The sequence below is a fragment of the Giraffa tippelskirchi genome, chromosome 6 (assembly GCF_054371585.1).
Source record: "Giraffa tippelskirchi isolate mGirTip1 chromosome 6, T2T-mGirTip1v1.2.pri, whole genome shotgun sequence".
Lineage (NCBI taxonomy): Eukaryota > Metazoa > Chordata > Mammalia > Artiodactyla > Giraffidae > Giraffa > Giraffa tippelskirchi.
This window is the reverse complement of record NC_137280.1, coordinates 119,425,184-119,668,976: the sequence shown is the minus strand read 5'-3', so window position 1 is coordinate 119,668,976 and position 243,793 is coordinate 119,425,184. Positions and strand designations below refer to the sequence as shown.

The window sequence follows — 243,793 nt, the reverse complement described above, 5'->3', positions numbered from 1 at the left end:
GGATGACACGGAAAAGGCTGCCTTTTGAGTAAAGAGTTCTAACTAAGGGGAGGGAGCAGCCCAAATGCCTGATGCTGCCACTCTTCTGCCTCTCCATAAGGTGCCTGCCTGAGCTGCACGCCACACAACAGAGTCCTGCCAGTGACAGCTGCCGCCCTGGGGCACCACTATCACCGTGAGCCTTGGGAAAAGCAGAGTAGAATTCCAGAGAGAGACCTCCATGTCACTGCGTGCACAGAGAGAGCTATAACACTGCCAGCATGGGGGTGCCCACACAGGTGAGCCAGCAGAGCTTCCTGGGCCAGTGGGGCCACACCAGCTCACAGGAGCCATGCCCTCTCATGGGGCTGTGGGAGGCCCTTCTCGGTCCGGGGTCCAGGTGGCTTTTCCAGGAGCCCAGTGGGACCCGGCTGTGGGGGTCAAGTGAAGGGAAAGCCAGCGTGGCCCCCAGGTGTGGCCTCTGGCCAGGGTGAGCCTTGAGCTCCTCTCTCCCCACTCTCCATTCCCAATGTCTGGCTGTGTCATGTGAGGAGGAATCAGCCTTCACAGGCACCGACTCGGGTCTAGCTCCCAAAGGTGGACAGATGTCATGATCACAGCAGCAGCTGCACAGAGGTCAACTCAGAGAACATGTGTTTAATGGGAGGTGGTGGCGGGGGGTTGCGGGTCACAGCCCACGAGGCCCACGGTGGCTGGGTGCCCACATCCAGCTACTTCTCATTGAACTTCTCCGAGGACTGGGACTGCTTCTTCTGGGGCAAGTCTTCAAGCATGAGGCTCAGCACGTGCACGATCTCGTAGTACAGCTCCTGAAGCCTGGGAATGGAGGAGGAGGGCCTTAGCTCACAGTGAGCTCTGCTCCACCTGGCCCTGCCCGCTGCATGCTTGCACCTGCACGTCCACCGGACCTGGCAAGTGTGGGTCAGGAAAGAGCACGGACCTGAGAACCAGACTGGACTGGGTGGGAAGGCCAGGTCGGCCAGGCTCCCTGGGCTCTAGGAGGAAGTTATCTCACTGCCTATGTTAGGTTGGAGACAGCGGACTCCTGGGCTTGGAGTGAGGTGACTGCCAGGACACTGCCAGATCCACTCTTGGGCCAACACCAGGCATTCCTAGACCCCCTCCAGTCTACAAAGCCCTTCAGGGGGCTTTTGCTGAGACATCAGGCTAATTGTGCCCCTCTTCTTTCTGCAGTAATGGCCAGTGTGACCCCAGCTAACTCACACTGAGCACACCCCCGGGCTTCACACACACTGCTTTCCTAGTGTCAGTCCTTCCTGTGACAGGTGGGAAAGGGACAAAGACTTGGCCAGAGTCACACAGGAAGCAGTAACAGAACCAGGTCAGGAGCTTCAGCTTCTAACTTGCAGCCAGAGGTCTTTCCTATGCCCCTCTGAGAAGGGCTTGGTGAGCTGCTCTTGGAGAGTCAAAGGAAGCAATGTTTAAAAACAGGTCTGGTTTTAAACTGAGGAGGGCCAGTGGGCAGTGCTCCCCCGCTAGCCACAGGCCTGTCCATACAGCAGCCCAGCCCCTGCACACCCCTCAAGAAGGGCCTGGCTCTGCCTTCCCTGCACATCAGCCAGCACCCCACCAGGGCCTGTGGGCCAGGGTCAGCAGGGCTGGGACTGACTTGTAGATGGTAGCATCCTGGTTGTCCAGGGTGGACAAGTAGATGTCAATGAAGGGCAGGCTAGTGCCAAAATCATCCAAAACCATGGGGTCAGTGTGCCGCAAGGTCTTCTTAAACTTCTCCACCAGTTCAGCGAAACTCTTGTGGTCAAGATCTTTCTAGAGAGAGGAGCATAAACAGAGCAAGACGACAAGAGTCTTGCTACACAAAGACCCGGGGACCCTCCACGAGGAGCGCAGGTGGAGGCCTGACCCTGGCCCCCAGATGAGTCCTGAGTACAAGCGCAGGTCACCCCAACCCCTTCTGGGCCGGACCCCCCTGACTGGGGTCACCGACATGAGGACAACTGGCCTGGCACGAGGACAGGTGACATGGAAGGAACCGGGATAGCCTGGGCATGGCTCAGCACTTCACCCTGTCGCGGACAAGTCTCAGGCACACAAAACAGGGGGACATCGCCACCTCGGAGAGGCGGCTGAGGAGAGAGGCACCGGCCTCATGGGGGAGAAAGGGGGAGTGGTTCAGGACCTGGCTGGGCACTCCAGGCAGCTCAGAGCACTTCGGCCCTCACAGTTGTGTCATGCTTGACAGAAAATCTCCAGCCCATTGTGCTCATTCTTGTTCCAGTTGAGAAAAACTGAGGTGAGTAACACCTGTCAGGGCCTCCGTGACCTCCCCTGCTCAGCGAACGGGAATGGAGCCTGCCTGGCACCCAGTGAATCCTCGGGAACAAGACTGCTCCAGGCCAAGGGCCCAGCAATGGAGTTTTGCCCATGAAGGAGGGAAATGTTAGAGCTTCCCTGGTGGCTCAGATGGTAAAGAATCTGCACGCAGTGCAGGAGACCTGGGTTCAATCCCTGGGTCCGGAAGATTCCCTGGAGAAGGAAATGGCAACCCACTCCACTATGCTTGCCTGGGAAATCCCATGGACAGAGGAGCCTGGTGGGCTCTAGTGTGTGGCCCAGCAATGGAGTGTTGCCCATGAAGGAGGGAAATAGTATAATCACAACACTCAACACTTGAAGAGGTCCAGAGAAAATACAAAAAGGTAGAGAACACAGTCTGACTCTGAACACTAGAGAGGGGTGGGCAGCCGACTTTCCAAATGCACAGATGCCCAAGGCCACCCAGCCTCCACCCCGGCCCCTGGGCCCGTCTTCCTGACCATTCCTTCAGCCCTGCCTGTCCCTCTGCTTGTCTGCCGGCCCACGGAGACAGCCTACCTGGGTCTGCATCAGCTTGCCGACCTCTTCCTGCTGCCGCTTCAGAATCACCTGCTTCTCTTCCATGAGGTTCATATGTCTCTCCAGCATCAGCTCCTGCTCAAACTTTTTGATGGAGTCCTAGAGGGCAGGAGGCCAGAGGTAAGATGCAGGGCTCTCCCTGGGCACTCTCCCCACCTCCCCTCTTCCCCAGTCTCCCACTGCCACTCAGGCCCCTCAGCAGGAGCACCCCTCACAGGGCCATCCCCCAACTCAAGCGGCCAACCGTAGCTGCAAAGACCTCCCAAGTACCTGTCCTGCTGGCCACCATCTCGAGGCAGGGCTCTGGGAGAAGGGTTGCGCTGGGATAGAGACAGGCCCACCTGGCCCCCTCCCTTCCACTTCCAGAGCGAGACGGCTCCGAGATGATCCACTTGCCACACTTAACCAACACCCCCCCGAGTCCTTACGAGCACCACCTCACCTCAGTGTGGATGATCATCACACCCACGAACATGCTGAGGAAGACAAAGGAGGCAAGCAAGATAAAGATGATGGTGAACGAACGGCTCAGAATCAAATTCCGGGCATCCAGCTGCTCCTGCAGGTCTGTCCAGCCATCGACCTGCTCAGGCAGGGCGAGTGCCAAGGCTCAGAGGGGCAGGCCTCCTGCTCACCTGCCCTAGGGAAGCCCTGGCCCTACTGAGGAGCAGGCTGGCTCTTCTTCCACATCAGCCCCTCCACATCATACCCCCTAATCCACCGACTCCAGTGCGTACAGGCTGGCCTGGAGGTGCAGGGCACCACTGGGTGTGGGCACTTCTGGCCAACATACCCTAAGGGCTCTTCTGCAAAAGGCCTTCCATCCTTCCCCAAAAGACACTGCCTCTCTGCCAGGCCCTCCTTTGGAAAGACCTCAATATTGCCAAAACCCAACAGAATCTAGACTTTGAGACTCAGGTGTTGCAGACTTATTCTGCGTGGATTTCTGACAGCCTATTCCCCAAAAGGCTTTGTGATGTGGGTTTCCCTTCTAAATTACACTTCAATTAGGATGAATTATCTTTGAGAACTGTTGAAAAGTTTTACCACCCCGTGGGGCAAATAGGAATGCTGTAGGGAGTCACAAGATTAGAGTCAGTGATGGACTCTTGCCCAGGGTGCTGGCCTGTGCCTAGTCCTGGGAGGCCAGTCCTCAGCTTTCCCCCACCCCAGCTAAGTGTCTGAGCGTGGGAAAGACCCCAAGTGGGGCCCAGCATGTCAACACACTCGCATCAGCTGCCAGTCCCCTTTCAAGGCCCCTGCCCACCCCTGCCCGCCACTATTCCCAAACATGGTACCGTGGCCAAGCTGAAGAGGGTGAAGAAGGCCAAAGCCAGGTTCCCCCAGTTATTCATGTCACCCCCCTCTGGAAGTCCAAACAGGCAGAAGCCCAGGATGGCAAAGATGTACATCAGGACGAAGAATAGGATGAGCACGGAGGCCACGGTGTAGGCTGTCTGCCCCAAGGCAGTGATGAGAGTCTAAAAGGCAGAGGCACTAGGGCTAGGCCAGGCTGTCGGCTGGGCTGGGCTCAGAGGACAGCAGTTCAGCCTGTCCCAACCATAGCTGCCCCAGTATCTGGTGCCTTGCCTAGCACATGGTAGATGCTCCATAAATGGTTGAATGAACAAATGGGAACAGTGTCCAGATTGAGGGCTGGAGCAATCTAACAGTGTTTCACCAGTGCATGGCCTCCATGCTGTCAAGCATGGGGGGATTGCCCGTGCTGCCCCAGGGCTGGAGTAGTCTCCCCATCAGCATCCCTGAGCACTCTACTTGAGTAGAGTGCTGTGTTCATCCCAGGGTGTCCTGCCTCTGTGTTCATCCCAGGGTGTCCTGCTCCTGCTCCTCAGGTGAGGGCCAGCCCTGAACGCTCTTCCAGGTCCAGGAGGAGCAGTGGAGCCACCTTGGAAACAGCAATGAAGGGGGATGGGGCTTCCCAGGTTTTCTGGGCCCCATCTCACAGGCAGGTCTTCATCTTGTGATCTCAGTCTTCGTCCATGACATGGGTATTGGTCTTATCTACCACGCCTCATCGTTCATTCTCCCTGCCCTGGAGTCTTGCATATACATGTTCAGCTACCTAGTTCTGTCCCTGATACCTTATCAAGGTAAGGAGATGTTCCTATTGCAAGATGCAGGATCAGAGGCTCAGAGAAGCAAAATGCCTCGTCCACAGTCACATTGTGATACGCCGGCAGGGCTGGAACCCACTCTCCAGCCCCTTGCATTGTGCCACCATTGTCAACAGCAAAAACTCTTTTTTCTAAGCTGAGAAACTATTAACATAGAAAAGGAGGTACTGGTAGAGCTGGGAGCCAGGACAGTGAAGTTCTGACAGTTCAGGGTAAAATGTGAAGCAGAGAGACAGCCAAGGAGCACTGGGGCTGCCCTGCATGTGGACCAGTCTGGCAGCTGCCTGCAGGAATAAAATGCCCACCCCGCACCTCCCTCCTCTCCTTGGAGAAAGAAAACCAGTGTTTGGGGATTAGTTCCAAAAGAACTCAGATGTTAAAAAAAAAAAAAAAAAAAAAAGCTGCCTCCACTCCTGCAAGAGAAATAGAACTTCCTTCCCAAGATTGCTAAGACTAAAGAGGTAAGGACTCATGAAGAAAGCTGCAGTGGGACACAGTGCGCAGGTGAGGTCTGCACGGTCAAATAGGTCCAAACAAGCCCCTTCCTGGAGAAGCATGGGCACAGGGCAGAGCCATGGCAAACACACTGAGTCCAGGATGAACGCCTGTGGGTGTGCTTGGGGCACGTTTGAAGTATGCTCTGACACCACTGAGCCAAGTAAAGACCAGCCACCATGTGACCCCTCAGCAAGAGCAGGACTTCCAGAGCTTCCTGAACAAGTCATGAGACCCTCCCCTCAAGAGAAGCTGCAGACTTTTAGCTTTCTGGGGGGAGACATGAGTGGCCAGGGCCATCAAAGAGCTGGAGACTCCTGGGCACATAGTCCAAAGGGACTGGACCATAAAAAAATCAGTCACTTTGCAGCATGGGAGAGAGGGAAAGATGAGATGGGCTCGAGTCAGAACAACTTTCAAAGCTCAGCTCCAGTATCTAACTGCTGAGTGACCGTGGGTCTCAGTTTCTTCATTGTAAAACGGAGCTAACACCTTTCCTAGAATCATTTGAGGGTGAAATGAGATAAAACAGGTAAAGATCAACCTCAATCCCCATAGGAGAGAGCAGAAGTACCATTTCATCGGGGGCCCCATTGCCTGCACTCGCAGAGCCACAGCACTCCAGGCCACTCACCCGGATGCCGCGGCTGTACGTGATAAGCTTGAGGATGCGCAGGGACTGCACGCCATCGGCTATGTTGAGGTAGGGGTAGTGCTTGCCCTTGATCTTGCGGAGACTGTAGGGGATGAAGATGATGATGATAATGACCACATCGAGCAGGTTGTAGCCATCCTTCCAGTAGTTGATGGGGTCCACGTAGAGCTTCATGCAGAACTCAGAGCTATAGATGGACACAAAGATGAGCTCTGAGACCTGCAGGGGTGGCAAGGGTGGCAGGGTCAGACCAAGCTGCACATCTTCTCCCACCAGGGCCACCCAATGAGGGGTGTGTGTTGGCAGGGGGAGGATGCTCCTAAGTCAGCCACAGGACAGAGAAACCCAGGCAGAGTCCCAGGCACGCAGTGGATACAGCGTGCCTGATTCCCTTTTCCTTCTGGGTCTTCCCTACCCTGTGGCCCTGACCCAGAAAGCTTGGGAATGATTGATCGTCAGAATGACTATCGAGGCCTAGTGGGAGGTATACATCAGGCAACATGGAAGGAAGGTTCCCAAAGCGAAGATTCCAAGAGCCTTCTGGCCAACTTTAATACCCAGATGAACAGAGATGAACTACTCACACATCTACTTATATTTACTCTATTATCACACTTACTTAAAATCAGTTAAGTAATCTGCTTCTAAAGAATATTCTGCTTATTTTCCACTGCTACACCTTATGAAACAACCTTATTCAAATTCTTCTTATGCATGAACAATTCCAGGGGATTTGATTTTACCAAAAGGCACTTTTTGAGGCATCTAAGTTTTTTCTTATCATCAATGCATTCATTCATTGAGAAAGCATTGATTAAACATCTATCACATGCCAAGCCCTGTTTCAGGTATAAGGAAACACAACAATGAATGAGACAGAAAATGTCCAGCCCCTAGGAAGCTGACAGCCTAGTAGGAGAGACAGAAATGAAGGTTTAGACAAATACACATATAACATCACACAGGAAGGAAAGTGAAACAGCCACAAGGGAGAAAGGGACTGGTCAGGTGGAGAGGGGGGGTCATGACAGCTACTTAGAAAAGGTGCAGAGCAGAGGCCTTGCTAAAGCCAGGAGTGCAGCCATAGTAAAATCCAGGGGAATACTTCCCAGGGGTGTGTACAAGCATCCTAAAGCGAGAAAGGAACAGCAAAGCCAGAGTGGCTATAACAGAAAGGGGCGAGCAGAGCAGGAGATGAAGTTGGAGAGGCCAGCTGTGTAGGGAGGGCCTGGTAGGCCTGGGGAAGGCAGTGAACTTTAACCTCAGCCTTGGAGCTTGAGCAAGGAAGTGATGTGAACTGATTTACATTTTTAAGAGATCTCCATGGAAACGAGAGTGTGGGGAAACTGGCGGGAAGAGCGACTGGGAGGCAAGTTAGGAAGGAGGTGATAGATAGTAGAAGAATTAATTTTAGCATCATTCAGGCAAGAGATTGGGTTAGATCGCATTGGACTGGGGGACAGTGTGGGGCTGAAGAGAAGAGGACAGATTCCAGATGTATTCTGTAAGCAGCGATGACAGGACTTTCTGATGGACTCAGGGATGCACAGGGGAGACAGAAGGCAAGGAAGATTCCTCACACAGAGCAACTGGGTAAATGCTGGTGCCTTTAACTGAGATGAGTTTGAAGTGAGTTGAATGGGGCGGGGCTAGAAAGAGCTTCTAGAGGGAAATAGAAAAGGTTTTGAGATATACCACCTTTTAAATATGTCAGATGCTATCACTGGAAATTATAGCTCAAGCCACAGCTATCCATTTGGATTACATTAGGACCGCTGGTGGTGTTATTTGTCCTGTACACTTATATTTGTGGTCTCCACATGGCAACCATTTATATACACTTTTATGTTTGTTAACTACAATGAAACATTTAGATACACAAAAAGATATAAAAGAATAATATAATGAACAACCATATACTACCATTTAGCTTAAGAAATAAAATATTACCATTATAGGCAGAACCTCACATTGATCAAATCCCCTTCCCTTTCCACAAAAGTAAGCCTATTTTAAATCTGGAGTATGCCTTGCTCATATATTTTATACTTTTACCACATATGTATCCCTAAAAGTACACGGTATGGTTCTGCATCTTTCACACACTACATAAATTGCATATACACTAAAGTATTCTTTGGGAAATTTTTTTTTCATTTAAAATTATAAGATTCATCCATGTTGATATATGTAAACCTAGTTTAGAGTTTCCCTACTATTTAGCAATTCCACTTATGAAAATACTATAATTTTTTTATCCAGTTACCTATTGGGTGATATTCAGCTTCTTTGTAATTTTTTACTACTGCCAAGAGTATAAAAGCACAAAAAGTTTGAGGAAAAATACAGGGTCATTTAAAAAGCAGACTTGAAGTCCTATGCCCCTGGGCCCTCCTCTCAGCCAGTTCATAGGCTAGATGGTAGGGAGTACAGTGTCCTCGAACCTATGAATAGATTCTCCGTGCCCCTAGGGACTCCTGCCCACATCACAGCCAGTTCTGAGCACCCCTCAGGCTCCCAGCTGCTGGAGCACCCATAAGGAAATTCTCCTGTTTGCTAAGATTTTTCTGTGCCTGGTGATTCTGATCTGCCTCAATCAGTGATTGAATGATATTTACTACTATCTTATTTATCATCTATGTGTATTACCTGTACATCGAGATATAGATTACCAACTGGCCTTGGAGTGATTTCTTCCAGACCCTCATAGTAGTCACCCTCTACCTGATCACCCATCTTGTTATCCTTGTTGAGAGAGGAAATCACTCCAAAATCATCACGGGGTAACTGGGTCTAATCATGGGTGACTATGTGGCTATAATGCCCATGTGACCTTCCCCTTGTGACAGCAAAGACATAGCAGCCCCACTAACCCTGTAGAATGCTGGTGTAGAATGTAGGTGTAGGTGAATTTCTTTCATTTCTCTCTGAAACCTGCAAATAACACCTCTATCGAAATAACTGCCTGCCCCTACAACACCCCCAGTCAACTTGCAGCCCCATGTTTTATTGTATGCACATTTTCCTCTGTTACAACCTAGGAGGAGAATTACCTGACTGTAGATTATGAGCATCTTCAGCTTCACTGGATATTGCCAAATTGTATTCTGAAGCAGTTGCACCAACTTACTTTAATATCAACAATAGTCCTTTTTTTTACATCCTCACCAATACTTCCTACTGTTGGACTTATTAATTTTTGTTAATCTGATGAAGTGATATCTTATTTTTCATTTTGTTGTTCCTCTAATTATTCATAAAGTTGGGCATCTGCTTATGTGTTTACTGAACTGCCTGTTCCTAATTTGTCCCCATATTTTTTGCTGGATTGTTTTGCCTTTTGCTTCTTGATTTGAAAGAAAATATATCCACACAAATTGAATCCTAATCCTTTACCTGCTACATGTGTTTCAAATAGCTTCTCCTACACTGACTTATCTTTTCACCTCTTTAATGATCTGATGAACACAAGTTTAAAGTTTTAATGGAATCAAATTAACCAAACTTTTTCTTCATTGCTTATATATTTCATACCTTAAGATTCCTTTCCCTCCTGAGATCATATAAATCTTCTATATTTTCTTCTAAACATTTTGAAGTTTCACTTTTCAAGTTAGGTCTTTAGCTGTGTATGCTGGAAGGCAGAGATCCAACTGGAGTGTTTTCCTCCATAGGTACTGTTTAATGAAGAAACTGTCTTCCACCACTCATCTGCAGCGCCATCTGACAGGGGCCAGGTTTTCATCTAAGCCAGGTCTGATTCTGAGTACTCTGTCCTAGTCCACTGGCCTGTTTGTCTATCTGTGCTGTCTGTTCATGCATTGTCATCCTGCTCAGTTACTAACAGGCCGTACAGAAAGACTCATAGAAAGCCTTATAGAAAGACTTCTCCCCTTTTCACTTTCTTTTTTTTTTTTTTTTTATTTTATTTTTTTTATAAATTTATTTATTTTAGTTGGGGGCTAATTACTTTACAATATTGTAATAGTTTTTGCCATACATTGACAAGAATCAGCCATGGGGTTACATGTGTTCCCCTTCCTGGACCCCCCACCCACCTCCCTCCCCATCCCATCCTTCTGGATCATCCCATTGCCCCGGCCCTGAGCCCTTGTCACATGCATCGAACATGGAATGGTGCTCTGTTTCACATATGACAATACACATGTCTCAATGCCATTCTCCCAGAACGTCCCACCCTCACCTTCTCCCTCAGAGTCCATAGAATTGTTCCATGCATCTGTGTCTCTTATTCTGTCTCGCATATAGGGTTATCGTTACCATCTTTCAGATTCCATATATATGCATTAGTATACTGTATTGTTGTTTTTCTTTCTGGCTTACTTCACTCTGTATAATGGGCTCCAGTTTCATCCATCTCAGTAGAACCGGTTCAAATGTATTTTTTTTAATGGCTGAGTAATATTCCATTGTGTATATGTACCACAGCTTCCTTATCCATTTGTCTGCTGATGGACATCTAGGTTGCTTCCATGTCCTGGCTATTGTAAACAGTGCTGCGATGAACATTGGGGTACACGCGTCTCTTTCAATTCTGGTTTCCTCGGTGTATATGCCCAGCAGTGGGATTGCTGGGTCATATGGCAGTTCTATTCCCAGTTTTTTAAGGAATCTCCACACTGTTCTCCATAGTGGCTGTACTAGTTTGCATTCCCACCAACAGTGTAAGAGGGTTCCCTTTTCTCCACACCCTCTCCAGCATTTATTGCTTGTAGACTTTTGGATAGCAGCCATTCTGACTGGTGTGAAATGATACCTCATTGTGGTTTTGATTTGCATTTCTCTAATAAGGAGTGATGTTGAGCATCTTTTCATGTGTTTGTTAGCCATCTGTATGTCTTCTTTGGAGAAATGTCTGTTTAGTTCTTTGGCCCATTTTTTGATTGGGTCGTTTATTTTTCGGGAATTCAGCTGCAGAAGTTGCTTGTATATTTTTGAGATTAATTGTTTGTCTGTTGCTTCATTTGCTATTATTTTCTCCCATTCTGAAGGCTGTCTTTTCACCTTGTTTATAGTTTCCTTTGTTGTGCAAAAGCTTTTAATTTTAATTAGGTCCCATTTGTTTATTTTTGCTTTTATTTCCAATATTCTGGGAGGTGGGTCATGGAGGATCCTGCTGTGATTTATGTCGGAGAGTGTTTTGCCTATGTTTTCCTCTAGGAGTTTTATTGTTTCTGGTCTTACGTTTAGATCTTTAATCCATTTTGAGTTTATTTTTGTGTACGGTGTTAGGAAGTGTTCTAGTTTCATTCTTTTACAAGTGGTTGACCAGTTTTCCCAGCACCACTTGTTAAAGAGATTGTCTTTTCTCCATTGTATATTCTTGCCTCCTTTGTCGAAGATAAGGTGTCCATATGTGCGTGGGTTTATCTCTGGGCTTTCTATTTTGTTCCATTGATCTATATTTCTATCTTTGTGCCAGTACCATACTGTCTTGATGACTGTGGCTTTGTAGTAGAGCCTGAAGTCAGGCAGGTTGATTCCTCCAGTTCCATTCTTCTTCCTCAAGATTGCTTTGGCTATTCGAGGTTTCTTATATTTCCATACAAATTGTGAGATGATTTGTTCTAGTTCTGTGAAAAATACCATTGGTAGCTTGATAGGGATTGCATTGAATCTGTAGATTGCTTTGGGTAGAATACTCATTTTCACTATATTAATTCTTCCAATCCATGAACACGGTATATTTCTCCATCTGTTTGTGTCCTCTTTGATTTCTTTCATCAGTGTTTTATAGTTTTCTATATATAAGTCTTTTGTTTCTTTAGGTAGATATATTCCTAAGTATTTTATTCTTTTTGATGCAATGGTGAATGGTATTGTTTCCCCTTTTCACTTTCAAAACCATCTTGGTTTTCCTTTCTTTCATTCTTTCATCTAAATTTTAGCATTGGCTTTTGGCAACCCATAAAAAATCCTGCCAGATTTCTTATTGGAATTGCACTGATATTACGTAGTTTAACCGGGGGAGACTGCATCTTGAAGAAACTGAGTCTTTCTATGCATGATCTAATATATCCTTACACTTCTCTATATCTTCTTTAATACCCTTTATGTATTTCTTTCTCCTTAAAAATCTCACAATACTTTTATAAGATTTGCCTCTAACACTTTTTGTATCTTATCAGAAGTGCTGTGGCTTTTGTTGCTGACATATTAAATATATTTTATTTATTAATCATATATCTACCAAATTTTCTGGGCTTTATTTTTTATTAACTTATTAATTGTATTAACTTTATAGTTATTCCAGATTCTTTGGGGATTTCTATGCAGAAATCATAACACCTGTGAATAATTACAGTCTTTTAAAACTTTCTTTCTAATTCTTAATTTTTTTATTCCTTTTCCTTATATTATACATTGGCTAAGACACTAATACAAATCTTGTCAAGAATAATTGGACTACAGCTTTAAAAAAATATTGTTACAATTTCACCATTGAGTGTGAACTTTGATATAGGTTTTTCATAGGTACTCTTAATTACTTTAAAACAAATCCGTTCTATCCCTAGTTTGGTACATTTTTATCATGAGAGATACTCAAGATAAACTGTTTTCTGCATCTCTTAAAGTGATTTTATTGGACTTTTTTCTCCTTTAGTATTTTAAGCTAGTTAATAAAATACCTAGATTTTTCTAATACTTGCATACCTGGAAAAGCCCAACTTGGCAATGCTGTATATTACCTTCTTCATATATTTTTAAAACTTCAGTTTCCTAATATTCTGTTTGGGATTATAATGTCCACGTTCATGATATTTGGCATAATTTTCCCTTTTCATTTTGTCATTGTGTAGTTTTGGCATGAAGGTTATACTAAGTTGTCCCTTAGTATTCCCAGGGGATTGGTTCCAGAACTATCCCACAGATACCAAAATGCAAGGATGCTCAAGTCCCTTTTAAAATATGGCACAGTATTTGATTATAAGCTATGCATATCCTCCCCACATACTTTAAACCATTTTTAGATTACTTACGTTGTTGTTGTTCAGTCGCTAAGTTGTGTCTGACTCTGCTACCCTATGGACTGCCGCACTCCAGGCTTCCTTGTCCTTCACTTTTTGGAGTTTGCTCAAACTCATGTCCATTGAGTCATTGATCCTATCCAGCCATCTCATCCTCTGTTGCCCCTTCTCCTTTTGCCTGCAATCTTTCCCAGTATCAGAGTCTTTTCAAATGAGTCAGCTCTTCCTATCAGGTGGCAAAAGTATTAGAGCTTCAGCTTCAGCATCAGTCCTTACACTGAATATTCAGGGTTGACTAGGATTAACTGGTTTGATCTTCCTGCATTCAAAGGATCTCTCAAGAGTCTTCTCCAGCACCACAGTTCAAAAGTATCAATTCTTTGGCATTCAGTCTTCATTATGTTCCAACTCTCACACTGTACATGACTACTGGAAAAACTATACCTGGAACTTTGTCAGCAAAATGATATCTCTGCTTTTGAATACACTGTCTAGGTTTGTCATAGCTTTCCTTTCAAGGAGCAGTTCAGTTCAGTTGCTCAGTCATGTCTGACTCTTTGCAACACCATGGACTGCGGCACACCAGGCTTCCCTGTCTATCACCAACTCCCGGAGCTTGCTCAAACTCATGTCCATTGAGTCAGTGATGCCATCCAACCATCTCATCCTCTGTTGTCCCCTTCTCCTCCTGCCTTCGATCTTTCCCAGCATCAGCGTCTTTTCCAATGAGTCAGTTCTTCACACCAAGTGGCCAAAATATTGGAGCTTGAGCTTCAACATCAGTCCTTCCAATGAATATTCAGGACTGATTTCCTTTAGGATGGACTGGTTGGATCTCCTGGCAGTCCAAGGGACTCTCAAGAGTCTTCTCCAACAACATAGTTCAAAAGCATCAGTTCTTCATGGCTCAGCTTTCTTTATAGTCCAACTCTCACATCCATACATGACTACTGGAAAAACCATAGCTTTGACCAGACGGACCTTTGTTGGCAAAGTAACGTCTCTGCTTTTTAATATGCTGTCTATGTTGGTCATAGCTTTTATTCCAAGGAACAAGTGTCTTTTAATTTCTTGGCTGCAGCCACCATCTGCAGTGATTTTGGAGCCCCCCAAAATAAAGTCTCTCACCGCTTCCATTGTCTCCCCATTTATCTGCCATGAAGTGATGGGACCAGATGTCATGATCTGAGTTTTTGAATGTTGAGTTTTAAGCCAACTTCTTCACTCTCCTCTTTCAATTTCAAGAGGCTCTTTAGTTCCTCTTCGCTTTCTGCCATAAGGGTGGTGTCATCTGCGTATCTGAGGTTATTGATATTTTTCCAGGCAATCTCGATTCCAGCTTGTGCTTCATCTAGCCTGACACTTCGCATGATGTATTCTGCATATAAGTTAAATAAGCAGGGTGACAATATACAGCCTCGATGTACTCTTTTCCCAATTTGGAACCAGTCTGTTATTCCATGTCCAGTTCTAACTGTTACTTCTTGACCCGCATAAAGATTTCTCAGGAGGCAGCTCAGGTGGTCTGGTATTTCCTTTTCTTGAAGAATTTTCCACAGTTTGTTGTGATCCACACAGTCAAAGGCTCTGAGGTAGTCAATAAAGCAGAAATAGATGTTTTTCTGGAATTCTCTTGCTTTTTCGATGATCCAGCAGATGTTGGCAATTTGATCTCTGGTTCCTCTGCCTTTTCTAAATCCAGCTTGAACAGCTGGAATTTCATAGTTCATATACCGCTGAAGCCTGGCTTGGAGAATTTTGAGCATTACTTTGCTAGCGTGTGAGATGAGTGCAATTGTGTGGTAGTTTGAACATTCTTTGGCATTGCCTTTCTTTGGGATTGGAATGAAAACTGACCTTTTCCAGTCCTGTGGCCACTGCTGTTTTTTCCAAATTTGCTTTCATATTGAGTGAAGCACTTTCACAGCATCATCTTTTAGGATCTGAAATAGCTCAACTGGAATTCCTTCACCTCTACTAGCTTTGTTTGTAGTGATGCTTCCTAAGGCCCACTTGACTTTGCATTCCTGGATGTCTGGCTCTAGGTGAGTGGTCACACCATCGTGGTTATCTAGGTCATTAAAATCTTTTTTGTATAGTTCTTCTGTGTATTCTTGCCACCTCTTCTTAATGTCTTCTGCTTCTGTTAGGTCCATACCATTTCTGTCCTTTTTTTGTGCCCATCTTTGCATGAAATATTCCCTTGGTATCACTAATTTTCTTGAAGACATCTCTAGTCTTTCCCATTCTATTGTTTTCCTCTGTTTCTTTGCATTGATCACTAAGGAATGCTTTCTTATCTCTCTGTGCTATTCTTTGGAACTCTGCATTCAGATGGGTATATCTTTCCTTTTCTCCCTTGCCTTTCGCTTCTCTTCTTTTCTTACCTGTTTGTAAGGCCTCCTCAGACAACCATTTTTCCATTTTGCATTTCTTTTTCTTGGGGATGGTCTTGATCACTGCCTCCTGTACAATGTCATGAACCTCCATCCATAGTTCTTCAGGCACTCTGTCTATCAGATCTAATCCCTTGAATCTATTTGTCACTTCCACTGTATAATCGTAAGGGATTTGATTTAGGTCATACCTGAATGGTCTAATGGTTTTCCCTTCTTTCTTCAATTTAAGTCTGAATTTGGCAACAAGGAGTTCATGATCTGAGCTACAGTCAGCTCCTGGTCTTATTTTTGCTGACTGTATAGAGCTTCTCCATCTTTGGCTGCAAAAAATATAATCAATCTGATTTCGTTATTCTTAGCAAAATTGTTAGCCTTTGCCCTGCTTCATTTTGTACTCCAAGGCCAAATTTGCCTGTTATTCCAGGTCTCTCTTGACTTCCTCCCCTATAATGAAAAGGACATCTTTTTTTGGGTGTTAGTTCTAGAAGGTCTTATAGGTCTTCATAGAACTGTTCAACTTCAGCTTCTTCAGCATTACCAGTTGGGGCATAGACTTGGATTACTGTAATATTGAATGGTTTGCCTTAGAAATGAACAGAGATCATTCTGTCATTTTTGAGATTGCACCCAAGTACTGCATTTTGGACTCTTTTGTTGACTATGATGGGTACTCCATTTCTTCTAAGGGATTCTTGCCCACAATAGTAGATACAATGGTCATCTGAGTTAAATTCGCCCATTCCGGTCCATTTTAGTTCACTGATTCCTAAAATGTCAATGTTCACTCTTGCCACCTCCTGTTTCACTACCTCCAATTTACCTTGATTCATGGACCTAACATTCCAGGCTCCTATGCACTATTGTTCTTTACAGTATTGGACTTTACTTCCATCACCAGCCACATCCACAACTGGGTGTTGTTTTTGCTTTGGCTCCGTCTCTTCATTCTTTCTGGAGTTATTTCTCCACTCTTCTCCAGTAGCATATTGGGCACCTACCGACCTGGGGAGTTCATCTTTCAGTGTCCCATCCTTTTGCCTTTTCATACTGTTCATGGAGTTCTCAAGGCAAGAATACTGAAGTGGTTTGCCATTCCCTTCTTCAGCAGACCACGTTTCGTCAGAACTCTCCACCACGACCTGTCCATCTTGGGTGGCCCCACACAGCATGGCTCATAGCTTCTTCTTAAATAGATGCTTTTTATTTCCATATCATTTTATTTCATAAATTTGATGCTAATCATGATAAAAATGTTTCATTGCTTTCAAAATGACAGAAAATATGGGAATGGCATTTCTGTTTCAGCAATAGAACCAGCAGCTTATCTTTCCAGAAAATGTATTCAGAAAGATTCTTTATCTGGTAAATGACCCCCAGAGCAGTCTGGGGACAGTTACATAACCTACATCATTGTGATGCTTCTTCCCAACCCAACGACCAGCACTGTGGATGACAGCTCACAGCTTTTGCATAGATAGTAAGTTGTCCCTCCATCATTTGATGAAGAGATTATTTTTCTCCCCCTGAAAGGTTGTGGCACCCTTGTCAAGAGTCTATTGGCCATAGGTATTTGGATTTATTTGTAGAATGTCAACTCTGTTCTATAGGTCTAGGTCTGTCCTGTGAGTACCACACTCTTTTCATTATTGTATCCCTGTAGAAAGTTTTTTGGGGGCTTTCCTCGTAGCTCATTCAGTAAAGAATCTGCCTGCAATGCAGGAGACTCAGTTCTATTACTGGGTCCAGATGATCTCCTGGAGAGGGAAATGGCAACCTACTCCAGTATTCCTGCCTGGAAAATAACATGGATAGAGGAGCGTGGTGGGCTACAGTCCATGGGGTTGCAAGAGTCAGACACAGCTTAGTGAATAAGCCAACACAGAAAGTTTCTGAAGTCAGAAAATACAAGTTCTCCAACTTTTGTTCTTCATTTTCAATGTTTTCTTGGCTATTCACAGTCATATGGATTTAAGAATCTGGTTTTCAATTTCTTTTTTTTAAAGGCCATTGAAATTTTGACAGGAATTGAACTAAATTTGTAGTTCACTTTGGATAGTCCTCTTAACAAGTTTTTTAATCCATGAATATAGGATGCCTTTATATTTTTTATTTAGGTTTTCATTTCTTTTAGCAATGTTTTATAATTTTCAGTTTATACATCTCTCATCCCCTTGGCTAAATTTATTCCTAGGTATTTTATTATTTTGAATGCTATTGTAAATGGAATTTTCTTAATTTCCTTTTCAGAATGTTCATATTAGTGTACAGAAATAAAACAAATTTTGGTTGTTAATCTTATATCCTGCAACTTTACTGAATTCATTTAATAGCTCTAATAGTTGAGTTTGTATATGGATGTATTCTTTAGAATTTTCTATATATAAGATCAAGTCAAATATGGGTAATTTTGGTTCTTCCTTTCCAATTTGGATAACTTTCAGTTCTTTTTCTTGCCTAATTGCTCTGGCTAGAACTTTCAGTACAATGTTGAATAATGGTGAAAGCAGGCATTTGTCTTGTTCTTAATCTCAAGGGAAAGATTTTCAGTCTTTTACCCTTGAGTATTATGTTAGCTGTGGATTTCTTCATAATTATCCATTATCAAATTAAGAAATTTCCTTTCCATTTCTAGTTTAAGTTGTTTGTTTTTTTAACCATGAAAGGGTGTTGAATTTTGTCAAATGCTTTTTCAGTTATCTAGTGAGGTAATTTTGTCAATTGTTTCCTTCATTCTGTTGATGTATTACATTCATTGCTTTTCCTAAGCTGAACCAGCCTTGCATTCCTGGGATAAATTCCACTTAGTCATGGTATATAACCTTTTTAAGTACACTTCTGGGCTCAGATGTATCTTGAGGATTAATGCATCTATATTTGTAGGGATGTTGGTCTCTTTATTTGCTGTGATGTCTTTGCTTTAGTCTCAGGGTAATGCTGGCCTCATGGAATGAATTCAGAAATATTCCCTCTTCTATTTTTGGAAAAGTCTGAGAAGGATTGGTGCTCATTGTTTTTTAAATGCAGGTTAAAATTAACCACCAAAGCCATCCAGTTCTGGGCATTTCTTTGTTGCAAGGCTTTTGATTAGTGATTCAACCTCTTTATTTAGAGGTCTGTTTCAGGATGTCTGTTTTCTATTTCTTAAATCAGTTTGGTAGGTGGTATATTTCTAGGATTTTGTCCATTTCATCTAGATTATCTAATTCATTGGTGTACAAAGTGTTCACAGTATTCTCATATAAAACTTTTTATTTCTATAAGGTCAGTAGTAATGTCCCAACTTTTCATTTCTCCCATTATTGAGTCTTCTTATTTTTAGTCAGTCTAGCTAAAAGCTTATGAGTTTTGTTGATCTCTTCAAAGAATTGAATTTTAATCTTTTATTTTATTGACTTTTCTCTGCTGCTGCTGCTGTTGCTAAGTCGCTTCAGTCGTGTCCGACTGTGTGTGACCCCATAGACGGCAGCCCACCAGGCTCCTCCGTACCTGGGATTCTCCAGGCAAGAATACTGGAGTGGGTTGCCATTTCCTTCTCCAATGCACGAAAGTGAAAAGTGAAAGTGAAGTCACTCAGTCATGTCCGACTCTTTGTGACCCCATGGACTGCAGCCTACCAGGCTCCTCCGTCCATGGGATTTTCCAGGCAAGAGTACTGGAGTGGGGTGCCATTGCCTTCTCTGGACTTTTCTCTATTATTTCTCTATTCTCTATTTTGTTTCACACTCTAATCTTTTTTATTATTATTATTAAAGAATTCATGCAGCCTCCCCAGACTTGAGTCTTGCTAATTTGTGTGTGTGTGTGTGTGCGCGCGCGCGTGTGTGTGTGTGGCTGTGCTGGGTCTTTGTTGCTGTGCAGGCTTTTCTCTAGTTGTGGGGGCTACTCTCTAGTTGCAGTGTGTGGGTCGCTCATTGCATTGGCTTCTCTTGTTGCAGAGCACAGGCTCTAAGCCATGAAGGCTTCAGAAGTTGCAGAGCATGGGCTCAGTAGCTGTGGCTCCCAAGCACAGGCCCAGTGGGCTTAGTTGCCCTGTGGCTTGTGGGATCTTCCCAGATCACGGATCAAACCCATGTCTCCTGCATTGGAGGTGAATTGTTTACCACTGAGCCACCAGTGAAGTCCATTCTAATCTTTTTCACTTCTCTTCTTCAGCTAGCTTTGAGTTTCGTTTGCTCTTTTTCCAGTTCCTTAAGGTGTAAAGTTAGGTTACTAATTTGAGATCTTTCTTTTGTTCTAATGAAGACACTGACAGGTATAAATATTGCTCTGAGTACTGCTTCTGTTGCAACCTATAAGTTTCATTATGCTGTATTTTCATGTTCATTTGTCTTAAAGTATTTTCTAAACTCCTTTGTGATTTCTTCTTTGACCTATTATTTAATAGTTGGTGGTTTAATTTTCATATATTTGGAAATTTTTTAGTTTTCCTGATGTTGATTTTTAGTTTCATTCCATAACTGTCAGGAAAGATAATGTGTATGATTTCAATACTTTTTAATTTATTTAGACTTGTTTTGTTGCCCAATATGTGGTCTATCCTGAAAAATGCTTCATATGTACTTGAGAAGACTATTATATCTTCTTGATAAACTGACTCTATTGTCAACATATAATGTCCCCCTTTGTCTCTTGTAACAGCTTTCTTTAATGTCTTTTTTTGTCTGATATGAGTATATCCAACATAGCTCTCTTTTGGTTTCTATTTGCATGGAGTAACTTCTTTCACTTTTCATTTTCAACCTATTTGTATCTTTGAATCTCAAGTGATAGCATATATTTGGATTTTTTTTTTAGAATCAACTCTATCTTAATTGGAGAGCTTCACTTATTTATATTTAAAGTAATTACTGGTAAGAAAGAAAATATTTCTCCATTTTGCTATTTGTTTTACATATGTCACATCTTTTTTGTTCTTCAATTCTTCCACTACTGCTCTCTTTGGTGTTTGATTTTTTGTATTGTATCATTTTGGTTCTTTTCTCACTTCTTTCTCTGCATTTTTAAAGTTAGTTTTTTGGTGGTTACCCTCGAGATTACAATTGACCTCTTAAATTTAAAACAATCCATTTATTTATTTATTCATTTATTTGGCTGCACCAGGTCTTAATTTTCTATCTTTGCTGCAACATGCAGAATCTTTTAGTTTTGGCATGCCAACTCTAAGTTGCAGCATGTAGGATCTAGTTTCCTAAGCAGGAATAGAAGCCAGGTCCTCTGTATTGGGAGTGTGGAGTCTTAGCCAGTGGACCACCAGCGAAGTCCCAACAATCCATCTTTAACTAATACAATCTTAGCTTCAATAGTACGTTAACACTTTTGTTCCTATACAACTCCATCCCTCCCCCACTTCATGTTTCTGGTGTCACAAAATACACCTAAATACAGTGCATGCCCACTAACTATCTATACTTATTTTGGACCATACAGAAAAAGAAAGGAGTTCTTTTCCAAACCCAAAATACAATACTGGCTTTTATATTTGCCTATGCAGTTACATTTATCAGTATTCTTTATTTTATCATATGGCTTAACACATTATTGACCAGAGACATACTAACACCATAGGCATTAGTTTCTGCAAAAATCCCCTGGTCAATAATGTGCTAAGTTACCATCTAATTTCATTTTCACCTAAAGGACTATCTTTAGCAATTCTTGTAGAGCAGGTCTACCAGAAGCAAATTCTCTCAGGTTTTGTTTACCTGGAAATATCTTAATTTCTTCTTCATTTTTTTTTTTGGAGGATAGTTTTGCTGGATATAGAATTACTGGTTGACAATATTCTTCTTTTAGTACTTTAAATATGTCATTTCACTGCCTTTTCTCCTCACAGTTTCTGAGGAGAAATCAGCCGCTAATCTTATTGAGGACTCCTTGTATGCAACAAGGTGCTTGTCTTGTTACTTTCAGAATTCTCTTTGTCTTTGACTTTTGATAGTTGATTACAATGTGTCTCAGTGTGGATCTCTTTGTTTCTCCTCAGAGTTCACTAAGATTCTTGATATATTCTTTATCAAATTTGTAAACTTTTTGGCCATTAATTCATAAAATATTCCTTCTTCCTCTTTCTTTCCTCTCCTTCTGGAACTGCTACTGTGTGAATGTTGATATGCTTTATGGTGTCCCACAGGTCTCTTAAGACTGTTCACTTTTCATCATTCTTTTCTCTTTCTGTTCCTTAGGCTGACTAAGTCCAGCTGATTTGACTTCAAGTTCACTGATTATTTCTTTTGGCTGCTCAAATCTGCTCTTGATCTTTCTAATGAATTTTTTAATTATTATACTTTACAGTTCCAAAATTTGTGTTTCATTCCTTTTTATAATTTCTCTTTATTGACATATTCTATTTGCTGAAACATTGTTCTCCTAGTTACATTCAGCTCTTTGCCTGTGAACTCCTTTAGCTCTCTGAGCATATTTTACAAAATTGACTTAAAATCTTTGTCTGGTGTGTCCTCAGGGACAGCTTCTGTTTATTTCTCCTGTGTAGGAGAATATCTTTTTGAAAACTGGACGTTTAAAAATTTACAATGTGGTAACTCTGGAAATCAAATTCTTTCCTCTTATTGTTGGGTTTGTTGCTTTCCATGGGTAGTAGCTGTTTGTTAAGTAACTTTTCTAAACAACTTTTGCAAAGACCATATTCTTTGTAATGCATGACTTCTGAAGTCTGTTTTTTCTTTAGTTTCTGGTCATTTAGTATTTAAATGGAGGTTTTCTTAAATGGCTCAGGCAAAAAAAAAAAGGGAAAGAAGGGAAGGAGAAAGAAGAAAAAAAGAGAGAAGGAAAGAAAGAGAAAGGAAGGAACGAAAGAAGGAAGAGAAAAGGAGTGAGGGAAAGAGGGAGAAGAAAAACTCTCCTCATCTTTGCAAATGGCCTCTTTGTTGAGGAACTCCTTCCATGTTGAGCCGGCCCACTTACAACTGAAACTGAGTGTTAATTTTGAGCCTGTGCCAAGCCTCAAGATTAGTTACAGTGAAAGCTTGGTATATTCTCAGGTCTTTCCTAAGCATGTGTCCTGCCCCGGACATGTATGGAGACATGGGAGTTTTTCAATGCCCTCTTTTTCCAAAGAATCTCTCTCCGTGGATTTTCCTCTCAGGCTTTCAGCATACCTATTGTTTGCTTCAAGTGCTATAGTTTTGCTCCAGGGAGCAGTGGATGAGTCACTTGCTTTTCAATGGTTTTGAGAAATGCCCAATGCATAGCTACTTTCTGCCCTGAGAAAATTCCAGGTTAAGCAAAACAAAGAAAATAGCTTAGGACCAGTCCTTCAGACAGCCCTCTGATAGGCCAAAATAGAAAAACACAATTCTTTATGAACAAAAATCTTCTCTGTTGTTTCTAGACCCAGGGGCCAAGGTCTCACCCTGGGAACACAGGGTGCCATCTTCAGGACCATCACCTTGATGAAGAGGGATAGGGCCAAAGGCAAGTAAAAATGCTGCAAAATTTTCCTACCTTTTTAAAGTTCCCCTTTCTTGACTCAGTGTTCACTCAGTTTCTGTAAACCTTTGGCTATTTTCCAGAGTTCTGACAGTTTTGTCTCCTTTTTAGCTGTTTCTGTGAACAGATGGATTTTTGAAGCTACCTACTCTGCCTTTTTGCGGCATCACGCCTCTAGATTTTTGAAGAACGGTTTTTGCTAGATTTTGAGTTCTAGTTTGATAGTCTTTCTTTAAGCACTTTGACTATGACATCCTTTGCCTTTGACTGTAGTTTTGGATGAAAATCAACTACTCATTTTATTGAGGATATTTTGTATGCAATGAATCACTCCTCCATGATGGTCTCAAATTCTCCCTTTGTCCTTGTCTTTCAACAATTTGTTTACAATGTGTCTAGGTGGACCTCTGAGTTTATCCTACTTGGAGTTTGTTGATTGTTTTGGATGTTCAGATTGTTTTTCATGAAATTTGGGGAGTTTTTGGCCATTATTTCTTCACATATTCTTTCTATCCTTTCTCTCCTCTCCTTCTGTGACACCAATTGCATGCATGTTTGTATGTCTGATGGTGTTTCATGGGTTTTTGCTCATTTTTATTTATTTATTTTGCTTTCTGTTCCTCATACTGGAAATCTCAATTGACCTGTCTTTCTGTTCTTTAGTTCTTTCTTTCACTACCTCAAACTTGCTGTTGAATTACTCCAGTGAATTTTCATTTCAATTATTGTACTTTTCAACTATAGGATTTCTATTTGGCTCTTTTTAATAATTTCTCTTTACTCATATTCTCTATTTGGTGAGACATTGCTCTCATACTTTCCTTTAGTTCTTTAGATGTGGGTTTTTTCCCTAGCTCTTTGAACATAGCAGCCAATTAAAATCTTTGTCTAGTAAGTCCAACAGATGAGCTTACTTGGGGTGAGTTTCTATTGTTTACTTTTTTTTTCTTGTGTAGAGACCATACTTTCTTGCTCTCTGCATGTATCACAATTTTATTTCTTTCTTTTTTTTTTTGCTTGGAAATTGAACATTTTAAATCATATAATATTGGAAACTGTGGAAACCAGGTATTCCCCCTCTTCCTAGGGCTTTGTTGTTGTTGCTGTTCTTTTTGTTAAAAGAGAATTTCCTGAACTAATTCTACATGACTTTGTCACGTGTGGCCACCAAATTCTCTGTTCAGTTAGCTTAATGGTCTGCTAATAACTGAACAGAGTATTCCTTAAATCCGCAAGTCTCTCAGCCTTGCCAAGGGGCTCTGTGTGTTGGGGCATGTATTGTGTGTTGAGGCATTAGCCTCAGAAGTTTACAACATTGCCTTAACATTTATTTGCTGCTTGCACAGAATCTCAAGATTAGCTCGAGGTGACAGATCAGGGCCTTCTCTGTACTTTCCTCATATCTTCACTGGGATCCCTAAGACTGTTAATAATTTCTCGGTTTTATAGATAACCAGGGGCTTTCATACATATTATTTCCAATGATCTCAACAGCCACCCTGGAAGGTGTGTGTTAATACTATTTTACAAATGTAGCTGAACCACATAGAGGTTAAGCAACTCGCCCAAATTCTCACAGCTAGTGAGACAGTAGGGCTTGAACCCAAAAAGCTAGGGCTTGAACCCAAATCTGTGTAAGTCTGCATCCTTTCCACAGCACAGAACATCCTTAGGCTTACAAACAAAGATCACTACTGAAGCATGTTTAATAATCCTTATGGCTTCTGGAGAACAATCAAAGGATTCAGATCCCTCAACTCATCTCTTCCCCGGACCTTATCCAAGCCCTATACTTAACATAATGCTCTACAATCTGCGACCAAACTCTGTGTGAAGCTGGTGTGGAATGTACTGCCATACCAACACATTCACAGAAGTGGTGCCAAGTGGACCCTGCACATTTAAGACACTGATTAGGATATTCCAACACCTCCACCACCTCTGACACCACATTAAGTTGATGTTAACCTTTTTCATCACCAAGAAGGAAATTTGCTATTTACCATAAATGAAGATAAAGTGCCTCTTTAATCTTTTTTTATTGTAGAATAAAATACACATATAAAACCACACAAATACATAGCCTAATGGATTGTTCCAAGGCCAACACCCCTGTAACTACCACCTAAGTCAAGAGTTAGAACCTTGCCAACTATCCCAGAAGCCTCTCCATATGCTCCATTCCAACCACAACTCCCTCCCTTTTCCCCAAATTAACCATTGTCCCTATATTTATAGTGATCACTTTCTTGCATTTCTCCATAGATAGAAACTCATATGTGCATTCCTAGAATACTTTTTTTATTAAAAACTTTTTCAAAATTTGATGTCTTTTAAGTCTCCTGTTCATTTTTTTTCTCCCTTTCCTTAAAGTTTATTTGTTGAAGAAACCAGGCAACTTGACTTGTAGAATTTCATCATCTGGATTGTGCTGACTGCACACTTCTGTTCTTCTGTCCTCTATTTCCTAGAAATAGGATGCTAGATGAAAAGACTTGATCAGATTCATATCTGATCTTTTAATATTTATTTTTATTATTTATTTATTTGGCTGTGCCAGGTCTTAGTTAGTTGCAGCATGTGGGGTCTTTGATTCTTGTTGTGGCATGCAGGATCTTTAGTTGCAGCAGGTGGAATTTAGTTCCCTGACCAGGGATCAAACCCACGTCACCTGCACTGGGAGTGCAGAGTCTTAGCCACTGGACCACCAAAGAAGTTCCAGGTTTGATCTTTTTGGTAAGATGATAGGTTCGTTCTTTTATAGGAGGCAAAAAAATGTCTGGTTGTCTCTTTTTATGAGGGAAGCAATCACTAATGCTCAAAATGCCTAAATCCTGTAATTCACTGGCAGTTGAAAAACTGTAATATTTTAATTCTATCATTTATTTTTCATTTATTAACTAGGACATTTCTATAAAGAGACGTTTCCCTTATCTACTATGTTGTTACTCAATACTAAAATTCATATAAGAAAGGTCAGTAAAGCTTGATTCCTTCCCTTAATTAAACAGTTTTTGAGACAAAGTATTAGTTCCTTGTGCTGCTGTTCTCCATCACTTCAGTTATGTCCAACTCTTTGCGACCCCATGGACAAGGCTCCTCTGTCCATGAGATTTCCCAGGCAATAATGCTGGAGTGGATCAAGACCATCCCCATGGAAAAGAAATGCAAAAAAGCAAAATGGCTGCCTGAGGAGGCCTTACAGATAGCTGGGAAGAGAAGAGAAGTGAAAAGCAAAGGAGAAAAGGAAAGATATTCCCATCTGAATGTAGAGTTCCAAAGGATAGCAAGGAGAGATAAGAAAGCCTTCCTCAGCAATCAGTGCAAACAAATAGAGGAAAACAACAGAATGGGAAAGACTAGAAATCTCTTCAAGAAAATTAGAGATACCAAGGGAACATTTCATGCAAAGATGGGCTCGATAAAGGACAGAAATGGTATGGACCTAACAGAAGCAGAAGATATTAAGAAGAGGTGGCAAGAATACACAGAAGACCTGTACAAAAAAGATCTTCACAACCCAGATAATCACGATGGTGTGATCACTCACCTAGAGCCAGACATCCTAGAATGTGAAGTCAAGTGGGCCTAGAAGGCATCACTACAAACAAAGCTAGTGGAGGTGATGGAATTCCAGTTGAGCTATTTCAAATCCTGAAAGATGATGCTGTGAAAGTGCTGCACTCAATATGCCAGCAAATCTGGAAAACTCAGCAGTGGCCACAGGACTGGAAAACATCAGTTTTCATTCCAACCCCAAAGAAAGGCAATGCCAAACAATGCTCAAACTACCGCACAGTTGCACTCATCTCACATGCTAGTAAAGTAATGCTCAAAATTCTCCAAGCCAGGCTTCAACAATATGTGAACCGTGAACATATTCCAGATGGTCAAGCTGGTTTTAGAAAAGGCAGAGGAACCAGAGATCAAATTGCCAACATCCAATGGATCATCGAAAAAGCAAGAGAGTTCCAGAAGAACATCTATTTCTGCTTTATTGACTATGCCAAAGCCTTTGACTGTGTGGATCACAATAAACTGTGGAAAATTCTGAAAGAGATGGGAATACCAGACCATCTGATCTGTCTCTTGAGAAACCTGTATGCAGGTCAGGAAGCAACAGTTAGAACTGGACATGGAACAGACTGGTTCCAAATAGGAAAAGGAGTACGACAAGGCTGTATATTGTCAACCTGCTTATTTAACTTATATGCAGAGTACATCATGAGAAATGCTGGGCTGGAAGAAACACAAGCTGGAATCAAGATTGCTGGGAGAAATATCGATAACCTCAGATATGCAGATGACACGACCCTTATGGCAGAAAGCGAAGAAGAACTAAAGAGCCTCTTGATGAAAGTGAAAGAGGAGAGGGGAAAAGTTGGCTTAAAGCTCAACATTCAGAAAACTAAGATCATGGCATCTGGTCCCATCACCTCATGGGAAATAGATGGGGAAACAGTGGAAACAGCGTCAGACATTATTTTGGGGGGCTCCAAAATCACTGCTTATGGTGATTGCAGCCATAAAATTAAAAGACGTTTACCCCTTGGAAGGAAGGTTATGACCAACCTAGATAGCTTATTGAAAAGCAGAGACATTACTCTGCCAACAAAGGTCCGTCTAGTCAAGGCTATGGTTTTTCCAGTAGTTATGTATGGATGTGAGAGTTGGACGGTGAAGAAAGCTGAGCGCCAAAGAATTGATGCTTTTGAACTGTGGTGTTGGAGAAGACTCTTGAGAGTCCCTTGGACTGCAAGAAAATCCAACCAGTCCATCCTAAAGGAGATCAGTCCTGGGTGTTCATTGGAAGGACTGATGTTGAAGCTGAAACTCCAACACTTTGGCCACCTCATGCAAAGAGTTGACTCATTGGAAAAGACCCTAATGCCGGGAAGGATTGGGGGCAGGAGGAGAAGGGGACGACGGAGGATGAGATGGCTGGATGGTATCACCGACTTGATGAACATGGGTTTGGGTAGACTCCGGGAGTTGGTAATGGACAGGGAGGCCTGGAAGGCTGTGATTCATGGGGTTGCAGAGTTGGACACGACTGAGCGACTGAACTGAAGTGAGGTTGCCATGCCCTCGGGGATCTTCCTGACCCAGGGATCGAACCTGCATCTCTTATGTCTCCTGTACTGCAGGCGAATTCTTTACTGCTAAGCCACCAGGTATCACTATCCAAAAGTGACCCATCAGCTTTTTTTGTATCATTATAAACTTACAGATTATTTGGTGAGTTTCAAAATCCACTGTAATTATTATCCTTATTGAAGCTCAAAGTGTCCCATCTTTAGCCAGTAGGAGTCTCATCAAGTTGTCTCCTGAGTCCTTTTGACATGACCCCAGTAATCTTTGGGCTTCCCTGATAGCTCAGTTGGTAAAGAATCCACCTGTGATGCAAGAGACCCCAGGTTGGTGCCTGGGTCAGAAAGATGCCCTGGAGAAGGGATAGGCTACCACTCCAGCATTCTTGGGCTTACCTTGTGGCTCAGCTGGTAAAGAATCTGCCTGCAATGCAGGAGACTTGGGTCGATCCCTGGGTTGGGAAGATTCCCTGTAGAAGGGAAAGGCTACTTACTCCAGTATTCTGGCCTGGAGAATTCCATGAACTGTACAGCCCATGGGGTTGCAGAGTCAGACACAACTGAGTGACTTTCACTCACAGTCATCTTTGATAGCTTCCTTGCTATGTGTACAAGATATTCTGAGCTCACTTGGTATAGTTTCAGGCCTAAACCTGCAATCAACCATGTCTCAAAGAATCCCTAGTTCCTTCTAGTGATAAACAGTGCTGCAACACCACATTATGAGCACTAAGGATACGTAATCGTTAAGTTGGTCAGTGTTCTAGGTTTTTCAATGGATAATGATAAAATATCTTAGGAATTTATATTGATACTTCCAATTTAAATGCAAAACTACAGGGTTTTACTTTGTCTATATTATATTCATATTTCCTTTCTTCCATGAGTAACCTGGTTCTCAAAAATCCTGAGGATAACAGAATTAAACTGTCCCATCATTACTCATCTGCTTTATCCTGTGTTACACACACAACAGTCTCAGAGTAATATTAAGAGCATCACCACAAAGTTGATTTCTGACAAATGGTTTAAAATTTTGCATTGACTCTCCCTTTCTTCCCCATTTTAATCAATGCTATATCTTCATTGTCAGAGTATATATTCATTTGTGCTATATTCTCTCCTTGTTAACCCATAATTAAGATTAGTTCTATAAATAAAAACATATTTTACTGTTCATTGCCTTTCCAATGTTGATACTTCTTTAGTAATTTTAGTTGGCTGAAACTTATTCCTTATTAAATAGGTTCCTAAGAAAGGGCTCATGGGAGCAGTATTAGTCAAGATTTTTTTATGTTGATGACAGTTTGTCTATGCTCTTTATACTTGAAAGTCAGTTCTGCTGGATCTAGAATTCTTGGTTCACGTTTTCTTTCCTAAAGTGTCTTAAATGTTTTACTCCATTTTCTTTTATTTATTTTTGGCTGTGCTGGGTCTTCATTGCTGTGCAGGCTTTTCTCTAGTTGTGGTGAGCAGGCACTACTCTTCATTACAGTGCATATTTTCTCATTGCGGTGACCTCTCTTCTTGTGGAGCTACAGGAGGGCTTCAGTAGTTGAGGAGCGTGGGTTCAGTAATTGTGGTTTCTGGGCTCTAGAACACAGGCTCAAGAGGTGTTGCACACGGGCTTAATTACCCCACAGCATGTAGGATCTTCCCAGACCAGGGATTGGATCCATGTCTCCTGCATTGCCAGGCAGATTTTTTACCACTGAGCCACTGGGGAAGCCCCATTTTCATTCAGCATAAAGCATTACCATAGCAGAGTTTAATAATAATTTTCTTTTCCTTATAAGCCTCTTAGCTTAGATGCTAACAATTTCCTCCACACCTCTTTCCTTCAAAGTGAAAGTGAAAGTTGCTCAGTCGTGTCTGACTCTGTGATCCCATGGACTATACAGTCCATGGAATTCTCCAGGCCAGAATACTGGAGTGGGTAGCTGTTCCTTTCTCTAGGGGATCTTCCCAATCCAGGGGTCGAATCCAGGCCTCTTGCATTGCAGGCAGATTCTTTAACCAGCTGAGCCACCAGGGAAGCCCAAGAATACTGGAGTGGATAGCCTATCCCCTCTCCAGGGGATCTTCCCGACCCAGGATTCGAACTGGCGTCTCCGGCATTGCAGGCAGATTCTTCCCTGGTAGCTGAGCTACCAGGGAAGCCAAAGGGATTCCTTCATATTCTTTTACTAGAATATATTCTGGTGTTTGTTAAGCCCATATTCTCAATATACAATGAGTGCTCTTTCAATATATAGTTTCAATTCTTTTATTTCAGACAACTTTTCTTAGATTTTACATTTGAGTGTTTATTCTGTTTCATTAGTTTGCTTCTGTTTCTATTCCACATTCAGAAATTCCTATTATCCTTAAGTGGGATCATAGTTCCCCAATCTTCAATGTTCATGATTTTCTCTTGAATTCTTTTTCATCTCATTTATTACTGATTTTTAATTTAAAATACTGATTTTATTTTATAAAATAAAGTTTTTATTTCTCCCATTTAATCCTATATTTGTAAGTCCTTATCTGCTGTATTTAATTGCTCTTAGTCTAATTTGGTCTTTATTTTTGAAATGATTTTATTTCTAGTTTTTTTCTGAGTTCTATCACTTCACTCTTTTCTTTCCTAACATCACTTTTGTAAAAATTTACCTTGTTCTGAAATAGTACAGGTTTTATCTGTTTTGGGAACATGTCTTTGTTGTGGGCTTTCATTATCTGTAGTGATATTATTCTCCACTTTGTTCTTTTGTTCTTGTAATTTTGTATGGGATTTTACCACAATCTTTTTCTATTATACTTTTTTATATGAAATTAATTTCCCTGAACTTTTAGGAGAAAGTGTGATTCTAACTTTAAATATCCATTCTTGATTTAACATGTGGTAGCTTGATTTTTGAGGTTTCCTGGTTCTGTTTCCCTTTTCCAATTTTATCTGAACTTCTCTTCCTTTCTTTGGGTCTCTTATCTGCTCAATTTTCATTCCACTCCCAACATTTCCCGTAAGTGTGGAACTCTATCCTTGAAAGTAGCCTTGGACGGTCAGTTTGAAAAGTTACAGGGTCTGAACCATTCGAGCCCCTTCATAAATTGCAGGAAACTCTTGTGTTACCCCACAAGTAACACATTAGGCAACACACTCTCTGATGTCAACTGTTATTCAATACTTACTGACTTCCCTCTGCTTCCTCTGCTACAGATGCTAATACTATGCAGTGTGGTTCTTGGTAAGGATCTCTTGTAACTAGTTTTTGTTGTTGCTATTGTTTTTGTTTTGGTTTTTTGGTCACATTGCATACCATGTGGGATCTTAGTTCTTTGACCAGGGATCAAACCCACATTCCTTGCACAGGAAGTGTGCAGTCTTAAACACTGGAACAGTGAGGAAGTCCCTCTTGTTAACTAGTTTTGATGTAAATGCTGCTACTACTGCTGCCACCATCTTCTTAGATTTTAGGGTATATTTTAATAGTCCTTAGAATTTTTCAGTAGAAAACTTTTTGAACAAAATGCCTTAAGAATCTTAGAACAGTTTCAGAAAGAAAACAGAAGGAATGGACCCATTTTGTCTGCTTACCTCAAAAAGTCTGAACAAGTTGTATCTTGTTTTATAATCAGTCCACAAAACCATAAAAAAGGCATTCATTGAGACGGTGCTAATCATAATTATCTTAAAGAGATGACTCATTATGACTTTCTTCACAAATGCCTGAAATTGAGTATCTTTCCTCCTGTCAAAAAGTTGAATAAGAGGTATGATTATCTTGCGACAGAGCTAGATCCCCAAACGATGCACACTTTTTTTAGGAACTAAGGTCTGCTTTCCCCCTTCTGTGACTATAAATCTAATATATATATATATATATATATATACTTTAAATCTGTAATGAAATACTGACTAAATGACCACTGAAATATATATGACAATCAATGGGTAGGTCTGTCCCCACGCAGTTAACTCAGTTCATTCTCTCTAGACTTACGGAAAAAAAAATGATTACCACTCCTTCTCAAACAAAGTATCTATCATCTTCCTTTACTCATTCAACAAATTTTCAGTGAAAGCGAAAGTTGCTCAGTCGTGTCCGACTCTTTGCAACCCCATGGACTGTCCATGGAATTCTCCAGGCCAGAATACTGGAGTGGGTAGCCTTTCCCTTCTCCAGGGGATCTTCCCAATCCAGGGATCAAACCCAGGTCTCCCGCATTGCAGGCAGATTCTTTACTAGCTGAGCCACCAGGGAAGCCCAAGAATACTGGAGTGGATAGCCTATCCCTTCTCCAGGGGATCTTCCTGAGCCAGTAATCGAACCAGGGTCTTCTGCATTGCAGGCGGATTCTTTATCAACTGAGCTATGGTGGCTCAAAATTTTCAGTATGTAACTACTATTCAACTCATTCATTTATTCACTCAACAAGTTTTTACTGAATGATTACTATATGCCAGGCAATACAGTAGGCCCTTGAGATATAAGGTGAAGTAAAACTATATACAGTCAGTCTAGTAGGGAAAACTGCTAATCAAATAATCAACCATACAAGCACTTACAAATTAATGATTTAAAAAACTGACCACTCTAAGAAAAAATGGGCAAACACATAATCAATTCATGAAAGAATTACAATGGCAATGAAGTCCCCCTCCCTAGAATGTTCAGTGGCACTACTAATCGAGGAGGTACAAATTAAGTATAACCATTAACTTTGCTTATGAAATTAGCAAAGACTTAAACTTGATAATATTTAATGCTGGCAAGAGTGCAGTGTGATGGAGCTTTTTCATAAACTGCCAGGGGAATGTAAACTGACCAATTTTTCTGAAAAACATTAGTTGTGTTCACATCCTCAGACCCAAGGAATCTACCCCAAGAGAATACAATTGGAAATGCAAACAGTGACTTTAGCCTAACGTGTTTATCTCATCATTATTTGCTGTAATAAGAACTTGGATACAATTTAAAAGTCTAACCAAAAAAAGACAGGTTAAGTAAACTATGGCACATCCAGCTAATGGAATATTGCACAGATACCACAACATGTTTACATATTTTTCATGATTGAGAAAAATGCTTATGACCCACTGGATAGCAAAACATAGAAACAACGTAATATAAAAATTCTCTACTTAAAATTATCTCAACTGTGCAAAGCAGGTAGAAAAAAATTCAGCATGAAATATGCCAAAACGTTGCCAGTGTCTACCTATTGATGATAAAGTTATAGGTAATTCTTTTTCCTGTTTATATTTATCTGTGTTTTTCAATTTTTCTCATGTAACAAATGAACAGTCTCACACAGTTAAAAAAAATGTATATACTTCTATAATCTATAAAAATAAAATATATAATTTCTATCATCTGATTTGAGATCATGTCTATTACCAAAAAAAAAAAAAAGCCTTCAAATTATCTAACACAGTATTGAACAAAAAAGGAAAAGATGGAACAAACCAGTCATTTGGTCTACAGGTCAAATAAGAGTGTGACTGAATACCTGATTAACCAGCCAACTGTGACAGTAAAGCTGAGAAAATTGTTTGGCTGAGACTTCAACAACCTCACCAGTCGGAGAAATCAGATTATCCAGGATGAGTCCCTCAGTTTGGGAAGTGGAAGAGTGCCTATAGAAAGAGGCTAAGAGCCCCCAACACTGCCATCTGCATACTTCTTAAGCAAGAGAAATAAAGAATATTTACTGAAATTTCCATGATTTCTCATAGACTATCTGTGACGGATTCTCGAACACTGAGTTAGAAAGGATTCTTGCATGGTCCTGGTGATGAAAGTGCTGAGACATTTTCCAAATTTTCAATTTTTATTCTTTGCTTTAACCATCCGATATAAAATCTCTGCTTAGGAATCTCCTCGCATCTAGATTCCACAAGGCCACGGAGAAGGGTCCACAGAGGGAATCCTTGCTTTATGAGGTCACTCTTCACAGCCCTGTATGTTACTAGCCAGCAGGCCCCTGTAGGGGAGAACACCCCACTGTTTTACCCACAGAGCCTCTCTTCCCAAGGAGACCAAGCACCTCTGTTCAGCAGAAGAGTCATGAGTGAGTGAGTGAGTGAGTGCAAGTTGCTCAGTTGTGTCTGATTCTTTGTGACCCTATCGACTGCAGCCCACCAGGCTCTTCTCTGTCCATGGGATTCCAGGCAAGAATACTGGAGCAGGTTGCCATTCCCTTCTCCAGGGAGAAGAGTCAAGAGCACCCTGCAATTGTGAAACTCTGGGATAAAACTAGAAGACAGCAGAAACAGGCCAGACAAGAGCCTTCCTTCTTCAGGAAGTGCCCTCATCTGACAGAGGCCCTTAATAATGTGTTAGAATAGGCCAAGGGTCATACAAGAGGGAAAAGCAAAATTCTCTGGGCTTCTAAGAGTAAGAGTGCACAGCCAGGGCACAGCACTGGAGACACCTGGAAGGACAAGGAGGGATTCTGATGGGTTTGGGGCTAGAACACAAGAAACAGGAGGTGCAGAGGCTATCCATGCCCAACACTGGCTAACTGGGGACCCAGAATGTACACATATGAACCACCTAAAGAGTGTAATTCTCCAAGCCAGGCTTCAGCAATACGTGAACCATGAACTTCCAGATGGTCAAGCTGGTTTTAGAAAAGGCAGAGGAACCAGAGATCAAATTGCCAACATCCGATGGATCATCGAAAAAGCAAGAGAGTTCCAGAAAAACAACTATTTCTGCTTTATTGACTATGCCAAAGCCTTTGACTGTGTGGATCACAATAAACTGTGGAAAATTCTGAAAGAGATGGGAATACCAGACCATCTGACCTGTCTCTTGAGAAACCTGTATGCAGGTCAGGAAGCAACAGTTAGAACTGGACATGGAACAACAGACTGGTTCCAAATAGGAAAAGGAGTACGTCAAGGCTGTATATTGTCACCCTGCTTATTTAACTTATATGCAGAGTACATCATGAGAAACGTTGGGCTGGAAGAAACACAAGCTGGAATCAAGACTGCCGGGAGAAATATCAATAACCTCAGATATGCAGATGACACGACCCTTATGGCAGAAAGCGAAGAAAAACTAAAGGGCCTCTTGATGAAAGTGAAAGAGGAGAGGGGAAAAGTTGGCTTAAAGCTCAACATTCAGAAAACTAAGATCATGGCATTTGGTCCCATCACTTCATGGGAAATAGATTGGGAAACAGTGGAAACAGTGTCAGACTTTATTTTTTGGTGCTCCAAAATCACTGCTGATGGTGATTGCAGCCATGAAATTAAAAGACGCTTACTCCTTGGAAGGAAGATTATGACCAACCTAGATAGCATATTGAAAAGCAGAGACATTACTTTGCCAACAAAGGTTCGTCTAGTCAAGGCTATGGTTTTTCCAGTAGTCATGTATGGATGTGAGCTGAGCGCCAAAGAATTGATGCTTTTGAACTGTGGTGTTGGAGAAGACTCTTGAGAGTCTCTTGGACTGCAAGAAGATCCAACCAGTCCATCCTAAAGGAAATCAGTCCTGGGTGTCCATTGGAAGGACTGATGTTGAAGCTGAAACCCCAATACTCTAGCCACCTCATGTGAAGAGTTGACTCATTGGAAAAGACCCTGATGCTGGGAAGGATTGGGGGCAGGAGGAGAAGGGGATGACAGAGGATGAGATGGTTGGATGGCATCACCGACTCGATGGACATGGGTTTAGGTAGACTCCGGGAGTTGGTAATGGACAGGGAGGCCTGGCGTGCTGCGATTCATGGAGTCGCAAAGAGTCAGACACGACTGAGCGACTGAACTGAAAGAGTGTAAGCGACGAGTCTTGGGGTAGAAATGTTTTAGGTTCAAGAGCAACAGGCACTACTCCTCTGTTCAATTCTTGGGATGAATATATTCTTCTCATTCTCCTACTCCTAGCTCCTTTGACTTCCAAGGCAAATCAATACATAGACTTCTGGGTAGTCCTGTGTTGAATTAAATGGTTAGTTAGCCAAATTGGTCAAATTCCTGGAAACTTTATTTCTTGGACCATAATAACAGGAGGTAAACACTTCACCACCTCCAACATCCCAAGTATTCTGGAAGAAGTGTTTTCAACTATTTCTCATAGAAAAATACTCTTGCAGGCAAGCAGAATACTTAACTGAGAAATAACATCTTATCTACTCAGTCTCTCCACTTAAAGTCATCAACAGCAAAGCTTTAAGAAACACTGGTTTATGTTCTCAGGATTCACACTTTGGCCTCACCTTCTTATTCTACATTCTCTTCCTCAGGAGTCAAGTTTTTCTGATGCCTCCTACTGCCTCCTTTGGTCATATCCCCCCATCACCTTCTGGGCTTCTGCCTATACCCACAGTGGTCTCCTGGAAGAGCTGCTGAATCAGTTCTCTGTCTCTGTTTCCACGTGCCTCAATACATCAGTGTGTCTAATTCTGTCCAGGCATACAGGAGGCCCTCAGTAATGTATGCTATGTGAATACACAAATGAATGTCCTCAGGGATCCTTATGTTCTCTCAAGTAGCTGAGCATAGAGGAATTTTATTTCCAGGAACCCCAAGAATATACTCCTATGCTTCCCCTCTTTAAGTACCAAAGCACACTTTAGGGAGAAATGAAGAAGAGACTAAGGTGTAAAAGATTCTTGGGACCTCCCTGGTGGTCCAGTGGTTAAGAATCCTCCTTGCAATACAGGGAATGTGAGTTCAATCCTTGGTCAGGGAACTAAGATCCCACATGTCATGGGGGAACTAAGCCTGCTGGCTGCAACTACTGAGTGGATACCACCACTAGAGATTCCATGTGCCACAAACGAAAGAGCCTGTGTGATGCAACGACATGACACTGCCCCCCAAAATAAATATTTTTTTAAAAAGAATATAAAAAATTCTTCCATGATGCTTGGAGGGGTAAGGAAAGACGGCAGGCTGGAAGCATTCAAGAAGAGACCAGCTGATCTTTGTATATGACATCAGCACAGCCAACCAAAGCTGAATGTGGTTTCTAGAGTCACTGATGAAGATATCTGGTCTGGGACCAAAGGTGACCAGCTTCTCCAGGCCTACTGAAATCACCTTCATGGATAGGTGGGCAGGATAAACATCTTGGGATGAGAAGCTAAAGGGCCACCTCTTCTACCCTGTTAGCAGCAACTTACCCTCTGCCTGACTTGCGCAGCACCACCTCAGCTGCACACAGCCAGGGACAGTCAGAAGGCACAGCAGCGTGTTGACTCAAAGTCTTCTAGCCAAAAGTCATCCCTAATTCCATGTAACTGGAATTGAAGCACAAAGCTCACATATTATATCCAAACCCTATTACAGTTCCTGCTGTTTTGCAGGAAACTTTACAAAACTTAAAGTTATTGAGCTCAACTAGTATATTTTTGAACACTGGATTAGAAATTATACAGACTGCTCCACATTAGTAGTCCAATACTTCAGTATACTGATGGAAGTTAGCAATGTGTCCATATACAACATACATGCTACTGCTTTTTTGGCTCAAGCAAAAACATAAAGAATCATGCTTATCCTATTTATCTAAAGATTTCCTAAATCCTATCAATGTCGGTAATCACAATTTTCAAAACTTTCACTAACTGCATTTTAGAAAAGAACACTGTCAAATGTCCTAGCCCTGATTTACTATCTATGGAGGTTACACAAAGGGTCATAGGTCATGTCTATTTAACCCTCCCCCCTTTACTCCAGTGATCATTTAAAAAAAAAACAGAGGGAAACCAAAGCTTGACATATCAGCGAAACCACTGTTTTCACAAAGATTTGGAATAGAAGAAAACTTGGGGGCCTCCAACTTTGACAATGTCTCCTTGAAGTCAAAATGTCAGTTACTTTGAGCAAATCTGGGGATTTGTTCTGTTGGAATTTACCCCAGGGAGTATTTTCATAGACTTGTGATATGAGATCTTTGATTCTCTAAAGTTCATGAGTTCCAACAGATGTGACATCCCTTAACATGGACCTTATGTCAAATCCTCACGTAGACGCCAATTACTAGCTACATTCTCAGGTCCTGACCATAGCAGTTATTAGCTATACCTGCTCTCTCCACTGTGCCATACACACTATATAGGTTAATAGTTTAGCCTCTCAGACTTACATTCAAAATACAGTGAAAGGTTTCCATTCAAGGAACAGTGAAACAAATTAAATGACACTACAAAGGAGCAAATAAGCAAATCCAGAAGGTTGAATATTCTACAGGACCCAGGTTTTACAGTAGGTCAATGACACAGAAAGAGGGAACTGAGGGCAGGGGGCTTCCTAGCTTTAGACTGAAAGCTTAAAGAGACACAACAACCAGATGTGATGGGTAGACGTCATGTGGATCCTGATTAGGACAAAATTACTGTCCAAAGACTTTCTTGACCTTCAAGACAATTTGATTTTGCCCAGGTATTAGGTGATACCAAGAAATTATGGTTTATTTTTTTAGGTGTGATAAATGCATTTTGGTTTCTATACATAAATGACCATATTTTCTATGGACGTTTACTAGAGGATGTAGGGATAAAATGACATGCTATCTGGGATTTGCTTTTAAATACTTAAGCAAAGAAAAAGGAAATGGGAGACTATATGAAGTAACTGGCAAGATCTTGGTAACTGTTAAATCAGGGTGATCGGTACATAAGGTTTGAATGGACTATTTATTTTAAAATACATTTAAATTTTTTCATGTATAAAAATTAATGTAAAGAAATTTGAAGCACTGACCTAGAAATCTTTGGTAATAAAATGCAAAAAGCTCCCAAATCTACAGTGCAGGGAATAGTTTATAAAAATATACAACTTTGCCTTTTACTCTTAAAAATTTCAAGTAAGTACAAGATCCAGGCTCTGGATCTCCCAGCAGCCACAGAGCCTGAGTGGCTCTTCCACTTCCACGCCCCTCGCCCATGTACACTCCACACCTACAGAGCAAACTGAACATACCTGCCTCTCCTAGGCCAACAGAACCAGCCAAAAATTGACTTCAAGAGCTCAGCCTCCTTGTCATGTTCCCATATGGCTTCTCAGACTAGGGGTGAGGGCTGACAGGGGTCAGGGGTGAAGCTTTGCTTGTAACATAAAGTGATTTTTCTGGCCTGTGATGTGAGGCAGAGTATAAAGATGATCCTTGTTAAATCCTACTACTATAAGGCATGTTCCTTGGATGGATATGTACACATTCTTTTAATCTACATTTTAATCTCATTAATAACTACATTCCTGAGTTCCTTCAAAGAATAGTTACCGCAATTTTTAAGCAATAGCTTATTTTATATTCCATTTTACTCCCATCAGTGACACATGGAATAAATAGAGCTTGTAACTGGATAATACCCCAGTAGCTTCAACCTCAGTGGCTACAGACTCTCAGGTCAGGGGTCACAACACGCAAATGATGGGAAAAAAATGACCCTTGGTTCCTCTTCCCTCAGTATGTCAGCTAATGACGTGCAAGCTGGTCATTATGACAGCGAATCCTTTTATTGCCTCACCTTGCTGGAAGCCATGAACAAGACACTTGTCTTCTCCTTTCTCCCTATCTGAAAAGGAAGGATAAAACACAGGCAGCTCAACCAATTTATGTAATTTCTATAACTTAATTAACTACTTAAGTAGCAACAACAGGTAAACTCTAAATCAACTTTAGTGTCATGAGAATCCTTACATACAGTTAAACCCTTTACCTATAGAGTTCATCGTTCTTTTTCTACCTTACAACTGCTTTCCAATACAGTGCATTTGTAAAGTCACCATAATCACTTGAATTTCTGGGATATAAAATGCTTGCCCATATGAGAATCCTCCAGATATGAGAATGCTCCTGCATATCCATTTCTAATCTCTAAGAATGCTACTTGTCTTTTTTAATATTAATAGAATTACCTGGGTTGATTTATCTTATATATGTGATTAGATATAATGAAAAATACCTCAGCCTCAAGTTTAAATCATTTTTATTTAAGCACTGATTTTACAAAATATGATAGTTCAAAAGGTGAACTAAATTTATAACTTAATTTGTTCGTGTAAATTTCAAAGTCCACTGCAGCTAGATGTGTATGTAAGATTCTACATGCATTTTAGAAGAAGTCACACAGAAGCAGCTGCTTTTTCAATAAACTTGGCCAGTTTCACATCTCTTTTGCTCAGTCCTCCACAGTCATGCGATGTGAGCGTTATCTGGACCTAAGAAAAAGAGAAACAGTTTTTAAAACCCTGAGCTGCAATTCATGGTACTCTCCTTTGGTGGTTCAGAAATCGATCTATTACTCAATATTTATCTTTGAGAATTGGGGAGATTAAATGATTTAGAAAATACTACATTATGAATAAGCAATGCATTTCCAAAACCCAGTAAACTCCAGGCCGAGCTCAGCAGCCACCCAGGGATAAAAAGGTTCTCTCATAAGACAGGCAAATGAGCTGCCAGAATCTCAAATCTTGACTCTTGGGGGAAAAAAGAGAGAGAGCGAGAGAGACTGAGGTTCCATTTTAATTCCCATTACTTTAATTACACTCTTTTCAGGCCACTGAGAAAAACTAAGCTATCAAATGTAATACCTTAGCAACCATGTTTTAAAAAAGCCCATTTCCAAATTAGAGAAGTTGGGGAGGGCAGTGGTGGAACAGACTGTTGCCTCTTGACAAACCAACTGATAAGCAAAAGCAAAATTATGGGTAAAGAGAGGCAACTAGGAAATAAAAGCTTATGCTGATACTTGCATCCTCTGAATTATTGCAATAAATCACAAAAATATGAAATTTTATTTTTTCAAAGAGAACTTTCAAGAGACAATAGAACCTGACAGAAATGTAGATGATAAGAAATTCCACATGGCATGACCATGAAGGTAAGGACACTTTTGGGACAAGCATGATTCTTCTCACTGTGCCCCCTGCTGTTAAGAAGGTCAGTTCCCACTGAGAATAGAGAATTGTACTTGAACAAATTGATTTCAATGAGATAAAAAACCCATATCTTTCTGATTTGCTACCATTTCTTTCAATAATTTACCTTAAGAGGGTTTAAAAAATGTTATCTACATGACTGATATTCAAGCTTAATTCAGGAGTCTAATTTGGCCTGTTTTTAATAGTTTCAGTAGAAGACAAGCATGAAAATAAGGAACTTAGTCATTGTTCTTTTGAGTAGATCTGAAATCAGTTACTAATTTGCAATAACACACTGGGATTCTGAGAGAAAAAATAAGAGAGTATTTTCCTAAGCACGATGACACTTTAGCTGCACAGGATGACAAGGAAGAAAGAAGTTTCTCAACTCCAAAATTAAGGTGATCCCAAAATAAGGCAATTCAGTTACCTTGTTGTACACATTGAACCATTCCGGGTGATGATTCATCTTCTCTGCTTGTAAGGCAACTCGGGACATAAAGCCAAAGGCCTGCATAAGATGAAGCAAAAGTGATGACTGCCATTGCCCATGCCCTGGGCCTGAGAGGGACCCCAGAGCAACCCGATAAAGACATGGTTAGGAAAGCCTAGAGAATCAATCATCAGTGCTCTCCACAGAGGTGGGGTAGCAGTGTAGCAGGACTGTGATCTGCTGCTGTATGGTGAAAAACACTCAGGCTCAAATAAACAAACCGGGAAATTGGTCTCACCCAGTGACCTGTCAGGACTGTTTAATTGTCCTCAGGACGAGACTCTATAAAACAGGGAATAATTTCCCTTTAACTCAGTGTCCTGGCTCTCACTACCTGGCCCCAAATCTTAGCAGTCACTTTTCCTGCAGCACTGCTCCTTTTGTTTTTAGTGACCGGGTTGCTAAGGTATTGACCACAAAGACTGTGGGGAAATGTGAGTATGTCTTAAGCAAAAGCTGTGGTAGAGGTGAACCACCATCCCATCCCCCAGGCAGGACAGAAGGGGATAAGAGACTATTTTCACTGACACCCAGAGTGGAACAGAAAAGAAGGGCTTGCTCACTTGGGATCTTCTCGCTATTGCCCAGCACTGCCATTTCAAGAGAAAACACTCTGCTTGGGGCAGACGGCTGCAGAGCCAGCCACAGGCCTGAGTGGGGACCTGCAGGGCACTGACTTCATACCACTGGGAAAGTGCAAACCTAATTTTGTTAAGCAGAAGGCAAAGTTGTCCTGAGAGGAAAGAAAAACAATTTTTTTTTTCTGCTTGTTTTCAAATTTTTATGAGGGTAATTGCAAACAATAGAAGAGTTTGTCTCTTTTGTGTCCAGAAGGCAGAAATACTTGGTAAGACTCTAAGGTAATGGCACATTAATTATAAAGTTACAGTGGCATTCACAGGGCAGTACCCATTACAGCCATACAAATATTTAACTTCTTTACCCCTATCCAGAAAAACCAATCCAATGTTTGTTGGGCTATGTTTTTGAATCACCAAATGACATAAGAGCACATTTCCAAGTTAACAGAAATATGGAAGATGTCATTTTCAAACAGTTCCGTCATTCATAATGGTTCTTATCTCACAATCAATTTCATTTAGGATAAAGATTTCCATTTTGACACTTAATGCCTGAAGGTTTTCCCTACTAGGAAAAGGAAGGAAGTTCAAGAAAAATCCACTTAACCATGCATGGAATTATCAGTGGGAAAACAATATTCACTTTCCCACCCCTTCTCATTTCAATCTGATTCTCCAGATTATGTGAGGGGAAGGTACAAGTTGAATGAGAAAGTTTGTTTTAACTATTCAAACAGAGTAAACTTGTACTAAACTATTATGAGAATGTTTACTCTGCTTGCTTCTAATGCCTTATTCTCATTTAGCTTTAGAAGATTTACAATCACATCACCACCCCTGAGAGACAGTAATACAGACATTGAAGACATGGATTTTTGAGCCAGGGAGCCAGGGATTCAAATCCCAATTCTATTACTCAACTGTCATGTGATTTAACTCTGAGCCTCAATTTTCTTATCAGTAAAATGGGGATAATAATAAAAAGCTCATGCAATTATTTTAATTTTTTAAAAAAGAGATGGGGATATAAAAGCACTCAGCACAGCACCTGGCACAGAGTAAGAGATTACTAACGGGCACACTGCTACCACTACAGCTTCTGGCCAAACTGCATACCACAAACCTTACAAAACAAAACAATAAGTAAAATGCCCTCCCACGGTCTTGAGAATCTAAGATTCTAGTTGCTGTCTCTAGGAAGAATGGCCCTCCTCTTTTCCCATGGGCCTTAAACAGAAACTGATACACTTATATCAGACAAATAATTCACTGTGGGATAACATTCTGAGGCACACTGATTGGGGAAAACAAGTGAATAACAAGAAATGAGGTGGCACAGTGGGTCACTGTCCAAGTTTTTAAGCCCTGTGGCCACAATTTCTTTGAACAAAGCCATCCAAAAGGGCCCAAAGTGATGCTTAGAATACTTCAACATTGCCCAAGAGCCAAATAGACTGAATGAGTGGATGATCTGAACATGGTCAGAAGTGATCCTCAAATCTTTGACCACCCAGCATGCTATCAGCATACTAGCAAAATCTATTCCATCAAAAATATGACTTATAAGAGAACAACCATATCATTAGAGGTACACTGATCAAAGAAAAAGCATCTACCCTATCTACATACAAATGCTTAAAAGAAAAAAAAGCATATCCAAAGATCCTCCAAATTTATATTTTCCTTGCTTTTACATATTTCTCTTCAACTGTGACCTAATATTTACATTCAATAAAACATCACAAAGCCTAATAAACTATTTACACAGGATTTATTCCTAATTCTTCCTCAGGAAAAGAATATTCAATCTGCTCTGGGAGCATAAAGATAATTCCATAATCTTTCTTTCTTATAACAGAACCAAATAATCCTCCAAATATTTATTTTTAAATCTACAAATTAAAAACATCTATAACAGTACACATTCAAATTAAAGTAAAAGAATTTCTGCAAGGAAGTTAGATGAGTATGCAAGGAGAGGGAAAAAGCAAAACCTCAAAGGGGAATTCTGATTTTCTGGAATATAATAAAGAAGGAATATGACTAAACAGCAAACTTGGCAAATCGTGAAAAGCATCTGTCCCTTCTTTCAAAGATTTATTTTTATAGCCCTAGCTACTTGTTACCAGGATGCCAGTTGGAATCTAAAGGCCTCGAGCTAGCTAAATGCACAGGCTTTCTAAAACCATTCCATCAAAGAAAGTTGCTAACAGCCCAAGGCAGAATAGACATCAGCAACTAATAAGAAGTTTAAAGAACAGGACTGAGAAAATGGACAAATGAAGTAGAAACCAACATGAGTTTATAAGAACCAGAAAACAGTAAGTACAGAAAATGAAGTACATTTAACTTATAGATAATTGTTGTTAATAAAAGAACAACTTTAAAAAAAAAAGAAAGGAAAAAAACCCTGGAGATTTAATTCAAGAAAAACGTCCAGAAAGAAAAGATTTAAATCTATAGACTAAGAATTCATCCATTTCCATACATTCTAGTAAAGATGAACTATGAAGATTTAAAAAATCCTTTTGGCATCTAGTCAAAAAGATCAATTCATCTATAATGATGAAAAGAATCGTACTGACTTTAAACTTCCACATATCAACATTCAACATACAAGCCAGAGGAGCAATGCCTGTAACGACTTTAAGAAATCAAAGTGTGAAGAATTTTATACCCAGCTAAACCATTGTTTGAAATTAATGCAGAGGACATATGTTTTTTAAATGCAGTAACTCAGGAAATAATTTCCATTCACGCTTCTTGAGGAAATTTTTTTTTTTTTTATAAATTTATTTATTTTAGTTGGGGGCTAATTACTTTACAATATTGTAATAGTTTTTGCCATACATTGACATGAATCAGCCATGGGGTTACATGTGTTCCCCTTCCTGGACCCCCCACCCACCTCCCTCCCCATCCCATCCTTCTGGATCATCCCATTGCCCCGGCCCTGAGCCCTTGTCTCATGCATCGAACATGGAATGGTGTTCTGTTTCACATATGATAATATACATGTTTCAATGCTATTCTCCCAGAACGTCCCACCCTCACCTTCTCCCTCAGAGTCCATAAAATTGTTCCATGCATCTGTGTCTCTTATTCTGTCTCGCATATAGGGTTATCGTTACCATCTTTCAAATTCCATATATATGCATTAGTATACTGTATTGTTGTTTTTCTTTCTGGCTTACTTCACTCTGTATAATGGGCTCCAGTTTCATCCATCTCAGTAGAACCGATTCAAATGTATTTTTTTTTAATGGCTGAGTAATATTCCATTGTGTATATGTACCACAGCTTCCTTATCCATTCGTCTGCTGATGGACATCTAGGTTGCTTCCATGTCCTGGCTATTGTAAACAGTGCTGTGATGAACATTGGGGTACACGCGTCTCTTTCAATTCTGGTTTCCTCAGTGTATATGCCCAGCAGTGGGATTGCTGGGTCATATGGCAGTTCTATTCCCAGTTTTTTAAGGAATCTCCACACTGTTCTCCATAGTGGCTGTACTAGTTTGCATTCCCACCAACAGTGTAAGAGGGTTCCCTTTTCTCCACACCCTCTCCAGCATTTATTGCTTGTAGACTTTTGGATAGCAGCCATTCTGACTGGTGTGAAATGATACCTCATTGTGGTTTTGATTTGCATTTCTCTAATAAGGAGTGATGTTGAGCATCTTTTCATGTGTTTGTTAGCCATCTGTATGTCTTCTTTGGAGAAATGTCTGTTTAGTTCTTTGGCCCATTTTTTGATTGGGTCGTTTATTTTTCGGAAATTCAGCTGCAGAAGTTGCTTGTATATTTTTGAGATTAATTGTTTGTCTGTTGCTTCATTTGCTATTATTTTCTCCCATTCTGAAGGCTGTCTTTTCACCTTGTTTATAGTTTCCTTTGTTGTGCAAAAGCTTTTAATTTTAATTAGGTCCCATTTGTTTATTTTTGCTTTTATTTCCAATATTCTGGGAGGTGGGTCATGGAGGATCCTGCTGTGATTTATGTCGGAGAGTGTTTTGCCTATGTTTTCCTCTAGGAGTTTTATTGTTTCTGGTCTTACGTTTAGATCTTTAATCCATTTTGAGTTTATTTTTGTGTACGGTGTTAGGAAGTGTTCTAGTTTCATTCTTTTACAAGTGGTTGACCAGTTTTCCCAGCACCACTTGTTAAAGAGATTGTCTTTTCTCCATTGTATATTCCTGCCTCCTTTGTCGAAGATAAGGTGCCCATATGTGCGTGGGTTTATCTCTGGGCTTTCTATTTTGTTCCATTGATCTATATTTCTATCTTTGTGCCAGTACCATACTGTCTTGATGACTGTGGCTTTGTAGTAGAGCCTGAAGTCAGGCAGGTTGATTCCTCCAGTTCCATTCTTCTTCCTCAAGATTGCTTTGGCTATTCGAGGTTTCTTATATTTCCATACAAATTGTGAGATGATTTGTTCTAGTTCTGTGAAAAATACCATTGGTAGCTTGATAGGGATTGCATTGAATCTATAGATTGCTTTGGGTAGTATACTCATTTTCACTATATTAATTCTTCCAATCCATGAACACGGTATATTTCTCCATCTGTTTGTGTCCTCTTTGATTTCTTTCATCAGTGTTTTATAGTTTTCTATATATAAGTCTTTTGTTTCTTTAGGTAGATATATTCCTAAGTATTTTATTCTTTTTGATGCAATGGTGAATGGTATTGTTTCCTTAATTTCTCTTTCTGTTTTCTCAATATTGGAGTATAGGAATGCAAGGGACTTCTGTGTGTTAATTTTATATCCTGCAACTTTACTATATTCATTGATCAACTCTAGTAATTTTCTAGTAGAGTCTTTAGGGTTTTCTATGTAGAGGATCATGTCATCTGCAAACAGTGAGAGTTTTACTTCTTCTTTTCCTATCTGTATTCCTTTTATTTCTTTTTCAGCTCTGATTGCTGTGGCCAAAACTTCCAAAACTATGTTGAATAGTAGTGGTGAAAGTGGGCATCCTTGCCTTGTTCCTGACTTTAGGGGAAATGCTTTCAATTTTTCACCATTGAGGATAATGTTTGCTGTGGGTTTGTCATATATAGCTTTTATTATGTTGAGATATGTTCCTTCTATTCCTGCTTTCTGGAGGGTTTTAATCATAAATGGATGCTGAATTTTGTCAAAGGCTTTTTCTGCATCTATTGAGATAACCATATGGTTTTTTTCTTTCAATTTGTTAATGTGGTGTATTACATTGATTGATTTGCGGATGTTAAAAAAACCTTGCATTCCTGGGATAAAGCCCCAAGTACTTGGTCATGATGTATGATCTTTTTAATATGATGTTGGATTCTGTTTGCTAGAATTTTATTAAGGATTTTTGCATCTATGTTCATCAGTGATATTGGCCTGTAGTTTTCCTTTTTTGTGACATCTTTGTCTGGTTTTGGAATTAGGGTGATGGTGGCCTCATAGAATGAGTTTGGAAGTTTACCATCTTCTGCAATTTTCTGGAAGAGTTTGAGTAGGATAGGTGTTAGCTCTTCTCTAAATTTTTGGTAGAATTCCGCTGTGAAGCCGTCTGGTCCTGGGCTTTTGTTTGCTGGAAGATTTCTGATTACAGTTTCGATTTCCGTGCTTGTGATGGGTCTGTTAAGATCTTCTATTTCTTCCTGGTTCAGTTTTGGAAAGTTATACTTTTCTAAGAATTTTTCCATTTCTTCCAAGTTGTCCATTTTATTGGCATATAGCTGTTGGTAGTAGTCTCTTATGATCCTTTGTATTTCTGTGGAGTCTGTTGTGATCTCTCCATTTTCATTTCTAATTTTGTTGATCTGATTCTTCTCCCTTTGTTTCTTGATGAGTCTGGCTAATGGCTTGTCAATTTTGTTTATCTTCTCGAAAAACCAGCTTTTAGTTTTGTTGATTTTTGCTATGGTCTCTTTTGTTTCTTTTGCATTTATTTCTGCCCTAATTTTTAAGATTTCTTTCCTTCTACTGACCCTGGGGTTTTTCATTTCTTCCTTCTCTAGTTGCTTTAGGTGTAGAGTTAGTTGATTTATTTGATTTTTTTCTTGTTTCTTGAGGTACGCCTGTATTGCTATGAACCTTCCCCTTAGTATTGCTTTTACAGTGTCCCATAGGTTTTGGGTTGTTGTGTTTTCATTTTCATTCGTTTCTATGCATAATTTGATTTCTTTTTTGATTTCTTCTGTGATTTGTTGGTTATTCAGAAGCGTGTTGTTTAGCCTCCATATGTTGGAACTTTTAATAGTTTTTTTCCTGTAATTGAGGTCTAATCTTACTGCATTGTGGTCAGAGAAGATGGCTGGGATGATTTCAATTTTTTTGAATTTACCAAGGCTAGATTTATGGCCCAGGATGTGATCTATCCTGGAGAAAGTTCCATGTGCACTTGAGAAAAAGGTAAAATTGATTGTTTTGGGGTGGAAACTCCTGTAAATATCAATTAAATCTAATTTGTCTATTGTATCATTTAAAGTTTGTGTTTCCTTGTTAATTTTCTGTTTAGTTGATCTATCCATATGCGTGAGTGGAGTATTAAAGTCTCCCACTATTATTGTGTTATTGTTAATTTCCCCTTTCATACTTGTTAGTATTTGCCTTATATATTGTGGTGCTCCTATGTTGGGTGCATACATATTTATGATTGTTACGTCTTCTTCTTGAATTGATCCTTTGATCTTTATGTAGTGTCCTTCTTTGTCCCTTTTCACATCCTTTATTTTAAAGTCTATTTTATCTGAAATGAGTATTGCGACTCCTGCTTTCTTTTGGTCTCCGTTTGCATGGAATATGTTTTTCCATCCTTTCACTTTCAGGCTGTGTGTGTCCCTAGTTTTGAGGTGGGTCTCTTGTAGACAGCATATGTAGGGGTCTTGTTTTTGTATCCATTCAGCAAGCCTTTGTCTTTTGGTTGGGGCATTCAACCCATTTACATTTAAGGTAATTATTGATAAGTATGATCCCGTTGCCATTTACTTTGTTGTTTTGAGTTCGTGTTGAAACATCCTTTCTGTGTTTCCTGTTTAGAGAAGATCCTTTAGCATTTGCTGGAGAGCTGGTTTGGTGGTGCTGAATTCCCTCAGCTCTTGCTTGTCTGTAAAGCTTTTGAATTCTCCTTCATATCTGAATGAGATCCTTGCTGGGTACAGTAATCTGGGTTGTAGATTATTCTCTTTCATTACTTTAAGTATGTCCTGCCATTCCCTTCTAGCCTGAAGGGTTTCTATTGAAAGATCAGCTGTTATCCTTATGGGGATCCCCTTGTGTGTTATTTGTTGTTTTTCCCTTGCTGCTTTTAATATTTGTTCTTTGTGTTTGATCTTTGTTAACTTGATTAATATGTGTCTTGGGGTGTTTCGCCTTGGGTTTATCCTGTTTGGAACTCTCTGGGTTTCTTGGACTTCTGTGACTATTTCTTTCCTCAATTTAGGGAAATTCTCAACTATTATCTCCTCGAGTATTTTTTCATGGCCTTTCCTTTTATCTTCTTCTTCTGGGACTCCTATGATTCGAATGTTGGGGCGTTTCATATTGTCCCAGAGGTCCCGGAGGTTTTCCTCATTTCTTTTGATTCTTTTTTCTTTTTTCCTCTCTGCTTCGTTTATTTCCATCATTCTATCTTCTACCTCACTTATCCTATCTTCTGCCTCCGTTATTCTACTGTTGGTTCCCTCCAGAGTGTCTTTTATCTCCTTTATTTCATTATTCATTCTATATTGACTCCTTTTTATTTCTTCTAAGTCCTTGATAAACATTTCTTGCATCTTCTCAATCTTTGTCTCCAGGCTATTTATCTGTAACTCCATTTTGCTTTCAAGATTTTGGATCATTTTTATTATCATTATTCTAAATTCTTTTTCAGATAGATTCCCTATCTCCTCCTCTTTTGTTTGGCTTTGTGGGCATTTCTCATTTTTCTTTACTTGCTGAGTATTTCTCTGCCTTTTCATCTTGTTTAGATTGCTGTGTTAGGCGTGGCCCTTCTGTATTCTGGTAGTATGAAGTTCCTCTTTGTTGTGGAGGTTCCTCACTGCGGTTGGGGTTGGACAGGTGGCTTGTCAAGGCTTCCTGGTTGGGGGAGCTTGTGTCGGTGTTCTGGTGGGTGGAGCTGGATTTCTGCTCTCTAGAGTGCAATGGAGTGACCAGTATTAATTTTTGAGATGTCTATGGATTTGGTGTGCCTCTGGGCAGCCTGTATATTGATGCTCAGGTCTATGTTCCTGCGTTGCTGGAGAATTTGCGTGGTATGTCTTGCTCTGGAACTTATTGTCTCTTGGGTGGAGCTTGGTTTCAGTGTATTTATGAAGGTTATTGGATGGTCTCTTATTAATTAATGTTTCCCCTGGCTTTCAGTCTTATTCTTGCAGTAGCCTCAAGACTTCTCCTTCCATACAGCCTCAATAATAAAACTTTTGGGTTAATGATGAAAAGATTCTCCACAGTGAGGGATACCCAGAAAGGTTCACTGAGTTACATGGAGAGATGAGGTGGGGGGGGTGGGTTGAGGTGACCAGGAGGGGAAGAGGGGAATTCAAATGTGGAGAGAGCAATCTAGCCAGTAAGCACTTCCCTCTGTGCTTTCCACAGTTTGGAACCCTCAGAGTGATTCACAGAGATACATAGAGAGGGGGGAGGAAGATAACAGAGGTGAGCATGAGTAGAAAGGGAGGAATCAAGAGGGGAGAGAGAGATCTGGGCAGTATCCTGTTCCTGAAGTGTTCTCCGGTACCCAGAACACCCTCAGAGATTCACAGAATTGGGTTGAGAAGAGAAGGAGGAGGGTGGGAGATAGAGGTTCCCTGAGGGAGAAGAAAGAGCATCAATAGGGGGAGAGAGTGATCAGGCCAGTGATCACACTCTTGAGTAAAAATGGGTCCTAAAGATTGGGTTCTTAAATGTACAAAGTTGATATCAAATATGTAAAACAAAGATTAAAAATCTAGAGTAGAGGTTAGACTCTTATAAAACTTACAATCTAAAAAAGAAAAAGAAAAAAAGGAAACAGTGTAAAAAGAAAAAAAAAACAGTAAAACAGTAAAAAAAGAAACAGTAAAAAAATGTAGAACAGGAAAAAAAAACATTAAAAAAAAGAAAACACAAAAGGTATAAGATATATGTATGTAGTTTGCTTCAAAAATAGGGTTTTTTTTTTTTTGCAAGTTAATAGTGGGTTATGAAAATGAAAGTTAAAGGTGTAATAGAGGACTTGAAGAAAAAGGAAAGAAGAGAAAAAAAAAATTTTTTTTAATTAAAAAAAAATTAAAAAAAAAATAATAATAGTAAAAAATATATATATCCCGGACTTTCTCTGGAGCTGTTGTGAGCAGTGTGGGATCTGCTCAGTTTTAGGTAGATCCTTATTCCTGCTTATACTTTTCAAGATCTATAGGTCCTTTTCAATGCAGTCGGTATTAACTACAGGGATCTTAATCTGTTGGCCTGTCCCTTCCAAAGCGCTTCCCTCTGTTTATTTGGCTTCTGTTTGGAGATCTCTTCAGTATCTAATTTCCGCCCTGCAACAAAGCGGTGGAGGTGATCTCTTTAGGTTCGCTTGTTCAATCGTGCTCTTTTGAAGATAATGCGCTGTTTTTGTGGAAGCCTGACGTCCTCAGCCAGCCTTCAGAAGTAGTTTTGTGAAGTTTGGTCAGCGTTCAGATGTTCTTTCGATAAATTTGTGGAGGAGAGAGTGGTCTCCCCGTCCTATTCCTCCGCCATCTTAGCCCATACTATCGAGGAAATTTTTATTAAAGGATGAAATATATGTCACTAAGAGATTAATGGAGAAACTATACCAAAAGTATTGGCAATGAGTAATAAATTCACTCATCTCTAGAAATACATTTAAAACAACTGTGGGGGTTATACTTACAAAATAAAATATAAATGTTATAAACTATTAAAAGAGTAAAAGGATTTCCCTGGTGGTCCAGTGGTTAAGAATCTGCCTTGCAATGCAGGGGACACTGATTCAATCCCTGGTCTGGGAACTAAGATCCCACATGCCATGCAGCAACTAAGCCCATATACCCTGGAGCCCATGCACCACAACCAGAGTACATGCACCACAACAAAAGACCCCGCATGCCACAACTAAGACCCAACATAGCCAAATAAATGAATATGTAAGAGAGTTGAAGGAAACAGAAATAGGGAAGGTAAATGAAAGTTTAAAACAATCCTTAAAAGCTGAAATATCAAATGTTAAAGATATATGTATATTTAAAGGTGTAAAACATAAGCACTAGAACTAAAAAATAATATGTACTAAAACTGTATGGTAAAGGGATGAGAATGGGGAAGTAACTATAATTACAAGAAAAATTTTAAAACATACAAAATTGATTTTTAAACAAAGTTGATACAAATAAACTTTAAAACATAAATAAGATAGTTCTTTGAGAGATAAAAATGATCAAAACTGACTCTAGAAGAGAAAAAAATTAAATAACTAAATAACTGTAAAAGAGAAATGTGTCTAAGAGTGACATGCAGAAGTAACACTTCCCAATCATTTCACAGAGGAATTCTACCAAACCTGTATGGAAGTTAACTCTAATACTGATTAAACTATTCCAGAACAAAGAAAAAGAAGGATATTTCCAAATTACTTCCCTAAACTATAATAACATTGTCTCCAAATTCTCACATAGATAGTATATAATAATGAAACTATAGATTTCATATTAAATTGAAATCCTAATAAATAAAACTTTGAGTACACTGGAACAAAACACCATGAGCAAACAGGATTTATTCTAAGAATGCAAGGACAGTTCAATACTGGGGACTTGTTAACATAATTTACCATATTAATAAATCAAAAGAGAAAAATTATATATGACTTGTATAAATTCTAAAAAGATATTTGATAAATTCAATATTTATTAGGCATGAAAGCTCTTAATGAAATAAAAATATATGGGCTCCTCCTTAAATGAGAGAATTAAATTCTCAGTTCAAAAGGCAACATCTTTCTTAACAAGGAAACACTGAAGAATTCCCATTGAAGTAAACAAGCCCCCACCCCCACAAAAGTCAACAGTCTTCTTATAAAAACAATGAATTAGAAAATACACTATAAGAAAAGTTCCCACCTAAAATGGCACCAAAAATTATCTAAGAGTAAAGCTTAATAAGAAATGTATAAATTCTACATGCAGAAGACTTTAAACCACTACTAAAAAACAGATAAAACTTACTACATTAAACGTTTTTCTGTATGACAATAAAAATCAACAAACAAATTAAAAGACAAACAACAAACTTTATTTGCAGTACACATTTCCTCAGCATGTAAAGAGATCTGACGAATAAGAAAAAGACCAAACATGCAAATTTTTTTTAATGGGTAAGGACATAATAGATAATAGAAAAGAAATCAAATAGTTTTTAAACATAAAAATTGCTTAATCTCATATATGGAAGTACAAATTAAAATTAAGTTATTTGTCAATTTTATCTCAACAAGTCAGGGTGTGGGGAACTAAGTTAAATCTATTGTTCGGTAAAGATCAAAACGTTTGATAATATTCTGTTAGTGAAGGTACAGGAGAAAAAGGCACTTTCATATATTTTTGGTGAAAATAAATTAATATAATAATCACTATGGAAGAGAACATGACAAGATCAAAATTAAAAATGCCTATGCCCTTAGGAAAATATGACTATGCCTTTCAACCAAGCAATTCCGCTTCTAGGAATTTTTCCTGCAGACATACCCATACATAAATGACAAGAATGGTCACTGCAGCACAGTCTTTAACAGCGACAGCCTTGAAAAAGCCAAATGTCCATCAATAAAGAACTGATTAAACTATATTTTATGGTACATTTATTCACTGGAATACTATGTAGCCATTAAGAAGAAGGAGAAAACTATCTTCTGACTAGAAATACCTCCAAGATATATTACTAAATAAGAAAAAAATGGATAATAATAGTCTATAAGTTGTATAAAAAGGAAAGAAAAGAAACCACATGAATTAATATCTCTGGAATGATATAAGGATCTGGTAACAGTGATGGGGGTTGGGGAGAGGGAGAACTGGATGGTTGAGAATCAGAAATAGGAAGAGGAAGAGGCTTACTATACTCTTTGGTACCTTTTAACTTTTGAACCAATATATACATGACCTATTTTTAAAGCTGGCTAGGGAAAAAATGAGAAAACCATGCAAATGAAGGTCTCACTGTAAAGGGAACTGGGATCCTGCAATGTATGTAACCTGGTTCATATTAAAATATTTTGGCTCACATTAACTTCTTAACATATGCCTACCTGTTTAGGTGGGTTTTTAGTGCCAATTTACAGCATAGTTTGTCTATGAGCCATATTCTGTTGAGCCACGGCCATTTCAAACAAACATATGTCCAACAAATAGCATATAATGGCTGATAATGGTTTCAGTCTTTCCTCTATTCCAAATTACAAACGTTTTATGAACAAGTCCATGAATGCATGATGAAGTATGACTTTTTAAGTCACTCTGCCATTTTAAGGAATGTAAGCCTTACAATCACAGTAAATCGGGCCAATGAGGTTTGTCATTTGGAAATCTCCAAACCATCAGCAATTAAAAGATTTTTCCATGAACCCCCAAATCAAGTATTCTTTGGGAACCTTAATTTTTCTTAAAGTTCCTTTTGTTTCAGTTTAATCCATGAAAATATGAAAGACTATCAGATGCACAAAACTGAAACAAAAACCCTGTACTGATCTGTGAAATGTTTAACAGCACCCTGAATTTAAAACACAGCTTCAGTCCAAATAACATGTATGACTTATTAAAGTTCTAAGACTTAACTTCTAGCACATATTTACAATATGAATCTGTCATTACTCAGAGCAATTCTCTTTGATATGTTCTTTAAGTCAGCTGCCTTTTATATTTTGATTATAGACTATTTTAATTACACCCTAAAAAAGAACACATCTCCCACTAAGAAAATGAGCACCAGCAACTCCAAAGTAATTTCCCCAGTACAATCTCCATTAAGCCTCTAAATACTTCCTTTACTAATTCAATGAATTAGAACTCTATTGTTTATGAATCACCTTCATGTTTGTAGGCCTATAACCCTTTTTTTTATAAAATACAATTGCTATGGAAGGAAACGATATTTATGTCTGATTAGAAATGAAAACACTATTACATAAATCAGTTTGGGCATTTCTTCACGTCTTGAAACATGATCGGCAATTTAGTCTAATTGGTGATCAAGGAAACTATCTTGTGATCAATTAAAGTAATTACCAGATTCCGGCAACACAACCTACCTTAATTTCAGCTAGAGTCTGCACTTCTTCAACTTTAATTAAAAATAATGAAAATTATTAAGCAAAATGCAGAGCAAGATCATTGCCAAGCACGCACATGTCACAGGACAGGACCTTCTCTCGGTGTTGATGACTGATCAATCACGTAAACATTGCTTGGTACACCAAGGAAAGGCATTCTTTGCCCTAGAATATGACTTCGTGTCTCACAATGACTTTCTCTGAAAAACATGGTGAACTATTCTAGTTGCTGCAAAGAGAACATCAGATCTTAATCTGCAGGCAACAGAAGAATATTCTCAATTAACAACACAAGAAATGTGCGGAACAGGTCTAACCAAAGATGTATTTGATCATGTTTTTTTTCTCCAAACTGTCACTGGTATATTGACACAGTGGTCAACTGCAGAGACTTCAGGGTCAGAGACCTAGGTTCAAGTCTACCTCTTTTGTTCACTAGCTATTTGACCTCAGAGAAATTACTTAACATGTGAAATGAGCCTCAGTTTCCCCATATGTAAAAAGGCGATAACTCATGTAGCAGACTTTACAGTATGACAGGAATTCTATTAGGCACCCAGTTAACACTACTATTAATTATCATCACCACCAACACGTCAACATTATTGTGTCTACACTCTGGAAGGGAAGAATTTCTTTTCAAACTCAGTACAAGAACAATAGAAAGGCCAAAGAAAGTCATCTTTGCAAGGCTGAGAAAACCAGCAACGTATTTAAAACTGTTTCTCTATGTGGGTACCCTCGAAAGAAGATTTCCAGTGGAACTGGCAATCTGTCAGTAAGCATCTTAGCCAAGCAGGTGACTCACACCTCCCTGAGAAGCCAAATGAAAGGCCTTACCTGAGGACCATCCCCTAGGCAGTCCAGCGTGTGTGTGTCTGGGGCAGACAACCCCCACCAATACAGGGCCTCCAGTCTACCTGTCTTTTACATGAGCCACTGCAGAGCCCAACATTTCCAATAACCCAGGCCAAGAATATCCAACTCCGAAATTAGACTGGCTTCCCCAGGCTCTTAAGACAATGTTCACAAACTACTGAATGAGCAGACACTCTGCTGTGCCCTAGGCTGAATTAGCGCCCTTTCAGCTGTTGGTAAGAAGTACACCGCCTGTGAGACAGCACATACTTCTAAATATTACCTTCGAAAGCTGTACTCACAGAATCATAATATTTTTAGAGCCTTAAAAATAAGTTCCTCAGTCACCTTTTTTTTTTTTTTTGGCAATAATCATAATATCCTAAACAGCCATTTGGAAAAAATAAGGCAGCTCTTTTAGCTAATTACACAGTACCACCTTCAATACATACCGTTAAATGAAAACACAAGGTGCAAAACTGTTTTCTTTGCAGAATTAGGATTTATAATTACATTAGAAAACTCCTGATTTCCCAGGCTAGGGAGATGACTGTTTGACAAAAGTGTACTAGCGTGAATCCACTCTTCTCAAGGCAGCAGAGATAAGCAACACAAACACCTGTACACACAATTTTACCTTAGAGCCCTTCATTTCTGTTTTATTTTCAGTGAACATTCTCTGACTACAATAGTTAGGCTTCACACAGCTCTCTGTGCCCAAAAGACATTCTGACCAAGACGATCACTCACTGAGAACACCTTTTCCCTGAAAAGACACCATTCATTTCCAAATTCCTCTGCACGTATATTTAAAGTATATGTTCCCATGTCATCAGTAGCTACTACTGGGCAGACCAACAGCTCAGTCTGATTAGTTCCCTCTAGAATTTCTCACAGTCCTTTAGTTTTGCTCTCCTGGAATCAGCACTTTTCACGTTTTCTATCCACCCTTTCCCCCTAAAGCAGACAGAAACAATGGTTTCAAAATCACCCGAGAAGCCATTTACACCAAGCTCACCAATGTCAAAACAGCTTCTGATGCCTTGCTGTTCACTGCTGCTATTCATTATTGCCAATCAGTTGCCTCACAAAAGTTCTTTTGGAGGTTTTCTTCCCTAATCTGCTGATAATCCATATTTGTTAGCTTTCAGGAGTCTTACAAAGGGCGAGTATGGCAAGGACTACCCAAGTTTTTTATTTTGTTTTAGCAACCCTTTAAGAATTACAATTTACACTCCTTTATACTATGATCATCATAAAATTTATAAAAATTCAAATTTATATAGAAAAAAATATCCCTAGGCTTCAATGTCATGCATCCAAACCATATACAGAGTATCTGGCCAAATACATTTTTTAAATGGAATAATATGCAAAATAGCAATCTATTCCCTATCTTTTCTCCTTTATAATCAACTGTTTCCTTTTAATAGATGCAACTAGTACTTACACGATATAATTCCAGTTTATATCTGATGGGAAACTGCCTTGCCTTATTTCATATATATATATATATATATATATATATATGTGTGTGTATATATATATATATATGTATGTATGTATACATATATATATGCACCTAATTTTAAAAAGAGAAAGAGAGAAAAGGCAAAAAGGTTTCTTTCTGCCCAAACTGGATGTGTTAAATTAATCTGAAAGTCAAGATCCAGTAACAATAACCAAAAGGGTGGAGTAAGAAAATAAGAGCTCAGGGCAAAAAGAACACCAGATCCCCCACCATCTGGGCGTGGGGGCACTCAAAAAGTATTTAAAAGAAACAAAGTAGTATCTAATTTGGCTTAATGGTACAGTAAATACATTTTCTACAAGCAGTATACATTTTGTAAAACAGTCTCATTCCACTTTACATCACAAAATATCCGATGGTATAAAAAGGTCTGTACAACATCAGTGAATTCATACTTATCCTTTCTTTCACTATTTTTAAACAGAATCAAGTCTCCTTGTAAGAGTTTTTAAGTACCGTTTCAGCAACACTTGCCAATATTTTCTGTAGGAAAAATATATCACCCAACTATTCAAGCCCTATCAGACATCCTGATCATTCCACAGAGGACATCCAGTGATAGACGGCTACAATGAATCACTCGTAGAAAACAGCCTGCTAGACCCACGTCTCAGAAAACGATGCCAATCCTGAAGAAGCCCGGTGCAGAAAGAGACCATCCCATAAGTCGTCTGTATTTATTTGTTTCAAAGTGCATGCACAGGTTATGAACTTGGAAAGGTCCATGAACTTGTCAGTCTTCAAACACTGAGCTGAAGCAAACCACAAGTATATTCTGAGTTTATCCTCAATCTGTTATGATGAGGTTTAAGGAGAGCTCTATTCCTACCCTTATTGATGAATCTAGGGACTTTCTTGGTTTTATGTTCTAAACAGTATTACTAAAGAATTAAAAGAAAAATATCAAGGTCTGAGGCACAAAGAGTAGAAAAAACTTAGCACTTACCCTATTTTTGGTATCAAAAGATCACAAGGTCTGTTGGGGAGCGGGGTGGGGGGGGCAGGTGTCATCATATTCCAGAAAGTTCTACCCCAGCTACGTCTCACCCCATGGCCTTGAGCAGACCCTGACTCTGTCTCGCCTCTCCCAGGCTCTGTAAACCAGAGGCCCTACTACTTCTTAAGCTCACTCTAAGCGTAAGGAGGTCTGATAAGAACATGTAGAAAATGTGCTACTGTGGGACACTGAAAAAGCTCCAATTTGCTTAAATCCCGCACCAAGTAATTTCATGCCATTTTTTTTAATCTAGAAAATCTGTTCTGTGTAGCCAAATAAATTTAGATGCATCCCGAATACAAATGAAAAACCGTCTCTGTGTTTAAAATTCACAAATAAGGCGAATAACTCAGAAAACAGTAATGAAGAGAATTATTTAAAAGAATAAATGCTTACTTAAGTCAATTCTTTTTGTAATATTCTTAAATAAATTACCTTAACTTTAGCTGTTGATCAAGTAGGGTTTTGGTGTTTGGGTTTTTTTTTTTTTAATTTTATTTTTTTTTACTAATTCACAAAGTCCTGAAAGGAAAATTTTTAAAAAGGTTTGTTTTCCTGGATGTATGTAAATGGGAAAGTTTTTCTCCACCTTAGAGCAGGGTCCCATACAGTTCCACCCCAGAGCAGCTGCCTTCTCTGTGCAGGTGAGGGCTGGCAGGCAGGCAGCACACGGCAAAGCTTCATCTCTGTACCAAGACCTGTGCTCACGATCCCACTCACAATCGTATCAGAGGAAAGGACCACAGACTGGCTTTAAGACATGAGGACAAAGAAAGCATACGGATTCTGATGGAGTGAGAGCGCTTTGCCATTCGATGCAACTGCTGAAAAGAAATTCTTCCCTTTTGTTTTTAAAAGTTTATTATTTCATACCTTATGCAAATCATACTTTATATATTAGGCAATAATATTTAAGAAATACTCAAGTCAAATTAAAGGCTTCAATAGCCTTGCCAAAAAGCACTGTGATTTTCCTATAAAAAAATTATTCCAATTTGTTGATCTTACATAGGATGAAACATACTGTAACAATCTTCATAATTTATGTCCTGTTGGGACACAATGATTTAAAGTAACATAATACAGAGCCGCATCATGGCTAATCTAAACCACCTGACCAGATAAACACCAGCTTCCCTTCTCTCTTCAGCAAGGGCATTTCTGTTTATTGTCATATCATTTCCTCATTCTAAGAACATGCAGAATAAATGCAGCCAACCTGCGTTTCAGTGGAAGGCTGAGCTGGCCTTTCCCATGTCAGGAGGTTTGTGCGCACACAGGTACCAGTACAATGTCAAGGGCTTACAAGACACAAAACAATCCAAGAATTCCACCCTCAAAATCATTTACAGCGAAGCAAATATGGATTCATCCAGTACAATGTGGACCAGGTGTGGTGTTATAAACCACAATCTTTGGGGTTTTTTTTTTCCAGTATATAATGTCACTGAAGAGGTAATTCTTTAAAACAAATTATGCGGCTTACTATGAGCCAACTTTTTATAATGCTTCAATCATGCCTCTTGCCATGCTCACAGGCACTCATGATCTGATTAACCAAAGTGAAATGCCCGCATTAACCAACGTCTTTTGGGGGTGAGGAATCTTGGTAGAGGAGAAAGACAAAGAGCTCATACGGCACTAACCACAGCCATTTCTGGTACACAACTACACAGGCAGATTTCAAATAGCAAGGTTTCTCCAGGGTCCCAATCCCTTCACCCTCCTCCCATATGCAAACCTTACTGGGCAGAGGGAGGTTTTCAGGGGGACTTCAAGGAAGGATTTAAATTTCAGTCATGAAAGAAAAAGTGCAGGAACACATGTGCATTCGGCAGATAACAATTCACTGAAAATATTTTAAATCAAAACAAAACGCCTGTCTGACCAAATTTTTATAAACTTGGTTAGGAAAGAGGAAAACAAACAATTGTTTAAGGGTGGTTTCAAATATTGCTTTCTGCTATTACTGAGAATTTTCAAAGCTTTCCATGCTCCATTGGAAACAGCTCTGCTTCACAAACTGTTCTGCTCGGTCCTGCCAAAGAAATGGTCTGATACACTTTATTACAAGCTGATCAATTTGCTTACCCAGGCAAATATATATAATTATCTTTGCCCATGAAGACCAGAGTAAAATAGGATTCTTCCACTGAAAGCAATGAGATTACTTAAACATAGCTGGATGAGACAGCACTAGCAGATACTCAGCATCTGTATCCCAACCCCAGCTCCACTGAAGTCCACACTACATCCTAGTTTAAGTCCATCCATCCCCGAATGTGCAGAAGCTAACCGACCTGACTAGCACCATTTTTCAGTCTCACCCACACATATCTGTAGAGGAAAGGAGACAGCAAGTAGTTACACTTCTACCACACTCTGGAGCTTTTGATTTGAGAAATTAAAGGGAAAATATCCTTTTGGAATATCCTTTTTCAGGCAATAGACATTTATAAAATAACGAGTTTAAACTTAACCTTTGCACATTTATAAACATGAAAGGTAGCAAGTTACAAATCTGCAGTATCATGGATGACATTCCAAGTTAGTGCTCTCAACAGTGAATTTCGGTTAAAAGTGGATCTTTTCTGCCCTGAAGTACTCAGTACGTGGACTGAGGCCCCACTTGTGCTCTATCTTGGCACCTTACGCACACCTTCCCAGATTTTCCAGAGCCACTTCAAAATCAGCTCCTGCTGCTCCGAAGTCTTAAGGGCTTAGGTCACCACGGATTTCACTGGCTTCATGTATGGGTGGGGTTCTTTAATGACAAACAGCCTTGTCATTGGGCTTCTATGTGAATGTCTCCAAGTCCTGTCCTTCACACAATCCTGAATCTTAATTTTTTATTAATCTGTATACCAGAAGGTTGTCCAGCAATTTCACTTTTAGATCTATACTTTAAGGACACTCTCACACCTGTCCACAAGGAAATAAAAGGATGCCTGTTAACAAAACTCACTGTAGTAATGAACATCAGAAAAAACAAATGTCCATCAACAGGGAAACAGATAAGGTATGGTTAACTTATTTACATTTTATAATTGTTTTGCAGAGGAAAAGAACATTTTAAAAACACATCTACTGTAACAGAAGCATACAATGAGATGGAAAGAATATCAATCCAAGAATTCAAAACCTGTGTTCTAGACCCAGACCTTGAGCAAGCTACATGTCCTGCCTAGGCTGAGATTCCCCCCATCTGGATACAGGGAGATGATGTGTACCAATCACACAGCACAGTGCCCTCACACACAGTGAAGTTCAATAAAAAAGAATATTAGCTAATTATAATATCAGCAGCATGTGATGGAATACTACTCAGCCATAAAAAAAGAATTAAATAACGCCATTTGCAGCAGTATGGATAGACCTAGAGATGCTGCCATATTTAAAATAAAGTTTTTCCATGAAAAAAATTAAACATGAACTTATCTACAGAACAGAAGAAGAGTCACAGTCATAGAGAACAGACCTGTGCTTGCCAAGGAGGAAGAGGGTGGGGGAGGGATGGATTGGGAGTTTGGGATTATGCAAACTATTATGTGGAGAATGGATAAACAACAAGGTCCTACTGTATAGCCTAAGGAACTACATTCAATATCCTGTGACAAGCTATAACGGAATATTTATGAAAAAGAAAGCATATATATGTATAACTGAGTCACTGTGCTGTACAGGAAAAATAGACACAACACTATAAACAATTATACTTCCAAAAAATAAAATTTAAAATAACAATAATAGCCACAGCACTTAATAGACACAAGGAACAGTTTATCTCTGATTACTTTCTGATTATTTCAGCATTAAATATAAATTGCTTTATCATTTACTTGGATACACCTGAATAGACTCCTTTCTGATTAAGCAGCACCCTCTGAACATAATTACTTCTCACTGACTAGGAGTCCCAGTGTATCTCAGGGGCTGAGATACCACTGATTCTCACTGTTCCATTCTGGATAAAGAAGGAAAGGGGAAAACCCAAAGGGCACTTGAAAACACCACCACTCCAGGCCAGACATTTACACAACTCCACAAACAGACTGACCCTTCCTATTTCACAGAGGAGAGAACTGAGGCCCCAAGAGGAGGCAGCCACCTAACAAATAGCAAGGCTGGGCCTCGAACACTAGGATGCCCAACTCCGAAGGCTCCGTGTGTGTTTAGGACCAATCTCTAGCGTCAGATTATATTCTTTCCATTTCTTGCTTTTACCTAAAAGCTAATGAGAGCAAAACCAAGTTTCCTGTCATTTTTATTCTAAAAACTTAATTATAAGAGGAAAAATAAAGTATTATAGAAGGTTTAGAAAAAGAAGAAATTACTATATATTTTGTTTCCATTTTTCCCTTGTGCCCTTTTTGCCACAACTGTCATGACAGTATTCTTTTATTGTGGATCCTGAACCATCTTATAACATTCAAACATCCTACTCGTTTTCCATGTGGCTCCATGGCCTTCTTATTTTTAGAAGCTGTATAGAATGGATAATTCCACATAGAATGGATAATTTTCTCTTATAAAAACTATTTCATGTAAATGGTTCAATCATGTTGAACAGAGACACGTATACAAATATATCTTTCTAAGCAAAGTCTTCTGAACATGTTGTTTTTTTTTTATTGAAGTAGAGTAGATTTGTTTCGGTTGTACAGCAGAGTGATTCAGTTGTGCATATATATATATGTGTGCGTGTGTGCGTGTCCACACATATTCTTTTCCAGATTCTTTTCCATTATAGGTTATTACAAGATATTGAAAAGATTCTTTGAATGCTCTACCAATACACATTGTGGAGTTTCAGAGGAGGCAAAATTGAGGAACTATATAATTGGAGGTTTATGCAACAAATGAGAAGTCTTTTTTTAAACCCCTATTTTCCCCAAAGTCCAGTGAAAACATTAGCTTGTATAACCAATTTTTCTTTAGCTGAGCATTTGTTAAAGCTACTGATCAGTTCAGATACTCACCATCTGCACTGTTAAAACCATGACAACTGCACGTGTTAGAACAGACACTCCACCCACCGAACTGGAAACGTCAGGGGCACTGTCATCAAATCCTCCCACACGCAGGCAGTGTGCCTTGTGGAAGGATCCCCAGAGCAGACTTCTCTGGGACCTGAGGTCTTACCCTCAAATATTTCTCCCAGCCACACATGTGACTGTGGGCACACCACCCAACCTTCCTTTTTTTCTTTTTTTTTGGCCACACCGTTTGACTTGTGAGATCTTAAGTTTCCCAAAGCCCCTCGGCAGTGAGAGCACAAACCACTGGACCACCAGGAAAATTCCCACTACCCAACTTTCACACTAAGCTCCCAATCTGCCCAGGAGAGGACTAGTCATTGAGGGGCAGAGAGAAGGCCCAGGAGTCAGGATACAAAAGAGCTCTCTATGTTTTTGTTTTTAGTGCTTAGAAAACAGAGTACTGCTCTGAAATGATCTGCATCTTATGTTTTCAAAATTATAATATTGGTAGAGTTTCATAATGAAGTTAAAGTCTCCATTACCCTCTTGGGTTGCCTAATCTTCCTCAAGCACCCAGTGAAAACCTGGGGCCACGCCTACCCTGGTGATCTGAGTTGTATTCTTCATGGAAATCTTGAGAATTATGGCCAGTTGCAAATCCAGAGTTACAGTAAAACCAAAAAATACACTGATCTGTAAATATGCGGAGTGGGCATGAGACCAGAAATAAACTGGGGGTGGTTCTGAGACAAATGAGCAGCGCCAAGAGCCATCCTCCATGAGACCAACAGGGTCAGAGTTGCCAGAGCCTGAATCCCCAAGGCTCAGAAAAGCACGCCTACAATGTTTAGCCTGAATTCATTTTCTTTACAAAAAGAGGTGTGCTGCTTTAACTTTAAATCTTATCTAGACTCACAGAGTACGTTATGGGAAAGTGCCTGAAAAGTCCTGTCATACAGAAAGACCCAGAAAGGAAAATGTACACTCCCACCTTGGATAGTTATTCCTCCCTCTCAGCCTTGGATTCCTCATGCAGGGGGAAGAGGGTGGACAGGGAAGAGGGTAGACCGGTGCCGGCAGGGCTCCTCCCACTTTGTGATTTGACAACCAGCATAAGGAGGTAAGTGCTGTGTTCCCTAATGATTAACAAAACACAGAAAAGATTCTTCTCATTGCACAGACTGGGGTTTTCCTAGGCCAGCAACCATGTTGTTTAGGAAGTGAGAGTTTGTTTCTTCATGGTAGTCAGGAAAGAACCTAGAGTTCTCTGTCTGGCATAAATGACCTATTTGGGACCGCAGAAGTGTTTTTATAAGCTCCAGTAAAACTTTAAGGTAGTTAAGTGTTTAATTTATCTTTCAGTTTCATACATTGTGAGAGCAGACACCAAGTCACAAATATCTGTCTCAGCCTTTCACAGAGAATTTTGAACCTTCTTGTGTGTTTGTTTTTCTTATGAGTTTCTGTTTCCTTCCTTAGATGCATCGAAAGTTTTAGGCCTACAGGTTGTGCTGACACGTGGTAAATGCTGCACAGGATTTAAGTAGTCTCTGAGTTTTGGCAGACTGGGGCACTCTGTATCACTCTTTCTCCTGACTACCTCAGATGTGGGCACAACTCCTTTCAAAAATGATAAATGTTCCTATGACTCAGGAGATGACTCTCATATATTTAGGCATTAACAGGTTATGGATATAAGGTTCTAAAAATTTCAGAATCTCAAAAAAAAAAAAGAAGAAGAAACAAAAAACAAAACCTGAATATAAGAAAATCATCTGGCCACCTTCTTATTGTGTACCAGTGTCTAAGAAGGCAGGGCCATACTGATTAATGACAATGAGAAGACACACACATGCCTTTTTTAGAAGGTTCAAGGTTGGTGTTTTCTCTCAAAATTCAATACTATGAGTATTTTCTTCCAATATATTTCCTTTAAGCAGAAAATATGATCAGGTATATTCCAAATAAGACTTTTTTGAAAGACTAAAAACATAATAATGAATTTAAGAAAAATCTGCTCACAAATCTGACAAAAGAGAAAATAAAGGTCAAATGATTATAAGAAGTATAGGTAGGCTCTATCTTTAAAATTTCAAAAATTAAAGCTAAATAAAGAGATTTTTTTTTCCTTTTGTTGAAACACCTTTCTTTTGCCACTTGTAACTTTATGAGTTAGTAAGAAATGACTTTGTTTACATCAAAACAAATGGGAAATAGTTTGGGTTTTGCAATTTTTAAAAGTTGGTAATAAGTTCCTTTAAAAGCACTCTAAATATATGTATGTGTGTGTGTGTGTGTATATATCTATAAAAGTAATTAAACCTTTCAAACAAAATGTTCGAATTTCAGACAGCATTTAAACATCCTTCAGTTCACAGCCTCCTAACCCTATTCCTTCCCCCTCCGCCCCTCAGTACCTCCACTCAGCACCACTTTCCTGCCTCTACCCTCACACAGAAGTGAGTCAAAGGTTAATTTCCATTCTAACTCAAATTCTAATCCAATGTGCTCCCAAAGTACCCCACCCAACACACAAAACTACCATGCAAACAGTCTTCTCCAAAGTGGGAGGTTCACGAGAGGGTGGCAAACACTCGACAAAGAGTGAAAATTAGCTATAAAACTCAAAAATCCCACTGATACCCACACCCTACTATAGACATAAAATGGTCAGCTCAGGGAAAAACCTACTTCTGTATCTCTCTACTGCCATTTCTTAGTGAGAAAATGACTTTTAAAAGCTAGTCAAAGAACCATGAGAGGCAAGGCTGACAGCCATTGCTGATTTCACTCTGGCACCCAGCATCTACAGCAGTAGACACTCAAAATATTGGACCTCAAAACATTCATGGCGATCAGCACTAAAAGGCAGCGACATCATAGGTACAAACACTCCAGGAACTGCAGACCAGAATCAAAACCTCGAACCCTACACTCACAGACCTAAAACGTTTCCTCATGTGAGGAAGAGAACCACCACTAACAATCTTTGGAAATAATATTTGAGTCTTGGCTCAACTGGCTAATTTTGTTCTGCACCAAAACCGTTCAAATTCCTAAAGTCTACAAGCAGATTCATACTAATTTCAAGACACAGTTTCCTTCCAAACCCAATGAAATGAAAGGCAGAAACCAGCAAAGAAAAAGAAAAAAAAACATACATAAGATGGCTTGCCATTTTATGAAAAACAAATGAAGAATTACACTCACATCACACTGATAAACTGAGAGGCTGCCAGTGGTTTTCAGAGCAGATGTAACATTTTAACAAATGTGATTGTTTGTGAACGAAATAATTCTGATCAAAAACTTAATTGCAGCCAAAGTGAGCCCTGGGCTGTGTCACCATAATCCATTCTGACAGGAAGCAGTGAGTGGAGATTCCTACTGTGAACGGAGCACATGTGAAAGGTCAGCTTTGGCCTGGAACTTCAAAACCGTTAACGTGTAAAACAGTGTGCATTAGAGCCCGGAACGGCTAACCACTGGATTAGCGGATGTCCGCTATGTGGGTCTGATGTGCTTTTGGCAGGTAATGGTTAATTTGTAAATAGGCAATGTATTATAACTTTCTTCTTTGCCTTTTCCCAACATTTACCAGCAGAACTCACTCTTAATTACAGCTCAGAATATTACAAAATTAGATTTATAGCATGGTCTCATTATAACAAAGTCCTTGTTTGTGAAATGAAACTTATTTTTAATAATTTAGTGAAGGAAAAGTCACATGTATTTTTTAAAGGTTTGATGAATGAAAACTTTTCATGTAAAATGAATATATCTGTTCACCAATAGCAACTGTATTGTAAAAGCCAAAATTTGCCAAATGAGGATTTCATTATAAGAAATGGATAATTTACTCACATATTATAATCTGAAAAACCAATTACATGATACTATTTTGCATGGCTTAAAAAAATTCTGAATAAAAAACGCAGTTAATAACAGCTTTCATTTTCCAATGAGCTGTTACTTATGAAAGAACCAAGCTAAATACTGCCTTATAAACCAATGCATATGAAAACACTTTATATATATTGAATGCTATAAAATTGGTTCATTTGACTTTAAATTAGCCATTTCTCTCATATATAAGTCACTTAACGGTAATATGGCATTAATGAGTGATAAAAGTTGACACTGTGCACTTCCATGATTATTTTAGGATTTAATTCATTTCTGAGTTGAGGAGAAACAACACTTCTCAATGAAAACAAGTAGGTCTTCTACAGTAAGTTTTATTTATATTCTCAAAATCAGCCTTCTAAAGCTACATCTCTGGCCATTGGACAGATGCAGCTCCTGGGCCCTCTGCAGATTAAATACAGAAATCTTGAAGGTGGCTACATGGCCAGGGTAGCCTCATCACCAGCAATCTCATGATTCCTACCTTGAGAATGTCCACAGACACCTTTACAAACAAAATCATACATGTGTTACTAACTGCAATGGAAGGCTGAGAACATGGTCAGCAAAACAAGTTACCAATTTCTTATATTTCTGCTTTCCATACAGGATCTGAAAACAAAACCTTCAACATATTTAGAAGATTCAGAATCTCCCTAATACTCTGCTTCTGAAAGTATGGACTCTGTACATTTACCAACCACCTTCCTAGACTCTGGCCCTTCAAGGACCTTACAGTGTGGTGAAGAGGGCAGATAGTCAACCATAAAGACCTGGCAGGAAGTAAAGGAGGTAGGGAGGAAGCAATCAAGAGAGGCTGAGTGAGTGAACGGTGCTGGACATATTCATGTTACACTTTTACCCCTCCTCTCCACAGACACAACAGCAATCCAGATTCATAAGGAGAGCACCTAAGTTACCAGAGGAGCTAAATTTAACCCAAGTACAAACATTAAAAAAGAGATGTGTAATTCACACACACACATACAAGATTTCCGAAATGGTCATTAAGGTATTTTCTTATACTGTTACGTGATTGACTACACCTGGTAACACACTAAATATATATAATTTTATCTTCACTCCTAATCATTTCTTCCATCACTACAACCTTTTCAGCATAATAATTCTTGGCCACCGTTCCACTTCCTTGGTGAGGCTCAGGCTCAAAGAAGCTCATGGACTTCCCTCCAGAAAGGTTACCAACAGAGCAGAAAGTGCCCCCACACTGAGTTTCAAGTTAAACCGGGCACGCCCACTCAGGGACACGCCCACTCAGGGACAGGGACCCTGTGCCCAGGCGCATGCACTGCACCTGCAGTCCATGCTTAGGATTCTCCCACTCAGGAGCAAGATTAGCACTATGGCAGTTACAACTATTGATTCCGAAAGAGATGTTGCTTATTTCTTAGTTGGCTTATGTTTGTTTACATGTCTTAAAAACAAATGTCCAGGAGAAATGAACTTACACTTTAATTCAGTTCTGCTCTGTGAGCTCAGTTTTCACAAATACAAAGAAAGATGTTGTTACCGGTTTCTTTTTAAGGACCCATGTTCAAATGGGAGGACGCTAAAGAAATTCATCATTCAATTCTTATTCGTAGGAGCAGATTCTCTGTAACCTGTAAATTATTTTGATTTACAGTGAATCATTATTGTATTCATAAATGCTGGAAAGTTGGTGAACAACATGATATAATGACACCCCAAAATAATTTTATAACTGCAGGTGTGCAAATCATAACATGTGGGAGATGACTCAAAGGATAATGGGGAATAAAACAGTTTAGGAAGGGTCACATAAATGAGGGAAAGAAGCGAGGGCATGTACCACAATTTTCCAAGATGTCTTTAAGACCAAACTACTCGTTTAGAGGCAGATGCAGTGGAGCAGAGTCTGCACGGGCAGCAGAGTCAACAGCTACATTTAAACAAGCAAAGGCAAAATGCTCCATAATTTACAACAACCCAATCACATTGCTCATTCTTTTGAGGTTAAATGCTACTGACATAAGCTACACCTGAATCCAATCAGTGCAGAGACGCTGAGAAGATTCACACGAAAGGACTAAATTTGTCACAAATGGGTTGGTTTCCGATCTTAATGTAGCCAAGTTGCTTTACTCTGACCTCCATTGAACAAATCAACTTAATGGGCACTAGGAGTGCTATAAAACTTAACAATGGAGTGATTTTTAACTTTTAAAATATAGTTATGAAGCAAAATGTTGGATAGCTTCTACAATACTGGAAATCAAATTAAATCTAGATGTTTTTTAACAGTCTTGACAGATATAATCCTAGTTACCATGTAAATTTATGGTAAGCTGCTGTGATATTAGCCACAGGTGCTACTTTTAATATATGAGCCGCATCTGGCTGGGAATAGAATTTCTCAGAGGACTGAAAATGACCTCACTATCAGACAATGGAAGGGAAAAAAACAAGACCACTGTGGCATATAAAAAGCTGAAGATGTGGTCCACAACTAAATATTTCACATAAAATTCATTTTAACTCTGCAGTTGTAGGTTAAAAGATATTATGCTTTCAATATTTAAGAGGCATAGATATATTTCAACCAAATAGCCAAAAGATTAAGAATGTAAGACAGTTATGAATACCCTGGCTACGTATACAATAGTAGTGTTCCATCCTTTGATCAATGTCGGGAAAAATGATGCACTAAGACTTGAAAAGAAAATTCTTTCATGGTTCCCAAGCACACAACATGATTAGACACCACTAAGGCATACCAAACCAAGATGTAACAACTACTGATTTCTAAGCGTGGCCAACATCACTGGTTGGGTTTTTAAAGTTCTTTGGAACCATTCATAACGTCCAAGAAAACATTCTCATCAGGTGAAATTTTTAAAAAATCATTACAAGTAATCACTATTTCAAGTCTGAGAACCAGCAATATCACTACAGACAAATACAAAGAGAAAACATAAGTTTCTCTTACCTACCCAATTCAAAAATAAAAAGAATATGTATAAAATATACAATTGTTCCCTTTTAAGAAACCCTTTCTGAACCACTCAAAAGCCATCATTTGCCAGAGAAGTGGCAAGTGTGGAAATGTGATAGAGGATTTACAAAGATTTAATTTCCTATGAAATAACTCTTCCCGAATTAAACAAGCCTTCTTTATCTGAAAAAAAAAAAAAATCTCTAAAAGAGAAACATTCTATGAAAATATTCCCTACCCCATTGCCCTAAGCTGTGAGAATGTTAGCTATAAAGCCCCATAACAAAACATTTTGCTTCTGACCTTCTCAAGTAACTTGAAGGGCTTGATTTTTTAGCTTCAACAGATCAATGCAATCTAGACGATGACTTCTATTTACTTTAACAAATAAATGGATCTATGCCTGATTTCAGTGGGCATGAAGATCCTGGGTATCTTCAGCAAGAAGAACCTGGTATGACACCCTGATACTCTTGTGATAAATGGACAGCATTTATTAATATATGGAGCATTTAGAAAAGGTAGGCTCACCAAGCCTCATCTGTGCTATGAGATTAGTTATGATAGGCACTGGTTAAATTAAACAGGGCCTTTCCGCTCAATGGAATACTCTATATATCCCACCATTAAAAATCATGAAGCAAAATATTTAACTGACAGGAAAAAATGTTCACCATGTATGAAGTGAAAAAAAGCGACTGAGAAAAGAGTCCACAATATGACTCAAAATATATATAAAAACATATGTACATACATATATGGTTACATATACATAAACACGTTTTATATACATAAATGTATGTACATATATGTATATATAAACATATGTACATACATAGGAAATTCCCTCATAGCTCAGTTGGTAAACAATCTGTTTGCAATACAGGAGACCCAGGTTCAATTCCTGGGTGGGAAAGATCCCCTAGAGAAGGAAATGGCAACCCACTCCAGCATTCCTGCCTGGAGAATCCCATGGACAGAGGAGCCTGGTGGGCTACAGTCCATGGGGTCACAAGAGTTGGTCACAACTTAGTGACTAAACCATCACCATGTATGTACACACATACTCACAAAATATGCATTCATGCATATTGCTTCGTAAGTGGGCAAAAGACACATTTTTCTTCTTGATACTTTACTGTGTTTTCAAAGTTATAAAACATACTATGCAATCAGGAAAAAAAATGTATTTATTAACAAGCTAAACAGACCACACAAACCTAACAGGGTGCTATCATTCCCGTAAGAGAGAGTGGCCTGGTTAATCTCTGTGGAGTATGAGTAATCCATAAACGTTAAACCCTTCTATTTAAAGCTTACAGTTTTAAACAAATAAGAAGATGGAAGAGATTCATTTTCAAGCTTACATAACAGAATCATAGATGAAGACATTTAGAATTACAATGGCCCTCTCTTCTACACATCTGTATCCACAGCTGAATGGTCGGAAAGCTGGCATCTCAATGAAGAAGTGTATCTTCTCCATGCAGAGTTCTAATTTGCAAAGTTAAGTTTTTAGAGGCTCTCTGCAGACCTTCTATCTGAACGTGACTTTCTTCTCCAGGTAGAAGTTGACCCCCAATCTACAACTGACTTAGGACAAATAACTGGTCAATCAACTAATGCTTTCAGGACAGGGCATACAGAATCATGTAGCAATTTACAGGTCAAATTCCTATCAGTAGCTGCCTACCTTTTCCTTTAAAATATGCAAAGAACATATTGCCTCTTTGAAGCCCTCCAAAATAAACACCATTTATTAAATATAACAAAGAGACAGACTCAATTTTGAACAGCTGAGTTGTTCATTCAAAGGTCTAGGATGTTCCCAAATAGAACAGCATCCATATCTTGAATTATTCCACAATCCTTCAAAATACAGACTTGGGTTAGAAAAGAGCTGTGGCCTTAAGAGTAAGTAGGAAGCCGGGCCTTGGAAGGACAGCTCATTGCTGCTTCCTCTGTGAGTCTGAGCAGCTTCCTTCCTACCATTCCTAAACTGGGCTTCCTAATACCCAAACTCACAAGGCTGCTGGGAAGCTTCAATGAAACCACCTACGTTATTTCCCAGATCACCCAACAAAGAGCTACTAATGCCTAGAAAACACTCACTGGTTCATAAAATACTTTGTGACTCTCCAAACTGTCAGAAAGAAAACTGACTTGGCTGCATTTCAGGTAAATAATGCAATATTAGAATTACCTGTCAATATTAAGAATGACCTTAAAGCAACATTTTTATATCAAAAAATGTTTACATTAAAAAATGTATCAAATTTTTAAAGCTTTTCTATCTGGAAGACCACCAAGTTATGATTTAAAAAAAAGAAAGAAAAGAAAATCAGCCAAGAGGGCTGAACCAGTGGCTATAGAAAAGGAAAGGGATCTAAGATTAAAAGAACAGTCTGGAAACAGAAATGAGTGCCTAATTGATAACAGGAAAAAGGCCTGCGGCAGTGACATCTGTAGAGTCTTCGAAGAACCTGCCATGGTCCCTCAGGACACCAAGATTTATAAAAGACTGGGTGTGTGTGGCTGAACTGTGGAGCCAAAATATCAAGTAGTGCCAACCCCAGCCTTTCCTTACTGGAGGTGATTTACTAGAGATGCCACAAGTGGCCTATTTCTTTCTCCAACACTTTAAAACTGCCTGCAGAACAAAGGCACAAATCAGTGCTGTTCTGTTGGAAAGGGTGCCATGGCCCTAAAGAGCATCCCATCATACACAGCAACTTAGGGGCCAATAAGTTGGTCACCATTCAGAAACATCTGTGTCTAGGAGTAAGGAATGAGAAGAAGTCCCTGGTGAGAGTTTTAGGTAATAACCTGTAGGAGACAAAAAGATGAAAAACACTATGTTCCCCTGAGGCTAAGGGCACTGACCAGGGTCACACATATGAGCCCAATCAAGGGGCTTCGTGGATTCAACATACCTAGATAATACGGGGAGGGCACTGTGGGAGAGGTTCACAAGCACAATCCAAGCTTTGGCCCTCAAGGTACTTACACGTTAGATGCACAGAGACAAAGCTAAGTAGTCACATTCCTCTGTTACATGATCTAAGCTGCACTTACATCCTAATTCTGCCACTGGTTCTCTGTCAGCTTCACCCCTAGGCCTCATTTGCTTCATTCCTTCCAGTGCTAATGTTCACAGGTTGAATATCAAACAAGGCTGAAAGAAAACCACAAACAAATAAGATCATGCAAGGGCTGAATTACAAACAGAAAGAACAGACAGGAGACTAACATCTGTGGTTACAAAGACTTATATAGGGCATGTGAGCTCCACTTCCTCTCCAGGCTGGCCTGCACCCCCCACCCTATCTGAATCATCCTTCTGATGGCCACGGATGACTCCAGGCTGCTTCATCTGTGATCATCTTTTACAACTCACCTCACTTGGAGTGTTGGCAGAGCTGATTCCACTCTCCCTTTTAAAACACCATCTTCCTTTGGATTCTGTGTACAACACTGGCCTGATTTTCTTCCTATTTCACTATAAAGTCTTTCTCAGTGATCTGCCAGCACCTCCTCTTCTATCCAAGCCCTAAACGGATTGAGTTCTGAGCCCTCACCTCTTCTCACACTATAGTTTCTGCCTGGGTGACCTCATCTATTACATTGGCTTGGTTCCATACACATCTATGTCTCTCCAGTTATCTACAAACAAGACATAAAGCTGCCTTCTTGGAGGTGACTTAGGGATGTCTCATAGCAACTCACACTTAACAATATCCAAACCAGAAACCTTGATCCCTGCACCTGAATCCTGTTGCACCCGAATCCTGTTCCTTTGCCACACTTACCCAACTCAGTAAATGTCACTTCTGACCACTCAGTTCCTCAGGTCCTTAACCTGAAAGTCGTTCTTAACATCCCCTGCTCTTCTTCCTCACCACCCATCACCATTCCTCCCTACTCAGGGAAACTTGGGTTCTCTCTTGATATTTTTATGCCCTGCAAGAGTTATGTGTGGCATCATTGGTTCCTGCTGATGTAAAGAACTGAAAGCAGCTCCAGCCTCCAAACCTCTCTGCTTCCCTCCGTCACTCCCCAGTCCACAATCTCCTGCTATGTCCACCTAGCAATGATGTCTCACCTGGACAAACGCAACAGCCTCCTTACCATTCCTCTTGTGTGACTTTTGTCCCCTTCTGCTTCTACTTCATCCTCTAAGTCCCCACACAGTCTGCCCACTTTCCATGACACTGTACCCTCACCCTTCCTGTCTTCTTCCTGTCACCTGTGCTGCCATATTGTCCTATGTACGTGAAGGTCTTGGCTGACGCTCTAAGAACATCGATGATGCCAAAGAGATGCAAACACCAGGTTTTTACTAGACTGTGCTCCCAAGTCATCGTCCAGTTTCTAACAGTAGTAAGGAAGAATGGTTACACTGGCAAATTTGAAATCACTGATGATCACAGAGCTGGGGAAATCGTTGTTAACCTCACAGACAGGTTAAACAAGTGTGCAGTCATCAGTCTCAGATTTGATGTGAAGCTCAAAGATCTAAAAATATGGCAGACTGCCCATTTCGTTTCCTTACACTGACAATCCCAGCTGGCATCATAAGAAGCAAAACAAAAACAAAGGGAAGAAAATTCTCATATTATTTTCCTAGGGCTGCAATACACATGTGAAAATAAAATACCAAATGCACAAAGGAATAAAAAGAAAAAGAAAATGCATCAACTTATTGGTTCCTTAAAGAGGTCTTCCCTGACAGCTCTCCTCCAGCTGAATTCGGTTTTCCCATTTTTATCTCCCACATTTTTCTCTCTCTTTTCTGCAGGAGAGGTGGTATCCACACCAGCAAACTGACGGAAGGATTGCCTGGCTCAAACCCCAACTCCACTGTGGGGCCTTGGGCAAGTTCCTTAATCTAAACTTTCATATCCTTATCTGTAAAATGAGTCAAATATTCTCTGTGAAGATAGGGATTTGTGAGGATTAAATGAATAAATACATGTGAAGTCCTCACCACATAGTGCCTGGCCCAAAGTTTGAGTGTTCATTAACTATTAGGATATTCCTTCATGGCACTTATCACAATGGGCAATTATATATGCACTATTTTCTTTGATTATGCTCTCTCTCCTCTATTATACTGTAAGCACCATGGAAATGGGAAAACACCTGCTTTGCTCACCAAAGCACCTCTGTGTCTAGCACAGTGCCTGGCCTACAGTCAGTGCACAGTAACTGTTTATTAGTGTTGAGTGCATAAGATTAAAAAAAAAAAAAAACCTTTCTCAAAATGTACACAGATGGGGACAGGATAGGTGTAAGTGAGATGCAGTGTAGGAGGGGGAAGAACAGCTTGGGAATTGCAGGAAAGAAATGAACCGAAACATTCAGGGAGGGAGCTCTAGCTCCACTATGGGCACTACTGTTTCTCCTCCCCCGTCCCTGGTTTCCCCACTTCTTCAGTGAAGGGGGTGACTAGGATGACTCAGGTACCTTACCGTGCTAATCTCTAACAGACTCAAAGGTAAGGTTAGAGACAGCAGGCGGCTTGGAAATCCTCTGAGAAGATGATGTCCTAGAAAACATAACAGGAAGGAACTGAGATTTTCTGAGCAGAGACCAACTTGGTTACAATGAAGCAGGTCGAAAGCCAATGAAGGCAGAGGGCCTAGAGATAAAAAGCCACCAGGAAAAAGCCATGGCCTGCAGGAGAGTGAGGGGGAGGGGGAGGGGAGGTGCACCCAGACGGGAAGCACAGTCAGATGGTTCCTGGTGACTGATCACCAAGGTAACTCTTCAGTTTCAGGCCTGGGGGCTTGAGAGAATGGTGGTCCAGCTGAGACAAACGAACAGGTTTCTTTTAGGAAATTTTCTTGTAGGGAAGACAGAAAGATAAGAGTTTGCTTACAGAGACCTTAAACCTGAGGCAGTGCTCAAAGAGGGGGAGAGTGCCACAAGGACCCTCCTTGCTAGCCTTCAGCCCAGCTCACTGAACCAATCTTAGGGCCCTCACCGCCCCCACATGTCACAGTAAGATGTGCCCTCTTGCTCCTCGTCCCTGACCAATGCCATCTGCTGACCCCTCCCCCGTAACTCTATAAAACCTCTCAGATTTATCAAACCCTGCCCCTGCTCCAGGCGGGCTTCCTGGATTACACCTTTTTCAGCATCTTAGTATTTCATATTTTAGTACCTGGTTAGCATGGCAGTTTAAAAGATCAACTACCATATCTTATAAAAGTCAGATGTTCCACCTCCCCAACAAAACTGGCAACTCTTCTGGGCAGGGACGAAATCAGGTATCTCTTCTGCATCTTCCTCCTTCCAGGTCTTGGGCCCAGACAGCGCCAGTCCTTCAGTGGGTGCCAGCCCAGAGATCTCGCTACACTCACTGATCCCGCCAGAGACAGGCCCTCTGGCTCTTAGTGGGAAGACTACGTGGCGTCCAGCCCCGACTGGGCCTGCTCCGGGCACATGGTGCACGTCCATGGCCAGGGTTGCGGTAACAAGGACAAGGCATTTCAAGCCAGTTTGATGAATGATATAGCAGAAGGCCACAATCCTGCCTTACTAGCTGAGAGCACAGGAGCAAACTGATTCATCAGTAGCATTTGCTATTTTGATAAAACTGATTTTAACAATACAATTAAACCATGCAAATAAATGTAAAGGCCTCCTTTAAATCATTTCCCATAACCTCCGATTGCTCAACAGTGATATCTGGGTTGCTCCCACACAAGCACAGCTTTGTTTGTTCTAGCTGGTGAACAGTCCCTTTCTCAGGGAAGTATTGTCAAACCCATTTAGGGCAGAAAAGTAATCCAACAGGCAATCCTTGGAAAACAAGGAAAACACAGAAGAAATAAAAACATAAAAACAAAACACCTTTCGAAACCAGAGTAGGATCTAGAAACATTGCTAAAGGAACCAGAGATGAGACTGGCACCTAGAAACTGCGACGCGACCCGAAGTTACCACGGCCAGGCCATGATCTCAGTCCGGTTCAGTGTCCTTCTGTAAAATTCAGGAGACTAATTCTAGTGAATTAGTTAGAATAGCTCAATCCAGCCTGGATCAGAAGGGCAATATGATAACAATAAATTACCTGCAAGACAGGGGAGAGGCTGTATTGCTTTGTTTTGTAAAGGTTACATAGAAAAGAGCACAATACTGCAAGCTCAGAGCCAGGGTGAGCTCAGGCAGGCAGCGTGCCTCCTGAGGTCGGAGAAGCACTGGACACCACCTGGCCACAGAAACATGAGTGCGGAACTGTATTTGCTGCTCAGAAGAGCTGACTAGTTGATAAAGCCACTTCATCAGGCACCCAAGGTCTGTATTTCAAAACAGCTGGATGCGAGTTTCTGTGTCATGGCTCTAATGCACCAAAACTCTACTGACCAAACTCTTGCTGTGCAAAACGAAACACTATTGATAATGGCTGCACTGAAGCAATGGACTGGCATACCAAAGAAAAACAGAAACAGAAAAGAACAAGACCAAAATATTTTTAAGTGATTACTTAAGGTCTCCTTTAAATTATTTTCCGTAATTATCGAGCCAGCAGTCCATTGTTATTAATTCATATTCAGCCTATTTAAGCGGTACCAGCAATGCAGGCTGAAATCAAATGCCTCGGTAATTTCCTAACTTTTGAGTGTTATTTTCTTGTCAGTTAAATTTAAAGCAGCCCATTTGTGACCACATTATACCAAGTTAATCTCATCTAAAGTGCTTCTCAAACCCTAACAGCTACACTAAGGTTTTATACTAATGAAAGCAATTTACATAAATGAAATTTATGTCAATGCATTTCATGACAAATTTTTTATTTTATAATAATTATAGTACTTATATGATAACATCTGTTGATATTCACAGTCTAAACCTGGCAAAGATTTAAACCCACAACATTTTCCATGCATCATGTACATTATCTGTGAAAAGCAATAAAAAAAGCAATGAATGCATTAATCATACCAATATCATCTGCAAAGCATAAATCTGAAATACCTTTCACGTCAGCTCAAACTGCTTTTTATTTTTTACACACCTGATTTTACGCCATCTGTAAAAGGGCAAGACAAAGACTTTTGAGGAAATTATATTTCTTGGCTGTTTGACTTTTACAAAATACTCAGGCAAAGTTGTGTAAACAGAAGATTTACTATACGACTAAGAAAAAACGATGCAGTTAAAAGTCCATTTTTATTAAAGGACGGTGTAATGACCACAGCGTTTTCACACTGCAGTGTGGTGTCATATTTGCATTTTTTACACCTGTTTTACATTTCCCCTCGTCTACCTATCACATGTGTTTTTACAAATACACATCAGGCCTAAACCTATTCCATGACATAAACAGCAGAAGCAAGACTCCGAATGACAACATTTTAGCTCTAATTTCCCTACTTCGATGGACATCAAACCAACGTCCCAGCCACCACCTGACAACATCAGCGTGTCGTTCCCAGGACTCCCCAGGGCTCCAGGATCAACTTCAAAGTGAAAACCAACATGAATACACCACACAGATATTCTTACTAGCTTCTTAAATTTTAGGTAAGTTTACAAAAATGCTTACAAAAAAAGTTTACATAAATGTGAGCATCTCTACTCTCTACTCCAATGATAACTATGGACACTTTCTCAGGGTTCTAGCTGGCTAACAAAGCCCATCAGTGGGCACATGTTATGAGTAAGCTATTGGTGTGATACTCAGACAAGTTTTCACTTTACCTGGCTCCTGGACACACAGATACTAGTCTAAACTTTAAAAGCAAAATGATACTTTCTAACCTCCATGGTGCTGAAGCCTCAGGAACATTCCCACTGAAGTGTTTCTCTACCTTTACCAGGCAGTGAACAGCCACTTTCAAGAGTGCTCAGATGTGACATTTATATTACTGCATTACTGACTCATAGCTTTGATGTGCACCAAGATGTGGTGCACAACAATGAACAATAAAACCTGAACTAATTCTTTCACAAGGACAGCGCCTGAGACCTCCACCCACGTCCTTTGAGGACCGTTAAGATTTTCATTAACAGTTGTCTGTCTTCTGGTATCAACAAGCCTTTGACTTCACTAAGTGTTTCAAAATGTTAACCATAAGCCTATTATCAAATTCCTCAATAAAACATCTTTACAAAGTAAGTCAGCGACAGTAACTTTCAACTGCTTTACAGCAGGAGCTCCAGGCACAGGAATAGAAACCATTTTACAAACCCCAAACTCACATATGGTGCTACTGCTGCTAGACACACAGAAACCTCCCCCCACCGCCGCCGCTGCCATGGCCTAGGCCATTCTGAAGGCCTCTCACCACCCTAGTGCCTGAAATCTTTTAATGGCAGCAGTTACATTAACCAAAATGTGATGAGCAAGATATAGCACAAATAGAGCTTGGACCCTGCCCTGTGAGAGATCCTCTACTTGGACCAGCTGTTAGACTGAATCATGTACCAACAAAAGAGCCATTTTTGTAGGTTAAACCTGGCTGAACATCAGCCAGTTCCTGAGTCCCTCTAACAAAATTGAATGCCCTGCAGGCAGGCCTACCTAATAAAGCATAGACAAGGTATAGGAGCTCCTCCAGGAATGCAGAGAACTCCAGTTCTTTCTCACAAAGCTCGTGAATCAAAAGTGCTCTCCATCACCAAGTGGAAACTCCCTATCTCCTCCACCTAGAACTCTTCATTCACTCAAAAGGTACCAAACTAGGTCAGCTGCCCCACCCCCACTCTTTATCTATTCCTGATACAAGTTTGCTTCTGTGCTAAACAAGAGTGGTCCAGTATCCAAGAGTGAGAAATCGGTTAGCCTTCCCCCGTGGCGGAGGGAGGCCTCTGATGCTGCCGGGACCACCTGGCTCCTACCCTGGAGGGCTCCACCTGCTGGCATCTTGGGTAGCTGTTGCCTGGGTTCCAAAGCTTCACCTTCTGCACCTGCTTCCAAAGCATAAAATTTCCTCTGATTTTGTAAGCTTCCCACTTGTCTCCACATAGCAGTGCCTATTAAAATGTATCTTTATGGAAGGCTCACACCCACATTTCTAACTGACATTTTGTTCTTTCAATGCAGTCACCCTGCCGTTGCCAAACACCTCAGAATACGTTTACATGTCACTTAGAGACCTCTCCCTCCTTATGTCTACAAGAAGAGAAAGAAAAGCAAAACTCCTTTACAAATGTCGACCCCACCCTGAGTCTAAGCCCTCCAAATGTCGAAACTTCCTGCCTCAGCCTTGGCACTGCTGTGCTCAGAAAACCCGTGGAGTCTCACCATTGCCTTTGCATCGCCACCAAGGAAAGACAGTGGGCTGACGGCAACCGAAACCCATGGCCACTTCCTCCACCTATGCCATAAGGATCCCTTGGGAATTTTCACACCTATAATCACTAAGTATCTGCACTGATCTGAGCTACCAATGCATGTGAACTATTTGGAACTAACCATATCTTGGAATAAAATGTCTGAAAGGAAAAAAAAAAAATCTTCTTTATAGTAAGACCTAGTATAACCCAAAGTGCTGAGAAGCAGGTTTTTCATCCAGAATAAATGAAAATCTTTCTAAAGTGTGTGGTTCAATTTCTACAGCAATAAAATAAATGAATTCTAAAGCAAACTTATGACACCGTTTCACATATACCCACCACATAAGCAAAGCATTTAAAAACTGTAACACCCAACAAAGGTAATCTCACTTCTGAAAGATTTATTATAAGTAAAATGACAAGACTATGTAAAGAACTGAAAAATGCTCACACCCTACTTAGCGAACAAAACAGAACATTTTTTACCTATATATTCAGCAAAGACCAAATATATATATATGCTAACACCCAGTGTGGAGTGAAGTCTCTTAAGGGAGATGCGGGTCATCAGCTCTGCCCACGATTCCCTCCAGGGTATAAAGTCAAGGCCTGGAGAGGTGCTGTCACATGGAGCATAGTGGGCCTCCCATAACTCCTGCTAAGGGCAGGGCTGCAGTGAGGGAGACACGGTCTTAGCAAGGTGTACACATGCATGTGGAAATGCCTGCTCACAATAAAAAAATTACAAGCCCACAGGGACATCTTGTCATATCCATTTGGCATACATGGGGAACTGCACCTAGAAAATAAATGTGTAGATTCAGACAATGGGTAAGTGTATTTTAAAAGTTGATAGACATCACTTAACTGCCCTGCAAAGATGATGCATTAGTTGACACTCCAACCTCTTCACTCTCCATCTCTCACATCAACAGCTGCACTTCCCTCCTCACCAGCTTAGACTCCAAGGTCCAATATTTTGACCCCTTATCTGCACATATCCTTAGTCTCCTTGCCCCCTATTCTGCCACTGCACTCTTCTGGCAAAAGTTCAGCACTTGTTAAAAGTTCATGCAACTCAACGACAAAAAACAAACAACCTATTCAAAAAATGGGCAGAAGATCCAAATAGACATTTCTCCAAAAAAAGACATACAGATGGCCAAGAGGCACATGAAAAGATGCACAACATCACTAATTATTAGAGAAATACAAATGAAAACTACAATGAGGTACCACCTCACACCAGTCAGAATGGCCACCATGAAAAAGTCTACAAATAACATGCAGAAGAGGGTGTGGAGAAAAGGGTTCCCCTCCCTGTTCCTACTGTTGGTGGGAATGTAAATTGGTAAAGCCACTATGAAAAACAGTTTGGAGGTTCCCTAAAAAAACTAAAAACGGAGTTGCCATATGATCCTACAATCCCACTCCTAAGCATATATCTGGACAAAAAGATAGTTCAAAAAGATACGTGCACCCCTATGGTGACTGCAGCACTATTCACAGCAGCCAAGACGCAGAAATGACCTAAATGTCCATCAACAGATGCAGGAACAAAGAAGATGCAGTGCATATAAAAAATGGACTACTACTCAGCCATGAAAGAATGAAGTAACGCCATTTGCAGCAACATGGATGGACCTAGAGATTATACTAAGTGAAATACATCAGAAAGAGAGATAAATATCATATGCTATCACCTTTATGTGGAATCTAAAATACGACACAAATCTATCCACAGACAGAAACAGACTTACAGACATAAAGAACAGATTTGCTGAGGGGTAGGGATGGACTAAGGAGAAGGCAATGGCACCCCACTCCAGTACTCTTGCCTGGAAAATCCCATGGACGGAGGAACCTGGTAGGCTACAGTCCACGGGGTCGCTAAGAGTCGGACGACTGAGCGACTTCACTTTCACTTTTCCCTTTCATGCACTGGAGAAGGAAACAGCGACCCACTCCAGTATTCTTGCGTGGAGAATCCCAGGGACGGCGGACCCTGGTGGACTGCCGTCTGTGGGGTTGCACAGAGTCGGGCACGACTGAAGCAACTTAGCAGCAGCAGCAGCAGAGATGGACTAGGAGTTGAAATTAGTAGACGCAAACTATTATATAGAGGGTGGATAAACAACAAGGTCCTACTATACAGCACAAGAAATTATACCATGATAAACCATAATAGAAAAGAATATGAAAAATAATGTGCATATAGATAAATAAAACTGAATCACTGAACAGTAAGAATACAACATTGTAAATCAACTGTACTTCAATAAAAGAAATTAAAAAAAAAAAAAAACTTCAGCCTTCATTAAGCCCAACCCAGCACCTTCTCCAAGCATGTGTAAAAAAACACACAGGATCTTCACCTTAAATGTTTGCCCATAAATCTCCAGTGACACTGAGAACTGCTCAGCAACCAACCACACTTCACTAGTTGCTTCACTGTCTTAGTCTCTAAGAGGACTGTTTCTTGCCTGTTTTCCTATTTCCCCAGATCTCCAACACTCCTCCCTCCCACCCTGACTCATTCTCAGTTGATGACTTCACTTAGAAAAAATAAAAGCCATCAAAAGAGAAAACCACCTCTTCTTCCCAGGACAAACGTAGCAACCTACCTGCACCTGTACACGTACACGCAGCATTCCTGCCTCTCACAGTGGACACGGCGCACCTCCAGCCCATCCCATCCACGATGCTGCTCCCACAGTTACCCTTTCTGGAGGCTCCCTGCTATCTCCAGCCTGAACTCTGATCTCGTATCTCCAGCTGCTGATTGACATCGCCACGTAGGTGACTAGTATCTCAAACCTGACATGTCCAACACAGGGATTCTTAATTCCCTACCCTGATCTCTGCCCCCGTTTCCTCAGCCAAGAAAATGACACCGCCCTTTACCCTACAGCTTGAGCCAGAGCCTTGGGATCATCCTTGACCCTCTCCTTCTCCCCACATCCAATCTGATAGTCTGGATTGTCCTACCTTCAAAATAAAGGAGAAATCCTTCATTTCTCTCCACATTCCACTGCTATTATGGCGGTCTCCCACCATCTCTTGCCTAGCCTATTACATGGCAACTTCCACACTCTGCCTGCTGCCACTCTCGCCCTTCCACCATATCTGTTCATGGCGGAACAGCCAGGGTGAGCTCTTTAGAACATAACCCAAACCACAGCACTTCTCTGCCTGCAATTCTCCAAGAGCTTTCTTTCACAGGATAAAACTCAAACTCCCTGTCAAGGTCACAAAGTTCCTGTGCTTGGCCCCTCCCTCTCTTCAACCCCTTCTCTCTTCTGTCCCCTTCAGAACGCTTGCCTTCTGGCTCTTCCACGGTCACGCCAAGATCCCTTCTGCTCCAGGAATCTGGACCCTGCTGTCTCTTCACCAGCAACGCTCGTTCCCCAGCTCCTCATGTGCTGAACTCCCTTGTATTACTCAGGCCTCAGAGTCCCCTCCCCAGGTCCCTCCATCATAAACAGCGTGCTCACCTCTTCACCCCTCTCCATCCCAATACCCGATTTATTCTCCCTCATGACTTATCACTACCTAAAATTACACTATCTGTTCATTTGTTTATTGTCTAGCTTCTCCACTAGAATGGGAGCTACATGTACTTAGAAGAGTGTCTGGCACAGGGGAGGTGCTTAATAAATACTCGTTAATGAGTATTACCTTTACAATAAAAATTAAACTACTTTTTAGAAATTTAAACGCGTGTACAATTGTCACATTATGAATAACCAAACGTGGAGAGAGACTACAAGAGGATAGAAAAAAAGATGGAAGTATTTGCAACAGGAAAATTTTTTTTTATTTAGACCACAATATTTTAATGTTTTATAGCATTGCTTTATAATTTAAAATGTACCTTTTCTGTACTGAAAAATAAGTGAAAGATAAGTGAGGATCTAACAGGGCCAGAAGGTCACCACTCTAAACATTAGTTGTGAAAAAGACAAAATCAGCCCAACACCTGGAAGCGGTCTGGACTATGATCGCCTAAGCCTCTAAGGTGCTAGAAGCCAGCCTGGCACTCACATCTAGGCCATGGTGTTGAAAATCAACATCAGACAGGGTTGCCCTGTGACCATGAAAGATGAGAACAAAAATAAAACCATTCCTGTAATAATGACTGTAATCGTGACAATAACAGAATGTAATACAGAGAATCACAGATACCACTCCGCAATATCTCAACACAGACAAAACATGAACACTGTCCAAATCACAAATACCAAACACCCACCACCACCCCCAGGCTAATGAGTGACTGTTGCTTCTTTACCAATTTCAGCTTTAGTCCCACTGTAGTCCGTTCTCCCTACAGGTAAGATTTATTAAAATAGTGAATCGTAGAAGAACCCATTTTCTGACAGCATCCAACCCAGATCTAAGCCCTGATCCTTAAAGACTCCAAAATCACTAGCACCAGCCCAAACCTTGTAATAAGTCTTTCCCTACACCATTCTCCTGAGATGCCCCACAGGCTCCTGTATAGGGTGGGCGCTCTCCCTCACTGCAACAAGCAACAGCCCAACTCGTTCAGCTACGGCCATGTTCCTGGTGGTCTCTGGGTGGTGGGCGCTGACACTTGTCATGACATCAGTTGCCATTACAGGCCATTACATGCTGAAGTCACAGGAGCCTGGCTGGAAAATTGACCCCAGGACGTAATCTCAGGGCTGATTTGCTGAGTATGTGTCCTGATATCAGCTGATTTTCTTGTCATCTGCCTCTTTCTCCTAAAAGGTGAGTGAAGGTAGAGTAAAAAAAAAAAAAGTCAAGTTAATTAAATGTCCTGGTGAATAATATTACTATTAATCAAGGTACCCTGAGCACAAGGTTAAGAGTGGGGCTGGATGACTGACTCATGGGCAGAGCCTTAGGCAACACTACTCAAGTACTTTAAGCCACATGTTCAAGCCCAATAAATTAGCCCAGGCTTAAAGAAGTCAGGCTGTATACATGTAAGAATTTTAATAAGCTTGGAAAATGCTACCTAGAGCTTATGCACAAGCTTACTGTACCAATGGGATTCCCTGCCTCCAGCCACAGAGTGCTAAGCCCCTGACAAGAGCCGTCGAGCACGTGGGGCAGCCGGGACAAGGAGCCAGCTTGGTCCAGGCTTCCTCAGGAGTGGGACACACAGCAGAAGGCTGGCAGCCAGATGGATGGAGAGCAGAATGGGGCATGCAGCACAGTGGAGCCAACGGCATTTACTAGGAAAACATGTCGAAGGTTTCTTTGGTGGAAATCTGGTCCTCACACACCCTTCCAGAAACCAGCAAACACTGTAATCAATGTCTGCATTTATCCAATGCTTGTTTGTACCCAGAACTGTGTTAGGTACAATAGACAGTTATTTGAGCAAACATGGTCTCTGCCTTCTAGATGCTGACACCTAATATAAATAAAAACAATAAATCTGTCCAGAGGATTACCAAACTAACTGAACAAACATGGAACAGTCTAAAGCATGGACCTTATATAAATGCAGTGGAGTAAGAACTGAAGGGTAAGTCATGGGAGATGACTCTCTAAACAGGGTGGGGCCCTAATGGAACAGTTCCCCTGTTAAGGCTCAATCTTCAAGGTGGGGGCTAGCTTTCAAGAAAAGCTACAAGGGCTGGCTATTGGACTTGGAGAAAATGAACCAATCAGAGAAGAGGGTGCAGCCTGGGGAATGATTTGGAGACAGAAATGCAACTATCAGGAGAAAGAAAATTTGACAACCATCCAAGAAAACCAGGGGAAATCAGCCAAGCAGGTGCATGTTTCTCAACCGTTTTTACTCATGCCCCCTTGTGATAAATATAAAAAGCTGACACCCCACTAATGTTATTTAAAATTTGAAAGGGAATTAAATATCCTAACCAACACCAAATCAGAGCAACAGTGGTTTCAGAATTTGATTTTTTCAAATCACACAAATCATCCCCTCCCCCCAGAGTTGAGAATCACCCAGTTGGGTGGCAGTAACTGTCAACAAGGAAAGAGTAACTATCACTGAATTATTTACGAAGGAAAGATTTAGATCCTGGATCCACAGGGCACCAGACAACCAGTACTAATAGAAAGAGTTACAGCGTAAGGTGACAAAAAAAAAACAAAAAACACAAAAAACATGGCACAAGCAAGAATGTGTACTAATTACCTGATTAAAATTTTTGAAAGAGAACTCTTTGTAGATGGCATCTCTCTCACTTAATTCCAACCATCCTGCTGCTTTAAGGTCAAGTATCATCTGGCTCCTCTCCTCTGCAGTCAACTGGTGGGTACCTGCTGACTATGAAAGAACACATTTAATACCTGAAATGTAGAGGTTTGGTTACATTCAAATACATGTACGGCTCTTTACTTTATGTAAAGATACAGAAAAAAGTCTTAAGGACAACGATTTCTAACCATCTTTGATTCCTTTGTTCTCAAAATACAAAGTTCTCAAAAGAGATAAAAACAAGACTAGCTCTGTACAAAATAAGTTGCCTCCATGGTATGTGGACTTATCACCCCTTACAAATGCCTCTAATTTTACAATTCAGCTTTCCTGGTTTCTTACAGATAAAGTTGAGATTAACCATTTGGACATCTTCCCAAAGATCATAACCAATGGCCAACATTCCAGGACTTGGGAAACTGAGGTAAACATGATCACTCAAGGAACCCTGCAAGTCCACCAGCAGAACCAGGATTAGAACTCGTGACTCTCAACTCCTGGTCCACTCTCTTTGGATGGCCCCATAGCACCTCAGCAGCCTTCAGTCCTACTCACATGGGTCTCAATTATCTGAGTTCACCATCCCCTTTCGATTCTAGTTAAGACCGATCAATCCTCAGAGAGGAAAAAACAAATGCACATTTACAGGGGATTTTGTAAAATAACTTCTGGGCGTTCACATACCCTCTGGGCTACAGGTTAAAAAGCCCTTGCTTTAGTGGAGTGAGTTTTCTCAGAAGCATCAGTAAGAAAACTCCCTCAACCATCTGGCCACAGCACTGCCCACTTGGAATCATTTATGCACAACTGTCCACCTTGTTACTACTCATCCTAGTGAGGACATTTCCAAACCCAGAGTTCCGTTAGTTAACAGGCCCACACTTGCCATGTTACTTGTTTTTTAACTGAAAGAACTCTAAGCAGCATGACAGACAGAAGAAAAGAACACCTTAGGAGAAGTCAGAAGAGGTATGTTCTCATTCTGGCATAACTGCCCACCAGTACCTTCTATCTTACCAGTATGCTGGGCTACTACTTGCTCAGGTGAGGGAGGGACTGGCCTCAGAAAGAACAAACTAACTTAAGGGTTCCTTATCAAAGGGCAACCAGAGGCTGAGCTGGATACTCTGCCATGAAACTTCAACTCATTCCCACTTCAGAAATCCTAAAACCCTTTATCAGTGTCATTAAGAAGGCAAAGTAAGTAAACTTATAGACACTCTGCAAAAAGGAAAAAAGGATGCTAATGAGCCAACCTTCTAGTTTCTCTTCCTTGCTTAGTCAGCTACCCTTCCCTACAACTAAAAAGAGATAACGAGAATGCCTCTTAATTAAATAAAAACATTTAAAGGCTTGTTATCAAAAACCACATACTATTAAAAAGAGAAGAATCTATTCATTAGCTTTTCAATGACACCTGTGAAAACTTTCACAGAAGACCTACTACAGGAAATTACCTACAAATTTTAAACATTTAAATATTTTAATTCAACTAAGACTATTTTGCTAAGGAAACAGAATTATCATTGAATAGCTGCAAAGAAAACTATTAACTATGCTGTAGGTTATGCAGCAGTCACTGGGAGTCTGTGGAGCACACTCTGAGCTGTTTTCCTCCTCCCTAAACCTCCACATCTCCAGTGAGGTCCATGAACTGTGCTCACTACTGATGTCTACCTAGGAATAGGAACCATGTACAGAACTGTAAAATGGAGTCACTTCACCCACATAACATAAACAGTCCCCTTAAGGACACACACTCCACAGAACCCTTTGTGGTGGACTTAATTTTCTTTCTGTGGGAGCTATGCACAGAGACAGGGAAAGCATAGGATTTGGAGAGCAATCTTCAATCCAAGCCTAGCTTTGTTACTTTCAGCTGTGGATGCTGAGTAAATCTCTTAGCCTCTTTGAATTGCAATGTTTTAGAGTGCGGATGTTACAACAACACACACCTGCCAAATTTTTAAAAGGCTTAAAGAGATCTTAAGTGTGGAGGCACCCAGCATAGAGCCTGGCACGTGGCAGCCACTCCAAACGCACCTGTTTATTCACTCCTCCCCAACGCCACAACTGTACTCGATCACCAGCGCCCTAGATAGAAGTATGCCTTAGGACACGCCTAGGTGACAGTAAGCACTCAACTTGTGTTCTCACCTTAATGGCCATGAAGCAGAATGCTTACCTTCGCCATCATCGAGTCACATTTTTTTTCTATTAAAAAAAATTCAAACTGCCAAATGGGCTCTAACAAGTAATTTAAGAAATTGAAACGATGAGCTTAATACAACATATTCCCACTAGGTGGTGCTGCATGTTAAAACTTTCCCTCAAGTCAATTTACCCCCAATATGTTAATTCATAAAACGGGGAACCGGACAGGGAGCCTCTAGGAATAGAAAAAAAAAAAAATCAGTGTGCAACTCAAAAGATAATTTATTAGTAATTCCTCCAAAAAATTAACACCAAGACAAATGAGTTAATTCAACATTCAGGGCCCCGTTTACAGGAAGCGAGAGACGGTGCCTGCTCTCACCGAGCGCACAATCTAGACGACCCGACAAGCAGCTTTAGTCACATCACGAGTGAAGAATTTTCACAACTGCCTTTCATACTTTTTTTTTTTACACTGAAGTCGTGGTGGTTTGTTTTCCGGTTGGCAATTTCGGAGACTATGACAAAATTCTAAGCCAAGAGAAAACTGGAAGATGCTACGGCCACCCCTGTCTCAGACCAGCGCGTCGGCAGGTGCCGGGTGCCCAAACGTGGCTACCTGAAGTCCGGGCCCACTTCGGGGCCTGCCCCGGTCCCTTCATCCCCCCGGCCGGCATGGCTGGGCCTCGCCCTCCTCCCGCACCGCGGGCCCTCGGCACTCACCATGGCCGCGAGGCTCTGGCTCCTGCCTCTCAGCGCCGCGAACCAGCGCCGCGTCGCCCCCCGCGTCCCCAGCGCCGCCGCCATAGCCTCGCGCCGAGGGCTGCCCGGCGCGCTGCCTGCCCGCCGCCCCGGAGCCAGGGGCCGTGCGGGAAGCTCCCAGCTGCAGCCTAGACCGTCCCGCAAAGCCCTGCCCCGCCGCGCAGGCCCAGACGCGGACTGGCCCCGGAAGGTCCCTAGGAGCTTCGATGGCGGGCAACTCTGCAGGCCCCCGCAGGCCCCCGCAGGCCCCCGCAGGCCCCCGCAGGCCCCCGCAGGCCCCCGCAGGCCCCCGCAGGCCCCCGCAGGCCCCCGCAGAGCCGGGGCTGACAGCGCCTAGGCTTTACAGGCCTTCGGCGTCTTCGTCGCTCAGGGGCCAGGTTTCCCGCCTGGTGCGAGGCGGGTAGGGGGGCTGGCGCGGCTCTGAGGATGGACCTGCGGTTCGTTTTTCGGTGTCCGGCCCTCGGGTTGTCGCTGCCTCGCCCACTGCCTGACCTAGTTGGGGCAAACAGCACCTGCCGGCTGGAGGATGTCGCGGATGGCGACAGGAAGAGATGGGCTGCAGGGGGGTCGGGTGGTGTTTGGGGACCACTGCACTCTGCTAGCGGTTGTGGGACAGTGAACCACAGCGATGCAAACAGGGCCTTCTAAGTCGGGGAGCCACCGGTTGAATGTAAGCTCTACTCTGTTATTACTTAGCTGCCAGTGTCCTGGGCAGACTAACTCATCTCTCTTTGTCTAGATAAAATAATTTGGAAAACCTAGCTCCCAGTGCTTTCTAAAAGGTAGCACAGTCGGTACATAGTAGGCATCCCGGAGATAACATGTGGACAGATTTAGATAAATTTTACATATATATATATTTGGACAAAAGGGGTAGTCTTTCTTTTATATATTTGTATTAGTATTTTATTCTTATCGTTCCTTTTTGAGATACCATAAAATTCATCCCTTTAAAGGGTACAATTTAGTCGGTTTTAGTATATTCTTGTTTTTTTCCTAAATAGTTCAAGCAAATTAATAATGTAAGTTGTTTTGCAGAGAACATAGCAATACACTCAGGAATAGTATACTTTTAAAACTGTGAGAGTCTATTTAAGTTCAGCTTAGCAGCTGCTAGCATTTGGTTTTATTTCCCATGTGGACTTGGAAAAAAATAAAGCCTTTTTTTCTAAAATAGTCTAAAATTCAGACTTACGGCCCAACCCATCTTCTTCACTCTTGCCCACCTGATGAAAACTCAGCAGAGGAATCTTGCTGTAGACCTTCATCAAATGTCACTGGTCTCAAGGCATTTATCTGAGACATCCTGGTTTCCTTTGCCTGATGCCATACATCAGATACAAGAGCTGAAACTGTAGATTGTATTTCCAATATTTACTTTGGGCATTTGGGATCATGAAAAATGTTCTACTATCTTGCTCATTCACGTGAGAACTGAGAAATGAACTGGTAGTTGTGAAGTAACAAGTTGGAGATCCCTCACCATTTTCAGTGGTTTGCTTTCATCATTTTTCTTCCCTAATACTGCTGGACGAGACTGTGACATGTCAGCCCTTGTCATGAAAGCATTAGCAGCAGGATGCTGGTTAGGGTCCAGGGAGAGTGACTTCCACTGACAGGGGTTGTGAATGCCCTGCCCTAACATAGAGTTCTCTTACTAGGATCTAAGTCCCTTAGCAAAGATTTACTGGGCACGTCCTCTGTCATGGACACTGTTGAGAAAAACAGCCTCCTGCTCACAGTCTTTCATGTCGTGCTTGGCCACATGAGCTAGGTCTTGGGCCTGGAACACTTCCTTACCAAAAAAGAGCCCACACGGCCTGTGTCAGGCTGATTGGCCTGTGAGAGTACCCTTCCTTGTTGCAGACGGCATCTGTGCTCCTTTGTTCTGCTTAAGTATGGATGTCAATGACCCTGGGGCACACACCCCTATTTCAGAATGTCACATTCGGTGGGGGAGATGGTTCTTACGCTATGGCACTAGATGGGTGCTCTTTGGCCATAGGATGGGGTGAGGGACATCCTTGAGCCATGAGGGACCTATGCACACTACTGGGGCTGACCTTGCTGTCTCTTTTCGTGAGAATAAAAACGCTGTTCTATCCAGTGCTTGACCATGTTGTTTTCCTAGGTAACTCTAATACCAAGAAGTCAGGGACAGAAGTGTTGGGCTTACATCCCTGGTGGCTGGCATTGTGATGATTCTTGCTATCCTCCATGGAGTTGCAGTCCCCTCCTGGCACGGGTTCCTGGTTATACAGTGTTCTCAACAGACATGTTTGGCTGGTCTTGGACCACTTCTTTCCCCTCTAGTTCTCTTTCCCTCAACACCAGTACTTCCCAGCTGACCCTCTACACTTGGACCTCCCTTCCAGGAACCAGCCCTGTTCCATATTTCCCTCCAGGGGAACCTCTGTAGCCTGCCTCAGCTAAGTGTCAGAGGCAACGCCATGGATCTGCTGGTCATCCTGGGAGCCTTTCCTCACCCTCCAGACTAGTATTGGGCCCCACTACATACGAAACCATAGGAAAATTCCTGTTTCTCTTTGACAGGATAACTCCCAGTCTGGGAATCGGCCACCAAGGGAATAAGATTATATACACAACCATAAATCCAGCAAGAGGACAGGTGAGGTAAGTAATGCTGAATCTATTCAAAGGCCTATACTATAGCCATGGTTAGGAACACTGTTACTAACAATGAAATATTTATCACGTGTTAAGCAAAAGAAGGGAGAAACAGATGCTATATCATGGCTACAAGTATAGGAAACATAAGAAAAGACGGGAATGATATGCATATGATGATTGCCTGGGCCATCACATCGAGGCAGGACAGGGTTCCAGCCCACATAGAGGCTCTGGAGAATGCTCATGTTTGAAGCTAGGTTCCACCACTGGAAGTATATAACGAGCAAGTTATTTAGGGCCTCACTCATTTTCTAGTGGAGTCAACCTCAGAGGGCCACTGTACAGGATAAAGGAAATGGTATATGTTAAGTACTTAAAGCAATACGTGGCACACATAGTAATACTCAAACATTAATATAAGAGATGGAATAATGAGGGCTTTTTTTTCCTTAAATATTGTAAGTACAGATACACATGTGAAGGTTCATATCGTACATTCATCAGCGTACTATGTATGTAACCTAGGTAAGTTATTTAACCTCAATATGCCAGTTTAGGCTCACGTGTAAAATGGAAATAATAACGGTACTTTTCTGAGCTATGGTCCCCTCCTGCCAGGGACTACCCCAGGCACAGCTGTCCACAGCATGACACATACATTGTAAACCCCTATCGAATGTTACACTATGGGAAGGAATGAGTCTCCTAAGGTTCTATTTTCAGAGAACTTAGAATACCTTATGATCTAAACTATCTAAACTCTGGAAATGATCAGTATAATAGTAGTTTATTATTATGTAGTCAGCTGTCATGTCTGAATTTAAGGGTATTTTAGAAACAGCCTTTCAAAAAGTTCATGTAAATTACACATTGTCTCTTTTCTACATATGTCCTAAACTAGACCATAGTCAACTGTGGGCAACAACAGTACTTTATATTTCTTTCGGCTTTCACTAAACCTAGCAGGAGGCCAAGAACATTTTAAGGTTCAGTTAATGCATGCTGATTAACATCTGCCTTACCCAGAAACAACTTCTTAAACCACTTCAGATCCTTGCAGTGAAATCAGAGGTCACAAACACCATAGTATCCGACTCTTTATTTTCCCATCAGCTGCTACTTGTAAGGTCACACCTATTGATCCTAATTATTCTTCCCATAAAAGAACACTTTCCTGCTTACTGATGCTGGGAGAGAAAAGACAAATGAACAGAAAATCAACTTTCGTAGATGTACACAAGAAATCAACAGTTTTCTAAATCTACAATCTGAAAGTCTTTTTTTCTGCCTAAGTAAGCATATTGTCACTCTGTTCATTACTCCACCAGAATACATCTTCACATGCCAAACTGGATTACTCCCTTAAAATGTTTAAGTAGTAAAAACAACAATGGTGAATTCTACTGAATATGTTTGCATTTGCTTATTATAGGACTAGTTAAAACATCAGTTTATAATTTTCTTTACACATTCAGCAGTTCAGCAAACACATGATTCTTTCAATCTGACTAAAGTTGTAAGTCAACACTTCACTGGAGAAAATACATGAAATTGCAGCATTAGTCGCTGAAATGAAGGATTGAAATTCTTCCCAACTCTCCTTTGAGTCTGTCACTACTCCGCATGTTCCTGCTCTTGTCCTGGAATCAGCCACCGAATACTCTCAGTTCGAATGGTAGCGTACATAATAAAACTGATTAAAAAGAATAAGGAAAATACAAGCAACCAGTCCACACTTTTTATCAAAGTGCTGGGAAGAGGGCCTATTTGGTCAGCTTGAGTTACCACCACATTTTTCTTGGCTTCTATACCTGAAAGAGAAATCAGTTTTGTTTCAAGTGAGATAGAAAACACTCCCACTACAGATTTTTCTAAAGTATTCTGCATGGCATGCAAAATGATATGTAGTCTTAAACAGCACAACTAGTATACCTGGGATGGGCTTCACTTGCCTGTCAGTGTAATTTGTAACTTGCCCTTCTCTCCACCACATCAAAGGAGCAGGAATCCATTCAGCTGTTCAAAGCTAGAACACTAGAATTTCAGTGAACTCACCAGAAAGATCTTAGTCGGTGCATTGTATGAGGTATCTTTTGTTCTCTTTCAAGACCAAAGTTCAACAACTTAGTAAAGCTATTCTCAGGAGTCTAAGGAATGTTGTCACAGGGTGAGTAATGGTAAATTCAAAATGTTTTAAAATAATTTACTGAAAGAATTGTTAGAACAACTAACCAACACTGGGATCAGTGATTATCAAAGTGATTACACAGATTTCACTTGTGTTCTAAGTTTTGTGAGAGCACTGAACAAATTGGCTCCCCTTCTCCATATCAATCTAAACGACAAGCAGGGATCCAGTACTAGACTTGGAATAACTAAATACCTGGTAGTTAGTTACTCCCATAAGGTAATTCAGCTCTTTGTTCTTCTGTGTCAGATCTAAGTAATTACATGCAGCTAAGAATATATGGAAGGTATGTTATAATTTTTATTTACTTCCAATGAATATATTTCAGGAAAAAGTGAGTGCTCATAACTGAGAGATTAAAGCTTTTGAGGAATGAACTTTTCCAATGAAGGAAATTTCATCAGTATTCAGTGCTCAGACTTCTACAGGATAAAAATAAGGGCCTGTGTTTCAGCAAATATTAAGGAATTAAAATAGCATCTACACATGAATTAATAAATAGAATTCCATACAACAACAAAAATGAAAAAAGCACAACCATACACAACAATGCAGATGAATCCCACAGACATAATGGTGAGTAAAACCAGTCAGACACAGAAGAATCCATATTGTACGTCTGCATTGATACAAAGATCAAAAACAAGGAATGCTATACTGTGATAGTAGGAGTGAAGATGGTGCTTATCCTTGGGGAGAACAGTGATAGTGTGCAAAGGGGGCTGCTAAGGTTCTCTTTCTGAATCTGAGTACTGGTTACTCAAGGTGTTCACTTTGTGAAAATTCATCACTAGTCACAGGCACTAGTGACTGATGCATATTTCTGTGTAAATATTACACTTAAATGAATAATGTATGTAAAAACGTATCTATAGGTGTATGGCATGCAAATGTTATCTCAATAAAGCTGTTACATTTTTCAAAGCTATCTATAATCGTATTAATATTACCTAATCATGTTAAGCTTGCCACTGATTGACAGACGTTTAACAGGACCACAACATTTCATCAGAAAAGAAGTTTTACACCCCAAAGCCAATCTTGAATCCTTCACTTAAGGGTAATAGCTGATCAAAAGCCACAGAAGGCATATTCCTTCAGCAATAAAATGTCATCTTCTACAGCATATTATTTCTACATACCTGTCTGGTTAAAAATGAAGATTTTCAGCGTTTCCAACGTTCGGTCTGTATGATTAAACCTAGCCATCGGTTTAGCCCCTTGAAATAACAAGATGTTAGGAACAGCCACGGTGCCAAACCTTGTAGAAAGGCTACAAGAGAGAAAACCTGAATTAACAGTGGGCTTCCTCACACAATTATGATATCAGAATGAATGGAAATACATGAGAGAGGATCAGTTTTCTGTGACCTGTGGAGGCTTCTGACATTGAAATAATACGCTGTGGTTGTTTCTAACTGCCTTCCTCATGGGTCATGGTTGGGGGCATTCCCGTTCTGCTCTCTGGCTTGCTTTCTATTACAACGTGGAGCTGCTCATGACACAATTATTCCACTACTTTTGTTCCTAACAGCCAAAACAGATCAGACCAGAAAATTCTAATGCATGGACAAAGCACACTGTGTCAATTTATTTGCCAGAAGAAACTTCAAACTCTCCAGAATGCCCATTTCCACCCCTCATAAAAGATTCAATTTATGGATAAGCAATTAGGTTGGTGAATTGGTGCAAAGGAATCTACAATCTAACAAACCCACCAGGAAGCTCACAATTAAGGCGGGACAATTCGGAAGTAACATGACCTTAGCAGTACTGTCAACTTTCACAGAATACTGAGCAGTGGTATAAGTCAAAATGCTTTGGGTTCAAGCCTCAATTCTGCCAGTGAACCAGCTGTGTGACTTTTGGGCAGGTTATTTAACCTTTCTAAGCCTCAGTTACTCCCACTAATAAAATGGCAATATTAGATAATCAGGATTTTTTTCTTTTGCAAACATGCTGTAACATAAATATTAACATATGAGGCAAATACATGTCCCATGCCATACAGTAAGACAGAGTATCCTCTATTCTCCACAACTGAGGCACCTTACCAGGCACTGAGAAGGATGCACAGAGATGAAGAAGCAACAAAAGGGATGATAAAAGCCTGCAGGGAATAGAGGATATCGTGGAGGCTGGTGTCAGATCCCTAAGCAAAGACTGCTGAGTAGGTGCTGGGAGCTAGCCGTGCTGACTAGGGGGTCAGTGGAGGGCCTGGTCAAAGATGGACAGTGACTTCAAATGTCCTTCCAATCAGTCTGTAACCTTGGGCCAGGCCACTGAGATCTTTCCCTGAAGGCTCTGTGGGAAATACTAATTTGTGGGGCAGTTTCTTTTTTCATAAACAATTTCAGGTAAACATTATCCACACTGAAAATCAGGGCCTCATTTTCATCACCAACTTGACCATCTTCCAAACTTCCCAAATTTATTCACACACAACCGCCGCGTGACCTAAGAAGTAGCATCTGACTTATAGCAGGAGAGGAGGACATGGTTTATTACCTCAGACACAGTCACAGGGAAAAAATTTAACATCTGCACTAAGTTCTTTGTAACTTATCTTACTGAACATGCAGAAAAGACAAAACCCCACTGAACAACATGAAAGACTACAAAACAAGGGTAAATGTATATCAAAGTCCTAAAATAATTCATCAAATTTATTGAATGCCTACTAAGAACATGCACTCAAGAATAAATGTAAGCAAGAAGAAAGAAAGAAGGAAGGAGGGCAAGAAGAAAAGAAAAGAATAATAAAAAAAAAAAGGACTTCTCTGGTGGTACAGCGGATTAGAATCTGTCTGCCAATGCAGGGGACACAGGTTCAATCCCTGGTCTGGGAGGATACCACAGCCGGTGGAGCAATAAAGCCCATGTACCACAACTACTGAGCCCGAGTGCCGCAACTACTGAAGTCTGGGTGCCTAGAGCCAATGCTCCGAAGTAAGAGAAACCACTGCAATGAGAAGCCCACACATCACAGCAAAAAGTAGTCCAGCCTCACCACAACTAGAGAAAGCCCACGCACAGCAGCAAAGACCCAACGCAACCAAAATAAATAAATAAAAAGAATAAAAAAGAAAGAAAGAAATCCTTAGCAGACATAAAACAGGGGTGCCAAGAGTTAGGCTGCTAGGTTGGGGACCTAAGCTGCAGGTGAAAGTCACACAGGAAGAACTACTTAGGATGCTAATTTTGCTAATTCAATCTGGCTAGGACCCTAACACATCCTCTGCCCCCTCCCCTGCCATCAGGCAGAGCCATCTTTAAATTCCACCAGGGGAAGAACCGTCTTTCTTCTTAAGGAGCCTCCAGAAAGTCTCCCTCAGGAATGTGCCAATCCTCACTGCTCACATTGTCTCTCCTTCCCTCAATTCCATCTCAAAGCTCAGGCTTAAGCCGGCATCCTCTGCTCCTAACTTAACTGGTTATGACCCCCAAGTAACTGTAACCATCGTCCAGTGGGATGAGACATAAACCCCACTGAGGGAAGACACTAGGGGAAGATACCTGCTGTGCTGAGATGCATCCAGTGCCAAAAAGTGAAGAGCTGGAAACGCCCGGGGCAGAGAATTAAAATGAGGGGCCAAACTGGCAGAAAATCGGCACCAAGGGGTGTAAAACAGGACCAGAGTGCAGTCACTACCGTTTGGGTTGAGAAAATCCATAAGGTCCTGTGGCAAAAGAAACAAAAAGTGTTAAAGTCAGCAGTAAAGGATGGGTACTTCTTCTGGAAGGATACTCAAGGGCAGGAAGCACCACTGACGCCAAGGAAAGGAGGTGGGGGCGGGGGTAGGAGGGAGACAGCAGTGTAGCACCCGGAGAACCTTCTGGGGTGGACCCATATGGATCCACGGATCAGCAGAAGAGTAGCATCAAATGACACATCACCAACTTTCCGCCAAGGTTTTCTTTTTTTTTATATTAATAAAGGATAGTTCATTCATTTACAGTGTTGTGTTAATTTCTGCTGTACAGCAAAGTGATTCAGTTATACATACATATATTCTTTTTCATATTCTTTTCCATTATGGTGTATCACAGGATATTGAATATAACTCCCTATGCTATGCAGTGGACCTTGTTGTTTATCCATCCTATATATAACAGTCTGTCCATCCTATATCTGTTAATCCCACGTTCCCAATCCATTCCTCCCCCACTGCCTCCCCTTGGCAACCACATGTATGTTCTCTGTGAGTCTGTTTCTGTTTTGTAGATAGGTTCATTTGTGCTGTATTTTAGATTCCATTTTTAAGTGATACCATATGGCATTTGTCTTTGTCCTTCACTTAGTATGAAAATCTCTAGTTCCATCCACGTTGCTGCAAATGACATTATTTTTTTCTTTTTTATGGCTGATTAATATTCCAGTGTGTGTGTGTATGTGCGAGTACCCCACATTTTCTTATCCACTCATCTGTCAATGGACATTTAGGTTGTTTCCACATCTTGGCTATTGTAAATAGTGCTGCTATAAACACAAAGGTGCACGTATCTTTTGTTTGTTTTTGGTCATGCGATGCGGTACATGGGATCTTAGTTCCCCAACCAGGGATCAAATACACACCCGCTGCTGTGGCAGCACAAAGTCTTAACCACTGGACTGCCAGGGAAGTCCCAGCATATATCTTTTTGAATTGTAGTTCTGTCTGAATATATGCCCAGGAATGGGATTGCTGGATCATATGGCAACTCTAATTTTAATCTGATGAGGAACCTCCATACTGTTTTCTATAGTGGCAGCACCAACTTACATTCCCACTAACAGTGGAGGAGGGTTCCTCCTCTAAGCTTTCTTAATATTACTATAGAGCAATTTTAATATTTTTCATAATTCTTCAATTCATACGCTAAGTATTCACAGGGTACAAGCTAATGTCCCAACCTTAGAGCTGTGCATTTCACACAATCTAACAGAATCATTAAAGCACTGTGGTCTCAGGCCCAAGCTATAATCTCAGCAGATCCAAGTCTATCCTAAGCAGTCAGCTCCATGTATTTGGCCAAAGGTTAGTTCAGTTTGAGGGTGCATCATCCCTGCCACCACACTAACTCTGACCACTCAAAGTGCTTTCTCCTGGTTATGTATGGAACAGTCACGCAACAGTCCACACAGCTGAGGCACAGCATTCACCAGGCACCGAGGGCAGGGTGTGACACCTGCCTTGGAGGGGTGCTCAACGTACTGTATGCAGCCTAATTTAAAATAAGCAATCACATGGAACCTCCCTGGTGGCCAGTGGCTAAGATTCTGTGGTCCCAATGCAGGGGGCACAGGTTTGATCTACGCCGCAACTAAGAGTTCACGTGCTGCAACTAAAGATCCTGCAATGAAGACTGAAGACCCCTCGTGCCACAACCAATGCCCAGCGCAGCCAAATAAATAACTATTTTTTAAATAATAATAAAATAAGCAACCACAGTTCTCACAGCTAGGATTCTTTTTTTATATAAGCAGCCTGAATTCATTCTGCTCTCTGGCCTTAACAATCTGACAGAAAACATCAGTCAGAATCCTGGTATTCTCTTTATAATCACCATTTATCCAACAAGCTGGAAAGCATGGCTGGCCTGGACAAATGTGTCAGCTCTCGGTCCAGAGTAAACACAAGGTTCATACTCTCTGGAGGAAAAAAAAAAACTTTCCATCAATATAACAAACTTCTCAGGGACATGACTGGTCCAAAGAATGCTAAATTACAATTTTAGTAATTCAGATATCTCATTTTCATGTCTCCATAATAAACACCTCATTGAGAAGAAAAGTGCTATGATTCTGATACCAAGCACCTCCCTGTCCACTGGGATTTTTATCATGAGGCTTGGTGATGAGATTACCCTAATGATGACTAAGTTTAGGCCACCTAAAAAGCATAGTCAACCCTAGTTATATCTCCTCCTTTCTCTACATATATCACAAAAAGTCAAGTGAATTTTCACCAAGGCAGCCACTAAATGCTATCCCACTTACAATATGATGAAGATTATGACTCTGCATGTGAAAGATGACAAGAGTATTAAATCATTAAATCAATGTGCAAAAAAGGAGAAAACTACTAAATCATTTTTTCTTACCTGTGACATATTTAAAATTTTCAGAGTGAAATTTTCTAACCCCGTCACATTTCTCTCCTCACAGTTGACCTTCGGGGATTTTAGACTTTCGGTGGTGTTGGCATCCTCAGCTGGGGTGGGGTCGGATTCCGCCACGTCGGGCTCAGTGTAGTACTCCTCTTCTCTCTCCGAGAAGCTTGCTCCAGCTCTGTCCAGCGAGAAGAGGCTCTCGCGGAGGCTGCACCTCGAGTCCTCCTCCCCTCCGGCCCCGCAGGTGCCGCTGTTGGACTCTGGGCTCAGCTTGTCCTTGGCTTCCCCGGGAATCACCGACAACATCACCATGTGGTTGCCGTCAGCATCCAGCCCCAGGACTGCCTCCGTCTCTTCTACAGACAGGTCCTGGCCCACTGGGTCAGGGGAAGGCACCTCCTCACTCATGTACACAGCCCCCACCTGGAATGGGTAAGCAGGCTGCTCCTCTGACCATAAGTGACTTCTTTTCTCTGCAACTAAAACATGCCAGCATGTTCACAGTCATATGTGACTTCAAAATAAATGAATACCAAAGAATCACAGTTCTCAAATATGAAAAATTTCCCCTCCAGAGTAAAAAGTTACCTTTCCGTTAAACTACAATTTAATTTGTTTGATGAGACTATCCAAGAAAATAATGATGACTTTATGGAAGATTCTCCGGTGGTCAAGTACAGGTGTGAGAGAACCGTAAGAAGGCAGAATGCCAAGAATTGATGCCTTTGAACTGTGGTACTGGAGAAGACTCCTGAAAGTCCCTTGGACAGCAAGGAGATCAAACCAGTCAGTCTTAAGGGAGATCAACCCTGAATATTCACTGGAAGGATTGATGCTGAAGCTGAAGGTTCAGTATTCTGGTCATCTGATGCACACAGACAACTCATTGGAAAAGTCCCTGATGCTGGGAAAGACTGAGGTCATAAGGAGAAGAGGTTATCAGAGGATGAGATGGCTAGACGGCATCACAGATGCAATGGACGTGAACTTCAGCAAACTCCAGGAAGTAGTGAGGGACAGGGAGGCCTTGCGTGCTGCAGTCCATGGGGTTGCAAAGAGTCAGACACAACTGGGCAATTGAACAATATGGAAGATTCTACTGTGGCGAAGCATCTTTGCACCCATTATATCAGCTCTGAGAGATGGACGGGATGAAGGCTACCAAGTCAACTTAATAGATGACTGAGCTGAAGTACAAGAGGTTCAGCGTGATGCGCAATGGCACAAAGCAGTAAGCAACAGGAGCAAGTCTTGCGACTACTGCTCCAGAGCGGGCCTTACCTCCCTGCAAGATACCTCAGGGGGCTGCCAGGCCACACTGCCTGAGAAACACCACTAGAGCTAGCAGCAGCTCTTCCTGGGGTGGCCTCCACCACTGGCCTCTGCTTTCCTGCCTGCTGCCCCTGGGCTACAGCCCACAGGAGTGCTTAAAGACATGCCCAGCAGAGCTGGGACAGCAGCCAGAAGAAGAGGAGGCTTTCTTCTCACTCTGGAGCCACTAGATGGGGCTTGAGCCAAAGGTTTGGGTAAGGGAGGAGTCTGAGGCAGTCTCACACATCCATACAGCAAGCTCCACTCACCCCTGTAATAATGACTCCTGCCCTCCACCTCTCATGACCTCAATAACAGCCACCAGACTCTGGGTAATGAATGTGCAGCTGCACCTGGACGAGCCCACCATATGGCTGGGGAGCCAGCAGCTGTGGAAGGAGTCCTGCATGCAAAAGAGTGTGTCTACCAGAGTATGAATGACCAACTGGCTTCAAAGCTGGGGAGGGGTCTGGGAGCTTCCTAAGGTATGCACGCTTGTATAATGTCTCAAAGAACATCTCCACAGATGTCTGCAGACTCATTCAGCAATTCAAAAACACTCTCCAGGAATTCATTTCAGGCTAAGTGGAAAAACAGAAACCAGATTTACTCTCCCTCCTGAAACAACCCCCAAAACAGCCAAATATGTGCAACAACAGCTTCAGGAGACTGAGACAGGGAAGGACAGTGATCACTGAAAACACAAGAAACAGATGAGAAAAGCCCTACAACAGCTCCAGCTTACTGCCTGAGGGAGTTCCTGCCTTGACTCAGTTGAGATGGAGGGTCCAGAAAGACTAAGAAAGCCAGAGTCTGCACAACAGAACCCTGGGGATGGGACAGCTGCAGAAAGAGCACTCCGGTCATCAGTGGAGGGGCCTCCTTGAGTATACTGGTCAGCATAAGCATGTAAGTGAACTACTCAAAACCAGGGAAAGAACCACTCAAAAGGATTAGAGATAACACTTACCCAATACCCACAGAGAGCTGGGAATAGGACCTGTCCCCACCCACTACACTGGAAAACCTCATAAGTCACAGAGCCCTGGGGAGAGTCCACAAAAGGGACTTGCTTTGGTGAGTGCATGTTCAGTTGTCAAGTTGTGGCCAACTCTTTTCGACCTCATGGACTGCAGTCCACCAGGTTCCTCTATCCATGGAATTTTCCAGGCAAGCATACTGGAGTGGTTGCCATTTCCTCCTTCAGGGGATCTTCCTGACCCAGGGATCGAACCCACATCTCCTGCATTGGCAGGCGGATTAGTAGGGCCCAATTAACCCTAAAGTAAATACAGCTCTGCTCTCATCTAGCAGACCTGAAAAGTGAGAATCAAACTGTGTTCAAATAACTGGATATTTGAACAAAGCTCAAGAATATTTATAAGAATACTAAAATACCTAGCACTCAACAAACTAAAAATTTACATCTGGCATCCAGTTGAAGATTACCAGGCGTGCAAAGAAGTAGGGAAATTCTCCTCATTATCCATAATGAGAATAATCAAACCTGGCCCAGAACTTGCACAGTTGTCAGAATTATTAGACAAGGCTATTAAAACAGCAACAACTGCATTACACATTTAAAAAGTAGATGCAGAGAACACAAGATATAAAAAAAAAAGATCAAAATGTAAGTCAAAACCACAATGAAATATCACCTCATACATGTTAGATTGGCTATTATCAAAAAGACAAGAAATGACAAATGTTGGCAAGGTGGACAAAGGGGAGCCCTTAATCACTATCAATAGGAATGTAAATTGGTGCAGCCTCTATGGAAAACAGTATGGAGGTTCCTCAAAAAATAAAAAATAGAACTACCAAAAAAAAAAAAAAATAGAACTACCATGTGATTCAGCAATTCCACTTCCGGGTATTTATCCAAAGAAAATAGAAACACTCACTCAAAAAGGTATATGCACCCCCATGTTCCCTGAAGCATTATTTACAAAAGCCCAGACAGGAAAGCAATCAATGAATGAATGGATAAAGAAAATGTGATATATACATCACACATAACATTAATGTTAATATCACATTAATAGTATATTAATGTGATATTATATATGTGTATATATATATCACATTATTCAGCCATTTAAAAAAAGTAAATCTTGCCATTTGCAATACCATGGATGGACCTCCTTGAGGGCATTATGCTAAGTAAAATAAATCAAAGAAAAATAAATACTGTATGATCTTTTTTATATGTAGAATCTATCAATATATAAATAAATACAATTCTTTCTGAAAATCTAGCTCTGAAAAGGAAAAGAAAGCAGGTAGTTGTTATGGGCAGGTAGGGGGCTAAGGGACAGGATTTGGTTTTTAGGACATAAGATAAATTTAAGGACATAAAACTGATGGGAAAACAGGTAAGCAGGGAGAGATGACAGGTTAGATACAGCAGAGTACAGGGTTTGGGAAGCAAGGCAGGTCCTCACAGAAGTGGGTCAAGCACTTTTTTGACTATGACCTAGGGAAAGGGTTGGGTGCCTGGGCAGGGAGTTCTGCCAAGATGGTGGGGATGGCAGTCTTTCTGTAGCCTTGGGTTGATAAATATGTACTGCATGTATAATCAGAAGCCAAAATCAACATGATTACTGGATTGTTCTTAAGATGAGAGAAGGAGACTAAGCCAGAGAGGCTAAAAGTCTGGAGAAAAACAAAAGGTGGCAGACTGGGGAACCAACCCCACTCTCAAATGCACCAGCTCTGTAGAGATCTGCTCTCTCTGAACCTAACCAACATTCCAGGTCCCCTAAAGCAAATGGAGAATGCCAACATCCTGAAAGAATCTCCAGAGAAAAAAATCAGGGCACAAAATAGAATCTGGTGCTCCTGATCGCCTTCATGTACAACTAGATAGATGTCCCTTACAGAAAATCAAAAAGAAGTCTGAGTGATGAGGAGAGTTAGAATTTTGAGTCAGAATAAGAGAAGACAGAAACTGTCATGCAACGTCTCTCCCCAGAGTCATCATGGGTTTTGGATTTGTTTTGAGTACTTTTTCTTTTCCTTCTTTTTCTCCTTTATGACCTTCAGGACATTGGAAATACCCAGTGAACTCTCCACCATCGATGTAACCCTACGGACTCTGCTGTTGTTGGCGGTATGGTTATATAATTTTTGTGATAGGGAAACAAGTTCTTTTGAATAAAAATAACAATAACAAATGATGCTCAAAAACCACTAAGGATACTGCCTGGCATATAATGAGTGTTTTCATTACTTTTCATAACTCAGCAAGCCAGCTGGCTGCCTTGCCTCTTTCCAGGACACTGTTGCAAAAGGAAGGACCTGCATATTTCTGATGCATGCACGCTAAGTTGCTTCAGTTGTGTCCTACTCTTTGCGACCCCATGGACTGTAGCCCCCCAGGTTCCTCTGCCCATGGGATTCTCCAAGCAAGAATATTGGAGCAGATTGCCATGCCCTCCTCCAGGGGATCTTCCCCACCCAGGGATCAAACCTGCATCTCTTCTGTCTCCTGCATTGGCAGGCATGTTCTTTAACACTAGCGCTACCTGGGAAGCCCGCGTATTCCTGGTAAGTTCTGAATAACAAGCAAGATCAAAGGGTCTGGACTTGAACAGGGCTGTGAGGAGTGGGGAGAAAGAGCAATGAGAGGAAGTCCCAGCCATGCCTCCAGGTGGCTGCCTTCCCCCACGGAAGAGGTCCAAGAGAATGATCTGGCAAGCAGCGGGTTACCCGGGGTGTCTGCTGTGTTGTTCCCATCTATTCCTTCACACAGGCACCTGAGCAAGAATGACCTCCTTAGGAAAGTGGTCCAGCAGGGTGCAAAGTAAATCGTGGGCTTTGCAGTGAGAGATACAGGCTCTGCCAATTACCAGAAGCACAAATGTAGGCAGATTACTTAGCCTCTCTGAACTCAGCATCTTCATCGGTAAAACAGGGATACTCAGAACATATCTCGGTGGGAGGGCAAAAGGAGAAAATGACAGAAAGTACTATACACAGTTCCTGGCTCCTACTAAGGGCACGGTTGTTGTTGATCAGTCGCTAAGTCGTGTCCGACTCTTTGCGACACGGTACAGGTCGGCTACTCGTTATGATTATCATTAATAATAAAGTGCTCAGCACATGCGGGTACGCCTCAGTAAGCGCTAATACACTGTTGGGGCATCCCGCCCGCCGCCTCCCACCCCGGACCGCGAGCCGGGACTACCGGAGGAAAGAGTCGGTACAACGTGGAGAGAGGCGCTCTAGAGGGCGCCAGGAAGAGGCGAAGCGCGCCAAGCGCGCAGATCAGGGCCTTCGCGCAGATAAACAGCGTCGCCCAGGTAGACCACCACCTTGCCGGTCATTTCACGCACAGCCTCCCGCGCCGCCGCCCACGGCCCCAGCCTGTACTCACTCTCCTCGGCGCGGGCAGGAGACACCAGCACCCACAGCAGAACCTGCCACCAGCCTAAGAGCCGCATGGTGCGGGGCGGGCACCGGCCCGTACACCCAGGCCGAAGGGCAACAGGCGCAGAGCGACGTGAGTCGCGCTCCCCGGCGGAGGAAGGCTGGGGTAGGAGAGGCCAGGAGCGCGGGCGCGGTCCCGCGCCGCCATCTTGGCAAGTGGCAGCAGCCGAGGGCGCCATCTTGGAGTCGGGCGGCTGGCTGTGCTTCCTGGGCTCTGGCTTGCGCCGTACGGCTGCGGGATGTTTTCCAAGTTGCCTGACCCTGGTGCGGCCTGGCGGCTGGTAGCACACCCTGCGCCCCTGCCCAGCACTTCCTTCTCGGGCCAGAAAGGCCCAGAAGCCTCCTTTTGGAGCGCTCATGGAGGTTCAGATCTCCAGTTACCCTTCCCAGGTTGCCAGATAAAACACAGGATATCTATTTAAAAATTTCACGTAAACAACGAATGATTTTTTTCACTGTAAGAGACCAACCAATGCTAGGCTGCCTTAGTTTTGCTATAGTAAATTTTCTAGTGGGTCCAGAAGGATCTGGGACAATGGACAACATGGGTGGAAGAGCCCACATTTGTAAACTAGATCACTACAGTCATTATTTAGAATAACAACCTTACACCCAACAGTGCAGTAGCAAAGATTTTCTTTAATTTCTTGTCTCCCATAACCTTGGGCTTCCCTGGTGGCTCAGGGGTAAAGAATCCACCTGCCAATGCAGGAGACTCCAGTTCAGGGAGATCCCCTGGAGAAGGGAATGGCAACCCACTCCAGTATTCTTGACTGGGAATGCCTATGGACAGAGGAGCCAGGAGGGCTATAGTCATGGGGTGGCAAAGAGTAGGATAGACTTAGCAACTAACAACAACATACCCTCCTTACTGGATTTGAAGGTACGTGAAAAGCCAATGGGACAGAGGATTAAAAGAATTTAGGATTAATGAAAAGGAGGCTGATTTGGCTCATCCACACACTCTTTCCTTTTTATTATGTCCTATTCCCCTCTCTGTGTTTGTGTTTTGGCTGTTTGTTTGGACACATGCACTTCCAGATGTTAGACTTGTTTTACAATAAATGCTATCTCTGATGACAACTCAATATATACAGGCAACAGGACAGAATGTATATTTGACTGTCTCACCACCAGGTGGCACATGCACTTATTTTCAGTGAGAGTTTAAAACATTCAGGTTTAAAACAGGTTTTACTTTCGTTTCCTATGAGGTAAAAAAGTTGACATCATCTTTGGCTGAGAAGAACTCTATGCACCAACACCATACATTCTAGGGATTGTTTACACAAGAGGCTGATAATATTGGGAATTGTTGGGATTTCCGTTGTGGTCCAGTGGCTAAAACTCCAGGCTCCCAATGCAGGGAGCCCAGGTTCAATCCCTGGTCAGGGAACTACATCCCATATGCCACAACTAAGACCCGATGCAGCCAAATAAATATTTTTAAAAGAAAGGAGAAATCGTTACTCACAGCTACACACCTGCACTCACAGTGTTTTGTGTAGGGTAAGGGAAATTAGAGAAGGCGAGATTCGGAAAAAGAACGTGACCAGCACTTTACAGGAACAGATCAGATCACCTTTAATGAGGGAAGAAGGGGCAGCAGTCAGATTAGTGAGCTGCTGCACTAACCCAATAAAAAAGTATATATAGGCATATATGTGGAAATCTACTGTCTTAAGGGGGCCTGTTCTTCTCCAAAGTTGTTCAGAGTAGTTATCTCTTAAACAGCTGGGGCAAGGAATTATGGAGATGGCCAGAGGCTGGACCGGCTGGGAGCTAGGCATAATCAACCTTAATGTCCATTTTTTCTCTTTGGGTGAGAGAGTTCTTTGTTTTGCATAGGATGGTGGGGAGGGCCCGGAGGGGAGTTTTAACTCCAGGCTATTTTAAGCCATGTAACTTTCCTTCACTTTGTACCCCTTGATGTGTGCTTAGTCACTCAGTTGTGTCCAACTCATTGCGACCCCATGGATGATAGCCCACCAGGCTCCTCTGTCCATGGGGATACTCCAGGCAAGAATACTGGAGTGGGTTGCCATGCCCACCTCCAGGGGATCTTCACAACTCGGGGATTGAACCCAGGTCTCCCACATTGCAGGCAGATTCTTTACCATCTGAGTCACCAGAGAAGCCCGTCCCCCTTGATGGGTTTGTCTAAATTATTTTAGTCTGGTGAGTCATGAGGACCTCTTTCTCTCTCTCCCTCCCTCTCTTTCATCAACAGACAAGTATTTGCTTTCATTTAGATTACCACGAAGGCTGAGCCCCAAAGAATTGATGCTTTCGAACTGTGGTGCTGGAGAAGACTCTTGAGAATCCCTTGTACTGCAAGATCAAACCAGTCAATCCTAAAGGAAAGGACTGATGCTGAAGTTGAAGCTCCAGTACTTTGGCCATCTGATGTGAAGAGCCAACTCACTGGAAAAGACCCTAATGCTGGTAATGATTGAGGGAAGAAGGAGAAGGGGCAACAGACGAAGAGACAGTTGGATGCCATCATCGATTCAATGGACGTTGAGTTTGAGCAAACTCCAGGAGATAGTGAAGGACAGGGAAGGCTGGTGTGCTGCAGTCCATGGGGTCACAAAGAGTTGGACACGAGTTAGCAACTGGACAACAAGATCACTGTGGCAAAGTGTATTTTCTAAAGATTCCCACAAAAATATTCCCCATCCCACATGCTGTTGTGCAAAGCAGTTTTGTCACTGCCCCATCAATTTCTGCAGTTGTTTAGTCGCCAAGTCATGTCTGACTCTTTTGCAACCTCAAGGACTGAAGCCCGCCAGGATCCTCTGTCCATGGGATTTCCCAGACAAGAATACTGGAGTGGGTTGCCATTTCCTTCTGCAGGGGAGCTTCCTGATCCAGGGATTGAACCCGCATCTCCTACATTGGCAGGTGGGTTCTTTACCACTAAGCCACCAGGGAAACCCATCCCATCAACAGGTAGAACCTAATTTCCCTCCCCTTGAATCTGAGTGGGCTTGTGATTCATATATAACCAAGAGAATGTGGCAGTTTATGAAATGATCCTGTATGACTTCTGAGGCTACACAACTTTATCCTTTTTTGCTGGAAGCTTTCACAGGCGAACCTGAGCCACTGAGCAAGTAGACGGACTGTCCTGAGGCTGCTGTGCTCTGAGGAAGTTCATGGTAGCTTGCATACAAAAGCCGTGACACTTCATGAAGAGAGATGCCCACCACCACCAGCTGATCCCAGCCCCACTCTGTTCCAGCTTTGGCCACCAGTGGACTACTATTGCCTGAGAGACTATAGCCAGAGATGTACAGCTTGAGCTGTTTCCAAATTCCTGACCCACTGAAACAGAGATTTAAAAATTGTTTTAAATCACTAAGTTTTGGTGATTTTTTTTTTTTTTTTTTGGCCACACTGTGCAGCAACAGGATCTTAGTTCCCTAACCAGGCATGGAACCTGTGCCCCCTGCAATGGAAGCTGGTAACCTTAACCATGGAACCACCAGGGAATTTCCTGGGTGATTTTTTTAAATAGAATAGATAATTGGATCATGTTATTTTATAATGTAATACGTTTCATCTGAAGAGAATATTTAATTAATAAATCAGTACTTTAGGCATGTATTCACATAGTTATTCTTCCAAGCTCCTTTCCTGCTTTATCATTTTGATGTTGTATTTTGATGGACTTAAGATGACCCAATGTACTCATTATTATTTCATCGATACTGGATATTCTTTGCAGTTACAACAAAAGGAGATTAAACTGAGCTCCTTCAATAATTAAGTAGCCTCCCAAGATATACAAGAGAGTTATGTCCTGAAGCACAGGTTAGATCAGGCAGTGTATATTAGTTAAGGAAACTCTTTTAAAAAAGAGGAAAAAAGAAAGGACTTGCCTGGTGCTCCAGTGGCTAACACTCCCCAGTCCCAAGGCAGAAGACCCAGGTTCCATCCCTGGTCAGGAAAATAGATCCTATATGCTGCAACTAAGAGTTCAAAACTAAAGATCCCTCATACAATAACTAAAAGATCCCTCTTGCAGCAACAAAGACCCAGCACAGCCAAATATATATACATATATATACATATATATATATGTGTATATATATATATATATTTGTTTTAATCACAGACTCTTTTTCCCCATTTATCTACTCAGGGTACATACCCTAAGTTTCATTCCTAATCAGAATCATGCTTCACTTTGTTGTACATGAAATGCTGCCTGGCATGATCACAAGCATAAACTCAACTGTAAAACCAGAAGACCTCTGCATTTCTGACCTGGGTACTAAGCCCTTGGCATTTATGATTTTACTCAGAAGGCTTTCTCCCAGAGATATCATTCTTATTTGACTCATTAGGAAACTAAAGCACAGAGAAAACCGCTCAGTGTCATATAGGGAGTTTCTGACAGAGCTGAGGTCAGAATATTAATCTGAATTCAAAACTTTTTACATTGCTATACAATCAGGAACCCATTTCAAATATTATTACACTGTTAACCAATACTTCATAAGAGCTCATATACATAAATATTAGATTTAACTAAATTGACTGTTTCAAAGCTAACAAGAAGGATCCTATGAGAGAAGTTTAAGGTATAGGAGGGTAATTTTTGAGAAGTAGGGTGGGATCCAAAGGATAAACTAGAGACAGTAAGAGGAATACCTCCTTTATTGTAATTGGAGGAGAGGATGAATGCAGATAAGCTATTTTCTCTGTAAGAAGAAAGGTGATCTGCTGAGAGAGAGAGAGCCTGTGGTAATACCTAAGTATCTAAGGAGAATGGAGAGTGGACATCTGAAATAACCTAAATAAAATGCCATGAGAGCTGACTAAGGATACTACTAGGATAGTGTTGGGGATCCAGCTGTGGTTGCAAAGCAGGAATTTATAGTGGCAACTGGCATAGTTAAGCATTTTTTTCCAATAGCATTTAGCAGCCCTGAAGTAAAAGGGAGCCAAAGTTAGGTCGGAGTTAGTGTTTTGCCAGGCTTGTGTGATGGAAAGACTGGGGGGGTGGGGGAGAGTTAGTTGAAGATGATGATAGTTGCTAATGTCCTTATCAGTATAGTTGAGTCCTAATATTAATTTGAAAGGGAAATCTTATGAGTTGGCTATTCCTTATGTACACAATCATGTAGTATAACCTAACAATCATTTATAATCAGTGTATTGATTATCTAATGTTGCATAGCAAATTCCCTAAAACTTTGTCTTAAAATAGTAATAACCATTTATCATATCATACTATTTATGTGGGTCTGGAATTCAGAAGGGGCTTAGCTGGGCTGTTCTGGTTCAGGATCTGTCATATCAGTTGCAATCAGGATACTGGCTTGGGCTATGGTTATTTGTGGGCTTGACTGGGTCTGGAAGATCTGCTTCCAAGATGTCAACTTGACAATGACTGTTGGCAGGAAGGCTCAGTTCTTAATCATATGGATCTCTCCATAGGACAGTTTCTATGTTCTAATGACATGACAGATGGCTTCCCCCAGACCAAGTGATCCAAAAGAACAGTGATAAAGCTGCAGTCCTTTATGTCCTAGACTCTGAAATCACACATCATTTCTGTAATATCCTGTTGGCTATACATCTTACCATGTATGTGTAGGATGGGACTACACAAGGACATAAATGCCAGAAGGTGAGGATCACTAGGAGCCATTTTGTGATAAGCTGGCTTATCACAACTAATAAGGTGTGAATTCCTATAATATTAATACTTGATGATGTTATAAATAATAAGAAAATAACATACAAAATACCTATCCAAGCCATTACCTAATGGTCAATTACCTACTTACCTAATATGTTCTTCATTTCCCTTTCAACTCATTGAATCTGATTTTTTTCAGATGTACTTGAGCTTACAACACATTTGAGAAGTTCTGTTTAGGAAATGCCAATCTTCAAGCAATAAGTTCAGTTCAGTTCAGTCGCTCAGTCGTGTCCGACTCTCTGCGACCCCATGAATTGCAGCACGCCAGGCCTCTCTGTCCATCACCAACTCCCGGAGTCTACCCAAACCCATGTTCATCGAGTCGGTGATGCCATCCAACCATCTCATCCTCTGTCGTCCCCTTCTCCTCCCGCCCCCAATCCTACCCAGCATTAGGGTCTTTTCCAATGAGTCAACCCTTCGCATGAGGTGGCCAAAGTATTGGAGCTTCAGCTTCAACATCAGACCTTCCAATGAACACCCAGGATTGATCTCTTTTAGGATGGATTGATTGTCAAGCAATAAAGAAATCCATAAATTATGATTCAACTTACTGCGTTTGATACTATACCCAATGTAGCATTTGGAGATGCTGATTCACTAATACTATCTTCAAAATATTAAACTGACATCAAAATGGTGAGTATAAAAAAGGACAGGGAGTTTCCTGGCAGTCCAAGGGTTAAGACTCAGGGTTTTTAGTACCATGGCCTTGGGTTCAATCCCTGCTCAAGGAACTAAGATCCGACAAGCCACATGGCATAACTAAAAAAAAAAAAAAAAGCAAGAGGCCATATATCTTTTAAAAATAGCACATGCTAAAAAACTCTGTGACATAAATCATAGCAATTTTTTTTTTTGGATCTGTCTCTTAAAGGAAAAAAAATAAACAAATGGGACCTAATTAGACTTAAAAGCTTTTGCATAGTAAAGGAAACCATCAGCAATCTACTGAATGGGAGAAAATATTTGCTTATAATATGCCTGGTAAGGGATTAATATCTCAAATATAAAAACAGTTCATAGAACTCAACATCAAGAAACAAACAACCCAATTAAAAAATGGACAGAAAACATGAACAGACATTTCTCCAAAGATATACTGATGACCAACAGGCACATGAAAAGATACTCAACATCATTAATCATCAGAGAAATGCAAATTGAAATCACAATGAGATATCACCTCACACATGACAGGATGGCTGTCATCAAAAAACTCACAAATGTTGGCAAGGATGTGGAGAAGAGAGAATGCTCATACACCATTGATGGGAATGTAAACTGGAGCAGCCACTGTGGAAAACAGTATGGAAGTTTCTCAAAAAACCAGAAATAGAACTACCATATGACACTGCAATTCCACTCCTGGATATATATCTGAAAAAAACAAAACCACTAATTTGAAAAGATACATGCCCCTCAAAGTTCCTAGCAGTATGATTTATAGTTGCCAAGATAAAGAAGCAACCTAAGTGTCCATCAATAGACAAATGGATAAAGAAGATGCAGTGTATATGTATACAATGGAATACTAAAAAAAAAAGCCATAAAAAAGAATGAAATTCTGCCATTTGCAACAAGATAGATGGATTTGAAGGGTATTATGCTAAGTGAAATATGTCAAAGAAAAACAAATATCATATGCTGTCACTTATATGTGGAATCTAAAACATAAACTAATGAATATGACAAAATGGAGAGTCACAAATAGTACAAACTAGTGGGTATCAGTGGGGAGGGGAGAGGAGAAGGGCACAATAGGGGTAGGGGCTTAAGGGGTACAAACTAGTATAAAATAAACAATCTATGGGACATACTGTACAAAACAGGGAAGATAGCCATTATTTTATAATAACTATAAATGAGGTATAACCTTTAAAAATTGTGAATTACTATGTTGTACACTTGAACCTTATATAGTATTGTACATCAGTTACTATATTCCAATCTTTTAAAAAGCAAACAAACAAACAAAACAGCACATGCAATTCTCAAGAAGGAAGGTAAAATCATTCAAGTTTTGAAAGTATCCTTACAGCCAAGTCTTCCAAGCAAGAATAACTGTGCAGGGAATTCCCTGGTTGTCCAGTGGTTAGGACTCCATGCTTTCATGGCTGAGGTTGCAGGTTTGATCCCTGGTAGGGAAAATAAGATCCCTAAAGCTATGTGGCAAAACAAACAAACAACTGTGCATCAATTGATGTTCTTTTTCTTTCTCTGATCCATTCACCACTCCAGATAACCTTCAGATAATGTGAAAATTAAAGGACTATCTTATGATATTGCCTGATGTTCTGCTGATTCAAATAATAAAATACCTAAATCAGTGGTCATGTTTTACAAATTAAAATATCCAGCATCTTCTTTCATTTTATTAAGATACTTTCATGTTAAAAGGCCTTTCAGAATGTATAACAAAAGTTAAAATTCTCATACTAAAATGTGTCAGGTGGTGGGTTAAATATTTTAGTTTGGTCATATATCCCATATTATTCTTGCAATATCCCTGACATAGACATGATATACATTTTTTAAATGAAAATAAAAGAGTAAGTAAGTAGCCTAAGTTCCCACATTAAATGACAGAGCTTGAATTTGAACCCCAAATTAAACTGTCGGTATGCCAATTACCCAAATGCATTATTCTCATTTAATTCTCATTACAAACCCATTTCTGAGGCTTAGAAAGAATAAGCAACAACTTGGGAAAGGTCATAAACTAATGAGTGGCTGTTCAGAGACTCAAACCCAGGTCTATCTCGAAATCCAATGTGTTTTGCTATAAACATAGAAAGGAAGAGAAAAGTAACATATTACAAATATCAAACTAGGAAGATGAAATAAATAAGTTACTGAAATAGGCATTGAGTGCTTTGGAACAACACTTTACCAGTAGTCAATGTATCTATTCCAAATCAAGGTTCAAACTTTTCACAAAGGCTAGATCAACAATATCTAGCTTCATATAAGCAAATTGCAACAAAAAATATTACTTTGTCAAATGCCATGAAGAGAATAAATCTGTATCCAAATACTTCTCACTGAGAAGCTGATGTGGGGCGCTGTGGCAGAGGTGAAGGGGAGAGAGAAAAATATTTAGAGGATGCTTTAGGAGAGCAGGAAACAGGCAATTGTACGGTAAGACATCTGTGTGCGGAGGACTATAATTTGAAAACAAAAGTAATATGCTTAGCCATATTTCATTCACACTTCTGAAGTCTGCTCAAAGGGATACCCGAGAATCTAAAATTTACTGGGAACAGATCTCAAGCCAGATATTGTACTTCAAGCTAGTGTCCTGTTTTCTTTGTTTTCCTTGCTCATTCCACCTATCTTTCTTTAAATATCCTTTGTTTATAAAAAAAAAAAGTTTTTTTTAAAGTAATAGTATCATTGTAAGGATTCTTTCAGTTTAAATATTTTGTAAAATAGAAATTCTGGAAAATGAAGAAAATTCTTTCAAAACCCATACGTCCTAAAATTCAAGCTACAACACACTGCTTCCCTAAATTGCCTTGCTAAGTCAAAAGATCTCTTTTTGTGAGTCTGGGACATCTTGTCACACCAAAATGCAAGAAAATAGATGAAGGATACTAGGGTTATGCCAAAATGATCCAGGAGTCAAACTAGCTCCTACCAGTCAAAGATGGAACAATTTGAGCATAAAAATGAGTAATTTCAATAGGAGATGCATCATACACGTTAGAATCCATGAGTTCATACTAATAAAAAAAAAAAAAGCTTTTTAAACTTAATGGATCAAAATTATGTCAATGATTTTGTTTCTGTTTGGAAGTAGAGAAATCATGACTGACTAGTTTCCCTAACATTTCATGAACTAGGTGGTCTTACTATGCTATCAACGAGGTTAGGTCCTGCTGTCTCTACAGTGAGGTTCATTTAGGTCAAAGCAGCCAATACTGAGAATGCATGGCTCAGAAGTCTCCAGTATCCTCTACAAGTGACCAGCAAAGAGCGCATGCTCACCCTCTGTTGCTAAAATGGAATAAAGGAACTTTTAGGAACTTTTAATTGACTCCTTTAAAGAGTTCACACTTCAAACTGATCTGCAAATAAGTACGGTTTCTTTGTTTGCTTTATTTTTATTATTAGTCTACAGTATCTGGTATTCCCATGCGGTCTCCCATCCAAGTACTAACCAGGCCCGACACTATTTAGCTTCCGAGATCAGATGCGATCAGGCGCATTCAGGGGTGGTATGGCCATAGACTGCTTTTGCTTTTAATTTAAGTGTGGTTGATTTACAACATTATCTTAGTTTCAGGTGCACAACATAGTGATTCAATATTTCACAGATTTTACTCCATTTAAAGTTATTCCAGGACTTGTCTGGAGGTCCAGTGGTTAGGACTTGGTGCTTCCACTGCAGAGGGCACATGGTTCATTGCTGGTGAGGGAACTAAGATCCCACACGCTGTATGGCACAGCCAAAAAATTTTAATTACATTAAGTTAAATTAAAAACAAAGTTATTACAAACAAAAGCAGAACACTCTTCAACCCAATTAAAAACTGGGCAGGAGAGCTAAAGAGACATTTCTCCAAAGAAGACAGATAGCCAAGAAGCACATGAAAAGATGCTCAACATTACTCACTATATTAGAGAAATGCAGATCAAAACTATGAGGTACTGTGTCACACAGGTTAGAATAGCCCTCATCAAAAAAATCTACAAATGATAAATGCTGGAGAGGGTGTGGAGTAAAGGGAACCCTCCTACACTATTGATGGGAATGTACATTGGTGTAGCCACTATGGGAACAGTATGGAAGTTCCTTTAAAAACTAAAAATAGAGCTACTATATAACCCTGCAATCCCACTCCTGGGCATATATCCAGAGAAAAACATGGTCTAAAAGGATACATGCATCCCAATGTACAATGAATCACTGTTTACAACACCCAAGACATGGAAGCAACCTAAATGTCCATGGACAGAGAAATGGATAAAGAAGATATGGTACTTATATACAATGGAATATTACTCAGCCATTAAAAAGAACGAAATAATGCCCTTTGCAGCAACATGGATGGACCTAGAGATTGTCATACTGAGTAAAGTCAGTCAGAGAGAGAAGGAAAAATATCATGTAATATCCCTTATATGCAGAATCTAAAAAGAAATTGTACAAATTAATTTCTTTACAGAATAGAAACAGATTCACAGACTTAGGTAATGAACTTATGGTTGCCAGTGGGGGAAGGATCAGGGGAAGGGATAGTTAGGGAGTTTGGGATCGTGTACACACTGCTATATTTAAAATGGATAACCAACAAGGTCTTCTGTATAGCACAGGGAACTCTGCTCAATGTCATGTGGCACCCTGGATGGGAGAGGAGTTTGGGGGAGAATGGATACATGTATATGTACAGCTGAGTCTCTTTGCTTTCCACCTGAAACTATAACAGTATTGTTAATTGGCTATACTCCAATATAAGATAAAAAGTTAAAAAATCCAGTGCAAAACTTCAAAGATAGCATCAAAATCATTCTTTACTTCTAAGTGTACTTAAGATGGGTGAACTGTATACCTAAAATGGGTGAAATGTTTTGATATGTAAATTATACTTCAATAAAGAGACAGCAATTAAATAATTTTTAAAATAATTATTGGAAAATTAGGATAAAATTTTTTTTTGGCTGTGCTATGCAGCTTGCAGGATCTTAGTTCCTCAACCAGGAACTGAACCTGGGCCCTAGGCAGTGGAAGCAGAGTCCTACCCACTGAACCAACAGAAAATTCCCAAATTAGTACAATTTTAACACTGTCTGGATATTTGGTGATATCCAGGAATTACTAAAGTGTAATAATGCCATCATGCGTATGTGTTTTATATCAGTTTTAGATGTATGTATTGAAATATTTTAGGAAGACATGATTTGGAGAACTTGCTTCAATATAATTGAGGGGGAGAGTGGGTAGGGATACAGATTTTTTAAAAAAATAGGTCTCGAATTTTTAATTACTAAAGCTTGTTGACAGCCATTTGGACAGTGATTATACTCTTATTTTTACTAAGTTTTGTCTAAGTTTGTAATTTCAAAAAAGTTTTTAAAAGTTATGTATTTATGTCTGCGTCAGGTCTTAGTTGTGGCACACAGGATGTTTCACTGCAGCGAGGGCTTCTCTCTACAGCTTCTCTTCCCGTGGGGCACAGGCTTGCCAGGTGTGGTTCTCGGGCTCAGTAGTTGCGGGAGGTGCGCTTAGCTGCCCTATGGCATATGGAATCTTAGTTCTCCAACCAAGAATCAAGCCTGCACCCCCTTCATTGGAAGGTGGATTCTTAACCACTGAACCACCAGGGAAGTCCCAACAAAATTTAAAAAATAAATAAATAAACAGAATTTTTACAAACTCTTCTTGTGTGTGTGCTGTTTTTGTTATAGGTCCACAGCTACTCCAAAAAAAAAAATCATCAGTTTCAGTTATCAGCCATTCTGCACCTGGCATACTGGAGATGCATAACACTTTGTTGTTATTATTTGTTTCTTTATGTGACACAGGGAGCACAACAGCCATGTAAGTAGCCCTGAACATGATTTAAAAGCCAGAGTCATCATAACTTATGAATGACCTCGTATCTGATACTTCTTTTTATTAATTTACTTTCTATTGAAGTATAGTTGATTTACAATGTTGTGCTGATTGCCGGTGTACAACAAAGTGATTTAGTTATACATACATACTTTTTCATATTTTTTTCCACTATGCCTTATTACAGGATTATCTGATACTTCTGAGCATATAGAGAATAAGCATAATAACCAGTTTTTCTGTCAAAATTCCTCTAAAAACAAGCCTTAAGAGCTTAGGACTATGCAGATGGGTTGGAGTTTCACTGGCTCTGTGCTAAAATTAAGTAGCTCATTTGAGAGATAAAGCATGTTAAAATATCAATTCAGAACAAAAAAAAATTGCATTACATGGTTTATGTTCTACATATTAAGGCATTTGTTTTCTAGTATGGGTTCCTAGAGGAAAGGGACTTGTGTCTTGCTCAGCATGTGAGCTGCTCTTAATACATTGTAGAGGAGATGCTCAAAAGTTACTAAGGTTGTTGAATTTATTAGGCCAGTTGAAAGTTGGGGAAAGGACTAATTAAAATGGCTTATTTTAACCTAAAATATAATAAATTCTTTATGTTCAAAAGTGGTCCTCACATCTGTTAGAATGGCTACTGTCAAAAGGACAAGAAATAACAAGCATTGGAGAGGATGTAGAGAAAATGGAACCCTTGGGTACTGTCAGCGGGAACGTAAATTGGTGCAGCCACTATGGAAAATAGTGCAGAGTTTCCTCAAAAACTTAAAAATAGAAACTACCATGTGATCTCGCAAATCCACACTGGGTATTTATCCAAAGAAAATGAAAACACTAGCACTCCCATGTTCTTTGCTGCATTATTTACAATGGCCAAGATACAGAAACAACCTAAGAGTTCACCAATAGATAAAGAAAACATGATATACTGAAATAGATATCTATGTTTATCTACATACAGAAATATTATTCAATCATAAAAAAGACTATCTTACCATCTGCAACAACATGGATGGATCCTTAGGGTATTATGCTAAGTGAAATAAGTCAGAGAGACAAAGTCAAATACTGTATGATCTCAGCTTTAAATGCAATCTATAACACCAAAACCAAGCTTACAGGGAACAGATCGGTATCCAACAGATTGGTGGGGGGTAGGGTGTCCGCTAAATGGATAAGTGGAGTCAAAAGGTACAAACTTCAGGTTATAAAATAAGTAATTCATTGAGATGCAATGTGCAACATGGCGACTATAGCTATTACTACTGTACTGGCGGCTCAGTGGTAAAGAATCTGCCTGCCAACACAGGAGACACAGGTTCAATCCCTGGGTCAGGAAGATCCCCTGCAGAAGGAAATGGCAACCCACTCCAGTATTCTTGCCTGGAAAATCCCACAGACAGAGGAGTAAGGTGGGCAGAGTGGGACACAACATAGTGACTAAACAACAATTGCGTATTTGAAAGCTGCTAGATCTTAAAAGTTCTCATCACAAGAAAAAAAATAATTCTGCAGCTATGTATGGTGATAGATGTTAGCTAGACTTAGTATAATGACCATTTCACAATATATACAAATATCAAATCATTATGTTGTATACCTGAAACTAATATATCAACTATCCTTTAATTAAAAAAAAAAAAGAGCAGTTCCTTTGGGCCCCACACCTTCCACCAACAATAAAAGCAGTATTTTCTATCATCTATAGAGGGATAGATCTTGAGCTATATAACAGCTCAATATAGGCAGAGGCCATCTTAATTTGTCATACATACTTGGCTTGGATATAGTCTAACTACTGTACTGGTGGCTCAGTGGTAGAGAATCCACCTGCCAATGAAAGAGATGCGGGTTCGATCCCTGGGTCAGGAAGATCCCCCAGAGAAGGAAATGGCAACCCACTCCAGTATTCTTGCCTGGGAAATCCCATGGACAGAGAAGCCTGGCGGGCTATAGTCCATGAGATCACAAAAGACTCGGATACAACTTAGTGACTCTACAACAATACTCTACCTAACCACATCTCCTGTGTGTGCACGTGCATGCACACACTCTCACGCTCCGGAGCCTACTTAATCCTACTTAATCCTCACCACTTACCTTCAACTCCTCTCTTTCGCTCATTACTGATACCAAGTTTTATTAACTGCCTGTTTCAGGTCATAATCTGTCCACTTCTCTTTCCCATTGTCCAATCTTAATCAGAGTATCTCACCCAAATGAGATTTTACCACCGTGCTTGCCTCTGATTTCTCCTCCTCCAAGCGAACCTACACTACGAGTGTCATTTCCTTATTTAAAACTTTCTAATGGCTCACCATTGTCTTAAAAAAAAAAAAAAAAGAAACTCTTTAAATTGATTGTCTGGGCTCTTCTATGATCTGGTCCGTTTCATCTCCTCTCAGCCCTTGTTCACCCCTCCCACTTAACCATACACGATAAATTGTTTAAAGAATATCATGCTTTCCAGGCTAAAATATATGTTTATGTGCATATGTTGTTTTTCCTGTCTCTAATACTCTCCTCCTCTATACACCAATCTGTACTCATCTTTCAGCTCTCAGCTTAAACATCATTTTAAGTATTCTCATAGACCCCTTCATTTGTCTCAGAAATACTATTCATCATATTTTATAATTTTCTACTTATCCAAATCTTTCATTAGACACAAAGCAATAGTCTCAGAAGAGCGTTTGGCTCAATGACGGCATGCTGATCTTCAGTATAAGTTTTTTTAAAATGACAGCTAATAATGATTTAAACTAGTTTCAAAACCCTCAATTTGGTTTCCTGTAATCTGTAGGATTTTTGCTTCTTAATTCTACTCCAACCTCAGCCCACAATCTTTACTCACCTATAGGGATGTTGCAGTAAAATCCATTCTCTCCTTGCATAACTAGACCTGTCTTCTCAAGTAGAGACAACATTTCCCAATGCCTGTTAAGGATATATGTATTCCTGTGATCAACCTACAGTCAAAAGAACATGAGAAGTTATACAACTTATGGCTTAGATTTCCAAAGGCCATTCCTTCAGGGGCTAAAATGAAAGCAACTGAGTTATCTCAGAAGCCATGTTTTGAAAATGGCAAAATGAGAGCCCAGGTCTTTGAAAGACTAGATGGAGGACATCACAGGACACTTAAGTGGTGAGAAATATCCTTTATCAGAGCCATCACATTTGGGGCTCTTTTTGTTACTACTTTCACTACCATAAGGGCTAATACACAGAATACAGAGAGGCAGATGAAATGGGAGACTTCAGATTTTCAGAAAAATGACATAGACGTAATAAAGATTAAAAATTCCAATATAAAATATTTATGATGAACCCAGGGTCATATAAATACATAAAATAGAAATTTTTGAAACTAGTTAAAAATATCTTCCCTAATGAGAAAGAACTGACATTTATTTGAGACAAATTAATAAAATCAACAAGTAAAAACAAAACAAAAAAGACAAGGAAAAGGAACTTCTGTGTCTGTGGTGCCCATAGGTAATGTGCAGCTAGGGTAGCAACTAGGGTGACTGCCATTCTACATGCAACTTATCCCCAAAAACCTAGGCCAAGGATAATGGGGCAAATGACAGACAACAGACCACAATCCAGCTTCAGAGGTCACAAACCAACACCAGGCAGGTCAAAGACAAAATGGGCAGATTCTTACAAAAACACACCACGCTCATATGAAAATAAATGCCTAAAAGAATGAAGATCTTAAAAAGATTTTTTAAGATTTAAAAACTTTATAAAGATTTTCAAAGTCATGAGAAAAATGACAGAGAAAACTTAAAAAACAACAAAAAGGCCCTGTCACTCTCCTTGTAAAGAAGCTGCTTTAAGAGCCCTTAGGTTCTCAGAAAAGAATTTTAGCTACTGGAAAGGCAATAAAACGAATGTATTAGAATTCCACAGTCACATTTATCTATTTCAGGGCCAGCACAAAAACACCTACTACTAAAACCATAACACCAGCTTTAAACTTATCCAGTGGTGAGTAGAATTTTAAGAGTTCCAGTTCTACACAGGTTCAGATGCTGACTCTTATCACTTACTGGGTGTCATGACTCTGGGTAAATTACTTAACCCCTCTGGGATTCAACTTTTCTTACCAGTAAAGGGATATTCCAACTCATTTAGCACCTTCAGTAGAACTGCAATGGTTTAATGAAATAAATCATGTAAAGTATTTTTTTATGGCAAGCATGTACTAAGAAGCCATTATTACTGTACCCACTATACTTTCACTCCAGTAGGCTTTTGTATTTTGTTTTTTAGCAAAGATTTTTACTTGGCACTGACTTTGAAACAGCTTCAAGTTGCCTTTAGGTGTGTAACCTCTTCCCATAGTATCACCAAAAAGGCCACACTACAGTGTACCTACATTTACTAACAGCTTACCAGAGAATGTCACTTCACCTCTGCCACTCTGATTATCTTAGAGAAATCAGGTGTTAAAAGTACCTTTTACTTCACAACATATCTGTGATGCATGTCTTAAAACACAAATGATATTCTGATGATGAAATTCTTATCAACCCAGAACAATGAAATCTGGGTGCCTAAAAAAGGAAAATGTATGGTGCCAACAGCCCTATTTTCATTCTCATGTGCCCAGCAACAACATTGTAAATATTTGTACCAATATCTAAGATTCTTTTGTTATAAAACTATCACATGTCAATTGCTTTATATTTTCTAAGGGTTGTTCATGATTCTCACTCTGGCAACTGTTGGAATAAAAACCACAAGTATATTACTAATATTCATGGCATAAACTTTAGGTCTAGGTAGTGAATGCAGACTGTCTTCTCTTCAACCTACAAATTTCCAATTAGATGACTTTTTCAACTGAATAGCATACTGATTTGCTGACAACTTGCCAGGGAATGAGAATTTTGGCAAATACAAACACAATGGACAAATGAATTTTTTATTATAAAACTATACCAAGAGCTATACAAAAAGTAGTAAAACTATAATTGTTGGTGAACGGTAAATAAGTGATCCTTTGGCCACAGTAAATGATCCACACTATGATGGTGTGGGAATCTTTTCCTAGATGAGGTATAGTATACCTAATAAACAACACAAGTAAAAGGACTTCAACGACTTGAGCAAAAGTATACATAAAATCACTTCTAAATGTAACCTGAAGAATTTTTTTAAAAAGCCGTCACTGGACTTCCCTGGCGGTCCTGGGGTTGATTCTGTGCTTTTACTGCAGGGGGTGCAGGTTTGACTGGTCAGCTAAGTTCCACAGGCCACTCAGTGTGGCCAGAAAAAAAAAAAAAGCCATCACTTGCTTGGGTTTTGAAATTCAGTTTCAAACTCTATCTGTTTTTTCCTACTCCAATTTATCCTTCTTAGATAAGGGGGTGAGAAAACTTTTTCTGTAACAGAGGAAAATAATCAGTAAATAATTTAGACTTTGCAGGACTTATGTCACAACAATTCAACTCTGCTACTGTAGTCAAAAGCAGCCAGAGACAACTTGTAAACAAATGGGCATGGCTAGTCCAAAAACAGGCAGTGGGTCTTAGTTTGCCAACCTCTGTTCCAGATGATCTGCACAATTTGGAGAAAGTACAAAAGGTAATTATATATTCCAATAATGAGGATAAAGTATTTTTCTTTTTATATCTCCAATATTTGACAGTTACAAAATATGCACATGCTGCTATCCCTAAGGTTAACACTAAAAAATTAGCCATGTTTAATATCTAAACTTTTTAAATTAAAAGGATCAATCACATTTAAATTTAAGCCTTTAGGGACTTCTTGGCAGCCCAGTGGTTAAGACTCTGAGTTCCCAGAGTGGGGGGCATAGGTTCGATCCCTGGTTGGGGAACTAAAATCCTACACACTATACGGTGCAGACAAAAAAGAAAAAAATTAAGCCTTTATTAGAACCATTAGTCTGAAGTATCTTGATAATTGGAAGAAAAGGAGATTCATTTATAGGTTAGAAGTTTAAATTACAAGTATATAAATAATTACTATTTTCAAAAAAAAAATACAGAAAGGCAGATTTTAGGAATCACAACCCAACAAAAATACAAAATTACCAATCATAAAAGAGGTTTTAGCATTTATTTATTTTTTTATTTTTACTTTTTCAGCTGCGCTGCACAGCATGTGAGATCTTAGTTCCCTAACCAGGGATCAAACCCACACTCACTTGAACTAACCCACGCCCGCTCACAGTGGAAGCACAGAGTCTTAATCACTGGACTGCCTGGGAAGTCCCCAGTTTTACCATTTATAATTACCCTACTTGGAAAATACTCTGCTAAGAAATAGAGTAGTAAACACAGTTGGTTTTAAAGTAATGACTTTATTAATAAATATACATCCATATGATGATGTAGATACAAATCATGAACACTACTCCATTCCCATACACATAATTGCACACGAGTAGCTCAAGTTCATGGACATAAAAACATACACAGTATCTATTCAGACTTTTTACAGCAGAGGACAGCGTGCTTGTATCAGTTAATTGGTAATTATTTTCTCCATAATTATTTGTGGAAAAATGAAACCGTGAAACTAAAAGAATCAAAGTGGTCTGATTACTATAAATCACATACTTGATTTACTGGAGCATTAAATTTTCCAAAATTAAATACATTATGTGAGAAAACAGATTTATCTACTTGGGGGGAGTAAGGGGAGAAAGCAAAGGAAAGATTTAGATACATCCTAGAGTTTAACAGCACATAGTTAAGATATAATAAAGAGAAAAACATAACAGCATCAAAATATCTTATGTCAAAGGGAAAAAATGTTTCAAACAGCTGTTATGAATTCTTATGTTTTACTATAAAGGGATCATAAAATTTTACTGCATATATAGACAATGACCGACAGAGTAGTAGTTATTGTCAACATCCCCTGAATTGTTCCTAAAGCTTCTTAGAATATAAAAGGTGGTTGTTGTTTTTTTTTTTTCATTTAGCTCATACACTGGCTTTTCCTACATTGTATGAGTCACCTTTAACCTAATAAATGGATCCAGATCATTCCTTTTGCTCCTTAATTTAAAAAAAAGTTACTTATTTCATGAAAAAATACATGTAAATTCACACAAACATCAGTTTGGAATTAATATTACCTTTACTACCTTAACAGATGTTTCTTTTAAAAAGTAAATAAAAAATATAAAGAAGTTTTTAGTATAACTGAAACACTGATTTTTAAAACATCTCCAAATATTTAAAATTAATCAGATACTTATTTTTTTCCAATACACTGTGCTGTGCTAATGTTTTTTAATATCCAGTGCAAAACTCCAAAGATAGTATCAAAATCATCCCACACTAAAGATTAGTTATGCAAAGTTATATCTGTCAGCAAATGAAAATTTCATCTGTATTAGCTCCTAATATGTTGATGTAAGAATAAATAAGGCATGTTAAAATATTTTTTAAAGAAAAAAGTAAAGCAAACTTACTTGAATAGCAGATCATTTTCTGACCAACAGTTTAAATATAGAATAGTGAAACTTATTTTGTAAAGAACAGAATTACACAATAGAGAATTAGCAATTTACCTTTCAAGGAACAAGTATACAGTAGGGGGGAAAAGCCAGTTTTCCCCAACTGATTGTATTAAAATATAAGGAATTGTTTAACATGCTATTTCAGTGTTTATCATGACAAGAGACAGTGTTACAAAAGATGCACAACATAGTCTTTGTAGAGAAGTAAAAATATTTTCTATGTTAAGACTTCATTCATATTATCACTTAGATGTCTTTCTCTTCAACATGGTACCAATAAACTGTTCATAAGGAGAAAAGGAAGTAGAATAAGCAGATGCTCCTCAGCATACAGATCTAATACTCCAGGTAACTTCTCATAAAACAGAAAATTCAGCTTTCTAAATGGGGTTATCCAATCACTTTTTTTCCTGGAACATAGCTCCTGATATTAATAAAACACTGTTATGGACATCACTTCCTTTAGTTGATCTCACCATTTCATTAACTTGTATGTAAGATTCATCATACAATAATACACCTGCTCTAGCTTCTGACACACAGCACAGCACCACTGAGTAGATGTGCTGGAGGATGGAGAAACGGGAGGGGAACAAATATGTAGGAAAACGCAGGGAGAAAGGGCATGTGTAACACAATCAGGAAAGAAAATAAAACTGAAAGGGAAACATCAAATGGGCACCCTATAAAACAGAATACACAACCAAACCCTTGACTATGATATATATAATTCTATGGAAGAACATTAAATTAAACAACTGCTTTCAGGAATTCAAACGAGGACTTCTAAGCAGCCAACTGCTGAACATCATCTTCAGAAACAACTGAATGACAAATACATAATAAAAGTGGATGGATGAACATATGAATAGAGAGGTAAGCATCTGTGTATGTCAGAAGTTATACTGTTCTAAGTAGATTTATATTAAAAGTTTTGTATTTTAAGCTTCTGCAAGAAGAAACTGTTATAGCAATTTAGCTGCCAGAATGTTACAACTAATTATGTAGTCATCCAACATTGCTCTCTATGGTTTGTGCAAAGCTAGAATTGTTGAGGTCACTGTCTTAGAAGCCAGTGCGCACACAGTCACCACATAAAATGCAACACCTCTTACTGTAAAGAGCAGCATAAAGTCCAGCTCTTTGTGTCAGGCATCACTGGAACACCTGAAGGCTTGCTGCTTTTTTCCTGATAAAAAGGTATGAAACGTGACATCCATTTGCAACCAGAGTTTGCATTAACTGAAAGCAAACCCAAACAACATAATATGCGCCCTTTGAAAATTTTAATTATTTTAAAAGTCTGGGGGTCCTGCAAACCTACATTATAATTTCAAAGGCATTTAAGCTCACAAATACATACACAGTAACTTTAAAATTCAGTGAAATTTTTTTTTCCAAATCCAAAGTTTATAATAATCTATTTTATTTAGATCAAACTCAGAATAAAATGTATATTAACGAAGACTGCTTTCAAAAAGAGGGACGAGAGATATCCCTGTCCCTTCTATATATGTCTGCCCAATGTTTTTTTTCTTTCCTATCTATCTTGCTTCTAAAGCAAAATCTGTTGGAAAAAAATTTATTTTGGATGAAGTGGTCTCACTACAGCCACAATGAGATTTTTAATTAAACTAATCAACATATTTCTTACATGTTTCATGCATAGATGGATTCCTATTTCTTAATATTTGGGCTCTGACAGTCAGAAAACTGCATCTTGTTTGTACCAGTTTGACAGTCTACCATTCAATTTTTGTCCTTTGGTAGATATAGACCTGAAACCACAGTAAGTGCTAATGCAATGGGACAATTTATCAGAAAAAATTAAAAAATATTTTTTAATAAATGAACATTATTAAACAGTGTTTTAAGCATAATGCTTTATAACCAAGTATATAAAAGGCAAAATGTATTAACTATAGCAACATGCAGACCTTAAGAATATTTTTTTCTATTATATTAAATATGCTATTCTCAGAATGCATTGTATTTCACCAAAAATGTAATGTGCAGCTTTTATTAAAAAGTTTAATTTTTTTGTAAATATGAATTGTTTGTAGTGTTTGGTATACATGCTCTTAGGCAATTAAAAAATACACAACCTAAACATGGCTGAAAGGCAAATGCTAAAGAACTTTTAAAGAAATAATGGTTAAATTAATTAATGCCATGTAGATCAATAAATAGAAACTGTTTAAACCTAGAACATTAAAAATAAGATTTTTAACATATGAAGTCTATGTAAATGCCAAAACATATATCTGTGTCCTGTCTCATGAACATAAATGTTACCAAAAAAACCCCTCCAGCCACTACCTCAAGTAATCCTGAATCATTAGTTTGCTTTGTTCCATCAGTTAAAAATACCTTAGATATTATCTTTATTATATTGTAAGCTAACTTCACAAACTAATAGGTATAATGGTTTCAACTGTGTAGTACATAAAGCATTTAGAATGACAAAAAAATAGTAATGAAATGAGATACAACCATAACTCTAAAAGAAAAGCAAAAACGATTTAGATAGGTGTTACACTTGAACCTATGTACAAATACAAAGCCACTGCTTACGCCTTGAGTGCATCTGTCAGCATATGACAGTTTCTGAGCAAAAGCAGAAAAAAAAAATCAAATGGGAAAACAAATTTGGAAAGCCCAGGCCATATCATGTATGTCAAAATAAAACCAAGAAGCTTTGGGATTATCCACAATCTTCCTTCTAAACCTGGCCCTCCTTTCCTGCCTCATTCACTCATTGGGTGGCTTGATTTCGCTGCTGGTTTCCTCCACCCCATGAACAGCTCTACCATGTATCATAGGGTAAGGAAAAGCAGCAGTCCCACAGCCATAGCCAAGATCAGCAAGACGGGATAGAGCTTTAATGCTACCTGGAGGTCTCCCTGGGCTGACTTTGTATCCTGCAGCTTTAGTTGTACCCAAAGGTCTGCCTGGACTTGTTTTAAATCCAGCCGCTTTGGTGGTTCCCAGGGGTCTGCCTGTGCTGGTCCGGTATCCTGCTGATTTGGTGGTTCCTGAAGGGCGGCCACGCTTACCAGATCGGTTGAGATTTTTCTTTTTCTTTAGTTCATCTTTTATCTCTATGCTTCTGCCACCTGCAGTCTGCAAGTGTGTTTCATTTAATGGGTCTTGCCTCTGACAAACCATTGGTTTGTGGCTGACTGTGTGGCTGTATTTGTTTTGCTGGGAGGAATATATGTCAAACTGATCAGCAGCTCTCATGGCATCTTCATTGAGGCAGGAAGGTTTGCCAGGCCCACAAAAAGCTGGATTACTGCTGGCAACAGGATGCATCATTTTCTACCAAAAATAAAGGACAAATATGCATAAATACACATATACAAATATATATCTGAATGACAGCATTTAGTGGGAAAACGGTCAGTCTCCCAACAACTATGCAGGCTCTCTAAAATTAGCTGACAGGCAGGACTCCAGACCACTTATAAACAAACACACATCAGCAGATTCAAAGATACTTCTTTTTTCTCAGTTTAATCACTGGTAGGCACAAATGCCATGCAAGATAACTAACACCAGTACTGATTTAGCAGTCATAATGTTTTTTGCATAGGGATCAGAAAAGTGTGTATGCAAAATCTGTTATATTCTGTAGGTTTTTCTTTTCTAGATTAAGTCCAAAAAAAGGTAATAAAGATAAGAACTGTTATTAACATGGTACTTTTTTTTTCTTTAGTTTCCTTAACATTCTTAGAATGTCTCCCTTTGGCCTTTCATTATATTTCCCACATGTATACTTCTGATCCAGCCAGTTTTCAAAGGTGGGTGCTTCTTCAGCATTATTATAATTTATTACTTATACAAATCCTGAGTGTATGTTACACTGTAAAAAGACAGAATGTGCCAAGCAAAGAACACAATCTATAGGCCGTAGGTACTGACTCCCTTCAAACTGTTGTATCCAAATAGGAGGCAGCACCAACATAAAGGGTAAACAAAGGTTTCCATTAGCTAAAATAAGTGAACATTTATAAAACAACTGAGGCTTATACTAAAAAATATGTGTAACAATCATAATAAAATACTTTTTAAAGTGTGGTTATCAAGACAAAATGCTGAATATGCAACACTGCTTCGTGCCTTGGCCATAAATATGACATGAATCTTTTCCCCTTATAAGAGCTCTGTAACAGTTCAATGACTATTTTGTCTGTGAAACATCCCTGTGAATTGTTTCTTATTTCAAGGCTGTAATATGACTGCCACAATGACAAGTCAGCTCTAAATAGCCACATCATTTAGAAATACAGAAAAAGGGAATCTATACAGACTACAATATTATATTTCAACGAGGTTAAAAAAAAAAAAGACATGAGTTCTAATGCATATTTAGAAACAGTCACAAATGTCTATGAAGGTTCAGCCACAAGTTGTTAGATATTTGCCTGTACCTTTCATAAATGTAAAACTGCACCAAAACCCCAGTTATGAAAATAGTTACTCCAAGAGGCTAAGAACATATAATTAATGTGAGCCAAAACCACTGCAAATTTATTTCAATCATAAACCTAAAAGGAAATGGGAATCAAGTCAAAGAACTGAATTCAGTTACATTACTAAATATTTGCTAAAAATCAACAGATATAGGGCCATTTTCCAGCTAGCTTAAAAATCTTAACTATGAAGGAAAAACATTTATCATTTCATTTGCTCAAATTATAATTTCAGATGAGAAATAAGAGATCAAAATATGTTCCAGTTGTAATACTATTAACTGAAAGTTACCAGTTTTTGAGATTTTCTATGTGCCAGGTAATAAGTTTGGCACTACATCTCAACTCTATCATCACTACAACTCAGCTTTATGAGGAACATACTATTAGCTCTATTTTAACTTCAAGCAACTTGCCAGGGTCACACATTAGGAAACAATAAAGCCAAATACAAATTCAGATAATGTAACTTTTGAATCAACAGGGTTTCTTCATAGGGACAATTATTATTTGAGTCAGATAATTCTTTAGCTAGGGTGAAGGTGGGGGGTTGTCCTGTGCATTTTAAGATGCTTAGCAGCATCCCTGCCCTCTACCCACTGCACTCCCTAGATGTCAGTTTCTATACCCTCCTCTTTTCCGTTTCAATTTGTGACAACCAAAATATTCTCCAGATGTTCCCAAATATTCGGGGGGGGGGGTTATAGAAACTGACCTCTGAGCAGATTGTAAGAGAAAAAGTGATCCCTTTTTCTTTCTTTTTTCTGGTCATGCCTTGTGGCTTGGGCCACACAGTGAAAGCACGCAGTCTTAACCACTGGACCGCCAGGGAATTCCCAAAGTGACTTCTTTTTCAATTTTATTATTCAGAAATCACCCTGCTGGAAAGCTCTAGTATAAACAGCCAGAAAGGTACCAGTTCTCTTCCACAGAAAGTACTGCCACTAGAAGGAGAAAACGGTTTTTTTCCTACAATCTGTTGCAATGTTTTATAGTTCATGCCTTTTAAGTTCCTATCACTAACCAAAACCTTCCCTCTGGACCTACTTCCCTTAGCTTCATTTCTCTTACTATGTCAGAACATTCATCATCTATTATCACTATCAGGATATATAGTCTAAGCTTAATTATGTTTAGGTTTTCAGAAGCAAGATTCTGCCATATATCCTTTACTCAGACACCAACACCATTCAACCAACATTGAAGAAAAACACAACATCTAAACAGTAGACAAGACAAAAAAAAAATTCACCCATCTTCAACTCCTTTTAATCTTCTCAGGGATGTATGCATTTGGTTTGTATTATGCTTTTTTAATATTTTATTTATTTATTCATCTGGCTGCTCCTGGTCTTAGTTGTGGCATGTGAAGTCTTAGTTGCTGCAGCATGTGGGATCTAGTTCTCCAACTAGAGATGGAAGTTAGGCCCTGCTTTGGGAGCACAGAGTTCCAGCCACTGGACCACCAGGGAAGTCCCGGTGTATATTAGGTTAATTTACTTCTGACATAGCTCATTTTTTAATAGAGGGCCAACTCCATGCACAACACTATTCTAAGAACCAGGACACAAAATAGACAGGAGTAAAGCTGTTTATCCCAAGAAAGACAACAAGATACTTACTTAAAGGAAGATTTCTAAAGGCTAGTTTAGAAGGGCTCTATATTTTCCTTCCCTGCTAACGCCAAAAAATCAGTACAATTCTCACCTTACTCAATAACTAATTAACAAGCTGGAAAAGAAATTTACTATGACTGTTACCCATGTAAGCAGTTAACTAAAAAAAGCAAACAGTTAAAACCAATCCTCTACTTTCAGAAGTCAACTTTTTAAGATGGGAATCAGCATCATTAGATCCTTGTGTGCACAATCATCATACATATAAACATACACAGTGGTAGGTGCATGTTGAATTGATATGTTTGTACATAGTATGTACACATTCAAGCTTTAATTATACACTTAACAATGCCTCCCTGGTCCCAGCTCAGAGCTCACCAGATAACTGTTCTTTCTTGACTCTTAGGATACTATAGTAGAGAGTTCACTGAAAGCAATGCAGGCCTCATTACTTAAGAGAGTTAGAATAACTACTACTGTAACTACTACATTTCTAGAAAGTTTGAACTGAATGAAATCCAAGAGTACAGAACCAGACTGTGAAGACTAGCAAAGGTTAATAATCTTTTAAAATAGTTCACTGAATATAAAGGAATCAACTAAGAGCTTCTATGTATTTTAACAATGACTAAATTAGAATTCTCTTTTTTCAAATATTTGTTTGGCTCTTCCAGGTCTTAGCTGTGGCATATGCCAACTAATTCCCTGCCCAGGGATTGAACTGGGCTCGGTGAGTTGAGGGCATGGAGTCTTAGCCACTGGACCACCTAAATTTGAATTCTTAAAGCATATGCTAAAACTTGCCATCCCTTAAGTTGTTTTACTGTGCATTTAACCCCAGTAGTCTTTCCGTGAGCTGTTCTTTATAAAACAATTCATTTTCCTTCTCCTGAATGTAGCAGTCATTACTGCCAACATAAAGAACTACAGCTATTTTTAGTAACATCAGAACGTATTCATTTTCAAACATGAAGAAAATCGTCCTTTCAAGAAATCCAAGTTCCGCTCTCTTCTAAAGAGCAAACACATAATTCTCAGAGGTTTATTTCATGCCATTTGGCTTGTAACAACCATACAGAATCATATGCGATTTTATAATTCTAAATAAAAGTCCATTTGTGATCGACTTCACTCAGAAAATCTGTTCAGCAAAGGCTAAAACAAATGCCAGTAGCCATGCACTCTGCCCCACCACGGAAAGTTTTGATACTAGAACAGAACATAAATAACGGCCTTCTTTGTCTTCTTTCTCCTCCTTAATTGTGCCCCACTGCGCAGTTTCCCCGGTGCCGGAATCCTTATTTGACAAGAGGCGTTTAGAAATATATTACCTGTTGTGCCCGAAAGCGATTTATTAGCGTATCAGCAATTACAACTTTGCAGGAGATACACGCCCACACTAGAGAAAGGGCTGTGTAGCCTCCGATAATCAAAATTGATAGCCCGCCGTCGTGCACCCGGAGTTCTGCAAGCTGCACAAGTCACAGGCTACTCCATCTAGATGTCCATCTCAAAGTCGGCAGGCATTAATTTAAAGTGGCGGGGGGAAAAGTGATTCTGACCTCTCGAAGAAAAGAAAAGGTGACCCCTCCCCCCGCCGCAAGAGGAATTTCCCCCCAATAATGGCTTCAAGCCCAGGGAAGAGCAGGCTACAAACCGGGGCCCCTCCTCTCGCTCCGGGCTAGGCCAGAGCCCCTTCTCAGGCGCGGGTCGGAGACCTCTTCTCACCAGCTGGCTAGGCCCTCATTCTGGCCCCCTCCTTGCCTTCCCCACGAGCACCCGCCGCCCAGACTCTGCCCCCGGCCCGTCTGACAACCCCCCGGGCGTCTACTTACCTCAGCCGCTACTAGCCCGGCCCCTCAGCGTGCTCAGGGGCTGCCCATCGGCTGGAAACCTCACGCTGGCGCCGCTCCTTTCCCAGCCCGACGCCTCTATACTGCGCTGAGAGCCCGAGACGGAAGGAAAAGCAGCGAGGGCGTTGGCGGTGAAGCGAACCCTGGTTCTCAGCTCCCACCGCAGCCACCGCTCACAGATCGGCCCCGGACGCAGGAGGAAGAGGCCGCCACAGCCCCGTAGAGCGAGGTGCGGCGTGCGCGAGCTCGCGAGTACCGCGCACGCACACGCACACGCACGACGCGAGACCCAATCTCCCGCCGAGGACCAGCACGCAAGCCTGGGGAAGAGTAGCGCAGGGAGCCTGGCTGCGCTTGCGCGGCAAGACGGCAGGAGGCGGCGCTTAGACCGGAGCTACTTAGGCTCTGGTGCGGATCGCGCTCTCCAAAGGGTAATAACTTCGTGAAGTGGATTTTCATCGCACTTCAGTGATACTGGATCTATTACTGACCCCATTTTTCAAATTAGAGGACTAATAAATGGTAGAGCTAGGATTTGCACCCAGCATCCTTGTTCTAGAAACTGTGTTTTTAATTGCTGTTGGCAAAAAGATTGCCTTATTGTTCTAGGCGCTGCCCAAAGCACATTGAAAGGACAAGCCTGACTTTTGGTTACTTACAAATGTGCGGGGTGAGGTCTCCACCTGCAAATATTAATAAAATGAGGAATAGTCAAATAATGAGGTGTTCGAGCCCTCAGTCCTAGGATCATGTAATAATGAAGTCTCACTTTGTGAGGCTAAGCTTAAAGGTTAATAATAGTTTTTATATCCATGCTCTCCTCTGAATTACCATATTCTTCACTCTACCATCACAGGAAGGGATAGGACAGGTAGTTTGCTTACAAGATCTCCCCATTTATGTAGCTACTGCATAGATTTCTGACTTATGGGTCACCCCATAAGTTAAATTGGCTTGTAAGCCAATTTAACAAACGGTATTAGTTTTCCCAGTTCTTCCCCATCGGTTAATTCAAAGATGTCAGAAAGGGGAGGATTCTGAATTAGGAAGGCTGCTGAGCGAAGATATATATTTTTAAAAGCATGGTTGTCTTATGTTTTAAAATACTTTTCCCTGCCACGCCAGGCTGCTTCCAGGTTCCTAATTCCCCAACCAGGTATCGAACCCAGACCCATCAGTGAAAGCGTGGACTCCTAATCACTGGACCACCAAAGGATTCCCAGGAAGGCAATTTTTCTGACAGTGTGGCAAAAGCCAGAGGCAGGAACTTGACCCTTTTTGCTCATGCAATGAACACTGTTTTAAGGATATAATTCCTAGCAATGGATTGTACCATGAGCACAGCATTTGGCCCAGTGCTGCTGCCAGTAGGAAACAAAGGAAGAGTAAAATAAGATCATGGCATCTGGTCCCATCACTTCATGGCAAATAGATGGGGAGACAGTGGAAACAGTGTCAGACTTTATTTTGGGGGCTCCCAAATCACTGCAGATGGTGCTTGCAGCCATGAAATTAAAAGACGCTTACTCCTTGGAAGGAAAGTTATGACCAACCTAGATAGCCTATTAAAAGTGGAGACATTCCTTTGCCAGCCAAGGTCCATCTAGTCAAGGCTATGGTTTTTCCAGTAGTCATGTATAGATGTGAGAATTGGACTGTGAAGAAAGCTGAGCACCCAAGAATTGATGCTTTTGAACTGTGGAGCTGGAGAAGACTCCTGAGAGTCCCTTGGATTGCAAGATCTAACCAGTCCATCCTAAAGGAGATCAGTCCTGGGTGTTCATTGGAAGGACTGATGTTGAATCTGAAACCAAAACTCTGGCCACCTCATGCACCTCATGCAAAGAGCTGACTCATTTGAAAAGACCCTGATGCCGGGAAGGATTGGGGGCAGGAGGAGAAAGGGATGACGGAGGATGAGATGGCTGGATGGCATCACTGACTCAATGGACATGAGTTTGGGTAAACTCCGGGGAGTTGGTGATGGACAGGGAGGCCTGGCGTGCTGCAATTCATGGGGTCGCAAAGAGTCGGACATGACTGAGCGACTGAACTGAATTGAACAACTTTTCTAGGTGAACACACAAGGAGGAACATGGCAGGTTACAGTCCACGGAGTCACAAGAGCCGGACATGACTTAGCGACTAAACAACAGCAACACAAACCAGGAGAAAAACCAAATAGAGTACACAGAACAGGCAAGCTCAATCATTTTCTGGCAAGCAGGGTTCTGTAACAAGATTCTCTCCATCTTATTAATCCTATAAAATACTAGAAAACAGGACTGATCATATCAGTATTGTTCACATATAAAAGAAAAATACCAACATAGAAAACAACTAAAACATATACACGGATTTTAGGGTACATGAAGTAGCCTTCCAAAGACTTTTTAAAAACAAGTTTTCTCTAAGCAAGAGTTCTTTTTTATTCTTGAAAGGGAAATATAAGAATGCACTGTAGTGCTACCATACCATGACTCTTTCAGATCCTTAATTTTCGTAACTTTAAACTTTTAACCAAAATGGCATTAGCACATAAAACCACTTAAGAAGAAAACTTGTTAATGCTCTGATGGTCCCGTGGTAAGGACTCCTGCATTGCTGAGGGCCTGGGTTCAATCCCTGGTAGGGGAAATAAGCTCCCTACAAGGTGTAAGGTATGGCCAAAAGGAAATTTTCATACCAGTAAGGTCAAATGATTTGCAGGCCCAATGGAGAAGCAGACAGAGGAACAGAGGAAGTCAGACATTCCCAGGTTTGGGACCTTGGACAGTGTGTGTGCGTGCATGCCTGTGTGTGTATTGCACACATGCATATACACGCTCAGTCACAGCCCACCAGGTTCCTCGGTCCATGGGATTTTTCACGCAAGAATACTGGAGCAGGATGCCATTTTTTCTTCAGGAGATCTTTCCCACCTAGACAGAATGTGTCTCATGCACTGGCAGGCAGATTCTTTACCATTGAGCTGCCTGGGAAGCCACCGTACCTTGGACAAGTCACTGCTTTTTTTCAAATGCTTCTATATGTGTGAAATGAAGATAATGTCAAACTACTAAGAATACAGGACAGATATAGTCCCTAACCTCAAGAAGCTTACCTTCTGTTGTAGCAGACAAAAATGCAAATAATCAAAATACAGTGTTAAAAGCAATGATCTGGTATTTTCAGATAATTATCTCAAGTTGGTCTTAATGAGGTACTGTAGTACACATAACATGGTAGAATGTACAACCAGTGCTGAATATAGAGGCTTTTTCAAGAGCATTTATCCTCACTTCATTCGTAAAAAGAGCACACTTGTAATTGTCACACTATTTGACTTATATCCAAACATTTCTTCTTCAAAAGTGTACACCTATGAAATACAATTTGGACTCAATTCAACATTTTGCATTCCTTCTCCAACAGCCTCAACCTGGCCCAGAATAGGCCAGATCATACAGGCAAACCATCATGATAAATGGTGACTGTATATATGCGAAAAGGCAAAAAAAGGGATATTCAAATAGAGTGGGAACTGGCTGCCACTTAAAGAACTTTCAATTAAAGCAACGAGTGCTCTAAAATGCTATTCATTTGAACTGAAAGATATCTATAGGAAAAATGAATTTCATTTTTTAGATTTTAGTTTATCAGTAGTCACTGACTGTCCTTGCTAGTATACAGCATATAGCAACATTGAAAGATACAGCAATACAGAAAGAAAACTTAAGAAAATGCACTCCCATACATCCATTGTAGTAAGAATACTAATTATTTAGGCACTGTTTTTATACGCTTTAATGATTTACATGTATTATTTCATTTCATCCTTACAAAAATCCTGAAATAGGTATTACTGTAATCTTTTATGTGAAAAAAGACATTTAAAGCATTTAAGCAACTTGCCAAAGGTTGTCCAAGTGTCCCCCATATGTGAATTTACTTATAATTATGTATATGAACCGTTACACTAAACTGTAACATTATACTTGATATATCATGTAATAACAAAATCTCAAAAAATTCAAAGGATGAGATTTTAAAAATGAAATACAAATAGAGGCTCCAGTATTTTCTCCTTGCTTTCCAATAGCTTACTGTGACCCACTTTGGAGACCACTGCTTTAGATAATAGCTAGTCAAAACCCAAGAAACAAAGCGAAGTAAAGATTATCAGTGGCTTTCAAATCTGAGCATGTATCACAGAATCATTACCATCCCAGACACATTTACAAATAGCAACCCTAGACTTTTTTACAGTTACAGAGGAACTTATGTTCTCTTTAAGGGCATCTCTCCCATTTCTCCATGGAGGTTTCCAAATCTGAGATTTAGCCTGAGGGTTGGCCTGGAGATAGCAAGGATTCTTCCAAAAGTCTACAGTACAACTCTGGGAATCTCAGCTCCCAGAAGACTCCCTCGGGCAAAGGCATGGAAAGAAAATATTACCTTCGATATTATCTTGACGTGGCTGGACATGGGCACCTGAGAGCCTCCTAGAAATTCAGGAATAAAGGCCAAGGACACTTTTAACACTCAAGGCTGTTGGAACTGCCAGGAGTTGATAGGCTGCAAAAAATTCACCTACTACCAAATGCCAAGTTCAAATGACATGCTTTTGTTGTGGACAAAGAACATTTTTCATACTAAATCCTCATATTTTCTTTATTCCATAATAAGCGAAATTGTGAAAACAGACTAATATCCAAAACGCACTATTTCCATATATTAAAGACAATCAGGATTTTCTTAAATTCTGGAACTCTAGGTTTTACAGCAATCCTGGTGATATCTGAGAGAGTAACTCTGAGTTCTAGTTTTCCAAAGGGGTTAGAACTTTTTTATTTCACATTTTTTTCCCTCCAAAAGAACAAGGTTAATGCAAATTTAGAATTTCTTTTTAAAGGTTTGAGCTTCACCATCATGAACTTCTATAAGCTTATGCCATATCTGGAAGAGGACAAGGTCAAGAAAAATAATCATAACTAAATGTTTCACCTATCATGTGACTTGACAGTATGCACTTATATACCAGTTTGGCCATAAAGAACCAAAAAGGTGAGACCACTGATACTGCGGTGGGGACATTGAGAGAATTCGTTTATTTACACTTTTCTTTCCATATTTCTACTCGGACTCCTGCTCAAATAAATTATAAGTTGATACAGAAAAAAAAGGATCTTCAAATATCTGCAATTGGTAATATTGCAGATACAGCAGGGAATCTTTACCTAGTAACAGAAATGCAGAGCTGGCCTAAGAGTACAGCACATGTTTCAATAAGTAATGTGTGAGATGCTGTTATAGTCCAAGCCAAACGCCTCACTCCAGAGAGATTTTATTAAGGTTTTCTGGTAGTTACAACACCTAAACTGAGTACAACGTTAAGACATTCCCTCGACCTCTCAACACACATTCATCTGTTCTCTTTCTCCTTGTATTTACACATGTATCTTTTTAAAAGATTAACTTCAGTTTTTCATGCCAGAGCAGAAAGCATAAAAAAAAATGTCAATAGATTCTGATTCTTATATAAAACTATGTACCAAAATGTGAAGAAATGGAAGCTCCAGACTCAATTCTAAGAGGAAGAGTATTCTCATGGATCACAGTGGGTTAGCCACTCAGAATTTATGCCTGCTGTAAGAACTCAGCATGTCATCTATAAATGACCAAAATGGGACTAAATAAATAAAACACAGTTGTTTACCCTGAACTTCATTTCAATTATCATTTTCCCCTCAACTTCTATCTCAAACAAGTGCTAAGTTATCTGTCACTAAAGCATGTTAGCTGGTGGTTTTATAAACCAAAGCAAGGCATCATAGGAAAAAGAGGTCACACAAAACCAAGTTATAACTTTAGAGGATTTGCTCTCTAGGCTGTGATTTTTAAGGTGCTGGTGAATTACTTAGAAGTGGACTCTACAGCTGGCTTCATGGGATTTATAAACCCCAGGCATTCAAGAGCTGGTTCTGCTCAAACAAATAAAAACTTCTTTGCATACAGGATCTGCCTCCTTCGAAAGAAGAACTGCAGTCACAGGTGCACTGTGACTACCAGCTGAACACCTTGGCATACCGACAAGGCTGGTAAGATACAAAATATATCAGATAATAAAGTGTCTAAAAGGAGTTGGAGAGAATCTAGCCATTATCATTTCATTCTATATTTCCATTTTTAAAGAATAAGCGTCACTGTGATAAAACACCAACTGGCACATGAACCCATTATTTCACCTACAGCCTATCTTATGCCAAATATAAACACCATCAAAGATTAAGAGGTTTCTTTAGGAAGATATTTTTGGATAGAACTATGTATTTTGGGTTGTGAGAATTTTTTTAATAGAGTATATTTCTCTCTCATGCCTAGCAAAGTAAACAAAATTAGATATGCAGAAGATATTTCAGCAAAGATAATTTTAGGAAAATGCAGGCTAACTTTATTTTATAAGGAATTTAAAAAACATGAGCAAATACTAATACTGCATTTTTTAAAAAACAAATTAATCTGTAAGTCATTCAAATTTTAAAAACCAAAGAGTCAGTGTGACACTAAAAAATGTAGTAACTAAAGAAATGTGCTTCATTTTAACAAAATTCTATCAGTGGCTTATGACAACTAGATGTACAAACATAAAGGTAACAATACTAAAATGATATACAACTCTGAATCTCAAAGTGATCGAGCAGGCTGAAGGGAGCACCAATTGCCATCAATGTGGGACAAGACTGTGACATAGTCTATCAAAGGAAACAAACTATCACTAAGTAATAAAAATAAGGATATAAATAAAATGGTGGGGGTGGAGCAGCCCAAGATGCCTAAAATTTTAGAGAAAATGGTTTATTTGATTCTATTGTTACATGTGTTTTATCTGTTTTCTTCCTCAAGTAAAAAAGTAGATATGTGAGAGATTCAAGAATATACCTGAGATTTTCAGTAAGGGTAACTTCAGATTGAGGAAATAAAGACTGATACCTCCTGTCACTTTAACCATTTAATATACTATTGAAATGATTTAACAGCTATAATACCCTTTGGGTTTTTTCGTTTTTAAAAGCTCCAAGTCAAGAATACTCAAAGGAACTTCTGTATCTTTTAAGAAATACAACTATTTAATTCCTGAAAATTTTATTTTTTCAAAGAGTGACAACCATATGAAGTTCTAACACACCAGGAGTCTTGAACATTAGCTGATCCAATTATCACAATTTAAATTAGGATACTCAGGAAATATATATCAAGGTTCAAAAATATAATTTATGATTCTCTGTAAACTAAATTTCACTGAGAAATGCTTAAAGTCTAAGTCTAAAATGTGGGTGTCATGCTTTTTTTAAAAAAAAGAAAGTTCACAACCTACTCAATAATCCTGAAGAAAAATCAGATTGGTAGGGTGTTTATATGTACAGATGTATAAACGAACACTTTAAAGGGAAAAAAACAACCATATTCATATTTACAGGTGACAAATCACTTTCACTTCAGAAAGATTAGAAAAGAGCTAGGAGCTAGGCACAGAGCCAGAGGTTGTGAAGGGAACCTAAGAGCAGTCAATACTAAAATTCTTAGCAGTGTAAAGAAATGCAAAAATTTCTTATACTACAAAACTTTAATTTTACAAAACCAAAAAGCAGTCCAACTATGACCCTTATAAGATGATAAAAATTGAAACAAAAACTCTGAACCCATTTTGTAAAAATTCTATTGTAACACTCTTATATCCAGTTCATATTGTTCTACTGAGTCAAGTAAGATTTAAGCTCAAGGTAGAGACACAAAATTAGAGAATTTACCTTTTCTGAGGAGATGATCACAGTTTCATTGCAAGAAGATAAGGTGAACAACCCCTTAGCAACTTTTATACTTTATTATCTTCAATGGAAAGTTCAAATATTTTAATTTTCTTAAACTTCTGGAATACTACCCAGATAGTTAAAATATTGATATTTAAATTTTGCATTAAAGGACACTTTAATGAAAACAGGCCTGCTTTAAATAGAGTTTGATAATTCTGAGGATACTTACAGAAAGAAGATTTGTTAACAAATACTGGTTTCTTATACTTAAAAAAAAAAAAGCAAGACAGAATTTTAAAAATCTTAATTTAAAATACACTGTAAACTGAAGACAACCGCCACATTTATGACAGACCAGCACAGGTAAAAGTTTTTCCCAGATGTTTTATAAGACTTTGTATCTTCCTTTATTTGTTGGTTGGTATGAATTTTGCTACAGGAGAAAATAAAAGGTATATGATTAGTAAAAGGAAAAAGAAAAGAAAAAAAAAGCATATATTAAGTAATTTCCTTTACAAACTTATACAACTATCAGGTGTTTAAAATAAAAATATTATTTAGTGAGAAAGAAAGAACTATTTAACAATCATTTCTCTGTGTTCACTTGACTACTCCTTAACAATAGTTCTGAATCAACCTAATGGTGGTAACATTCTTTTTCTATCACTCCTTGGTAAAAGTCACTTGATTTAAAGTTTGTTTTTATTCTTTCCTCTTGCTTTGTTTACATTCCATTTTTTAAATTATTTTTATCCATCCAAAGAATGTTCTGTAAGGGAAATTTTAGAAAAGCCCTAAAAAGCACATTCTTTGTAGTTTCCTTTCAAAGGATCCTCATCCCAACGTACACACTGTAGGGAGAATTTACAAGAAGGTGTCTGCTTCCTTTGGAAAGGTGGTCTATAAAAGGTCTATATCCAAAATCATATTAAGTCCATACCTAAGTTTAAAACACTGACAAACACCTAAGTTTAAAAACAGTGGCTAAAATGTAGAGAAACTGCAATTTTCATACACTGCCAAAGCAATGTAAACTGGTATAATTACTCTGAAAAATTATTTAGCAATACCAACTTAAAGCTAAACTATACATACCCTGTAACTAGCAATTCTACTTTAAGGCATTTACTCAAAAGAAAAATATACTGAAGTGTACTACAGAGACGTGAAAGAATGTTCAGAGAAGCGTTATTCATAAAAACTCAAAACTAAAATTATCTCAAAATCTAAAACATAAATTAACTGTGGTAAATCCACCGGCTTAACTACTGCTGCTGCTGCTAAGTCGCTTCAGTCATGTCCGACTCTGTGCGACCCCACAGACGGCAGCCCACCAGGCTCCGCTGTCCCTGGGATTCTCCAGGCAAGAATACTGGAGTGGGTTGCCATTTCCTTCTCCAGCGCATGAAAGGGAAAAGTGAAAGTGAAGTCACTCAGTCGTGTCCGACTCTTAGTGACCCCGTGGACTGTAGCCTACCAGGTTCCTCCGTCCATGGGATTTTCCAGGCAAGAGTACTGGAGTAGGGTGCCATTGCCTTCTCCGGCTTAACTACTATATAGCCACAAAAATAATAACTGCTATATGTAAAAACATAGATTGACTTCCTCAAAGTAATGTTGAGAGAAAGAACTTAAGATACAAAAGAGTCCACAGCATTTGATTCCACTTATATGGGAGTTCAAAACTAGGCAAAACTAATCTATGATGTTGAAAGTCAGAAAGTCACTTTTGGGGGCAATGAATAGTAATAAGGAGGAACATGAGCAGGGTTTCTGGGATCCTGGTAACGTGCTCTATTTCCTCATCTGGGCAGTGATCACACCAATGTGCTCAGTTTGTGAAAATTCATCAAACTATATCATCTGTCTACTTTGCTGTATTTATATTAAACGGTTAACTAAAACATTTATTAGAACAAACAAGTCCTTGAGGTTTTCACTCACCAATCGGATCAGTTCTTCTTTTATAAGCCTGGTGATTTCTGCCTTCGCTTTCTGCACAGCCAGTTCATTGGCACCTGGTGAGTGAGTGGAGAACATTATTCATATTACTGGAATTACACTGGATGTTTATCCACATCATTGAGATCCAGTATAAACACTGTAGGTGGCTTTCAGGAACACTGTACTACTTGCCAGAGAAAAGTCCTTCAATACCTGGTGGAACATCATCTACATTGTAGCATGGCTGCTTATTATTATAATTACTTTTAGAGTTTCAAATGTAACCACTGAGCTTAGTGCTTAGAGGGTTAAGGTTAGTAAGGTACTAGTGTTACAAGTTCTTGGTATATTGGTATGCAAAGAAAAAATGATTTGCAATTTGTCCAAAATAGAAGAAGAAAAAGGAAAAGGAAAATACACCTTCCTAGGTTCAGCTATTTAACAAATACTTATTGGATGTTTATTATGTTCTTTAAACTAAGCAAATGTTTCAGAAATGTGTCATCTGAACAAAGTCTTAAAGCTGAAGGAGGAGAGATGACAGGGAAAGCATTTTACAAAGGGAATCAATCATGCGTGCAATGGTACAGATTAAGAAACGCATGTTTAAAGACAGAAGAGTAAGAGAAGTATAATATGGTTGAAAGAAAAAAGTGTGTGAAAGAACACAGCAAAACAGCCAAACAGATGAGGTAGGCTAGAGACATTTGTATAGTTTTAAATTCAGGAAGCACCCACCATGTGTGGTATACTGTATGAGATTCATTATACAAAGTACTCATCTATGCTCTGTGTGATCCTATAGGCTACTAGGAAAACAAACTTGGAACGATATTACAGCAAGATGAGTACATTAGGAAGTAGTCTTATCAGAGGAACTTTTAAACATCATTTCTTCCAAGAATCCATCCCTAACTTCTCCAGGTGGCTTTAAGTGTTTCTTCCCTCAGTGCTCTCACAGGATTGTGTTCATACCATCGTGAAAGCACATTTTTGAGGTAGAAGGAACAAAATGTTTTTTCTGATTAGATGTGAACAGTGAAGAAGAACAAAGTAAGATGCTAAGAGTTGAGTCACAAGTAAAGAAACTAAAATGTAATAAGGGAGATACTGAATCCAAGAGGAAGAGCAGGTGTTATTATTAGCAGTGATGGTGGTTAATTGACATCACTGTAGCGGAAGTGCTCGTGGGACACATCAAATTGGAAACGTCAGTAAGACCAATGGAAACAAGGAGCAAAAGTAGAGGAAATGGAGATTAGAGCTCCATCAAGGATAGGTGTGGAAGGATTTGAAGTCAGGGGACAATGCCAGGAGGTAGGCAAGTCTAGAGAGGGAACTCGGTGCACACCTATAAAAGGAAGAGCGCTGGACCAAAGAAGTAGACCAGAGATTAAGTTCTAGGAGTGAGAGAATGTCAAAGAATAAAAGAACTGGGGTTGTAATGTAGAGAACTATGTTTTTATTACTTTTATAAGAAAAATCAAATATGGAAAACGATTCACAAGAAATGGGAAAATTCTCCCCCTTATTAGATATGATAACTTTTTCAAACCCACAGAGGACAGAGAAGGAAGAAGGGAGGAGCTGGGGGGAGAGGAGGAAAACAGAGGATGGGGAGAAGGAGGAGGGAGAAGAAACAGTTTAACAACAGGAAGAAAAGAGACATGTATGGCTGTGAAGTCACAGCAACATATCTAATCTAATCTAAGCCCCACACTTCCACCAGCCACTGACCACAACATTTTAAAGCTGTGGGTGCTGGAAGGGAAGAGAGGTGGATGCACGTGAAGCCAAGGGTAGAATCAAGAGCAGAGCCAGAATGAAAAGTATTTAAACCCAAAATTCAGAAGGAAAGTATGCTACTTGGCATGAGCTGGTGTGTAACTTGCCACTCTGTGCTGTTTTAAAAAGAAGGAAAATGATACTCTCACCCAGCTCAAAGCAGAAGAGCAATTTTCCTGCATTAGTTAGAACCTGACCATTTGGACTGGTTTAAATTTTTGACTTATATAGCTTCTTTAGGTAATAGGTTACATATGTTTATAAGCTGTCATGAAAAAGAGGCATTTCCTTTCATTGGTCCCAAAACAACTCTGGCTGCTTTTAAGGGATTCTCCACAAGTAAAAAGAGAGGGGCACAAAACAGGCTATAAATTATACAGGCTGGCTAGGCATGTACGTCCTTCCTGTTCTCCTTCCCACTGCCTGGTGGGAGGCCTGGAGCTGCTGAGCCACACAGAGCCTCTAAGAAACCAGGCAGTGGGGTCCCTCCAATTATAGAACTAGAACCAGATGACACTAGGCTCCTTACAACACCTGTTTTCATCCCATTAGTGTTCAGTCAATTTGGTTGGAGTTTCAAAAACTAAAAGATCATTTAAACCTAATCATCTATGAAAATTCTCAAAGCTTTAGATCATTTTAATTACCATCTCCAGCCCTTATTTAGCATCTTTATGTCTCTAGAATTCTCAAGATTCATTCTTAACAAGGTTATCTTGTTATGGGAGGGAAAGACCTGCTTAGATTAGAAAAATTAGATGTTACTCCCTAAGTACAAGTTCACAGTGGAAAGCACCCAGAACCACTGTAGGTAGATAGAAAAGTTGGCAGAAGCCGTGGGCTTCTCATTTCACTTCATTTGGTAGTACAGTAGATGTGTTCTGATTAAGTTATACACAAATGAAACCTGGCATACATTAATTATACTACATTAAATAAGCATAATTATCTTTAAATTAATAAATTACAGAGGAACCTTTTTCAAAACAAAAAGTAATCTGATTTACCTTTTTAAAACAATGTCACTTAAAATACTGATTTTGAAATCTTAGAGATACTTAAAATATTGTATGTTATACAAAAAAATAAAATACTGGTTTTGCTTAAATGACACCTATCATATTCAAGCTGAATAAACAAGAATGACTCCATGTTTATCAAGGTTTTATCATCAGATTCCACTGAATGACATCTTGTATGGCCTAATAATACAATAGTAAGAGAGAGCTATCTAGTTCCAAGCACAGAAAGATGTCAATGTAATTTCTTCTCCTTGAACATCAAGATGCCAGCAATCCCCATTTTACCTTGCAATAAGAACAGTGTCACATGATTCAAAAACACATTGAGTCACTGGCAGGGCAAAAGTCTTTCAGGATATATAAAAGGGTACTATTTAAAAACCTAACCTGAAATATCAATACATATGATCCAGTTTCTCAAAGTCACAATCACAAACCAAAAAATGTAATTTGTCTAGTTCTGGACCCACTTTCTTTGTACATCAGTTTAAATATGTATGAATCTTCCTGTACAGTAATGGTAGATTATCAATAACGTGGAATACATAAAGGCTGTATCTGAGTTTTATATCTTCACTGCAATTCATCATTATTAATTTTAAAAGGTACAAAAGTGAGAGTGTTATCAGTGAAAATGGCACAGGAGGGAACTTCAAAAGCCTAACCTCCACAAAACACTGAATATATTTGCAAAAAGTGATAAAATCAACTTTATCAGAACTCAGAAACTAATCAAAAGTTTACATCAACCAGGCAAACCCTTATTAAAGGAGAAATAAACAAAATCCCAACTCAATCCTGGTAATGAAACTTTTCTGTTTTTTAACTTACTCTGACCCTAGCAAGCATTTTTGACCAGGAAACAACTTCTACCTAGAGTAGATGGGATGCACTCTGCACATGCATTTCTCTTCTTGTAGTCTTCATGTTAACAAGTCACACGAAAACAATTTAGATCACCAATTAAAAAAAAAGTAAATAGGCACAATACTAATTTACTTTCACATATGAAAATTCTCTTTGTTTTGGTCAGGAAAAGAATCAAACCCTAAAAATCAGTCCTCATATATATTTAAATCAGTTTTAACTTATATTTATTTCAGTAAGAAACTTACCTAAAAGTTATAAAGTCTTCACAAAAATCAAAGGGGTGTCAAAATATAACAAGAAAACACTAACTTATTACAATATACTTTCAGTTTATACTTCCACTGATCTTTCAACAAAAACTTTAGAGCTGAGCTAGCCAATACAGTAGCTATCAGCCATGTGGCTTTTTAGATGTAAGTTAATAAAAACTAAATTTAACATTTCTTGGTCACACTGGCCAAACTTCAAGTATTCCAGAGCCACCAGAGTTTTCACTGGACAGTGCAGCTTTAGAGAGATCATATGGATATGCCTGTCATATAATGTTATCTGTGCAGAAAAGAAGTAGCTCTAGAGCTTAATCAGATGCATTTTCAGAAAATTTAACAAGTGCCTACCATGTGTAGAACACTGGGATACAGCAAATGATAGTCATTGCACTCACAGAGCTCAAGTAGGGCAGACAGAAACAAGTATAAATATACTATAATATCTATGTAATGAGTACTGTGAAGAGAAACAAAGCAAGTAAAGAGCTACAGAGTGGTGAAGTGAAATCAAGATCACTTCCTTGCCGGAAGTGATGTGTATGATTCAATGGACTAGACAGGTGTTTGAGATTGTATAGGGCGTGGGGGTAGCATCATCGTAGCCATCAAAGCAAGAGGTATGCAGACTCTAGATTTACATGACACATGGAATAAACTACTTCACAGCTCCAATACCAGTATTCAATAAACATTTAGTTCATGAAATAAATGAAATGGAGCTGTGGCTGGTCTATTCTTAAAAATCTATTATAAAGATGTTAAAATTAAATATAAAAGAAAGGAGATAAGTTGTCCTATGTTATATATAATACATTAGGAAAAAATCAAAATAGAAACTGTCTTTCGAATTCATATATGAATGTATGAAATAAGGTTAAAAAGCACACCTGATCACTCTTAGATAATGCATTACTTATAGCCTTTGAGCTGTAGTATTAATTGTCCTATTTTTCTAAAAATGACATGTATGAATTTACAGGCATAAAATCAGAGGCAATATCTGCTTGGGTAAACAAGCACTAAGGGGATTAATATAGTTGATTTACTTTCTAACCTTAACTTTGGCCAGAATGTTCTACTTACCGGAAGCATAAGGACTTACTGCACTAGGCTCCAAAATACATGTGTTCTTCTGGTCATTTTCAAATTTGACCAAATTGTCAAAAATGAAAGAGTCCCCAACAAAGATCACTCACCTCTATATATACTAAACTTCTAAATAAAGACCACAAATGATAGGTGAAACTTTTTTTTAACAGGTGTTTCTCATTTTCAGTCCTCTCTAGAACTGACCTCATATTCTCTTTGAGTCTATTACATCTATTATCAACTTTGATCAAACTCAAGATGGAAACCGAACCAACAGTACATACTTTCAATTGCCAAGTAAATTTTCCGCTCTCCTTCCTTGGGCTCTTTGCCAGGTGGGAAGTATGTTCCTCTGATTGTAATTGCAGCTTCAGAATATTCACTGATTCTCTGCAGAGCTTCCTTAGAGGTAACTTTCCACCTAGCAGTCTATGAAAGGAAAGAGTTGGGGGAGAAGAAATTGCTTTACAACAGGATAAAAAAACCTGAGGTCCTAAAAGAATAGGTAAGCTAAATCATGTTATTGTCAATATTAAAATTTTAATCAACACCTTCATCATAAATTCATTTAGATTCTAATGTACCTAGAATGTAATCATAAAAATGAAATTTCCAGTGTTGTCTTCCCATCTAGATAAAAAGTAAAGCAGCCATTAAAATGTTCATGGTTTTTTCTTTTTATTTCTCTATTTACTTGGCTGTGTCAGGTCTTAGCTGCAGCTTGAGGGCTTAGGTGCCCCGGAGAATGCGGAATCTTAGTTCCTTGACCAGGGATTGAACCCCCATCCCCTGCATTGGAAGGCAGATTCCTAACCACTGGACCATCAGGGAAGCCCCTTCATAGGTTTTAAATAAGGTATTTTCACTCCTAAAAACAGGGTTTCACTCAATAAAAAAGTTTAAATCTGCTACTTGCCTGTGGGAAGTCATTGATCTCTAATTCTTCCTCATATCTCTTAAAAGATTCATTCTGTCCACCATCCTGTCTCTCCTCTTCTTGTTTCTCCAAAGGCACATAGTTGAGCTTGGCATTTATCTTTTCAGCAAGTTGCTCTGCGATGGTTTTCGCAGATACAGTGGGAGCCAGGATGGTGCCACCTCTGAGAATGGCATTGGTTGCCTGTTGCATTACATCCTGCAGTTAAAGAAGACCTACAGTCAAATCTCAAATGAGGGCAGAGACAAGACCAAAGATCCCACCACAAACTCTTCTCTGGAAAGCACTAACTAAAAGGATCTTTCTTATGTCGAGTCTGACCCACAGGGCAATTTAACAGCATATATTTATAACAGAGTTTAATACACCTGCCTTACTTGATGTGAAAACTAAATACCCAACTTTATATTAAAAAATTCTACTGAACCATAGATCATTAGGTAACTCTTGATATCAAATATAGTATAATATTTCTAAAATCATTTACATACCTTGTGGCTACTATGGGTTTCCTCTGAATCAGTATGTTTGCCCACTACTACCACTGAACTCCTCCTCCCCTCATGGACAAACCCAACATTCTATAAATTATAGTAAATGTCTTTACATAACATACTCTTTTTTTTACATTTGAAATTAATTGGCTGCCACATCAGGTCAGTCCACTGGCCTCTAGCTCTAGCTTGGTCATTCCACTTGGGCACTACAGACCTGAACCTGTATACAACTACTGGACCCAGGGCCATGCAGGGCCTCAACCACTCAAAATGTTAAAAACACTGTCAACATTAACAAACTGTTCTTTGGGAATGCTATGAAAATTTAACCTTGATTAAAAATTAAGTTAAACAAAATGCTGAAGAGAGTTTAAATGTGGGAGAAGGGAACCCTCCTACATTGTCGGTGCGAATGTAAACTGGTGCAGCCACTATGAAGAACAATATGGAGGTTCCTTAAAAAACTAAAAACATAGCTACCATAACCCTGAAATCCCACTCCTGGGCATATTTCCAGAGAAAAACATGATCAGAAAAGATACATGCACTCCAATGTTCACTGCAGCATGGTTTACAAGAGCCAAGACATGGAAGCACCCTAACTGTCCATCAACAGAGGAATGGATAAAGAAGATGTGGTACATATGTACAATGGAATATTACTCAGCCATTAAAAAGAATGAAATAATGCAATTTGCAGCAACATGGATGGACCTAGAGTGTCATGTTGAGTGAAGTCAGTCAGACAGAGGAGAAATACCACATGATATCCCTTAATGTGGAATCTAAAAAGATACTAACGAACGAACTTATACAAGAGAAACAGACTCACAGAATGAACTTATAGTTGCAGGGGGTAAGGGGAGGAGGGATAGTTAGGGAGTTTGGGATTGACATGTACACACTGCTATATTTAAAATGGATAACCAACAAGGACATGCTGTAAAGCACATGGAATTCAGCTCAATGTTATGTGGCAGCCTGGATGGAAGGGATGTTTGGGGAAGAATGGATACATGTATATATATATATGGCTAAATCCCTTTGCTGTTCACCTGAAACTACCATAACATTGTTTGTTAACTGGCTACATTCCCATAGAAAATAAAAAGTTAAAAAAAAAAGAAAAGAATACATATATATGTGTGTGTAACTGAATCACTTGGTTGTACAACAGAAACTAACACAACACTGTAAATCAACTACAAAAAAAATTAAGTTAACCAAAAAACTCCCAAGAGAAAGATGGCAAGTAAAATATTTAACAGTTTCCCATTGTCTAAACTCATGTTTGTTTGAGTTATATAACAGGGTGTTTATACTTCCACAGTATTGTTTGTTTCCTCAATAACCCACCAGTAAACACAGAGTAAGAAAGAAAAAGAGAGTTATTTCTTTAGGATTTTGGTAAGGTCACTCGGAAGACTATTCTATAAAATTATCTATGGTTAACAGGCCTTCCAGAATAGGCATTAAGATCTCAGTTAACCACGCTAGAGAAATCAACCAAGGTCAATAATAATTCTGTATTCAAATGTTAAATGCTTATTACCTCAAAATCTAAAACAACTTCTTGTTCACTTGTGCTGATATAATTTAAAAAGCATTTAAATCAAATAACTTACAAAAAGTACTAAGACTCGGAACGAATTACTTAATACCTGAGACTCAATGCCCAAATTCTTCTGAGCATTGATTCTAAGTGCCAATCTCTTTGCAATTTCCAGTTTCTCAGCATTTCCTGCAGTGGGAGCAGGAACACTAGATGTTCCAGGAGCTGCCATATCCTTCACTCTCTTCTTTGAATTAAACATGCTTTCAATTTGCTCATCAATCTAAACAAGAAAAAAAAACCATCAGTAAAAATCTAATTAAAAATACCAATTTAGAGAGGGTGAGAGGGTGCGGAGGGGTAAGAGGAAGGGGAGAGGGGAGGGGAGGAGAGGGGGGAAGGGGAGGGAGGAAGGACAGAAAGAAACAGAGATAGAGTGCTGCGAGAACCACTTCAGCAGACTCCCGAGTAGTACAAAAAATACATCCCAATTCAGTAAATGAAGAACACGGGCTGTCAAGACAGAGCAGCCAATTGGATGCAGCCAAGTTGCTCTGGGGCCCAGGCCTTGAGGCCAAATTATATACACTGCAATCAAAGAGGCTGGAAGAAGGGCAATAACTCAAGATCAGTGGACAACTAAAAATACAGCCAGTGGTTACCAGGGGAAATGATACAACATGGTTCTCAAGGCAGGGCTCCTAAAATTCTTTCCAACTCCAAAAATGCAATTGGGTTTACCCAAAACAACTGGGTAAGAGACTCAGGGGGAAAAACCTTTATCGTTTTATTTCTTTGAACCCAGGAAAGAAAGGCATGAAGGTGGGTTTCCCCATGAAATCAAGAGCAATGCTGACAATCCTGGCTCTCCAGGAGTCACGAGAGTCCTACTGCCACTGTGTAATCCTCAGGTTAGCCACTTGTATCTCATAAGCTATTAGCATTTCCTTTTAAAAATGTCTTTTGCCCCAAAATGAATACTAACACTACCAAGTAAAGAATGCAAATCCCTTCATATGCAGGAATTAGGCTAATATTTCAAACCCCAAATGCAAAGAAAAACTTTTTCAGGGTTTAAAATTAACTTGGTTAATTTAGAAAGAACTTTTACTGAAATGGAAACAGACAACTTACCTTCTTTTTAAAGCATTTGTTATCTAATAAGCTGTTTAACGTTTAATTTAGTAACACTCTTTTAAATGGCATACATGAAATTAAAATCCAAAACAAAGGCATAAAATTAGGAATGGGGAACACATTCAGTGTTAGGTGACAGGGATAACTTTATTTTTTACTTTATTCATTTTAGTATTGTTCTAATCTTTTTTAATTAATTTCATTTTTAATTTAATAAATTATTCTAATTTATTGAGAGCCAGGAGAGTTCAGTTGGTAGAGCATCAGACTTTTAACCTGACGGTTCAAGGTTCCAGGGTTCAAGTCCCTGTTCAGGTAGAAGCTTATTTGGGCTTCCCTGGTGGCTCGGATGGTAAAGAATCCACCCGCAATGCGGGAGACCTGGGTTCAATCCCTGGGTTGGGAAGATCCCCTGAAGGAAGGAGGTCATGGCAACCTGCTCCAGTATTCTTGCCTGAATGGAGAATCCCCATGGACAGAGGAGCCTGGCAGGCTACAGTCCATGGGGTCGCAAATGGGACACGACTGAGCGATTAAGCACAAAGCATTTTACTGTTGCTCTAATTTTTTAATAAAAATTATAATATGATTTTAACAAAAAGGGGAAAATTAATGTTTTATTATGAGATTTTTAAAAAATGTTTAAATAACAAAAAAAATGAAGTGGTTTTAAAAACAAAGCCAGAAATTCTTCAATACTCGTCCCTTCATGAGGTGGAGCCTCTCCTTAAATGTAGGTTGGACTTAGTGACTTGCTTCTAATAGACAAAATAAAGCGGAAAAGCTGGTATGTAACTTCAGAGACTAGTCATAACAGGTACTAAGGCTTCTTCTTTGCTCTCTCTTGGATCAGCTTGGGAGCCAGCTGCCATTTATAAGAACACAAATGCAGAGTAAAGAACAGAGGCATCCCACCAACAGTGAAATCAGTGAGTCATCTTGGAAGAAGATGGGCCTGCATCAGTGAAGCCTTCTGATAACTGCAACCTGGAACAACAGCTTGACTGCAACCTCATGAGACCCCAAGTAAGACCTTAAGTAAGTTACCTGGCTACACTGTTCCTGATTTCTTAACCTTCAGGAATAGTAGGTAATAAATGTTTATTGTAACCCACTAAGTTTTGGACTGATCTATTATACCATAACAGATACCTAAATACACTGACTTAAATGAATTTTAAGCCAATATGGTATACTAGTAAAAAAAAGGCCTAAAATTAATAGGAGATATTGGTTCCTGACTGTGCTTAACAACCAGCGTGGTCATTTCCTGAAAGATTAAATTCCTGAATTCTTAAGTTGTGCTCTGAGCCAAGGTTTAATGCAGTATATTAAAAAAAAAAAAAAAATTCTATGATTAAATATCAAATATGTTGGAAGATTTCAGAATTAAAATAAATTATTTTATTAATGCCTTTTCATACCCATTGATAGGATAACATTAATAGTGGAATATACTAGCAGATTTTCCAAAAGTATTTTATAATGAAAACATCTAAAGCTCAAGCTCCTGGGATTAGGGTTCCACAGCATACTCCAAGAAACCCTTAACTTGCTGAGTCCTTAGGGTCTCTTTTCACTGGGTTACAAACAATGCTGTAAGCTAAGAAAATGGCCTTTAAACAGCTATGCAAATCTGAAAAGGTTATTATTTGTTTCTAAGCCTCAGTCTCCTCAGTTATAAAAAGGGAATGCTTTGAGTATCCACTTCTCTGGCTATTGTGAGGAAGTCAATGAAATAATCCCTGTAAAGCACTTGGCACAGGACGTGGAACTTAGTACCATGCCATAAATGTTCACTATCAAACCCTGGGACAGGAAGATGCCCAGGTGAAGGAAATGGCAACCTACTTCAGTATTATTGTCTGGGAAATCCCATGGACAGAGAAGCCTGGTGTGCTACAGTCCATGGGGTCACAAAAGAGTAGGACACAATTTAGCAACTAAATAACAACAACAATTATTAATAAAGATGTTCTATAATAATCAAATGTGAAGTATTTAAAAACAATATTAGTAACAATGATGTTAAAGATACAGGGAGCCAGGCACTCTTATACACCGTTAGTGTGAGTACAAGCTGGTACTCACCTTGCAGGAGAACATTCTAACAATGTTTTAAGACCAAATTTGGATATACCCTTTGAGCAATTCCATTTATACACTTATACACTCTTCCTCAAGACAATCTGATGAATGTGCAAGGTTAAGTGTTCAAGGATGTGCAATGAAGTACAGTAAAGTATACTCCAAATAATAACAAATATATATTCCAAGTATTTGTTTCCAAATATTCAAAAATAGGGATTTGATTGATTATACTGTAGAACATCCATATAATGAAACATGTAGCCAAAAAATAGCATGAAAGTGAATTTCCTAAAAGGGAAGATTTCAACATAGGACTACTGTTATAAAGAAAATTATAAAGCAGTATGACCTCATTTTTATGAAAATACAAAAATACAGGCATATGTGAATACATTTGTACACACACACAAAAAAACTGAGAAGCACACCCACCAAAAAGTTTCCAGTAATCTGCTACCTAAACAAGCCTAGGGTAAGATTTCCAGTTCCAAGACGAACAACTGCTTCAACTGGTAAGAATAAGGCTTTAGGACAACAATACTTACATCAACTGCAGCATCCTCATCATCTGAATCTTGCAAACCAAGAGCAGCCTTTTGTAACTTCTTTCTCTCATTAGCCAAAGCTTGTTCTGTTTCATCGAACTTGAATCCCTTACCAGAGAACCCACTACTCTTTTTAATTATTTTCCCTTCCTTTCAAGGAAAAACAAGAAAGTTAATTTCATAGTAAAAAATTTTAATGTTCAGAAATTTATGGCAATTAAATAGTTTTCAAGGTAGGGTATGACAATGTAACAAAAACATTTTATTTAGCATGTGAGAAAAAAATAAGAGCTCTGTATGTACACTACAAAAATACTAAGTTGAAGAGAGGATTTTTGTTCTCACTCCTTTCCTTTTCTATCCAAAGAGATAAGTGAAAATAATTATATCAAGATTTACTGGTATTAATACTCAAGGTTTAGAATACAGTGAATTGTATAAAAATAAGAAAAGTTATTAAAAAAAAACAAACTCACAGCTTTCTGTTGATCTTTGAAATCGCTCCAGAGTTTCTCTAGATCAGGTGGCACTGCAGTCCCTGACAGTTCAAGGGCTTTAATTATGTCTCCAGCATACCGAGCTTGATCTTCTGTGATAAAAGTGTATGCGTAGCCCTAGTGAACAATGAAAAAGTGGTACTGTTAAACACTAACAAGATGAATCCTCCCTAGAAAACAAAGAAGATGAAATCTGAGTCACCTAATATACCCTCTTTAAGACAACTCCACTACTCCACTAAAAAGAATTTTAAAGATCACAATAGAGACTTACTAAATTCCTTAATATCTAAGTTTAATATTTATTGTAAAATTAAACAAAACAGGAAAATTTCTAACTCCTTTATGCATAAATAGAAATTACATAAGTTGATGATTTTTACATAAACGTACAACTGCACTGTAATTATTAACTTTAACACATCTTATTTTTCCCTTTTTCTTGCATTCCTTTCTTCTACTACCTACTGTATCCCTTTACCCCAGCTAACCTGTTATTAACTTCCTAGAATATAGCATCCCATATTCTTTAAAAACCAATTAAAAGATATAAAAATATACATACATGTATATCTGATATGTTTACAAATAAAACATGAAGTCAACCACATCACTTCCCTGCAATTCTCTAATGCCTGAGGATTCACATGTCCCCAACAGCTTTTTGGTTCAGGTAAGAGAAAAGATTGGAGTTGTAAGCAGAGGAAAAGCAAACTACAATTAGACTGCCATCTTCATTAAATGCTCTATCCTACCAGTGAACTGTTATAAATTTTAAAACTAGCCTTAATATTTTATTTCAGGAGTACCTAGTTACCCTTCTCCAGAGGATCTTCCCAACCCAGGGATCAATCCCAAGGGAAAGGCTACCCACTCCAGTATTTCGGCCTGGAGAATTCCATGGACTGTATAGTTCATTGGGTCACAAAAAGTCAGACACGACTGAGCAACTTTCACTTCACTTCACTTCACCTAGTCACCAGATTTGACCCCTGGCCTACTTTTATACAGCCCAAGAGCTAAAGTGGTATTACAGCTTTTAGGGTTGTATACACAAATACACACAGGATGTGACAGAAACTGTATGTGACCCAAAAAGGTTACAATTTTAACTACACAAAATATCTCCCAAATCCACAGAATAACTCAGGTTAAAAGAATAAATGCCATCACTACTTATGAGCTGTGTAAATTTAGCAAATAACTTAACGTCAGTGTGCCTCAACTTTTTTCATCTGTTTAAAGCAGTAATATTATTGACCTTAAAGGAAATTTGTGAGAATAAAACAAGATATACATAGAGCACTTAAAACAGTGATGGGCATTTAATCAATACTCCATAAATATAACCTATTAATAATATTGTTGCTTTCGTATGTAGAAATGCCCATGGTTATAATACCAAATATATCACCATCAGTGCTTCCAACAAAGCAATATTCTGCTGCTTTAAAAAACAATGAGTTAAAACTATCTATTCAACAGAATACAGGTGTCAAAAAAACAAATAACATACATTTGTATGGGGCTAAGGACAGGGGTGATAGGTGTGGGCTGAGTATATTTTATGATCCCATATTCTTAAAAAAGTAATGAAAGCTCTTGAGCTATATACGTGTAATGTATATACAGAAATTTTTAGGCGGGGAAAAATACCCTTCTGGGGACACAAGTGGTTAACACTATCTGCCTATAGAGAACAGGTAGGTATCTGCTAATTTTAACAGCACTTAAGACATGTGTATGTATATAAATGACATCAACTATCCCCATACTCTGAAGATTCCCCATAACTCCTATTATCTACACTTTAAAGTCCTAAAGAAACACTTGTATTTTAACATAATGGAAATCAACTTTAAAAGCAATTCTTTTTACTTTGTTGCCTGCTCTTCCAGTCCGTCCTGCTCTGTGCACATAATCCTCATAATGGTTGGGGCAGCTATAGTTTACAACAAGAATCAGATGCTTCACATCAAGGCCTCTGGCAGCAACAGATGTGGCCACAAGAAGTTTGCAGGTCCCATTCTTAAAATCATTTATGATGCTATCTCTGTCATATTGATCAATGCCTGCAAATGAATTAAAGAGTTGCAAAACCACATATTAAATTTTCCATTTTCTCTGACATTCAGAGAAAGAAGCTAAACACAGGGTAAAGAACATATCCAACTTATACTGACCATATGTCAACAACCACCATATAGAAAATAAAAATTTGCAGGGGGCTGAGAGAGTTGGGGGAGTAGGGATAGTTTGGGATTAAAATATACACATTACTCTATGTAAAATAGATAACCAACAAGGATCTACAGTACAGCACAGGGAACTATACTCAATATCCCATAATAACATATTACGGAAAAGAATCTAAAAAGGAATAGGTATAATATATAACTGAATCATTTTGCTGTACACTTGAAACACAACATTGTAAAACAACTGTATTTCGATAAAAATTTTAAAAGACTAAGAAAATTCAATGGCAAGATCAAATCTGCCCTTCTTTTCTTCCCTTTCTTGTACATAAAGCTAACACTGCAGAAGCCCAATCTTAGAATCCCTAACCTACAACGGTCATGGGGGCAAAGGGAAAAAAAGGCAGGTACATCCAGCCTCTAATGACAGGATTCAGATCTTTTGACTTCTCCCACAGGTTATTTAGAGCCTTGTTACTCACAGTTTTGTTCAAAGACAAGGAGCAGCATCACATAAGAACTTGTTAGAAATGCAGAATCTCAGATTCTACTGCAAACTACTTACTCAGGTTCTGCATCTTAACCAGACAGTTAGGTGATTATACACGCACGTTAACGTTTACAGTGCAGTGCTTAAAAAGGACCCGACTGGAATGCTCTTAAAATTTGTTACTCAAAGAGCCTCAGGATGAGTGACAAAGCAGAACGTAAAATATCAAAATGTTCTATAATAAAATATCCAGGCCACAAATATACTTTATGATGGGATACCTGGGAATCTCTGGTAATCAGAGAAGGGAATGCAATAAATTCTCAAACCCTGAAATTCATTTTTGCAGCAAGAAATATTGGAACATTTCATATAAAACCTGTGTTTAACATATACCGAACATTTAGGATCTAAATATTTCTCAGTATTAATTTATATTACCTAAAATTTTGAATGCACTCTTCAAAGACTGAATGATAGAAAGTATTTGGATCTTATGTCAAAAAAACTAGCAGCTCAATACTATCTCTAAAGCCTCACAAGAAAAATTAATGGAATGAGTAACAACATACATTAAGTTTATAATTTAAAAATACCAAAAGTTTTCCTTTAGATTAAGGTATCTCTTATGTGCAACAGAGTTAGTAGTTACTGGCAGCAACCATTAACCATCTTCCTTTTTAACATATCCCTAATTTTGTTATCCACCCAACAAAGAATCATATATGTGAAACTGAAAGTTGCTCAGTCGTGTCCAACTTTTTGTGACCCCATCGACTATACAATTCACAGAATTCTTCAGGCCAAAACACTGGAGTGGGTGGACTTTTCCTTCTCCAGTAGATCTTCCCAACCTAGGAATCGAACTGGGGTCTCCTGCATTGCAGGCGGATTCTTTTCCAACTGAGCTAATATCAAACCAAAGATAAGCCTAATTCACTCTCAGGAAGTGAATAATGTCTAGTGTAAACTAGCCCTTCTCAAACTTCCTGTCCTCAGGTTGCCTGTGCACTCTTAAGGCAAGTAACTTGGTGGGCTATTATGGAAATACTTCTGACCTCATGAAGACCCTGAAAAATCTCAGAGACCTCAGGGGTGTGAGGACAATATTTTCAGAGCCATTTGTCATTCCCATGCCAATGAATGATTTCCCTGGTGGCTCAGATGGTAAAGTGTCTACATACAATGCAGCAGACCCAGCTTCAATCCCTGGGCCAGGAAAATCTCCTGGAGAAGGAAATGGCAACCCATTCCAACTCTTGCCTGGAAAATCCCACGGACGGACGAGCCTGGTAGGCTGCAGTCCATGGGGTCACAAAGAGTCAGACATGACTGAGCGACTCCACTTCACTTCACTCCTTCACATGCCTGTGAAGGAATCAGGCATGACCAAGTGAAGCAATTCTGGTCGAAGAGAAAGAAGCGCAGGAAGGGGATTACAGGCAAGAGGTTCTCTTACTTATATAAAGAATACACATTTCCACCAAGACAGGGGGAAATCTTATTAGATTAACCGTCCTGCTGACAACAACTATGAATTCTAAGTATAAAGAACTAACTACACCAGAGAGTGACTAAAAGCAAGCAGAAACTGGAAGGGAGTTGACATCTGAAAGAATGCAATGGCACTGCTTAAGTTTATAGGATTTTACTTATTTTAAACTTTCTGTTTGGGAGCATGTCTTTCACCAGGTAGTGAAGTCATGGTCTTACTGACAAAAAGAAACAGAAGAAGTTAGGATAAACTCAGGACCACAAAAGAGGGGATAAATCCCAGAACAGAGCAGGCATATCCAACTGTGCATAAAAACACTGCCCAACTATGTGACACCTAAACTATACACACATGAAGCAGAAGTCAACCAGCCCAGCTCTGGCTAAAAGAAGTTAAGAACCTCTGAAATCTAAAAGAGATTTCAGAGGTTACCCATTACAAGAAAGTTTTAAATATGGGTCTAGCCAAGTTAATGGACTATTTAAAAAAATAAAAAACTTTTAAATAAAACATAAGAGAATTTAGACTCCACAAGGTATCATTCACAAAGGCCAGTATGCAAACCAAAATTACTAGACATACAAAGAAACAGAAAAATATAAAACAAAATTAAAAGACAATATAAACGGACTTTAAACAGCCAAGACATTATAATTAATAGTCACAGATTTTAAAGCGACTACTATAATTGTGATTTAGGAAAAAAAAATTTTTTACATGCTTATAACGAATGGCTAGGAAATATAATTTGAGAATCAAAATATAAAGGAGAACCAACTGGAAATTCTAGAACTAAAAAAAATATAAAAATTGAATTTAAAAATTCACTGAATGGACTTATTAACAGCAGATAAGAGATGGCCAAAAACACACAGTGAACTTGAAGACAGAGTCAAAGAAATTATTTAATCTTAATTAGAGAGAGAAAAGACTTAAAAACAAAGACTGAACATCAATAATGACCATCAGTGATATGTGAGACAGTATCAAAAGCTGAACATACACATTATTGGAGTCCTAAAAAGAGAGGAGAAAACAGGGCAGTAAAAATCAAGTAATCAAACAATCAAGAAATAATAGTCAAGAATTTCCCAAATTAGATGCAAGACATAAATTTACAGATTCTAGAAGCTTGGTGAACCCCAATGAGTGTGAATAATACCCAAGTCAACTTACCATATGACCCAGCAATGCCATTCCTGGTTATCAACCCCAGAGAAATGAAATGTTCACATAAAAATCTGTACTTGCATATTTAATAGCAGCTCTATTCATAATTATGTAAAACTGGAAATAACCCAAATGCCCTTCAACAGATGAAAAGATACATAAAGAGTGGTACATCCACACACTAGATAATAAAAAGAAATGAATAATGCAACAACCTGAATGGATCTCAAAGCCATCATGATAAGCAAAAAAAAAAAAAGCCAATTGCAAAAAGCATTTACAAACACCGTTCTAAGAGAACATCAGTGTTCATCAGTGTTTTCCAGTGACTGTACAAGAGACATAATCTTAGAGTTACTCTGTATAGGGATATGACAAGAGAGTTCTGGGGGGTGAAGGAACTGTTCTGTATCTTGATTATGGTGTATCCTTCGGATGGTTAAATAACTGGAAATAGCCCAGGTGTCCAACAGAAATGACAAAAAAAACCTATGACATATTTATATATTAAAGTATTACTCAGCAATAAAATGGAAGAGTTGACACATCCAACAACATGGATGAATCTCAAAAATGAATACGGAAGGTCAAAGATACCTGACACAAAACAGTCCATAATGTATGGCTCCATTTATTTGAAATTCTAAAACAGGAAAAATTAATATATGTTGGGGGAAAAAATGTAAAAAGTAGGGCAGGGACTGAGGAAAATTTCTGAAGTTATATTTTAACAGAAGTTTGAGTTTCACAACTTACATGCATTTGTCATAACTCATCAAATGGGACACTTAGGATCTGTACATTTTGCTACAGTTCACTTAACACTTTTTTCGTTAAAAAAATTTTTGATCTAGTGTTAATCACATGCATATTGAAGTGAAATGTGCTGATATACAACTTACTCTAAAATGTATCAAAAAACTAAGAAAAATTGAGGGGTTGATAGAAGGACAGATGGCTAAAGATGTGATAAATAAATATAACAAAATGTTAATTGTAGAAACTAGTATTAGAAATTTCAGGGTGCTCACTATATAGTTTTCTCAGATTTTTGGTGTTTGAAAATCTTGGTGATAAAAATGGAGGGGAAAAAAGACATATGGAAAACAGTCTTCTTCCTCTGGAAGTTGTCAGATCTGGAAGTGACAACTGAGCCTGTAGAGGCTTTTTGCTGCCACAAAGAAAGCTAATAACCAAGTTATTATGCTCAGGATATAAACGACAATACGGAGACACTGAGCTACTGAATGAAGCAAACCTGGAACCGTTTTCCTTTTTCTGGCCACGCACATGGTATGTGGGATCCCTCGGGGTGACAACAATGGGTCAATGCAAGTTCATGAACGTAACAAATGTACTAATGTGATGTGAGATGTTGACAGTAGGGGAGCCTGTGCATGCTGGAAGAAAGGGATATATGAAAACTTTGTGATTTCTGCTCAGTTTTGCTGTGAACCTCAAACTACTCTACTGTTTTTCAAAAAAGTAAACACAAAAAGATCAAAATTAAAATGGAGTGACTTTGGCATAAGATAAACATACAGATCAATGGAATCAACTAGAGTCCCAGAAACAAACCCTTCAGATAAATGGTCACGTGATTTTGAGAAGGGTATCAAGGCCATTCACTAGGGAAAAGATAGTCTTTTCAAGAAATGGTGCTGGGAAACCAAACATCCACATACAAAAGAATGAAGATGAACCCATGTCTTACACCATATACAAAAATTAACTCAAACTGAATCAAAGAACAAAACTTAATAACTAAAACTTTAAACCTCTTAGAGGAAAACAAGGGAAATTTTTCATAACCATGGATTTGGCAATGGTTTCTTAGATATAACGCCAAAAGAACAGGCAACAAACAAAAGAAAAAAGTTGATACAATAGACTTCAAAACTAATGCATCAAAGGACACAATCCAGAGAGTGAAGAGACAACCACAGGATGGGAGAAAATACATGCAAATACCTGACAGGGGACTGCTATCCAGAATATGTAACGAAATCCTGCAACTTAGCAACAAAAAAACCAAACAGGCTGATTGAAAAATAAGCAAAGGCCTTGAACAGACATTTCTCCAAAAATATACAAATGCCTAAGAAGCACATAAAAAGATGCTTAAACTCATTAGTCATTAGGGGAATGCAAATCAAATGACATTCCACTTCACATCTACTAGCATAGCTACTATCAGATAAAAATTGAAACAAGTGCTAGTCAACGGATAAACTGAGTCCCTAATGTACTGTTAATGAGAATGTAAAATGGTGCAGCTCCTATAAAACACAGTTTGGTGGTTCCTCACAGAGTTAAATATATACTTATGTGACCCATCATTTCACTCCCAGATACATACCCAAAATAAACGAAAACAGGAATTCAAGCAGATACTTGCATATTACTGTTCAAAGTAGCATTATTCACAAAGCCAAAGGTACAAACAACCTAAGTGTCCATCAATAGATGAATAAATGAAGCAAATATCATATATATATACTGGAATATTTAATATTATATTTCTTCCCTTAAAAAAGAAAGTTCTTCAGAATGGCTGCTATCCAAAAGTCTACAAGCAATAAATGCTGGAGAGGGTGTGGAGAAAAGGGAACCCTCTTACACTGTTGGTGGGAATGCAAACTAGTACAGCCACTATGGAGAACAGTGTGGAGATTCCTTAAAAAACTGGCAATAGAACTGCCATATGACCCAGCAATCCCACTGCTGGGCATATACACCGAGGAAACCAGAATTGAAAGAGACACGTGTACCCCAATGTTCATCGCAGCACTGTTTACAATAGCCAGGACATGGAAGCAACCTAGATGTCCATCAGCAGACGAATGGATAAGGAAGCTGTGGTACATATACACAATGGAATATTACTCAGCCATTAAAAAAAATACATTTGAATCGGTTCTACTGAGATGGATGAAACTGGAGCCCATTATACAGAGTGAAGTAAGCCAGAAAGAAAAACAACAATACAGTATACTAATGCATATATATGGAATTTGAAAGATGGTAACGATAACCCTATATGCGAGACAGAATAAGAGACACAGATGCATGGAACAATTTTATGGACTCTGAGGGAGAAGGTGAGGGTGGGACGTTCTGGGAGAATAGCACTGAAACATGTATATTATCGTATGTGAAACAGAACACCATTCCATGTTCGATGCATGTGACAAGGGCTCAGGGCCGGGGCAATGGGATGACCCAGAGGGATGGGATGGGGAGGGAGGTGGGTGGGAGGTCCAGGAAGGGGAACACATGTAAACCCATGGCTGATTCATGTCAATGTATGGCAAAAACTATTACAATATTGTAAAGTAATTAGCCCCCAACTAAAATAAATAAATTTATAAAATAAAATAAAAAAAAAAAAGAAAGTTCTGATCCATGCTATAACATGGGTATGTCTTGAAGACTCATATTATGCTAAGTGAAATACACCAAGCACAAAAAGATAACTATAAGTGAAGTATACAGAACAGGCAAATTTATAAATATAAAAAGTAGATACAGGTAACTAGGAGTTGGGATGGAGAAGGCAATGGCAACCCACTCCAGTACTCTCGCCTGGAGAGTCCCATGGAGGGAGGAGCCTGGTAGGCTGCAGTCCATGGGGTCGCGAAGAGTCAGACACGACTGAGCAGCTTCACTTTCACATTTCACTTTCATGCACTGGAGAAGGAAATGGCAACCCACTCCAGTGTTCTTGCCTAGAGAATCCCAGGGACGGCAGAGCCTGGTGGGCTGCTGTCTATGGGGTCGCAGAGTGTCAGACACGACTGAAGCGACTTAGCAGCAGCAGCAGCAGGAGTTGGGAGGGTGAGAGGCATGGGGAACTGGGTATTGCTTAATAAATAGAGTTTCTGCTTGAAATGATGAAAAATTTCTGGAAATAGATAATGGAAATGGCTTTACCACACTGTAAATCTACTTAATGCCAGTGAATTATACACTTGAAAATGGTTAAAATGGCAAATTTTATGTAATGTATATTTAATCAATTAAAAAGAAAAGGAAAACAAAATGAATCATTTTCAAACATTAAAAGTTAACCAAATACATATCCTCAGTCCTTTTAACTGCATTCCACACGAAGCCTAGTGTGGGAGACTGTAAGCATGTCCTATCCCACATGCTCTTCTGCATACTGAATGCCATTTTCCCATGAAGACATGGAGTCTATGCCTCCATTTCCTTGAACGTGGGCCAGTCTAGTGACTATTTTGCCCGATAGAACATGGTGGAAATAAAAGTTCTACCACTTCCCAGTATCCTCCTTAACTGTCTTGGGCAGCTTCTGATTCTTGTCCTCTGGCCAAGCAGCCTCACACAGAGGCTCACAAGTGGAAGTCAGGACTCCCGGCCAACAGGAGTGAGCTGTCTGTCAAAAGCCAGTACAATTTGTCAGCTGCCTAAACGTGGCAAATTGGAAATGGAACCCCAACTGAGCCATCCCAGTAGACAGAGCATGGAAGACAGACTAGGTATGTGTGCTAAGCCCTACACAAATTGCAGATTCATAAGCAAAATATATGACTGTTGCCACTCAATTTGGGGATGGTGTGTCACCAAGTAATACTACCAGAACACTTGGTGGGCTTAACTCAACTGTCTGTTCCATGTGTTTAGTGTTCTAAGTCCCATGTATATGTAACAATGGCGATATTACACAGAAATTAAGTAAAGCTCCAATGTTAATCATAAAAGCCTCTAGGTAGCATGGTACAATGGAAAGAATACAACACGAATCAAAATTTTTAAGTTCAATTTCTCCTTAGCTGATTACTGGTTATGGAATTTGGTCAAACCAATGTACTGTTGGCTTATTTTCTTTATCACAGAGATGGAATAACAATAATGCTTACCTGCACAAAACTGTCATAAATGAAAACTGACACTGATATAAAATTTAGTGCTAGCCAGTTATCCATTTTAAATACAGCCCTGTGTATATGTCAATCCCAAACTCCCTAACTGTCCCCAAGGACTTACTGTACAGCACATGGAACTCTGCTCAACGTTATGTGGCAGCCTGGATGGGAGGGGAGTTTGGGGGAGAATAGATACATGTATATGCATAGCTGATTCCCTTCACTGTTCACATGAAACTATCACAACATTGTTTGTTAATCAGCTATACTCCAATACAAAACAAGAAGTTACAAAAAAAAAAAATTAGTGCTAAGTTAGAGACAAAGGGAATACACAGTACAGTGCTTGGCCAACCTAAGTCCGTTACAGATATTTCAGTAAATGTTACCTCCATGAAGAGACATGCAAGGGTAAGAAGCTCTCATTAAATCTTTCAGAAGACCATCAGCATGTTCCTGCTTATCCACAAATATAATGACAGATCCTGATTCTTGATAATGACCTAGAAGTTCAAGTAGCTTCAAGAATTTCTTTTCTTCTTCAATCACAATCTGAAAACACCACATTGTATAACATTAATGGACTGAAAATTCAAATACATTTCATGAACAAAAACATTCATTTTATTTGTGGCAAATAAATGACATCTTGCTGTATCTTTAGGAAACAGTAGGAAAATGTTAACTTTAATTGGTAAATCACTAAGACCAAAAAAAATAAAAATTAACTTTCAAAGACTAAGAGGCTTACAAATGTGGACAGATGTTCATCTGTTCTGACTCTTAACTTCACATCCTATTAACCAAAGAAAACACAGGTATGTGACATTTTATCTACCAGTCCACAACTTTTGGTGAAAAAATAACTTTAAACAGTTCCATGGAATAGAAAATTCAAATATATCTGGTAAAATGTTAAAGGCTGAAGTTGATGTATACTATTTAATTTTAGAAAGTATCTGCCTACATCACAGTGATCCCAAAAGGATGACACACTGCCTAAACACAGAGGGAATTGGGGGTTTCCTAAGGATTGTACCCACCACTTGTTGCTCCACATCCGAGCAAACTACACTTCTGCCTCCAACCTGTACTTCAATGGGTTTACTCAGGATTCTCCGAGCCAAGGCTTCCATAGCTCTGGGGAAAGTAGCTGAAAACATAACTGTCTGTCTGTCAGGACGAACATTATCCACAATGCGCATGACCTGAGAAAACATTACAAATAAATATGGTGAGAGTAGTCTCCAAACATCACAGGATGGTGAAAACAAGTACAAGGAACTTTTGAGAACATCTATTCAGTGACTTTTAAACTTGTTATCTTAAGAGTATTGCCATTAATTTCACCTTAAAATTTGCTCCTCTCAGTCTCCCCTTCTGAAGAAATGGCAACTCTAGTCACAGCTTTATTCCCAAAATCTGGAAGCCATCTGTAACTACTCTCTCTCTTGCTCATTTCACACCCAATCCATCAATAAATTCAGTAGTCTTGACCTTCAAACTAAACAATGCAAGTATTCCTCACTGCTATTACTGTTTTCCTTCCTTTACTCAACCCATTTTTATTGAGCAACCATTATGTGCCAGACATTGTTCTAAGTGCTTGGAATAAGCAATAAAAATAGACAAAAACTTGTCTTTACAGAGCTTATAGTCTAATGAGGGTGGATAAATATTATGTAACAAGTGGTAATAAGAGATACAGGATAAAAAAAGAATAATGAAGGTGCAATTATTATTAAGGGGACCAATTAATTATGTCAGTGTGTACGAGTCCTAGAGAGAACAGGGAGTTATAGGATTTTTATGGCCTAAACAAGAAAAAAAAACCCAAGAATGAATAAAATTATTAATGATGGTTTCAAGGTAGACAGTGGTGAGTGGCTGGAAATTGGGGAGGGTAAAGGTCTTGCCAGGAATATGTAGGACCACATTTAAATTCTAATCAAAGATGATGTGATATGTATGAAAGGGGCTGCTATACCCAAGGCATGTGGAAATCCTGGGCTCCTGGTCCAAATGATCTCTCAACTCTCATCTGGATTATTTCAATTGTCTCCTAACAGGTTTCCCTGCCTTTGCTCCTGTCCAATCTGAAATCTATTCTCCACCCAACAGCCAAAATTATGGCCTTAAAACATATGCCAGTATTTTCAGCTAAAGACTGTGGTTACCCATAGACATTTACTTTTCTTCACTTGAAAAGCCCTGTAAAATGTAACAAGGTTTTTAAAAAATTGCTCAAACCAACAAAGAAAATAAGACAGGGGACTTCCCTGGTAGTCCAGTGGCTAAGACTCTGCGCTTCCAATGCTGAGGGCCTGGGTTTGAACCCTGGCCAGGGAACTAGACCCCACATGCCACAACTAAAAGATTCCATGTGCTGTAACTAAGACCCAGTGCAGCCAAATAAATCAATAAATAGTACTTTTTCAAAAAAAAAAGAAGAAAGAAGACAGGACATGACAGCAACAACATTTTGCTTAAGTGGTACCTGATTTAGCAGACTCAAGAAAACTAAATCCTAAAATGGGAAGGAACCAGACTTTCAAGAAGCAGCGTCTCTTACGCCCTAGCCTGTTCATCTTTTTCAGAAGGATTACTCTTTACTACTTGATCTTTACATAAATTTCACAGTCAATGCATTTTTAATGTTTTCTAGTAAGTTTCACAATTTTCTTCAGATATGTCTTACACAACTTTGTCAAATTTATTTTTTCAAGCTTTGTAAACATATTTTTAAAGTACTGGGAAAGTGAAAGTAACTCAGTTGTGTCCGACTCTTTGCGACCCCATGGCCTATACAGTCTGGAGTGGGTAGCCTTTCTCTTCTCCAGAGGATCTTCCCAACCCAGGGATCGAACCCAGGTCTTCCACACTGCAGGTGGATTCTTTACCAACTGAGCTATCAGAGAAGCCTGCACACTGCAACCAGAGTTGCCTCCATTCGCCTCAACTAGAGAACGAAGGTAGAAGCCCACATGCAGCAATGAAGACCCAGAGAAGCCAAAAATAAAATTAAAAAATATTTTTAAAAAATTACTTTGTTATCCATAGCACACTGACAACTCATTCTGCTCTTCTTGTGAAGAAAAAATTCTACCACCTTTTACAATGTGTTTTAAGTTTTTATCACTGAAATTTTATATTTAAGGAAACTGCATGTGTTAAGAACATAAAATCTAAGCTAGACAAATGCTCTGGCCCTTAGTTTTTACATTTGGAGGCTGTAAACAACCTGTGCTATCTAGATGATGAGGTAGTGAAAAGCTTAAGTTAAAGCCATTTATTTGGAAGTATAGTGAAAATCATAATATATGAAAGTTTAAGCTTCTATTATGATTAATTTTACCAATGATGCCTAGGAAAGACTGCAGAAATACATCCTGAAAACTTTAGTGAAGTATCCAAAACATAAATATTTATTTCAATTCCCCACATCCTCAATTGCCTGTATTACCACACAAAAGAAATGTGAGAATTTCAGAAACCATACAAATATTTCAGGCTCATGGCAATTGCAAGGTTTATTTTATAGATAGAAACACAAAGAAATTTAATGAATACCTGTGGTTCAAAACCCATGTCAAACATTCTGTCTGCTTCATCTAAAACAACATATGTCACTCTTCTAAGATTTGTAACCCGACCTAACATGAGGGAAAAAAATAAAGACAAAAAAGAAAACTAAAAATCAGTCACAATTCATTTTATGACCACCAAAAACTTTAAAAAACTGTAAAGGGAACTAAAATGCCTGACTTAACCAGAGGGGTAAGTTAAGTATCTTTAAACAGTGAAAAGAAATTTTCGTTTACAATATCTTAATCTAATGGTATATACTTTCTGACAATGGGTATATGAGGCCCTTTATTTTGTCAAACTCGTCTCTTGCATACCATCATAGGGCCTGAAGAACCTGTAAAATTCAGAAAACAGCCCTCTCCAAAACACATCATAAAACTAAGACTGAGATGGAGCATCGAGCCACATCAGCCATTATCTGACAGCATCACCTAGGAAAAAACATATTAGAGATTACAGCGTATGTGTGGAAAGCAAGTTCCAGTGCTAACTACTTCAGACGCAGAAAATCTCTCTTTACTATACTTTATGTAGTACATAACCTACTTACATATAGTTAGGAGCCTCTAATGAGCATGTCAAAACATAATAAGAAGCTATTCAATACCATTAGCTAATTATACAAAAATTTAAGAAATAAAATATATTATATTACAAAGATACACTTTATTTTACAAATTCAATTTCACTAAGTGCTCCCACTGGTTTAAATAAATGCAACTGGCTTCTTGGCCAGAGAAAACTAAACACATACACAGGAAACCCTTTATCAAGGATTAACACAAGCATTTCTATCAATTGTTGATTCAATCACCTGGCAAAAACATGTATAAAATAGCTATTAAATATAAACCAAAAGGACAGATAAAGGGAAAAGGTAAAATTAATCAAGATGAATTTCAGGATACTTAATCAATACAGCATTGAGAAAAAACAAGGAATTATTTTATCAGCATTCAGCCCAAAACATTTCATATGCTGTACAAGCACAATGACTTATCAATATCAGTATCACTTTACCAACTTTATGTAGAATTAGAATTACATGAACGCAGAAATCCAAGCAAAATGCTATTAGAAACATGCATTACTCAAAGTTTTAAATACTCTACTATATATATATACTGAATATACAATGGAAACCTTTGAAAGCATTTTCAAAAAAACAGAAATGTGCCAAAATAAACGCTCTCTAATATTTAAGTACTCCATACTAACAGGTGCAGCCCCAATTAGTTTCGCACGATTGGGAACAGCATTAAATTACCTACCTTTGATGGTTTAAGTCTCGGAAGCCCAGTTCTATAAATCTTGAAGGGCCTTTCTCCACAGAAGTTAAATAATGTCAACAGTTTAGTAACAGTTTTGATAGGGAATAATTTAACAAAGCACAATATTTGAGCTAAAATCATGCAATATTTACAAAAGATAAATGTCCTTGAAGCTGCAATATCTTAATTTATCTAGTATTGTAAGAAAATACTAGCTCCTATGGAGAAAAAATTAAAATTGTACCATTAAAAAAACATAGTCCCCTACCCTTTCAAAAGCAAAGGTAGGCCAAATCAGATTAAGAATCCACATTAAGCGCTTTAAAAAAAACTCAGATGGAGTGGTTGTCAAAAAAATTTTTTCATTATACTACGAAAATATTATCATGAACACTTGCAACAATAACCTTGTTACAATACAAATTTTAAGATATTACAGCTTTAAGAAGAAATGCAGAAAGAAACCCTTTGGTGGTTTCTTGTATCTGCTTTGATTTAACAGAAATGTACATAATTCAAAAAGGAGAAAAGAGAACCAAAAAATAAATAAATAAAACCAAAACCAAAAACCCATCCCCAACTTACCACTATTAGCTGCTAACATGTCAATCATTCGACCAGGTGTACAAACAATAATTTCAGCACCTCTTTTCAGCTCAGCAATCTAATAAAAAAAAGATGAAATTTTATATTCTATTTATCACTAATGCCTCTTCACAGACTTGAAAATACTGCCCGAGGTCCTTGCAGAGCTCCACAAGATAAGACAGCCAGGTCTGATTAGAAGACACCAAAGCCTCTTACTTAATTCTTTGGAAAGTGGGAGAACTACTAAAGGAAGAGGCAGCAGTGACAAGACCACTTGGTGCTATAACTCTGAAATCAATGACAATCAGAGATTTTTACCAATTTTAATTTGACACAATCCCTCAAAACCAAGAAAGGAACACGAGAGAGCAATAAGTAAAGAAATGTAATAGGTCAATGGTTTTCAAATTCAGAGTTGTTTCCAGTAGTGAATTACGAAATCAGTTTTAAGTCACAAACTGTTTTTGAAACAAAGCAAAATGGAAAACACCAAACTATGTAAGATAGCATAAAACTCTGACTTCTATATAAATATGCAGGCACGTACCAGCTTACTTAGTAGCTGTATTTCTTAACTATAGTTTTATGGTCAAAAAAATTGACAAAGATAAACCCAGAAAATTAACTGCAATGTTTAAAAATAGCACTGGGATAGCAAAAGCAAATATTCCCAAAATGTATCTAAAATCTGAGAAGATTAAGTCCTCAAGAAGGGTTTTCGGGTTAAATATGCTCAGAAAATGTCATTTATCCCTTTTGGCAGCATCACAATATGCACTAGCTTTTTAACAACTATGCAGTCTTATAGGAAAGATTTAATTTTGCAGTTTAACATTTCCAAAACTTAATCTGACCAACATTTTTTCCTTCTTCTAGTTAAAGCAAAATATCTGATGGCTATCACTCTTTAGAAGACATGTAGAAAAATGCCAAGCTAAAGATTACAGTGAATGAAGGTAGGTTTAAATAATTCTCACTAAAATCATTTAGGAATGCAAATGAAACTCTTCATTTAGGAATGCAAATGAAATTGCACTCAACACCACCTTTTAAAGATGTCACTTAGATTAGAGGATAAATGCTGGTCCAGGAATCATAACACCTCAGTTCTAGGACAAAGTCTTTTTAAGTTAAAGACTTCAGTCAACTTAACCTTTCTGAACATCTGTAAAATGAAAAAACTATCTGCTTCCTTGAGCAGGGAAAGGCGAAGAAGCATGGTAAAGCTAAGATATAAAAATGACTCAAAAATTCTAAAATATAACTTTAACATAATTCATTCTTATTATCACACCTCTTTTTAAAATTTTAGAAGCAATCATTATAGAAAACACTAAAACAAAGAATCACTTTTACATTATTAAATCATTCAATTCCAAAAAATGGAAAAAACTGAATGTTCCTTTTATATCTACCTGCTCACTGATTCCTGTTCCTCCATAAACACAGACCACTCTAAGGCCCAAGGTCTTCGAAAACTTCTTACATTCTTTAGTAATTTGTAAAGCCAGTTCTCGAGTTGGAGTCATGATGACAGCTGAAAAGATAAATATGTCAAAAGCCTAACCATCAAAATTCTTGAGGCTAATCTTTAAAGTGTTAAACTTAACCTCTGCAATCAAGTTCAGAGCTTAGTCTAATTTCTGTTTTAATTTGCTTTACGTACCTCTGAAAATCCTATTTCAAAAGTTTTATTATAGCAGAGACTGTGGTGAAGGATAATTTTAAGTACATTTTAAGAACATACTATAGGAAGGTAAATGAGAGTTAAATGCCTTACTCAACTATCAGGAAAACACTTGGTCAAAAAGGATGCAAATCAGTCTCAGCTGCAAATCACAGAGCAAAGATAATCAAGTGACTCACTGTGCTGCAGAGCCATGCCGTGGCTTCCGGAAACAACCTTGGTCTGAGGGGCACAGAGGAGAAACATACTGTGCCCTCGGTTGCCAAGAGAGGAGTTGAACAACTTTCCAAAACCCTATTCAAATTTGGAGAAGAGATCTCTGCCAAATGAATCAAGAAAACTGAATCTGAAGACCTAATCCTGAATCAAACGCTGGCACTATAGCCTTTTAAGGCCAATAAAAACAAAAACAAAAATACACTTCCCTACAATCTTCTATGTTGAGTTTATAGGTCCACTCATATGGGCTAGGAACAAACCTCAACATAAATAAACAGATAGATGCATGAGGATTCTACCTGCCGAGTCAGAGTTTAAAAATTGAGCTGTGCCAGGAGAGGCTGTTTTTGTACTTCTGAGATGTCACTCCAGAGCTCTGAAGATTCTCACTCCACCTGCTGGTAAGGGGAAATCAGCCCCAAAGTGCCAAATTTATAGAGGAACTGAACATAAAGACATCTTGTTATACTTATAAAGCATCAGGTCTTTCTGATTAACTGCACAAAGTTGTTATCTGAAAAAATAGTTTAATGAAAGGAACTGTACCTATTGGCCCCTCTCCTTCTTCTAATGACCTCTGATCCATGATGTGTCTAAACATGGGCAACAGAAAGGCAATGGTCTTTCCACTTCCCGTCTTGGCAATACCAATCAAATCTCGTCCAGACATTATCGCAGGAATCGCCTGGGTTTGGATTGGAGTGGGCTTTTCATAACCATGCCTTAAAAAAGCAAACCGTAGGAAGAGAACGATAAGGACTGTGATGATCTCTGGGCTCTCAAACTGTAAGTTTTCCAAAATGTATATCCATAAAATGAAATTTTTATTTGGCAAAAATGAATGAAGTACTCATACATTCTACATCATGGATGATGTAGAAATAATTGAAAATACTATGCTAACTGGAAGAAGCCAGTCACAAAGGACTAGATGTAAGTATGATCTTATTTATATGAAATGTCCAGAATATACAAATCTATAAAAAGTAGTAGGTAAGAGGCTGCCTTGTGTGAAGAGAGAAAAATGAATACTAATAGATACAGGCCTCTTTTGGGTGTGATGAAAATGTTCTAAAATTAGATTATGGTAATGACTACACAACTTCGGAAATATACTGAAAATCATAAACTAAAGTGTAAACTTTATGGTATGTAAATCATATCTCAAGAAAGCTATTTAACAAAAATCAATATTTTCCATTAGAGTAAAAATGTAAGCAAAGGAATTATTTGTGTAACAGGTTATCTTCAGTAGCAAGATATTGAAAAATGTGGACACCACCGAACACTTACTTTTTGAGAGAATTTAAGATCTTCATAGAAATTCCACACTGAACCCAAGATTTAATTGGTTTGGGGCAACCTTTCCCCTTGACAGTAATGCCCTCCATTTCCAACCGAAATACATTCACCTCTACAAAACAAAATCCAGATTAGAAACTCTTAAATATTGTGCTATTAGTGCCCTCTACTTTTCAGTGAGGCATGGTAAGATTAAGAATCGATTCTTTTTTAGTGTTCCCAAAGATAACTCCATATAAAAGCTCCACGACAATGCACTGAACAGCTCTGACAGACAAAGTGATGACTGCTGCAGTCAACTAGGAACAAGAGAAACACCCCGATCCCTACACTTTGGCTTTTAGTTTGACTGAAATTCTAACAGTGATTCACAAGTGATTCACAAGTGATACAACCACTTGCTCTTTAAGCAAGGGTTGCCCAGGTCATGCTTCTTCCGTCAATATCACACAGATTCACAGTGGTTTCTAATTCTCAAACAAGAGAAAAACAACAATACTTTACTTGCCAACTTGACATGTAGAGTATTTTTAACCCTAAAAAGCTCAACTACGTAAGCCAAACTAATATTTGCTCATTTTTTAAAACTGTTTCCCCAAATACACTAATTTCTAACTATTTCTAATCTTTGTGGATGCAGTCTCACTCTAGAATGATTTCTCATGTTCTAGTTCACTCTCATTTCTCCAGGTAAGTCAGGCACATTTCTCCTACTCATCCATCAACTCAAGGCCTATCAACATGCCTCCCAAGCAAGGTGAACTGTATTTCCCCCGTCCCCACAGTAACCGATAAATGAATGAATAAATAAATTTTACCCTCTTGAGACATTTTTGCCAATTCTGGAACTTCAACATAAAAGTTTTTTCGGAATGGTTCATATTCAATTTTTCCATGATCCACTGGTTCTAGAAGCTTTCTCTGCTTTGTCTGGTAACCTGTAAGGGCTGTCTGAAGATCAACTTCTTCCTCCTCTGAAGAATACTGTAATAACAAGAGAAAAATTAAGACCTAAATCTATTACTATCTTCCTATGGGAAGAAATATTCCTAACTTTAAAAATGTTCCACTCCTAGAAAATATTCTTCTCCTCTTCCTTTATTTTCTGAACTTTCCAACTTAGTTTATTTTTTCTTTGCCATTATAGAAAGCTATGGTAACAATATAAAGCTAAAACAAAAACTAATTCTTATTAACATAGCTTTAATGAAGTTCTGCTATAGTGTTCTCTGTATAAATCGTTACGATGAATGTTAATAGTAAAAAATTTCATTCTGTCACTTCATTTCTTCTCTCCCTATTCTATGTCTGGGATGTACTGATGAGGGACAAGGATGAATCAAAATTTGGCCTACACATGTGCAGCAATACAGATGAACCTAGAGAACATCATACCATGTGAAGTAAGTCAGAGAAAGACAAATATTATGTGAAATCACTTAAATGTGGAATCAAAAAAATAATACAAATGAATTTATTTTCAAAACAGAAACAGACTCACAGACATAAAAAACAAACCTCTGGCTACCAAAGGGGAATGGGAAGGGGAAGGGATAAATTAGGAATGTGGGATTAATAGATACAAACTACCATACATAAAACAAGCAACAAGGATTTACTGTGCAATGCTGGAGACTTGGGTTCAATCCCTGGGTCAGAAAGATCCCATGGAGAAAAGAATGGCTATCCACTCCAGTATTCTTGCCTGGAGAAATCCATGGACAGAGGAGCCTGGTGGGCTACAGTCCATGGGATAGCAAAGAGTCGGACATACTGAAGGACTAACATTTTCACTTTTCACACTTTCAAAGGGAATTACATGCAATATCTTGTAGTAACTTATAATGAAAAAGAATCTAAAAATATATGTGTGTATGTATAACTGAATCACTTTGCTGTACACTTGAAACTAACACTATATTGTAAATCAACTATACTTCAACTTAAAAAAAAGCAAGTATACAAGAGGTCAAAGAGGTTAAAATGGTCTACCAATTTGGATATCTGGCTACAATACTGTTGAGAAAAGCAAGAATTTCTCCTAAGAGCAAACTGAGTAACTGAAAAGCACACCTCCATCAATACTTTCTCATACTCATAGGATGGTATCATGTGCTGTGTGCTCAGTCGTGTTCGACTCTGTGTGATCCCACAGACCGTAGCCCACCAGGATCCCCTGTCCATGGAATTCTCCAGGCAAGAATACTGGAGTGGGTTGCTGTTTCTTTCTATGGTATCATGAACAAAGTCAAAAATTAAAGAAGAATTACCTCCATGGCATCCTGGTCATTCTCCATTAGCTCACCTTTCTTCTTATCAGAATCTACAACTGCTTTTTTGGTTGTGACAACTGTGACAACTTTTGTGACCGTTGGCCCAGACTTCTAAAAAAAGAACGTAAAATATTTTGCTAAAGTTGAAACACAAAGTATAAACCAAATGAGACACAATGGTAACTGTAACAATTAATAATCTGAATTACCTTGTCAGTGACTACTAATGCAAAAACAAACAATAGCCCAGTTTCTCCTTACTGACTTAAATTTAAAAATATAATACAATAGCATTATATTTTCCAACACATTAATACACAGGTAATTAGGTATTAGTATGTAATTTTATATAATATTATGTAATATAATATATTTAAAAAATACTATTAAATAGTACTTTTCATTCATTCAACAAACCAAATACTATCCCAGGATCTTAAGATGAATCAATAAACAAAACAGGTAAAGATCACTGCTCTTGGGAAGATTTTAGAAGAAAGAAGCAAAGAAAGAAGGAACAAACCAACACAACATTGAATTATACAATTTGTCAAAAGGTAATAAATTCTTTTAAGAAAAAGAAAACCTAGACTAAAGAGGATCAGGAGTATAAAAAACGGAAGTGCTGGAAAAGGACCTATTGAGAAAGTAACAAGTAAGTAAAAACACTAAACAAAGATGATAATAGTAATGATGACTTCTAAAAGGACACTTGCAGTTAAAATTTGCTAGTATCTCTGCTCTTTAGAAAAAGTATGGACACTTCTGAGATGCAGAAGGAAAACAAAATCATTAACTTTATAAAACCATGTAAGTCAGTAGTAGATCAATGCAACAATGAATTCAAGTTATTCAACTAGGAATATAAATCTTTAAAAATAAAATAGGAAAAAATTCCATACCTTTTCATTTCCTCCACCACCTTTCACACTTCTCATATTAAACTTTTTTACTTCCTCTTTCACTTCTTCCATGTAAGCATCTAATGGATCTAACTCTTCACCCTCCATTTCATTTCCTTCCTTTTCAGCCTCTGCAGGATCATCTTCATCATCTAAAATATCAGAACACACACTGAATATGTGTTTCAAAAGGGAATATTTCACAATCAGACCACACCCCCACTATTAAAGCCTTTTCTCTTAACTACCCAAATACCTTCCATATCAATTAACCCAGGCACAATACAGTTCAAATACTCATACTGGCAAGGTTTTAAATCAAACAAGTATTAGTTTTGAATAACACTAATAATAAAAGAAATAAATGATAAATTATTAAACTGAAAAGAGGAAGAAACACTAATACATCTAAAAAATGGATCTCTGGTATTATTTTACAACTACACTAATAGAAGCAGAACTAAACATTTTGCTAAAAGGATATGTTTATTTCTTTTCTTTCAATCACTTTTCTTTAATCACAGGAAGAAAAAATTAATAGCATATCCTCAAGACAATCTCATGTTTTTTACGTAACTATCATCAGGGAAGCCTGGTATGCTCCAGTCCATAGGCACACAGAGTCAGACACAAACTTAGTTACTGAACAACAACATCATCACCATTTAAAGACATAATCCATTAATCTATTTAGCACAAAACACACAAAAGTTCTGTTGAATTTTCACAGAAAATGAAAAATTCACAGGAATTTTCACCAAAAAAATGGAGCAAAATCCCCTTTTTCTATAAAATCTCATTATTCCACTTAACTAACAACTTACACATCAAAATCAGTTGTGAAGTTGCATTTAGTTGCATTGAGCAGCTGCACTCAACAAATTCTGATAAATTCTCTTTTCATTTTTATTCTGCTAAAAATATTTTCTGATTTTCCTTATTATGATTTCTTAGATACAACAATCAATTAAAAGTGGACATTTTCTATTCAAATACATGGAGTTTTTAAAGTATCCTTGATAGTCTCATTTTGATACTAATTTCTCATTTAATTGCTTTCTTCATTGCAATCACTCTCTGTGTTTCTTCAGTCTCTTAACTTTATTCAGACTTTCAATAATTATGTCAAAGTTCTCTCTTGGTAAATGTCACATTGCACTTGAAATATGTATGTTATTTTCAAATATTTTTTGATACTGATTTCTAACATAATTTCACCATGTTAAGAGAACAGATGATATGATTTCAATACCTGTAGACCATGAAATTTTTGCACCTTGCTTTATGTCCCTGGATATGTTCCAGTGTTTCCTGGTTCATAGTCTATGGAAACATGAATAGAATTTGTATCCTGCTTTGGTGTGAAAACTGTATAGATCTTAATTATGTTTAATTGGTTCATAGTGCTATTGAGATCTACTATATCCTTCTACTTTTCTGTCTATCCATTCCATTAACTTTTGAGAGTTTGATACTGAAACTCCAACTAAAAATCTTAATTTATCTACTTAAAAAATGATTATAATATATAGTGGAAATATATGCAACTTTTTTCTGCATTTTCCAAGTCTCCTGTAAATGTATTATCATACTTTTATAATTTAAAAAAGAAAAAAAAATCAGATGTGCAGGGGAAATGTTGCTCTTCTAAGTTAGGGAAAAAATCAGAGGGACTTGGAAACATGCCCTTAATTCACCCTCACAACTAACATTTGAAGTAAAAAAATTAAAAGAGCTATTTACTGACTGCCCATAAACATCCAACTCTCCACTCTAAAGTAAAATCAGTGAAGCTTACTGAACGCTACTCAAACAATTAAAATTTTAAAGTAAATATGAAAAGGGGCATTGAAAAACCTCAAAATAAATCTAGTGACTCCACTTCTAGGTATAAACCAAAAACAACTGAAAGTTGGGATTCAATCAGATACGCACACACCAATACGCACAGAAGCATTATTTGCAATAGTCAAAAGATGGAAACAACTTATATATGCAACAACAGATGAACAGGTAAACAAAATGTGGTGTATACATACAACGTAATACTATCCAACTTAAAAAGGAAGGAAATTATGATATAGACTACAACATGGATGAACCTTGAAAACACTTTGCTAAATAAAATAAGCCTAGTCACAAGACAAATATTATACAATTCCATTTATATGAGGTACCTAGAATAAGTAAATTCACAGAATCAGAAAGTAGATTAGATGTTATTAGAAATGAAGGGGTAGGGAGAGGCAGGATAGAGAATTCCTGTTGAATAAGGCACTTTTCATTTGGAATGATGACAAAGTTTTGGAAATGGAGACTGGTGATGGCTGCGTAACACTGAATTTGCTTATTACCACTGAATTGTACACTTAAAAATGGTTAAAATAGTAAACATTATGTGTATTTTTTCACAATAAAAAATGGTCTACTACTTATAATCCCAGAATATTCTACATGAATTGTTATTTCAGCTATTAGCAAACAAACGAATATACCATCATCATCTTCTAAACTCCATTTTTTCCCTTGTTTCATCTCTTCTATTTCTTTTTTCAGTTCCCCTATGTTTTCCATGGCCTTTTTACGTTGCTCTTCTCGCCATTTTTCTACTCTTTCTTTTCGCTTTCTCATTTCTTCTTCTAGCTTATTCTGGTCAAAGTTCTTGGGGTGAAAATAAAAAATAGAGAGAAGAAAACAGGATCAACAGTTTTACTCCTACTGACACTCCAAATAACTTCTTCAAAGTATAAAAAAAGGAAAAACAGGTGTCCACACAAAACTTCTAAATTCTGACCAGATTTAGATTATGCATCTTTTAAATACATTAAAGAATAAACTAACAAAATGAAATCACAATAAAAAGCATCTTCAATAATAAAGCAGAAAAGTGAAGTGGCTCAGTCGTGTCTGACTCTTTGCAACCCCATGAACTGCAGCCCACCAGGCTCCTCCGTCCCTGGGATTTTCCAGGCAAGAATACTGGAGGGGGTTGCCATTTCCTTCTCCAGGGGATCTTCCAAACCCAGGGATCGAACCCAGGTCTCCCACATTGTAGGCAGACGCTTTACTGTCTTGAGCCACCAGGGAAGCCAAAGACAGACTTCAAATACTATAACTCACTCTCATTTTAGTTACTACCAATATGCACACATGAATTCAACCTCTCCCTCAAAGTGGAAACTAAAAGAACTGGCAAGCAAAGTTCCCTAATTATGTAAATCCTTTAAACTTCTCCAAGACTGCCTCCATGAGAAGGATTTTTTATCACAATTTTCTATTTCAAATGAGTGAGTAAATGAAAGTTATTTATCAACATCATTAAGAAGTTCTGATCTTTTAGCCTTTAGGTCTAAGTTTCCTAGGAACAGCCATTCTAAAGCTTGTATCATGACAATACTCTTCAAAGTAAAGACAAATCATTTTCACAGTCATAATCAAGAACTTAAAGATTAAGCATCATAAAAATCAAAATTTTATACATGCTACAATTATATAGATAGGCATAGAAACACACATGTAAAAAACAATCAAAGAAAATACTAAAAAACTGCAATGATGATGGCATTTGGGTATCTAGAATTACAGAGAATTATTTCTGACTTTCCAAGTATTTTATAATATGGTTATATTTTTAAAATAAATTTATTTTTTAAACAAACAAAACCTTTGCCCCTGAATTTACATCTTTCATAACTACATGCTCTGAAGATGAGCCTCAGAAAGCTTATGTCTTTTTCTCAAGATCACCCAGTCATTCCACAGCACAAACTAAATCAGAAACCAGACCTACAGACTTCCTGTGTTAATTTCTTAGATAATCTGCTCAGCAAGCAGGTCCCTTAAATAAAGAACTAAAAAAAAAAAACAAAACAATTAGATCTCAAAAAAAAAAAGGAAGTGAAACTATAATATATTGTAAAATGGGCAAAAGATATGACTAGGCAATTCAAATAAAAGTGCAGATAGTAAATAAACTTAAAATGCCTAATTATTGGTTTACATTATGTTCATACCACTTACAAATATTTACTCATGTTTAAAGATATGCAACTCAAAATAACAAGAAATCAATTACCTCCTGTAACATCTGCAAAAATTAAATTTCAAAATACCCATATTGGCAAGAATGTGAGGAAACAGACATTTTCACGTCTAAAATCTTAATTTACACAATATTTGTGGAGGGCAATTTGATACTATCTACCAAAATGTTAAATCTTTAGAGCCAGCCCTCTGAATCTGAGTCCTCATCCTCTAAATTCTACAAACTGGATCAAAAATATGCAGGAAAAGAAAATTCCAGAAAGTTCCAAAAATCAAAACTTGAATTTGCCCTAGGCTGGCAACTGTTCACATAGGATTTACATTGTATTTACAAAGATTCACACAGCATCTACATCATATTAGATATCATAAGTGATCTAGAGATGACAACCTATGCAGGGAGGATACCCATAAAGGACTTGAACATCTGAAGGTTTTGCTATCCAAAGGGGTCCTGTAACCAATCCTCCTCTGATACTGAAGGAAAGCTGTATACCCACTGACAAAGCAATTTATTTTACTGGTATTAATTTACCCTATACTATATTCACAGAACACATGTGTACTAGGATTAATCTACCATTGTTTGTAACTGTGGATGGAGAAGGCAATGGCACCCCAGTCCAGTACTCTTGCCTGGAAAATCCCATGGATGGAGGAGCCTGGTAGGCTACAGTCCATGGGGTCGCTAAGAGTCGGACATGACTGAGCGACTTCACTTTCATTTTTCCCTTTCATGCACTGGAGAAGGAAATGGCAACCCACTCCAGTATTCTTGCCTGGAGAATCCCAGGGACGGCGGAGCCCGGTGGGCTGCCGTCTATGGGGTTGCACAGAGTCGGACACGACTGAAGCGACTTAGCAGCAGCAGCAGCAGAGACAGCCTAAATACCTATTTACCTTTTCTTCAACAAAACACTATGCAGGCATTAAAAATAACAAGCACTACCTATGTAAACAGCTACATAAAGATATCCAATATTTAACAAAAGGAAAAAGAAAGGTATTCTACTTCTTAAGTTAGAATCTTGGTATACTGCGATTTATTATTCTTAAGACCTTATATAATGATAAAGTAATTCATAATTTAAAAGCAACAAAAATGCAAGGCACAGAACAGTGCATACAGTACGATCACATTTTATATATAAAATCAGATAATGTGTATAGATATGTAACTTTCAGAAAAATGTTCTCATGGGGAAAACTATCATTTTATATGTATTTTACAAATTTGCTATCATTTACTTAAAAATAAAACATACAGCATTAAAATCAAACACTAGTCACTACAGAAACAAATTCAACACTATACTATTATTTATGTTAGTAAACATACACCAGCATCCTTTTCTTTTTCATCCTCTTTGTCATCTTTGTCTTTTTTCTTCTCTTTAGAACTTTCCCCACTATCTGTTTTCTCTTTGGATCTAGACCTGTCAAAAAAAAGAGAGAAGGGGTGACATCATCTATCTGTTTTTGGAAACATTCATTTTAAAACACTTAGACTTGTATTTTACTTTTTAAGTAAGAAATAAACTTCCAAGGGTCAGCTAAATTTTTATATACCGTTAATAAGCAACTTGGAAATACAATGAAGAATTAATCCCATAACACTAACTGCAAATATTACTCCATACCTGAAAACTGACCAAAGGTAAATTGGACACAGCATGTAAAAATAATTACAAAAATTTAAACAAGAAATTTAAAATGTAACAAATGGAGAACTATACCAAAACACTAACAGTCTATAAGATGACTGATATATGTAATAATATTTCAAATCCTAAAAGGCTTGCATTTTGACCCTACTTATGGTATCTAAAAATGAGTTAAATTCCTTAATTATACTATAATCAAATTAGTTGACCTTTTCCCTCCTTTATGATTGGTGCTTTTAAGTGCGCTTCCCTGGTGGCTCAGGGGTAAAGAATCCGTCTGCCAATGAAGAGGACATGGGTTTGGGGAAGATCCACACGCCACAGGACAACTACACCTGTGAGCCATAACTACTGAAGCCACAGCGTCTAGAGCTCGTGCTCCACAATCAAGAGCAGCCCCCACCCACTGCAACCAGAGAAAGCCCACGTGCAGCAGAGACCCAGCGTAGCCATAAGTAATAAAGAAATACATCTTTAAAAAAAAAGGCATCCAGAAATTTTTCCAATTTTGACGAAGATACTCAGAGGTAAAGAAGATATTCTCTAGCATAAACTTCTAAAAAGTTTATAGCTTTGCCATCTCATTTGGTTTTTAATCTGTTTGGAAATGCTTTTTGTGCACAGAATGAGGTAGCCGGTCCTATTTTATCAAAGGATAGCAAATGTCCCTGACACCACTTATTGGAAAAACTTTTCCCTATTATTTATGATGTCACCATAGTCATTTATTAAATGATCATATACGTGTAGATTTGATTCTAGATTCTTTATAAGGTTTCAGTAATCTATTTGTTTACCCTTACAATAAAGCCACACTCTTGATTTCTACAACTTTATGACAAGCCTTGATACCTGGTAGTGAAAGTCCTTATATCTTGTTCTTTGAAAGTGCTTCCTCATTTTATAACCAGTTTGTTAAATACTTTTCTATTCATGTTTGCCAAGAACTTTTAAACATTAATGCGTGTTGAAGTTAATAAGATGCTTTTCCTGAATCTGCTTAAGTAACCATGACTTTTCTCCTTAAATCCTGGATCACACTGATAGAATTTCTAATGTTAAATCAACTTTCCATTCCTGGTATAAATCCAACTAGTTTATGATCTGTCTTATCTTTTTGATGTACTGTTAAAAGCAGCATGCTACCTTTTATGTTCAGACTGAGTACAGCCTATAATTTTGTTTTTTTCACACTGCCCTTGTCAGGTTTTCCTCATCCTTTTATTAACTGCCTTCATTTTATGAATGTTTCTTCCTTCTAAGTTTTTGTTCCTCAAAAGTATCATTACAGAGTAAAAAGACAAACCAGAGTAAAATATTTGCCACTCATGTAACTAACAAAAGACAATTATTTGGAACATTTAAAAACAAAAATCTTCTATAAATCAATTTTTAAAGAGAGAAACAAACCAATAGGAAAATGAGAAAAAGATTTAAACATGTATTTTTTTAAACATGTACTTTATTTTTTTTTTTTTCTTTTTTAAAAATATGGAACGCTTCACGAATTTGCGTATCATCCTTGCGCAGGGGCCATGCTAATCTTCTCTGTATCGTTCCAATTTTAGTATATGTGCTGCCGAAGCGAGCACTAAACATGTACTTTAGAAGAAGAAATCTGAATGACCAAAAAACATATGGAAGGGTGTTCAACTTCACCAATAATCAAAGAAATGCAAATTAATACCATGATATTTTTATTACATGTCTATCAAATAAAAATTTAAAGGAATGACAATACCTAATACTGGGTATGAAAGGACACAATTCTCATATACTGCTGGAAGTGGAATTAGTATATACTCCTTGGAAAGCATTTGGGATTACTTAGTTAAAGTGAAGCCATGTTTATTCTATGACTATGTAACTTCACTCCTAGATACACACCCAAGGAGAACTCATACACATATATATGCTAATATGCTTAGTCACTCAGTGGTGTCCAACTCTTGAACTCGGGTCTCCTGCAATGCAGGTGGATTATTTACTGTCTGAGCCACCAGAGAAGTCCATACACATGCATACTACGATATATATACAAAAATGTTCATAATAGCCTCAAAGTTAAAACAACTCAAACATCCATCTTTGCAGAATGGATAAATAAAGTGGTATATTTATACCATGGGGCTTCCAAGATGGCTCAGTGGGAAAGAATCCACCTGCCAATGCAGGAGACCCAAGAGACCCGGCTTCCATCCCTGGTTCAGGAAGATCCCCTGGAGGAGGAAATGGCAACCTGTTTCAGTTTCTTTCCTGGAAATTTCCATGGATAGAGGAGCCTGGCAGGCTACAATTCATGGGGTCCCAAAGAGTCAGACACGACTGAGCACACATATTTATACCACAGGATGCTGCTGCTGCTGCTGCTAAGTCGCTTCAGTCGTGTCCGACTCTGTGCGACCCCATAGACGGCAGCCCACCAGGCTCCTCCGTCCCTGGGATTCTCCAGACAAGAATACTGGAGTGGGTTGCCATTTCCTTCTCCAGTGCATGAAAGGGAAAAGTGAAAGTGAAGTCGCTCAGTCGTGATAGTGTTCAGCAATAAAATAATGTCATGAGCAACAGAGATAACTCTCAAGGTTTAGCAACACACACAAAAGAAGACATGACTCATTCACGTAAAATTAAAAAACACATAAACCTCAATTATTCTTTTTCAATTTATAAAGAAACAATTAGGACATTACTAACACCAAAGTCAACAGTGATTTTAGCTAGGCAAGTAGAAAGCTGGGTTAGTGAAGGGACATGCAGTGGGGTACAGATAATATTCTATTTCTTAACTTTGGTGGTGGTTACATGAATCTTGCTTTAAACTTATTTAACAAACTGCATGTTTATATTTCATTCACTTCTCTGAATTTATATTTTAAATTTAAAATTATCCCAATGGGCATTATAACACTGACCTGATAAAAGTAAAATTTATAAAGTAAATAAGTGAAGAAAAATCTTCATAACCAATATGAAGAAAACAGAAACAAAGCCATAAATGCCAGGACACCACTTTAGAAACAGTAATAGGCAAAGAACAAAGCATTAACAAGAGAAATATAAACATATTATGTCTAATAGATATAACTAATAGCTCAAAATTGAATGGTACTAACATCTTAAGGAAACATGTAGATTTAATTTACACAAGCAAAGTTCACCCATTAGGAATAGCAGTTCAGCAATGTAAAAATCTTATTTGCCAATCAACATTAGAAATACTAAGAAAATAACTTCAAAGAAAAAAACATAGTTCCCACAAGGATATATATAAAATGTACTTCTGATAATTAAAAGTAGGTATTAAATGAAGGAAAAATGTATTATGAGTGTTAAAACTAACAGAATTTAGGTATCTTCTAAAAGCACTACAAGCTTTATAATTTACAGAAATAAAATTAAGCTAACAGCTCATGGTAGCAGCCAAATTCAGCATTTATAAGGACTTTTTTAAGTGTAGGGAAGAGAGTTAGTTCCCAACCTGCATGATAGATACAGCCAATGTTAACATTACCTATTCTCAGCTTTCTTGCTTTTATTGCCAGGACTGGAAGATCGGGATCTTCGGCCTCGGCTTCTACTCCTTGAACGTCTCCTGTCCCGACTTCGAGATCTTCTTCGTTCTCGACTTCTATCTCTCTCTCTACTTCTGGAACGCCTGCAAGGGGGACACGTTTCATTTATTCTATGACCAAGTAGAACTTCTATTTCAGATCATGGTTTCTGCCTCATGTTGAAAGAAGTTTCTAAATTATTACCATTGTTAAAGACAGATTTCAATTAACTATCAAATCAGTTTAACAGGGAACAAGTAAAGCCAATTCTTACAAGTGGTCAATGGGAAAAATGAGGATACTAATTTTGAAATGATGTTTGTTGAATAAACAGAGGAAATAAGTAGTACTAGCTGTTCGAAATCTATGACCTACAGCAGAAATTCTAAATTTCAAAGACAGCTGAAATCTCAGTATAAGAATGGGCAGAATGGGGCTGTGGAAAGATTACAGATACAAAAATCAGGGGATAAGAATTTCTATCCTGGTGCTGCTACTAACCAGTGACATACACAGGGCAGATTAAGTCTCTGGGTCTGTTTCCTTATCTATATAATACAGAGACATCACCAAATAATCTCAAAATCCTTCTTGCTCTAAAATCTTGTAATTTTATTTTCACATCAAAAAGAGACCAAATTTTATATGACACTTAATAAGTACTTAACTGTATTGTATGAAATTGCTCCTGAGGCCACATAATATAAAACTAAGTTAATACTATCCACATTGTTATGGGTGAATATTTTCCCTAAGAACCAATATCTCAAAAAGATAAACTCAAAGTTCTTTCTGATATCAGTTCACAGCACCTGTATAACCATGTCTTCTTTCCTATTTTAAAGAGAAACTTTATTAGAAAACTTTTTTTGGCATGTGAGATTATTTTTATTTAAAGACTGTTTTTCACCACCAGACAAGTTACAGATGCTTGGGTGGTATCAAGGAATATTTAATCAAGCACAAGTTTTTAAAAACTAGGATGTTCTTTGAAAGTGAAGTGAAAGTGATGTCGCTCAGTCATGACCGATTCTTTGAGACCCCATGGACTTCTCCATCCATGGGATTTTCCAGGCAAGAGTACTGGAGTGGGTTGCCATTTCCTTCTCCAGGGGATCTTCCCGACCCAGGGATCGAATCCGGGTCTCCCGCATTCCAGGCAGATGCATTTACCCTCTGAGCCACCAGGGAAGCCCCAGGATGTTCATTGGTTAAATCTAAAAAAATTCTTTAAAACTGTTTCAAACAAGAAGTGGAGATGGCTCTGTTCTGTTCTTCCTTCTCCAGTCAGCTCTAGTGGTGGCTCTGAACACTTGGATAGGCTTTCTTGGGGCAGGATAAGATTAGAACCCCCTCAAGGGCATATTACCTCAACTTTTACTTTTTTTAAACCTTTCCTTGGGGCTTTAGGAGTTCTTTGTGGTGTTGCACAGCAGAAACCAACACAACACTGTAAAGCAATTTTCCTCTAATTAAAAAAAATTTTTTTTAAAGTTCTCTGGCTTACAAGAAATACCATCTCAAGTTTACAAACTTAAAATACTGTTTGAAAATGACAGTAGACAGGGGAAAAAAATACCGTTTGAAAGGTTTTGTTCTAGGCAAATCACTTATGTATCTAATCAAATCAGCTGGGGTTAAAACAGCCAGCCAGCAAACAGACCACTAAATTCTACCACGAAATTAAAGGTACCACGAAAACTTTTAAAGAAGCCCAATTTAGCTGAGAAGGCCCAATTTATCAAGAGTTCTTTGGAGATTAATGTCTTACCTCAGACGCTTCCTGTCTCTTGACCGAGATCTTCTTTTATCCCTGCTACGAGACCTCTCTCTCCTTCTATCTCTATCCCTGCTTCTAGACCGTCTGTCATCTCCACGTTTACTTCTTTTGTCTGAGGGTGAACGACTTCTAGAGCGACTTCCAGAGCGTCCCCGTGATGCTGATCGCTTCCGATAGTGGCTAGAACATTATTAAAGATTAAGCTTAGCAAACACACTTAGCTTCTATTACATTTTATTTATTTTAATATTTTCCCTAAAAGTCTCAACAGGTAAACACTGAAAGGACTTTTTACACATCAGCTTTTTTACAATTAGAGGGAAAGAGTGAACTCTTTCGCTACAGCACATGTAGAGGAAAAACTGTTAGAGAAGCAAGAACACTAAGCAAAAGAGATCAAGTTCCTGCCTTTGAAGCTCAAGCAGCTTTGCGCTCTGGTAAAGGAAGAGAAGACAGTTAAAAAATATTAGTAAGTCAATACAATGTCATTTGGAGCTATGGAGAAAAACACCTGAGAGTAGCATGGTAGCCAAATGTGGAGAGTTTTACAGGTGGTTATCAGGACAGTCTTTTTTTTTCTTTGAGAAGGCTATTGGAAGATTTTAAGCATTACTATTTTTAAAGCATTACTCTGGCTGCTGAGGAGAAAACAAACCGCGAGGGCAGAAGCAGGGAAAACAGGTAAATAGCAATCAAGCAAGTAAGAGATAGTGGTGGCTTGGATCAGAATGTCAGGTGTAGAGTTGTTGACAAGTATCAAAAGCTGGGTATTGGGTATTTTAATGACTAATTAAATGTCAAGTACAACAGCAAATCTCCTGCACAAGGCATGCAGGAGTGGTGGGGGAGAAGGCCTAAGGGATGGAAGGGACCTTCTTGGGAAGAGCCCTGAAGGATTCATCTTGAAAGCAGTAAGAACCAATGGACATGAGAGCACGGAAATGACATAACCTTATGTTTATTTCAGAAGTATCATTCTGGCTGCAGTGTGGAATCAATTAGGAGAGCAAGATCAGAGGAAGCTAATCAACTTGAGGGAGAGGTAGCAGTCTGAGCAATATATGATTAAAGCCTGAATTAAGTCAGGGAAAGCAGGAATGGCAACGGAGTGCAGAATCTAACTGGAGGTAAACATTGAGAGAAAGATGAGTCAAATAAATATCACTTCCAGGTTTCCCGCCTGGGTGGCCAGACAAATACCGATGCTTTCATGGAGATTTCAAAGACTTTTAAATGAATTTTCCATAGTTACGGAAATACTCTTTATCCAGATAAACGAATAAACACTTTATAGATTTGTTAAATTTCATCAAGCTCTACCCTTAAGCGTTGCCCATTTCCCTGAAAGTTAATTATACCTCAGTAAACTACTATTACCTTACTTATTATTTACATCCTATATATAAATTATCTTTCAGTAACCCCTAAATCTTAACCAAATTTGTACATTAAAGATAAAAATCTCAAGATCCCAAACCAGGGAACAATATAAACTGTTTTTGAAAAGAGTTCTAATAAGAGCTCCCAACTCAGTTTTAAAAGGATAAAAAACACATAACAAAGAAATCTGAGATCTATTTACAAAGTAAATGTCCATGTCACAAGCCTTTATTGTAGCCCAATAAAAGCCTAGTCATGTACAAAGTTATGGGTGTTGTAAAAATGTTTGACCACATGCTCCATTCAATTAACTTAAGAAAATATCCCGCGCTCACAAACAACTAAAGTAGCGATAGGGACCAAAGAAGTCCAAACGCGAAGTCGTGAGAAATTCACTTGGGATCGCCATTGAATGAGGAGATCCGGGTAAGCTCCGCGGAAATGGCGGGATGTCTTAGAAGTCCTCGAGAGGAGTTCCCGCTCCAGGGGCTCAAACTGGCCGATGGCAGAGCAGGGGAACCCTGTGCCTACCGCTCGCCTAAGTGCAGCCACTACCTCAGCAGAGGTCCCCCACCCCCTCCAGCAGCCGCGGGCAGCGCTGGCCACACGTGGGGCTGCGCTAGCCAGGCCGGGCCCCGAGGCCACCTCGACTCCCGCCTCTTCTCCGCAAGGAAGCCGCTCGGCGGTCGACGCTCCGCCTTACCGTGACTCCCTGCCCATACCGCCTGCTGTGGGAAACCGGCGCCCTTCGGAACCACGCGCAGGAGAACCGGACAGATTAGGAGGCCGCACCGCCCTCGGCACGCCGGGAAAGGGGCACCACTAAGAAGCGGCCGCAGCCACAGCGGCAGCTGCCATCCGAACGCGTGCAACGAAAACAAGACGTGCTGGCGCCAGAGGCAGGAAGGAAAAAGCGGGGCGGAAGTGGTTGTCGCTCCACAGCGCTCCCTATAGGCTGGAGGCCGCACGGCACCGGCTGCGCGAAAAGCGATTGCCTCCTCCAAGTATTCCTTGCACAGTCACGGGAGCCCGCCGGTCTCGGTGCGGTAGTGGGCAGTGCCTCAACCTTGCAAACCTTGGGAGGGTCTTTCTCACTAGCAGCACTGAAGCGCCATAAATATCCTCGAGCTGTCCGAGGACGTATACTGACATCTGCCTTAACCTGAACTAAGTGATGCTACAAACATTTCAATTCACTCTCATTCATTTATATATTTATTTATACACATTGTAACGTGTCAGGCATGTTCTAGATGCCAATGAGCTTTCAGTGTAGTGGCAGACATGAAATGAAGTGAAAGTTGCTCAGTCGTGTCTGCTTCTTTGCGACCCAAGGGACTGTAGCCCGCCAGGCTCCTCTGTCTGTGGAATTTCTCAGGCAAGAATACTAGAGTGGGTTGCCATTTCCTTCTCCTGGGGATCTTCCCATCCCAGGGATGGAACCTGCATTGCAGGCAGACTCTTTACTGTCTGAGCCACCAGGGAAGCTCAGTGGCACACATAGACATTAATACAAACACTTGCAGAAATTTTACAACAGGGAAGAGATTCTACCATAGGAGCAGAATTCAGAAAAAGAGTTCCCTGAGGAAGTGACCTTTGAAGTAAGATTTGAAGACTGAGAAGGAGTTAACTCCGTGAAGAGGAGGACCAGCTAAACATCTGTACACAAGATTATAATGGCTCTCTTGGCAACATTTCAGTGCTTCCAATTCAGGGGTCCAGGTTGGGATCCCTGGTCAAGGAACTAAGGTCCCACATTCCACAAGGAGCCACAAAGAAACAAAGATTATCATGGTTCTTAACATTGTCTGTACTTGGGAGCTTAAATATGTGCATAGGGATGCATGTGTTCCATTCTGATATTCTGATTTGATTGGTCTGGAGTCCCTCCTACCCATTGGGAATTTTCAAGCTTCTCAGGTACTTCTGAAGTACAATCCAGTCAAGGTGGAGAATGACTCACCTATTGGAACACACGCTGAAATGTTGAGGTGTTTTAGCAGAAATCTGTAAAGGAGTTGGGGACAGGCTCTCATTTACTTTACATGTCTCTGTACTATTTTATGTTCTTACACATAAGGATGATAGAAAAGTTCCATATCTTCACTGTGGCAATCATTGCATGGATATATGTCAAAATTCATTGAACTGTACACTTTATGCTTTTTTTTGGCCATGCCACAGCCTCTGGGACATCTTAGTTCCCAACCAGGGATCAGTGTGGATCCCCTGCAGTAGAAGCACAAAGCTCTAACCACTGGACAGCCAAGAAATTCCCTGAACTATATACTTTAAATTGGTGTGTTTTACTGTATGTAAATCTTACCTCAATAAATTTGAATTTTTAGAAAGTGAAATCAAGAAGACTCCAAGACAGACTCTGCCCTTCATCTGTGATTTACTGACCACGTGTGGCAGCAGTGCAGTCCACGCCAAGGGTAAGGAAAGCCTGAGCCAGTATGTGACAGAAGGGACATCAAGGAGTCAGGTATCAGAGCCATTGTAAATTGCTTGTATGTGGGCTGAAGGTTAAGGAGTGTAGGTTTCAGTCTGAAAGAAATAAGAAACTACTAAAGATGTAAACTGTGGAACAGCGAAAAGCGTTCAGATCCTGGATGTATTCCCCAGGCAGCTTTCCAAACACTAATTCATAAAAAGGATGTCAAATGCACTGGTAAGGGGAGGAATAAAGATGACTCCTAGGTTTTGAACAGAGCTACTGTGGATTGTGGTGAATTTGTGGAGATGAAAAAGGCCTGGACAAAGCAGATTTGGTGGGAAAAGCAGAGAAAAGTCAGTGTTTCTGCCTACTAGGTATCCAGAAGAAGATAATGGCTGAAAGTGAATGTTTGAGTTTGTAGTTCAAAGGAGAATGAGATTGGAGAGCTAGGGATCATACTTTATAGAACATATAATACAGATCTTCCTTGACTGAGTATGGGGTTGCATCCTGATAAACCCATAGTTAAGTTAAAATACTGTGTTAAATACATTTAATATACCTAAACTACCCATCGTCTTAGCCTACCTAGCCAACCTTAAACGTCCTCAGAACTCACACATTAGCCTACAGTTGAGCAAAATCATCTAACACAAAGCCTATTTTATACTAAAGTGTTGACTATCATGTAACTTATTGAGTACTGTACTGAAAGTTCTAGAAGGTATTGTAGGTCATCACAGAACCATTCAACTTCAGCTTCTTTGGCATTAGAGTTTGGGGCATAGACTAAGATTACTGTGATATTGAATGATTTGCCTTGAAAACAAAGAGATCATTCTGTCATTTCTGAGATTGCACCCAAGGACTGCATTTGGGACTCTTGTTGACTCCACTTATTCTAAGGGATTCTTGCTCACAGTAGTAGATATAATGGTCATCCGAATTAAATTTGCATTCCAGTCCATTTTACTTCATTGATTCCTAAAATGTCAATGTTCACTCTTGCCATCTCCTGTTTGACCACTTCCAATTTACCTTGATTCACGGACCTAACATTCCAGGTTCCTATGCAATATTGTTTTTTACAGCATCGGACTTTTTTACTTCCATCACCAGTCACATCCACAGCTGGGCGCTGTTTTCACTTTGATTCCGTCTCTTCATTCTTTCTGGAGTTATTTCTCCACTCTTCTCCAGTAGCATATTGGGCACCTACCTACCTGGGGAGTTCATCTTTCAGTGTCCTATCTTTTTGTCTTTTTATACTGTTCATGGGGGTCTCAAGGCAAGAATACGGAAGTGGTTTACCATTCCCTTCTTCAGAGGATGGCATTTTGTCAGAACCCACCGTGATCGGTCCATCTTGGGTGGCCCTACATGGCATGGCTCATAGTTTCATTGAGTTAGATAAGGCTGTGGTCCATTTGATCAGTTTGGTTAGTTTTCTGTGATAGTGGTTTTCGTCTGCCCTCTGATGAGTAAGGATAAGTGGCTTATGGAAGCTTCCTAATTGGAGAGACTGGCTGTGGGGAAAACTGGGTCTTGTTCTGAGGGGCAGGGCCATGCTCAATAAATCTTTAATCCAATCTCACCCTGCTTATTTAACCTATATGCAGAGTACATCATACAAAGTGCCAGGCTGGATGAAGCACAAGCTGGAATCAAAATTGCCAGGAGAAATATCAATAACCTCAGACATGCAGATGCTGCTGCTGCTACTGCTGCTGCTGCTAAGTCGCTTCAGTCGTGTCCGACTCTGTGCGACCCCATAGACGGCAGCCCACCAGGCTCCGCCATCCCTGGGATTCTCCAGGCAAGAATACTGGAGTGGGTTGCCATTTCCTTCTCCAGTGCACGAAAGGGAAAAGTGAAAGTGAAGTCGCTCAGTCGTGTCCGACTCTTAGCGACCCCATGGACTGTAGCCTACCAGGCTCCACCATCCATGGGATTTTCCAGGCAAGAGTACTGGAGTGGGGTGCCGACATGCAGATGACACCACCCTTAAGGCAGAAAGCGAAGAGGAACTGAAGAGCCTCTTGATGAAAAACGAGAGTGAAAAAGTTGGCTTAAAATTCAACATTCAAAAAACTGTAAGATCATAGCATCCAGTTCCATCACTTCATGGCAAATAGATGGGGAAACAATGGAAACAGTGTCAGACTTTATTTTCTTGGGCTCCAAAATCACTGCAGATGGTGACTGCAGCCATGAAATTAAGACGCTTGCTCCTTGGAAGAAAAGCTATGACCAACCTAGACAACATATTAAAAAGCAGAGATAGTAGTTTGCCAACAAAAGTCCATCTAGTCAAAGTTATGGTTTTTCCAGTAGTCATGTATAGATGTGAGAGTTGGACCATAAAGAAAGCTGAGTGCTGAAGAATTGATGCTTTTGAACTGTGGTATTGGAGAAGACTCTGGAGAGTCCCTTGGACTGCAAGATCAAACCAGTTAATCCTAAAGGAAATCAGTTCTGAATATTCATTGGAAGGACTGATGCTGAAGCTGAAGCTCCAATATTCTGGCCACCTGATGTGAAGAACTGACTCATTTGAAAAGACCCTGATGCTGGGAAAAATTGAAGGCGGGAGAAGGGGATGACAGAGGATGAGATGGTTGGATGGCATCACCGACTCAAATGGACATGAGTTTGAGCAAGGTCTGGGATTTGGTGATGGACAGGGAAGCCTGGCGTGCTGCAGTCCATGAGGTTGCAAAGAGTCAGACATGAATGAGTGACTGAACTGAACTGCACTGCACTGAAAGTTAAAAGCAGAATGGCTTATGGGAATAAAACTTTTAAGCGGATCATCATGGAGTGGCAGACTGGGAGCTGCAGCTCTCTACCACTGCCCAGCATCACCAGAGAGTAGTATACTGCAGATGGCGAGCCCAGGAAGAGAACAAGATTCAAAATTTGAAGTACAGTTTCCAAGAAATGTGTCACTTTCACACCATCATAAAGTCAAAAAATTCTAAGTCAAACCACCCTAATTCAAGATCCTCTGAACCTGGTATCTGAAGCCAGGGAACTGGATGAGGCCATGAAGAACTTAATGATAAAGCTGAAACAGATTTTTTAAGTCTCTTTCTCAAATTTTTTAAGTGAGGCCCCTGAGACACGGGAAACAAATTCAATCCCAGATCACTATCTTTTTGGAATCTCAACTGGAACCAGAACTCAGGTATCTGATACCCAGCCCAGAGCCCTTTCCTAGATACTTCATTTCTAACTCCCTTTTAAGAGATTACATTCACATGACAATTCTAACTGGCTTTTTATGCCACAGCATATGCATGGCAAGTTTACAGAATTTCTATGTCCTTGAAGAAGTTACCTTTACCTATTAGCAGAGGTGAAAGAAGTAATTATTCCACTATGTCTCCAATACATCACTTATTCAACAAACTGCCCTGGCTTCCAAAGCAGATTTTGATTCTGACTAATTACCCTAGGCCTGAATCTCATAACTCTCTTGTTTTTAGTACCAACTTTGTGTCCACATGTCCATTTATACAACTAATAAGACTGAAGAGCTACTGGTCAAAGACGTCACCTCTCAACAACCATTCTTGTCAATCTAGTTTTAACTCAAACATTTCAGATCCCTGAAATTTCTAAGTAAAAAGATTCTTCTTAATTATCCCAAACACTAATAAACTTCCACCTCCATTTGATACAATTCAACACACTTAAGCAAGCTCATGTCTTCTCTTTGAAATACATTTGATAATGATCTACAAATACAAAAACTGTGCATATGTAAAGTGACAAAATGGAAGAAATAAAACATGCAATCAAAAACCCCAAATGTCTTCCCAGGGACTGGGAAGAGAGTGACAAATTCAAGAATCTATCTAATCCTCTAGATATTACATTTCCATGGACTTAGGAAAAAAATGTGTGCTTGTAATCTTACTCCAAGTCAGAGGAATAGACTTAAAGTGCTATACTTATTGTCCATTATTGTGGTTCAAAATAAAAAGACTTTGTGAGTAATATAAAAAAAAAAGGCATGTATGTTTTTAATATCACAAGAATTAATCAAACAGACCATACAAAAAACTAGGGAAATATAATACCAAATGACATTACACTTACGCTTTATACTCTTCTAAGACAAACCTTCCAAATATGACAATGTTAAGTTAGTTAAAAAAGGATGTATTCCTATTGGGTTGCATTTCTCAGTCAATTTTTCAAAGCCCATTTTTATATCTAATCATTCTATTCTACTGGTTAAAAAAATAGTTCTGAAAATCAAAAACTCAAAAGTAAAACTTCCCAATTTTGAGTTTGCTAATAAAAATTTTCAGAAAGATTTCATAAATACTTATTAATTTCACACCTATGAATCTTAATCATTTCCTCCATTAAATATTTGTGCTGGAATAAAAATGAAAATACTGACTCAACATGGTTACCTTATGCAGCCCTTATAAGTTAAAATGTGCAAACTTAACAGACAATTTGAGTTCTTCCATTTTATTTTTAAGATGGCTCCATTTCTTAGGACAGAACAATACAAATACAAGATGCAGTTTTTGAGACTGGCTGAGACCACATTCATCTGCTCTCTTAAGCACAAGCTCAGCTCCCAAAAGATAATCACAAATCTGAGAAGTTAGGAAAAAGTGTAGACTAGGAATCCTAATCAAACAAGAAAAATTAATTGTTGACACTGGTATTCTAATCATCGCCTCAGTATTAATACAAACTCAATCCTTTCCAGTCAGGTAACCAGTCATGCCATTCCTAATCAAGTCGTTTTACAAACCCAAAAAGTAAAAGAATTACATGAAGGTGTAAACCAATATTCTTTCTTTAAAGACACTGCAATATAGAAATTATTTTTTGTAAGCTTTTCTTCCTGAGTTCTGCAGGCGTCATGGTACCTCAGAGCCCCAATAATCAAGCAGTTCATGACAAAAGATAAAAGTAAAAAAGTAGACACAGAGATCTGTGAAAACTTCGCCCATTTTGCTGTAAGTATCCATTGATCGATTTATCACTTCAGCAGGAATTCCAGATAACAGAAGTGCAGCTGTTAGTACTGTTGTCTTTATCTTCTTTTCACTCTGCATAGACATAAAGACTTAAATAAATATTACAGCTTTCAGAAGACTACTTAAGCTCTATAAAAAACATCAGTGCTGTTATTTTTGCCTAACTGATTTCAAAACTGTTAATGAAGTTTTAAGACATCTATCAACAATACATAACATTTACTGAGCATATAATATGTAAAGGAACAAACTGCTCAGCAATAAGGAAAAGACACTATTCTTGCTATCAAAAGTTTTAAAAAAAAGTCCTATCTTGGAGGTTAGGATATAAATAATAATTTAAGATATATACAAAAGTTTAAGACAAAAACAGGAAAGCATTCCCAGACAGGACATAAATACTTGCTAAATGAATGACATGGATAATATGTGCTATAGTGGCTCAAAGGAGATAGAAATTACTCCAGTATTTTATATACAAATAAAGCACAGAGAAGGATTTCTGGGGAAGTAGAATTAAAAAGCAGGCCTTCAAATTAAAGAAAACAACAAAAAAAACCCAAACAGGCATTTGAGAATGAGCAAGATTTAGATGAGCAGAAGTGAGTGCATAAATCCTATTGTAAGGTTAAGTCTCATGATAACAAAAGTCAGAAAAGTGATAGATGTTCTGGAGGACAGTCAATAATTTGTAACAGAATCAAAGGAACACTCTGTAGAGTCAACCCTAACTGCCATGCAAAGAATTCACGTTTGATTTCATACGTAATAGGACGTGTGTGTGCGCGCACGCACATGCATGCACAAGCTTAGTCATATCTCACTCTGTGACCCTATGGACTATAGCCCATCAGGGTCCTCTGTCTATGGGACTTTCCAGGCAAGAATACTGGAGTGGGTTGCCATTTCCTTCTCCAGGGATCTTTCCAAACCAGGGATCGAACCCGCATCTCCTTTGTCTCCTGCATTGCAGGCAGATTCTTTACCACTTGAGTCATCAGGGAAGCCCTATGCAATAAGATACAAACATTTATTCACTAAACATTTATTTCCTAGTATAATTTTCTAGTCTCATTCTTTAAGAGATTCAAGGCTGAATTTTAATTTAATGATTCGGTATCACCAAATCCAATCACACGGTTCAAAAAATGTTTAAATATAAAAAGCTGTAGTTATCCACGGGAAATCAAACCTTATGTCCACAAAAAACTCATTCAAGAAAGTTCTTAGTTGCTTTAGTCATGCCCATCAATGGAAAATTAGATAAATTAAGTGGATATACTCAGTCAATGGAATATTACTCATAAAAAAAAAAAGACAATGATTCTACTGATACACTCAACAATATGGATGAATCTCAAAAATACAGTGTAGAATGAAAGAACCCTTGCATGAAAAAGTATGTACTGGAACAATCTCATTTATATTAAGTGCTAAAACAGCCAAAATTAATCTATGGTAGGAAAAAGAAAATCAGACCTTCATGGTGCAGGGGCTGGGACTGCCTAGAAAAGCGCATGGTGGAACTTCCTGACAGTAATGTTCTAAATCTTGAAAGGATTTGGGTTTCACAGGTTGTCAAAACTCATTAAAGGTGTAATAAAGACTTGAGCATTTCAATGTATGAAAATTTTACCTCAAAATAAAGAAAAAGAACCATAAAGAAACATTGAATTTTTGTTGATATGTAAGCTAAAATGTGTAGTGGAAAAATATGCTGATGTCTTCATCTACAACATACTTTATAATGCACCAAAAAAAGAAAGACGTATTTTTAAAAAGTGCTGCATTGAAGATGTATAGAAAACTGGATAAATATATGATAAATATAATGAAATTTTCATTACAGAATCTAGGTGGTAACTAAATGGGTGTTAACTGCATAATTCTTTCGATTTTTCTGTTGAAACCTGTTACAGCAAAATGTTTTGTTAAAAGAAAATTGTACAGTAATTTCCCTTTTTACTCGCCCATTTACCTAGTAACTGATACATATTCTATCATAAATAACCACTGTTAACAATTTCATGTAATATTCTTCCAGAGTTTCTTTACACATACACAAGCAAAATCAAGTACATATAATTTTCCTCCTTTTTACAAAAAAAGGAGTATACTATAGATGCTAGCCTGTATTTTTATCTTAATATTTCTTGACAAGCTATCATTATCAGCAAATGGAGACCTTTATCATTCTGAATGGATACACCATAATTTTTTTAAACTAGTCACTTAGTAAACATTTAGGTTGCTTCCAAACTTGTGCTACTGGAAAACTAAAATCAATGTTTCAAGGGCAAATGTTTAAGCAAATGCTTTAATTAAAATTACATTCTTGGAGAGGATCAATAAATATATATATATTTATATCATAAAAACATTTCAATGAAAAAATGAAATCACTTATCCTTCTTTCCTCTTACTTTGAATATTTGACTATATTACCCCTCAAAAATATGTTTCAGATCTATCAAACACACACATGAGGTCTATCAGTGCAAATGACTAAGCAAACAGTTAAGCAGCCATTTTTTTAGCAAAAATCTCACACAAAACACAATTACTCAAATAAGCTTATCTTCTATACTGGCAAGCCAAGTCCCATAATATAACTATAGTCAAGTAGACAAGGTCAACGCCGATACTTCTCATAATTCTGCTAAGTATGGCCAAGTGCTTTTTGCAAGTTATCAGACCCTGGGCATTAAAGATGAAGTGCACTGTTATTAAGTGCTCAGTAAGGACCACACTAACTGAAGATAACTGAAGCCATTTTTAAATTAACTTTCGCTATTAGAAACAAAGTCTATTACTAAATTTACTAAATAATTAAGTTAAACACTTTCTTAGACAAGCACTATTCAAACTCTGCAATGAGGCTTTTCCCCCAGTCCATCCTGGACCAATATTTTTTGTAAAATACAATAAAAATGTTACGGTGATATCAAACTGCTATAAAAGTTTCTAATTACTTTTCAAACTGAAGTTAGTACAAACAGAAACAAATAGTTTGAAGATCCACAGTGGTGAGACAAATTTGAATAGCACTGATTTAAACCGTTAAGTATAAATACTTTTTTAAAAGTTCTTAAAAATCATCTAGTCATTAATCAATCTAAATGTATTACCACAATTTAGAAAAAAAATTAATTTACCTTGGGAAAATATTTGTATAGTCCCATGTATGCAAGTTGTAAAGTAAGAAATGGAGCAAATATGGACTGTGAAGATAGAAGATAAAGTTACATATTTCCAACATAATCATTCAAATCACAATAAATCAGACTAACAGCAGTGATAAAATTCCAAGCAAAAAAACTGTAATAAAAATTTAATTTTAGTGGTTGAAAGCAATCTTGTTCCTGCAAAAGGGTGACAAATACAGAGATTTGATTTCCTTAACATAAAGCATGTTTCTCAAGTCATATTTTATGAGGGAGGATACTCTCAATATTCCCCAAAATGTCTTCTCTCTCAAAAATTGACCTTTTAAGTAATTTAAAGTGTTTGGTGGCCACTAATGTGGCAGAAACATCCCTCTCATCTAGAGGTGATTAACTGACAATTTGAAAGCACATCTAAAAGGCTCAGTACTCAAAACAGATGCCATACATACCTTAGTCACACTTTGGGGCAGAAAAGAACTCATCTCTGGCCCTCAAATAATGAGGTGTTTTTATTATAGATAAAATAGCTTGGTTATCTCGCTTCTCACACAATAAAACAGAAAATATCAAAATAATACTTAAGTTACATTTATTTCTAAAACTAAAATATCATGAAGCGAGTAAAGGAGCAAGCATTACTAAATGGAAGAATAGTAAGAGCAGTGATTAACAGCTGAAAATCCGACAGCAAGAAAAAAGTCCAGAAACCCAAAAAACCTCAAACAAAACGAGGCACAAAAATAGGACATAATTTTAAAAACATGGAAGTGCAGAGGCCTTTAGATAAAAGGAAAAAAAAGCAGCTATACATCTCACTAAATACTGAAAGCTACAATGACAATTTATCATCAGAAAAAAAATCTGTTCAACAGAATGCTCTTTAAGAAAAAACTGGCATAAAGAGAGACTTTTAAATACTTTTTTGCTTAATAACATTAACCTTAATTATCTGAAAATTTACTTAGATGCCTGGTACTTGGTAGGTATTCTTAAAATGTCTACTGAATGGAAACACCTCAAAGAGCAAGACACTGAACTACGAGTTATGTTTTTCTTCTTTTCTTCACATACTGTAAAACAGTAAAACACATCCTACCTTTCACTGAACAGCCACTGGCATGTAAGGGTACATGATGAACTGCTATTATGATAACAGTACAACATTATAAAATGCTGAATGCCTCTGAACCCTAAAAAAATTACATCACGTTCAGGACCAAAACTGCATTTTAGTATTTCAAGTTATCTGAAAAGTGGTAATTAATATATAGGGTATGTAGTTAATTTACCCTTTGGTTTTGGAATGAAACTGCCTGGGTTTAATCCCAGTTATCACTTAGTAATGTGACCCTGTACAAATGACTTCACCTGAGTCTTCATTCCCTCATCTACAAAACAGATTCAAATGATACCTGGCTCATAAGGTTGAGGTTAAACGAATTAATATATATAAAGCACTTAGAATGGTACTTAGCATACAAAAAGATTTTAGCATTATTATCAGGCTCTGTATTTAACTGGAACACTTCATTCTGTACCTAAGGCAAAGAGCAGTTTATAACACATCTCCGAACAGTCACATGGATCACAAATATTAATTAATATTAAAAATGAATCTTATGGATTAAAAGCACTCAATACTATAACCAATTTGCATTTTCCACTGTTTCTTACCAAATATTTGCAAACAAAAGCTCTAACTCCAAAGGCAAGAAGAGCACAGCCCACCAATCTAAATATTCGAAAAGAGTCAAATTCTTCTGTTGTATTTCCATCTTCTTGACTGGGCTTTTCACTCATCAGCTGTTTCCTTAGCTTCATTGCTTCTTCAAATCTGGAGAGGTACTGTTCCAGGCCATGCCGAGAACCCCTCTGGACAGAGTCGGCTGTCAGGTCCCCTCTGTTCCGCTGCCGAAGCTCAAGGCTTATATCATTACTGCACTCAGAAGGTTTAATGAAAGAGTCCAGTTTGTCTCCCAGCTGAGTTCCCTTTACCTCGGCCACTCCACTCTGGTCAGTCGTTCCTGTACTGACTGAATCACCCAGCACTACTCGCTTTGAAACTGAAGGAATGGTGAGGGAGTTCAGTTTATCACTGTCCTGCTGTTTTGATTTTGTTTGACTTTCTTCTTCTGAGAAAAGAAATTTAGAAGCTTTAAGTATTACATACTGGCCAACATCTTTCTTATTAATATTTAAAAATATGCCACTAGAGCTAAAATTTGGCAGCCTCTGAATTAATACTGATCCTTCATAAAGAACAAATTCCTTCCTCTACACACACAAAATATCAAAAAGAATATTCTTTCAGAGGATATAACCCAAACTTTGGGGACAGAAGATAAAGCTAATAGACAAGCTGGGAAAGAGTTAGAAACAGAGATTTTTTAAAACCACTATTTTTAATATTACATTTCTGAATCCAGAGTCCGTTCAGCATAGGGTGTGGCATATCCTATGGCTACCGGTTTGCGTAACCCTTCTACTGTAATCTAGGAGACATCAGAAGGTACTTCAGCAGTTTTAGGATGCTGTACTGGTTTAAAACAAAATAAATGGCGGGGGAACCTTTAATGACAGATAAAATAAAAACCTCAAAAGCAAAAGAACAAAGAAAATGCTTTAGGAAAGAATATTCTGCCATTAACCATTAAAGGAGAAAATGTGTCTCCTAACAATTGTTCTAGAATTTGAAATACGGCTCTTACCTCTCTTGGCAGTTTTCAGTGGCAAATCTGTGAACTGTCTAAAAATTCAGAGTTATATATCTAAAGCCCCACAGAGCAAAAGTCACAAGGATCTAAGGAATTTGCAGCCAGTGGCTGAAGGCCAAATATTAGAGGCAACACTAAATGGAAATGTAAGAGTGTACAGTAAATACTCACAGGAAAAAAAATTTTTTTTAAGAAACCCATTGTACACGTCATTGGGGGAGAAATGAGGAACTCCTTTCAGTGTTGAAGACAGTTCCTGACATTCATATCAATCTCTGCACATTACGAGATAAGGCCTCAGATGGGCATGTTTCCCTTGTTGGGTCTCTAAAGAATGGTCGCTCCAATTTTTTTTCACCTGTTTAAGAAGGCCTGCAGATGACAGTGTTGAGGGCACCGCACACGGACACCAGGATATGGGTCCCTGATTCACATCGGACGAACTAGGGGAGCAGTTCAGTAAAGACAAGCTCATGGGGGCCGACAGAGCAAAAAGAAGGCAGACGCTAGGGAAGGCACTGGAAGGGAAAGCATTTACAAGGGAAAGAAAGGCAGGCAATCTTCCTGACGGGCACGGTAGGTAGAGCAGTCTGGGGACAAAATGTGCGCCCTTCAAGAGAGGCGAGCGGGTGACGAGGGGGTTTGGGGCCGCCTCAGGGTTAGTGCGCAGAGGGCACCACGGCAGAGGGTCTCAGGATCGAGGGCATTGCAGTTTGCGGCGGAAAACTGAGGAGAGAGACGAGAAACGTCCTGAGGTGAAGAAGTGAGAACCTGGGACCTCATCAAAGGGGCGGGGCCCGAAGAGAGGTCAGAGAGCAGGGCTTGGTCAGCAAAGTAAAGGGGTGGAGGAGGGAAAGGAAGAATGAGCCCCAAGACTCAAAAGGGATGGGCAGGAGACTATGGGGAACGGAGGTTCTCACCCGCAACGCTCCCGGGCCTGTGAAAGCCCATGATTCGGTTGATGCGCTGTTCCGAGTTCATGAGCAGCTTTCTCCGCCGCAGCTCCGCCCGACGCTGGGAAGCCGACAGGCCTGAGCCAGCCGGGGCCCCCGGCCGGTCCCCGCTGTCGGTAGCGACGGTGACAGGCTCCATCTTCCCCTCCACTGTCCAGAAGTGGTGACGATGACGAGAGCAGCAGCCGCAGCGCCCAAGACTTCAGACTGGGCCGGAGGCCGCGAGTGTCCCTACCTCTTTGGACCCGCCCCCCCAGAGCGCAGGGCCGCATATGCAGCGTAAACACGCGCGCCGCCTGTCGGGACCAAGCGCGAGCCTTGCGCCGCCATCTTGAGTGAGGGCATCCTTGGCCGCTCTAATTCCTCCCACCTGGGCTGGTCCTCAATGCTCCTCCCCCGCCACCGGGCCCCGTGGCCGTTCACTCGGAGGTGAAGAAACCCGGCATCCAGTCTGACCCACTGGAAACGGGTGAGCGAGGAACAGACTCCTCCTACCTGGTGCCGGGAAGCAAAATGGAGCCTGCAATGGCAGGCACTAGTTTCCAGTGACCTTCTTCGGCCTCGCATAGAAGCGTCGGGAGTACGTAACTTCGAGAGCGACGCTTATGGAGCGTTGCGGCTGGGATTTGTTCTTGTTGCTGATTCCTCATCTTCAGCAGTGCTTCCACCAGATGCATGCCTGCTTTGATGAAGACTTTCCCAGTGAAGCCTTCCCTGTCCACTCTATGTTGTCGCCCCGACTCAACACTCCCTGTTCTCTTTATCTGCCTTTTGTCCTTAACAGTTATAACTGACTCTCAAGCTGAATGTAGTTCTTTTATTATCTGCTTCCCACCTCGTAAAACATAAGCTCCATGAAGACAGGCACTGTGTTCTTGTCTAGGGCAGCAGCTCTTAGAACAGTGTGGGCCCTCAACAGGGGTGCCTTATCCATTAGGCCATGTTGACAGCATACAATAGGGGCCCAAGAAAATGTTTTAATTTGAATTTTTTATTGAAGCAAAGTTGATTTATAAGATTGTGTTAGTTTCCAGTGTACAGCAAAGTGATTGGTGTATATATGTGAAACTGTTAGTCCCTCAGTCCTTTCCAACTCTGCAAGCCCATGGACTGTGTGGCCTGCCAGTCATCTCTGTCCATGCTATTCTCCAGGCAAGAATGCTAGAGTGGGTAGCCATGTCCTTCTCCAGGGGATCCTCCCTACCCAGGGATTGAACCTGGGTCTCCCGCGTTGCCGGCGGATTCTTTACCATCTGAGCCACCATATGTATGTATATATGATGGGCTTCCCAGGTGGTACTGTGGTAAAGAATCTGCATTCCAATACAGGAGACAAGCAGGTTTGCTCCCTGGGTGGGGAAGATCCTCTGGAGTAGGAAATGGCAACCGTCTCCAGTTGCCTGGAAAATTTTATGGACAGAGGAGCTTGGCAGGCTACAGTCCATGAGGTCACAAAGAGTCAGACACAACTGAAGCAACTGAGCATGGCAAAGCAAAAGGGCTCTGGCGCATCTCAAGAAAATTTCTCCCGGTATCAGAACTTGACAAGGGCAAGTCCACCTCCATTTAAAAAATTTTTGTGTATGTTATTTTTTGCTTTCTTTTCCTTTAAAAATATTTAAAATCTTTAATTATTCAGCCATTAAAAAAAGATTTGACCACTCTACCCCATGCCTAGCATTGAGAGCACTAGATTCAGTTTACCTGAACAGTTGCACAAATTTTTCTTTTAGAGGAAGTGTCGAAACTTGGCATTTTCAATGAGTTTTATAAAGATATAAAACTAATTAGGCTTATTTGGTATGTACACACATATACATATATACTTCCCTATGTCCTTTTTAAAATTATTCTTTTCCATTATAGTTTGTTATAAGATACCAAATACAGTTCTCTGTGCTATACAGTAAATCTTGGCTGTTACCAATTTTATATATGAAAGTATGGATCTATTAACTCCATTACTTCCAATTTATCCCTCCCCAGCCTTTTCCTCTTTGGTAACCATAAGTTTGTTTTCGTTGTTTGTTTTCTAAATAAGTTCGTTTAGTTTGAATTTGTTTTAAATGAGAAGGAAAATGTAGTGAAAATTTATATATAATGATGAATCCAGCCTGGATGGTAGTCATTATCATACTGACACAGTCATGAAGTATAATTTTAAGTGTGCTTTTATAGAGGAGGGAGCCCACAAAAGCAAAGTACCTACAGCCCACAAAAGTTGTAATGCAGCCCTGGTGTGCAGTAACGACTAAGTGAATGAGTAAATCAGTGAACTGAATCCTTATCAGCTCTTGAGAGGGCGCCATGGTCAGGTCACATCTGGGGCTGCAGGGGGTGAAGCAGCCCAGTGTGTCCCCTGCAATGAAGCCTGCTACATGAGCTTGCTCCAAGTCAGGAAGCCTGTGAAGATAGAAGGTAATATCTGAAGGAATATAGAAGGAAGCCTGACTAGATAGAAGGTAATAAAATACTATTTTTAACTGTTTAGTCACTTGACCCTGTCCCAGACAGAAAAGGATTTTGAAAAAAAGTGTAAAAACAAACAGCAATCTTTTTTTGGATTCAACAAAAAAGGAGCTCAAGTATAAACATTGAAATTGAACATTTCCTCTGTGTTTGGATGATAGCTGAATCTCCGGGACACGCCCTAGTTAGTAATTTTAAAACATTAGAAAAGGTTTCCTTGCATATCTGTACAGATCTACATCTCTGAGGCCCAGACTGTGCCTTTAAAAATTCTACAATTGAAATAATTAATTCCTAGTAATAAATGTGCAGAACTTGATAAGGTAAAGTCTTGATGAGTCATGATCAATTACAATTTGGGAACTTCCCTGGCAGTCTAGTGGTTAACACTCCACTTCCACTTCAGGGGGTATGGGTTCAATTGCTGGTTGGGGAACTAAGGTCTCGCATGGCTTGTGGCAAAATAAACAAATACAATTCCAGGGTAAACAGAAGGTTTTTTTTTCACTTGTGATAGCATATAGAAACCAAGTTAATATTTTGATTTAGATAGATGTGTTGATGTATGATGCTGATGGAGTCAGGTAAGAATTTAAAGGGTTAAGATTTCATATTACATGCTTATTTCTGGGGAACTATTTCTCTATGAGGTTTCCATAGTTATTAAATTTCCTAGTGCTTCTCAGTTGTATGGTTCCTTGCTAAATGATGTGCTAAATACTTAACAATTCTTGTCTCCCTTACTACAGAACAAGGGTAAGTCCACCTCCATCTTTAATTTTTGTGTGTTATATCTTGATTTATTTTCCTTTAAAAATATTTAAAATCTATGTTTTTTCCCCCATTAAAAAAAAAAAATTGACCACTTTTACCCCATGCCTAGCACTGAGAGCACTAGATTAAATTTACCTGCATAGGTGCACAAATTTTTCTTTTAGAGAAGTGTCAAAACTTGGCATTTCAATGAGTTTTATGTGATTTTTATTTGACCCTAGCATTGTTAAGGTAGGCTAATATTAATACTTTATTGATTGACTATAGCTACAAAGCTGAATAGATTAAGTCATAAGTAATAAAAGAATTCAGATTCTGGGGTTAAAAGTAGGCAGTAAGTTCATGCTTGGACACCTCTCTACTACACACAGCAATCTGTAACATTTAAAAACATAAAAGGGAAAAAAATAGGACTTCAAAAACAAGAGAAACATCTCAGCAGATCTGAGTATCTGAAACATAGCACAGTGTAGCTAGACAGGTACCTGTTGGGCTACAGATCCAGAAGCAGGCAGTGATGGCACAATCTATGTGTAAGAGGAACTCAAAGTGTTCCACATGAGACAAAGGGATGGACAGGACAAACTCACTGCTTGAGGTCTGTCTGTGCATGCCAAGTCGTGTCAGTCATGTCCCACTCTTTGCAACCCTATGAACTGTATAGGCTATACCTGCAAGGCTCCTCTGTCCATGGGATTCTCCAAGCAAGATATGAAGTCTGCCCTCCCTGAAAAATAGTCAAAATATCATTTTCTACTAGACTTCAGCTTAATAAATAAAAAAGCAGAAGGCTGTTGACTCCCCACTGTTGGTGACTAGAATGGTGATATCCTCAAATCACTGCATAACAGGAGCCCTAAAACATCACCAATAGCCCTGGTTTTTGGAAAATGCAACTAGACAACCCATAGACAGGGAGAAGGGAAAGCTTGGACAGAGAGATGTGCTAAACTGAAAAGAAGAACCCTCTCAATCAAATGAGCCTAGAAATCCAAATTCTAACAAACATTTAAATTCTGCCACCCAAATTAAAAATCAGAATTGGAATTCACTCCAGAATTTTATGTGTGTTAGTTGCTCAGTCTTGTCCTACTCTTTGTGACCCCATGGACTGTAGCCTGCCGGGCTCCTCTGTCCATGGGATTCTCCAGGCAAGAATACTGGAGTGGGTTGCCATTTCCTTCTCCAGGGGATCTTCCCAACCCAGGGATTGAAGCTGGGTCTCCTGCATCGCAGGTGGATTCTTTACTGTCTGAGTCACTAGGAAAGCCACCCCCAGAATTTTATAGAACAAAATAGGCAGAAATTAATCAAAAATAGTTACACAAATATAAAATTCAATAGATTAAACTTCAACTAGACATAGTCACAAGCAGAATTAGTAAAAACATACATCAAAAAGGAATTCTGAAGGTAAAGAATAGAGGGAATGACCGAAGCAGAAACAAAAAAAATAACTTTATATGTCAATTATATCTAGTTTTTAAAAATAAAATTTAAAAAAATGAGAATTTTCTAGAATTGAAAGTAGACAAGGATCTCCAGATTAAAGCATGCACTGAAAAACAAGCAGGATAAACAATAAACTCAAAACTACTGGGCTTTCTAGGCAGCTCAGTGGTAAAGAATCCTCCTGCCAACCAGGAGACACAGTTTTGATTCCTGAGTTGAAAAAATCCTGTGGAGCAGGAAATGGCAGCCCACTCTAGTACTCTTGCCTGGGAAATCACATGGACAGAGGGCTACAGTCCATGGGATCGAAAAGAGCCAGACACTACTTACTTAGCAACTAAACACAACAACAAGTAAAACTATTACAACTATAGCATATTAAGGATAAAAGAAAAATCGTTAAGAGCTAACTGATTATCTTTCAAATAACAATCAGACTTACAGTAGGCATCATATCAGTAACAAAAGGGACATAAGACAATAGAGTAGTACCTTAAATATATTCAGAATTAAAAAATAAAAAATTTAAAACCCTTTCAATCTAGAATTTTAAACCTAAGCTGTTCTTGAAGAGTGAGCATCTAGAATTAGGATTATGAAGTCCCAGACTCTGACTTAGGTTTAAAGCATCATCAACAGTATTTTTCCATTGACTTAATTTGGATGTACAACATAGAACTACTCAGTGACTATCAAGTTCTTCATGTCAATTTAAATACATAACCACAGTATGAAGCTCTTTCAATTAACTTTATTGAGTAGCCAAATCGATAAGTTAGCACAGTTCAAATGATTATTTGCATGGGTTACAAATGACTTTTTTTACAGGAAAAAACCAGAATTACAAACTGTAAAAAGGAAGACATCTTGTCTCTAACATTTCAGAGAAGCAAGATTTAACACAGCACATTGAAGATCAATACATATTTGAATTTGAAAACAAGAATTTAATGTTACAATATTATACACTACTTTACAAAATTAAAATTTCTACATAAGGATTATACTTGTAATAGTTAACAAAATCCTGAAATCACATTTGGTGGTCCCCTAGATAACAGCTGTTATGCATCTTTGATTAGAAGAAAAATCTTTTATTCTAATTATTGTAAAACAGTCTATTAGACTCAATACATTACATTAAATTAAAACAATGAAATATAGGCAAACTAAAATAAATGGTACAGCTTGAGTGAATATTAATGTGCCAGACTTACAGAAATGTTATTTTAAAAATCCTAGAAATTAGAAAAATAGAGTACTTTTTATGGTAGAACTGCCATGCTCAGATTTAAATACCAAGATTGCCCTTGTCAATTACTTTAGTAGTTGTAGATCTGTAGAAAATTCAAGGATCTTTCATAATTTACAACTACAATAAAAAAAAATATGGCATAGTGTAAATATTAGTTGCTTTACATCAAAAAGTAATACAAGATGAGATAGCAGGTAGTGCCCTACTTAAAAAAAAAAAAACTAAACTAAAAAACACATTCAATATTGCAAAAAGTAATTGCTTAATATCAATATCTCCAAAAGATTCATTCATTCCCTCATTACTGGGAGAACAAATATTGTGAATTCTTACTAAAGTTATGTTTTTTATGACCTGGCTATTATAAAATTATTCTGGATTGCACATGTTATGCAATATCTAAAATAATTTTTTAAAGTAAATTTGTGAAATATACCAACAAAGCATGTGGTAATAACAAGAGTCATACCCATTTGGGGATGAAAGTGAGGCACAAGGAAGATTACTGTCCCTAGGAGCACAAACTTTCCCCTCTGGAAGATTCATTACTACTATTAAAAAAGGACCTACAATATCAACATTTAAAATTCACATTATGAATAGAGTTTTAGTTATTTTAAGAAACATCAGTGCATAATAACGACTCTCAGTTTCTTTAGAAGAGGGGAAAATAGAAATGTATTCTAATTAGCTACAATTTGAAAATTGCTTCCTAATAATGAAGCAGCTTTCAAGAAAATTTCCAGTTCAATGTATCACTTGCATACTGAAAATAAACCTTAACACTGCTTAAGGGAGATAATATTTTTATAGAACACAATTATTCTGATCTGGCTGGCAAGCAGTAGTATATACTCTAGTGGGACCTGTTTCTTCCCTACCCCAAAACAATTCAGTTAAAGTCAGCTCATATTGATGTAAACCTGAAAGTTACTATTTCATTGGTGATCATATAAGATCAAGATTGTAAACACATTTTTCTAATCCATTAAAACAAAGAAACAAAAATCTTTTCATCAAGTACTACTCATGAACAACTTTTACTTCAAGAAGTTCAAACAAGACAAGATGAATCTGTGAAAACTGGACCAAACTCTTTTTAAAGATATTCTATCATACCACCTTAAATATACAGATGTATAATTGACCTATTTGTAAACAAAATTCACTTAATAGTTTTTACTATAATATTTCTCTGGCCAAATCAAAGAGCAGTATCTTGAGCATGTTCAGAAATCAAGTTTCTTTTATAACCTCCATATATCGGATTTGTGTGATCTTAATATCCACTAAACCAAACAGCGGCATTCATGCTTTATTAAGTTTTAATGTTAAGAATAAATCTTATAAGCAACTTCCAATTTAATTATTAAACTCCTTAGAAAATGTTAATGATGAATTTGAGACAGCATTTAAGAAATCTTTAATTTCTTTCATTCATACTCATTTCACCAATATAATGCTTTTGTATTATACATCACAGAGCAGAAATGTACCAAATAAAACCCACTTAAAGGATCAAGATAACTTAAGTTTCTCATCTCCCTATTATTGCCAGTCCCAGCATATTTATGAAGACAGCTCAGATTTTTTTCACTGCAGAATAAGATAGTCTCTCCAACCAAGTCTTCTGCAGTCAAATCAGAAAAACGCTTAGAGTTTTCACTTCAAATCAGCGACTTTGTTCTTCAAGTATAGAGAATACTGACAAAGCTTGACTGTATCACTTCATATTCTTCTCAAGCTAGGCTAGAGTTAATTTACTCTAGTTTTAGTTAACATGATGATCCTTTTTCTTCCTTAAAAAAAAAAAAAAAGCAAAACTCTGGGGGATGGATACTAGTTTTCCAACATACTGTTTACTTCAAAAATCTTTTTATTTTAAAAAGATCATTATCAATGGATTTGTAACCTCCCCGCAACATTTAATCTTGTGAGGTTTTAAATGTAGCAGCCAAAAATTCAGAAAAAAATGAGAAATATACATTTGGAACACAGAAGTCTTTATTTTACAAAATGTACTTTGCCTCTGCGATACTGTCTTATTTCAATCCATAACAACTCAAACATAATTGGCAGCAAAGAAAAAAGGTATCCCCAATCATATGCAGATATATTTTGATTTGAAAAATACAGTATTTCAGAGTTGCATGTTTGATTCTCTGCTGTGTTCCTTTATTTGCTACAGTTTGTTGAAATCACAGTGAGAACATATAATCATCACATTAGTCCACAAACCTAATAGGAAAGGAAGGTATTACACACTCTCAGGTGTTCTTTGTTATTGTGACTTTCCTTTGAAATTATTAAATTGAGTATCTTCATTTGTTCATTTATTCACTTGCTGTTGTATATGCAAGAGGAATTCATAATATGATAATGCAGATTCTGTTCTGTCTTCTACCATGTTTTGAAGGAAGTTTGCTTTCATTGGACTCTCATCCCTTAGGAATAAAAGACAAATATTTATATATATTAGACAAAATGTAATAGTAAAATAAACAGTGGATTTGTCAAAAGCTTTGACATCTATTTTGCTAATAAATGGATATAAAGCATAACTTAATACTACTAACTATTTATTGAAAATAAAATTTTTTTTTCTATATCCTTCTAAAGAGTTTGCAATAGGTTACACATACCTATGATTCAACTCAAAGGTTGCAAAGCCAAGCAAACTGCTTTAGTATCGACAAATGACAAATTCAACTTACCTTATTACATAAAGTATTGGGTAAAATGGTCTCTGCTCTCTAAGCCAAGAGATGAAAGCTATTGTTCTGGCAGATTCTGGTGTATCAAGTTCCGGAAGGTCTGTCTATTAAACAAAAACCAGCAACATACAACTTATTCTAAATTATCATCTATAATACTTTTCAAACTTTATCTTGTATATGAATCACCTGAGGATCTTACTGAACTGCAATTAATTTAGGCGGTCTAGGGAGGAGCCTAAGATTCTACATACCACAATTTTCAAGTAAAGGGTAGGCAGACTTTTTAAAGGAACAGATAATAAATATTTTAGGCTTGCAGGTCATTTGGTCTCTGTTACAACTTCTCAACTCTGCCACTGTTCCACTGAAGTAGCCACAGACTATACTATAAGTAAATGGACATGGCTATGCTCCACTGAAACTTTATTTACAAAACCAGGTGGCAGGCCTCCTTAGGTATAGTTTGTCAGACACTGATCTAGACGAATATTTTACCTCTTATCTTTAGTTTATTATGACATCTAGAATTAACTGATCCATTCAGAGAGTTGTTACAAACATAACAATTTCTCATCTCCTCATTACCTAAAGTGCCTAGTCATCCAGATCAGCCATTAAGCTAGTGCTTATCCTAGATAGAACCCTATGTCTTTTAAATACATAAATCTCCTAAGATTTCTACAAATGAAGTTAAACCCATAAATATGACCAAGACGCAGATATAAAATATATTCCAAAGTTGGTGACAAACTGATAGTTGAAACTGAAAAGTATGACATGAAATATGACCATGTTATAATTAATTCTAACTTTAAAATTCACAACTATCCAAATGTTACATAGTTTAACGCGTGCTTTCTCATGTGTTGTTTCAAATATTCCTCCATAAGCAACAGCACTCTTATTTTACAAATGAGGCTTTTAGTGACTTATTCAGGGTTACAGAGTGGGTGACAGAGTCCAATATTACATTGTCCAATAATCAATATAAATCCAACTGATATTTTTCACAAGTCGTTGGCTTGTGTGGCAGTTAGCTTAGTTCTTACTCTAAAGCAGCAGTTAAAAGGACTCTGCCAAAGAACAATGAAATCACTTGCAAAAACACAAAACACAGAAAGAGAAGAGCCCTAATGCTAACTGCTGCCAATAGCGGCAAACTTTTTTTGGCCATTAACTAAGTTCATTACTTTCTCACTAAATTAGTATACACACATAAGAACAAGCAAGTCAAAAATGCAAAATAACCTAAAGAATGCCTCTAAAATACAGCTATGATTTCACAATAGGATGTTCATGTTTTTCCCACCATTTGAAACGCCTTTTAAGCCTACCACAATCACTACAGTTACACAGTCTTACCATGGTCTGTGGAATTAATGCATAGTTTTCAACTCCTAGAACGTGGCTGAGAAAATTCTGTCCACAATTTCTTCCAACCCAAAGCATTAGTACCTGGGGACAGGAAGAAAATTATTTTGAGATATAGCTTAACAGTGATATGTTGACTTAACCTTTAACCACTGACTATGTTTCAAAAGATCAAAAAGCAAAGTTAGTTTACCAAGACTGTATAGCCTCCAACTAAAGTAATGATAACTACTATCTACCATGACAGGACATTGTTTGCTCCGCATGCAAGGAGACTATGGAGGAGAAGGTGGCGAATACAAAACTATATAGATTAAATAACACATAATCTGTTAAGAGAGAAACTAAGAGGAGTGAAGGTAGTAGTGTACAGAGAGAAGTCAAGACTACTCACAGAACCTGCATCCATGAGAAAGGCCCCATCCCTGCTTAGCTTCTCCACTGAAAGCTGAAGAATAGGAGGCTGAGGTATAGTGCGATCATTGATGCTGATTGCTCCCTTAAAAATTTAGCAAAAGATTAAAGTTTTTAGATATAACTATTAGGGAGTCACAATTAAATAATAAAAAAAAATTTAATGAGTGTTACCTCTGAGACTTTGGAATTTATTTAGGTAAATCACAATTATTCATATTTAAACATAAAGAAGAGGAGGAAATATCTATCGTTTATCTAAACAAAGCCATCATGATCCCAGTCAAGCCAAATTACTTTCTGATCTTAATTTATTATTTTAAAAACTAATACAATAAATGCAATCATACTCATGTATCCTGATTAGATAAATTGCATTAGTGAGATCCAAATAAAGTCTGGACTTTAGTTAATGGTAACAGATGATTGTGTGGTTTAGTTCATATACAAATCCTGATGTAAGAGTAAATCTAATGCAAATGAATTTTCACTAGTTCTCTTCAATTTAACATTTATTTAATAAGGCCAGAAATGGAAGTTTCTCATTTATCACTGACTATAATACTGCTATCTTAAAATATACACCTTTAATTATTCGTAGCTATTCATTTTTGACCAAAATTTGATTTAAATACTAAAACTTGGTACTTAATGAATCTTATCTAAGGGAGAAAGTAAATAAAATACTGACCTATCAAGGGGTACTACCTTGAGAAGGCTTTAGCTCTACCAGGACCTATTAATCACGTACCTTAAGACCTCTGGCCTTAGGGCGTGTGGGGAGCAAGAGAGACTATAGCCCAAAGACAGCCAATCAGAAATTAATATGAACTAAGAAAAGAAAGCCTTGTCCTTCTCTGGTGGTAAAGATGGGAAGCTATCAGTGGCTCCGTGTTCTAATCTTATACAAAAGGCTGGTCTGAAAGAATGAGGCAATGCAAACAGAGTCTATGAATTTGAGTTAGACCTGAGTTTACTCAGTAGCCTTTCCTGTGGTTTGTGTTCGAGTGCCACATCAGTCCCCTATCTTTGCTAAGCTCACTTGCAAAAGAGAGTCCTGATAAATATACCACTGAAAATCTTAACAGTGCTTGTCTCTGAATGTATGCACTATGAGTGATTTATTTTCCTCCTAGTGGTCTCCATATTATAGACATCTAACATACTGCATTTGTATTTTTATGTTAATTTGCCACTTTTCAATTTAAGAAAAATACAGGTCCAGTTAGTTGAACTTGTCAAACACAGGAGTAATCTTAAGTCATTATTTTTGTAATACAAATTAATAATGTCATCAACAATTTTCATTTGCTAAAGTTATCTCCTTCATATATGCAAGGTACCTTAAAATATTTAAACTCAAACGTTTTTTACCAAAATATTACTTCTAACATATACATCCTAACTTGATTACAATGTATTGTAGAAAGATTACGATTTAACATTTTCATGCTTGCAGCTTTAACTCTAGTAAATTTCCTATCAAAGGAAAATAATGTTACAACTTAGACAAATATTTTCTTTTCAATTCAAGAATATTATTACAATAAACATTGACCTGGGCATTTAAGTGTAATTTCACACTGGATACTCCTTTCAGATCAACCTGTTTAAGTAAATAAATTATAGGTTGCTATAGTCAATTTGACAATGTCTTCATTTACTTAGATATCTCTGAAGATTTTTTGAAACAAACAGTAAAGTTTATTACTTTAATAACTTAAATAAAGGTACAATTTTCAGGAGCTTCCAAAAGACAAAATTTCTTTATGTAAGAATAAAATGAAAAGCTTTAAGAAAGAAAACACCTTTCTTCATTTCTTCAGTATAATTAGACTTATAAACGGTCAAGTAAAAGTGAATAAAAAAATGAATGATTCTTACCTCATCTGAGAGATTGTCAACTCTATACAAACTGGGATGAGTTGTGAGCATAAGGTAAACCAAGGGCTGATTTTTCACTTGACACATAGCAAAAATGCGTTCATCTAGACGTGCATTTGTCCCAGTCTGAAATGATTTCTATAACAAAAAAATATACCCATCAGAAAAAAGGTATTTAACAAATACATATAAAATTTTGCAAATAACAGCTGTTAAAAGAATATCTTCAAACAGAATTAACAAGTTTACTGTTACTTGTTCTAACAAAAAAATATCTCAATCAGTCACACACACTCTATTCAATTGTGGCTATATCCTCACCTAAAAGTCTTGACAAATTATCTAACCATGGTAAAATCATTCAATTTCTCTGGCATCTGTTTCCTAATCAATGAAATAGATCTAAACATTCTATCATAAAGCAATAGTAATATAAAAATCTAAATAACAGGACAGGAAGGATAAAGTTACATTGCAGATGCCAAAAAAAAGGCATATGAAATGTGAAGAACCAAATATCTAAGTATTCTGTAAAAGCTGAGTGATGATGAATGGTGGTTAAATATCCTCATTTCTCCCACAGCTAGAGAAATTAAATAATGCATACTAACAAAGCTCACGAATCAATCAAGAAAATTAGTAATTTGAAGACAGCTACTTAGTAGAATAGAGTTAACAAGTAATTGTCAGTTTCAACTGGAATATCAGCTCCATGAAGACTAAATTCAGAGGTAAAGTTTTGGGCATTTCTATTGATGGAAACGGAGAAGGCAATGGCACCCCACTCCAGTACTCTTGCCTGGGAAATCCCATGGACAGAGGAGCCTGGTAGGCTGCAGTCCATGGGGCGCTAAGAGTCAGACACGACTGAAGCGACTTAGCAGCAGCAGCAGCAGCAGCATTGATGGAAAGGAGTAGAAAGAGGCAGAGAGATAACAGCAATGAAACTTTGCCCTAAAACAAATGCACTGACTACAAATAAGGAAGATTAGAAAAGCCATTAAAGAAAGAATACTATAGGAAATGAAAGACGTTCCATTTATTCATTCAAAAACTACTTACTGAGTGCCTATGGGCTTCCCTTGTGGCTCAGCTGGTAAAGAATCTGCCTGCAATGCAGGAGACCAGGGCTCGATCCCTGGGTTGGGAAGATGCCCTGGAGAAGGGAAAGGCTACCCACTCCAGTATTCTGGCCTGGAGAATTCCACGGACTATATAGTCCATGGGGTCACAAAGAGTCGGACACGAGTGAGCCACTTTCACTTTTTCTGGTTCTATCTGTTCTGGGGTTCTACACTTACTATTGAGAAGCAGTAATTACCCTAAACTCTGTCATCTAATATTTCACACCAGAGAGCTGGCAAATTACTGGTGTTTTATTCCTTATGCATGACATTAAAGGTCACCTATCCTCGGGCTAAAATAACAGGAAGAGCACCATGTCCATGCCTCTTCTTCCAAGTTTTCTTTCTCCTCACATACATCCTCCAGATCCTTTAGGTAGTTAATTTTTTGTATTTTTTCCCAGAGTTTATAAATTGTTATCTATGAGAAAGAGGTTCACAGGACAAAAATTTTGGCTGTTGACATTTCACTGTGTTAGTTTCTGGTTTTGATTCTTTTACCTGTTTAAGGAGAGCCAGCACAAACAGTGGGAAAAGCCGAAGAGAGAAAGGAACCATGAGTCCAGGCTGCTGGTTACTTAGGGCTGAAGAACGATAAGCTGAAAGGGAGTCTATGACAGCATTCACTAGGGCATCACGAGCATCACTCAGACTGGCCGTCACAGACCTGTCAACAGCTAACAGAGGTTGAGGTAGGGACAAAAGAGAAAAAAGACAGAAGTTTAGTTATCCCACTATTAAGGATAGAAAAGCTTTTTTTAATTATACAAATTTTCTCTCAAGTTATTACATACACAAGGAACCAAACACAGCAGTTAAAAGCACATACTTTGGAGAATCAAACCAACCTGTGTTGAAATATTGTTTTGCTATTTCCTAGCAGTATGAAAATCTGGCAAGTAATTTAACTTTTATGAGCCACAGTATCTTTATCTGTAAAATGTATACATTGGAAACACAAATGGAAAATTGTATTTCCCCAAATCTAAGATGCTATTAATTGTAACCTATCATTTTATGTATCACTGAGAAAGAAAAAGACTGCAATTAAACACACATGCTTTTTTTTTGTAGCACATGCTTTCTTAATACAGAGAATTTGTATATTTATTGAAAGAACAACTAGTTATTTAGATGATCTTCACCATCTGTTTTGCCACTCTATTTTAAGCTTTTCTATATACCCCAAAATTTTTTTCAATACCAAAAACACTGTAGTTGCTTTGAAAACTTCTCAAACTATAACTAAACTCGATTCATGTGGTATCAAAAATACACTCAATGAAGTGACGTTATTAACTGCTATGACCAAATTTATACATAAGCAAAAGAGAATGAAGACTACTATTACCTTAACTCAAGGATTTTGACAAAATGTGAGGGGTAAAAAGTACATATTGGGATCAACCAAATTTAGTAACAGAACTAATACTTGTTGTGAAGATTTTTTAAAATTCACAAATACTGCCTGACATATAGTTGCTGTTGTTAATAATAATAAAGATATAATAATTACACTGTTACAAAAATGTACTAGTTCAACAAAATATCAAGGCAATGGACCCTCAAATTTCTTAGGTTACAATTTTTAACTTTTAACACATGAGACTAAAGTGAAGTTAATTATTTACCATGTTACATTAAAGAACATTTTTTCCCAACAGGAAATTCAAGAAAATAGGTAATTATTCCTATTATAGGTATTTGAGTTTGAAGCAAATTGATGATTGAATTTGAAGCAAATGGACTCACTGGCAGTCATCCCTGAAGGAGAAAAGGAGCAAGAACCAAGATGACACTAAGCTCTATGTTTTTGAAAAAGGGATCCAAAAAGAAGAAAAAAAAAATTTAAGAAGGCATCTCTGACATGGAAGACATCAAGTAAAACATGGTATTTAACTCCATAGCAGGTAGATTGTGAGCCAGAATATAGTTTGCATGTATGTGTCTGTATGTGTGTTGCGCTCAGTTGCTCACAAAATAGTTTTGTGGTAGCCTAAGGCCAGTGAGGGAAGAAGGAGAGAGTAAGCAGTAGCTGTTCATTAATGGGCATGAGGTTCATTCAGGGGTGATGGAAATGTTGTAAAACTAGACTCAGGTGATGGCCATACAAATCTGTATGGAGTTATATACTCAAATGGATTAAGTGATAATTATATCACTTATATCTCAACAAACTGAAACTAATTTCAATAAAGTTTTAAAATTTAAAAAAGAAAAAAAGATGAGGTTATCTGCAGCAGACCCATTTATTCAAATAGTTGCTTGGCAGGCATACACTGAGTCTAAAATACTGAAATTGTAAAGCTAATTATTTAAAGCAAAACACAAGTATGTAGATTTTTCAAATGCTACTACTTGTAATATGTTTACAATAGGTAATAATTCTTACCCATATTGGCCAATAACCCTGAAATTGCTTGAACATCAGCTCCAAGAAAGACTTCATTTAAAGTTGAAACTACCGGCAAACACAAAGTATGAACACGAATTCTTCTTTCGCCTTTGGAGAAAACATACAAATAATAGTGAGGGACAAAATATTATAAAAAAACTTTGTATTAAAGTTACTCAGAAAAATCACTTCAATTTGGAACCAAACAGGATTATGTGTAGTAAGCAGTAATAGTATCAAAACAAACTCTAAAGCATTATTTTTTTTACTACAAAATTGTTTTCAAGGTATCACTGAAAAGACAATAGAGATCATATCTAAGTGATGGTAACATGCTAGCTTCTTAAAGATTTCTTTTCTGAATTTTTTTATTACTTTATCCTTTTTTGTAAAAGCGATTTTGGTAAAATATATATAGTGTAAGAAAACACTACTTCAAGATAGGTTCTATAGTCTGTTTTGATATTCAAACTCCAGAGAAATTTTATACTGTTCTTCTTAATCACAGGAAAAAAAAAATAAAAGAAATCTGCTAAAGATACTCAGCTTGTCAAATTAAAAATAAACAAAGCTTTCATTAAAAAAAAAAAATCAACAGTCACAATACTTCCTCTTTGCTAATTACCTGCACAACAAAAATCAGTAAATACAAGAAACAAAAGTGAAAACCATCTGAGAACCATATAATATCAAATATCAAGTCAATCTCTTAAAAATTTCTAACAAGCAAGACCTTGAACACCAAAGAAGAACAAGCAAAAAATGGAATGGATACCCACACTACAACCTGTAGGGACATATGAAAGCTAACAAAACCTTATGTAGGAGGAGCTCATACAAATTACTTTTAAAGAGAAGTAATATCTGTGTAAAAGGGGGACATTATTTATTGCTTCTATTCTAGATAAAAACATTAGTAACTAAAAGAAATAAGATACAATGTTTAGCTTATCATATTGACAACCACAACTATTACATACTTAGATACAGATAAACTCACAAAATCAGAGGCTGATATTAGAAGGGCACTGAATGGGACTACAAATTGGTAAAATATTTCTGAAAAGAAACATGGCAGTATCAAGATTTTTCTAAACATCTCTATATTTTTATTTCCAATTCAGGAAATCCATCTTAGGGAAGTTTTTAGAAATGACAAAGATTTGTGGACATGGAGAGAAATTATACTCACATTTTATTTAGGTTATTCCTAGAAAACATTAGGAATAACCTAAACTAACAACTAATACAGTAAGTATATAAAAAGATATCCAACATTACTTATTATGGAAACACGAAATAAAACTAAAAGTGATACATTATACTCTATTAAAAGGGCATAACAAACAAAAAAACCTCAAACCAAAAACAACAAGCAAAAACTAAACAGATAACAGTAAATGCTGGTGAGAATGCAGAGCAGCTGGAACTCTCATACACTGTGAATACAAAACGGTACAGCTGCTTAGGAAACAGTTTGGCAAGTTCTTAAAAAGTTAGACATAAGCTCACCATACAACACAGACACCCATCAAACACACTGAAAAGTATTTACCCAAGTGAAATTACAATTTATGCTCATACAAAAATCTGTATGCAAATGTTTATAAGGGCTATATTTGAAATTGTCAAAAACTGGAAACAACTCAAATGTACCTAAACTAGGAAATAAATAAACAACCTGGGTACAATGGAATACTATTTAGGAATAAAAAGAAACAAACTACTAGTAGATGAAACAACATGGACGAATTTCAAATGCACTGTGTTAAGTGCAAGAGCCAGATATAAACGGTTTACCTACTGTATGATTCTATTCATAAAACATTTTTGCAAAGGCAAAAGTATAGGGTCAGAAAACAGATCAATAGTTGCTAGGATCTGGGGATGGGAGAGAGCTGACTATAAAAACACAAGGAGATTATGGGGGTAACGGAACAGACTGTGATACTTAAATTGTCAAAACTTGTGGAACTATAATTTCCCTGGTGGTTCAGATGGTAAAGAATATGCCTGCCATGTGGGAGAAAGTGTAAAAGCTGCTGTTGTGTCCGACTCTTTGCAAACCCATAGACTGTAGCCCACCAGGCTCCTCTGTCCATGGAATTCTCCAGGCAAGAATACTGGAGTGGGTTGCCATGCCCTTCTCCAGGGGATCCTCCAGACCCAGGGATCGAACTCAGGTCTCTCGTGTTGTGGGCAGATTCTCTACCATTTGAACTACCCAGTAAGCCGGGTTCAACCCCTGGGGTGGCAAGATCCCCTGGAGAAGGGAATAGTAACCCACTCCAGGATTCTTGCTTGAAGAATCCCATGGACAGAGGAGTCTGACAGGCTATAGTCTACCGGGTCACAAAATCAGTGTATCTGTTTCTATGCGTGTAAGAGCTGTTGTTGCCAATATGATAAGCTTAAACATTTTATTTGTTAGTTATCAATGTTTTTATCTAGAATCGGTTCAGTTCAGTCGCTCAGTCATGTCCAACTCTTTGCGACCTCATGAACCGCAGCACGCCAGGCCTCCCTGTCCATCACCAACTCCCAGAGTCCACCTAAACGCATGTCCATCGAGTCAGTGATGCCATCCAACCATCTCATCCTCTGTCGTCCCCTTCTCCTCCTGCCTTCAATCTTTCCCAGCATCAGGGTCTTTTCAAATGAGTCAGCTCTTCGCACCAGGTGGCCAAAGTATTGGAGTTTCAGCTGCAGCATCAGTCCTTCAATGAACACTCAGGACTGATCTCCTTTAGGATGGACTGGTTGGATCTCCTTGCAGTCCAAGGGACTCTCAAGGGTCTTCTCCAACACCACAGTTCAAAAGTATCAATTCTTTGGCGCTCAGCTTTCTTTATAGTCCAACTCTCATACATGACTACTAGAAAAACCATAGCCCTAACCAGATGGACCTTTGTTGACAAAGTAATGTCTCTGCTTTTTAATATGCTGTCTAGGTTGGCCATAACTTTCCTTCCAAGGAGTAAGCATCTTTTAATTTCATGGCCGCAGTCACCATCTGCAGTGATTTTGGAGCCCCCAAAAAATAAGTCAGCCACTGTTTCCACTGTTTCCCCATCTATTTGCCATGAAGTGATGGGACCGGATGCCATGATCTTAATTTTCTGAACGTTGAGCTTTAAGCCAACTTTTTCACTCTCCTCTTTCACTTTCAGCAAGAGGCTCTTTAGTTCTTCTTCACTTTCTGCCATAAGGGTGGTCTCATCTGCATATCTGAGGTTATTGATACTTCTCCCGGCAATCTTGATTCCAGCTTGTGTTTCTTCGAGCCCAGTGTTTCTCATGATGTACTCTGCATATAAATTAAATAAGCAGGATGACAATATAAAGCCTTGATGTACTCCTTTTCCTATTTGGAACCAGTCTCTTGTTCCATGTCCGGTTCTAACTGTTGCTTCCTGACCCGCATACAGGTTTCTCAAGAGGCAGGTCAGGTGGTCTGGTATTCCCATCTCTTTCAGAATTTTCCACAGTTTATTGTGATCCACACAGTCAAAGGCTTTGGCATAGTCAATAAAGCAGAAATAGGTGTTTTTCTGGAACTCCTTTGCTTTTTTGATGATCCAGCGGATGTTGCCAATTTGATCTCTGGTTCCTCTGCCTTTTCTAAAACCAGCTTGAACATCTGGAAGTTCACGGTTCACGTATTGCTGAAGCCTGGCTTGGAGAATTTTGAGCATTACTTAACTAGTGTGTGAGATGAGTGCAATTGTGTGGTAGTTCGAGCATTCTTTGGCATTGCCTTTCTTTGGGATTGGAATGAAAACTGACGTTTTCCAGTCCTGTGGCCACTGCTGAGTTTTCCAAATTTGCTAACATATAGAGTGCAGTACTTTCATAGCATCATCTTATAGGATTTGAAATAGCTCAACTGGAATTCCATCATCTCTACTAGCTTTGCTCATAGTGATGCTTCCTAAGGCTCACTTGACTTCACATTCCAGGATGTCTGGCTCTAGGTAAGTGATCACACCATCGTGATTATCTGGGTTGTGAAGATCTTTTTTGTACAGTTCTGTGTATTCTTGCCACCTCTTCTTAATATCTTCTGCTTTTGTTAGGTCCATAGCATTTCTGTCCTTTATCGAGCCCATCTTTGCATGAAATGTTCCCTTGTTATCTCTAATTTTCTTGAAGAGATCTCTAGTCTTTACCATTCTATTGTTTTCCTCTATTTCTTTGCATTGATTGCTGAGGAATCTCTCCTTGCTATTCTTTGGAACTTTGCATTCAAATGGATTTATCTTTCCTTTTCTCCTTTGCTTTTCGCTTCTCTTCTTTTCACAGCTATTTGTAAGGTCTCCTCAGATAGCCATTTTGCTTTTGTGCATTTCTTTTTCTTGGGGATGGTCTTGATCTCTGTCTCCTGTACAATGTCACGAAATTCTGTCCATAGTTCATCAGGCACTCTGTCTATTATATCTAGTCCCTGAAATCTATTTCTCACTTCCACTGTATAATTATAAGGGATTTGATTTAGGTGAAACCTGAATGGAGAAGGAAATGGCAACCCACTCCAATATTCTTGCCTGGAAAATCCCATGGACAGAGAAGCCTGGTGGGCTACAGTCCATGGGGTCGCAAAGAGTCGGACACAACTGAGTGACTTCACTTTGAATGGTCTAGTGGTTTTCCCCACTTTCTTCAATTTAAGTCTGAATTTGGCAATAAGGAGTTCATGATCTGAGCCACAGTCAGCTCTTGGTGTTGCTTTTGCTGACTGTATGTCAAAAAGATAGGACACTGAAAGATGAACTCCCCAGGTCAGTAGGTGCCCAGTATGCTACTGGAGATCAGTGGAGAAATAACTCCAGAAGAATGAAGGGATGGAGCCAAAGCCAAAACAACACCCAGTTGTCAATGTGACTGGTGATAGAAGTAAAGTCCGATGCTGTAAAGAGCAATATAGCATAAGAACCTGGAATGTTAGGTCCATGAATCAAAGCAAATTGCAAGTGCTCAAATAGGAGATGGCAAGAGTGAACATTGACATTCTAGGAATCGGTGAACTAAAATGGACTGGAATGGGTGAATTTAACTCAGATGACCATTGTATCTACTACTGTGGGCAGGAATCCCTTAGAAGAAATGGAGTAGCCATCATAGTCAACAAAAGAGTCCGAAATGTAGTACTTGGTTGGATGCAATCTCAAAAACGACAGAATGATCTCCGTTCGTTTCCAAGGCAAACCATTCAATATCACGGTAATCCAAGTCTATGCCCCGACCAGTAACGCTGAAGAAGCTGAAGTTGAACGGTTCCATGAAGACCTACAAGACCTTTTAGAACTAACACCCAAAAAAGATGTCCTTTTCATTATAGGGGACTGGAATGCAAAAGTAGGAAGTCAAGAAACACCTGGAGTAATAGGTAAATTTGGCCTTGGAGTACAGAATGAAGCAGGGCAAACTAATGGAGTTTTGCCAAGAGAATGCACTGGTCATAGGCAGGTATTACTTCTCTTTAAAAGTAGTTTGTGGAACTATACATTAAAATGGTAGATTTTACCTAGTTCAGTTATATATTATGGTTTTTCTTTATATGTTAAGAAAAATCAATCAGAAAAAGGACTGGGAATTTTTTTGTCAAATAAAAAATAATATCTAGATTCAGAAATCTATCTTACTTTTACATTTATGGTATGCAATATTATTATAATCATAGTACAAAAAGTAGACTTCTCTAATACTAATAGTTTTCATTAAAATATCTATTATACACTTTTTATAGATTTTGGCAGGGCTGTAAAAATCAGTAGACAGCACAGTAACACTTTTCACAACTTTTTTTAAGGAGACAAAACAGAATTAAGGTGACAGTTGTGAATCTTTAAAATAATAAAAATAAATTTAACCAGCCTTCACATCATCTTTTGAACAAAATACATTATAAATTAATTAGTACTAAACAAATTATACCCTTAAAAACTGTTTATCTTGCATTTGAACTTCTTCAAAATTTAATTCAAATGTCACCCTCTGTGAGACCTTTCCTGGAAACCCTATCTTAAAAGACCATCACCCCTCAGCATCTTTTAAACCCTTTACCAGCTTTCTGTTTCTCATTAACTAATGTCACTGTATAACATATTATTTTACTGATGTATCCTTTTTATTGTTTGTCTCCCCTACTAGAATAAGGATGATGAGATAAAGGGTTTTAATTCAGTTTGACTGTTGTGTTATCATAACATATTTCAGAAACTAAGTAGACTCTTAATAAATATCTGTTAAATACAATGCTTAAAAAATTAAACATCAAATATCTTAGCTTTACCAAGAATAACAAAAAGCCTCTTAAGATTAAGAACACTTTTTTGGCTTAACAGAAATGGTAATTTCTTCCAAAGAAGATGGATTTTATCACAAGCCATAGACTACAGTGGCCAATTCAAAAATCTTACCTTTGCTTCATCGTTGTGCTTATAGTTAACAATACTGTACTGTAGACATAATTTTGTTAAGAAGATAGATCTCATGTTATGTGTTTTTGCCACAATAAAACAAACAGAAAAGCTTACCTTTGCTGGATGTATACAAGAGCGCTGACTGAAAGGAAACCAACTGAGTGTCAGTAAGACTCTCTTCCACTGACATCTGTACTGCATAGCCAGCATCTGGGTTTACATTGGGCAAAGACAGTAAGTCTGTTGACCGAACAAAGAAGTTCCCATGGAAAGTATGAATGGAAAGACCTAGAAAAGAAAAATGTGTGAAAACAATTTACATACACCTACATATAGATAAAGTTTAGATGTGATATTGTGGTTTATAAAAAAATAAATACTCAGTCTTCACCCATTCCAGGCACACAGCTCCTAAAACCCTTAGAATTTCCTAAGTGTTGAGGGTTATAAAGTTGTCTTTTACTATGTTAACTAGGTGACTTCTGGAAAGGAACTAGGTAACCTAATGATGGGAGCTGGCTATCAGAGGATTCAACCATTTGATTATAGAGGGTTAGAACTTTCAGTTTGACATTCCCCCTACCCCACTCAGTACCTCCAGGGAAGGGAGAGGAGCTCGAGAATGAATTAATCAGTCTTGACTATAAAATGAAGCCCCATAAAACCCAAAAGGACAGGGTCCTTAAGAGAGCTTTGGGATTGTGAATACATGGAAATTTGGGGAGAATGAAGCTCTCAGAGAGAGGAAGCAAGCTCCAGAAACTCCAGGCCTCCACACCCTTTTCCTTTCTTCATATCTTGCTCTATGCATCTTGTCTCTTTTTTTGTTGTTGAGTTATATCCTTTTAAAATAAACTGGTAATCTTTACTCAGCTATTAAAAAGAATGCATTTGAATCAGTTCTAATGAGGTGGATGAAACTGGAGCCTATTATACAAAGTGAAGTAAGTCAGAAAGAAAAACACCAATACAGTATATTAACACATATATATGGAATTTAGAAAGATGGTAACAATGACCCTATATGTGAGACAGCAAAAGATACACAGACGGACAGCAAAAGATACACAGATGTAAAGAACAGTCTTTTGGACTCTGTGGGAGAAAGTGAGGATGGGATGATTTGAGAGAATAGCACTGAAACATGTATATTACCATATGTGAAATAGATTGCCAGTCCAGGTTCGATGCATGAGGCAGGGTGCTCAGCGCTGGTGCACTGGGATGACCCTGAGGGGTGGGATGGGGAGGGAGGTGGGAGGGGGGTTCAGGATGGGGAACACACATACACCTATGGCTGATTCATGTCAATGTATGGCAAAAACCACTACAACATTGTAAAGTAATTAACCTCCAATGAAAATATATAAATGAATTTTAAAAAATTATATAAAATAAACTGGTAATCTAGTAAGTACAATGTTTCTTTTGAGTTCTATAAGTCACTCTAGACAATAATTTCAACCAAAGGAGGGATTTGCTGGAACCTCCAATCTATAGACAGAAGCATAGGTAACAAATTGGACTCACAACTGGTTTCTGAAATGTAGTGGTATGTTGTGTGGGGAGGCAGTCTTGTGAGACTGAATCCTTAATCTGTGGGATCTGATGATATCTCTAGGCAAGCAATGTCAGAACTGAGTTAATTGCTTGGTAGTATGGGGAAAATCCACACACTGACACTGGAAACAATCAAATAATACATAGTAGTTAGAAAGAATGAGGATGGGATAAAAGATAACTTCTTAAATGAATTCAAATTTTCAAAATAACTTTTTTCGATAAGTTGACAATATCTTCCAAAATGCTAAACGGGTATTTAGTTTGACCATAGTAATTTCATTACAAAGAATTTATTCTACAGATACAATCATTCAAGTTCCAAATTTATATGTGCAAAAAAAGTTAAGCATTACTGTTTCTGTCATAACAAAAAGAAAAATCACAAAAATCTTTAATGCCAATCAGTAGGAAAATAGTGATATTTACATTTTATTTAATACTAGGTAGAAGTTAAAACACATGAGATTAAAAAAAAAGCATGAGATAGATCTACATAATTAATATTAATAGATCTTCAAGACTTGCTGAAAACATGTACCATCTTATTTATGCTACTGCATTATACTATATATTTTCCATGAAGAGGTACATATGTACGTAAATGTATAGAAAAAGTAACACAGCAATGTGGTTATATATAAGGCTGGAGTGAAAGTGAAATAACACACACACAGTTGATACAAAAGGACTAGCTTCATCAATAATGTTTTCATTTTTTATAACAGGCATATATTTTGCTTGTGAAGTAAAACCCAACTTTGCAACAGTAATCAGGAAAAAAGGAAGGATGTAGATCTGTATATATAAAAATAGAAAGCACGTACAAAAAAAGAAGCCAGACGTGAACCTCACTGCTTTTATTTGAAGGTGAAAATTTATACCCAGGTTTATATACGTATGGGAAAACTTTTCAAGAGCATATGAGAAACTCTAAGGCAGACTATAGTGGCTTAACTTCTCATTTTATATCTTTTTGTACTGTACCTTTTTTGGTAGCTTTACCAAGAGCATTTTATTTCATGTGAAATGAAATTTATCATTAAAAAAGAGAAATCTAAGCAAATTAACCACAAAGATACGTAAATTAAGCACTGTAGAACGAGGGCATAGGTTGGTTTGTGTGCCCAAGCTTTTTATGCAGTTAGGTACATATACAACAGCTTCTGTTCTGCCAAGCAGAAAAAGTCATAAAAGCACTTTTGGGATGTACATTTCCCTTAATTTAGAGCCAGTATCTGCAGAAATAATCATGTCTGAGGTCCTTCAATCTTGGATAGGATACAAGTAGGCCTTTTAAAACATAAATGCTAAAAAATTGTTAGAATTAACAAGCAAGTCCAACAAGGGTGCTGGATATAAGATCAATATGCAAAAGATTAATTACCCTTACAGGAAAATAAAGTTTTAAAAATAATTCTATTTGAAATATAATAGAAAAAATATTTAGGAATAAATTTAACAAAAGAAACATAAAACTTACATTGTAAAAACTACAACACATTGTAGAAAAAATTAAAGAAGACACATATCATGTTTTTGGATGGGAAGACTTATTGTTAAGATGTCAATATTTCCTCCAATTTATCTACCTATTAAATGAAAGCCCTATCAAATACCAGCTGGCATCTTTGCAGAAACTGACAAGATGAAACTAAGAATCATATGAAAACGCAAGGAAGCCAGATTATCACAATAATTCTGGTAAAGAAGAAAAATGTGAGAGGACTCATACTTCCTAATTTCAAACTTACTACAAAGTCACAATAGTCAAGAAAGTTTGGTACTGGCATAAGACAGACATATTGATTAAAAGAATAAAATTCATAATCCAGAAACAAACCCTCACATTTATGATCAACCAATTTTCAACAAAGCGACACAGATGCCAAGGCAATTCAACAGGAAGAGAACAGTATTTTTTAATAAATGGTGCTGGGACAACTATATCCACATGCAAAAGTATGAAGTCAAACACCTACCTCATCAAAAACAAAAATTAACTAAAAATAAATCAAGGACTTAAATATAAGAATTATAACTATAAAAATCTTAGAAGACAACATATGTATAAATGCTCATGACTTTGGATTAAGCAGTCAGTGGTTTACTGTTATGATGTGAAAGTGAAAGCCACTCAGTCATGACTGACTCTTTGTGATGCCATGGACTATATATATATAGTCCATGGAATTCTCCAGGCCAGAATACTGGAGTGGGTAGCCATTCCCTTCTCTGAGGGATCTTCCCAACCCAGGGATCGAATCCAATCTCCCAATTGCAGGTGAATTCTTTACCAGCTGAACCACCAGGGAAGGCCAAGAATATTGGAATAAGGGTAGCCTATCCCTTCTCCAGCAGATCTTCCCCACCTAGGAATCGAACCAGGGTCTCCTGCATGGCAGGTGGATTCTTTACCAACTGAGCTACCTATGATACCAAAAGAACAAATGAAAAAAGAAAAAAAGATGATAAATGGAACATCACCAAAATTAAAAATAATTGTGCCTCAAAGGGTACCATTAAGAAAATGAAAAAGGATGGACTTCCCTGGTAGTCCCGTGGTTAAGAATCCGCTTGCAAATGCAGGGGATACCAGTTCAACTCCTGGGCTGGGAAGACCCTACATGCCATGGAGCAGCTAAGCCCATGAGCTACAACTACTGAGCCCGTGGTTAGAACCTGCAAGCCGCAAGTATTGAAGCCCTCGGCACCTAGAGCCTGTGTTCTGCAACAAGAGAAGCCCCTCATGAGAAGCCCGCGCACTGCAACAAGGAGTAACCCCTGCTTGCCTCAATCAAAGAAAGCCCAAGTGCAGCAATAAAGACCAAGAACAGCCCAAAATAAATAAAAACAAATACAAGACTGTAAAGTTAAAAAATAGATAAATAAATTAATCTAAAAATAAAAATAATAATAATAAAGAAAGAAAGAAAACTCCATTTATGCCTTCGTAAATGTTAAAAAAAAAAGTGCCCCCACCTTTGGTACACCGAATCCTCATGACTGCCTCAAAGCCAATCTTCCGAGTGAGGTATCTCTGTAGTTCCTTCTGCAATTTCTGTACTTGGACTGGATTGTGTTGATGGTGGTAAGAGGGATAATAATAGACACTACCTGCTGAATACCGAGAAATACAACCTAAAAGAGAACACATATTCCTTTTAAATTCTACCATTACCTACTATTACTAACACAAAGTAACCACAAGCATTTGAATTGACCTTTCTTTACCTTCCAAGACATTGTCAAAAAAGAATTCATTCCTTTAAATAGTAATATGGACATTTCTCTACTATAAATATTCAGAGAAGACTACAAGGTTAATTATAAACTAAACTGACTTCCCAAGGGAATAAGAATTCCTTCACTTTGTTGTCTATATCATCATAAAAATAACATTTTGACTTTCACCTGAGAAAAATAATCACTAGGAAGAACTTACCCAGAGAAGCCAAATCAGAATACTGTCCACTGAGAAGGAATAAGTCAACAGCTACCTGCTGACCAGAACAGTCCAAGGCTAATTTCTTATAGAAGTCAGTTGATGGTGTCAAGTGAATTTCCTATTAATAATTACAAAGAGAAAAAATTTTAAATCATTAAATTGTCATAAAATTTATATACCAGTCCATACATACCACTGAGGTGACACCAGAGATGCAGGTTCGACCCCTGCATCAGGAAGATCCGCTGGAGGAGGAAATGGCAACCCACTCCAGTACTCTTGCTGCGAAAATCCCATGGAAAAAAGAGCCTGGCGGACTACTGTCCATGGAGTTGCAAAGAGTTGGGACACGACTGAGTGACTGACCGCACACACACACCATATATACTGAGGGTTAACAATTATCTTTGAAAATTCTATAAAATCCTTTATGTTTTGAATATTTTCTCTTTTTTTCAGTAAGAAACATGTCCTGCTTAAGAATTTTCTATTTTGCTTTCCTTTTAAAAAGGAATATACCTATTATACTTATTTTGATACTCTTTTAAATGCTTAATGCTGGAACTTCTAAACAATTCATATGTAATACTTTTCATCTATCATAAGAGATAAGTACGATTGATACTTTCACTTTATAAATATAAGGAAACGGGGGCATAGTAATTGAGTAACTTCAAGCTCACACATTTAAAAAGCAGTGAAACTTAGGCAGACTTATTTCAAAGCTGACACCTTTAATCATTACAGTATATGGCCACATTCTCATCATCTTTTGAGAAATATGTATCTTAAAATAAATTTATATACACAATGTGCTCAAAAACAATTCAGGACAGTCAATATAACAAATCATGACTAATACTCATCATCCAGGTTCTACCTTGTCCCTAGCAAAAATATTCTCTTGGTTTCCCTGACTTTCTCATCAAAGGCAGGTGGCATTGCTGCTGCTGCTGCTGCTAAGTCACTTCAGTCGTGTCCGACTCTCTGTGACCCCTAGATGGAAGCCCACCAGGCTCCCTCATCCCTGGGATTCTACAGGCAAGAACACTGGAGTGGGTTGCCATTTCCTTCTCCAATGCATGAAAGTGAAAAGTGAAAGTGAAGTCGCTCAGTCGTGTCCGACTCTTAGCGACCCCATGGACTACAGCCTACCAGGCTCCTCTGTCCATGGAATTTGCCAGGCAAGAGTACTGGAGTGGGGTGCCATTGCCTTCTCCATTGCTGCTGCTACTTACTTGCTAAGTCATGTCCAACTCTTTGTGACCCCATGGACCGTAGCCCACCAGGCTCCTCCATCAGTGGGATTTCCCAGACAAGAATACTGGAGTGGGCTGCCATTCCTTCTCTAGGGGATCTCCCTGACCCACACTGAATCCACATCTCCTGCATTGGCAGGTGGATTCTTTTACCGCTGAGCCACCTGGGAAGCTACATGCAAATTTGCTAGTGGTCTGCGAAAGATCTAATATAAGGTAACAGTGAATCAGATAGAAAATAATGAAACAGAAATGACTACATAAAAGAGAAATGATTATTCATTTCCTTATATTCCCCGTTTTTCATAACTGAAAAATAAATTTTAAATAATCTCTATAGTCAAAGGGACAAAGCACCAGCATAAATCTTATCATACACTTGATGACTTTTTACCTTAGCAGACGACCTTTGGTTGGGTTCCTCTCGAGGTTTCAGGGCTCCCACTCCAAGGGTTGGGAGTTGCGTTTGAAAAACAGACATTCGACCACCAGTTGGGGACATCAACTTAAAGGCAGCCTGAAGAGCTGGACCCAAGGCACTCTGAGTCTCCAAGGTCTTGGTGAACATTTGTGGCAAAGTTTTCAGTAAATCTTGGACAAGCTTGTGAAATAAAGCAAGACAACTCAAGAGTGTTACAATAAAAAATTTTTTTTCCACAATAAGTCAGTAAGTAATACAATAGACAGGACATTGAGTCATGATGATGGTCAGAGAATCTACAGACAGTACAGTAAACAATGAAGTTGGTCAAATGACAAGAAAGCCATTTTAAGTCAACATTATAAATTGGCAAGCAAGACAAATCAAAATTGGGGCCTTACAGTTCTTGCACATGCAGTAGTCCAGCAAGACTATAAGTCCAAAATATATCCAAAAGAACCATCACAGTTTAGAGATTTGACATATTTAAATGCCATGAAATATGGCCTTCTCAATCACCTCTATACACTTTATTCTTTTCGGTTCCAAAATGTATTTAACTCTTCCCTATTGCAAAATCTAAGATAGCCAGTAAATTTGCCAACTAGTGATATTACTACAAAAGAAAAACAAAACAAAAAACAACTACCTCTTCAGGTTAGGTTGTACAAATAAAGAAAGTTAATGGGAAAAAATACTTTGCACTATGGCAAAGTCACCAATGCCAACAGCTGAGACCATAGACTTGCTAGTTAAATGTTACCCCTATGGCATATATGCATGTACAGGGTAGACAACATCCCCACTTCAGACACATTCTGTTCACCTCTCACTGTATTATGTCATGGCAATTTCCAGGCAGGTAATAAGAGTTTCTTCTGAACTGACCTCAATGACACTCTGTGAATCAGAAAAGCAAAGGGCACTGAAAGCAGCCTAGAGTGCTTCTATGTAGTGACCAGAAGCTTATCTCAGCAACCCTCCCAATTTCCCAAATGGCTGGCAAGGCAGGTTTCCTACATCTATCCTCCTTTATGGAACAGACTTATCTTCTACCCTATTACAAACTGATACATTAAACTTAAAAGCAATCAGTTTAAGGGCAAACTCAAAAGCTGTTCATCTGATGAAATTTAACTAGTTGCAAATATAAAATGCTACACATCCCAGAAATGTCACAGAAAGAAGCAAAATTCTACATAAAGTTCATTTAAAAAATATATTCCTTCAACATTTCAATTAAACATGTCAGATAGGAAAGTGTCCCTTACCTCTTTACTTTCATTTAAATTTACTAATAAGTTCTCCGGCATAGGTATAAAAACATCTGAAAAAATAAATAAATATTTCTTTTAAACAAAATAACTGTCACAGATGTTCTAAATATATAACACTGATATAATTAACCACCCCCACATTTAGAGAAAAGCCATATTCTCTACTTTCACAACAATGTCTACCTATGTTCAAAGAGTTACCAAAAGAGCAGTGATTCAGGTTTTTATTGTAATGTATCCGTTATGTAAAAGGTAAACAGTCTCTCAGAAAATAGAGATCCACAAGTGCTCTGTCAACTCTGTCCTTCATAAAGTGGATACTTTCTCACAAAGAAGGCTCCTATCCTACTTAGGGCTATAAAATCAAGTAAATCGCAAGGTATGTTAAATGGCCACATCAGAGGAGTTTTTCAGTATTCAAATTTATTCTTTCTTATGTATGAAATATCCTTTCCTGAAAGGAAGCAAGCTGGAAGGAAAATGAGGGTGGTGATGGAGTATTTTGAGGGGGTCTCACTTTTCACATTTTTATACTGTTTTTCATTACAAAATGACAAAAATAAGGCTCATCATAATTCTTATAAAAATAATACCAACAGGTAATTTGAAACATTAAATATTTAACTATCATATAAAAAAATCTGTTTAGATTTCTTCCCTTTTTTCTTTAAAATTAAGATTTTAATAAAAGTTTTGAAATATAATTCACACACCATGAAATTTACTCATGCAGAAGATACACTTCAGTGATCTTTTCACTATATGCACAGAGTTGTACAACTGTCACCACTATCTAATTCTAGATCCTTTTCATCATTGCAAAAGGGAACCCCACTGATTAGCAGCTACTCCTCACTTCCCTACCAACTCCCACAGCTCTAGGCAGCCTCTAGTCTTCTGGTCTCTGAACTGGTCTATTCTGGACATTTTATAATAATGGAGTCACACTATGAGGTCCTTTGTTACTGGCTTCTTCCTCTTAGCCTAACATTTTTTTTTTACTGCTAACATTGTTTTTACTGCCTAACATTGTTTTTTTACTGCTGAGTAACAACATTTCATTATGTGGATATCCTACATTTTGTTTATGTTGGGTCGTTTCCACTTCTTGGCTGAGTTGTTAAAAAAACATTCATGTATACATTTTTGGGTAGACATGTTCTGTATTGTTTTATTTTTAATAATTCATATTAACAATTAAAAGAAATTAAGTATAGTTGCTTTCCTATTAAGTAAAATTGCTGGGTTATATGGCTAACTCTGTGTTTAACTTCTAGAAGAACTGACAACATGTTTTCCCTAATGGTGGCACCATCTTCCATTCCTACTACTAGTGAATGAGGGCTCCAATTTCTCCACATCCTTGCAAAAACTTGCTACTGTCCTTTAAAAAAATTTTTGCTATGTGACACCCAGCAAGGGATATTCATCAGCTCTTTTATAAAATTGAGAGGCTGAACCATATCAGTAAACTCACAACTTGGCCCATTATCAGAAATGCCTGTTATGTGATTTTATTTTATGCCAAATAAGTATTTGGAGAAATATGAATAGATATAGGAAAGGGGAAAGACTGATCTGGCTGCTCTGTTGTGAGATTTGGAACAACCAGAAGAGAAGGGGGGCTCTATTCATCTACTGCATTTTAAAGATGTACAGCCAATTCTCATAACTCATAGATTTTATAGTTGTGAACTTACCTATTTATTAATATTTATATGTAATTCCCAAACCAATACTCATAGAACTTAACCAGTTATTCAGACATGCTCAGAGCAGCAGAAAATTCTGGTTTTGAGATTTCTTTTTAACTGCTGTGATATGGCATTTCTTTGTGGATTTCATTTGCATTTCCCTGGTAAACTCATGATATGAGCATCTTTTCAAGGGCTTATCAGCCAACTGCATAGACAGAATGTTGAATATGGTGTACCATAGAGATAAGGCTATTCAAATCCTTTGACCACTTTTTAATTAGGTTGTCTTTTTATTAAGTTGTAGAAGTTGCTTGCATGATCTAGATATATATTTTGATCAGATATATGACTTGCAAATATTTTTTCTCATTCTGTGGGTGTCTTCACTTTCACAATGGTATCCTTTGAAACACAAAAAGCTTTAGTTTTTAAAAAGATTTTCATTTGTTACTTTATTGAAGTATAGTTGATTTACAATGTTGTGCTAATTTCTGCTATACAGCAAAGTGACTCAGTTATACAAATATATATTCTTTTCCATTATGGTTTATCATAGAATATTAAATACAGTTCCTTGTGCTACGCAATAGGACCTTGTTGTTTACCCAAGACTTTAAGTTTTAAGAAGCCCAACTTACCTATTTTCTCTTTTGTGCTTTTGGTGTTGTATCTAAGAAATCACTGCCTAATTCAAGGTCACAAAGACACTTCTATGTTTCTTTCTAACAGTTTTATAGTTTCAGTCTCATATTCAGATTTATGATCCATTTGGAGTTAATTTTTTAAACTGTGATAAATACATATAATATGCAAACTTTATCACCATAACTATTAAAAAAATTTTTGTCATTCTTTTTTAAATTTTCATTTATTTATTTAATTTTACTTTTGGCTGCACGGGCTTTCTCTGGTTGCCGTGAGTCAGGGTTACTCTCTAGTTGTGGTGCTCGGGCTTCTCATTGCAGAGGCTCTTCCTGTCGTAGAGCACAAGCTCTAGGGTACTCAAGCGTCAGCAGCAGTGGCGCGAGGGCTCCCGAGTGTGGGCTTAGTGGGCTCAGCAGTTGCGGCACATGGGCTTAGCTGCCCCACAGCAAGTGTTAACTTCCTGGACCAGTGTCCCCTGCATTAGCAGATGGATTCTTAACAACCGGACCACCAGGAAAATCCTCACCTTAACCATTTTTAAGTGTACAAATTGTTTTCCATAGCACTGAACCATTTTACATTCCCACCAGCAATATACAACAGTTCCAAAGTTTCTACATCCTTACCAGCCCTTGTTATTTTCCATTTTTAAAAATAATAACCATTCCAATGGCTGTCAAGTGGTATCTCATTGTGATTTTGATTTGCATTTCTCTAATGACTAATGATGTTGAGCATTTTTTCGTATGTTTATTGACCATTTGTACATCTTCTTTGGAGAACTGTCTACTCAAGTTCTTTGTCCATTTTTGAGTTGTGGTTTATTTATTGCTGAGTTGTATGTATGTTTGTTAGTCACTCAGTCATGTCCAACTCTTTGCGACCCCATGGATTGTAGCCCACCAGGCTCGTCTGTCCATGGAATTCTCCAGGCAAGAATTGGAACTGGAGAGAAGAACTGGAGTGGTATGCCATACCCTTCTCTGGGGATCTTCCCAATCAAGGGACTGAACTGAACCCGGGCCTCCTGCATTGCAGGTGGATTCTTTACTGTCTGAGTCATTAGCAGCTCTTTTATTAATCCTTCATCTTATGTATAATTTGCATATACATGTGCTTTCTTCATACTTCTGTACTTTTTACTGTCTTGATAGTTTCCTTTCATGTACAAAAATTTTTAACAGTGATCAAGTCCAATTTATTTATTTTTTTCTTTTGTTGCTTCTGCTTTTAGTGTCATATCCAGGAAATCACTGCCAAACCTAATGTCATGAAGATTTTCCACTGTTTTCTTATAGTTTCAGTTCTTAAGTTTAGGTCTTTGATCCAATGAGTTAATTTTTTTTTTTTAATATGGTTGAAGATAAGGGTCTAACTTCATTCTTTCGCATGCTCAGTTTTCTCTGAACCATTTGCTAAAAAGACTGTCTTTTCCCCATTGAATGGTCTTGGTATCCTTATCAAAAATAAAGTTACCATATATGTGAAGGCTTATTTCTGGGCTTCTATTCTGTTCCATTGGCCTATGTCTATCCTCAAATACTTCCTGAATGATATTTAACATTAACTTGTTTTTGTTGCCTTGTTCAGAATTCACTTTACCTCCATAATTCTGTTTCCTCTTCTATAAAATAAGAGTTTTGACTGAAGAACTCTCACAAGTCCAAAAATCTTGTCAATATATACTCAAAGTTTTCCTCAGTATAGTAGAATCATACCAAGTGATCTGAATTGGCTGAACAATCATGAAATATTTCTAAAACTAAAATTTCCTCAGTTCATTAATTTAAGTATATAATATATACCTTCAATATCTGAAACTATTAGCATCTGAGGTTGAGAGAGACCTTCTTGAAGACTGTAGAAGTGGATTGTACTATCAAATGTTATGAAGCCAATTTTTGTCCTGGTGTTGCCAGGAAGCCTAAAAACAAATTCAGAAGAATATTTTATAAAGTTTTATATTATACCTAAAATATCTGCAAAGAGTTACATACAAACATTTGTTTCTGTCCTGTGGAAAATGTCCCAACATAAATGTTTTTAATCCGTGCAGTGTTTAATTACCATGGAAACATATACTACTCAAAAGAAAACACTACACATAACCCAAATAATCAACAAAACCAAGCAATAATACAGCAATCCAAAACTCATTATATCTACATAAAGCTATATTAATCACTTAGGAAATGACATATAAAAAACAACAGAAAGAATATACAAGTCTGTAGATGATTTTAACTCATAAAAAAGACTTCAAAAAATTACCACATACCAACTCTAAAATGTAATTTAGATACTGCATAAATTTACATACTGTTTCTGTTTTAAAAAATTGCTTAAATTTATTTTTATATTGCTAAATGCATTCATTTAATAAGATCAGCAAAAAGATGTTTTAAAGAACTTAAATATGTAGACCTTAGTTTTACAAGGGGAAAAATAAACTAGTTTTCATTCTTGGGTAAGTTAGTGAATGCTCTCATCAACAAACAATTCTTATACACAACCTACAACATTAAAAACAGAAATGCCGGTAAGAACAAAAATGCCTGTAACCAAGCTGAGGGAGTTAGTCCATTTCTGATGAGAATTGCTCCTGAACGTTCTTCCTTACCATACAAGAACAGAAGAGTATTTCATTACACTGAAAGGTCATGCTAGCTTTCATGGGTTATACTAAGCATGTAAGAACCATTTAAAGTACAGTTGTTTTAAGAGACTTAAGAGATATGACCAGCAAATGCAATGTGTAGACACTGTTTAGATTCTTTTTCCAACAAACCCACAATAAAAAAACATTCTTGAGACAACCAGGAACAAAAACTGAAATGTATATTATATCATATTATGGAATTACTACTAATTTTGTTTCATGTGATTCTCATATTTTAGTTACAGTTAAAAATAATTCCACGTAGTTTTAGGTAAAATGATCATATTATGGAATTACTGCTAATTTTGTTTGGTGCAATTCTCATATTTTACTTAGGGTTAAAAATAATTTCACGTATTTTTAGGTAAAATGATATACTGACTGAGATTTGCATTAAAATACTCTAGGGGAAAAATCAGGGGCAGGGTTAGATGAAGCAAGAACAGCTGAACACTAAAAATACTGAACCTGAGGCTAAGTACCTGGAATTTCACTATATTCTATTTACCACATCCTTGAAATTTTTCCAGAATAAAAAGTTAAAAATAAACTAGTATTTCTCAGAGAAAGGGAGACCTAAAGTTAACTATGGATTTAAGTGGACTTTTTGAACATGATTACATAGCTTTTTAAATATATTTTGGAACTACTTATTCATTTTGTTAATACAAACACTGTTTCTAAATTAACCTGAGTTAAGATACTTACAAATCCAGATTGTCTAACAAACTCTGGCAAACTGAATTCAAGTATCCAGTTTCGACTGCATTGTGAGACACATCAAAAACAAAGAGATACACTGGAGGTTGAGGTGGTCGTAACTAAAGGAGAAAAAAGATCTCATTAAATACAATTAACAGGATTCAATTTAAACTTACCATTTGTCATGTCTACATATAGCAAAACAATAAAATAAACATTATTTACAGATCAAGTGGAGACTATAATAATAATAGATGAAGAAAATAATACAGAAAGTTTTTTTCAGATGCCTACTTAGAAAAAGGAAAATGAAAATATGATTGTCATCTGTCAGAACAGTGTTTTTTCTAGGACAGGAAGGGGAATACATATAATCTGAAAGCTTTTAGGGGACCTCCCTGATGGTCCACTGGCTATGACTCTGTGCTCTCAACGCAGGGGTCCAGGGTTCAATCTCCGATCAGAGAACTAGATCCCACATGTTGGAACTAAATAAGAGATGGTGTAGCTAGCTATTAGGTTGGTGCAAAAGTAATTGCAGTTTTGCATTGTTGAACTTTGCCATTTGATATTGGAAAAATTTTTAAGTAAATGTGGTTATGTTACACATCATTTTAATGTGCATTACTTGCTTTATATTTTTTGCTAATGAATTATTACTTGTTAATTTTTTATATATTTTAGACTATGAAAATTGTTACTAGACAAAAAGCAAATTCATGCAATTTTCTTATTGGAGTTCAAAATGGGTCATAAAGCAGCAGAGACAACTCACAGCATCAACAATGCCTTTGGCCAAGGAACTGCTAATGAACGAACAGTGCAGTAGTGGTTCAAGAAGTTTTGCAAAAGAGATGAGAGCCTTGAAGATAAGGAGCACAGTGGCCAGCCACTGGAAGCTGACCACAACCAAGAGCAATCATCAAAGCTGATCCTCTTACAACTACACGAGAAGCTGCCCAAGAGCTCAATGTCGACCATTCTACGGTCATTTGGCATTTGAAGCAAACTGGAAAGGTGAAGAAGCTCAGTAAGTGGGTGCCCTCATGAGCTGACTGCAGATCAAAGAGGCTATCATTTTGAAGTGTCATCTTCTCTTATTCCCCCACTCCAGTACTCTTGCCTGGAAAATCCCATGGACGGAGGAGCCTGGTAGGCTGCAGTCCATGGGGTCGCTAAGAGTCGGACACGACTGAGCGACTTCACTTTCACTTTTCACTTTCATGCATTGGAGAAGGAAATGGCAACCCACTCCAGTGTTCTTGCCTGGAGAATCCCAGGGACGGCGGAGCCTGGTGGGCTGCCGTCTATGGGGTCGCACCGAGTCGGACACGACTGACGCGACTCAGCAGCAGCAGCAGCTTCTCTTATTCCATGCAACAAACACAAACCATTTCTCAATCGGATTGTGACTTGAGACGAAAAGTGGATTGTATACAACAACCAGCAACTATCAGTTCAATGGTTGGACCTAAAAGAAGCTCCAAAGCACTTCCCAAAGCCAAACTTGCACCAAATAAAGGGTCCTGGTCACTGTTTGGTGGTCTGCTGCCAGTCTGATCCACTATAGCTTTCTGAATCCCAGACAAACCATTAGATCTGAGAAGTATGCTCAGCAAATCGATGAGATACACTGAAAACTGCAACACCTGCAGCCAGCATTGATCAACAGAAAGGACCCAATTCTTCTCCACGACAATGCCCAACCGCCTGTCACACAATCAAAATCTCAAAAGTTGAATTGGGCCACAAAGTTTTGCCTCATCTGCCATATTCACCTGACCTCTCGACAACCAACTACCACTCCTTCAAGTATCTTGACAACTTTTTGCAGGGAAAATGCTTCCACAACCAGCAGGATGTAGAAAATGCTTTCCAAGAGTATGCTGAATCCTGAAGCATGGATTTTTATGCTACAGGAATAAACAAACTTATTTCTTGTTGACAAAAATGTGTTGTAGTGGTTCCTATTTTTATTAATAAAGAGCTGGTTGAGACTAGTTAAAATGATTTAAAATTCAGGGTCCGGAATCATAATTACTTTTTCACCAATCTAATAAATAAATACATATTTTAAAAAAAGAAAACCTTTTGAGAGTATTGGCAATGTTCAATTTCTTGACCTGGGTGGTGAAACAGTGGTATTATAACTACTTGGTAACCTCTATATTCATGTTTCATAGGCTTTCATCATATTTCACGATTTAGAGAAATTACAGTTCTGAAAATGACAAATCAAGTCAACTTGAGCTGGTTATTTAACCAACACATTTCAACCAAGTTGCAGAAAAATGTACAAGTATATTTTAAACTTCCAAGCTCAAATATTTTTCTTCAGTTCAATAAAAAGCATCAAATAATCACACTCAGAACTTGATGTATAGTATACTTTTATATTTTTTTGCACATATCACTTGCCAAATTCATAGAATCTGTTGTCCAAGAAGTAAGTCTGGAAGAAGCAACATCTCTTGCAAACCTAGGCAAGTTTCCAAATTTAAAGGAAGCCATTTTTACAAAAGCTAAGAGTAAAGAAACAGAGGAAAGCCAATTCAAAAAAATAAATGCCTCTGATTTTTTGGCTTTAATTCAACAAAGGCACAGCTACATTAAGAAAGCTATTAACAGCCATTTAAGTGTCACAAAAATGTTTTCTATACTGAA

At 38.6% G+C, this 243,793-nt stretch overlaps 7 protein-coding genes, 3 long non-coding RNA genes, 1 other non-coding gene and 1 pseudogene across 43 annotated transcripts in view; 3 read left to right on the top strand and 9 right to left on the bottom strand.

Annotated features, from left to right (window-relative positions):
• Positions 1 to 616: 616 nt before the first annotated feature.
• CATSPER3 (cation channel sperm associated 3) lies at positions 617 to 39,501 on the bottom strand. 11 transcript variants are annotated; one of them, XM_081502934.1, is made up of 9 exons: positions 39,008 to 39,501; positions 37,207 to 37,323; positions 31,661 to 31,814; positions 6,139 to 6,378; positions 4,173 to 4,355; positions 3,317 to 3,457; positions 2,854 to 2,973; positions 1,631 to 1,788; positions 617 to 816 (listed from the first exon to the last, which is right to left on the bottom strand). In XM_081502934.1, the coding sequence occupies exons 3-9, from the start codon at positions 31,769 to 31,771 to the stop codon at positions 711 to 713; spliced, it is 1,059 nt and encodes a 352-aa protein (XP_081359060.1). In that variant the 5' UTR covers positions 31,772 to 31,814; positions 37,207 to 37,323; positions 39,008 to 39,501; the 3' UTR covers positions 617 to 710. The 11 variants fall into 11 exon arrangements, with proteins under 11 accessions (XP_081359060.1, XP_081359061.1, XP_081359066.1 ...); XM_081502935.1 differs by lacking the exon at positions 37,207 to 37,323; XM_081502940.1 differs by lacking the exon at positions 37,207 to 37,323 and having other exon boundaries at positions 6,139 to 6,346; positions 39,008 to 39,491.
• A 48-nt stretch (positions 39,502 to 39,549) lies between these two features.
• LOC145510750 (uncharacterized) lies at positions 39,550 to 59,012 on the top strand. Its single transcript, XR_014057268.1, has 3 exons — positions 39,550 to 39,688; positions 40,842 to 40,914; positions 58,195 to 59,012. It is a non-coding gene; the product is annotated as an uncharacterized LOC145510750 (long non-coding RNA).
• On the bottom strand, positions 40,001 to 90,127 carry PCBD2 (pterin-4 alpha-carbinolamine dehydratase 2). Of its 3 annotated transcripts, none has more exons than XM_081502942.1 (4): positions 89,949 to 90,127; positions 87,009 to 87,140; positions 41,385 to 41,465; positions 40,001 to 40,249 (listed from the first exon to the last, which is right to left on the bottom strand). In XM_081502942.1, the coding sequence occupies exons 1-4, from the start codon at positions 90,030 to 90,032 to the stop codon at positions 40,154 to 40,156; spliced, it is 393 nt and encodes a 130-aa protein (XP_081359068.1). In that variant the 5' UTR covers positions 90,033 to 90,127; the 3' UTR covers positions 40,001 to 40,153. The 3 variants fall into 3 exon arrangements, with proteins under 3 accessions (XP_081359068.1, XP_081359069.1, XP_081359070.1); XM_081502943.1 differs by having other exon boundaries at positions 87,009 to 87,136; positions 89,949 to 90,043; XM_081502944.1 differs by lacking the exon at positions 89,949 to 90,127 and adding an exon at positions 73,637 to 73,736 and having other exon boundaries at positions 87,009 to 87,135.
• Positions 90,128 to 90,300: 173 nt separating this feature from the next.
• On the top strand, positions 90,301 to 95,732 carry LOC145510749 (uncharacterized). Its single transcript, XR_014057267.1, has 2 exons — positions 90,301 to 90,657; positions 92,541 to 95,732. It is a non-coding gene; the product is annotated as an uncharacterized LOC145510749 (long non-coding RNA).
• Positions 93,703 to 107,048, bottom strand: TXNDC15 (thioredoxin domain containing 15). Its single transcript, XM_081502929.1, has 5 exons — positions 106,589 to 107,048; positions 100,891 to 101,378; positions 98,323 to 98,486; positions 95,949 to 96,079; positions 93,703 to 94,429 (listed from the first exon to the last, which is right to left on the bottom strand). Exons 1-5 carry the CDS (start codon positions 106,998 to 107,000, stop codon positions 94,233 to 94,235), a joined length of 1,392 nt encoding a protein of 463 aa, XP_081359055.1. The 5' UTR covers positions 107,001 to 107,048; the 3' UTR covers positions 93,703 to 94,232.
• LOC145510751 (uncharacterized) lies at positions 106,398 to 110,246 on the top strand. The gene is made up of 3 exons (XR_014057269.1): positions 106,398 to 106,514; positions 108,894 to 109,545; positions 109,727 to 110,246. It is a non-coding gene; the product is annotated as an uncharacterized LOC145510751 (long non-coding RNA).
• Positions 110,247 to 116,471: 6,225 nt separating this feature from the next.
• Positions 116,472 to 116,591, bottom strand: LOC145511735 (5S ribosomal RNA; annotated as a pseudogene).
• An 8,651-nt stretch (positions 116,592 to 125,242) lies between these two features.
• C6H5orf24 (chromosome 6 C5orf24 homolog) lies at positions 125,243 to 134,605 on the bottom strand. Of its 2 annotated transcripts, XM_081502927.1 has the most exons (3): positions 134,362 to 134,605; positions 129,324 to 129,753; positions 125,243 to 127,621 (listed from the first exon to the last, which is right to left on the bottom strand). In XM_081502927.1, the coding sequence occupies exons 2-3, from the start codon at positions 129,748 to 129,750 to the stop codon at positions 127,581 to 127,583; spliced, it is 468 nt and encodes a 155-aa protein (XP_081359053.1). In that variant the 5' UTR covers positions 129,751 to 129,753; positions 134,362 to 134,605; the 3' UTR covers positions 125,243 to 127,580. The 2 variants fall into 2 exon arrangements, with proteins under 2 accessions (XP_081359053.1, XP_081359052.1); XM_081502926.1 differs by lacking the exon at positions 125,243 to 127,621 and having other exon boundaries at positions 128,980 to 129,753.
• Positions 134,606 to 141,487: 6,882 nt separating this feature from the next.
• On the bottom strand, positions 141,488 to 191,793 carry DDX46 (DEAD-box helicase 46). Of its 6 annotated transcripts, none has more exons than XR_014057265.1 (23): positions 191,602 to 191,793; positions 189,510 to 189,698; positions 187,699 to 187,842; positions 183,863 to 183,959; positions 180,975 to 181,140; positions 178,480 to 178,631; positions 177,575 to 177,688; positions 176,123 to 176,288; positions 175,296 to 175,416; positions 174,549 to 174,724; positions 173,512 to 173,633; positions 172,094 to 172,172; positions 170,220 to 170,302; positions 167,693 to 167,857; positions 167,039 to 167,201; positions 158,286 to 158,479; positions 156,387 to 156,524; positions 155,911 to 156,060; positions 152,240 to 152,420; positions 150,064 to 150,286; positions 149,436 to 149,580; positions 144,117 to 144,190; positions 141,488 to 142,605 (listed from the first exon to the last, which is right to left on the bottom strand). XR_014057265.1 is itself a non-coding variant. In XM_081502925.1 (23 exons), the coding sequence occupies exons 1-22, from the start codon at positions 191,616 to 191,618 to the stop codon at positions 144,137 to 144,139; spliced, it is 3,024 nt and encodes a 1,007-aa protein (XP_081359051.1). In that variant the 5' UTR covers positions 191,619 to 191,793; the 3' UTR covers positions 141,488 to 142,605; positions 144,117 to 144,136. The 6 variants fall into 6 exon arrangements, 2 of the variants coding, with proteins under 2 accessions (XP_081359051.1, XP_081359050.1); XR_014057266.1 differs by having other exon boundaries at positions 149,436 to 149,572; XR_014057264.1 differs by having other exon boundaries at positions 150,068 to 150,286.
• LOC145511884 (U6 spliceosomal RNA) lies at positions 185,673 to 185,779 on the bottom strand. The gene has a single exon (XR_014058243.1). It is a non-coding gene; the product is annotated as a U6 spliceosomal RNA (small nuclear RNA).
• A 6,020-nt stretch (positions 191,794 to 197,813) lies between the features above and the next one.
• On the bottom strand, positions 197,814 to 205,439 carry CAMLG (calcium modulating ligand). Of its 3 annotated transcripts, XM_081502916.1 has the most exons (5): positions 205,152 to 205,439; positions 203,192 to 203,649; positions 201,506 to 201,571; positions 199,295 to 199,358; positions 197,814 to 198,422 (listed from the first exon to the last, which is right to left on the bottom strand). In XM_081502916.1, exons 1-5 carry the CDS (start codon positions 205,321 to 205,323, stop codon positions 198,418 to 198,420), a joined length of 765 nt encoding a protein of 254 aa, XP_081359042.1. In that variant the 5' UTR covers positions 205,324 to 205,439; the 3' UTR covers positions 197,814 to 198,417. The 3 variants fall into 3 exon arrangements, with proteins under 3 accessions (XP_081359042.1, XP_081359040.1, XP_081359041.1); XM_081502914.1 differs by lacking the exon at positions 199,295 to 199,358; XM_081502915.1 differs by lacking the exon at positions 197,814 to 198,422 and having other exon boundaries at positions 199,145 to 199,358.
• Positions 205,440 to 210,610: 5,171 nt separating this feature from the next.
• The window catches only part of SEC24A (SEC24 homolog A, COPII component), a 111,560-nt gene continuing 78,377 nt past the window's right edge, over positions 210,611 to 243,793 (bottom strand). For 12 of the 13 annotated variants that reach the window (XM_081502902.1, XM_081502903.1, XM_081502907.1 and 9 more), the window contains 14 exons: positions 241,136 to 241,248; positions 239,574 to 239,692; positions 235,421 to 235,476; positions 234,123 to 234,329; positions 232,467 to 232,587; positions 232,004 to 232,162; positions 227,576 to 227,749; positions 221,037 to 221,147; positions 219,146 to 219,321; positions 217,521 to 217,658; positions 215,617 to 215,721; positions 215,214 to 215,306; positions 213,849 to 213,952; positions 210,611 to 213,578 (listed from right to left, as the gene is read on the bottom strand). In XM_081502902.1, coding sequence (XP_081359028.1) covers positions 213,464 to 213,578; positions 213,849 to 213,952; positions 215,214 to 215,306; positions 215,617 to 215,721; positions 217,521 to 217,658; positions 219,146 to 219,321; positions 221,037 to 221,147; positions 227,576 to 227,749; positions 232,004 to 232,162; positions 232,467 to 232,587; positions 234,123 to 234,329; positions 235,421 to 235,476; positions 239,574 to 239,692; positions 241,136 to 241,248 — 1,791 coding nt within the window. In that variant the 3' untranslated portion in view covers positions 210,611 to 213,463. Of the gene's footprint in view, positions 213,579 to 213,848; positions 213,953 to 215,213; positions 215,307 to 215,616; positions 215,722 to 217,520; positions 217,659 to 219,145; positions 219,322 to 221,036; positions 221,148 to 227,575; positions 227,750 to 232,003; positions 232,163 to 232,466; positions 232,588 to 234,122; positions 235,050 to 235,420; positions 235,477 to 239,573; positions 239,693 to 241,135; positions 241,249 to 243,793 lie in introns of those variants that run through there. The other variant, XM_081502913.1, reaches the window with a different exon arrangement.

Coding starts and splice junctions, on each gene's coding strand:
- TXNDC15 (XM_081502929.1), bottom strand. CDS start 107,000: ATGAGCGCTCCAAAAGGAGGCTTCTGGGCCTTTCTGGCCCGAGAAGGA. Junction 98,487..100,890: donor AAATTTTAAATATGTCACAG/GTAAGAAAAAAT, acceptor CTTTTGCCACAG/GACCTTATGGATTTTCTCAA. Junction 96,080..98,322: donor GATGCATCTCAGCACAGCAG/GTATCTTCCCCT, acceptor TCTCTCTTGTAG/CCTTTCTACAAGGTTTGGCA.
- C6H5orf24 (XM_081502926.1), bottom strand. CDS start 129,750: ATGATGCATCCTGTTGCCAGCAGTAATCCAGCTTTTTGTGGGCCTGGC.
- DDX46 (XM_081502924.1), bottom strand. Junction 150,287..152,246: donor ATTTGGGCATTGAGTCTCAG/GTATTAAGTAAT, acceptor CTTTAACTGCAG/GATGTAATGCAACAGGCAAC. Junction 144,191..149,435: donor AATTTACTTGGCAATTGAAA/GTATGTACTGTT, acceptor CTCACTCACCAG/GTGCCAATGAACTGGCTGTG.
- CAMLG (XM_081502914.1), bottom strand. CDS start 205,323: ATGGAGCCTGTCACCGTCGCTACCGACAGCGGGGACCGGCCGGGGGCC. Junction 203,650..205,151: donor CAGGCCCGGGAGCGTTGCGG/GTGAGAACCTCC, acceptor TTCTTTTCTCAG/AAGAAGAAAGTCAAACAAAA. Junction 201,572..203,191: donor CTTTTGTTTGCAAATATTTG/GTAAGAAACAGT, acceptor CTATCTTCACAG/TCCATATTTGCTCCATTTCT.
- CATSPER3 (XM_081502930.1), bottom strand. CDS start 33,879: ATGTCTCAGCACTTTCATCACCAGGACCATGCAAGAATCCTTTCTAAC. Junction 1,789..2,853: donor GCAAGCTGATGCAGACCCAG/GTAGGCTGTCTC, acceptor TCCTCTCTCTAG/AAAGATCTTGACCACAAGAG. Junction 817..1,630: donor CAGGATGCTACCATCTACAA/GTCAGTCCCAGC, acceptor CTCCATTCCCAG/GCTTCAGGAGCTGTACTACG.
- PCBD2 (XM_081502942.1), bottom strand. CDS start 90,032: ATGGCGGCGGCGCTGGGGACGCGGGGGGCGACGCGGCGCTGGTTCGCG. Junction 87,141..89,948: donor GCCAGAGCCTCGCGGCCATG/GTGAGTGCCGAG, acceptor GTTCTTTCATAG/TCAGCAGGTACCCACCAGTT. Junction 41,466..87,008: donor CTTTCAAAAATTTTAATCAG/GTAATTAGTACA, acceptor CATCTTATGCAG/GCCTTTGGCTTTATGTCCCG.